We start from the raw sequence: 288,358 nt of genomic DNA, 5'->3' as shown, positions 1-288,358 counted from the left end.
ACGTCAGGAGTGAATCGACGGGCATGCTGTAAACTGGATCTGCCCACCGATCTGGCTTTTACCCCATGCAGGTTGCTGCAGTGGATGGCAGAGTACGTTTCCACAGGTGGGAACCTTGGAGCTTGTATATCTCCACCTCTCTGCCTCTAACCACACCACCTTGTGACAAAGAAGCTGCGGAGGAGAAAAGGGGTTGGGAGAAGGATGGGGTTTGCAGGAAGAGTAAGTGCTACAAGGGAGGAGTAGAAGTGGATATTGGGGGAAGTGGAGCAGGTGCAAGGTGATGGCGCTCAGAATTTGGAGGTTCAGCATGGTTCTCAGCAGCAGGATGATACAATTGGTGGCAAATGAGGGTTGAGTTGGAGGTTTAGGGATGACTGTTAGGGGAGACCAGAAAGAGTTATGGAGATGGGAGAGGAATAGGGGCAATAGAATGGCGATTAGAATCTGGAGTAGGAGGATCAGGAGAGGGAGGATGAGTAGGAGGATCATGGTCATCAGCTGCAGTATCATTAAGATTGTACGATTGGTGGCAGATTGAGAGGACGATGAGTGGTGGTGGATGTTAAGGCATGACTTACTCCTAGCATCCTGCTTATTACTCTGGGGTGTCCATTCCATGCTGCACAGGGGATCTAGTAGGCCACATGCTAGTTGTCTATACTTTTCAAAGAATATACTTCTTAAAGAAGTTAGTCTTGCTATATCCCAAGACTGCATCTGTTTAGGATCCCCCGTCAGAACTGAAGTCTTATTAAGTATACTCTGTATTGTTAAAGGTTACTGCTGCATTAGGGGAGTAGAGGAGACTGTTGCTAGTTTTTTCTTTCTTTCTATGTATTGTCTCCGCTGTCATACATTTTTTTTTGAGCTAAATCATTGCAGAAAGAGTGATTTGAATTGTATTATTCTCTGTTGCCAGCATGTTTTTTACCCAGAGCTCATTTTAGAGTATCACCCTGAATGGGACGGAATGATGGTAGAGAATCTAATCTATTATCATAAACTTCCATGCCTGTCCCCTTACGTAAACGTTTTGAACGCCGCACGGTTACCAGGGACTAGTCACTGGTACAGATAAACAGGACTGGTTACTGGTATGGGTAAAAACGTCTTTTAATCACTAACGAAAAGTAGGGGCAATGTTGATATCAGTTGAATGCTAGGTCCGGTTATAATCGCTTTCTTTCCAGTTGCTGAATACTTTATTATTTTTTTATCTGTCCATTTTAGCATGTAAAGTATTTAGTTTTACAGCAGTATTTTGTGTAACAGTAAGTAATCTGTGAGCCTAAATTGTTCCTGTGTGCATTCGTGGGTGCTCTGCTTCGAGGCTTTGCATGAACACAACCTCAGTCTTGCCAGAGGGGAATTATGCTTCCTAATCTTCTCTTCTGGAGGTTAGTAGTTGACTTAGTCTATGATTTCTACAACTCTTTATTCACAGTAGACTCTAAAAAACAGGAGTAGTATAATTTATTTTTTTCTATAAACTACAAATCTAATTCTGCAAAAAACTGAGTAGGTTAAGCAGCTGGCAGACTCTTACATTTTTTTTTTTATTCTTTTTCCCTTAGGGAACAAAGTCTCTACTGGTTGGCAATTCAGCAACTTCCCACTGACCCCATAGAAGAGCAGTTTCCAGTCTTGAATGTTACCCGCTATTACAATGCAAATGGCGATGTAGTAGAAGAGGAAGAGAATTCATGCACTTATTATGAATGTCATTATCCTCCATGCACGATGATTGAAAAGCAGGTTAGTTGTGATCATGTTTATTTTTTTTTTTAATGTAATAGTCTTCCCTTAAAATATGAATTGTTTATATTGAATGATTTTGCCTTTAACTGGGTGCATTAAATGAAGTGGAAACATAACAGTAAAACAATTACACAAAGATTTATCAGTAGGTGTGATCTTGCTGCCATGTAAATTTGAAATGCGTTCCCATATTCTGTATATAAATAAGTTGTGGCAACAAATATGACTTTAAAAAAATGGAGAGAAAAAATGTGTGGAAGTATTTCAAATTATTGTTTTCTTTCAGTCGCAACTTTAGGTCTCCTGAGAATATGAAGTCATAAGGAAAACGTAGTAGTTGCCTGTGATCCTAGTTGTAGTAGTCTCCCCCCCCCCCCCCCCTATTAGACCCACCCCTGTTCACCTTGAGAGTTACACTGTCCATTCCAAGTTAATCGGCTGTCTGTTTCGACCTATAGATAAGGTATCCTCGTACCGTTTGGCCATGGAAAGGCGCCTTTTTAGGTCTCTCCTAAGCCAGCGCATGTGCTGCTCTGCGAGACTTTTTGTAAGTGTGTTTTTTCAAAGTGCTACCAAAGGCTTTTGCTGGCCTCAACCTTGCAGTTACGCGCTTGTGCAGCCGCCATCTGGCATTCCTATCTTTTCCTCATTAAGGGCATCGCTCAAGCGCATCGCTCACAGGCATACTCTCAATCACTTTCACTTTTGCGGTGCTCTGTACTCTGCCCCTCCCTCACCACAGAGTGCGCCAGCGGGATCGTGATTACAAATACATGTTTTGAATGTGCCTGGGCTCTTTGAAGGTCAAATCTCGCCTTTATAGTCAGAGTTGGACTTGCGCCCTCGGTTTGTCATGGTGTGAGCGTAGTCTTCTTGAACACTGGCTCACAGCCAACATCTCATGACAGGAGTGGGCGGGAATGCAAGCGTGGAGCCTGTCTCTGGTGGAGACTTGCAATTCTTAAAGGTCATTTGATAGCCTTGTGGCCGAGAGATGAGCAGCAGGCTCCAATAGAGACCGATACAGGGGAGTAATCATTTCTCCCAGCGGGCAGGCTCACTGGGATAAGCGTAGCTGGCGATTTTGTTTGGTGTGTAGGGACGGCTGGAGTTTGCACAGGAAACTCAATCTAGAGATTGAAACGTGTGTAATATGCACATATATATATATTTTAAACCTTGTTGTCTGTGCATTTGCCATTGATCGTGCATTTGCCATCGATGGAGCAATTGATGGCTTATATGAAGCAATCGATTAAATTCCTTCCTAGCTTCTATCTTTTTCAACTTAGTCTCGGAGGATTTTGGAACAGAAGACTTGATTTTCCTATAATATGCTTGCCTGCAGTTTGTGAGATGATAATAGCTTAAACATTATTTGCATAACCAGCAAAAGGAACCCTAAACTTCTGGGGTTGCATGGTTATTCCGCATTCCGGATAGATTAGGTTGCAATGGCTGGATTGTGATGGCAAGATTCCTGCCTGAATCATTATTTCCGTCCCTAATATCTCATTGCCATAATCCGTCATACTTAAAAGGAGACCCTTTATCTTTTTGTGTGAGTAGCCCTCTTTTCATGATTGGAACAGCAATGCTACAGGTACAAACAAAACTAAAGTCCTAGTCCAATGTAAACCCTAGGCTAGCTTAAATGCAAAATACTATACGTGGGGGTGGGATAGAACTCAAGTGAGCACTCCAAAGTGTAGAGAGTCCCTAATATGCAACACAATATTAGTGTGCTTTATGTACGTATCCCTAGGATACATACACCTTTCTACTGGATTTCTGCCAAGAATGAATTTTCCTCACAGTTATAGTACTTATGTTATGTCCTGTGGCAGCACTCCCACCTACATTTGTGGCAGCCATATTCTCATCGGGCATCCACATAACCTTTGCACAAACATCTACCACTCATTTGCATTACTGCACACACGTATACCACAATCATGGTCACACACAGACACACCATCCCATGTAATCTCCCGCCCCCCCCCCCCCCCCCCTCCTTGAGATTCACCACCTGCTTAGAGCAGATAGTAGATTTGTGTTGCAATGTCCCACGAATGAGGGATAACCAGTTGCAATGTCCCACGAATGAGGGATAACAAGTGAAAGCAATCTTTGGCATAGCCAATAGGTCTCGCCTTTGGGACAGTGTTTAGCCATGCAACAGTTGTTGTTGCAACAAGGATATTGTGCTTCATAACTAAATACTTATAAGGTCCCAAAAGCGAGACCTATTGGCTATGACTATGCTTGTTTGTAGCTGTTACCTATGTAGAGGAGCGAGATTTGGAAAAAGCCCTTCATATGTTGCGTCTAAAATTCTACTTGGGACAAAAGACATAAGGCAATCTGGTCATCTGTTAATAAAATGTTTCTGTAAGAACAGGTGTAACTATGACTCAATCGATAGTATCTTATGTTTTACTGTACCAGTTAAAGTAAATTTCGCCCTTGTAGACTTAAGGCACATTCAGCCAGTGGGAAAACTACTACTGACAAATATTCCTATTTCAGAGATGTAATGCTGTTACACGAATGTCCATATATTGATTACAAGGTTGTCAAGAAGGTCGGGTCTGTTTTGATGATGAGGTTTTGATTTCCTGTCTGTCTTTTCTATTGAGATGGGCTTGCTAGTGTAGTAATTGCATGTGTTAAGGAGCCCCTAGATAAGAAGGAAGGAATAATTACCTGTAATTCTAGTTCTCATCCAGGGGAATCCTCATAAAAAAAACTAAGTTTCCCCCGCCTCGCTTGATAAAGAGTACGTTGTTTTTTCTCTTGTATCCAAGGTCCTCCTAGTTCCGTAAAAATGAACTGGTGGGACAGTTAAGTGCTTTTACCATAGTCCGTTATCGTATTTGACAGTTTTGGCATATTTATCTCATTTTCACTGGTTAACATCTTGTAGATCAATATAGTTCATGAGTCCTCTCACTTGGTTGCGTTTAGTATTTTCCTGCAGCTGTCTCCATAACACTAGATCATCCTCCAGTTTGGGGTCAATTCATGTTTTCATGTTGTGGAGCTCTGCCTTTATTATCCATAACTCTGCCACAAGGCACAATCGGCACCCCCCACTTCCCCATATACTTTTTTGGCAATAGATCTGGCTTTCAAAGTTCTACAGTTGTCAAATCACCCACTGGTTGTCTTGTTAAATCAATGGGCTTTTGTAATCAGGACTAAGGGGCACGTACTGTATTTTGTGCACTATTGTGCTGTCCATTTATTTATTTGGATTCTTTCTGGGTGATTCGTTGAATAGTTGATCAAGATTCAAATGGTTGTTGGTTCATCTGTAGTTTGTTTTATCCACACATGGTCTGATTTATATACACACAGCATTGTGGTGCACAAAAGAATGTCGCAGATTAATTTCAATTATTTCTGACCATTCTAACCTATTCATAGTATAACTCCTCCCCCCACCGTTTACGTTTCTCCAACCACTGGCATGTTTCTGTGCATTAAATGCAGTGTTTCCTGTACTAACACTATATATAAGAGCAGTTGTATTAAATCTTTTTGTGTTTTTTTTGTTTTTTTTTAGTTGCGGGAATTCAATATCTGTGGTCGATGTCAAGTGGCACGGTACTGTGGCTCTCAGTGTCAGCAGAAGGACTGGCCAGCTCATAAAAAACACTGTCGGGAGAAGAAACGCACTTTACAGCAAGAACAGGAGCCAGAACGATGATATGGGTCAGGGAGTACCCTTTCCACACCAGCGTGACTCTTTTTCACTGAAGTGTCACGCGATTGGGTTTGCACAGTATTGACTGGTTATTTAAGCCTGAGGCACTGAGAGAACATTGACAAAATAGAAAAACCCTGTGATGCTTGAGTGGAATGATGACGGTATGGACTAAACCGGCTCGAACTGTGACTGCATTAAGGGGCAGGTTTTCCGTTCCAGTATTACATGTTCAAGCAAAGGACTACTGTGAAGGCTCCAGGCAGGAAGCTTCTGATTATTTATATGTTAATATGTTTGTAAACTTATGTACAGGTTTTTTATGTTAGGAAACTCAAATAGAAGACTCATTAACGTGTACTGTCCAGAAGGAACACGGTTTGCTTATGAGTAAAAAAGAAAATTCATGTGCTGAATGCATTTTATTTTTTTAATTTTCGGTCATTAGATATGACTTGCTGCTATTGCGAGATAAGTGACTTAATTTGGTTGCTTCTTAACTGTTATGTAAGGATCTGTCTTCAAAGGAAAAGCTTCTTGTAGTTTTAGTGCTACATCAAAGGTATCTTCACCCGACTAACGTTTGCTGGAAGAATTCCTGCAGGTGTAATGGGAATTCTGGAATAATTATCTAAACCTATTTATAAATACAGTTGTTTTAAACAAGAAAAGTGCATTTGCAGTCTTTTTAAATAGCTTAAAAGCAGAGATTGTCCAGTGAACTAAGTGCTAGCACTTTAGGATCAACAGCCCCCTAGCACTCAATATGCCCTGCACCAGTTCCTCTGCCCTCTGTGAAGTTTCTCAAGAGACTACTAAACTGTGCTGGCGCAGAGCAGGCTCGACTGGTTGGTTTATAATGCCCATGGCGGAGAACTACAATTGCAGGAAATGGTTTCCTTCTCCATCCTGGATTGTGCCCTAATTGGAATAGGAGGAGACACTAACCTCAAGAGACCTAGTACTTTAAGGGTGCTTTGTGGCACCAACTGAAATTTGACTCCGTCTTGGAATCTGTACAATAATCTTTAGAGTAACTGTGGAGTGATTGCACATGGCAGCACAGATTTCAATAATGTTACACAAAAGCTGCTCCCTTCCTTCAAGCAGAGTGAGCTGTATGTCCCTGGAAGTTGCCAGGTAGTTTAAGGTAAGACTTATACCGTTTTCCCTGTTGCGTACCAGAACCCCATCACCAGGTGTGGTGTATTAATTTTCCTGCCCGTGTTGTCTAAATACATCCACACTTGCACAACGTGTAAAACCTGCAAACAATTCACAGTTGGGACTAGAGCACTAAGAAATACAATAATTCCTTGAATGGTGTATCGAAATTTAAAATCATGGAAAGAAAGATCAAGTGTGAAGCCTTATTCATGTGGATAAACATGGCGCCTTTAATAGGTAAGAAAACACAACTGGTCCATTAATCTACTAGCCAACGTTGGAGCTTTTCAAAAGGCTAACTTCCAAGTGATGTTCAAAGTCTGCCTTGTGCATAGGCATAAAAGGAGAATGTCTCTGCAAATGCCTTGGTAGCTTAATTTATTTTCAACTAAGACAGACCTGGACTCCAGACACGGAAGTTCCTTCCCAAAAAATAAACCTTGTATAAGCATTTTATGCATGTTAAAGTTGGTAAGGCTCCCTATATACACTTACTCGTCTCAACTTGCATTGTCATGGCCAATGTTTTGGATTTTATTTAGTGAAAGTGTTTTTTGTTTGTGTGTTGTGGTAGTGATGCCTTATGTGGGGGTCCATAAACAATTTGCATCCAACATCATGTTAATGAGGGCGTTGTGGGGAGTGGAGTCCCTTCTGTTTATAAAGTGTGATTTTTTTTTTTGATTTTTTTTTTAAATAAATTGGTATGGGGATGCACCTGAGAAACAAACTGATGGGTGGTGGCAGAAACATGTCCTTGATGGCAATGTAGGAAGCTATTAGTGGTCAGTTTGAGAAGCAGTGCCTAGTCAGCGATTGGCAAAGATGGCAGTACATTGCACGAGGCAAATGAGGCACAGGAACTTTTAGACAGTGTGACAAACTAGGTATGTAATATGGTTACAATGGTGGGCAGTGCCACTGGCATATAGTTTGAAGGGGTGATGTTGGTTGCCGTTGTATGTGGCTGTAACTGGATTGGATTATACTTCATACTGGGAAGCACCATAATGTGTAAAAATAAAATCTACCCCCATATGCATCTGATGGCCCACAAAAAGTGCTTGGCTTTACCCTTCAATACTAAGATTTGATAAAGCCAAGAGTGTGAAAGACCCGTGGTAGGCCAAATTTATTTTTGCCCACAAAGTTTTTTTTTCTCCCCCAATTAAAAAATGTTTTGTTGGCATTTATCAACATTGAACATATGTGACTAAAACTTCAACCAGTTAATCAACTAACCACTATAAAAAGGACTGCTGCAAAAATCAACTACATAATTTTATGAAAAGAAACCCATCTGTGTCAGTATGTTACAACCATTAATATTTTAGTTATGGGTAAAAAATCAGGCTGTAAGTAAATGGATGTGAAAGAAACGAGATCAAGTAAATATAGATCCACTTCAAGTCACAATATAAAAGCTTGAAAGAGCAGTCCAGTGACGTGCCTATATTGTATCATACTTCCCCCCCCCCCCCCCCCCCCCCACTCAATTGTTTCAAATAAATTCTCTCAAAGCTTTTTGTGGTTAAAATATTACCATAAAGCATTTAAATGAAATATAACCCAAAAACCATTTAAGTAACTAGACGGTCTAATCTTAAAAACGATTGAAATGGCATCTACACACGGTATTAAGTGAAAACTAACAAATCTTGGTAAATACATCAAAAGCTGGCCCATCTGCAAATTTGACTCTGATAGCATTGCATATAAAGTAGCCAGCAGCACACAAGATCAGGGAACTCAAGTATAAAACGTCAGACCTAAAGCTGGTGAAGCTGCTGTTTATCGCCCAAGGTACAAGATACTTCTATTTTGCAGATATATATATATATATATATATATATATATATATATATATATATATATATATATATATATATATATATTTCAGAAAAAAGTAAAATGCATTAATGTTTGCGATCAACTTTGATCAGAAGAATAAAAACTCGGATCCCCAGAAGTCCCGCCTTTTGGAAATAATGTATACCAACCAGTGCCCCTATCAAGAATTAAGATCTCCAGCTAGGCTACTGTGTGTGTGTGTAAGGAAAATATTCTTGACACACCGTAGCTCTTCCACTCCCCCCGCCCCCAAATACCACCCCCAAAATAAAATTGTTTCACAAACAGTTTTGGTTTACTTAGTTCAAAGTACGTGTCCCTGATACTTGAATATTTGATTTTGTTTTTTTAAGTGGGTATCTGAGCTCAGACTATTATAAATTTGTGGCTCAGTGAGGTGGACAGGTTAGCCCATTCTGAGGTCAACTGATGTACAAGTGACAACTTGAAAAGGTCCTCTAAATAACCCAAGCAATTTGTGACATAAGCCAGAGGCACTTTGTGGGATACCCAAAAGGTGTCTGCAAAACTAGTTTTCCTCCACTTGAAGATTCGTAGCATTGGTGTACCCCCAATCGTCAGCACCAGAGAATGCTGATGAAACACCCTTTCTTTTATAGATGTGTAGCATACGTTTCAGTGGTTTATTGCAAAGCCTGTCTTCAAAGACAGTTGCCTGTTATTGGATGCATTTAAGTCTTTTAGGGTGTAACCAATGACCACACACAGGAGTTATGATTATGGCAAGATAGTCAAAACCCTGAACTTTCTCTGATGATGATTGTTTTGTAAAGCGCAGTAATACCCTAAGGTGTCTAGGCGCTTCCAGAAGTTTTCCAGTGTTGAGACAGTCCTGATGGATACATGGATGTGTTACAGATCCTGGGTGCATGTATGAAAAAGGCCTGTTGTCTTAGTTTTTATTGTTTAAACACTTCTTAGTCTGGTGGTGTCCTGGCTGTGGTCGTGCCGAGAACCACCAGCAATAGAGAGCTTGTCTGGAAGATGACCATTATAGACTAATGGGGTTACCTAATCACAGTCCGCGGACCTGGGTATCGTATGGTATAGAAAACAATTGGTCCTGGACTCCTATCGTGCATTAAATCAAACAAGACGTATATAATTTGTTGCATGCATAAGGTCAACCCAGAGTAATTGGTACATGTAAGAATTTCAAATTATGCACCTTAAAGATGTAAGGCATCCACTGTATTCAAAGAGAAATATCCATTTTATCACAGAAATAATTACGAAGGTAAAAAATATTACCAAATGCATAGTAAACAAGAGGTTGCTCCAAAAAAGGGGAATGGGAAGGGGGTGAAGGGGAAGTGCTTGTGTGTGCAGTATCGAAGATGAGTGGTCACAGTGAGGATAGTTAAAAGGAGATCATTACAATACTTTTACAGTTTCAACTGGTTGCAAGTGACATGAACACCAATTGATTGTGGCCTGTCCATAATACATTACTTTGTCATTATTCAAGACCTTTTTATAAGTAATTTTGCAGCGAAATATCAACTGTTCGTTGCATTGGATAATAGTGACAAATGGTACAGGCTCCTTAGGGGATAAATGCGATGTTTCGACCAGACTAGTAGCGTATAGGGTGCTTTTCAACCCCTGCTTGCTGGTCTTCCTCAGGACAGGGCAACCTATAAAGGTAAGTGTTATTAGAACTAGAGTGGTATAAATTACTACAGTCTCAAAAATCATTAAAGGGGTGCCCAAGCGACTAACTTACTGCAGGTGCCTGTAGTTCAATGGCCCTGATTCCAGCTCCCGAAGACGGTTAGTCTGTAAAATGAAGGTGCATATTAGATTTCCATAAGGTGATGGGATAATGGATTACAATAAATAAATCATCTGAGACACCCGCATCTCAGTTATTGCCGGAATGCTGAATGGAGTTGGAAATCAATCCAGAGAAAAGAGGGGACCAATCGCCCTATGTATTCTAAAAACTAAAGGACAATCCATGAATTTTGAGGTGCTTTCTCCCAGAAGGACAGCAAGACCTGAATGCGCGCATTGTGTAGAGAAATTACCATATTTGGTCTGATCACATCAGCCTGGGGGTGTCAGTTCTTTGTCCGCCAGAGTACGGTGCGAGAATGGCCAGCACGTAGATAGACTGTGTTTTAAAAGCCATGCATGCAGCGTGTCACGAGCGTCTACATGGCCATAGGCCTACATGTCGTTGAAGGCTCTGGAACAGTGAAGACCGACTGGGAGACTCATAGCCATGTCTCGGGGCCGGCTGCCGTCATGGCTCCAATATGCAGTAATGGGACTAATAAAGACGTTTAAACAATATGACTACGCACTCAGTGGAGATGATAAACGATATACAAAACATTTTTGTGATTTCAAACCCATTTTACAGTGTGTGATACAGTCAATACAACGATTTTAAGTGCAGTACAATATACAAAGTACAAGAAACAAAACAAAAATTGCGAAGACATTAGATGAGCTAGACATGGATTAAAATATATTATTATTTACATATCTTGTGTTGGAGATAGTGTAGCTGAAGAAAAATAAAACAAATACAGACCTAAATCATATGCAAAAAAGATGGATTAAAAATATGTACAGTATATAGTATGGAATGTCATGTTACAGGTACGGCATAGAAGGCAGATTCTCAGCCATTGTTTAATGACGCTACCTGTCTAGCAATCTCCTCGTTTTCATTCAGTCCCCTCAGGACTGTGTCAAAGATGTGTATCCATTTACATTCTCTTACACTAATAGTATTAGCGAAGTTACCAGCCCTTGGTTTGATCTTCATCATTGCAATCACCCACCACTCAAGACTCTCAGCCAAGTCCCCAAAAGGGGTGAAATGTTCAACAAGGATTTTTCCCTGGCCCTTACATCAAATTCTACTGCAATGTTGCAGTATACGAGCTTTTGGCTTTCTGTATAGTTTGCCCAATATAAAGAAAATCACAAGGGCAGGTTATGGCATATCACACCTGTAGTATTAAAATTAGTGTGGTCCTGTAGTATGTGTGTAGTTGTTATGCGAAAAATATTTGATTTCCTTAGTCATGGAGCAGGCCTTGCACTGCCCACATTTGAAATGGCCTTTTATGTGCGGTGTGTTACAAAGTGACAGTTTGTCCTGATTTTCATAGGAAGGAGAGATATAACCATGTGGTCTCTCACATTTTTGCCTTTCCTGAAGGCATGCATTGGAGGTTCAAATATCCCTGTCTCTTTATCCACTAGATGCCAGTGGCGATTGACGATCTTTCTGATCTCACTGCTCTTGGTACAGAATGTAGTGACGCATACCATGCATTCATGTTCAGGAGCTGCCTTTTGTTTGCCCTCTAAAAGAAACTCTATGACAAAACCATGCCAGTTTCCTTGCTTTTTTTTTAATAAACTCACTGGGTATCTCCTTTCAGTCAGGGGAGTCATTAGATTGTCAGATTCCTCAAACAAGTCATGTTTTTTGGTACAGTTTCTACGTAACCTCAGGAACGGGCCAAAGGGTAAATTGTCTTGGAGGTAATGGGGAGGATGGCTGGAGTATCGCAAGAGTATTTCTTTCACTCCCCTTCCTATACAAAGTGGTTTGTAGTCTACCCTCCTCTGCTTTGATTGAAATGTCCAGGAACTTAATCACTTTGTTGTATTCATGGGAAAATTGAATGTTGTTCGACCTAGCATTGAGCCAAAGGTGGAATTCCCTCAGGGGTTGCTCATTACCCTGCCATATCATCATCACATCATCTATATAACGTTTCCAAACTTCTATATAGTCTCTATATGGGTTCTGATCACTCAAAATGTGAGTGTGTTCATAGTTATCCATATAGATGATGGCCAGGTCCGGTGCAAAACTCACACCCATTGCCACCCCTTTCGTCTAGAGTTGGTAATCTCCCTGAAAAACGAAAACATTCGATCAATTATGAAGACCCATCATCTGCAGGTGTGGGTCAATTTTGGAACCCTTGTTCAAATTCGTGGATGTTTTTCTTAAACCCATTGCAGAAAATTCCACATCCTACCTGAGAGACACGATGCAAACCATTAAGTTGGTGGATAATTGACCTTTTAACCCCATTGAACACATTTTAGTCACAATGGACATAACGTCCCTGTACACAAGCATCCCCCAGAGGATAGCTCTTGACATTATTAGGGCAGCCCTAGAAATCCGACCCAGACCGCTCCAGGTTCCCACCGACTTCATAATTGATCTACTAGAGGTCCCCATTGTGAAGATTTTTTTCTTTTTCCAGAGTGATTACTATCTCCAGACGAAAGGGGTGGCAATGGGGGCGAGTTTTGCGCTGGACATGGCCATCATCTATATGGATAATTATGAACACACTCACATTTTGAGTGATCGAACCCATATAGAGACTATATAGAAGTTTGGAAACGCTATATACATGCTGTGATGATGATATGACAGGGTAATGAGCACCCCCTGAGGGAATTCCACCTTTGGCTCAACGCTAGGTCGAACATTCAATTTTCCCTTGAATACAACAAAGTGATTAACTTCCTTGACATTTCTATCAAAGCAGAAGAGGCTAGACTACATACCACTTTGTATATTATAGTTCCTATATTCCCAATAGGCTCAGCGCATTGGAATAATATATCCTATAGTTTTGACGTAGGACTTAGGTCGACTAGGTCTTCATCGAATATATTAGACTTATTGTGAGTGCCAGCTAGCTCAAAGGGCACTAGAAACTTTCTCGAATAAACAAGAAGGAATTAGTTTCTGACAACCGCATAAACATGACAACTTTGTTTCCCAAAGAATAAAACTGATCTTCAGAGTGGTGGAAACAATAGATATTTTACTCAGTCAATTGTGCATGCTTAGTTTCATCAGAGGTGAAGAGAAATAGAAAGACGGGCGTTTTCAATAAAAGGCTTTATTGACCAGTCTTCTTTCTCATGCAAGTAAAGTGAACTGCTATAATCGTAATACTGGTTGCAAAGTATAATGCATACAGTAAGAAGAGTATTATAAAATAATACCGTAAAAGCATTGTATGGTTCCTAGACCATAGATAAATACATACATAAATAACAAAGGCTAAAAGTACTCCACTGGTACCTCTAAAATACGCCTACCCCGATGTACCGTACCTAAGTCTAGTACGAGAGAAGAAGTAAGTGTAGCGTAAGTTTAGTTTGTCTTTGCCATGAATCTAACCAAGATTTCTCTTGGGGGTCTAATCTGCTCCGTACCTTGGTTTTTTAATGAAGGAGGTCTGGTATCCCAACACCCTGCGAGGGTAGCTTGGAAACACTGGAGCTGGATTCTCAGCGAGAGAAAGGCAGCCTCTCTGTCAGTGTGTCGGCTGGAGGGTCGGCTTTCTTCGGCACTTGCTGTAGCGAGCTGCGTCGGGCAAGTTGATAGTCGAGCTGCTCCGAAACACTGTGTGTTTGCTAGGGCAAGTGTAGGCATATTTATACCTTGAAGGTGCCTAGTTTGGCGTAAAGTCGGACATAATAACGTCACCAAAGAACCCCAAGGGAATGGTAGTTCTTTGAAAACGCCATGATTTCTAGGACAAATCAATAATCAAGAAAGGGGATGTCCCTGACTGCTGAAGCAGAGTTTTCCAAGAAATCGTTGTGGCTTTTTGGAACTAGTAGAAGTAGCCATGCCTGTATTGGGACTGGATGGGTTATGGTCTAAATATGGTTGATTTCAATGCCTATAGAAGGGCATGGTGAATTATACCTATATAAGGGCATGAATCGAGAAAATTGCGCTAGGATCCTAAAACGCTATACAACATAGGAAGGCGATTTGAAAGAAACACTCTTTGTGGTACTCCAGCCTCAATCATGGTAACCTTAGAGACAATTCACCCTTTGTCCTGTTCCTGAGGTTACGTAGAAACTGAACCAAAAACATGACTTTTTTGAGCAATCTGCCAATCTAATGACTCGCCTGACTGAAAGGGGATACCCGATGAGTTTATTTTTTTTTAAAGCAAGGAAACTGGCATGGTTTTGTCATAGAGTTTCGTTCAGAGCCCAAACAAAAGGCAGCTCCTGAACATGAACGCATGGTATGCGTCACTACATTCTGTACCAAGAGCAATGAGATCAGAAAGATCGTCAATCGCCACTGGCAGCTGATGAGATGGGGTTCTGCTACACCTTTGGAGGAACTACTGGTCCCAGGCATCACTGCACCCTGGAGGGAGGAGCCAGAGCGGCCATAAGCCCCCCCAAGTTACCAGCGGCGCAGGTCCCGCTCTTGCCGCATCCCTGCCTGCTGCACTCTTTAAAACCTGTTTGTTCTCTGGTTGTCAGCCTTCTTTTCTATCTATCGTGTCTGCCCTGAAGTGTTTTTTCTTCATATTGTTACATTAGGGGGGCCTAGTTCTTTATTAGATCATTGGAATGTTGGGAGCTCCATTGCAGACAATGGAGTGCTCCCTGCTTCCACGGGCCGGTAAAGGCCCGCAGGGCAACATTTCAATGTTCTACAAAGGCTTCTCGAAGCTCAAGGGGATTTATATCCCTCGAGCTTCGAGAACCCTTTGTTTAATTTGTTAGAACAGTCTTTCCTCTAGTGTCAGAATGTTCTAATAGCCTTATAGCCCTTTGTAGAAGGGCTATACCGGCTATTAAAGTCCCGCTGTCTCGTTAAAGTCCCTCGCCTTCGGCTCGGGCCTTTAACGATTCAGCTGGCCTTTAATAGCCGGTATAGCCCGCTACGGCAGGATATAAGGCTATAGTATTATTTATATTTCTGCTGTATAAGTACTCCTAACTATTTCCCTAAGATATAATTCACTTAGGGAAAAGTAACGGTTACATTTCTGAGGTAGAGAGGAATGGGAAAAAGGAAAGCCATGGAGGGGCTCCAGTCTGGAAGGGCAAGAAGGCAAAAAAGTCCACCAAAGCACGAAGGCAGCAATTGTGTTATGGGCTGTATCAATGTCCTGATAAGTGACTGCGAAGATATTTTAGCAGCTCCTCCAGGCCCGACCTTTGTTCCACTGACAGGCAACCTTCCCCCAGTCTCACCACTCCTAGCAGTCTATCATCTATCCCGGACATGTTTAAAAGATTACCAGCGAAGGGGCCCCTGCTGTGTAAAGAGGGAGAAAATTTTGAGAGCCCACTCGCCACCCCCAAGCTCCAATGCCTACCATCCAAGTCAGCATGAGCCCGCACCTGTGTGCACTTACAGATTTGCCCCCCTTATCGATTGGTTCCCCGAAACAAACTGTTGGCGGTTCTAAAGGACTTAGGGATGTCACTTGACCTACTATCCGTTAATGTGAGATTACACGAGGCAAATTACGTCCATGTACGCTGGGGCTCACAGGGTACCATCACTGACGGGTTCCCCGTATCCAAAGGGGTCCGACAAGGGTGTGTTATGGCCCCAACATTATTCTCGTTATTTTTACATGGTGTCGTCAACTACTTTTCCTCCCACCCAACAGATGCTCCTTCACTTGTAGGCATGAAAGTACCGATACTTATGTTTGCGGATGACACGCTTGTCATCTCGAAAACCCAAAGTGGGCTGCAGAAAGCGTTGACAGGCTTTAAAGATTCCAGCAAGGATCGTGGCCTTGTGATAAATGCAAACAAAACAAAATTCATGGTCCTTCACAAACACAGAACAATAAAGGGCAGGGTACACCAAAACAAGGAACATCTCGAACAGACTGATATTTTTAATTACCTAGGGATTACCCTTGGAAGAAAACAAAACTGGAAACCTCAGATTGAAATTATGGCCCTAAAACATCGCCAACTAGCAGGAGCATTGCTGAGAGAACATAAGTCCTTGCAAACCAAGCCCATTGGCCCAGCGTTGAAGATCTATAATACCAAAGTTATGGCCTTGACATTATATGGTGCTGAACTTTGGGGCTTCGACAACCTGACACCATTAGTCCTAGCCCAGAATACATTTGTGAGAGTCCTCATAGGTCTTCTGCAAAACACTCCACTAAAGCCTCTTTATTATCACCTAGGATGCAACTGTCTGTATGAGACAGCAAGGTTTCGACCAATAGCATTTTGGTGCTGACTATGGTCCATTCCAGAGTTATTGCACTATGCAAAAGCATTAAAGGATGTTAGAGAAGCCGACACCTCCTGCAAAATAACCTGGCTACAAAAGGTGAAGAGTACATTGGTTAATGGGCTTGAGCCATTTATGGGAAGATCCAGCAGGCCATCGGTTCCCTTCCAAAAGAGAAATAAAGGAGCTTTATTGGTCTATGGTCATCACAAATAGTACACGCACCATCGAGAATACTACATTGACTGGTATCTTTAGAGTTCAAGCCCAGTCTGATGTATAAATTTTCCTGGGATGTCATAACTAAGCCTAGAGATGGGAGACTATTCTTCCAATTCCGGGTTGGCACGCTCCTTGTTAAATCTTTTACTTATAAATGGCACAACACCAAAGACAGCAAGTGCCATCTCTGTATGGAGCAGGAGGAGACAGTCCCACACATCCTTTTTGCATGTCCCGCCTACAAGGCTCCTAGGGACAAATGGCTTAAACCCTTATGCAATACTCTGGGCCCAAGGTCTACTGCCACAGCGCTAAGAATATTGAATCGAACACCAACGAGCTCTGTGTGATATCCATTGCCAAATTTCTAAGTTGGACGTGGCAAATCCGCGCCAAACTGCTAAAGATGTTGGTGGTTACCCAAAGTAGTAGCCCACAGTAAGAAGAAGTTGGTACAGTTCTGACAGGCCTTAGAAACCAACTGGTAAAAGTTGGAACAATGCCCTGTTGAAATTATGAATAGGATAACTATGGCAATGGCTAATAATAGTGTCTTAGTCCTTTATACAAACTTATGTATTCGATAGTTATAGTTACATAGATTTACACATGTACCCTTCCCCTTGTCCCACTGGTTGGAGTATAATTTTCAGTTATTATCACGATCTTTATAGTAATTCGAGTTATTTGCAAATCTTAATAAAAATAAGCGAAGATTAAATATATAATGGTTTTATGAGTTGCCACTTTATTGACAATTTTTAAACCATTTATGAGCTCGTATTGATACCCCTTTTTATGCTGTTTGTATAATGGCAAGTGTTGAGGCTTAAATGAATGTCTTACTTTTATCAAAATGTTTTTTCTTCTTTTTTTTCTTTTAATATAATACTGCGAATGTCTTTTATGATCTGTGCGATCGAAATAAAGAATATGAACTGATAGGGATCGTTGAACCTCCCATGCATGCCTTCAGGAATGTCAAAAATGTGAGACCACGTGGTTAAATCTCTCCTTCCTATGAAAACCAGAACTAACCTACTGTCACTTTGGAACACACCGCCCATAAAAGGCCATTTCAAATGTGGGCAGTGAAAGGCCTGCTCCATTACTAAGGAGATCAAATATTTTTTCACATAACGACTACACACATACACTACAGGACCACATTATTGTAATACTACAGGTGTGATACATGCCGTAACCTGCCCGTGTGATTTTCTTTATATTGTCTAAACTATACAGAAATTCAAAGCTTGTCTATTGCAACATTGCAGTAGAATTTGATGTAAGGGCCAGGGCGCACCCCTTGTTGAACATTTCGCCACTTTTGGGGACTCTGCTGAGAGTCTTAAGTGATGGGTGATTGAAAAGCTGAAGATCAACCCTTAGGGGTGGTAACTTCGCTAATACTATAAGTGTAAGAGATTGTAAATGAATACACATCTTTAACACAGTCCTAAGGGGACTGAACGAATACAAGGAGATTGCTAGACCATTAGCGTCATTAAACAATGGCTGAGAGTCTGCCTTATATGCCGTACCTGTAATATGAAATTCCATACCAACCTTGTATATCATTTATGTCTGTGTTTGTTTTTTTTTTCTTCGGCTACACTATCTCCAACAAGAGATATGTAAATAATAATATATTTGAATCAAAATTTAGCTCATCTAATCTCTTCCGCAATTTTTGTGTTGTGTCTTGTACTTTGTATGTTATACTGCAGTTAAAACTGTTGTATTGACTGTATCACACACTGTAATATGGGTTTGTAATCATAAACATGTTTTGTATATCTGTTCATCACCTCCGCTGAGTGTGTCGTCATGTTGTGTAAACGTCTTCCCATTAGTCCAATTATTGCATATTGGAGCCATGACAGCGTCCGGCCCTGAGACATGGCTGAGTCTTCCAGTCTGTCTTTACTTTTCTAGGGCCTTCAATGACACGTAGGCCTGTGGAGATGTCGACGCTCACGGCGCTCGTGCTACGACGTGCATGTGCTGCGTGCATGGCTTTTAAAACACAGTCCCTCTACGCGCTGGCCATTCTCGCGCCGTGCGCCATTCTCTGATGGACGAAGAACTGACACCCCGAGCTGATTTAATCAGGCTAAGTAAGGTAATTTCTGGCACAATGCATGCATTCAGGTCTTGCTGTCTTTCTGGGAGCAAGCGTCTCTAGTTTCATTGATTGTCCTTTAATTTTTTTGAATATATAGAGCGATTGGTCCCCTCTTTTCTGTGGAATTGATTTCCAACTCCATCCAGCATCCTGGCAACAATACATCGCAACTGTGATGCGGGTAAGTGTATTGGAGGATTTATTTATTGTTTTATTTATTTATTTTTTATTACATTTTCAATTTCAAAAGAACATATACAGACAACTATTCTGTAGCAATTGATGACGCAATAACAGTACGTACGATGAGAGTGGCAAGAGATATCGACAATAAATCATAGGGCGTTTACAGATAGACACACTCTTGATAGTAGTCAATCAGGCCAGTAGTGTGGTAGCATAGTATTACAGTACATTAATTACATGAGCAATCAGACATCAGTTATAGTCAACAAGTATGCAGTCAGCCAGCCCCAAATATCATCAGGTATGGAGGTTCTAGGCAGTTCCTCTGCATAACAGGTGAATTGATCTAGACAATATACCAGGTCTTGTATCCAGTTTGTAATCGTTGGTGCTGGTCTGCCACCCCAGCATATAGAGACTCTACATTTGGCTATCAAGAGAGCCACTGCCACCAACTTCCTGTAGGAAGCTTTAATATCATTAACTTTGCCCAGTAAACATACCTGTGGTGTACACAATATAGGGACCCCACCATCAGTTGTATAGTATTTGTAACTGCTTCCCAGAATAAATACACCTTTGGGCAGGCCCAGGATAAATGGTAGAAGTCGGCATCAGACGAATGACAGCGTTTACAATTGGCCGTAGTTTGTAAACCATACTTGCAGAGTTGAGCTGGGGTACAATACATTTGGTGTAAATATTTAAAATGCACCAGTCTCAAGCTCCCGTTGGCCGTGAGCTGCCCTATCATCTGACAGTAACTAACCAAATCCTCTTCCGAAAGCGGATCGGGTATGAGTGCATTCAACCTGTCCCATGCCAGTGTCCTCACAGTGACCACCTCTTTTTGTGAAGCTTTATATAAACGTGTGAAGAGCTTGGTTCGCGAAGTGGTCGAATATAGGAGTTGCAGCGCTGCTAGTGTTAATGGTTCAGTTGGGAATTGAGGATAGAACAAACGGAGAGCGAAACGTAACCGTGTATATGTAAACGTGCGCATGGCAATATTAGTCCCTTCAGTAAGTATATGGATGCTTCTACAAATTTGCCCCCGGGAAAAACATCACCCATGGTGGGCAGCCCCATTTCTTTAAGTGTTTTCAATGCACCCGGCTCCCTAGTGACTGAAATGTCAGTGTGGTGTAGTAGTGGCATACTGGGCGCATAAAGTGGTAGTTTTTGCACACGTTTCCCAAGTTCCTGCCATGCCTTAGCGGTCGTTTGCACTGTGTCTATCTCACCTTTTTCAAAAAACTTGTTTGTTTACTATCATGGCTTGCAGCGGTATTGGATGTACCTCCCCCGCTACTACCGCTACATGGGGGATGAAGGCTGTTTCTTTTTTTTTTTTTTTTAATTTTTGAAAACCTTTATTGTGCATCAAATCAGAACAAATACGGGTCTACAACCTACCGGCCGGCCACGGAAACAGTCGAGCACCAATGCAGCGTTACCGCGACATAGTATTACTCCTCATTTTAAGCAAGCATTAAATTACACTTCGATTACCATAGTACCATGTCCCAGAATCAGTGAAGGTTAATTTTAAAAGGTTTTTTTTTAAGCAACCATTGAAACAAATCGTACTGTCCCAAGTCTTATAAAAGAGAAGCAAAGAAGGATCCATGCGGGAGGAGCATAACCATAGTTGCAAGCATATACACAGGATATCAACACCAACCAGTGAGTTCCCCCCGGGCAGTAAGGCAGCTATCCTCAGAGTCAAGTAGAAGACCCCCCTCGCGCGCCACCCGGTCCCCGCCGCCACCTAACCCCTAGTAAACTAGACATGGACCCAGACCAAAAGCGAAAATAAAAAATAGGAATAAAAGAAGGCACCATAGAAATAATGACTAAGTTCTAACTACTAACCCCCCACCCTACACGCATGCGGAGGCTACGGCCTGCCCCCCCCCCCCCCAGCAGTGTGTCTGTCGCCCAATAAACCCGAAATATAGCGAGAAAGAAAGAAAGAGAAGGAAAAGAAGAAGACGTACCATGTGATATAGAGAGGGAGAGAAGGATGCCCTAATCTTCGACTCTCAAAGACAAAAAAGAAGAAAGGAGGAGGATCAATTCCAGGCAACCCGGTCCCCGCCAGTCATTAATACATCTTCCACCCCAAGTTCAGGATAAACGGCAAGCATTAAGGCAATACAGGAGCGAAGCATTAATCAACAGCGGTCAAGTAATCTGGACGCAAGATACACTCCCAAACCCCGGTCCACCAGCCCAGCAGCCAACAACAGGAAAAGCAGCCTAGCCCTGACCCGAACGCGGATACACCCCCAGACGCGTTTCCCAAGAGAGGCCCGCCCACCACAGAACAAAGGAGCAAAATGGCGAGAGGAAAGATGACAACAATAGGAGAGCACAAAATGGCCACGATGAGACAACAGGGAGTCCGTCGAGTGCAGCAGAACGTTCCATAGTAACACCAGGAGTACACGATGTTGTAATCAGAATAGGCAAGAGGCACAGCGCAGGAGGAGAAGGCAGCCGCGACGTCACAGACAGTTCTCGAGGCACACATGATAGAGAGTCCGGCCACAATGTTGCACACTTCACTTGGAGGGGAAACAAAGTGTCCCGAGGGGAGTCATCAGGCTGGTGATCTTGGGCGTCAGCGAAATAGACAGCGAGCTCAGATGTGCAGCAGACAGGAGAAAGCGCTAGCGCCCCACACGTTGCAGGCGGTGGCAGGCGGCAGCTTTGCAAAACCAAGGCATTAGTGCCCCAGCCCAACGTAGACGCCATGTGGTCCAGCTTGTCCCCCAATTCCCGGTAGCAGTGGCGCACTTCTGAGCGGAGGTCACGTAGGGCTGACAGGACAGTGCCAAGGGAAATCTCAGGCTGTAGCCCCTGGGTCTTGTGTCCCCGGGGGATCTCTCGAGTCTCGGGCTCCCCTGTAGACAGGGCAGCACTGGTCTCTGGCGTGGACGGGCGCATCTCCTCACAAGACATGGCGGCGCACTGAGCCATCGTGACCAAGTTCCACGACGGTCACCGGTTGTAGGAGGGCACCAGCGCACTCCCCTGTAGCCGCTGGCGGAGTATCATGCTCCGTGCCCCAAAGACACTCCGTGCAGGTTAGGCGCCCCTCGGCAATCCCGGGTAGCGAGGCATGGGGTCAATAAACTATGTGCGACCCAAAATGGCCGGACAGTCCTCTCCCCGTACCTGCCGCCTCAGACAAAGGCTCCGCTACGGTGGGGATCCACAGCTCCGTAAGCACTGTCCTCTCTCCGTCCGCATCGTGTCATCACAGGTGACTGGGCTCAGTCAGCGCCTCGCAGGGGCCACGCCGGTTTCACAGCAGCCAGCGCCGGCGGAGCACTCCGGCCGGCAGCAGGTCCCAGAGGCACGGAAGGAGGAGCCCACGTAAGCGGGGTCCAGGGCCGGGAGCTAGGAGGCGAATATCTTCGGCTGCCGGGCAGGTCGAGGGTCCGGGAAAGCACCGCCGAGATCAGCGCCGTTTCGCACACAATCTGCCGTCGAGTGCGCCAGGATTGGAATCAGGATGTCAGCACGGCAAAAACGGACTGGCGGAGCCGGGAGCCTACAGGTCTGCTCCGGTCGCCATCTTGGCTCCTCCCCTGAAGGCTGTTTCTTATTGCCAATAATAAGCATAGCAGGCCTGCGAACAAAGATAGTATAAATGGAAGTCAGGGGCTGAGAAGCCCTCTTGCTCGTACCGCAATGTTAATGTTTCCAATTTAAGTACTGGCTTCTTCCCTCCCCAGGCAAGTGTGATCAGCAGAGACCGAAGCGTGTCAAAGAAGTGTTGCGTTAAGTGTACAGGGATGTTCTGAAATAAATATAAAAATCTTGGAAGCACCACCATTTTCATTAGTGCTATCCTATCTGTGAATGACAATGGTAATTTTATCCAGCGGGATATTTGATGGCTGTACCGTAATTTCATTGGACCCCCACTTGCGGTTCTCGATGGATCCATACTGCCAGGTATTTCATGGAGTCTGTACACCATGTTAGTGGGTAATCTAAGGTAATCTCGGGTGTGTTAGCCGTGAGGGGCAGGATAACAGATTTCGACCAGTTTATCCCAAGTCCTGAGAACCATTCAAACCTGATATATTCTCTAATGAGCTGTGCTAAATAAATAGTGGGGTCCCGCACATACAACACCATGTCATCAGCATACATAGAGATTGCCAGGGGTCGCTGATAAAATCATAATGCATCCTGTGCATGGCGCTGCCGCAGAATGCATGCTAGTGGTTCAAGTACTAAAGCAAATAATAAGGGTGACAACGGGCACCCCTGGCGTCTACCCTGCTGTATCTGGAAGACATCTGACATTTGACCATTTAATCTCACTCGTGCTACCGGCTCCGTATAAAGCAGTTTGATCCAGTTGGTGAAAATAAAAGGCACACCCATACGATGTAGAATGGCAAACATATAAGTCCATGAAATAGAGTCAAAGGCCTTGGTGGCATCAAGTAGGACCGCCACTGCCGAGAGGTTAGGTTCAAGGAGACGCAGTACTGCAAATAACGTGCGCAGGTTGTGGGATGTGGAGCGGGTGGGAACAAACCCTGATTGGTCAGGGAGAACCATAACTGGAAGGAGCAGTTGCAGTCTATTTGCTAGCACTTTCACCAATATTTTCACGTCAGTATTTATTAAGGACAGAGGTCTGTATCAAAAGCATTGTTCAGGGGCTTTATCAGGTTTGAACAGAGCTATTAAAAGGGCTTCCCGCAGACTGGGAGGTAATTTCTGGGCCTCATATGCCTCCATGTACAACTCAAGAAGATGTGGGGCCAAGATGTCAACATACTCTTTATAAAATTCGGCCGGGAGGCCGTCAGTTCCTGCAGCTTTCCCATTCGGCAATGCCCCAATAGCTTCACGTATTTCATCTAAGGTTAATGAGTGCATTAAAACTTCTGGTTGAGGGCGCGAAAGACATACTAATGCAATGTCGTCAAGATATTTTGCTATTCCCGTCTCATCTGCTGACTGCCGGTGCCCATAAATATTGGTGTAGTATTGAGCAAATATCTGTAATATGCTAGGTGTATCGCTGTGTAAGTTGTCCTCATCAATTATGCTTTTAACCACATAGTTCTTCCCCCATGGGTGCATTATTCTGCCAGCCACTGACCTTCCAGGCCTGCCTCCCTCTCTGTAGTACCTAGCTACGCTTCTACGTGACATGTGGCATATTTCCTGGTCCGCTATATCATTGTATTCAGTAATCTTTATTTTAATGGTGGCTAGTGTAGCAGGATCAGCAGTGGTGCTGAATTCATGCTCGAGATCACCCAGCTCCTATTCCAATCGAGTCATAGTGCCTTGCAAGGATTTTAAGACCCCAAATTGTAAACTCATGCATGCACCCCGAATACTCACCTTGAAGGCTTCCCAAAGTGTCCCCACAGATTTCACTGAGCCAGCATTATGCAGAAAATAATCCAATATCGCTTCATGAATCCCTTCGCGAAACACCAGATCCAGCAGGGAAGAGGGCTGCAGGTGCCACTGGAATGCAGAAGAGCTATGTGTCGGTAGTATTATGTTAAAAAATACTGGGACATGATCAGATAGGGTTCTAGGTAGGTGTTTTACTTGTACAGCCCATGTATTAACATCTGCTGTGACTAGCCAATAATCAATGCGGGACCAGGATTGGCGTGCATATGAATGGAATGTACCCTCTCGTGTATCAGGGTGTCGTAGCCACCAAATATCTAGGAGCCCTAGATTCAACATACCCTGATTTATAGAGTTTGTTGCTTTTTTCGATGTGAGCCCAGCCAAGGAACATCTATCTAGTACTGGATCCAAAACAGTGTTAAAATCCCCTCCGCATATAATGGCCGACGGGGGCAACTGGCATATTTTACCCCACAGCTTTTCGTAGATGCTAGGGTCGTCAATATTGGGGTCATAGATATTGACGATGAGTATGGTTTTACCATACAATGTACCTTGCACCAGTATATATCGACCCATCTTGTCTTCCTGTACATGAATCGGTTGAAAGGGGATGCCTTTCTTTATCAGTATCATAGCCCCTCTTGCATAACATGAGTATGAGGCGGCAAGACGCACTCCCGCCCATCTGGTGGCCACTGTAGAGGCTGTCCGCTCAGTAAGGTGGGTCTCCTGCAACTGTGCTATGTGGATGTTGTGTCTATTCAGATAAGCAAGCACCTGCCTCACTTTCTTGGGACTGTTTAAACCTCTAACATTCCAAGTCACCCATGAGATCGTGGTGTCCTTAGGCCCTGCCATGCTGTGTGTTAGTAAGCATGTCAATGCGCCACCGCATAATATATGTCAGTGATCGTGTCATAGTCTGCTGGTGTCATGTCATCATCACCACATTAATGAAACTTAATTCCCCAACATGTCCCCCCACCCACTTCAGCACTTGAACTATGCCGAAGAACCCATCCAACCAAACAAACTTTCCAGCATGCAACCGCATGCCATAGTTAGAACCAGTCCAAGCTCCAGGAAATGCTTGGGTACAAAAGAAAAAACTTTGTGGGGTATTCCCTATCTGAGGGTTAATAGTAGCCATAGGTCCCCAGTTGCAACCGGGGGAGTCGAGGAGGCAATTAATAGACATACCACCCGCTGGTATAATCAGGTTAGCACAAGACCGTGAACCATAAGTTTACACATTCTCCAACATTCTTTAGGTAATATTGTACAAGTGCAGATAACAGTCAAAATTGATCATTACACATTGCTATGTATAGGGTGGATTTTCAAATCACAATCTGTGTAGCGCAATACATAGAGCCTGGTCAGTGCCAGTGACCCAGGAGTAATGAACAGTGTTCAAACCAGCAGTCTGCATAAATGGACAGCATGCATACGCTGTTCAGTGCAGGTCACATTTATTCAGCTCTCAACGCCAGCATCGACATCCGTTCTGTCTCTCATGGCAATTCTTTCCGCTCAATCTGTCGTCCATATTGCAGCGCTTCTTTGGTCGTTGAGAAGATGCGGGTTTTCCCTGCGTGCTGTATTCTCAGTCGTGCAGGGTATAACATTGCATACTGTAGGTGTAATGCTTGAAGTTTTTTCTTTACCGAGTGAAATTCCCGCCGTGCCTGCTGCACCGCCACAGTGAAATCAGGGAACAGCTCAACTTTCATTCCTTGATAGGTTGTGGACCTTTTCTCCCTAGCTAGGCGGAGCGCCGTGTCTCTGTCCCTGTAGTTGAGAAGTCGAGGTATAATGGGGCGTGGAGGTGCCCCTTGTATAGGTCTAGCTGCAAGGGAAAGATGACCTCTCTCCACGATTAGCACATTAGAGAAATGTTCCGCTCCCAACATGTTTTTGAGCAGGTTTTCAACGTACGTTTCCATGGTTCCTGTGTTGGTCAATTCAGGGATGCCCGTAATTCGTAGATTGTTTCTGCGTGAGCCGGCGTCAAGATCCTTGTTCTTCACCTGGATCACTTCAGGTATTTTTCCCATGTTGGAGTATGATGTGCTAACAACTTCCATTTTGTCTTCTGTTGTAGAAATGTTTGTCGAGTTTTGCCGCCATGTTATCCATACTCAAGTTGAGATGGTCAATTTTCGCATTGATAGTATGCAGGCTTTGTTGCATACTGAGCATCAGGCGTTCCAGCTTGGTGTTAGTGCCCGCTTCTGGTTCCGGCTCGGTATCTGAAGCAGCTGGGGTTTGTGTTTTTGTGAGGCGTTGCGCATCAAAGTTCAACTTGGATTGTTGCTTATCTGTTCTACCCATGCGTGGGCTGGATAGCAGTGGAACAATGTGTACAGCAATGCCAAATCGCGTTTATACAGAAGCAGCGCAGTGAGTAGTTTCTGCTTCAGTGAGCGGGTGATCACTTTACATGCAGCGCTAATGATGTTATCAATACCATGGTGCCCAGATAACCACCAGTTATCAGGTACAGACAATACAGCAGGGTTGTGACAGTTTAGGTGCCTGCGCCACGCACTGCAGTAGTTTCGCTGAGTTAGTTCAAAGCAGTGTTTCCAGCTTCCTTTGCAGTGCAGTGCATCCCGGCTGCAGCCCCCACTATTACGCATAAAATGGATCAAAGGCAGGATGAGAAGGTAGTGCAGCAGATTCAGCGCTGTCTCACTGTCCACTCGTGATCTCCAGGCAGAACGCAGCCAAGCTACCAGGCCCTTGTCCAGAACAATCTAGCGGATGCCATTTTATAATCCCACCCGGTGCTAGCAGAACACAGCCCAGAGAACCAAGCAACCTGGCAGCACCACACAGCTACAGCTGATCAACTGTCTGTGGGCTGAATCGTAGCAGCAGAGGCAACGGTGAGTGAACAAATATTCTCACGGGGACCAGGCAAAGCGTCTATATGTGGAGCCCAGTCACGTCACGTCAGGGCAGAGATGGAATGAGGGGTTCTTCACAAGATACACAGGAGCGATATACAATCTGGCACTCGCTGTAAATGCAGGCGCCGGTTTGGGCAGCGGCTGTGCCTCGCGGATTATGGGCCCCAGGGGGGTAGTATGACGCTGGGGTAGATCGCAACCTGCAGCCCTGCCACCGCGTTCTGGTAGGAATGGGTGCACAGTCACAACCGGGATCCTCCGCAGCCGTTAAACGGTAGGTGGCGGATGCTGATGTCACAGCCAGGACACCGCCGCAGGCGCCCCAGGGCCAACACCAGTTGCAAGGTGGGAGGCAGGGGACTCCAGAGGACCGAGTCAGCTCTGTTCAGGCACCGGCAGCGCCATTTTGCTGGGAAAATGAGGCGCTGCTGCTGCTGGCGGATGGAGGCACGGAATGGCAAAACAAACAGCACTGCTGCAAGCCGCTTTTGTCAAGGTTTCAGAATAGGCGCATGTTGACCAGGGATGGCGTCATTACCACAGGATACTTGGCGGATTGTGTCCTCGACCAGCAGAGCAGCACTAGAAGGCGGCCATCTTGCTCCGGGCTCTCTAGCGCCCCCCCAGGATTTATTTATTGTAATCCATTATCCCATCACCTTATGGAAATCTAATATGCACCTTCATTTTACGGACTACCCGTCTTTGGGAGCTGGGACCAGTGCCATTGAACCTGGCACCTGCAGTAGGTTAGTCGCTTAGGCACCCCTTTAATTATTTTTGAGACTGTAGTAATTTATACCACTCTTGTTCTAATGATATACGTACCTTTATAGGTTGCCCCTGTTCTCCCCTGTCCAGAGGAAGACCCGCAAACTGAGGTTTTAAAGCACCCTATACGCTACTAGTCGGGTCGAAAATCATAACATTTATCCCCTAAGGGGCCCGTACCGTTTGTCACTATCACCCCGTCCAACGAACAGTGTCTTGAATAATTACAAAGTAATGTTTGATGGACAGGTCACAATCAACTGGTGTTGATGTCACTTGTTACCAGTTGAAACTGTTTAGGTATTGTAATTATCTCCTTTTTTTAACTATCCTCACTCTGTGCTCTCTCTACTTCAATCTATTGCACGCAGGAGCACTTCTCCTTCACCCCTTCCCCTTTTTTGGAGCAACCTCTTGTTTACTATGCAATTGGTAATGTTGTTTACCTTCGTAATTATTTCTGTGAATTAAATGGATATTTCTCTTTAAATACAGTGGGTGCCTTCTATCTTTAAGGTGCATAATTTGAAATTCTTACATGTATTAATTACTCTGTGGTGACCTTATGCATTCAACAAAATATACCTAAATTATATATATGCCTTTTTTAGGTCTCGCGACCTATCAATGCGCGCAAGCGCATTGAGCGGAGCGAGAATTCAAGTGCTCGAAATCCTCGTCAAACCAAGGGCTTCTTGCGCTGCGGTTTTCATTAAGTTCACCTGAATCACGTGACCAAACAAGCACGCGCATCAGCCTCCCTCCCTCCTAATTGCATTTTTTTTAACGGCCGCACAGTACATCAAAGGGCTTCTCCCAGCGTGTGCTGTGCGGCTTCTCCTCCCCTATGCCTGTTTATCTGCACTTCTCCTCCCCTTTCTTCGCTTCATGCTGTCATATCCCTCCCCGTCCGCCTCATCATCTCTACCCCTCTCCTAGCGTCTTTCTACATTCTTCTCTGCCGGCCGTACTTTCAGTTTCCAGGCCGATTGTCCCTCGCACCATTATTTTCATGACTGCGTCTTTCTACATTCTTCTCTGCTGGACGTACTTTCAGTTTCCAGGCCGATTGTCCCTCGTTTTTATTCATTTTATGTTGTACTGTTTGCTTTTTCTTTCACTATATGGGCGCATTCAATTTTTAAATAAAGGACATAAAAAGTGAATGAAAGTAACATGCTGTTGCATGTGACCTTCAAATACCAAGGAGCCTCATTTGTAATCCATTGCCAGCAAAAATATTATTTACTGTGTCTGCCGTGCTTGCTGGAAAAATTCAATAACGTGGGGCCCTTTTGGCACGAATTCGCAGGAACTGAGCCAGATTGCGGCAGCACTGGAAGCCTACAGTTTACAACCTCCGCCCTGTTGCCTTCTTCGACCAGCTCACACTGACTAAAAGTGTGACTTTCATTCTTCCTGCTGCTGCCTGAGCCTGAAAGCGGCTATTAATATCAAAACCGTCTGTTGCTGGAAAAGAGTGCCCTATCCCTCCCACTTTCTTCACATCTTACGCCGTGCTCCCGTGCCGTGCACCACCACAACTTTTCCAGTTCACTTCCCAAAACTGTTGTACCGAAAGGCAGAATCCACTTACAGTACGTTCTCAGTGACGGACGCATTAAAATAGAAAAATACGTTACCTTTCTGAAATTTCTATCGAGGGGAGGAGAATAACGGGTAAACCAAAACCTACCCATTTCACATAAAACAGATCACACAAAAATGACGTCTTGCCTGGCCATAACATGGCCGCCGGCGATGACCCTGCCGGGAGGAGCTTGGCCACCTGGGTTTCAAGCACAAGAAAGTCTAGCCTACCACTAGTTGACGCCCGCCCCTTTTACCGTAGCCTGTCAATCAAAATAGGTTAACCCAATCGAATTCCTTTTCTTCCCGTTCCTCCCAAGCGATTGGTGCAATCACTTTCCATTGGATGTGGCAGTGCTCCCGCTACTCGGGACGAGCTGTGCTTGTGGTTCGCTTGTCCGGCAGCGCGTGGGGCGCTTCCGCTTCTATCGAGGTATGCCACCTCGAGGATTTGTGGTCAGGAGGGGGACATGATCGTGGCACCGCTCCCCGGGGGTGCTCGGTGCTGCCAACCATGTGGTGCCTGCACTGCATCTCAGAGAGAAGCCAGTCGCTGCTTGAGCTGGAGCTGGACAGCTGGTAAGGAGATGCCTTCACTGCTACTCAATCCGTGTATGTGCAATGGGGCTTGCCTGGTGCTCACAGCTTATATGTAGGCAAGAATCTTGCCTGCGGGACAGGGCATGTCTATGCATTGCAGTATAAGGCAATTCTACAGCACATCTGAACATCGTATACAGTTTCATTCAGGGGATCATCATTTTAGTGGACTGTCTGCTGAACACAGAGCATGCCAGTGCATTCATTAAATGCCACGACAGCGTGGTACCCACCATATATGCATGTGCATGATTACACGAAGGAGTTCTTGCTTCACAAGGAAAATATGCACTGGCGTTGCCAATAGGTCTCGCAGTAGGAAAGTTGGAGCTATTACAATTGCAAATAACAATGCCTTTTATTTTTGTTTTCATTTTAAAAACATAAAGGGCTTGGTCATTTACAAAACCAATAGCTCCAACTTTCCTACTGCGAGACCTATTGGCAACGCCAATGCTTGTTTATTTAATGCACGATAAAAGAGTCCAGTACCAATTGTTTTCTATACCACTTGTCTGGAAGATAAGCAGGGGTTCTGGTTGAGATGGCTTTGAAAATGGAATGGGCTGACCAGTATAGCCAATAGAGTTCCATCAAGGTAGCAGTGATGTGGTCATGTCTCTTCCGGCCCTGGGTGGGACATGCTGCAGCATGTGGGATGGAATTAAGGGGCGCCACTATTTCCACCATCCAGATGCAAGAGTAGCAGGGCTTGAACAACAGTTCCGAAGTTGTTTTCTGAAAGAAACTACCTTTCTTTAGAAGAGAGCTGGCACCATGCAGCCTGTTTTGTTATTTTAAATAATGCATTTTTTGAGGGAGAGGTGATTTGGTATTGTATGAGAGCTGAGGTTTGAAGCCGGCAAGATGTATGCCATTGAGCAAGGTTTGTACTGTATTTTGCTTATTATTCTTGTCAAATATTAGGAATTCTTTGTTGGTTGGGTTGAGCTTTAGGTAAGTGCTGGACATCTGGGTTTGGATGATGTGCAGGCAGTATTTGAGGCATTGGATGTCTGAAGCAAAGAAGACTTTCACTTAGAGTTGGGTATCATTAGCATATTGGTGAATCTTGATGCTGTTGTCTGCGAGTAGAGTACCAAGAAGCTCCATGTAAATTGAGATAACAGGAGACTGTATGTAGCCCTAAGGGCCTCCACATGTGATATGGCTCTTGTGTGACTTGGAGGGGCCCATGTGAACAAACTGGTGTTGGTGTGAAAGGTAAGGAGAAGAACCAGTGCAGGACATTAGCAGTGAATGCCATTCACGACTTAAGGGTGGGGTGGCCCACTATGTCAAAGGCAGCTGAGAGGTCCAGCAATATCTAGAGGCAGGTGTCATCATCTGTGGTCAGCGGGTATTGTCTACAATGTGAATGGTTGTGATTTCCATGCTGCAGCATGATCTGAAGCCATATACTGCTTTTTTCATTTATCTTGCCGATGATTGGTGGTTGATGGGCTAGTAGCTGGCAGGGTCATTGGGGTATTGTGTAGATTTCTTTGGGAGGGTCTGGCCAGTCTTGAGAGCTTCTGAGAAGATGCTTTAAGAGAGGTAATGACAGTGGTTTACAGGGATAAGGAAGCATCCCCTGAGAGAGCTTTGATGAAGGACGATGGTAAGCCATCTTCATATGCAGCTTTAAGGGACTATAGTTTGTCAGCCAGATCTGGGAGAAATAGAGGGCATGTGAAAGATGACCATTGTGGGATTCTATGGGAAGAAGAGAAGGAATGTGACAGATGAAGTAGGCTTGGGATCATTGATGTGCTATTGGATCTTCTATATTTTCTCCCTGAAGAGGAGGGTGGCATCTGATTTTTCTGTGGAGAGAGGAATAGTTGGTTCTGGTGGGGGAGAGTAATCATGCAGTACTTGAAGGTCTCTGCTTGTGCCTTAAATGATGGTGATGGTGTAGTGGTTTTCTTTGGTTGATGTAATGAGCTGTCTGTGTTGCACAGAGTGCTTCATTATCTGGAGTCCTTTGGAGTTCTATTTTAATTCAATTTTCTTCCTTGTATGCAAAAGGATCATTTACTGTCGACAATATCCTTAGAATGCCAAGGTGCTGAAGGCTTTGGATGCACTTGTGTGTTGTAAATATGATATGAACATTTACATAGCTCGCCCAAAAACTGTTGAAGTTTTATAATGTTTTTTTTTTAAAGGTTATTGGCATGGGATGTTGTTTTGATGGAGTGAGAGATGAGATCCACCATTAAGAACTTTTTAACGGATCTGAAGGGTTTGCGCCTCTGTTTTGTGATGACCTTGGATGTTGGTAGTAGCAGGGCGATGGGGATGGCAAAGTGGTCATTCCAGTCCAAGGGTATGGGTGGTTTGCATTGGATTGTTGGTGATGTTGCGAATCCAAGATCGGGATGTAGCCTTTGAAGTGCGTTGGTTGGGTGGCATGTTGTGCAATGTTGAGCTTAGTGATGAGGCTGAAGGAGCGTGCCCCCCTCCCTTTTTATTTTGCATTGTCTGGGAGGTTTAAGTCATCCCAAAGGGTGGTGTGGGCATGTTGAATAGATGAGGCGGTGAGGAGATCTGAGAATTCATCAGTAAACTCCTTGTTCTGCCCAGGAACTCTGTAGATGAGATGCAAGGTGGTAGTATGAAATGCAGAGAGTATCAAATGGCATATCAAGAACTCCATGGAGGTGTGTTACTTGCTTCTCTAGTGTCCAGTACCAAGATGACTGATTGATGAGAGAAAGGCATTCTACCTTCTTGTATGTTTGGCCCATACAGTGGATGCTGTAGCCTGTGGTAATGAGGACACCTAGGAAGTTGGGTGAACCATGTTTCTGAGATGAAGACAACATCAAGCTTATAATAGGCGCTGATGTCTGGTGTACTACAGAGCAAAAATGAATAATGTGTATGGGATTGGGGTCTACGCTGTGCAAAAGTTAAGTGAGTGTCTCAGTTATTTATGTCTGAGTGAGATCTGTTAGGATGGTGTGGTGAGTGAAGCACATGATTATAATCTTACCTTGTAGGTGCTACTGGAACAAGGGTCTGTGAAAGGCTCAAACTTGCAATGCCCTTGACTGGCGTTTGCTGGGATGCCCTTTAGAGATGATTGAAGTAGACAGGAAATTGTCCCCTCCTGTGCAGATGGATGGTGGGAAATCCAGTGATGTTTCATCTTGTGCAGTTGGTTGAAGGGAAATGAAGTCCTCTTGCTTTGTATTGGCAGAACATACCAGATATGACAATGGGGCAGATCTTATCATATTCATTCTGCACAATGTCCATTATGACTGATATAACCCCCACTGGGTGTACTGGGACAACCTATGGGGGCAGGGCACTCTGCACAAAGCAATAAAACACATCCGAATCTTAAGACCAAGAACAACCTACCTGGCAATGAAGACATTTTGCTCTCATGTTAGAGGGCCAGTAGAGCAGGTTATAGCAGATAATAAATACTTCTTCAGTGCTTTATCTGAAAAAGGAGTGGGGTAAAAGATCATATTTCCAATCAGGTGTCGTGGTCTATCATCCTAAAGGGGAAAACAATGTCCTGGCAGACACTGCGAGAAAGGGCTGTTGCTTACTCAAGACGTCACTTGACACTCATTCTAAGTGCACCATCATAGATAAGACAAAAAGGGTTCTCTCAGTTATTATGCATGTCCATAGTCCTGCTTCAAAATGTGACTGCTAAAATGTATGAAAAGGACAGCCATATATGGGTATTCTAAGAGAAGCCTATAAAGCTCTTACATGGATGGGTTATTCAGCCAAAAAAATGATTAGTAATTGGGTGTCTTCCAAGCAACAATATCCAACAGCTGTTAAGGTTATTATATTGTTATGTATAGCTCTCACAGAGAGTTGCTATCATTTATTTAAGTTTCCAAATATCGTATCACAACTGCTATGACACAGCAACAGTTGATAAAACCTATTACCAACTGTTGCGGTGGCATAAAGGCATTGTAGGCCATGCTGACAGCGCAGATCTGCGGGTCTGCCTTGAATGAAAGCAGAAAGCACAGCTGCAGCAGATGGAAGGAGTGGGAGGTTGGGCAAGGATGGCAGGTGAGCTTTTATTTCTTTACCTTTTGGACAGGGATACATAACAGAGGCCATGTTATATATGGCTCACCCATTACTCCTCTGCGTAGCAGTCATACACAGGAGTAGATGATGGGGGGGGCGCATACATGACATTAAATTATAGATGGCTAAAAAGTGAATTACAGGGATGTTTTTCGCATCGGGATTCTGACCGCCTGAGCTTTGCTCTCGTCTATTTGATGTCACTCACAACCCCTCTGTGAAAAACATCCCTTTAATTGACTGTTATCCATTTATAATTCTATATGTAGTTACTGCATTTGCTAGACAATCATTTAAGTTAAACTGCTTTCACAGCTGTTATTCAACACAGAAGAAATAAATTGCTATTCAGTATTCCTGTAATCAATACTTTTCAAAAGGTGGTAAAATGGGTTTATCCATCACATCATACACCACTTCCTCTATGGATTTTGAGTACAGAAAGAACGAACATATTGCTGTATTTCGAAGCCAGTTTGTAACACCTCAGTATTAAGACTGCATGCCTAATGGTCATTACTGATTAAAAAAGAGTTGCATGCATTTACAGTGAAGCAAAGTTTTTTACAAATACGTTCTGTAAATCATTCAAAATTTATTCTTAAAGTGCCACAGACTTTTCACAGTAAGCACACCGTGCAGCTAAATATTTTGTGTCATAATCTAACATTCCTGGCTGGATGAACTTTAGAAACTTTGGATAGCATGGACAATTATGTACTATAAGACAAGGCAATATGTATTAGAATTTGTTTTTACTTACACTTTTTTGGCATCTGCTTAGTAAAGATTCATTTTTTTTTTGCAAGTTAGGTGCCTTATTTTTCTGAGGTATTTGCTCTTATCAGCTACTTCCCTAGTCACCTAGCCAACTCTCTCCAATAATGCCCTTCTGATGAGAGAAAGAAATTTTGGAATGTCTCATTTGCTCTCTGAATTCAGTTTCCTGAAAGAAGCGTACGGTTTGCTTGCAACAGCCATCCAGAACATTGAAGGGCAGGGTGAATGTCTGCCTCACAGTGCACCAGGAAAGTAGGACAAGGGCATCGTGGGTTCAAGAACAAGGAAGTTGGCATCTCCCTCTTCTTTTAGGATCGAACAGATCTGACCCTTCCTTCCTCCCAAATATTTACATACCTTACTGGAGTTCCTAGTTGGCATGAAGGCAGTCCAACACCTATGTCATTGGGGGCTACCCACTAAACATAGAGGCAGTCTTCATCATCAAGGTCTTAATCGTATGGGCCAATGGGGGTTTGTCTTCAGTGTCCTCTGCCCATTAGCGAGCCAACGATTTACATTAAGCGGCTATGACAGCTGTTATCAAACAGAGAAAAAAAATAGCTTTTCAGTATTTCCGTGGAATCCTCATCAGAGCAGATTCCACCTATCCCTACTATGAAGATGATGTGGGAATCAGCGGAACCTCCAGCTGATGTACATCTTCTTACTGTGCTGGTCCCTCTGCAATCTCCTCTTTCTGGGTAAAATGACCACCACTATTTACTGGTTAGGTAGTAAAAGACATCCATAAATGGTATGCAGTGGGCCCTTCTCATCAAAAGCCCTGGTACCATTGCACCTGCTTTACAAATTTTAACTACACCCCAGCACATGAGATGAAATGTCAGAACAGAGCACTGAGGCACACAGAAGTGATGTTCTAGATCTTCCTCTTAGGAAGAAGCAAGAGAATGCAAATCCCAAAGGAGACTTAAGAGTCCTGCCCTAGGTGTAGTCCACAGGAACAGTAGGCTAGAAAAGACCATTCCTTCAACCTCGCATAACAACACTTATAAGGACACTGACATGAGGGCACATTTTCAAGGAATATCAGATGCTTCACCTTCTAATCTTTGCAGTGCATTATATGGTTATCCTCCATAAAGTGACCAATAAAGTGGCAAAAAAGTAATTTTACCTGAACTGCTGTCTTCCAGCCTTTATTTCTATGTGAAAGGGCCTTACGAAAGGTGAAGAAAATGTAAGATGTGTACCTTAGATAATTAAATGAGCCATGGACAATCATATTTTATCCTCTACTTGATATGTTGGTGCTTAAGTTCTGTGCATCTCTATATACTATGCGCAATCTGCCTTCAGTTTTATTATATTTCTCATAGCAGATTGCTGAATTGAACAATGCACTGAATAGATGGGACTTCTTCTATTCCAAAATAAGAAGACTATGTCTTAGAGAGTAAACCATAGGTGCAGTAGAAAGGGGAAAATCCTAATGCACTGTCTAATGGGTTGTTTGCAAACTCTGCCAACGGCATCTAGGAAACCCAGTCATTTTTATGTTTTAAAATGAAACAACAGTGAGATTGTTCAATGGCCCAAATTAGTTTTTTAGCCTGTCTGTTTGCGAGTTTTAACTTTATAATGTGAAACTAACAGTGACTAACTTATTCAATAAAAAGCCAAAAATTCACACTAAACTGAGATCTCCTGTCTGAAATGCTGTTTTTTCGCAATCAATATAATCTTATATTTCTTTCAAAGCGTGAACTGCTAATTCGGGTACATTGGGTCATTTAGAGAGTGGAGTGAAATGTGCCATCTTGGAAAACATAATCAATCTCCACCCTCAAAGGTGTAGAGTCTTGAGATTTAGGAAATTTGACCACATAATCAATTGATATTTGACACCACTGTGATTTTGGGGTATGCAAAGGTTACAATACTCCCACCCACTTTCTGTGATCATTCTTGGCTTTTATGGAAATTACACATTTCTGAAGACGTTGTGTAATAGAGCCATCCAGATGGTTTCACCAACAACTTCTTTTAACTAACTCATGTGTCTTTCTTATTCTTGATATGTCCACCTATGTGACTGCATTGACACCACTGAAATATCTCTTTTTGTAATTCTTTGGAAGGAAGGAACAATCTGTTACTGTGAAACAATAGACCAGTATGCTCTTTTTACTTTCAGGTTTTTCTTGTACATAACCCCTGACATTGAGTTTGATGCAGCAGGAAGCTTACCAGATTGTTCTTCACCCTTAACCTCTTCGATGCTCATGACGAGCTAAGCTCGTCATGAGGTACACCTCTCGTACACTCATGACGAGCTGAGCTCGTCATGAACAATGGGAAATAATGATGGTGAGCGCACAGGGTAAATCTGCACCGCACCAATGGTGTTAAAACAATCTTGAATCACTAGGCCCATTTAATTTTCAACTCAAACCCACAATAGTCTCGATTGATACTCATATTGCCCAAAACCATGGTCCTCCAATGGATCTTTTTGTTGAGCTGACAGGGACTAGAATACTTGGAAAACGTGAACAATTGTTCTATGAGGACCTGGAAAAAAATACTTGTTGTCTCAAACCTACTTCAAAGACCTTTCTCAGCCACAGATGCAAACATCTTGAGACAAGAAATAGTACTAAAAGAATGAGACAGAGTCGATAAAGATAATTCAAGAAAAACATTTATCTAATGCCTCGTATTGCATAGAAAGGTCAAGAAAATGCATTTCAAATACGATTTAATGACAAAGTATTATTACAAGTTGCCTCACAGCACGGTACAGATCATTATTAGACAGCTGGATTTTGTCTGTGAAGAGAAACAGGATGAATTGAGGTTCAGTTATTAATCAGACAAACCAAAGCAAAGCTGATAGCTTCAAGTTTGTCCTCAGTAAGATTTGTTCAAGTCTGAACTGCAGCACCCCGTGCCACAGTAGGAGTCAGCTAACCTCTCAGCAGAAAGGTTTTGTTTTTCTGCACAACTACACCGACCGGCAAAGTACAGGATTCAGGGCTGCAGTTAGGTATAGTTCAGTTCATTAAAGTCTATTTTACCCAGTCAAGGTAGAAAGGGGCATAGAAAGGACAATAGCGATCAAAAGTATGTCCGACAGCATGCCAGGCAGGAAAAGAAATGATAGCCAGCCCCCACTCCTCCTCCGATGGGGCAATTATACTTCAAAATGTTCCAGGTTTACACCCCTTTACGTATCAATTCCATCAGTCCATGAGGTTCTCATTGTTCACCCACAGTGGGCTGCTGTGGGGTGATCAGTGAATCACACGAATACAGAGAATTAAGTAATCCTTTTTGCAATTTTCATTAGATTCCTTAAGTTCAATTGTATTCCCATTTCTTCACTTCCACAGAAGTGGGTGGAACTTTAATTCGCTCACAGTCCGTCTGTTCCCAGGCGCTTTCCCCTGGGTTTGCAACAATATTGTTAAAATTATATTGAATATGCTTCTTAGCGAGAAGTGAGTCCATTGTTAGCTAACACAGGAGTGAAACTTCACAGAAAGTTCTCATAGGGCTTACGAGACTGCCTCACATGATTTTACATTAGCGCAGGAAAAGAAAAGCATTTTACACCTACATGAAAAATTAGCTGAATCACTACCGTTTAATATTATTATAAATTACACATTCATAAATGCATTTCGACTTTCTCCATTATTTTAGTTATAGTTTTCTTCAGGAACTTAATATCAATGAAGGCACTACTAAAAAACATTCTACCCATTATTTGCACGTTACCTTTTTCAATGCATTATTATTAACTGTCACTCTGAAACACATGAAATATTGTTTAAACAGTACAGTAGCTCAGATTTGCACTATGTCAATTCTTTTCTAAGTTAAGCAATTTGCATTTCAAGACCCTAATTATGCATGTATTTATTTCAAATCAATCCACATTTGAATTTTGTCATAAAACTTTCTATGTTAACATGAATTTCATTTTCTCACAACACAGAAATGCGTTTGTGTAGTTTTCATTGTTTGTGTCTTTGTTTACATTTCCAATCATCATTTTACAACAGTGCATGCTTTTATGATGCAGCATGTAATCTCACGTTTTTCGACTTAGCAGGTTAACATGTCTTCATCAAGAAATGTAGTCGTGGAGGAGGAGCCAAGATGGCGGACGGACCGGACGTGTGAGCTCCCGACTCCGCCAACCGTCTGCTGTTTTCACGAAATCCTGACATTTATTCTCGCCTACAACGTGTGCAAATGGAGCCACGAACGTGTTGATGCTGCCCGCGTTCTTCTGAGATCCCCGCCGGCTGTTTTGGTTGAGGATTTGCAACGTTTGCCGACTTCCGACTCTGCCCCCGGACTCTTCCCCGATCGCCGCCGCCGGACGCCGCTGGTCATGTTCGGTGGGACAAGCTGGGGCAGGGCCGGCGTTTAATGGAACGTGGCTGACTGCAAAGGTAGGCGGACTGGCGATACTACCTTCAGCGACGGAGTGGGTACTTGCGAGGCTGGGGCCGTGCAAGCGACATTTCCTTCGTTGTGCGGCCAGCAGTCTGAGTGGCCTCCATCTTAGAGCGCCTCTTCCGCCGTGTACCACCCGCATCGACAGAAAGCGAGGGGGCTTTCACACCGTGCAGGCCCCGGATTATGAGCCGTGTTTCCTTTGGTGGCTCTAACTGCTGTTTTTCCTGGCTATGGAGGTGGTGATGGCGCCTGCCTACCGAACCGAAGAGGCGGATGCTCCCATATCCCCAGTACTTGCTGCCCTGCCTATTCTCGAGCTGGAGGGTGCTCTGGTGGCGTCGCTGCGCACTGCTACCCGGCCGATGCTGGGGAAAGACCTGAATTATGGCGACATCCTGATAGCCCTTGCAGACCTAAGGGCGACATGGCGACGAAACGCCCGAGAGCTGGAGCGAAAGATTGAAGGAGCGGTTCCTTACAAGGAACGACTGCGGCTGGCTGGCTCCCTACTACCTCTCATTCCTCCCGCGGTGGATACAATGTTGCGACATGAGAATACTGTGGAACGTTCTGTCCCTGGCTACAGTGTCGAGTGTTCCCTTATTGACGAAGCTGCAGTTACAAAGTCTCCTTCCACTCCGAAAACTGAGACTTTGCCTCTGCCAGTGCTGCCATGGTCTTTTCTACATTGCTGGAGTGTGTGCCGTCCTGCGGTAAAAAGAGCGTTCGTCATCTTGAGCATGGTGATGGTCGGTGATTGGGAACACTAATTTCTTCTTCCCCTGCTTCTTCTATGCCGAGAGCGGCCATCTTGCTCCTTTGTTCTGCCTGCAGTGCACTCGCAGCGACGGCCAGGCTTGGGAGGGTTTCAACGTTCAGGCCAGGGCTGATGTTGTCTCTCTCGCTGATTTTGCCTGATCGACTGGCTGTGACCCGGACTAGAACACTTGCCGATATTTTGGTTGTGTTGCATATGTGTAATTCCCTATTTCAGAATGCAATTGCTATTACTTGCCATGGTCTTTTTCATTTCGGGTTGCACTTGATGTATCTGATTCTTGTCCCTTCCTAACGGGGTGGATGTATTTGCGGGCTGGGGGTCCGGGGATATTTGTTACTTTTGGTGGTCTCGAACTTTGTTTCTGTTCGGCTGGGGGGGACTCGGGTTGGAACACTATCTTGATATACGCAGGGGCACTATTTGGAATATCCCTCCTCATTAGTGACAATGACTTTTGTATTCGCTCTGACATAGTTGATGTGTTGTAGGTTTTGTGCGGGTAGTGGAGTCCGGGACTCAGAAATTATGGCCCTCCTCCGGGGTTAGGTATTTCGTGGGAGTTTTAGATTAGATTTCTCTTTTCTTGCTCCCTATATCCTAGGTGTCGATATATCTTTTTCTTTCCTTCTTTCTCTCTTTCCCTATTCTATATTTCGGGTTTATGGGGCGACAGACGCGCTGCTGGGGGGGGGTAGGCCGTAGCCTTCGCATGCGTGTAGGGTGGGGGTTGGGGGATGGGTTTTCGTTTCGTTTCTGTTTCTATGGTGCCTTGTTTTTTCTTTTTAATTTATTTCTTCTTTCTTTCTATTTTGGGTCCGTGTCGGTGTTGCTGGCGGGCGGGTGGCGGTAGATCACTGTTAGGGTCTTGGGTCTAATATCCTTGTTGCATACTTTCTGGCCGCCATGCCGCCTGGGGAGGTTTGTCATTTGAGTTGCTGGGCAGTGTGTGCCTCTGTCGCTACCGCTATATCACGTCTACATGGACCCTGTTCCTTTCTTTTAGTTTCTATTTCTATTTTCTATTAAAACGAAATAGTTGGACTTTACTAGCTGCTATGAAAACTTTAAAATTAACCGCCATTGCTCCTGAGGCGTGACAGCACGTGATCTACAGTGTAACTGCTGTCTGCTTGCAAATTGATATTGCTGTGCTGTTGCGTCACCGTATTGCATGCACCTGTGCTCAACAGTATTTGTGGCCGGCCTGAGGGTTGTGGGCCACTATTTGTACTTTTCTGGATGCACTAATAAAGGTTTTCAAAAAAAAAAAAAAAAAAAAAAGAAATGTAGTCGTGATGGTCTTTTACTGGTGAAAATTGATGAAGGTAAACGTCAGATAACATCCATGCTCCATCACGTTTCTTTTGTTCTTTCTGGGTCTTCTCTAGCACTTGTCTTGCTTCAACTTTGGAATCAGTTCTTATTGCCAAAACAGTTGGAGGCAATTTGTTATCACATTCTTTTTGGTATGATACAGAATCCTCTTCACCATCGTGATTTCCTCGCTTTGAAGTGAGCTGATATGAGAATCGAGAGAAAAACAAGGTCCAGCTGGCTTTTGGGCATTGTCACACTTCATTGATTTTAAAAACTTCAGGTTTTTGTGATCAGTCCATATTGTAATAGGATGTTCTGAATATTCCAAATAGTGTTTGTAATGCACAAATGCTTCTTTTATCACAATGAGCTCTCAACCATAGATGGTGAATTTTTTTCTTAGTGGCTGTCAGTGTGAAGGAGAAGAAAACTGGATGTACATTAGTTTGACTCTAGATGTCTCTGTGACATTTTAGCTTCTACAGCAAATGCAGAATCGAGATCTTCAATCAAAGGATGACTACAATACGGATGTCTATCAGGGACTGGAGTAAAAGTAGTCTTTTAGAATTGAAATGCTTGTTCTTGTTCTGTACCCCAATGAAAAGGTACTCCAGTCTTAGATAATGCAGTAAAAGGCAAGATAATTTTGGAAAATACTTTTATAAAATGCCTGTAAAAATTTGCAAAGCTTACAATTGTTTTCATTTTTCACATTTGAGGGTTGGGATTATTCTTACACGTCTTTAATCGTATTGTGATTTGTTTGTAGATTTTCATGGGAAATAATAAATCCTTAAAATGACAGACAAGAAGTTTCCAATGCACATTTCTTCACTGTGACATACAGCTGATGATTCCCAAGCAAAGCAAAAACTCTCTCATATGACATCGATGTTGTATCAAGTTGTTGAAAAAAAATAGATGTAATCTAGATAATCTACAATAGAAGTTTCTCTTTTTTTCATATACATACATCATTGATAAAATGTTGGAAAGTAGCAGGGCATTTGCACAAACCTAAAGGCATGGTGGGGTATTCATAATGACCATAGTGAGTGTGAAAAGCTGTTTTCCGTTTTTCTGCTGCTTTCACTCTGACCAACTTATATGCACTTTGTAAATCCAGATTCAAAAATGTCTTTGCAGTCTTAGTGTGCTTGAGTAAGACAAACATAAGTGGACACTTGTTACTGATTGTAATGTCATTAGGCTCTTTGTAGTGTGTACAGGTGTTAAATGGCATCTGGCTTATGGATGAAAAATATAAGAACCCCCGCCAGTGACAAAGGTTGGTGTACGTGCCCTTTCTTCAGATTGTTGTCACGGTCAGCCTTTAAATTACCATACTCTTTTGCGGTTAAATTATATATCCTATAGTGTAAGCTTTTAGCTTTAGGAACCAGAGCAATGGCACAATCTTATATTCTATGAGGTTATTCTTCAGCTCTTTTTTTTAAAACTTCAGACATCTTGAAATTCTCAATAAACCATAGACTTAAAGTTTCTTCCTGAACCTCTTTTAGGGCAAAACAAGTTAGTGATTGTTTGTGTTGTAATCCAGTTTGTTTCCTGATGTGTTGCAAACAATATCTTAAAACAAAGGAGTTCTTTCTTCTTCCCAGTTTATGTCCAGATTGTGAGTATAAATCCATATTGTTCCTAACATGGGAGTGGTGATAACATCAAAAGGGGAAACATCCTTTACAACAAAACATTTACAACGCAGTGCTTTTACGCATTGCACTGGGGGGCGATCTAGGATAGGGAATAGTTTTAATTTACTATCCAACACCTTCCCTACTATCCACGGGGACTGGAGTTGGAATAGTAAATTAAACTATTCACTATCCAGCACCCCAAAGCGCTATGCGTTGTAACAGCATGCGTTGTAAAAACTGCGTTGTAACAGCATGCCTGGTAAAAGCATGCGTTGTAATATCATACATCCCATCAAAAGTTATTGATTCCACGTGTCCTTTTAATAGAATGATTAGAAGGGCTTTATTTCCCAGCACACATGGCATGATATCAATTGTTTAGCATCAATGTCTTGCATGATTTCAGCTACCATCTTGGATTGTTCATCTTGTGAGGTTGACAACCTTTTTGATCAATAGAGCAACCAAACAAAAAACTGTAGATAAAAGCCATAGTGGTGTTGGGCCGCTTGAAGTCGTAATCCACACATCTAACTTAAAATGAGTGCGTTTTGATGCAAATATGTGAAATGACAATCTTGATGCACTCTTGACATGAGTGTGCCTTAATGCAAAGTCCAACTCTTGTACTATGGGTATGCTTACTCAGTGTTTGCGTGTCATAGATGAGCTCTCTAGTTTTCCTGCAGTTGTAGGTAGTTAGACACAGTGTCCTTTCTTTCCATAGTACTGGTCTGAGTCAACTAATTTGCATGGGTTCTTATTTCTCTTTTCTTGTGGGGCTATGTCAAGAAAATCTTAATTCGAGTTTTGAAGCTCCCTGTATTTTTTGTCTTACATTTCCTATGTTGAGCATCAATTTGCAATGTTAAATCACTTAAGCCATCAGTAATTGTTGGCTGATTTACAATAAATGTCAAAGCATCTTTAAGCTATCCTCCTAATCCAATGTAGAAATCAGTAGCAGATGAGGCATCCATTCAAGTAGCTTCAGATCGCAATTTCTGAAAGTAACTGATATAGGTTATAATCTCTTTGGAAACTTGCCTTAATGATAAAAGTTCCATGTGTACCATCTGCAAAGTCTGCTGCTTATCAAAAGCATTCTCACACTTGCATGAAATCTTGGTAAGTTGTTAACAAGGAACTGTTGACTTAATTAAGAGAGTAACCAAAGCATACTAGGCCAGATTGATAACATGAAAGTTACTTTTGTACTAGCTCCATGAAATACTTATGGTTGATTAAGAAAGTGTAGTTCGCCAATTCCCAGACACTGATTAGGAATTCTTTCTGCCATGCTTGCTGCAATGCACTGGGTTTCGATTCCTCTAGGAAGGAGAATATGAAGTTACATTTTACTAACATAAATGTGTCAGCCATGATCCACCTCTATGGAAAGCGGCTAGTTCATACACCGTGCTGGGTAGGTAGTACAGCCAGGGTTGATTACATGAAAAAGTTAGTTGAACGTCTTCTCAGTGGAAATAAAGAGGACTTTAGAAACATGAATAATCACTTCTGAACAGTGAAAAGATCAGCAACACAATCAGTGGATCTGGCATCTCAAGGATACTGTCATATTATTATTATTATTATTTTTCTACAGTCAAAAAAAAAAAAGCTTTATTCGATCATTTAAAAAACAATCATAAAAGCGCACAGAGAAATATATCAGTATTACATAACAGCTATAAAATTTAAATTTCTTGGCTACAACTTACATCTCTAACCCAACACGCGCATCCAAAAATCAATGCCCTACCCATCAAACGTTCCTGACATTTTAACTTTCATGTGGATGGTGACATCCAGCGGTACAAAAGGGGGTGGTAATGGACGAAGCATCTGAACCAATCAAACACTCACACCCAGTCAAAAGATCTGGGTTTAATCCATCACCGTTCTTTATCCCACTCTGCCACCCCAGTTCAGACATGGCTATATGCAAATCAGTCTGACCCTGTGCCTCATGGGAACAGTCCAGCCCGAACTGCCAAGCCTTGCCTTCCCTGGACCGGAAACAAGCTTCCGAGGACCGGTTTCTGGCATTCCAGCCGTCTTCAGCCCGGCTTTCTTGAATCCAGTGGCAATGTGAGCAAGGGACTCACGTCTGAGCATACCCTGCCACACTTATGGCGGCCAAAAGCGGTACAAAAGGAGGTGGTAATGGACCCAGTCAAAATGGTTTAATCCATCACCGTTCTTTAGCCCACTCTGCCACCCCAGTTCAGACATGGACAAGCTTAAACCCAGATCTTTTGACTGGGTGTGAGTGTTTGATTGATTCAGATGCTCCACCCCCTTTTGTACCTAATTTGAAGACTTTCGGTATTCACGGAAGGCATTTAGGAGTCCTAAAGTTAGTAGTCCTAACTTTACTACTACTAAATTGAGAAAAATTATAATTTTAGGACTTTCGGTATTCACAGAAGGCATTTAGGAGTCCTAAAGTTAGGGGTCCTACCTTCTGTGAATACTGAAATGAGTAAGTTCATTCTGTGAATACCAAAAGTAGTAAGTGCATTCTGTGAATGCCAAAAGTAGTAAGTTCATTCTGTGAATACCAAAAGTAGTACGTGCAATCTGTGAATACCAAAACAGTAGTAAGGTTAGGATTGAGTCTTAAGTTCATTCTGTGAACCGGACCCACTAGGTCTAAAAAGCTAGAATAGTCAAGTGCTAAAACTGGTAGATTAAGCGGGGGCGATAAGCCAGACTAATAAGAACATGTTACATCATCTAAAATTATCAAGACATCATCACACCTGGTACTTGTTGGACTTGGCATTTTCTGCTGGGTCAACCCCAGACTTTTTGCCTTCCTCCTCCTATTTTTGCTGTATTCGTTTTGTTGGCCTTATGACTCTGTACACTTTACATCTGCTAACCAGTGATTAAGTAACATGATAAAATTGTCTTATGCCCATGTCTTATATTCAATTTACTTATAGGTCCCTAATGAAGTCACACTGCCTGTGCCCAGGGCCTGAAGCCCTAGTTGTGCCACTTTGAAACAGGTCACAGCTAAAAAGTCGAAAACACTTCACAACTCAAATCCAACTTCAATTTTTCAAAATTAAGAATAATTTATGGTGTGTTATTTTTATTCAATATCGCACACGAATCACCCCAGTGGTACCCTAAAGATAGACACAGGAGCCAGACCAGAGAGTAAGATTTAAATAGGCGAGTCTTTAATAATTTCTTGAATTTGGTGTAATCAGTGCACACGCAAATGTGAAAAGGCAAATGTTGTATTTTCAGTGATATGACCACCGAAGGCCCTGATTTTATATTTAAAACAGAGCTTTGGACTATACCATTTCCAGCTGAAAGGCAATATTTCTCTCCATGTGTTCCCATACCTGGCAAGTCTCACACTTTGATGCTTACTTTCCCTCCATGTTAAAGAATAGCAGATGTTTCGGGATCCTGGCTAATGTGTTGCATAGCTAAATACATAAAAAGTCCCAAATGCGAGACCGATTGCATTGCAAATGCTTGTTTGTCATCCAATTGTTTGCCCCTTGATTCTTCAACTAGGAAGGCGATTTCTTTTCGGAGACGGTCTGTTGGATCTTCCTTGATCCTAACATAGTTCTTCTCATCTGTCAAGAGGTTCAAACATACTTCTCTGTAGGAGCTAGTATTTTGTAGTACTATTGCGCCTCCGGTGTCCGCTGGTTTTATCGTGATTCCTTTCTCTGCTGACAAATCTCTCAATGCCTCATTCTCATCTTTACTGAGGTTGTGGAAAACCTTAATTGATCTTGGGTCAATTTCACAGATTTCCTTCATAACAGCCTTTTCAAAGGCCAGTAACTCCACTGGGAGGCTAGCGTTTGGTGGTGTGAAATTTGACTTTTTGTGAAGGCCTGTCTCACTTGTGTTATCTGTGATGAGTGATTTGTCTTTGAAAAAGACTTGGAGTTTGATTTTTCTTATGAATTCATTTAGTTCGCGAGCCAGTAGGAATTTGTCTATAGGTGGAGTCGGTACAAAACCTAAGCCCTTCTCTAGGACTTTTTGTTGGGTATCAGTGATGGTGGTGTCACTAAGCTGGTGGTTTGCTGGTCGTCGGTTGTTCTACTGGACCCCTGCTCCTGGTGTGGCTCCTCGAAATTTCCAGAGGTTGTGCCCATTGCACTTGTTGTCCTCTTCTGGATTTTGCCCTCTGTGGTCCTCTTCCTCGCCCTAAAAAAGAATGATTCTGTTTTTCATGTGTTTGGGACTGGTCCCAATAGGTATTTAGTTGTTGTTGGTATTGTTGTTGGAATATTGGGGGACCGTAGAAGAAAGGCGGCGGTCCACCATATGGTGGTGGTCCCTGGTATGCTGGCCAGTTACATTTCTGGCCTCCTCTATTCCTGAAGCGTCCTCCTCTGGGGCGTCTAGATCTATTCCGGGTATTGGTCTGACTACCATCAGAGTGATCTGAGTTTGTATCTGACCCTTCAGAGTTGGTGTCATATCCTGGGTTCCTACCAGACGTGACATAGTCTTCTCTTGTGTATGGATACACTTTCTCATGGAGAAGTTCTTTTGGTCCTTTTTAAATTTGGTGTATTTCGTATCTTAGAGGCTAATTTCAAAGTCAGTCATTGATTTGTTTAGTTCCTCTAAACGTTTTTTTAAAGCCGTCACATTCTGAAAACTCTGGAGGCGTACTTCCAGTTTGAGTGCCTCGCCTTTCATTTTTTCACATAATCGTGCTGCTGTCCATCAACTGTTATTTTTGCATTTGTCACCCCGAGTGGGATGGGTATGCTCAGTCGTGAGTCCCATGCTCTCCACACCACTGGAGTCAAGCTATCCTGGCTGAAGACGGCTGATAGCCAGAAACCGGTCCTAGGATGCTTGATTCCAGTCCAGGAAAGACATGGCTTGGCAGTTCGGGCTGGACTGTTCCCATGAGGCACAGGGTCAAGGCTGATTTGCATATGGCCTGTGTCTGAACTGGGGTGTTGTGGAGTGCAAAAAAAGGATGGATTTAGGCCCAGATCTCTGTACTGGGGTGAATGTATGACATTGTTCTGCATTCTGTCCATCAACTGTTATTTTTGTATTTGTCACCCCGAGTGGGATGGGTATGCTCAGAAGTGAGTCCCATGCTCTCCACACCACTGGAGGCAAGCTATCCTGGCTGAAGACGGCTGATAGCCAGAAACCGGTCCTAGGATGCTTGATTCCGGTCCAGGAAAGACATGGCTTGGCAGTTCGGTCTGGACTGTTCCCATGAGGCACAGGGTCAAGGATGATTTGCATATGGCCTTGTCTGAACTGGGGTGGTGTGGAGTGCAAAAAACAATGGATTTAGGCCCAGATCTCTGTACTGGGGTGAATGTATGACAATGTTCTGCATTCTGTCCATCAACTGTTATTTTTGCATTTGTCACCCCGAGTACGATGGGTATGCTCAGACGTGAGTCCCATGCTCTCCACACCACTGGAGTCAAGCTATCCTGGCTGAAGACGGCTGATAGCCAGAAACCGGTCCTAGGATGCTTGATTCCGGCCCAAGAAAGACATGGCTTGGCAGTTCGGGCTGGACTGTTCCCATGAGGCACAGGGTCAAGGCTGATTTGCATATGGCCATGTCTGAACTGGGGTGGTGTGGAGTGCAGAAAAACGATGGATTTAGGCCCAGATCTCTGTACTGGGGTGAATGTATGACATTGTTCTGCATTCTGTCCATCAACTGTTATTTTTGCATTTGTCACCCCGAGTGGGATGGGTACGCTCAGACGTGAGTCCCATGCTCTCCACACCACTGGAGTCAAGCTATCCTGGCTGAAGACGGCTGATAGCCAGAAACCGGTCCTAGGATGCTTGATTCCGGTCCAGGAAAGACATGGCTTGGCAGTTCGGGCTGGACTGTTCCCATGAGGCACAGGGTCAAGGCTGATTTGCATATGGCCATGTCTGAACTGGGGTGGTGAGGAGTGCAAAAAAACTGTGGATTTAGGCCCAGATCTCTGTACCGGGGTGAAGGCCGGGTTTTAGAACCCAGCGGCGTCAGGGAAAACGCCCGATGCCTTCGAGTTCCCCTGCCTTGGCAAACAGAGACACGGGATACTTCTTGATGACGTCAAAGACCAAAGTTTATTGGCTGCAACCAGGAACAGAGATCTACGAAGCACAACACCGGTGGTTCGCTAGAGACTGCACAAATTCAATGAGCGGAGCATGGTCTTTTATGCCAAAAATCAAGCCTCAGGCAACATTCCAAATTAACATTGGGTTCATACAAACTGACCAATAGAAATGTGACATTTTGAAAGTAACGTATGACGACAATCCCACTTTCAGTTGTCCAGCCCACCAGAAATGACCAAGCACATTCCAATATTCTTGTTCTCTCAGGCCGGACAAACCCATCATAAAACCTTCAACCCAAATCAGTGATTATGTCCTATTACTTAGTACCTCTCTCTGGACAGGTCTTCTTGCACACGAAGTAGCACAGAGGCCACAAATAGCAGGAGCTCACTGTACACAGAGACAGAACAGGAAAAGGATAGCTAAGACCATCCCAATGACCATCAAAATCTTCCAACCCCAAGTGGATATCAATCCCCATAACCATCCCATCAATGACCAATCTCCTTTGTCCAAATGGACAGAATCGGAGATCTTATGTAACTTGGAAATGGCTTGGAAGTCTGACGGAACGTTGTCTGGAATGAAAACGCAGTAGCTCAATTGAATCAGTTTACATACTCCACCTCGATCTGCTAGTATGAATTCAAGGGCAACTCTATTTTGGAGTGTCATAAGCCTATCCGATTGGAGCTCAGCAGTCAAGTTACTAAGGGCACCAGCAGTTTCGACTATGGTGGACTCAACCACTCTCACCAACTGGCGAATATTCCTGCTATTAGCCATCGGTCCCCAGAACAGCAGAAAACCCTTAAAGAAATCTCCCAACTCTTGCCCTGCAGTGTCTTCTAGACTAAAGACACCTCTAGCAACTCTCGTCTTATGGTAATCTGCCGCAGCTGTAAAAGTGGGAGGCAACAGGAAAGAAACAAAACATGTGCCCGAAAAATCAGGGGGCAACCATGTATATGCTTTGTCATAACAAACAAAGTAGGTACCCTTAGTGGCTAAAAATGCTGGGGAAGACTGGGACGTAAATACATAGGTGTCAGTACAAACGCTCTTCCCTAGCTGAGCTCTCGGATTCTTGCCATTACCCTGCAGACAATAGCGACCCTGATGGGGCACTATCCAGATCGGTGGAGAACTTTTCGCTCGCTGGTTAACACTCAGACTAACTCCATATCCAGTAATATCCCAACCACTATATGGTTGTCTCTCATCCATCGGAATAGTTTCAATGGCATTAGTCCCTTTAACCATGTCGACATTGGCTCTAGCAACAGCACTATTCTTTGGATTGTCCTTTGGTGAACGTAGGGGATAGACACTATGGGCATAGATAAACATCGTTCTGAATGCCCAAATCGAACCATTCAAACTAAAAGGTAAAACCAAGTACGGAATACCCTTATCAGTCGTATGGGGCATTAGACCACAGATCCAACAGTTTGTCGTGTTCATCACTAACTGGTGTTGGTGCAAAAGTTGAATAAAGGAATTATTGGCAAATTCCAGTCGTCTAGCTACCTCATGTTCAGGCAAAGGATGAAAAGAATGAGAGGAAATAGTAGGTGGAGGTGTAGGTTGCACAGAGGGAACATACGTCACTTTAAAAGAGAATGTCACATAACCAATTATGAATATCATTAAACTCAATAGCAAAAATAAACACAGTATTAAAAAACGTTTCTTTGACATCAGTTTGCATATCTTCTTTTTAAAAGCCATTGTCCTTGCAGGTCTCTCCAACTCGAAGAAATCCATCCTAACTAAATATGCTGCTCGCGATGGTAGGGTGTTCTATGCTAAGGAATGCCTCTGTCAACCCAGGGCAACTCCCTTAGGCCAACCAGAACCTTCGACCTAGTGTCTCAGGCTTGCACTCCAAAGACTTTCGGCAACCGCGACCCTACAGCTGAACCTAGATGGCGGTTCGAAAAAGAAAAATGAGTAGATCCTCGGTGGAGAGTTAACCTGCAAACAGAAAAATCATAAAAACTTTATTTGTGCTTTATTTGTCCATGACTCTCGGTTGCAAATTATAGCGGCTTCTTCCAGGCAATTCTTGATCTTCAAACAACAAATCAGGCTCAATAGTGTTCAACCGATTCGAAGGAGGCACAGCTTCTTGTAAAAGATCGTCACTTTCTCTCTCAGAGTTCGTACCAATCAGACGAGCATCGCTGAATGGCAAAAATCGTGGAACAGTTTCGGTTTCAGAGTCTGGAAGTCCCTCCTGGACCCACTGATCGTACAGTAAGGGCAAAGGTGCTCGCTTGCAGTGTACGCCAGGGATCCAGTTTTTCTTGCCTTGCACTCGAACTGCAGAACGTGTAGACAGGAGTACTTGATAGGGTCCCGTCCAGCGGGGCTGATCGTTCTTGCTCCGCTGGAAATTTTTGATGAAGATCCAACTTTCAGGTTCAATAGCGTGGCCTGGATCCTCAGAAGCTTGTGGTAGGCTGTCATGCACCTGTTGGTGTAAAACACGCAATTTAGTCGTCAGTTCGCGCAAGTAGTCAAGCAACACAGGGTACTCAATTTCGCTAAACCTGGTTGGCCTTGGTACGCCCCAAATATTCGCTGGGCGGCCAAAGACCCCTTCATATGGACTCAAACCCATTCTCGAATGCACAGTCATTCTTGTGGACAAAAGCGCTAAAGGCAAAGCATCTGGCCATTGTAAACCAGTGCTCGCTTGGATTTTAGCTAACTTTAGCTTCAAAGTGCCATTATAGCACTCGACTAAACCAGCTGATTGGGGGTGATTTGCAGCATGAAATTTCTGCCGGATCCCTAGTCCCTCACACACTCTCTTCATGACTTGACCCACAAATTCACTCCCATTGTCACTCCAGATAATTCTCGGCATTCCAAACCTCGGGAAAAATTCTTTTATCAGGACTTTCGCTGTGGACAAGGCAGTATTGTCCTTAAGGGGATAAGCTTCTACCCATCTAGAAAAGGAACAAACAACCACTAAAACATATTTCAAGTTGTTGCATCTCTCCATGTGGATAAAATCTAGCTGCAAAGCCTCGAACGGATACGTAGGAGGAGCAAAATGACCAGCTGGTGTTGGAGGTCCCTTACCAGGATTGTACATCAAACACACCATACAGTTCTTAACCAAGTTCTCTGCACATTTTGCAATTCCCGCATTCTGCCAAACCGGAGCCAACAATTTACAAATCCCTTTCACGCTAATATGTGCCATTCCATGAGCCATTGTAACAACCGGAAGCACATACGCGTCAGGCAACAACCATCTCTGATGCTCGGACAAATCAATCCAACAACCATTCAAATCCAATCTACCCTTACTTTCTCTCCATTCGTCCAACTCTTTCTCTGTAGCCTCAGCTAGAATGGACTTCACACTCTCAATTGTATCTTCACACACACTCTTCTCTGGAACCCATCTCGCCGGACCCGCAACATACATTCAACTCATCACATTCCTCGCAGTTTTTTTCGCAACTTCATCCGCAAACGCATTTCCGCGACCAACATCATCCGTAACTTTCTTATGCGCACTGCATTTCACAATCGCTACTTGCAATGGCAAAGTAAGTGATTCAAGAAGTTCATTTACCAACTGCCCATGCTGTATCTTCGTACCATGCGAAGTCAAAAACCCACGTTTACGCCACAAACGCCCAAAGCTATGAGCCACGCCAAAGGCTGTCAGTATACACATTCACTCGTTTTCCTTTCGCCAACACACATGCTCTCGTTAATGCAATCAACTCCGCTGCTTGTGCTGAATTATGTGGGATACGTGCAGCTTCAACAATCGTATGCAAAGTCATAACAGCATATGCCGCAGTCGTATCACCATTCGGCAACTTAAAGCACGAACAATCAACCCACAAAGTACCATCACACTCTGGAAGAGGAGTATCTCGTAAATCTACTCTCCCTTTAGTTTCTTCTACAGTTCTCAGAAAACAGTCATGTTGTTCTTCACTATCTACCTCAACTGAAATTGGCAACAACGTGGCTGGATTCAACGTGTTGCATCGTTTAATGTGCACATGACTCGCTAACAACGTCAACTCGTAACCCGACAACCGAGCACTAGTTAAATGCTGTGTCTTGGTACGGTTCAATAAGTTTTCCACTGCATGTGGAATCATTACTACTAGCGTATTATCCATAACCAAACCAGCAGACTGTCGAATTAAAACAGCCGCTGCCGCTCTCAAGCAACTCGGCAAAGCTCTAGCTACCGGATCTAAAGTCGATGAAAAGTAAGCACATGGACGCTGCTTATCGCCAAACTGCTGAGTCAAGACTGACAATGCACATCCCTCTCTCTTGTGAACATACAATGTGAAAGGCTTACTGCAGTCAGGAGTACCCAACACAGGAGCCGAACACAACGCATTGCGTAATTCAGAAAAGCTCTTTTGACATTCGTCAGTCCAAGGAATAGGATTTGGAGTATCCTTAACAGTAAGAGCTATCAAAGGCTTCGCTAACAAAGAAAAATTAGGAATCCACTGTCTACAGTACGACGTAATACCCAAAAACGCACATACTTCTCTCTGTGTTGTAGGCACACTCATTTTTGCAATAGCTTGAATTCTCTCTGGGGTCAGTTTCCTTCCCTCCTTCGATAAGAGGTGACCTAAGTAGGTTACTTCTTGTCGACAATATTGCAACTTGGAGAGAGAAACTTTGTGATGAAAATCAGACAAGTGGCGTAACAACGACAAAGTGGCTTCTCTACAAATCTCTTCAGTATCAGCGGCCACTAGCAAATCATCAACATACTGAATAAGGGCTGCACCATCAGGTAAACCCAACATATCAAGTTGTGTCTTTAAAGCTTGACTATAGATCGATGGACTCTCGCAATAGCCTTGAGGAGCGCGCTTAAAGCGGAAACTTCGTCCTCCTAAAGAGAATCCAAAGATGTCCCTACTCTCCATGGCAATCGGGATACTGAAGAAAGCATTCTTCAAGTCGATCACCGAAAACCATGTGGCAGTAGCCGGAATCAGGGTCAACAAGGCAGTGATATCAGGCACAACAGGAAATTGTGGAACAACAATTTTGTTCGCTTCGCGAAGATCAATGACAAACCTATATACAGGAGGCTGTGAAGAATCAGTTCTCTTCAGAACAGGCAAAACAGGACTATTACACACATTACCTCTCGTTTCCTCAATGACACCCTTGTCGATCAGATCATAAATGATCGCTAAAAGTGCACGCTCACCATCACTCGAGATACTATACTGTGGAATGCGCTGTAAATTAGCATTCGCCTTCAGTGTCACAACATATGGGGGAATTTCCAGTAGGCCCACATCATTCGGACAGTAGCCCACAATGAATCTGGCAAAGAAGACAACTCAGATGGAAGACTATCTTTTGATATGTACATTGGAGAGACCACTCTCTCACCCAAGGTAAGATGTACTCCTAACGGAGAGCAATACAGCGTCGCATACAATCTCTTCAATAAATCCAATCCCAACAAATTCTCACTACAACCTGTAGTCAAAAGAAGGGGTGCTTCGAACTTACGCGGTCCAACAGAAAGAGACAATGGAGCAGAAATCGGAATTGTAACGGGGGCGCCAGAAAAACCTACAGAAACATTGTCAAAGCCAGACAAAGGTGCGCCAGGGAGTTTAGAGAGCATAATAGAACTCTTTGTAGCACCAGTATCTAGCAGAAAAGGTTCTGATACACCTGATGCAATCACTTCAACATAGGGTCCACTCTGATCTACTGGAACTGAAACAACTCCCTTTCTTTGTCCATAGCTGTCCTAACAATCATTACCTTTCTCTTCATCACCTTCAACATAGTAATCATCCATATAGTACTGTGTTGTCCTACTAGACGAACCTTGCTGCTGATCAAAACTATTCATCGAGTTTTGTGGAGGCAAAGAACGCACATTCTGTCCGCGACCTCTACCTCTAGGCGCTTGTTGAACACCTCGACCTCGTACACCAGAAGCATCATTCGTGCGCTGTAACAAAACCGGACAACTATTCTTGTAATGGCCCTCTTCTTTGCAATACGCACACTGATTAGGCCCATACGGAAAACGCTGTTGAGAAGACTCGGTCCTCTGCGAGTTTCTCGAATATTGCTGAGGTTGCTGATAATCGCGCTGATTACTATTACGGGGTGGATAAGCTTGTTGTAGAAGAACTTTAGTCTTCAATTCCTTAGTCTTCTTATCCGCTTTCTCTAACTCATCCTTGCGCCTATTTTCATAGTACTGGGCCGTGGCTAAAATCTGTGCTGATGTGGAAACAGCCCAAGCACTCTCGGAATCCTTCAACTTAGTGCACAACTCGGGAAGCAAATTATGCACGAGTTTGTCAACGAACAATCTCTGTCCACATTCACTAGCCATATCCTGACCACTATGATCTACAAAAGTCTCTTCAAACCGCTTGAAAAAGTCAGACACAGTCTCATCTTTCTTACATGCAGACAACTTGTCCCAATTAACACGCACTTCGGGCATCAAAGTCTTCATATAGTTAATAATCCTACCAGGGAGTTGAGCAATTAGATCTTCAGGCTTAGCACCACCAACTTGTCTATCATTTGCAGCAACAATATTAACCCATGTATCACCTAATTCATTATCATGATCTGTATGTCGAATCACATTCCAGATAGGCTGTGGAACAACATTGCCAAACAACATGTCTATGTCTGCTAAATTCATGATGCACGAACCCACAGTTTGAGTGAGCTCCTTATAATATCCAAGACAAGTTTGTGGTGGTAGTGTTTCTCAGAAATGAGAAAACGTCCGCACATATGAGTAATACAATACTCTAAACACGTATACGTGTATTGTCACTTATAAACAGTTTCTGATGTGAGGTGCACTGTTATCCTGTCAAACACCCACCACCAGGAGTGTTAAATTAGCAAAAAAATAAATTCTTTTACTAATGTCGAATACCAAAAAGAAAACAGGCATTGATCAAGCACCCTCACAAGATATATAATGATCCAAGTACTAATCATAAGTTTGTAAAATACAGTTCATTGATAGGAGAAAAGTTTCCAAAATACGGATCCAGAGTCAGGCGTTAGACTTCAAATCTTTTATTTTGTATTCATTAAAATTATTTCCAGCTTGTCCTGCCGACACGTGTTTCGTCTCTTTGGAGACTTTTTCAAGGCCAAGAAGACGGAAATGATGCAATAGTATCGAACATCACGAGTCTTGTTATCAAAAGGTGGACGAATCCAAGTTCTACGGTCGCACCCGAAAGATCACTCCTAGAAAAAATATACGTTGTAGCGTCACCCTGGCACCTCCACCGCTGCGTGACTTATCAGGGTCATCATGCCAAGTTAAAAATATTTGAATCCACCTTCACGAAGCATGACGTGTTATTAACTAAGTTTATTCTTCCGAACTCTCAACCGTTGTTCTGGATGCCAGTTCATGCCCCATAAGAATACACCGGTGAACCAGATCATAAAAATTGTGTGCTCATTATATATTTTTTCTAGGAGTGATCCAAAGAGACGAAACACGTGTCGGCAGGACAAGCTGGAAATAATTTTAATGAATACAAAATAAAAGATTTGAAGTCTAACGCCTGACTCTGGATCCGTATTTTGGAAACTTTTCTCCTATCAATGAACTGTATTTTACAAACTTATGATTAGTACTTGGATCATTATATATCTTGTGAGGGTGCTTGATCAATGCCTGTTTTCTTTTTGGTATCCTTATAATATCCCGCCGGATTTTTGCGCGGATCAGGTAAAGTCTGTTTAATCGCCAAAACTTCAACACGCTTCCAAGGAACATGTACCCATACTCGCTGAAAGTGCGCAGGCGCAGCTACAATACCCAACGCAGCATTAGCCTGAACTGCTTCCATCCACACCGGAGGAACCTCACGCATCGGATACTGACACGCTTTTCTCCTAACTGACGAATCAGGCTCAAACAATCGCTCAGAAGGAGTGTTATTACGGAACGACAACAACGTCGTAATTGCTCTCTCAATGTCATGGAGAATCACAATAGTCCCTTTCGCAAACTCAGAACGCACTCGATACAACTCTTCAGGAGATTTACCTACTTCGTCAATCCATTGTTCATGGAGGAACACACACATCATTTCAAAAACGTACCGTTGCTTTGGTGCTTGCCATTGGCGGAAAACATACATAATACCCTCAAGATCATACTGGGAGGTATACGTAACCCATCTACGTGCCATATGATCCAAAACTGTATGCTCGTCTACACCAGGCAACTGACTACGTGATTGTCTATGCTCATTAACTGGAGACATACCCAATTGTCCCAACAAAGGAGAAAAGAAACCAGAAACTGCAGCAGTCATTGGCTGTCTAGTAGAAGGAGAAGATGGAATAATAAGGGAAGACGGAACAATAGTAGAAGAATCCAAAATCGGAACAGAAGGAGTATTATAGACAGGCGTAGGAGTAGCAGACAAAGGGGGAGGCAAAGTTGGAGGCCCCTGAGGAGGCTGCGCCAAAGGAACAGTAGCCAACGGAAGAGGAGCTGGCTGTGGAGGAATTACAGGTGGCACAACAACTGGAGGTTGCACAACTAGTGGCGGTGGTGCCGTAGCAGTCTGTGCATAAGGGGGTGGCGAACTCAATAGATGTGACATTAAAGGATCTTTCGCAAGCTCTTTCTTCTCTTCCTGCTCTTTAGGCGGCAAAACTGGGTAGCATCTATCTACCGCTAACTTCTTCACCCTAAGCATCTGTTCGCTCTCTTGCTCTTCCTCATTATCCCTAAACGCAGCAGCAGCTTGTACCATTGACATACCTCGTTCTCGTTTATTCTTCTTCGCTAATTTAATTTCTTTCTGTTTGGCTTCTTTGCGCCATATGCGGAAAGAGTCAAACATTGCCGGCCGGGCTTTCTTCTTGAACAACTTCACTTCGAGATTGTCTAAAATCTCAGTTTCAAAACTACCATAACGGGGCCACTGTAGGACACCGTCTTTTCTCATATACTTTACCCAGATCTCATTATAGCTAATAGGGCCCACACCATGCTTTACGTATAATTCATATGTAGGAGTTCCAATTGGAGGAACCGGACACAAATCCTCTAACCGGGAATCCTTAGAACAACCACAACCAAATATCTTTAAAAGTCTGCTAAGACCAGGCATCTTGCTCACTAGTCTAGCTTCAAACTACAAGGGAAATCTCAAAACGATAATCTCGCGAATACACGAGTCCCTTCGCTTTGGGGCCTCCAGGTACCAAATCAAAGCGATCCACTAAAGGGATACCAAAAACAAACTAAGAACTAGGAGACGCTCCACTCATACTTAACTGAAATGTCGATGGCGTCACCAGAAGACCCGTCAATCGTCTCGCTCTACAAACGTCTAAGGCTCCAAGACAGGGCGACAGTCAGGGCAGCAGTCCTTCGTAGCCGTTGGAAGGCAGAGAACCTCGCAGCAAAGACTTTCGGATCACGCCGACATACAGGGGTCGATGAAGTAGTTGGCCTTCCTCCAGAATTTTCACACGAAGCTCCTCACAATCTTCGGGCTTGGACCGGTACCGCTGAAGTTGCGCCATGTTGGGCGCCAACTGAAGGACCGGGTTTTAGAACCCAGCGGCGTCAGGGAAAACGCCCAATGCCTTCGAGTTTCCCTGCCTTGGCAAACAGAGACACGGGATACTTCTTGATGACGTCAAAGAACAAAGTTTATTGGCTGCAACCAGGAACAGAGATCTACGAAGCATAACACGGGTGGTTTGCTAGAGACTGCACAAATTCAATGAGCGGAGCATGGTCTTTTATGCCAAAAATCAAGCCTCAGGCAACATTCCAAATTAGCATTGGGTTCATACAAACTGACCAATAGAAATGTGACATTTTGAAAGTAACGTATGACGACAATCCCACTTTCAGTTGTCCAGCCCACCAGAAATGACCAAGCACATTCCAATATTCTTGTTCACTCAGGCTGGACAAACCCATCATAAAACCCTCAACCCAAATCAGTGATTATGTCGTAAAGGAAGGAACAGAAACAGATTGGAAGCAAGATAGAAAGGTGGGTGCAGTGTACTGTAAATTCTGGCATGTCCTGCTCTTTGATCTTTATCTGACCAGCTGCTTAACAAGGAACTGGCTCAGCGAGGTCAGCCTCGGGCAAGGGAGTCAGTTTGGCCAGGTCATTCAGAAGTCAGCTAGGGTGTACGTGTCCCAAAGACTCGTTCGGCCGCAGTCATCGGCCTATGTGAGGGCAACCACACAAAATGGCTGCCGTACACAAAATGGAACCCAAAGGTTCGAACGAAATCCTCGAATACGCAGTGTTCTCATTGATCGATTAATGCGAAAACACTTGTACACACTACACTCGTCATTTGCGGTCTGCTGACACCAAAATCTTCTATTTCCAACGACCTTTATTGAACGGGTTCGGAACCACCGAACCTCACCCACAAACTACGGAACTACAGGGTGAATGTATGACATTGTTCGGCATTCTGTACATCAACTGTTATTTTTGCAGCTGTCTTAATAATTAGCACAAGCCAATCCCTGGTGCAGTGCCAGGAAATGCTGTGTGTGCCATCTGACGACTGCTACCAAGAAGGTACAATTCAATAACAAAATGACATGGGAAATCCACAACTTCACCAACTGTAACACTTCTAGGGTTGTATACATGATCACTTGCATCTGCAATCTAAAGTACATAGTAATGACAACCAGAAAAGCTAGCACGAGGATCGTGGAACACTGCAGCAACATCAGGTGTAAAAGAAACACCACCAAGATGACATTCCATTTCACTGAAAAACACCACACTCTCAATTATATGAAATGCGTGATCCTTGAACACCTAGATAACAGCAACAACCTTGAACAACGTCTCCTAGAAAAGGAGCAACGTTGGGTGTTCAAACTCCGCACAGATAGCCAAGGCTTGAATAATTCTATTCCATGGGATCAGCTGTCCAAATATAACCCCACAATGATACGAACCACACTACTACCATCAAGACCCACCGAAAAGTTTTTCCGCAAAAAACCGTTAACTACATATTTAAAAAATCCCCACCGGTCTTCCACATACAATCATTGGCTACCCATACCATTTGGGTTGATCCCCTGAAACCACACCATTTTCGCTTGTGGGTTCTACTACCTCTTGCTCTAGTCAACCGCACTGGCTAGGTCCCCTTCTGGCCTTTCAACAAGTGTCAAACCCTAGGTAACCTGACAAGATAACCACCTATGAGTCCCACTAAGTATATCTCTACACTATTTGGGATGGACAATCCACTAACATTTCTTTCATGGCCAATTAATTTTTAATTATTTTACATGGCCATAGAATCCTTAGATTTCCATCGTGAATTACATCGTCCAATTAAAATCTCAATTGCTCTTATGAATTTAACCAACAACCACCCCACGTATTAGCCCAAAACTCTTTTAATCCTTCCAACATCATTTCACGTTGTCTCATTGTGTCTGACTGAATGCAGTGTATAAGCGAGGAATCCAACATGGATACATGATTGGCACGTCTCACGGTGGCCATTTTGTGAAGTCCCCGCTCTAGTCTTTCAAACTTGACTAGGCGGGAGCACTTCCTTTATCTATCGGCTCCCGGCACAGAGACGGCACCATCCGGTCTCGTGGGAAGCCGAGTAGGTTACCGGCAAGGAGAGAATTCTCAAAAGTAAGTCTGTTCCTTTTCAGCCACCAGAACCAGGGCTTTCACTGTGTTTGACATACACAGCATTGCCCAGGCAGACCAACTCGAGAGTCTGCTACCTACAGAAAAGTAATCGCTTTTTCTCTTCCGGTTTCAGATATTATGCAGATCTCGCTAGTCCACCAATCTGACTAGGAGGCTCAGTACAGCCTTGTTGAAACGTATTTTTTATTTACAGGTTTGTTATTCGTCTTGTTTGAATGTATCACTTTCACGAACATTTGTCAATTGCTTTCTAATTATAAACGAGTCACTTAAATAATGCCGCGCACCAATATCAAGCATCCTTTTTCAATTCTAGGACCACAGGTGCATGAGGATTCACAAGTGCATATTCTAATATGTATGTTGGTGCAATATATGTTTTTTCCCTATCTAGGCACTACTATTTGGAAACGTATTGAACCGGATATGTATTCTATGTATTTTGGTACAGTAGACGATCTCTCTCCTGTTTAGGCATAACACGTGAGAACGTATTGATCCTGCAGATCTCAGACTTTGCATTCTACATCGTTCTTTTCTCTATTTACAGATAACGACTGAACATTATTTTATGTCGTATGTATATGGTGTCTATTTAATGCTCATTGACAGGCATTTTGTTTATTATTTTTTCACTGCACTTTGGAGTGGTACACACAGGGCTGGTCCCTGTGGTGTCCTGAGGAAGAGCTAAGGGGTAAGCTCGAAACATGTTGGCACTCTACTAGGACTCCTGACTCACTGCTAACCAGGCGAACCTAGAGACCCACCCCACTTTTGATATATCAACTAGGAGCAAGAATAAAGTAATTCTGCCCACTAGTTAGGTATTTTTAATTCACACCACTTCACACACACTACCCCACCACACATAGTTCCTCACTACAAGTGCTCCTATGTATTTTCGCAAGTCGCAGCACGCCTCAACCCGCAGCGGGTTGGGATGGCCCCTATGATGAAGCATGTCACCGTGAGGAAACTCCAGTGAGTGAGAGGACTCAAGAAAGGACATTTTTTTCTTTCAAGGTTACATCTATCACTGATGGTAATCTACTCTACCAGCTAGGTTCTTTATCCGACACCTCAGATTTTTTGTTTTCATACACTAGAATAGGAGGGTGGACCTAACATATCCCTCTGCCTCCCCGCCTTTTTTTGTATTTCTCAAATATATTCGCCATCTGACAGAAAATGAAGAGGGCCTCAGCCCACCCTCAAACATCTTTGCCCTGTCATAAACCAACCAACAGAAGCCTTTAACTGGCCTTCATTTTTCTTCATCCAGTACTCTCTGCCAGTCCTCTAAGTACCTCAGACCTTCTCGGATGGATTTCAGACCTCTGCTGCCAATTCTCAAACAAATTCAACAAGCCTGTTAAAACATCTAGCCTGATTCTAAGAACCCTTCAGCCCTTTTCCATTGGTTCCTCATCCAGGTGCTCAAAGACTCTTTAACTCTCTCTACTGGACTTGAAGAGCCCCTCACGTGGGTCTGAGATGCATTTTGATGAACCTCAGGCCAGTCGCGGCTGCTGCCTAGAAGCAGTAGTGGGGCAGGTTGGGGGAAGGTGCGGGGTATGGAGGGATCACTATACAAAAAATAATCACTTACCTCCCGGCTGGCCGTCGCTGCCTCTAAGGTGTCCTCTTCCTGGCTTCTTGTGAGAAAAAGGAAACACCATGTCTCCTGCGCCCCCTGCAGCCAATCACAACGCTGCTAAGCAGCGTTGCGATTGGTCAGAGAGCTATGGCACAGCACTTAGCCAGGGGCTTTAGGGATGGGCATGCATGGAGAAGGGGGAAAGTGCGCATGACTGGTTTGGGTGGCTAGAGAGGGCCGACCAAACAGTCATTGCGCACTTGGAGGGTTGTACCACTTCTCCCCTGCTCTTCAGCAGGAAGGCAAAATAAAATGATAATAACATTAGTTGTTATCATTTTATTTTTTCCTTTCTCTTGCTGCTCCGAGGCAGTGGCAGCTCCTCCGCTAAGGCAGAGGAGCGTTACCCCACTACCTGAGGCCTAAATCAGCTGTCACATCCCGTCAGTAAAACCTTAGGCTGCTCTAACAGATGCTGTCCTTGCAGACCCTTTACTCATCTTTGGCCGACAGATCCCCTCTCACGGCTCTCAACCCACTCTGTGGGCCCTTAGTCGTTTTGTGCTGAGTCTAACATTACTTTAACCAGCCTTTCCAGTTAGCCCCAAGAGGTCTCGAGCTGGCTCTCTGTCAATCATAAACTAGTTCTCAGTCCCCTTAACAGGCTTTCAGACTCCCTTTGCCAGTGCTTCAAGTTTGTCAGACCCTTCTACTAGCCCTTGACTTGCCCCAAAACCCTTAGCACGTTTGTGGCTAGGTTTGCGCTATACAGATACCATACACATAAATAACTATATAAATGTGCAACTTTGTATAAATTAATGTTATATTATTTTTTTAAGTCAATGAATTTTGTTGCCAAGTCATTGCTCAAATTAATGTTATATTATTTTTTTAAGTCAATGGATTTTGTTGGCATCTCATTGCTAATGTTAAGTCAATGCTTCATAAACGTTTCAAATTAAATAACAATTACATTTGCAAAGATTGATTTTATTTTAAAAAAAAGTCAAAGGATTTGCCAGTATCCCACTGCTAATGTAAAGAGAATATCAGACTTTATGCTTGGGTTGACAGGTAAGTAACACCATTCTTTGCCTTTAAAAAATTACAAAACTTCAGCATGAATCAGGCTTTGTATTTCACCTCATTTGCCTCCCAGCTAGGCTTGATCACCTCGTCCACACCATGTGTTTTCTTTTGCATCTTCCATTGATGATGTGATTCAAAATGCACATACCAAAATACAATATACAAACTATGATTCTGTACATTACTCATGGCTGACAAGGAGTAACTTGAGAGCTCTAAATTAGTGGAAATGTACTGAAAGGAAGTAAAGTACATAAAACATCAGCCATTCGTATATCCAAAGAATGTGGATTCTATGTCAGGACTGGACAAAAGGATTATGCATCTCTTTATCCCATTTTATTACTCAGCAACTTGTCACCAAACCAAAAGAGTAACAGAAACACTGACTTTATTTCCCTGTAAATTTAAGGGAAGATTACAAAACATAACAGTCCAGTAATCACTATCCACCATAGTCCACGCACTCCAGGGGTACTTCTTTCTCCTTCTCTTTGATTTGCTGCTCAATAGCTGAGATAAGTGACCTATTTTCCTTTTCTCATTGACTTACTGTAATAACATTATTGGGTTGCCAATATTTGCTTTTCAGTGTGCTCACTGTGCGGATGCATAGGTTTCAGGCCAGCTTGTGCAGTAGATGACCCATCTAGCAGATCGTTCAAGCACTTTGCACACAGAGCTCCGGGCCCAAGGGACCACCAGTGGAGGCTGGCATTAGGGGGCGCTACGTGCTGCCGATGGGAGCGCAAGCAGTACTTTCTTTCAATTTGCAGACATTTAACCGCAGGACCAACACGGACAACTCTTGACGCCGGTGTGTGCTCACTGTTTTTGCCGTTTTTAGTTCTCGCCTAGGCAGCACGCAAGAGCTGCTTAGGGGTGCCCTCTTGGACTCACTCACGACTTTTTGGGAAACTTGTGCATGTACTGCACTGTTTCCAATGAGCACGCATGCATGTATGGTGTTTACATTGCGGGAGCAAGCAGCTGCGCCATCTGTTTCCAATTATCGTGCCCGCACTTGTTTACATTTGCCTGTCTCGAAGTCACGTTATTTGGAAACAGATGGCGGTGGGATCTGCAATGCCCGCCTGCTCTCTCTTAACTCGAAGTTTTGTGTCGTCTACTTGGACAAGCCAGGAATTTCCTGCACTGCCATCCGCTTTTCCGCTCACCTCAAAAAATGCCTCAAATTGAGCACAAAAAACATACTTTTAAATAAATATAGCTACAATACTTAATACAAGGCCTGGCTCTTTTTCTTCATTCTCCCACATTTTGGCAGGTAAGGTAAACATGGAAGTGTGAGCCAAAGTTATTTGTCCGAAATCACACAGCATTTTACAGGGAAAAGGTAGGATTGTAAATCAGGTTGCATGGTTCCAGAGTAGCCTCTAGATCACATTACCAACCAGAAACAACAGACAGCCCCTACTAGTGAAGGAACTTTGACCGGTCCAATGAAAAAACTGATTTCTTATAATAGCAACAAAAACAAAAAACAAATAAAACCAGGCCCAGCGCTCGCAAGTTGGCCTCCAGCCTGGACCGTTCTCGGGAGAGGTTTAATGTTTCTTTGCACAGGTGTTCAGCTGGTGTGTGGATTGTGGGTGACATACCTCGACGCAGGGCTGCAGGGGGCAGTGTGGGTGTAGGTTGACATGGGTGTGGCTCCTTACTACTGGATGTTCACCAGATGGTGAACTTGTAGGGTCTGTTTGCTGCACGGACCAGGCTAGCGGGCCTTTGCTTCTAGACACTTCTCTGGCTCGAACAAAGAGATGTCCTGTTCTAGCTGTGAAACCAGTGCTGGCCCAGGCCGGTCATTCAAAGAGGGCTGTTGTCCTCATCCCGTCCCGCTGGGAGCGCCTCAAGACGAGCCTCGCAGCCAGGCCCGGCTCCAGGAATTTATATTTGGGTGGGCCAATGGTGCATTTGGGTGGGCCACTGAGTTAATCGCGGCCGGCATGACTAGGGGGGTGGGGATGGAGAGGGGGCAGGGGGTCACACGGGGGGGGGGTAATTTAATAATATATATTTTTTTAAGTCTAGCTTACCGGGTCCCATGTCTTCTCGGCTCCTGCCCAGGATGCAAGCAGCCAGGCTCCCTGCCCAATGCTGCATAATTCCAGTTGCCCTGGTTATATCCATACACCCCAGCAGGAAGCAGTAAATGAGTGTGCTATCTGAAAAAATAACCTACAGGCGTAAACATTTTCAGTTTCGCTGGTTTTGATTGAAAGGGCTTTATGTTTTTTCCAAGGAAGGAGTACATGATCAAACATTTGGTCTCTCAAAAAGAACCATAACAGTTTCTGTGGTGGGCCTCCTTTGACTGAGGTAACTTAAAAGTTGCACAGTGGTGGCACTAGGGCCCAGGAAACTCGCTGCCAAGGGCATCTGCTGACAAAGTCTATACATTAAATGCCACATCTCAAAGAGACAGGTAAGGCAGGGTTAGTTTCTGGTTCAATTCTGAGTTTGAGATGGGAGGTTGGTAGAGCAGTGAGGATGCCTTTACTGGCCAGCATGAATTGGAGTTGGGCCAGCCATCCACTGCGAGGAGGGATGGAGGGAGCAGAACCCTGTTTTTTGCCCCCATCACCTCCTGTTCCAAGGGGAGTGAAAACTCTGGCCTGCAGGGGCAGCATCTCCCGTGGTGAGGCCTCACTGTCATACCCTAAGACAGAGGTGTTCAAACTTTTTTTGCACGGAGCCCCCAAAGCAAAATGTTTTGAAGTCGGGGACCCCTGCAAAACTTTATTCCAAGGATTGGGAAACAGGAGAGGCAGGGCTGAGCGCAACGGCAGAGCTTTTGAGATCAAATCATGGATACTTTTTTGTAGCTCATAATCCACAGTAAATGTGAAACATATGATAGGGAAAATCATCAAACAATAACAGAAATTGACAAAAAAACTTCTCTCCATAATTTGGTTCTTGTGAGCCCCTCGCACTCCTGGGCCCCAATGGAATTGCACTTTCTGCACTAATGATAGCTGAGGCCCTAAGTAGCCCTCCACCTCCTCTGCATCTTTCGCAACTTACCGACCATGGCTATCACTCCAATCTTGAAACATGTTATCCATACCTTTTTTGATTTTATGTAGGGAGGACCCGGCTCAAGGGCAATGGGACACTTTAAATAAGCACCATTTACATTACACAAACACAAGTTCATATTAATTTATTATATATATATTTTTTATTGTAGGCACTGGACTATTAAATGATTTGAGTTGAGCTGACAGGAGGACCTGAACTAGGTTCCAAAGTAGGACACAACTCCTCCCTTTTAGAAATAATGAGCTCCAACGTGCTGCCCCCACCTTTTTGCAGTAAAGGTGCTCTCATCCCTCTGTGAAACGCCCTTTGCAAAGCTTGACTGGTCACCTTTCTTTTGCTTTTTGCTATATTTGGGTATTATACCAGCATTAATGAGGTGAAACCAATGCCCAGATAGTTTTTACCACATGTAAAAATGACAAAGTAACAAATCAAATGTATGAAAAAATGTTCTGTATAACGCCACATTATTTTCCTTTTCATGTCACATCATTTAGTCAACCCTGCCACATGATTTGGTCCTTCCCTGCTGCATAATTCCAGTGACCCTGGCTTTAATAGGCCTCTCATGACACTGGACCCTATGCAACTGGTTAAGCAACACACATAAAAGCAGCCGAGGAGCTAATATATGCTTTATCTGATGCCAGAGTGCTTTCTACCAGAGGCATGGAACGTGGAGCTCTATAAATACACTAGTTACTATTTCCCACTGTGAAAACCAGGTTTCAAATCGGCGACTCTGGTCACACAGAAATCTGCAGTGATTGCTTTAGATAATGGAGGTTTATAACGTAAGAGAGAGTATATTTTCCCAAAATCCGTTTCATTTGCTTTGTTTTTTCATTTACTGTGTGTGCGCGTTTTTTATATATGCAATTATATGAAAATGAAAAAATTACATAGTTATTAGCATGTTGTGTTTACCCTTGAGCCCCGTCTCCCTACTCAATGATAGTGCCCCAGGAAACACTCAGGATTACAGGTGCAAACTTTTTATGCTGTTTAACTTCTGCATATAAAAGAAGACAGCCTGTGAACTCACCAGATAAACGTACGCTTCCAGGCTATCTTCATTTACAATTCCTTCCTTGCAGACGCAGTTGTGCCCCCATGGGAATGCAGTCACGGGCTCCCAGGGAGGAGCGCACCACCGTTTGAAGACCTGTGCCCTAAGGCCAGGGCGGAAGCTTCCACCACATGCTGTACCTGCTGGCTTTGGCCCATTGTCATTCTGTATGTGACAACGGGCCGCGATAATCTGTGCTGGGCTGCGCAGAGGCTGCCGCAGCCTCATAAATTCCGGTCAGGAGAGCCAGCCCGAACACCGATGGGGGCACAAAACGGCTCACATCAAGCCTCGGGCCAAGGCCCAAGGTTCATGTTTGGGTGGGCCAGGCTCAAGTTTGGGTGGGCCTGGCCCACCCTCTAGAACCGGGCCTGCTCGCAGCACTACACTAAGGAGAAGTGTCTGCTTAAGTAACTAGTTAGTTGCAGTTCATCATATTTTTACTGCCGCGTTTAAAATTCTGGTCATGGTGAGAAACGTTCACGGAAAAGAGAAGGGAAGCGCAGCGGCTCTCTCATTGCTTAGGACTGGCTGAACGCCGCGGAGATCACCAGATGATGGCGCTCTGGGATGTGTGCTACCGTGAGCAGCTTAGAACGGGTCTAGAGCAGAGCTCATCAAACGTATCATCTTCTTTAGTGGCCCCAGTTTAACAATGTCAATTTATTTATCTGTCTTGGTGTTTTGTAAGCCTTTGCGCGTCCAAGTTTTTTTTGTTTTTTTTAATAAATTTCTTTATTGAACAGGTATACAATCCACTCTTACATATACAAGGATCAATAAAATGTGAGTTGTTGGAAGCCCAAAACATTGTACATATAATAGACAATCGTTCAGAGGAATCATCAACAGTTGACGTGATGCATTTCGATTTGCGCGTCCAAGTTGTGGCCACTTCAATGCATTCAGATTTCCTTAGAAAAAGGTTTGGCAGCGCTTTGGCCGAGGGCAGCTGATTTCCAGGCGGGTGACACTGACGTCATCTGTCGACATCCCTTGCTCGTCCCTTCCATCAAATAACACCGTCTGGACAGCTGTGTTTTGAAAAGTGTCTCGGGACGAGCTAGAGCGTTCCAGATGTTGGGGCCCTCTTCAGTTATGCAGAGGTTTTATCCTTAGGGCTTGTGCTCGATGCGCAGTGTTTTAAATGTGATCCGGGACTCCGCCGGAATCCAGCCAGGAGTTTCCAATGGTGGCCTTACGTGGTCGTGCTTGTAGGAGTTCAGACATGTGCTAGGATTCACCAGCCTCCTTTAAAAGGCGCATCCCATCTGTTTTCAGGATGTGCTTGTAATGTAATGTAATGTAATGTAATGTAAAAATTACTCATAAAGCGCGGCATTCACCGGACGGTTCCTTGGCGCTGTTCACTTTATTCGGTGAGAGGCAGAAGGCGAGGAGAGAAGAACTTATGAGTAAATGCTATGGAAGAGGTGGGTTTTTAGGAGAGACCTGAAGTGAAGATGAGAGGAAGAGAGTCTCAGTTCCAGCGGCAGGGAGTTCCAGAATGAAGGTGCCAAAAAGGAGAATCTGAGACCTCCGTGTTTTTTGCGCCTGAAACGGGGTGTCTGAAGGAGCGCAAGATGAGAGGAACGGAGGTTCCTGGAGGGCGTATAAGAGTGCAAAAGAGAGGAAATAAAGGAGGGACCGGTGCCGGCCAAAGATTTATGAGTCAGGCAGCCCAGTTTGAACTTGCAGCGCTCCGAAACGGGAAGCCAGTGGAGGGCCTTGAGGAGAGGGCGTACGTGGTGATGTTTTGGTTGGTGGTAGATAAGGCGAGCTGCCCGATTCTGAATCAGCTGCAATCTGTTGATTTGGTATTGTGGGATGCCAGCGTACAGGGCATTGGCGTAGTCGATCCGAGAGATGACTAAAGCCAGCAGTGCCAAGGTGAGGGCTTCAGTGGTCAAAAAGTGGGCTATTTCCCGGATCTTCCGGAGCTGGAAAAAGCAGGAGGACACAGTAGCGCTGACCTGGTGCTTCATTGAGAGGTCTTGGGAGATGTAAACCCCAAGGCTTTTCACTTTGTCAGCAGGGTGGGGGGGAGGGCCGAGGGAAAGGGGCCAGAAGGTGGAACTCCAGGGATTGGATGGGCCTCCGACAAGAACGAGCTCCGTCTTGTCGGGATTGAGTTTAAGATGGTGAGTGCTCATCCAATTACTGATATGACAAAGGGTGGACTGGAAATCTTGAGCCGCTTCGTCCGAGGAGTCGAGATTGAAGACGAGCTGAATGTCATCTGCATAGTTAAATGCAGTGACATTCCTACTGCGGAGGGAGCGGATCAGGGGGGTGAGGTAAAGGTTAAAAAGAAGGGGTGACAGGGATGAACCCTGCGGAACACCGCAGGAGACCCTTGTCCTGTTTGCCGTAAACTGGGAAAGACGGACCGATTGATGGCGGTCCACCAGGAAGGAACAAACCCAGTTAAGGGCCGTCCCGCTGATGCCTGCCTCTTTGACACTGTCGACTAAGATGGTATGGTCGACCGTGTCGAAGGACGCTGACAGATCTAAGAGCACCAGGGCTTGACTGATGTTGGAGTCAGCGCCTCTACGAAGTTCCTCCATAACAGAGAGGATAACTGCTTCTGTCGAATGGGCAGGTCTGAACCCGGCTTGCTGGGAATCTAGAAAATTGGAGTCCTCGATGAAGGAGCTGAGGACGCTGGTCACATGCGTCTCAAGTACCTTGCTCAGGTAAGGCAGAAGGGAAATTGCCCAAGACCGTGGGGTCGGCGTTGGGTTTTTTTAATATGGGGACCACTTCAGCGTTCTTGAACTGACTGGGGACCACGCCGAGCAGGAGAGAGTTGTTCAGGAGGGCCAATGGAGGGCCAGGACAGGTCGAAAAAGCGGTCCGGAGAATTGCCGGAGGGCAGCAGTCTGTGGGGGAACCAGATGAGACTTTGTTGAGCAGGGAGAGGAAGTCTTCTTCGGGTATAGGAGGAAGCTGGGTAAGGGAGCGAGAGTTGAGAAAGGGAGCGGCCTCTGGGAGGGACATCGCTGGGGCCCCAGAGGAGATACTGTTTTTGATTTTACTGATTTTGTCTATGAAAAAATGATTAAGGGAATCGCAGAGTGCCTGAGAGGGGAGGGGTTGTTTGATGGTTACCCTATCCGGGTGGGAGAGTTCCTCCACAATGGCAAAGATGTCCTTAGATTTTTGCGCGGAGTTTAGAATTTTTGTGGAGAAGTAAGCAGTTTTGGCAGCTGAGATTGCTTGTTTATATTCTCCGGATAATTTTAGGAAGTGGGATTTTTCTAAGGGGTCGTAGTTTCGGCGCCACCGACGCTCGGCTTGGCGAAGTCCCAGTTTTAGGGTTTTGAGGCTATCGGAAAACCAGCGGTGTGCGTCGTGAGGGCGCTTAGTTCTGATTGACTTGAGGGGGGCGACTTTGTCGCTGGCAGACTCCAGCCAATCGACGAGTGCGGCTTCCTGGGAATCTGGAGAACCTGGGCCGGGCGGAGACGAAGATGTTAAAGAGGAGAGAAAAAGGTTGAGGTTTGCTTTGTTCCAGTTGCGGGCCAGGAGGCTAGGGCCTCGGCTACGGGGGGACAGTGGGGGGACCAGAAGAAGGAAAGAGATTAAGAAATGGTCCGACCAACAGCAAGGAAGGATCGTGAGTGATTTGATTTCAAGGTTGTAGGTCCAGACCTGATCTAGGGTGTGGCCTTTGGAATGAGTAGCTGTGTGGATGTGTTGACGGCCATTGAGGCCGCTCAGTAGATCGGTGAAAGCCAAGGAGTGGGGGCTTTCATGTGGGTCCGACGGCCAGTAATTGAAGTCTCCTAAGACCAGGAGTTTGGAGTTGTTGAGTGTGAGCTGAGATAGTAGATCGCCAAAGAGAGAGGGGAAATTGGGCATGGGTTGAGGGGGGCGGTATACCAGGACACAAGTAAGAGGGAACACCGAGGATTCGAGTCTAATGGCCAGGCAGTCAGCCTGGGGGATGGTGAGTAGAGAGAGGGAGGTGAATCTGATGGAGAGTTTGATAATAGCGGCTACGCCACCTCCGGATTTACCAGCTGGTCGGTTGGCTTGGAGAATGTAATACCCCGGAGGAATAGCTGCCAAGATGTCAGGGGAGGAGTCCTCATTCAGCCAGGTCTCAGTTAGAAATAGGATGTCGGGACGATCTGAGTCCAGGAGGTGGTATATGTCATGTTGGTGACTGACTAGAGACCGGGTGTTGAGGTATACAACTACTAGCTCCATGTTAACAGGTGCCTGAGCAGGTCGGATTATAGAGGGTGGGAAGGAGGCAGTGTGCTCGGGGGTGGTGGAGGATGGAAGGGCCCTGAGCTCTGGAAAAACACTACGGGCGTTGAAGATCCCCAGTTGGAGTAGTTTTGAATGGCTGGAGGATTCCAGCGGCCAGAGAGAGTGTAATGCAATCAGGTCCCTAGGGGCATGGGATGTGATTTGGGCAGAGTGACGGGCCCCGGGCCCCCGCCGGCCGCGGACGGGCGCAGACGGGCTTGCCTTAGGCGCACCGAAGGCGCGCAATCGTCGCGCCCGCTGCGCTCGTCCGCTGCGCTGCCGGTGGTGACACATGTTATATACCAGTGAGAGAGAGGGTTGAAAGGGGGCGTGGCCGGCGCGAGTGGGCGTGGCCTAGAGCTCGCGGCGCAATGGCGGCAACAACAATTCAAACACCTCGCTCGCTGCAGCGATAGCTCCGCTGTGCGGGGGGTGTCAGTGCCAAGTGGTGAGGATAGCCCAGGGGTAAGTATAGTGAGGAGGTTTAAAATACACACAATGAGCACATTTTTAAAAAAGCGACGAGCGCTGCTCCCGGCTGTGCCTCAGGAGAGCAAAGTGAATCTGGGGACGGCGCTTGTAATCAGCGCTTAAAGTGGTGGTGAGTGTGGCGTGCGGCTGCAGTCATTTCGTCCTCTTTACCTGATGACCAGTGTGTAGGAGCACAACATTCTACAGAACGCAGAGAGTTGCATCCTGAAACCCTTCACCGGGCCTAGATTTGAGGAGCGAATATGAGATTTCCTTCAAAAAGGGGTTGGCAGGATCTTGTGAGGGTGTGTATGAGCCTCAGTAATGGGTCAGGTGAATTGTGATCCCAGCATCTGATATTAGTAGCATGGCTTCCATTGGCAGTCTTCTTTTCAATGTGGATTTGGCCTTTGTGACCCCATATAATGGATAAAGTACCGCTTGCCAAAGAGAACTAAAAACCGAATCAAATACATGGCAGGGTGCGTATACTTTAAATCATCCACAGAATGGTTCAAAATTAAGGAAAATGACTAAAAAATACATTTACTGTAAGAATCATGCTTGCAACTGTATAAGCGTCCTATTAGTAAAAATTCCAACAAGCATTGGCATAGCCAATAGGTCTCGCCTTTGGGACCTTATAAATGTTTACCCATACAACAGTTGATGTTGTTGCACCAAGGATATTGTGCTGCATAACTAAATAATTATAAGGTCCCAAAGGCGAGACCTATTGGCTATGCTAATGCTGGTTTACTTTGTACGAGAGGGGGTGACTCACACCGCCCACAGGCATTTCGATGATAGGTTGTAGACAACACCAGACCAGTGAATTAACAAATTCACACAATGTGTGTTGAGCGCTTTTCCCTATAAATCTTATTTTGAACAAATTCCGCCCAATCATTTCAGTGCAGTATGACCGCTATATGTGACCATCAATGGTCCCGATGCAGAGAGTCGGAAGAAGCAGAATTTACCTCTCTAGGCCTTGGCCTTCCCAAGGCCATTCACATTTTGGTGTCTAGATTGGAAAGGGAGGCCCTTAGAACCCTGAACAATCAACTCATGCTCCTGGCATCGCCCGAGCCTCATCTTGAAAAAGAAGAAGTATATCCAGGCCATGAGACTCCAGTCCCGTGGGATCTAGAGTGAAGACACTCAGGAAGCATGATGCAGGGCACTTGATAGCATACAATAAACTACGGAAGACTTTCATTAACACGCTGCAACCTCTACCCTCCTCCAGAGAGCCGGATAACCCCAGTGAAGATCACAACATTGTTTTCTCTGATTTTTTTCCCTTGATGGTGAATCCCCTGGGTCTGGAAGGTGGGACATGTGATGGGAATACTTCTGAGGAAGAGGTCAGAAGGGAGCTGAACCTGTTGCCCAGCTCCCTCACCTCAAAACAAGGCAGGCAAGGGCACTCAGATATGTTTTAATAAGACCAAATGTATCAACACAGGTTCTCAGAATGAGTACCTGCTCCCAAGGTGGCAGCCTATGTAGCCAAAAAAATCAAGCAGTCATTCGATAAAGAGGTTTGTGAAGAATGTGCCTCTCTGGAGGGTAAAGTCACTCTTACTTTTGAAGATTAAATGTTTACATTAGTGGCAAAATGTTTCAGGGACCCCAGGAAGGTGATTAAATGTTTCTGGTGGGCCTGACAGGACAAACTCCCTGATGTGGTTGGTCCCCTCGCCAAGATCCTGGACATGGCAGAGGAGGTGACGATATCGAGGAGTGCCATATCCCCTGACAATGCCTCCCGGTGGGCCCGAAGAGCCGTGTGTCTGCTGGGGAACATGAACAGCACACTCTCTCTGGAAAGACATCCCTACCATATATTTGGTGACTACGAGTACAGATCTCATGAGTGGCTGAGCCTACCGGTTGCTGCTGCATCACTGATGCTCCTCTGCTGTTGTTGTCAGTGTGCCCAGGCAGTGTCCCATTATGGTGCGGACCTACCAGCAGATCTTGAGGGCTGCTCTTCCAGTCTGGGAGTGTTATCTGCAAAGGTGGATGACTTTTACGTAGGCGCAGTGTGGTTTCTATTTGGAGGAGGGATCTCACCATCAGGCAAGTCGATTGCCAGGATCAGGCATTTCAATGCTGTCCGTCATATCTGTGACAAACTCAACGTTTTTGTTTCGTTTTGCATGTCATCACGTGGATAGGAGTGTGGCCATCTTGAATCGAGTCATTAACTTGAAACCGGCCTAACTTGCATGAATATTTACTCGATCGCTCGAAGATTATATCTGTAAGGAGCATCAAGTTTTATTGTATTGAATACCGGCTAATATCTGTGTTGCCTCATTTATAGGCAGAGGTAAAGAGCAATTTTCAGGAATTTGCTTCCTTTAAAAACTTTTCAATCACTTGCACTTCACTATATTTGACTTATATTTTGGTTATTGGTGTTTTAAAGAGAAAAATCCACTGTCTGGAGGTGGCAGTATTCTACAGCCTCTGTACTTTTTGGCAGACCCTGGTAAACCTGATTCGGAGTGTAAACGCTGGTTTCATGATTTCGAAAATTATCTTGTGGCAAATTATCCTGTGGCCATTGATGTGGTTAATTATTCTACGAACAGGACGTTGGCATTACTTTTTAATTGTCTGGGAAATGAGGGTAAGAAAATACTTGATCACTTACCTATTGTGCAACCTCCCAGAGATGACTCTACACCACTCTACTCTATGCCAATCTACCGTACACCATTCTAATCTACTCTGCCCCACTGCACTCTGCACCACTTTACTCTATGCCACTGCACTTACCCTGCAGCACTCAACGCTACCCTGAAAGAATCTACTCTATTCCACTGCATTCTACTCCACTCTGCACCATTCCCCCCTATGACATGGCACTCTATGCCACTGCAGTCTACTCTGCACCACTAGAGTCTATGCCAATCTACACACCACGTCACTCTACAAGAGCCTACTCTGCAACACTGCACTCTCTGTCACTGACATCTACTGCACTCTACTCTGTACTCTATGCAACTCTACTCTGCAGCACTGCACTCTACGATACTTCACACCTATATACTTTACTCTGCACTCTATGCTACTCTTCTCTGCACAACTCTACGTCACTGCACTCTATGCCACTCTACACCACTGCACTCTGCAGCACTCCACTCTACCTCACTATACTCTACTCTGCACCACTCTACTCTATGCCCCTGCACTCAAAGCCAATCTACTATACGCCACTCTAATCTCCTCTGCACCATTTTCTCTATGGCATTTCACTCTACACCACTGCACTCTACCATGCACCACCCCACGGCACTGTATGCCACTGCACTCTACTCTGCACCACTCTATTCTGCGCAACTGCACTCTGCGCCAGTGCACTCTACGCCACTGTACACTACTCTGCACTACTTAAGTCTATGTCAAAGCACTCTACGTCATTATACTCTACATCACTGCACTTGATGCTACTCTGCATCAGTCTATGCCATTCTACACCACACCACCCTATGCCACTACACTCTGCAGCACTCCACTCTATGCCACTGCACTCTATGCCACTACACTCTACCTCACTACACTCTACCTCATTATAATCTACTCTGCACCTCTCTACTTTATGCCAAACCAGTGTACGCCACTGTAGTCTACTCTGCACCACGCCATTATACTCTACGCCACTCAACTCTGCATCACTATACTCTATGACACTGCAGTCTGCAGCACTCTACTCTACGGCACTGCACTCTACGGCATTATATTCTACTCTGCATCACTCTACCTCACTATACTCTGCACCACTCTAAGCCCTTGGACTCTACGCATTGTTTACCTCTGAGGCGGAAGCCGGAGGCTTTGTTTGCACTCGTTTTAAAATTGTATTCTTTGTGTTTGGAACCTTTTAAAAAAAACTCACACCTTACCCAGAGCTCTCCTCTGGTTCTAGCATCTTCCCAGGCTTCCCACTACCAGCGGATCAAGCGCTGCTCCGTGGGCAAGTTTTCAGGGCCGCCATCGCAGCGAACGCGAGGCCACGCCCACCGTTAGGCCACGCCCACCTCGGCAACCTATGAATAGCGCTGATTGAAAGCGCATTCAGTAGAATTGTTTACCTCTGAGGTGGAAGCCGGAGGCTTTGTTTGCACTCGTTTTAAAATTGTATTCTTTGTGTTTGGAACCTTTTAAAAAAAACTCACACCTTACCCAGAGCTCTCCTCTGGTTCTAGCATCTTCCCAGGCTTCCCACTACCAGCGGATCAAGCGCTGCTCCGTGGGCAAGTTTTCAGGGCCGCCATCGCAGCGAACGCGAGGCCACGCCCACCGTTAGGCCACGCCCACCTCGGCAACCTATGAATAGCGCCGATTGAAAGCGCATTCAGTAGAATTGTTTACCTCTGAGGCGGAAGCCGGAGGCTTTGTTTGCACTCGTTTTAAAATTGTATTCTTTGTGTTTGAAACCTTTTAAAAAAAAAACTCACACCTTACCCAGAGCTCTCCTCTGGTTCTAGCATCTTCCCAGGCTTCCCACTATCAGCGGATCAAGCGCTGCTCCGTGGGCAAGTTTTCAGGGCCGCCATCGCAGCGAACGCGAGGCCACGCCCATCGTCTCTCTCCTTAAATGTGCCTTCCACGCAAGCGCAGCGGACGAGCGCAGCGGGCGCGCCTAAGGCAAGCCCGTCTGCGCCCGTCCGCGCACGACCGGGCTTAGGGCCAGAACCTATGCCGGATCCAGCTCCTACAAGGGTAAGCTATTCCCGTCGAGACCTTCTTAGTCTCAGACCCGCTAATGACAGCACTTGCAACTATGTACACGATCTAGACGGACCCTTTACTAGCTGCACTATCTGCAACCCAGTCCAGTTACAACTCCCCAAACCTCCAGTACCCCCCCGGGCCTTAAACTAGCCACATTAAACTGCAGGTCTCTACCCATGCATGCCATGCTCATTAATCACCTCATAGTAGACCACGACCTGGATATACTGTTCCTTACAGAAACGTGGATCACCGACCACTCGGATTCGGATGTAGTCATGGCCCTACCCCCGGGCTTCTTTATCCAGTCCCAACCACGCCCCACCAGCAGAGGAGGCGGACTAGCCATCATCTACCAGGATCACTTATCTTGCAGATCTAGCGATGCCCAAATCCTGGACTCCGAAAGCTGCCTTTTTACCATCCAGCTAGCCCCGACAAGCACTTTGTCTGGCCTACTGGTATATCGTCCCCCTGGCCATTTTGGCCCTTTTGCGGTCACTCTCCTTGAATCCATATCATCCTTGGCCCATCTCACCTCCAATTTCTCTATTCTGGGAGACCTAAACATCCACTTCGACGACCCTCTAGACACAGGGGCATCCGACTTGATCAATGACCTGGCGGCCTATGGCCTCCTTCTTACCAACTCCGGAGCCACACACAATAAGGGACATCTGCTAGACCCAGTGTTCACTAACTTCCTTTCCCTTCAGACCAAAGAGTCCTTCCCCCTCCCGTGGACGGACCGCTTCTTGGTCACTATCCACTTACCAGGGGCATTCAGGAAACCCCAAAAACCAGCTACCTATACCAGGGACAGGGCATGGGCCAGACTCTCGGCGGAGGACTGGACCAGAGCCCTAAACTCAACAACCCCTAGTCTTCCGGAAGACCCGGCTACTGCCGACAAACAGTTCAGGGAGTGGATTTCCACCTCCCTCGACTCCATCCTCCCCATAAAAACTCGTGAGGAGAAAAACAGGAATATTGGCTCTGCCCCTTGGTACAGCCCTGAACTCAGATCTCTCCGCAAAGAGTGCAAAAAAGCAGAGAGACTGTGGAGAAAGGACTGGCTTCATGCCAGTAAGGACGCCTACCACAGGTCGGTGAGAATTTATAAATCCACCTTGAAGCTTGCTAAAGCCGCCTACTATGACGCCAGAATAAAAAACTCTACCAACTCGGCGAGAGAATCTTACCTCATCGCCAAAGAGCTGCTTAAAATACCAGGGCCATCTTCTCCGCACCCACATCCACCAGACAGAAGTAACGAACTGGCAACCTACTTCGATTCCAAAATTGCCCGGATACTCGCCTCCCTCCCACCTCCTAGTCCATCCAACCACACGGACAAAGAGGCGGTCACTAATCCTATGGGTAACAGCTTACATCCCCAGCTATCCACATTTAGAGCAATATCTCTGGACGAAGTAGTTTCAACATTGGCCAAGATGAAAAGCGGCTCTCCTCTTGACCCGGCCCCTGTGAGATTCTTAAAAACAGTGTCCCCTAGCATAGCTCCCACTATCATGGAACTACTCAACATCTCTCTTTCGCAAGGCTCTGTTCCTCCGAACTGGAAGAGCGCTGTTGTCAAGGCTCTTCTCAAAAAACCTCAACTGGACCCCGCGGACATGGCCAACTACAGACCGAACTCGCTTCTCCCATGCATTAGCAAGATGGCTGAGAAATTGGTTAATGTGCAACTATCCCAGTACCTCGAAGCGAACAATCTCCTGCGTCGGTCCCAAACTGGATTCCGCCCCGGCCATGGCACGGACACCGCACTCCTCACTGTCATCGAGGAGGCAAGGTGCATTCTGGATTCAGGAGGGTCAGTGGCGGTGATCCTCCTGGACCTCAGCGCAGCATTTGATACGGTGGACCACCGTGTCCTTCTCCATCGGCTGGCCAGGGCAGGAATCGCGGGCACTGCGCTCGCTTGGATAGACTCTTTTCTATCAGGCCGCTCATTCCAGGTTTGGGACGGCAACTCACAATCTGCCTCTCTTCCACTCTCAAGCGGAGTCCCCCAGGGGTCTTCGCTTAGTCCCACCCTGTTTAATGTTTACATGGCCCCCCTTGAGGATGTTGTTGCCCCTTACGGGATAAAAATAGAAAGCTATGCGGACGACACGCAACTGGTCGTCTCACTATCTCACCTTGACAACCACCCAGATAACCTATTGAACTGCCTCCAGGACATTCACAACTGGATGAGCGAGTCCTCTCTGAAGCTCAACGGAGCGAAAACTGAAATCATGCTCATGGGCAAGAAATGGACAACCATCCCCCCTTCGGTCTGGCCAGATGTTTTCGGTGAGGTGCCAACCCCGAAAAAAGAAATCAAGACACTGGGAGTCTGGCTGGAACCTGAGCTGACCATGAAGACCCAGGCAGCCAAAACAGCAGGAATCTGTTTTGGACTCATGCGATCCATCCGCAAGATCCTTCCACTTCTTCCTCCCTTATCAAGGAAACTACTGGTGCAAGGTCTCATTCTTGCCCGGCTAGACTACAGCAACGCCGTCTACCTCGGGCCCCTGAATCCACCTTGGCTAAACTCCAACGCACCCAAAATGCGGCGGCGCGGCTCATTATGAGCCTCTCCCCCCCAGAGCCTCGGCCAGACCTGCCCTCAAGGCCCTACACTGGCTTCCTGTGCGTCAGAGGGTAGAATTCAAGGCTCTGTGCACTGCCCATAAACTCATCAACGGTGTTGGCCCCGCTGTCCTGAAAGATATGGTCACCCCCTACAAAGCCCCCAGACTCCTGCGCTCGGACAACGAACGCTTGGCCACTGTCCCTAGATTCAGGAAGGTACGCACCGGTGGTCGACGCTTTGCGGTAAAAGCGTCCTCAGGATGGAACTCACTCCCCCGCAGCCTGTGTCTGGAATCCTGTTACCTCCTCTTCCGTAAAAGACTGAAAACTTTCCTTTTCCCCAAATAGTACCCCTTCCTCTCCCCTCCGGTCTCCAACAATTTCACAGCGCGGGGATGCCTCCGGGTCACCAGGCGCTCTATAAATCGCTAAATAATAATAATAATGATAATAATACGCCTACCCACTGTACCCCACTTGAATCTACTCTACTCCACTTTACTGTACCCCATTACACTCTATGCCACTGCACTCTACCCTGCACCACTCCGCTCTACTCTAAAACAATGTACTCTGTGCCACTGCGCTCTACACCACTACACTCCACTCTATGCCACTGCAGTCTATGCCACTACACTCTACCTCACTACACTCTACCTCATTATAATCTACTCTGCACCTCTCTACTTTATGCCAAACCACTGTACCCCACTGTAATATACTCTGCACCACGCCATTATACTCTACGCCACTCAACTATGCATCACTATACTCTATGACACTGCAGTCTGCAGCACTCCACTCTACAGCTGTCAGGAACCTCAATGCTCTTCGGGATCCGGGTGATGCTCAAAGGGTCCACCTCCAGACCTCCCCAAGCTTGGTACCATCAGACACCCAAAGCTTAGCGGCGGTCTGGCGAGGGAAAATGTAAATGGCCGGGATGGTGCGGCCTGGGAGTAACCAATCTGGAAAAGAAAGGAAGAACCCGTTATAAGTACACTAGGACACCTCTTTATCCTTAGTATTCTTTTACTTCCGTTTACCCGTACCTTGCTAAGATTATCAGCGGGGAAGAACAACCCTGTCACCTGACGCTCTCCTCCTGCGTGCAGCCCCCTGGAAGTCTCCTACAAGAACAGAAGCACAACATTACTCCCCGTACTACTCCTGGTAAGTGTCTCTCAGTCCTTAGATTCCTTCCTTGTACCTACCAGTGACACACACTACGAAGGTTCTATGGAAACCGTCCGGTAGCGCCTTAATCAAGTTCTCTTAGCAAACAATCGATAGAGCACCACACCCCCTCTTCTGTTAAGTCACAGAAGCCAAGACCAGTATCCGTAGTTACTGCAACAGAGCCCGGAAATAAAGATGAAAAAAAAGGTAAAGAAAACAAGGAGGCTCCTAGGCGGGGTGAGCCTACTCGTCTTACCGCCAACACCCCTGGAGTCAACAGCGTACTGGGCTCCTCGGTATGTAGAGAGCAACACCCCCCGGAGTCAACAGCGTACTGGGCTCCTCGGAATGTAGAGAGCAGGCTCCTTGTTAGACATCAAAGCACTCCTCGACGGGAAATTCCCCCACAACGATTCCTCACAGAGTACAAGATGAAAGCCGACATCTGTGTCTTCGCGACTAATTCAGCGAAGCCCCACAGCGCCTCCTAAGCGTATCAGCCGACGCGCTTCTCAGATCTCGTAGCTCGTTCCGGCGGTGGCTGTGTCTTCGCGTAAAGCAATCACTGCGAAGCACTACAGCACACCAGTAGCAAATCAGCCGACTCGCTCCTCCGCAACGGCAGAATCAAATCCCGACCCCGAAAAGGGTCACAGCAACAGATGTCCGTGTCTTCGCGAAGAGCTCTGCGAAGCACCACGGATCCTACAAGACTAACGGGCAGCGCACCGTTCTCGAATCCAGAAAAAACACAAAATCCAATACAACCCGACCTCCGGGTTCAGAGAGACTATATAGATCCCGCCTTCATACCGCCAAGCCTTCTGGGACATGTAGTACCCACATTAGGCAGGCGCGGTTAACCGGGTCTCAGATCCTGACAACAGCACTATATTCTACTCTGCACCACTCTACCTCACTATACTCTGTACCACTCTACTCTAAGCCCTTGGACTCTACGCCAACCCACTGTACCCCACTTGAATCTACTATATTCCACGTTACTGTACCCCATTACACTCTATAACACTGCACTCTACCCTGCACCACTCCGCTCTACTCTAAAACGATGTACTCCATGCCACTGCGCTCTACACCACTACACTTTATGACACTTTACACTGCAACACTGCACTCTCCGCCACTGAAATGTACGCCTCTCTACGCTGCACTACTACAATCTATGCCAGTGCACTCTATGCTACTCTATTCTGCACAACTCTACGTCACTACATTTTATGCCACTCTACACCACTGGACTATATGCCAATGCACTTTGCAGCAATCCACTTAATGCCACTGCACTTATTTCAGAATACTCTACTCTGCACTACTCTACTCTATGCTCCTACACTTTACTCCAGTCCAAAGTACACCACTCTAATCTACTCTGCACCACGTTGCTCTGCGCCATTACATTCTACATCACTGCATTCTAACCTACACCACTCCACTCTACTCTGAAACAATCTACTCTATGCCACTGCACACTGTGCCACTCCACACCACTGCACTCTAGGCAACTGCGCTCTACTCTGCACTACTGTAGTCTACGGAACTCTATGCCAATGCACTCTATGCCACTCTACACCACTGCACTCTAGGACACTCTACTCTGCACCAATGCACTGTATGTCATTTTCCTCTGAACTACTGCACTGTAGCCACTGCACTCTGCAGCACTCCAATCAATGCCACTCCACGCCACTATACTCTGCACCAATGAACTCTATGCTACTCTACTCAACTGTACATCATGGCATTCTATGCCACTCTTCACCACTGCACTCTATGCCACTCTACTGTATGCCACTGCACTCTACCTCTCTAAACTGTACTCTGCACTACTCTACGCCTATCCACTGTATGCCACTCTAATCTACTCTGCACCACTGTGCTCTACTCTACCCCATTACACTGTACGCTACTGAACTCTACCCTGCACCCCTCCACTCTACTCTGAAACAATCTACTCTATGCCACTGCACTGTACTCCACTCTACTCTATGCCATGACACTCTACTCTGCACAACTGTAGTCTATGCTAATGCACTCTACACCACTGAAATCTAGGCTACTCTACTGCACTCTACGCCACTCTACTCTGCATCACCGCACTCTATGTCACTGCAGTACTCCAATCTATGCCATTGCATTCTACACCACTATACTCTACTCTGGACCACTGCACTCTATGCTACTCTACTCAGTGCTAGTCTACGTCACTACACTCTATGCCACTCTACACCACTATACTCTGCTGCACTTCACTCTACTTTACTGTACTCTACGTCCCTGCACTCTACACCAATCCACTGTACACCACTCTAATCTACTCTGCACCACTTTACTCTATGCAATTACACTCCACGCCACTGCACTCTACCCTGCACCCTACCCTGCACCACTCCACTCTGAAACAATCTACTCAATGCCACTCTACTCTACACCAATCTACTCTATACCATGGCAATCTATACCACTGTGCTCTACGCAACTGCACTCTACTCTGCACTACTCTAGTCTACCCCACTCTACTCTATGCCAATGCACTCTACACCACTGCACTCTATGACACTCTACTCTACAAAACTGTACTCACCGCCATTTCACTTTACTCTGCACTACTGCACTCTACACCACTGCACTTTGCAGCACTCCACTCCGCGCCACTGCACTCTACGCCACGCTACCTCATTATATTTTACTCTGCATCACTCTACTCTACGCCCCTTCACTTTACAACAATGCACTGTACGCCACTATAATCTACTCTGCACCACTGCACTCTATGCCACTGCACTGTACACCACTTTACGATATTATACTCTATCCCACTCTACTCTACATCACTGCAATCTACACCACAGCACTCTGCAGCACTCCGCTCTATGCCACTGCACTCTACGCCACTGTACTCTACTCAGGACCACTGCGCACTATGCTGCTCTACTCAGCACCACTTTACGTCACTGCACTCTATGCCACTGTACTCTACGCCACTCCACTGTGCACCACTACACTCTAAACCACTGTACTGTATGCCACTCAAGTCAGCACCAATCTACTCTGCACATCTGCACTCTACTATGCACCACCCTAACCTTTGCCACTGCATTCTACGATGCTGCACTGTAAGCCATTGAATTTTATGCCACTGCACTCTATAAGCCAATATGCTCTACAACACTCTACACCAATGCACTCTAAACCAGTTCACTCTACTCTACTGTATGCCACTGCACTCTATGCCGATGCACACTACGCCACTGTACTCTATGTCACAGCACTCAACACCACTGCACTCTACTCTGCTCCACTGCACTCAACGTCACTCCACTCTATTCCACTCTACTCTGCACCACTGCACTCTATTATACAACACTAACCTATGCCACTGCATTCTCCGACATTGCATTGTACATTGGTGAATTCTATGCCCTTGCAATCTGTGCCATTACACTCTGCAACACTACGCCAAAGAACTCCATACCAGTCCACTCTACTGTACGCCAATCTACAAGTCTCACTCTATGCCACTCCAATACATGACCCTCTATGCCACTCGCCTCTACTCCACTCTTCGCCTTAACACTCTACGACACTGCACACCACTCTCCTCTATGCCACTAACATTTATCCATGCGAACGGCAACCACACTGCTGTACAACATGGAAAGCAAACACAAAGAGATGATGGACGGAGTACTGAAACTTTTAAGACACTAACCCAAAGTCACAGATCTGGGTTTACCCCTTCATCATTCTTTAGCTCACTTCGCCACCTCAGTTCAGACCCAGCCATATGCAAATCAGTCTTGACCCCGTCTCTCATGGGAACAGTCCAGCCAGAACTGCCAAGCCAGATCTTCCCTAGATTGTAAACAAGCATCCTAGGACCATTTTTGGGGGATAACACCCCTCATCAGCCAGGCTAGCTTGACTTCAGTGGCAAAGTAAGCAAGAGACCCACCTCTGGGCACACCCTGCTAACTTAGGGCGAACAAAGCAAACACAAGAAGATGATGGACGTAGCACTGAAACTTTTCAGACACTCACCCCCAGTCACAGATCTGGGTTTAATCTATCATCATTCTTTAGCTCACTTCGGCACCTCAGTTCAGACCCAGCCATATGCAAATCTGTCTTGTCCCTGTGCCGCATGGGAACAGTCCAGCCCGAACTGCCAAGCCAGGTCTTCCCTGAATCGGGAACAAGCATCCTGGGACTGGTTTCGGGGTACCACGCCCTCATCAGCCAGGCTAGCTTGAATCCAGTGGTAAAGTGAGCAAGGGACCCACGTCTGGGCATACCCTGCAAACTTAGGGCGAACAAAGCAAACATGGAGATGATGGATGGATCACTGAAACTTTTCAGGCGCTCACCACCAGTCACAGATCTGGGTTTAATCCATCATCATTCTTTGGTTCACTTAGCCACTTCTAGGCTAAAACACATTGGCAAAGCCAATGGCTCTTGCATAGGCGAGACCTATTGGCTTTGCCTTTGCCTGTTCCCTTTGAAATACATTGCATAAGTAAGATGTTCTATTCCATCCACTCAATAATAAAGTGCAAGAATACATATGCATACCTATAGGAGTACAATAAATGTGGAACATGTCTAGCACATAAAAATGTATGATTAAAATGTACGGTACAATACACTCCACAATAAAGTGCTAGAACCCTAAAGTGTGCAAATGCGCGAAACAATACATAGTACAATACACTCCAAAATAGAGCGCTAGGGGCCTACAAAGTGCAAATACGCAAAGCAATCTAATAAAAGCAAATAAAATACAACTGAACCTATCACTGCAGAGATGGAATCTACAGTTCAGTCCGCTCTGTAGTAAAGTGTAATAATACAAATATACACAACAACCAACCAACATACGTCACAGCATATATAGTGCAAATAAAGTGTATGACAGCATAATAAAGTTTGCGATTCATTGCAAATCATTTATAAAGTGCAAGGTGTCAGTACACAAACACATGCAACGATTACAACACATTTACAAACCTTTTACAAAATGTAAGATTTTTGCACAGGCCATTTCAGTTGGGAGAGCAAATAAACATAGACAAGCCTCAGCTGCCCAAATTATATTGGGTTTCAGAGACATCAGTCTCAAAAAGTGGCGACGTGCAGAATGAAGGTATGGACATACGAAAACCACGATTTAGGTCTTGAATATGCCACAAAACCTCTCATTCTTTGGAATACCTTCCCATATTCCTGTATTCATCCGTAAAGAAAGAAAGTTTATCTTTAAAAGCAAGATAATTCTCCTAACACCATGTGGAAGATTCAATAGGAGGTAAGGTTAGTTTTTTTTTTTACAGATAATACCTTCTATTACGAAAGTATTGCTCACCTGCTGAGAGAAGAGTAAATTATCCCTTTTCCTACTCAGTATATACAATGATTTTTTTTTCATGTTTTGGAAATGATGAATCCTCATTATGAACAATCTCAAATATTTCCATTGCTTTTGAGTAGGAAGAATAAAGTGCATTTCTCTCTCTCTCGAAGTGTGAAAAAGGTTGTTCTTTTATTTGGCACAGATAGACCCCATTTCTCTTCCTAACAAACTGATTCCTCCACCTCAGAACTGCTGCCATAGCAAGCACAACTGTAGAGGGTAACCCAAAATCTAGCTGAAGATCAAAAGGAGAAGCCAAGGAATTCAAATTACAGATTTGACGCCAAATACGCCCCATAACAATGTTGAAGAAGGACTAATGATGCACGTCCATCACTTCATAGGCATAACTCACTGCTGTACAAAATGGCTACAACACACTTACAAAGCCAATAGCCTCGAATAGGATAAACCTACTGGCTTTGCCAGTGATTATTCTATGTAGGTAAGAACTGTCATTTTGGCACTTCTCTGCCTTTCTAGTCCCACATCTATATTTATAGGGTAGGATTGAGAAGGTGGGCAGTCAGGCATAGACTTACTGCCTTCCCTGGTCCCCGTCAGACCACTGTAATATGTTGCCAGTATAATGGGCAGTCCCCTGCCATGCTGTCAAACTGAGGCTTGGGCCAGGTGTTGTTCTGGCCCCTAGGGAATTCACACATTTGCACCCTGCCTCGTGTGGCAAGTGCCACACAGAAGCAGTGTCATTCCCCTGCTGGACCATCACTTTCAGGCCATAGTGGGCATACGGAGGGTGGAAGTATGTATGCAGGGGCCTCACAGGGGGGGCATTTTCACGTAAGCGCACCTGGAGTAGCAGCAGCAGTGTGCTTTTCATGTCCCCCTCCCCTGCCACCAGGGTTGGAATGGGTTCTATAATAGGCCCGGGCACGCTACAAAAAGGTGGCCCACATTTGCGGATTGCCATTCCGCAAAACACTGCTTCGGTGAAGCATTATGAAAAGAAGGGGGCGGGTCCCAGACAGAGGCATTTTTTTTAAACTTCACTTAGATTTAAACAAAATCACAGATTAGTTCACCCTGGTTAACCACATCTGAATACAAGCAAGCCCACTTCTGCTCAGCCCCCCTACGCCCCTGCTCAATCTGCATACATTAATGGGCGGCCTGGAGAGAGAAAGGGAATGACACCTACACCCTGTTGGTAAAAGGGAGGTAACAGAGGCCCATCTGTCTCCAGAAAAGCCACTCAAACATCCACTGGTCTGCTTATGGCATCTGAACAGCACAGACACCGCCCAAATCAGACCCCATGCTGCCCAAAAAAGCAGCCCACAGCTGGAACTCGGATACCGCCCCCTCAGCCATTGTGTGACTGCCCGCCTTACCAATCTGACCCTGCCACCCTGCAGCTATAGTGGGCTGGTGAAGGGGTGAATAAGAGAAGTGAACTTGATTTACTAACTCAGCACCTTCTTCAACCAAAAAATCAAGAGCATTTACGACAACTTTGACGAAGACAACCAACACACTGAACCCTCACCAGCCACCCCCCACACCCTAAAACCAACGACTGACAGCTGGACAGCTCTCACCACTGAAGACACACTGAAGACGATGAAGTCAATCCACTCTGGGGCACCCACGGATCCCTGCCCCCATCACATATTCAACAGAGCCGCCGACACCATCGCACCCATACTTCCCCACACCATCAACTGCTCCCTGACGAATGCCTCTTTCCCCGACGACTGGAAACACGCTGAGATCAACCCACTCCGGAAGAAGCCCCCGGCGGACCCCACGACCTCAAAAACTACAGATCCATCTCCCTGCTCCCGTTCCCAGCGAAAGTCTTCGAGAAAGCCATCAACAACCAACTCGCCACCGACATCGAGCACATCATCCTCGACTCCTCCCAATCCGGCTTCAGAAAAAAACACAGCACAAACATCGCCCTCCTCGCCGCAGCAGACGACATCCACTCCCTCCTGGACAGAGGAGAAACAGTAGCCCTCATCCTCCTCGACCTCTCAGTGGCCTTCGACACAGTCTCTCACCGCACCCTAACACGCAGAGTCAACGACGCAGGGATCCGGGACAAGGCCCTTGATGGGATCCACTTTTTCCTCTTCGGCAGAACGCAGCAGATCAGACTTCCTCCTTTCCTCTTGGACCCTACACCAACCACCTGCGGAGTCCCCCACGGATTCTCTCTCAGCCTCACGCTCTTCAACGTCTACATGGCTCCACTCGCCCCCATCGTCAGAACCCCCGGACTCAACATCATTTCATACGCAGACGACACCCAACTCATCCTCTCTCTATCCAACGAACCCAACACAGCCAAACACAACATTCAAGAAGGCATGGAAGATGTCGCCAAATGGATGAAAAACAGCTGCTTACAACTCAACACTGACAAGACAGAAGTGCTTATCATGGGCCTACACCTTACGCCTGGAACGACATCTGGTGGCCCCCCACCCTCAGAAGCCCACCCACCCACATGGACCACGCAAGCAACCTTGGAATCATCCTCACTCCAAGCTCAAAATGGCCTGCCAGATCAACTCTGTTGCGTCCTCCTGCTTCCACACTCTGCCTCCTACATAAGACCTTCAAATGGATCCCCCTCGAGCACAGAAAGACCGTCACTCACGCCCTTATCACCAGCAGACTGGACAACAGCAACGCACTCTATGCCAGAATAAACAAAAACCTCACCTGCAAGCTACAAAACATCCAGAACGCCGCCGCAAGACTGGTCCTCAACCTGCCAAGACACTGCCATATCTCCCAGCACCGGTGCACACTCCACTGGCTCCCCATCGAGGCCAGAATCACCATCAAGATTCTCACCACACTCACACAAAGCCCTCCATAACACCGGACAAGCATACCTGAACAGCCGACTCAAACTCCACGCACCCAAAGAACCCTACAATGAACCCAGCTCCTACGCCATGGTACCCCACACCAGAAAGACCAGATCAGGAGGCCGCTCCTTATCCTTCCATGCAGCCAGAGCCTGCAACGCCCTTCCGCTCCACCTCAGACAGACCAATCTCTCCCCACCTTCACGAGAAACCTCAAAACTTGGCTCTGCGATAGATAGATGGACTGGACCCTGCACCTCCCCTCCTCCCCAGCGCCTGGAGACCCTTACGGGTGAGTAGTAGCGCTTAACAAACACAAGATCGATTGATTTGGGAATGTGGGACACTTTTCGGGGGAGTGCCTGGGCGTAATTGTGATCTGACCCTGCATGTTTACATACATGCCAACATTTCAGAAGAGCAAAGTGGGAGAATTAAAAAAAAAATCGGGAGAATGGGGCATTGAATCGGGTTAACGGCATGCATGGGCTTTGAAAGTGGCTGCGGCAGGATCGGGCATTTGAAACGTAAATGCACGTGTTTTTTTTAACTTTCAGATGCACGGAGCGCAATGGCAGGGTGATGCAAGGTTGTGCACTAGCCTGGCAGGTTGCTGGCAACCCATGCACTCCTCCTCCCCCTCCTGTGTGGCAGCCCGGGCTGTAACAGCTTCCCGGCGCACACACAGCCGCCCCAGTACTTCACACGTCCTTAAAAGACCATTGCTTTGTTAATGATGCTTTGTTGGTTTTTCACCCCTTCTGGAGCCCCTGCATGGCCACTCTGAATATTGCTGGAAGAATTAGCACCTTACACAATACCAAACCCTGTCAGCTAAAACCCCCAAGGAATCGGGTTTTTGCTTGCAGGAATCGGGAGGCGGGAGACGAACCTTGAAATCGGTAGTCTCACGCCTGAATCGGGAGGGTTGGCATGTCTAGGTTTGGATAAACACTGTTTTGCCACTCTCTTCATCTTCTGCGGCTTATTTTAAACTTCCCAACCTCCGTGCAGCCACTTATCTCATGCACAATTACCCCCGTGAACAAAGGCCCTTAACCGCTCTACGGATATCAGATACAGAAACTTCACAAAACTATCGATTGATTCATTAACTCCAGCTTTTGGATGGCTCCTGCCTAAGCAATGCTACGCATGTGACGCACGGAAGAACGAGTTGACGTCTGTCCACGTGACTTCATCTTTGCTAAGGAATATTCCTCTAACTGAGACCAGGCTACCAGGTCAGGAGATGCGACGGAAACTGAGGCTCGATAAACGCATGCGCACCAGATTGAGACTCTCACTGTCCCTCCCAGATTAAATGGAAAAACAACAACGATGCTTACTGCCACACTCTACAGGAGAGACCGTCACTTACTGGTGCCCCTATAGCCGGTGAGTAGCAGGTAAGACTGGACTCGACTTTTCCAGCACAGATATACCATACTCAACAAATTAGGTAAGACATGCTTGGTTTTAGTACCATGAGTTCCGCAGAGCCCGGAAAGCATAGAGGCTCAGCCAGAGGATGTTTTATTTTCAGGAGAGTAGATGCAGTTATCTTAGTCTTTCGGGTCGATGGTACTTGTAATTCACCGGTACCAATGTAGCAACCATGTGCACTGGGAGAGTGAGTACATGCACATGCAGTTAAGTCTTTACACTTCAGCAGGGCTTTAAGTGGGCCGGGTCCCCCCGGTGCTCAGCACCTGCAGTTCTAAAAAGCAGGTGCTGAGACTGGTCCCTATCGTGCTCTCCCTTCTCGCCCTCACCCTCAGGATGAAGAAAAAAAAAATCTTAACTCTGCAGAAGTACCACCCTTCACTGCATTTGATGCAACTTCTAAGCGACTTGTTATACTTCTTTACAGTCTCAATTTCAGAATTGAAGCATTTTCAATATAAGGAAGCCATAGATGTTGCTTATTTATCTTATGCAACTAACAACCATTGGCATCGCCAATAGTCCTGGCTTGTTGGTGTAATGTTACTTGTATTATATATTTGGATGCAATGACAGGAGCAGCAAATTACCAGTCAGGTGGCACACTACGCTAAGCACAGATTTTTAGTTTACATGTTTTAAGCCATGCCCTAATTACACCGGCCATGCATCTTTGAGAGACCAACCCACCCCCCCAGTTTTTTCATCCCACTAAAAGCCCTGCACTTCAGACAAAAAAAAGCTTGAGAGTACAATTGAAGTCAAAGGTAGTGTAGGGAAGGGCTGATTCACAAGACACTTTGCTGGTGTTTTCGTGTCTGCTGCTGGTAGCTTAAGATGGGAGAAATCGTTGTATATTTTCCCTCCAGCATTTATGAGTCTGGTGTTAGCCCTTTTTGATTTTAGAAAAATGTATATACACACTTGTAGTCCCTTAATGTATCTTTAAGCTTGTCCACTTCATCTTGTGGTATGTCAGTTACTACCTGTTTTTTCTGTACACTTTAGACGTTGCAGAGAGTGGCAGCATTCTGTTCTTTCACAAGAAGCGCATTGGTACTCAAAGTAGTTCTTTTAAGTACCAGGGACTACAATGGCTGGGTTTGATTTTTTTTTTTCCAAACCTCAAAACTTGTTCGCAGCAACACTCCCAGAACCTTTGTCAGGAGTTGGGTGTGCAGTCCTCCTCCCTGAGCCTAAGTAGGCCCTGGAGACCCATCCCACAAGTCCAGATCCAAGCAGTGTCCCAGGGACCCCCTTCCCCAGAGACACTGCTGTTTCCTGCCTGGGAGAGTGCAGGCATATCCTGCCCCTTCTCTCCGGGCAGAAAGCACAACCTTGGTCTGAACCTGGCGGGAGCAGTGAAACATGCAAAGTTAGTGAGCCGGCTCCTGCCAGCATCACTATGGGATTGATAACAAGTATAGGTGCAATTTATCGCCTCTGGTAAATAACCGTTACATGGGGTATTACGAGTTTCTAGAGAATAAATTTTTTTTCTAGCTGACGCGACAAGAATTTTCAATTCTATTAAGGACACAGAGTCTAGGATTATGCTTCTCTTTACTTTACTAGCAAAACAGCAGCCAGTGGAAACTTTTTTTCCCTTTTCTTTTTAGTTGCTCTATAGCAGGGGTCTCCAACAGGTCGATCGCGAGCTACCGGTAGCTCGCCGACCCTCTGAGGGTAGCTCGCGCTGCTCTTTAATTATTACGATGTCATTTGCAATTTTATTTTGTATCCCGTTGTTTTCTTTAAGAACTTTCAGCCCTTTTTCACAACTAATCTGCCCTTGTCCGCCCTCACACAAGCCAGCTGCTCTGATTGGCTCTAGTAAGTTTAGCTGGGGCGGGGCGGGGGGGGGGGGCTGAAGTACGTTACATTTTTTTCCTCCTAATAGTCACGAGCCACCTGTGTTTTCCATGCTGGCACCGCGCTTCGGATCATCTTCCACGCTCTTGGGTCTCCCGGAGCAGCTCTGAGGTAAGGAGGGCTCCTGACCCTGAATGAGCCGAGTCGCCGGCTAAAAAGCACTCAGTGCTTGCAAGGCCTTTTGATTTTAGCGTTGTATGCCACTGCACTTTAGATCTGCCTACAGTAATAAAGTGCAGTGGCAGGCAAAGTTAAAATTAAAAAGTCCTTTCAGGCACTGGGGCCGGGCCGATATTACTGTGGCAGTGGATGTAATAAAATGTAAGGTTCTTGTTGCCTGAAGAACGTTATTTTTTTCCTCGAAGTCACGCGCCACCTGTGTTTTCAATGCTGGCACTGATCATCTTCCATTTTTGGGCCTCTCGGAGCAGCTGTGAGGAAAGAGGGGCCCCCTGACCCTGAATGAGCCGAGTTGCTGGCTAAAAAGCATTAAGTGCTTGGAAGGCCTTTTGATTTTAGCGTTGTCTGCCACTGCACTTTATAATTAGATGTGCCTCCTTCAATAATAAAGCACAGTGGCACCGATGTTAAAATTCAAAGTCCTTGCATGCACTTTTAATTTGAATGTCAGCTGCCGCTGTGCTTCACTACTGTTAATTTGCAAAAACAACAGGTGATGGACCGAATGTGGATCAATGTCACACTTTCAACCCAGTCAAAAGATCTGGGTCATAATCTATCGTTTTTTTGCACTCCACACCACCCCGGGTTAGACAATGGCGATATGCAAATCAGCTCTGACCCTGTGCCCCATGGGAACAGTCCAGTCCGAACTACAAAAGCCATGTCCTTCCCAGAACGGAATCGAGCATCCGAGGACCGGACCGGTTTCGAGGTAACACCTCTCATCAGCCCGGCTAGCTTGACTCCAGTGGTGTGGAGTGCCTGGGTCCCACGTCTGGGCATCCCCAGTACACTTAGAGCGGTATTTGCAAAAACAACAGGTGATGGACCGAATGTGGATCAATGTCACACATTCAACCCAGTCAAAAGATCTGGGTCATAATCCATCGTTTTTTTGCACTCCACACCACCCCGGGTTAGACAATGGCGATATGCAAATCAGCTCTGACCCTGTGCCCCATGGGAACAGTCCAGTCCGAACTACAAAAGGCCCTCCACACCACTGGAGTCAAGCTAGCCGGGCTGATGAGAGGTGTTACCTCGAAACCGGTCCGGTCCTCGGATGCTTGATTCCGTTCTGGGAAGGACATGGCTTTTGTAGTTCGGACTGGACTGTTCCCATGGGGCACAGGGTCAGAGCTGATTTGCATATCGCCATTGTCTAACCCAGGGTGGTGTGGAGTGCAAAAAAACGATGTATTATGGCCCAGATCTTTTGACTGGGTTGAATGTGTGACATTGATCCACATTCGGTCCATCACCTGTTTTGTTTGCAATTGCCGCCATAAGTGTGCTGGGGATGCTCAGACGTGGGTCCCAGGCACTCCACACCACTGGAGTCAAGCTAGCCGGGCTGATGAGAGGTGTTACCTCGAAACCGGTCCGGTCCTCGGATGCTTGATTCCGTTCTGGGAAGGACATGGCTTTTGTAGTTCGGACTGGACTGTTCCCATGGGGCACAGGGTCAGAGCTGATTTGCATATCGCCATTGTCTAACCCAGGGTGGTGTGGAGTGCAAAAAAACGATGGATTATGGCCCAGATCTTTTGACTGGGTTGAATGTGTGACATTGATCCACATTCGGTCCATCACCTGTTTTGTTTGCAATTGCCGCCATAAGTGTGCTGGGGATGCTCAGACGTGGGTCCCAGGCACTCCACACCACTGGAGTCAAGCTAGCCGGGCTGATGAGAGGTGTTACCTCGAAACCGGTCCGGTCCTCGGATGCTTGATTCCGTTCTGGGAAGGACATGGCTTTTGTAGTTCGGACTAGACTGTTCCCATGGGGCACAGGGTCAGAGCTGATTTGCATATCGCCATTGTCTAACCCAGGGTGGTGTGGAGTGCAAACAAACGATGGATTATGGCCCAGATCTTTTGACTGGGTTGAATGTGTGACATTGATCCACATTCGGTCCATCACCTGTTTTGTTTGCAATTGCTGCCATAAGTGTGCTGGGGATGCTCAGACGTGGGTCCCAGGCACTCCACACCACTGGAGTCAAGCTAGCCGGGCTGATGAGAGGTGTTACCTCGAAACCGGTCCGGTCCTCGGATGCTTGATTCCGTTCTGGGAAGGACATGGCTTTTGTAGTTCGGACTGGACTGTTCCCATGGGGCACAGGGTCAGAGCTGATTTGCATATCGCCATTGTCTAACCCAGGGTGGTGTGGAGTGCAAAAAAACGATGGATTATGGCCCAGATCTTTTGACTGGGTTGAATGTGTGACATTGATCCACATTTGGTTCATCACCTGTTTTGTTTGCAATTGCCGCCATAAGTGTGCTGGGGATGCTCAGACGTGGGTCCCAGGCACTCCACACCACTGGAGTCAAGCTAGCCGGGCTGATGAGAGGTGTTACCTCGAAACCGGTCCGGTCCTCGGATGCTTGATTCCGTTCTGGGAAGGACATGGCTTTTGTAGTTCGGACTGGACTGTTCCCATGGGGCACAGGGTCAGAGCTGATTTGCATATCGCCATTGTCTAACCCAGGGTGGTGTGGAGTGCAAAAAAACGATGGATTAAGGCCCAGATCTTTTGACTGGGTTGAATGTGTGTGACATTGATCCACATTCGGTCCATCACCTGTTTTGTTTGCAATTGTCACTACTGTTAAAGCAACTGTTGGAGCACAGTGGCAGCCGATGTTAAAATCAAAGGTCCTTGCCTGCACTGAACTCTTTTCACAGTCATGCAAAGGCAAATATATAGCGCAGGGAAGTAATCACTGAAAGGATTTCATTGATTACTACACTGTGCTATATATTTGTCTTTGCATGACTGTGAAAGCAGTTCAGAGCATGCAAGGACCTTTGATTTTAACATCGGCTGCCACCGTGCTTTAACTTTTGCCTTAACAGTAATGAAGCACAGCGGCAGCTGACATTCAAATTAAAAGTCGTTGCATGTACTGTGCTGCAGCTAGGGCGGCGCTACCTATGCCACCGGGTGCTAAGGCTGACTCCGTGTGGGGGTGCCACTATAAATATAGAAAACACCTGCTACTGCGTTCCTGGCCTCCAACACCTTTCTGCCAACAATAAAAATGTCAAACAGGGTGATGAATGTACTTCTTTGAAACAGAGAGAGAGATCTGTGTGTAATTTGTAAACTTACAATACAAAGGAAGTTTTTACTCACAGTAAGGTAGCACAGAGGGTCAATATGCCTGCTGCAAAGAAGGTGCAGATTGTTGCTAGCTAGCTCTTTGGGTTAAAATCCTAATGTAGAACAGTGAGCAAGTAACTTATCAAAGAGCTGCATGAAAACTGCAAGGTATAGGCTGGCTGGCCTGGGCTGGACCATTATGATTTCCCCCAGTTGTTGCAAAATAGGTTAATTTGGGTAGAAATTAATTCCTATTAGAATCCCCCAACCGTGTTGTCAGGAGTTAGGGGGGTTTTAAAAAATTCTATGTTTCTGTCTCCCCTGACCAAGCACTTTTAAACTATCCTGCATACCAGTATGGATGACTTGTGACTCCTATACCTTCTTGTCCTCTGTCTTATGTAACATTTCACTGATTGATTGTCTTTGTGTAAATCTGTGTCATTTAAAGTGTTCTGACACCTTACGGTCCTGATTTTGAAGTTATTATTAATTGAAAGGTCGTACACTGGTTTGCCAACAGCACACATGCAGAGTCTTTTCTTTCAGCGTTATTGTGTACAAACAACAGTATGGGCTCTGAAGAAATAGGTTTGAACGTCAATGAAACTGGGCGTGGGAGGTCTCTCGGAAAAATGCGCGAGTTGCTTGGGGTTTAGTAGCTCACGACGATTTTCACTGACCAGAAGTAGCTCTCACTACACAAAAGGTTGGAGACCCCTGCTCTATAGCATTGCTCCCAGTGATCGTCTGTGATGGATTTGCCCAAATCCTCTTCGCACGCGGTGTGCACCTTTGAGTCAGAAACAGGAATGGAGTCGCTACACAGTTTGTATAATTTAGAGACCATATGCGCCCCCGTGGGGTGTTGTATAAGGAGCGTCAGTGGGGGTGTTGGTTCCAGAGCCAGAGGGAAGGTATCAAACGAGGCCCGGAGCAATGATTGTATTCGAGTCGAGATGAAGGTGTCAATGAAAGATCGCTCGGAAAATCGAGTCTTCTGAGATAGAGAAGACGTGGCCCTCAGGTAAGAGGTCACCAATAGTATGAATGTTAAATTTATCGAAGGTACGTTTGACCGCTGTCTCCCCCCGTAGTCGGGAACCAAGAGAGATTTGGTAATGGCACGGACAGGGAATATAGCTGGCTGAGATCCAATAATCTGCGTAATCTGTCCCAGGCACAACAGGTGGTCAAGACATCTGTTTGTCATTAGGGTCACGCGGGTAACCGGTAGGGAGAACAGTGGAAAGGAGTCGAGGGAGCAACAAGTCGGCCTCCGGTTTCAAATATAGAATACGTGCGTCTGGACGGAACCAGGAGTGGCCATAGCAACATTGTGCTATTAAGAAATATAAATAGAAATCCGGGACCGCAAAGCCCCTCTGTCATAAGGAAGGGTCAGAACCCGCCAATTGACCCGAGGGGTCTTATCTCCCCATACCAGCCGCAGTAATAAAGATCGCAACTGTGAAAAAAAGGTTTTGGTTAGCAGGACCGGAATATTGTTAAAAAGGTATAGGAACCGCGACAAAACGATCATTTTAATTATGGCAATTCTTCCCGCCATTGATAATGGAAGACGTAAATATCTGTCTATATGGGTCTCCAGGGAGCTGATTGCGCTGCCATAGTTCAATCTAATCATGGTAGCGGTATCAAGGTGGATGTGAACACCCAAGTACTTGACAGAGTCTTGGCACCATTCAAGGGGGGTGGGAGCAATTCCAAGCGGATTTGCTGGAGGTAAGTGGAAAGATAACTGATTTGTGCCAGTTAATGTTAAGACCAGAGAATTTGCCAAAGCAGATTATTTCTGAAATAAGAGGTTCAAGATTAAGTTGCGGCATCCTGACATATAAAATCGTATCGTCGGCATATAGTGAAATTAGGAGAGGGCCAGTACGGAATTGTAAACCTCGATGGAGATGCTTTTCTTGAAAAGGATGGACAAGGGGGTCCATTGCCAAAATAAAAAGCAATGGAGACAGAGGACAGCCCTGGCCCGTGCCTCGAGACAAGGAAAAAGAACCAGTGATGCCATTTAGGCGTAGTCTAGCGGTAGGCTCAGTATATAATAGAGCCACTGTAGAAACGAAACATTACGGAATACCCATGCGTCTCATGATGGATAAGATGGGCCACTCAAGGGTATCAAACACCTTCTCCGCGTCGATAAGGACAGCAGCGGCTGGGGTGGAAGGGTCAATTCTATGTAAAACCGTGAACAGGGTCCTCAAATTAAAGGGACTTGAACGATGCGGCACAAAGCCCGACTGTGCCGGGGAGACGATAGCCTCCATCAATAATGACGGGCGAATTGCAGTGACCTTAGCCAGAATCTTATAATCGAGGTTCAATAAAGACAAAGGTCTATAAGAGCTGCTTAATTTAGGGTCTCTGCCTGGCTTAGGGAGCAAAGTAATGACGCTTCTCGAAATGTAGGAGGCAGGAGACCTACCTCCAATGCCTCAGCATAAACCTCCACTAACCGTGGGTCCAAGAAATCCTTGTAGGCTTTATAAAACTCGGTGGAAAAGCCGTCTAGACCGGGTGCCGACGAACCCCTCAACGCATCAATAGCCTCTACTATGCTGTCTTGAGTAATGGGGCTAGCCAAGAAATCTTGCATGTGTTTTTCTAGACAGATCATAGCAATCTCAGCGAGATAATCACCTTGAGCATGCAAATCTCCCGACAATTTCGACGTGTATAGAGTTTTATAATGGGAAAAGGTGTGACAAATTTCCGGCGTGTTGTGCAGCAAGTCTCCCCTGCGGGTCGACTATTTCGGTGATAGAAGATGAATTACAAGGGGGGCGGAGTGTTTGAGCCAATAACCTACCGGGTCTTTCACCTTCGCTGTACCAACGCGCGGTGGACTGCCTATTAAGGAACAGCAACTCTCGGTCCGCCACATCCCTGAATTCTACCATCAGGGACAGACGCCGAGCTTCATTCGCGCTGGAGGGAGAGACCATCAATTCCCCATCCAGATCGGCTATGTCCTTCTCGACACGGGACAACGTAGAACGTATAGCCTTCAACACCCCTGCGTGCTTGGCAATGCAGACGCCATGGATGTAGGCCTTGAATCCCTCCCACAGAACCGCCCAAGTATCCACCGATCCTTTAAGTTCAAAGTAGTCTTCAATTGATTGCCGTACTTCCTCATTGAAGACTGGATCTAATAACGCCTTCCCGGGAAACCGCCATTGCCTCTCATAGCCACCCAGTCTGGGGATGTTGAGTCTGAGGACTATTGGAGAGTGGTCCGAAAGTGTACGTGGGAGAGTGAGTAGCTCGTTCCCCCACCCAGCAACTCCTGGAGAAAGGAGCCAGTAATCTAATATGGTCCAGGTGTTGTGGAATCCTGAATAGTGGGTAAAATTCGGGAGGTGGGAGTGTAATTTATTCTCAATGTCAATTAATGAAAAGTGAGTACATAAATCCAGTAGAACCGTTCGGGACCGGGGTTTGGTATCAGGAGCGGAGGAGCTGCTGTCTCTGGCAGGATTCAAGAGCAATTTAAAGTCGCCCTCAATAATCAACAGTCCTGGGTCGAATGTGAGGAGGTGAACCTATAGGTCATTAAAAAAAAAGGGGAGTCCACATTTGGGCCGTAGCCAGTGAAAACTTTAAACATAGCATAACCAGGAAGGACAACCCCCTCATCAGTATGCACCAATCATATACCACACACTGTTATAAATGTCTCTGCAATAACAATAACTTACTCTTTCTTTTTGCGAAAAAAACCTTTCAACACAGTCCATAACTTGACTGACGAACGCTGAACTCTGCAGATTCCATCATCGACTCCAATCCAACTTCAACACAGGAACTATTCCTGTCGATCCCAACAAAGTTGGTAAACAACCCCCAAGTTGGTTTACTCTGTACCTGCGAACTTCCAATGAACTCCATCCCTATCGTTCTAGTTTGAATAGTAGTTGTAATACGCCATTCATAATTCCTATATCCTCCATAACAAACATGTTATTCAATAGCCACAATTATCATATTTTCAATATCAACAAACGGGTGGGAATCAGAACCAACTCCTCATCATGAACAGAACAGGAAACTTTTTTACCAACCTTGCAACGACTGATCTATCACATAGTGTCATCCTCAACTTACCTGGGCAGGATAATCCTCACCTCCGTGTCCTTAATGGAATTCTTGTTGCTTCAGCTAGAATTTTTTTTATTCTATGTCAGTCCATGGAGGCTCAGATTATGCTAGTTTAAAGTTGTTCCATAACCGTTGAGGCCACATCTACAATAGGTTTATGATAAAATGTCTTAAGCGAAGAGGAAGAGGACGAATCTGCCGCAGTCATAATATCTTGTAAGCGGGAGCCAGTATAAAAAGTCTTGGAAGCCATCGCTCCTCTGACAGAATGCGCCCCAAACATTGAAGTATCAATATAAGCTAGCCTTAATAACCAAGTAAGCCACCTGGCTAAAGTTGCTACAGTGACTGGGCGGAAAGGTCTCTGTAGTGAAATTAACAGTTGCCCTGCAACATCATTCCTGAATTGTCTAGTACAATCCTCATAACATTTTAAATATTGTACCACACATAACGTACTATGATGAGGAAATGTGTCTTTGTCCTCTTCGAGATAGTGAACGAAACTCCTGTGGAAGTAAATACCAGCTATATTCAAAGCACGTACGTCCGAGACATGTCTGCAGGATACCAGACAGAATAACATAGTAATCTTAGCTGACAGTAGCTTACGCGATAACCCTTCATTAGCCGGTCAAGTCTTAAGGAAAGGTAGCACTATGTTAACGTCCCACAAAACAGAATATTTGGCCTTCGGAGGGTTAACCAAACGTATGCCCCTCACCACTTTACACACGAGGGGGTGTTCCCTCACCGATCTACCATACACATGTGCATGACCTGCAGGAAAGCTGGAAAAAATGTTTTAAATCGTCCAATATGCTAGGACGGACGATGCAAATTCTGAAACCGGATGGACACCGGATCCCAGGCAATGTTCCCTCTAATTATTCTTCCTCATGCTGCAACTGGTTTTACTTCTTACTTGCTACTTTGCACATTTCCTCCAGCGCTCTCTGACGCCCTTCTTTGCCTCGTGCTCCCCGGTCCACCACGGGTTTTCCTGATTGCTGTGGAGGGAGCGCCAAGCGGGTGCACTTCCGAGCTAGAGGGCGGAGGCCAGCATAAAGCACAAAACTGGCAGCTGCGCGCAGCGGACGCGTGCAGCGGGCGCGCCGGCGGCGGGCAAGCCCGCCTGCGCCCGTCCGCGCCTGGACCGCAGAGCCAGGACCCCTGCTCCCCTAAAAGCATGCAAACTTTGCTACACCCTCACTGACCTTTTCCGCCTCAACAGGTTTGATGACAAGTGCTGTAAAGTACAACCTCGATTCAAAAAAGGGGGTGGTGATGAACAGAGTGTCTGAATTAAGCAGACCACTCTTACCCAGTCCAAAGATCAGGGCTTGATCCATCACCGTTATTTAGCTCACTGCACCATCCCAGCTCAGAACCTGGCCCAGTGCATCATGGGAACAGGGCAGACCAAACTACCAAGCCAATTCTTCACCAGAAAGGAGACAAGCTTCCGGGGACCGGTTTCTGGCATTTCAGCCGTCGTCGGCCCGGCTTGCTTGAATCCTGATGGTGCAGTGAGCAAGGGACTCAGAGGACTTCAGCCTTTCAACCAACCCAAATCCCCGAATGCAGCAATCCCTTCTTATTCAATAAGAATTCCGCATTACAGGGCGGTCTCATAAATGTCAGATCACTAGCTAAACATCTCATTCCTGACCATGAACTCGACTTACTGTGCCTAACCGAAACCTGGGCAGACCCAGCCTCCGACCCAGACTTTGTGACGGCTACTCCAGCAGGTTACCAGGCTCGGAGGGTGCACATACCTTTGAAACGAGGTGGGGGGATAGCCACTTTCTTAAGGGAACACTTCCCGGTCAGATTATATTCGGCCTCTACACCGTACTAAGAGTCCCTACTATTTGTAATTGAGCTAAGTACCAAACAGACATTTAAGGGAATGCTTTTATATCGGCCACCTGGCTACAGGAGCAATTTCACATCTAACCTAGACTGCCTGCTCGAGCCTACCTTACAAAATGATGATTTCACCATTTTAGGTGATTTTAATTTCTATCTTGAAGATAAGCTCAACAGAGAGACAGCGGCTTTACTAGGATCTTTGGAAGCAGTGGGCCTCACACAAAAAGTTCAGACCCCTACTCATGAAGCAGGTCACGCGCTAGACGGCATCTTCACATCAGTCAGCAACCTTGTCCCTACTAAAACCCTGCCTTTAACATGGTCGGACCACTCACTCGTCAAATTCACCCTACCCATTACCCCCCTGAGCCCCACCGAAATAGTTAAGACCCCAGCTACGATAAAAAGAAACTGGGACGTAATGGATAGACAGTCTCTCCATTCCCAGCTGGAAGCCTCCCGCCCGCAACTCATCGGGCCTCCCAAGACCACAGCCCCGATATATTCTAAATGGTTAAACGACGCCTTCAACACCTTCGTACCTTCTAAATAAAACGATATCTAGTAACAGACATCACCTCTCAGCACCCTGGTTTTCCGAAGATCTTCGGAAAGAAAAACAGCTCTGCCGACAATTAGAAAGACTCTGGCGGGCCAATTACTGCCTGAATGAAAAAGAAATATATAAATTAGCCCTAGCACAATATAAATGCCATCTGATAATCAAAAAAACAGATTTTTATACAAATCAAATCGAAACAGCTAAAATTCATCCAAATCGAAACAGTTAACAATTCATGCAAAGAACTCTTTGCGGTGGTGAATAAACTCACCACTGGAAAAAACCCAGGGATCAAGAGCGACCAAACGTTATGCGACATCGCAGCTGCTTTTAAAATGAAAGTAATGAACATTTTCAAAAACTTCCAGGACTCCACCCTTCCCTCCCCAAGAGAACCTGCCACAAGAGAACCCAACGCCAACACACTTCTCTCTTTTTCACCGATCTCCTCGGACACCGTAGCCAATTGTATCCAAGACTCTAGATCTGGGTCTCCTACTGACCCCTGCCACCAAAAATTCTTAAAGAATTTGCCGACCTGGTCAGTCCAAGTCTTACTGAAATTTTCAATTCTATGTTCATTTCCGGGTCCTTTCCCTCCTGTGAAAAGATACTTCCATCCTACCTTTGTTAAAAAACCCCTCTCTGGGTGCTTCAGACCCCAATAATTATCGGCCTATAGCCCGGCTACTACTACCGGCTAACAGAATCGATAAAATCATGAATTCGCAGCTGACCCAATTTATTAATGAGAACAACTTGCCTGATTCCTCTCAGATTGGCTCTCCTCGAGAACACAGTACCGAAACCGCACTAATCAAGGCCACCGAAGAGATCAGGGCAGTGATGGATTGAAGCAGCACAGCGGTACTGATACTCCTCGATCTGTCAGCCGCCTTTGATACGGTGGACCACTCTCTCTTTAGCATGAGGGCCTCCTTTCTGAAAGATAGGAGGCTTACGGTTTCGGTCGCCACATTTCATTCAGACCCCTACACTCTTCCTTGTGGTGTGCCATAGGGCTCTTCACTGAGCCCTTCACTCTTCAATGTGTATGTTTCGGAGCTGGCCCCGTTAATTCAGAGTTTTGGTTTCAGCCTTAAATTCTGATCTTTGGCAATTTACTACCAAGTTGGGGCAACCTATGGTGGCCATCAGAGTTAAGCGAGCCTCCAAAACCGGTGACAAAAGCTAAGAACCTGGGGGTGTGGTTGGATCACAAACTCTCCCTCATCCAACACACGAACGCTACGGTTTCAGCCAGTCACTTCTTAATAAAAAAAGTAAGGAAGATCCTTCCCTACCTCCCGGCAGACACAAAAAAAACGGTAGTGACATCCTTAATCCAGTCAAAACTAGACTACTGTAATGAACTTCTGGGTAATGTACAGAAACAATGATTGAAAAAACTGCAAAGTATACAAAATTCAGCGGCACAGCTACTATCTAACATCCCTAGGTACAACTCGATCACTGCTGAAATTCGTAAACAGCACTGACTCCCGGTGGAGCATCGGGTTAAATTCAAGGCTCTCGCCCTAGCCTACCAAGCCCTGAACCAAAAAGGCCCGGTCTTTCTGCAGAATCTGTTCAACTGGTACGAGCATACCAGACATCTTTGCTCTTCCGGCTCTAAACTTCTGCGGGTGCCTAAAATCCACACCTTAAAATGGAACGGCCGCAGCTTTCTCTTCTACACCACCAAGCTCTGGAATTCTCTCCCACTTGAGCTTAGGAGCGCCCCTACCCTCACTTCTTTTAGGAAAGGCCTGAAAACCTGGCTGTTTCAGAACTAGATGCAAGTGCAGCCCCCCCCCACTATCCACAGCACCTAAACACCTCGGGGTATACGTGCGCTTTATAAATCAATATAACATAACAGAATGTTTGTGTGCACACATTTCTATCTTGCGTGCGCAAGCGAGTGATGAGATGTGCAACTAGGAAAATCAACCAGCTACCACTGGAAGGTTGATAAGCAATGCCAATAGGTCTGGCTTATGTATAAAGTGCTTTCTGAGTCATTGAGGAGTTTAGGTACAGAATAAGTTATCATACATGCATTTTGCTACTCACCCTTGCACTCAAGCATCTATTCATCACTGAGTACCGCTTATATTCACTCATTTACACAACCACAATAAAGTGCATGCACAAACTCAGCAACATAAGAATAAAAACAGAAAAAAGAAAACGTAATACCACCTAAAAATGACAGACATATACATGCAGTAACAAAATTAAACAAGGCAGCAAGTGGTCGTATTGCAATGGTACTGTATATAGTGTAATGTTTTATAGTTACATCTCATTGCCATCTGAGGAGTTTTAAATCACACATTAACTTAGGAGCTACCAGATGGTACCTTGCAGGCTTGGTACCTGCTGCCACTGCACCTGCTGCACAATTTCTATCCCTGTCGCCCTTTAAAACAAGAGAGGTTTAAGCAATGAAAGTACACAGTCCTGTCAGCTAGTGAGTTTTAAAATTATCATCATCCAAAACTGATGGCTCTTATTTAGTTATGAAGTTTCAGCCTCTGGGATGTTACTGGTGGCTGACATCTGAACAGTGAATGTGTGCCCCAACTTCCAGAGTATGTTAATTTTGAGAACCGCCACAATTCCCAATGTATCCTTCAGATTGGGCTTCAGTGGATGCACTGTGATTGCACTCCTGCTGTTTCTGGACTGCCCTTCACTGAAGGCGTTTAAACTTCCTCGATTAGCATTTTTAAAGACAAAACATGTCTTTAAAAACGTATTTAGCTGCGCTGCTTAATCATTACGGCGGTCAAAGGTTCGACTTAAGCACTCTACAAGTGCAGAGAAATCCTTTGCGGTGCGCAGTGCTTGTAGGTCTCTGTGCGTAGAGATATGCAAGTGTGCGCGCCCGCTCAGGTGTGCAGATTAGAGGGAACTATGATCCCAATGGGATCTTCTTGCCGTTCAGAACACCAACTAACCCATCTACGCCAGGCTGATTCATATAGTTTGTGCGTAGCTGGTGTGCACCCATGCTTGTGATGAGAACAAAGCCTCCTGTGAAACTCCAGGCATTTGCCATCGTCCCCTGAAAGTCTCCACGCCTTACGGCAGTTGGCCTTGCATCACCAACAGGTGAGGTAATCCCAGAGGGTTCTCCAGAATCTCTGGAAATGACCGAAGTCGCTGTGGATGTGCACACAACCATGTTCGAGCCACCGGGAACCAAGCCTGCGCTTTCCAACATGGTGAGACCAGTTTCACCTCCTCCTTCTGTCGACGAACCTGTGCCAATATCCTCAAAATCATGGAGAACGGTGGAAAGGCATATAGAATGCCCATCGTCCATGACTGAAGAAATGTGTCCGAGCTGATCACCTGAGGATCTGGTCGCCAGCTGTAAAACTGAGGTAGTTGTGTGTTTCATCTGGACGCAAAAAAATCCACTGAATATGGACCCCATTTGTGATTCAGTTGTTTGAAAACCGTGGGATGCAGTCTCCAATCGCTGGCATCCCGCAGAAATCTGGAGTTCCAATCAGCTACCACATTGGAAGAACCCGGAATGTATTCCGCCGTCACCTTTATATGATGGGCTAGACAATAATGCCAAAAGTCTTTGGCTATCTCTACCAGGAGACAAGACCTCGTACCCCCAGACAATTGACGTATTGTACTGCTAACACATTGTCCATTCGCAGTAGAATACAGCAACTCGCCAGTTGCGTTGAGAATGTCCGAATCGCAAATGATCCTGCAAGAAGCTCCAGACAATTGCTATGGAGTTTCAGTTCCTCCTGGGACCACCAACACCCAGTCTCCACCGAGCAACATCGGGCTCCCCAGCCCCATCTGCCGGCATCGGATTCTATGACTATATCCGGACTGGCTGCGAAAATGGCCCTGCCATTCCATGCATCCATGTGCTCAGGCCACCAGTTCATCTCAGTCCGGGCCTCTCTGGAGATCGAAATCTGCTCTGCATAACTCAGACCTTTGACTAAATGCAGAATCTTCAAACGTTGAAGTGCCCTGTATTGTAAGGGTCCTGTGAATATTGCATGAATTTATGCGGCAAGAAGCCCCACCAACCTGGCCAGCGTCCTTATAGATATAGTCGGAGAGACAAGCGCTCTCCTCAACTCCTTCTTGATAGCTTCTCTCTTTCTCAGTGGCAATAGTAGCTGAGCTGTAATCAAGTCTACCTGACAACCCAGGAATTCCAACGATTGTGTTGGGGTCAGAATAGATTTCTGTGCATTGATGACGAAACCCAATTCTTGTAAGAGTTGGACCGTCCAGTTCAGATGAAGAAGAACAGTGTCCATATTCTTTGCCATAATCAGAATATTGTCTAAATTATAAGTCTCACCCCGCTCTCTCATATACTGAACCATGGGTTTTAGTAACTTGGTGAAACACCAAGGGGCGTACGAGAGACCAAAGGGCATGGCTGAAAATTCGAACCACTGGCCTCTCCACTGGAACTGCAGAATCCTCAGATGAGGCGGAAAAATGGGCACTGCCAGGTATGCGTCTTTCAAATCCAGACGCACCAGTATTTTGTAAAGCTCGAACAATTACCCGAAAGTGTCAAGGCGCTGGGGGCTGTCGGGAAGATTAAGCGAGCTATTGCCCAGAGTCGCATGGTGCTGGGCAAATCCGGCGCCGGGATCGAACCGTGAGCCCCCGGGTACCGGAGTCAGTCACCCTGGCTGCTGCGCCATACCTCATCCAATCCCTCTCCAAAAGGATGTCTCTTAACAAGTGAATACCCTCCATTTTGATATGGCGATACATTACCCAGGAATTGAATTCCCTCAGATTGAGCACTAGTCTGAAACCTTTGTCCTTTTTGGGCACTAGAAAGATTGTACTTACGAAACTCAATGGATGAGGAGGAGTTTGCACGATTGCCCATTTTTCCAACAGTGACTGAACCTCCTCGTCTATAAAAGACCTCTCGGCTCGGGAAAAATGTAGGGGAGGAGGGATATGAACTTGATGGGGCGAGAATTCTATCTGAAACCCTGTTGCCATTTGAAGGATCCAAGTATCTAGTGTGAGAGTCTCCCACCTGTGGTGGAACAAAGCAATCAGACCTCCCACCTTGATGTCCCCAGCTTGCATTAGGCTTACCTGAATAAGAGGCGTCTCCGGAAGAATTATTCTGTCTTCTGTAACCTCTGTGTTGTCTCCCTTTGTCGCCGCGATTGCGGGTAGGGTAGAATTTTGAGCACTGTGCACCACCTCTGCCACATTGCTCGAAGCCTCGAGAGGTCTGATTGAATCCTCGGCCGATCACTCGACCCCTGAAGCGCCTGGCCCTGTTAAAAAGGCCAGTATGGAATACTTTCTTGATGTTTGCCTGAGCCTTATCCAGGGCGGAAAATGTGTTGACATATTTCCCCATTTCCTTCACAAATTTGTCACCAAAAAGAATGCCGTTGGCCAGCGTGCCTGGTTCCGTATTCGACATTTCCGCAAGTTAGAGGTCAATGCGCATAAGGAAAGACCTTCTCCGTTCCGCCGAAAGCGCACAGTTTGCGTTCCCTAAGAAACACCTAGCCCGTTGCGCCCACTCCAGAAACTCGGTGGGGTCCAATGCAGTGTTGGAGTCTTTGGCGGTGACCGCGGCATCCAAGATCTTTGTTGGGGGTCCGGTAAGGTCAAGGAGTTTATCCTGACAGACCCTCCAAGCCCGGTAGAGTCTCTTTTTGGGTCCTTGGCGAACTTTTTCACAAAAGTGGCCATGTTTGGGTCTATTTCCGGCGTGTCTGCCACTTTTCCCAATAAAGAGTGTCTGGGACATTCGAATCATAAGGTAGCCCTGACTTCCTTCTCAAAACCTCTCCAGAGATTCTCCTGCACATAGTGTGCCACTTCGACACTCTGTGGACCTCATGTTGACAATGTTTCTGGGGTCGAACAAAAGGTTTTTATTGACCAGTTTATCTCCCACGTGGTGGGACTTCTGTTTCCGTTTCGTCGCCGGTCATGAAGCTTGAGAATCCTTATCCGATTCAGACGTGTCTGGTGCGGTAGGAGAAGATTCCTCTGCATCCCCCACTTAGGAAACCAACGCTTTAGTAGACTAGGGGGACCCCGTGTAGCCATGATCATTCATAACGTTACGAGCCATTCGAACAAGGACTTCAACTGAGAAAAGACCTGAGGGTTCCCCTTGCGGAGCACCAAACTTATCTTTCACATAGTTCTTCAATGGCTTGGTAAATGGCTGTGAGGCCTTAATTAACGCCCTGTTTACTGAGCCCTGGACGTGGGTATCCAGGGCCTCGTCAAATTGCTCCTCTAGATGGTGCTCTTCAGGTTCATCATACTCTGCATATTCGTTGAATTCAACCCACTGATCTTCTTCCTCGGCGTAGTATGCCATCTTTCTACAGGAGGTCTGAAGGAGCTTATGGGGCTGGGGATAGGCACTGTGGTGTTCTTATGTAAGCAGGCACTGTTTAAACTGACCCTAAATCACAACACTCAACTGTCCCTAAAGCAGTTCACTAAAGCAACTAACTGCTATGTGCCACAAATTTCCTGAATTATTATTATTATTATTATTGAAAGTGGAGGGAGACACCCCTATTCTCCCCTAGGGCAGAGCCCTAATCCGGCAACACGGTCCGGTCAGTGTTCAAAGGGACCGGGGATCTCACAGTCCCCTCCAGCTTTTCCTTGAAGAGCCAATCGGTAAAATCACTCGCATCAGCTTTTCGTGCATGCGCAGAGCATGGGCATAAAAAGAGGACTTCTCCCCAGGCGCACGAAGCGCGTCCCGCTCCACAGCAATCAGAAATCAGCCCACAAGGCGCCGGATTGCCACAAAACCAAAGCGTGCACCAGATATTTAACCAATTTAAACAAAGTAGCTACAATCTACCAATGTGAAACAAGCATTGGAAATGCAATAGGTCTCGCAGCATTAGAGTTAGTGCTTTTAGAATTGTTTATGGGTTTTTTTTGTAAATCTTTAGCATTTTTGTTTCCTGTAGGCAATGCTAAAGAATTATAAAAAAAAAAAGCCATAAACATTTCTAAAAGCTCTAACTCAAATGCTCCGAGACCTATTGCACTGTGTGAGGGTGAGGGGTTGAGGGTGAGTGAGGGTGAGGGTGGTTGAGGGTGAGTGAGGGTGAGGGGTTGAGGGTGAGTGAGGGTGAAGACACACAAAGTAGTTCCTTCAGTGCCAGGGACTGCTATGGCAATGTGTGCTTTTTGTAACAAAAAAAATATGTATTGCTTTTACGCACTGTTTTCATGTATTCTTGAGGGTCCTGCAGCTCCCCAACAATAACGCTGTATAAAACCTGTGACAAAACAAAACAAGCATTGGCAAAGGCAGAAAGCTGGTGGCCAACGCCAGACCTGTTTTCTTTTCCAATGCTTGTTCGTGTTTCTTTCTGCAGTTTTCACTCCCTCCTCTCACGCTGGGCTCTTAGCACAAAATAGGAGAAGTTTGAGGGAGAAAGTGTTAGGTATTGGCTGGGAGGGTGGGATGGAATGTGAACCAATCAATCAATAAAAAAGGGCGACTTGGGAAGTGAACAGGAAGAGGAGGCACGAATGTGGACAAGAGATGGACAGTGACATGCAGAAGGGAGCTTCATTTGTGCCGGTGTTTGCCGGTGCTTTAGGACGGAAGAGAGAGAGATATAAAGTGAAGCACGTGGATGGCTCAAACATTGAGTGGTGGGATTAGACTGATAATGGGCAGGGGGGACACGGATAGAAGAGAAGGAGACATTTCAAGGCTTAGAAGGGCGAGAAACACAAATGTTGGTAACTGGGATGGACAGAAGGGAGAGCTGCGGTGAGTGAAAGCAGGGTCTGGCGCTCGCTCGTGGAACCGAAGAGTTCCCGGCCCCTGACACACCTCTTGGCGCGCCCTGGTTTGTAGCATTAAATCCAGGCATATTGTATTCTAGCCCCGCTTTCCTCGATCTTAACGGAGGCGTCGAAATCACAGCGCACGCAGCTCACTGAAGTGCCTCGGCTGGCTGTGGGCACTATGCGCGTGAGAGATGAAGCACCAGTCCAACTCGGCCGTGCCGCGGGCCCCTATCTTAACTAAATCAACGGGGTCGGAGTTCGGATGACACAAACAGGAAGTAGCAGAGGAAGCCGTATTCTGTAACCTTTTATTTTAAACGACTGGGCCTATTTTTGGAAATCCGAGGAACAATCCCCAGAAGTACGGCAGCAGCGCGTCTTTAACAATACAAAGCGCTTTTCCGGAGGGGGCACCTGGGGCGCTGAGGGGACTCGAGCTGAGTGGACCCTGGGGGGCAGGGGGCTGAGTGGAGGGCTTACAGGAGGAATGGAGGAAGGGGCCATGACAGGAAAGGACGGGCATGCGTCACAGTAAACAAAGGTTGTGATGCTTCTGTTGCTGTATTGTTTTGCAACTGCACGATGCGCGGAGCGAAATCTCCGGAAAACTCACTTTGGTGGGTGAATTGTACATGTTGGTGCTGAAAAATTCCTTTCTTAATCTTAGATATAAGATATTTTTTCCGCGGGGAAGTTTTGTGACTCAAACCAATGCAATAACAAGAGAAACACCGAGCACGGCGTCAGTGTTGGCATTGCTGGGGGGTAGGGGGTAAGTGGTGATTTAAAAAAAAATGCGACACGGCGGGCAGGGGAGGGGGCGGAGCGGGGAGAGGGAACAGACGGAGGGAAGGCCAGATAAGGGGAGGGGGGAGGAGAAATGCGACACGGCGGGCAGGGGAGGGGGCGGAGCGGGGAGAGGGAACAGACAGGGAAGGCAGATAAGGGGAGGGGGGAGGAGAAATGCGACACGGCGGGCAGGGGAGGGGGCGAGGGGGGAGGAGAAATGCGACGTGCGGATGAGGGAACTGATGTGCACGCGCTTTTAAGCTCAATGCGCATGCGCATTGAGCTTAAAAGTCACGGGCACTGCAAGGAATCGCCACGATTCCTTGCAAGTTGGATAAAGAGTGGATAAGCCCCCATAGTCTCGCTTGCTCGATGCGCATGCGCATCGACAGGCGAGACCTAAAAATCAGAAGAGTAAGTAGCGCGCTTGGTGACAAACTCGCTAGCGATACTAGCGCATAAACATTTTAAATACAATTCAATCAATGAAGATACAAATACCCCCAAGTTCCCCAAGATAGAGAAATGAAAGGTACTTTATCTTGCTGGTCCAGCAGCAAAGAAAGAGGAAGTTATCGTTATTGCAGAGACATTTATGACAGTCTGTGTTATATGAGTGGTGCATACTGAGGAGGGGGTTGTCCTTCTGGGTTATGCTATGTTTAAAGTTTTCATTGGCTGCTGTTTTGCCAGTAAAGTAAAGAGAAGCATAATCTGAGCCTCCATGGACTGACCTAGAATAACATGCAGGTTTTGGTGTTTAATGCACCAAACTTCGCATGGTACAGTCAATACCTTATGCTTTTCCCTCTTAAATTTTGGGAGGTTTAACCTGCCGAAATGTAACAAATGTTGAGGTATTGGCAGGTTTAACCTGCCAAAATGTGACAAATATTGGGGTATTGAACGCATCCTATAATTATTATCAGATGTGTTAAATACCTTCAAACTCGTAATTCCAACCCATGCTTAAACAGGCGCTTACGTATGTATCTGAATTTAATGAGCAGCTTTTAATCAGAGCGTATGGGTGCTGACTGAGGAGCCAACTGGGCTTTGGGGGCCTTAGGACTTCTCCCATGCCCCAGTGTATAGGGACATGTGTGTGCCACGGCTGGGAATCAGAGCACCCACTTTGGCCTTCTGCCGTCCCCCCCCCCCCATTGTACACAGACATGTGGGTGCCCCAGGTGAGAATCAGAGCACCCACTTTGGCCTTCTGCCGTCCCCCCCCCCCCCATTGTACACAGACATGTGGGGGGTGCCCCAGGTGAGAATCAGAGCACCCACTTTGGCCTTCTGCCGTCGTCCCCCCCCCTCCCCATTGTATACAGACATGTGGGTGCCCCAGGTGAGAATCTGAGCACCCACTTTGGCCTCCCCCCCCCCCCCCCCCCCCTCACCATTGTATACAGACATGTGGGTGCCCCAGGTGGGCATCGGAGCACCCACTTTGGCGGGAAAAATGCCGGGTTCCGCCGGCACGTGGGATGGGGAGCCGGCTGGGCCTCAGGAGGAGTCCTAAGTGCAGCAGAAATATCTCTATTTCAGTGTCTGGGCAGTACAGTATAGAGCATGCATCTTTTTCAACCCTTGGCTAAGTTTACTCTGGCGTTGTCAAGTTGCCTTTGGAAAAGCCAAGCCACTGGTCTTCCTAAATTCCAAATGATTATTAATGTTTTTATCCTTGGTTGTTAAAAAAAATATACTGATTATAACTGAGTGAAGCCATTTCCTGTTTAATGTTTCCATCACTTACTTGTCATTTTTGGGTACTTTACTTTATGTAGTACTGGTCCCAATTCGAGAGAAGCTTCCAGATCAGTACCCTCTTCTCCAAATTTCCTATCCCACCTGTCATTTTGAATAGCTAAATCATCAGACAAGCCGGAAATGAGTGTTTGATATATTCTCCCAATCCGAGATCTATTCTCTATGATTCCCACCAAAGGTTTTTTCCCAAACTGAACTTTTCCCTGTGCTACAATTTTGACCAAGTAGTTCCTAATTTGTAACAAGCACTGGTGCTGCCAATAGGTCTCGCAGTAGGAAAGTTTGAGCTATTGGTCTTTGTAAATGACATTTTTTTTTATTTATGTGTTGGTTTTGAAAATGGCTAAATTAATCGCTTTGTCATTTACAATGCCAATAGTTATAACTTTCGCAAATGAGACACCTATAGTATTTGTAATGCAACATGAAAAAGGCCTGACCTATATTTTATATTCAGAGTAGTACAGGGGCGGATTTCAATGAATTACAACATGGGAACGCTGTTCCAGTAGATTCTACTAACTTCGCCGTCTCATTAACTTGTGTGCAAATGTACAATATGTAGATATCTGAAACGCCTAGGAGTAAATGGAATTTACAGAATTATTCCAAGATGGCTCCTGGGAACCTGCCTATGACTGCCACAGCTTCCCATGCAAACTTCTGAGATGAGGAAATTACTCCAGGTGAAGGAGGCATCCTATGGAACTCTGTTTCCGAATTTTTTAAATAAATTTGACAAAATCATCAACACGTTAAGTTATTCAAACTGTACGCAAAAGTGTACGATTTGTAGATTCAGCTTTTTTTGTGAATCAGGCAGATACTGTACAGAAATAATATATTTCGTATGAGAACATCCTATTAGCCCCACTCTGAATGTGAGAACTGTCCATCGAAAGTGTGTATTTATGCATAAATTGCTGCCATCAAGTGTCACCGAGCTGCAATATTACAGAGTGTTGTGTATGCAGTGAACGGATTTACTTCTAGTCTGTCCTGCTTTAGCGCACGTGAAAGGTGGTGTAAAGAAGAGATGGTAACCTTGGACGCACAAGCTGCAGCCACTGTATTACAAAGTAATTGCAAGTATTAAATGGTAATTACAAAGTAATTATACGGTACTCAAAGCGAGATGGTATCATGGCCGTTTTCTGGAAGGCGTTGCTAATGCAGCGTTTATACAGTCGGATTGTACTGATGCGTTCATTGGACTTGGGTGGTAAAGTGGCGGGGTCTTCTCTTTTTATCACCGACTTGCTAGTAGTACTGGTGCTTGAATCTGAACATTAATATGCGCCCTCTTCTCTGAAAATAACTATTTTTTGTTATCAACATGTAGGTTGTGGCACAAAACTTTCTTCCAACAGTAACTTTGGCTTACCTGTGAAAATCACTGAGTAAGTAAGTAGTTAGGAGTAAGTGACGCCTACTCACAGAAACATCTTTGGGGTTGAGGCCCTTTATTTTGAAGAAATACCTTTCCAACAGCATCTTCGTATGCATTTCGCTCCGTTTCAAACACTGAGTATTTGAATGGTCTTTTGGTCTGCAGCGTCCCTCGGCATGTATGCGTTGGAAGAGGGGTGAGCTTCTCCTTCACGCTTACTGCTTCATTTGGCTGATATGAGCGCGAGAAGAAGTGGCGTGTCTCCGTCACGGTTGAGGTGGAGCGCGCGAGGGCAGTGACGCGTGAACCGCGCGCCACCAGGAAGTGGACGCATTGTTTGTTGGCACCATGGATCAAATACCTCGTACATTGACTATTGTTAAATGTTAAACCGGGTGCTCCGCTGATCTGTAGCTGTATGCGGGCACCGCTGTGTGTACCCGACACGTCACCGTCTTTCAGCGTTCCCAAGCATTCAAACCCTGCTCCTCCGCCTGCAAACCTATCACTAATCCTGTTTTCGTCAAATAAGTGGAAATACCTGCTCTGGAAACGTGACAGTGCAGCAAAGTGCCGAGCTCTCATGACTTACAAATTATCTTTCTAAAAAAGCAGTGTCTAAAAAAATTCACAGGACTTTGTAAAGATGCGAGTTTTTATTTCAAAATTAAAAGAACTGATAGTTTGCATGCCGAGCCACTAAAGAGAAGAGCTATAAAAATAAAACATTTCTGCATTTCGTAAAAGTCTCTTTTTTCACAGAATGAATTAACCTGGCTGACTGGAAAGTTTGCCAATCAGGCGAGTTGTAATGTAAAGTGAAACTAAAGGTCTAAAAGATACCGTGGGGAGATAATCAAGCAGCTGAGGCCAGCCATGAATAATTAGGGGAGGAGAAGCCGCACAGCACACGCTGGGAGAAGCCCTTTGATGTGCTGTGCAGCTGTTAAAAAATGCAATTAGGAGGGAGGGAGGGAGGCTGATGCGCGTACTTGTTTGGTCACGTGATTCACGTGAACTTAAAGAAAACCGCAGCAAGAAGCCCTTGGTTTGACGAGGATTTTGAGGACATGAATTCTCGCTCCGCTCAATGCGCTTGCGCGCATTGATAGGTCGCGAGACCTAAAAACTTTAAAAAATGTCTAGTAGGAAGCCCATATTTGCCTTGTAAGTTAGAAAACGAGGTGATTTGACCATCACAAAAGAAACCCCCCAAAACATTAATTCCAAGATCACCCCAACTAATAGTGATCTGATCTTGAAAAATTGAAGGTAAAGGCCCATGTGCAATAAGAGGGGTGTAAGCATTTATATTCGTTATACCAAGCCAATGCCGCATTTTCTTCCAAACAGTAAAAGCAGATTGGATAACTTTAAATTTTGATTTCTTGTAATAACTTGGTTCAATGGTTTTAGTTTAACATTTACGTGCATCTTCTCCAAGTAAAACCTCAAAAATAGTAGGTCTAGCGAATTCGGGTACCACCGCCTTAACCCCAACCAATAGTATCCCCATTTGCTGTAACAGTGCAAGCCACCCCTTAATCTTGGGAGTATTAGCCATTCAACTGGCCTTCTGGCTTTGTGATAACCCACATGAATCTTGTGCAAACCCTTTCTGCTCTAGAAATACATCGAGCCGGAAATTCTAGGAGATAGTCCGAAATAAATATTAACATTTGGGGAATATGGACATTTTAATGACATTGCAGCGACCGTGTAGCGTAAGGTGTAAATGATCTAATTTTTCCAAAGTCTGGTTAATGTCTTTAATGATTAGTAATATATTCAGTTCCGGTATCTGCTCTACGGTTGGCGTGATCTTCACCCCCAGATAAGTTGCTGCTGAGTCTATTGGAATCCCTATCGGCTTTGAGAAGTCTGAGTGTATGACCTGGGTTTTGTCGCTATTCAGCCTATAGCCCGATACTGAGCCGAACTGCTTTGCTAAATCGTACACTTCTGGAAGAGCGGAACTTATATCCGTCATAAAAATGGCAACACCGTCGGCATAAGCTAATGTTTTATAGGCCACGCCGTTGACCATAGCTGCCTTAATCGGTAAGTTAGTATCCAATTTACTAAGGAGAGGATCAATATATATTGAAAATAACAGCGGGGAACAAGGGCACCCTTGAAGAGTTCCTCTGTTGATAAAAAGGGAGCTTGATTCTTGTCCAGATATTAGGACAAGGGCCTCTGGGGAAACATACAAAGCTTGTATGGCTGTGATAAACTCCTGTGGGAATCCGTTGGTTTTTAACATCAGACAAAGGAACCCCCAGGAGACCCTGTTGAACGCCTTTTCAGCGTCCAACAGGATCATCCCCAGGGGTGATTTAGAGGCCTGGGCCCAATCGAATAAAGCTATTGCCCGCCTGATATGGTCTGATGTATCGCAACCAGGTATGAAACCGTGCTGACGGGTAGATACCAAGGGAGCAATAACCTTCCCAAGCCTGAGCGCAATGATTTTGGCATAGATTTTACTATCAGCTGAAATTAGAGAGATAGGACAGTAGGAAGAAGGGCTGAGTTCTGGTTTGTCTTTTTATTTTAAACTAAAATGGTAGGCTTGTGCCAAGAATCAGGGGTTCTTCCCTTCTGAGCAAGTAAGAACAGAGATTCAAGCTCTCCATATTGGGTTGCCTAAATGTTCGATAAAATTTGAGGGGCGAAGAATCGGGTCCAGCAGCCTTACCCGCTGCCAATGAGGTTATAGCAAGTTCCATCTCCTCCCAAGTTATCGGAGCAAAGAGTATAGTCCTCTGTTCCAGTGTAACCTTGGAGGTTATATAATCATGTAGAAATTCCTCACCCGATGACTCTGTCATTCTCGTCGGGGGAGTAAAGTCCCTTATGAAACTCTTGAAAAACCTCCAGCACCTTTACTGGTTGATCCTTAATCTGTCCCCTTTGATCTGTAATTCGGCATATTCTATTAGAAACACCCTTATGTTGGGTGTGTTACCGCTACAACGCATCTTTTACAACGTAATGCTGTTACAACGCAGCTATTACATCGCAAATACCATTACAATGCATGCCATTACAACGCATGGCATTACATAGCAGATGCTATTACAACGCATACCATTACATCGTAAGTATTGGTAAGTATTTAATTTTTTTTTAAATTTTATTTAATATTTTATAATTGATTTAATTAATATTAATTATTTAAAAATATTTATTTCGTTTTTAAATATTATAAATTAAATATATTAATTTAAGTATTTTTTAAAATAAGTATGAGTATAGGAGTATATGTTTTGGGGTACTGATGTATATGTTTTGGGGTGTTTGGGTATTTTTAGGTTTTAGGGCAGTGTTTGGGTTTTGGGGTACAGGGGTGTTTTTAGGTTTTAGGGCAGTGTTTGGGTTTTGGGGTACAGGGGTGTTTTTAGGTTTTAGGGCAGTGTTTGGGTTTTGGGGTACAGGGGTGTTTTTAGGTTTTAGGGCAGGGTTTGGGTTTTGGGGTACAGGGGTGTTTTTAGGTTTTAGGGCAGGGTTTGGGTTTTGGGGTACAGGGGTGTTTTTAGGTTTTAGGGCAGGGTTTGGGTTTTGGGGTACAGGGGTGTTTTTAGGTTTTAGGGCAGGGTTTGGGTTTTGGGGTACAGGGGTGTTTTTAGGTTTTAGGGCAGGGTTTGGGTTTTGGGGTACAGGGGTGTTTTTAGGTTTTAGGGCAGGGTTTGGGTTTTGGGGTACAGGGGTGTTTTTAGGTTTTAGGGCAGGGTTTGGGTTTTGGGGTACAGGGGTGTTTTTAGGTTTTAGGGCAGGGTTTGGGTTTTGGGGTACAGGGGTGTTTTTAGGTTTTAGGGCAGGGTTTGGGTTTTGGGGTACAGGGGTGTTTTTAGGTTTTAGGGCAGGGTTTGGGTTTTGGGGTACAGGGGTGTTTTTAGGTTTTAGGGCAGGGTTTGGGTTTTGGGGTACAGGGGTGTTTTTAGGTTTTAGGGCAGGGTTTGGGTTTTGGGGTACAGGGGTGTTTTTAGGTTTTAGGGCAGGGTTTGGGTTTTGGGGTACAGGGGTGTTTTTAGGTTTTAGGGCTGGGTTTGTTTTTTGGGGTACAGGGGTATTACGACTTTATATAAATTAAATTAATTAAATTAATTTTATTTAATTTAATTAAAATAATAACTATATTTACAATTATTAATTTAATTGTATTAATAAACGATTATAATTAAATTATATTATTTAAAAATGTTTAATTAATTAAATTCTTTTAATTTTATTAAATATAATTATATTATGTATTATTTATAACTTAATTAAATTATAATTATATTTATTGTAATTAATTACATTATATTATTTTCTATTTATACATTTTTTATATATCATTAATTATATTATTTTAAATATACTAAATTAATATCAATTTTAATATTAATTAAATTACTATAATTAAATTAATTACTGTTTTAAAAATGTTATATTATTTTTATTATTTTAAATTAATTTAATTAACTTTATTACATTTTTTTTAAAAAAGATATACTTACCTATACTTACGATGTAATGCCATGCGTTGTAAAAGTATCTGCTATGTAATGCCATGCGTTGTAATGGCATGCATTGTAATGGTATTTGCGATGTAAAAATCGCGTTGTAACGGAACGCGTTGTAATACATCGCGTTGTACTGACACCAATCCTTATATTGCAGTCTTGTAGCCAGCAATCTGCCAGTATTTCCACAGAATTCATAGATACCAGTTCGATATTGAATACACTTAACTGCGAGTTCCTCCCCAAAATATTGATGTATTCTATTTCTTACAATTGGTATCTGTCATTGGCATTCCTCTCATTTTTCCTTATCTGCAATTACTCGAATGAACTCTTCCTCTATTTCTCGAAGCTGATTAACCCTGCCATTAATCCTCTCTTTAACTGCCTTCTGTCGGTGAAGGGAGATGCTGAGGGTCTCCCCATCACGGCTGACTTAAAGGCATCCCAGACAATTAGCTCGGGGCTGTATCCTTGTTCCTACAAAAAAACTCAGTCATCCAATTTGTCATATAACTACAATACTCTTGGTTTCACAGTAGTTTCCTATAAAATGTCCATGTTGCCACAGCTTGTGTTGAGCTACTAGACGGAATTTGCATTATTAGTGGAATGTGATCCGATATTAATCTAGGATAAAGTTCACAGCTAATCCCTTCTATAATTGAGTCAAATACCATAAAATAATATAGTCGTACAAATTTACTGTGAGGGGCAGAAAAAAAGGTGTAACCGGGCTCAGGCTGCCGCTGTCTTTGCCAGATATCTACCAAGCTGTGTTCATGACAGAGGCCCATATAGCCTTGAATGGGTATGCAACGCTTACAACGCGCGCGTTACCACGTCCTACCATTACCACGCGGGTGTAACAACGAAAGTTGCTACAACGAATTGCGCTGGGGGGCGCTCGAGGATAGTAAATCATTTAATTTACTATCCCAACACCTTCCCTACTATCCACGGGGACTGGTGTTGGAATAGTAAATTAAATGTTTTAAATTTGTGCCCCCCCAACGCAAGTCGTTGTAATGGTAGGTCGTTGTAACGCGCGCGTGGTAACATCATATATTCCTTGAATGTCTTGCCCTTCCTCCCAAGATATGGGGTATTACTATACAAATCAAAATTTGCTTTCAAATGAATAATAAAATCCCCACATAAGACTATGGGGAGGGCCATAAAGCAAGTTCGATACTCAGAAAATTTAGGATGGTAGGTTCATCTAGGTTGGAGCCATACAGAGAACGCATAGTATATAATGATCCCTTAATAAGTGTTTCAGCAATTGTCCAGCGACCTAGATTATCCTCCTTCACACGCTTAGTGGTGAGCATGCCTTGCTTTGCTATTATAGCTACTCCCCTAATAGTTGTAACTTGTTGAGTACATGCAATGAGATCAAGACCCAAATCTCTTAGCCAAGCACGGTTATTCCAAGAAACATGTGTCTCCTGTAGAAATAATACATCTATATCCATATATCTAATGAGTTTTGCTAAAATAACCCTCTTCTTTCTATCGTTTAGCCCACAGCAATTTAAAGAACAGATATGAATAAAGTTGTTCCTACCCATCATCCTTGAAGGTTGTCAAAACCAGCCCAATAAAACCTTGACACTTTGCTCCGATTTTTCTGATCAGGATATCAACAATGAAAAAATTGAACACATGTTGGTTATTGCCTATTTTGTATTGTTTGCCATAACTATGTTTGTGAAAAGCTGATTGTGCACCCCACCACCCAACCCCCTTATGCCCCCACCCACCCTGAACCAACCTCTTCCCTACTGCCCCTGCCCCTCCACACCCCCACCATATGAGGCATGGGGACCAGCGGTCCCTGGTGATGCTGAGCTGGGAACCAGGTTATCAGCAAAATAATGACACTAACACCTACCTTAGTGATTTTGGGGGTAGACCAGACTCAGAACATGGCTGGGTGGAACAAAGCTGAAAAAGGTCTCTTGTTTATTGCAATGGCTATCTTGAGAGCGGGAATAACATCTCAATGGATCAGTCCTGACTCCCCCACCTTTATAAATTGGAGGACCCGGCTGTTGGCTATTTACAACATGGAATTAGCTGTGTACAGATTAAAAGGGCATAGGAGATGTGAAATGGGAAAGACAATCTGGGGCCCAGTTCTCAATTGGATAGGATAAATCTTGCTTTTCTCTATCGCAATGTGGGACGGCCCTTTCTTTTCTTTTTTTACCTGCTTTTTTCTTCCTTTTCTGTATTTTATATTTTGTATATAATTTTTCTGTCAATGTTAATTTATGTTCTGCCGTAACGTTTGTATTTATGAAGTAATAAAAAAAAATGTTTTTCTTTTACTCCATTGGCCCTTCATAACTTGCCTCGATCACTCTTGGGACTCCTGTCAGATATACCTTTGTTGTATGAATTTTCTCATATTTATTAATGTTTTCAATACCACATTCCTTGCTAACATTTAGTCGAGTTCCTTCCATCAGTAGCCCATTTGCCCTAATTGTTTGTCCCTGTGAATAATATGCTACGTTTCTCTCTTCATATTCTCTAATAACTGTGGCTGCATTATATTCGCCTGTATCCACTGCCCCTTTCATTTGGCTTTACTCCCTGCAGCACTGCCTGTAGTTTCCTCCTTCTCTTTGTCCAAACTTTATGTATTACCAGTGGCACTATCTGTGTTCTCCGGGATCCTTTTACTATGGTGTGTTGATCCTTGATAGCCCTATCTCCTAATCTTCTGTATCCTAGCTTAGCTCTTCCATGCCTCTGTGTGGACATTTCTGTGTATTTCCTGGTCTATATTCCTCCTCTCTGTGTGGTACACTTGCAACAATATATCTGAGATGAGTGATTCTAGTGATATAAGAGTTCAGTTTTAAATTGCAATCTGTATGGCACTCATAACTCCACTACCTTTACCTTGTACAAGCCAAAGTTGCCTCCGGTGATTACAGTTTTTGCCATCTTATAGTTTGTCCTGCCTTTAAGTGGTTTAGAAGGCTTTTTTCAGTGTGAAAATATGAGCCGAGCTAGTGACTTTTCATTGTTTTGCGTTATTTTGCTTGACATTTGCCATCCTGCCCCTGTCCAGCCTCCGCTCTAATATCACAAATTTGTTGCTTCAAGCTACAATTTTATACGATTTTCTGATTCTGGGTTTTTATTACACTAGCCATCACCTTTTTGTTCTCTGTGCATAATAGCATGTGCTACAGTGGTACATGCTATGAATTGCTCCTCTTGCTTTAGATTTGGAATTTATTAGTCTGACAATTCTTGCCTTTGCCATTATATTATGTTGCCTGCTGAGCCATATAGTGCCTCTATTCTTCACACATCTACTTCAGACCTGACAGTCTTGGATATAGTGCTCTGATGAGCAGGATGTCCCCAAGAATCTGATCCCTCTCCCTCCCTCCCTCTCTCTCTCTCTCTCTCTCTCTCTCTCTCTCTCTCTCTCTCTCTCTCTCCCTTCGCTAATTTAGGACAACTCCTAATCCTTTTTTAGCCCATAGTATTTCCGTCAAACTGGTGCGAGCACCTTCCACTTTGCTCTTGTTTAGTGCAAGTTGCAACATTTAGCTGAACAGAATGCTTTCATGTAAAGCATTGAATCAGTGGAAGTATCCGTGCATCTCACATTCAGAATCCCGTTAGTGTAGAAACTAAAGCTCTGGCAATGTTATTTTTTCTGGAAACGTTTTACTTCCTAGCTAATCTCAACACTGAACAGTGCAGAAATAGAAAGATCCCTTCAAATGATGCGGTTTGGAGCGTAATTATTATGGCAATTTGAACACACAAAAATAATACAGTATTGTACAGATTCTGAATACACAATTCAAGAACAAACGTATTTTCAGGCCTTATGCAAACGTCAGTTAATGGAAGGCACACTACAGGAATATAAGGCAAGGTATAATATGTAGTGGCATAACTAAAACACAAATTAAAAACGCAGCCCAAAAAGTACATGGCAAAAGTCAAGAGTCTACCTACATTGAACCCTTCTTCACGCAGCACCCATTCAGCACTTGGGATTCATGTATTTTGACAACAATAACTGATCATGTACAACTATATGCAAAACACAGTGTATATCGTGGGAAAAAGCCTATGAGCTAAAGACGTAACATCTGTCTACTTCTCCTCTTTAAACCGATATGGAGCTTCAATGTAAGGCTCTATACCCAGGCTGATGATGATGTACCACTTACCTAACCAATGACATGAACATGGATACCCCACACACATTACAAATAAACCAGGGTACTACATATATGCATTTAGTACTTCCTCATAATTTCAGTAAAGTTCGAAGGGCTCTTTCCTCAGGCTCCCACACTTCATCAACTTTTCATTGGCTACCTGACTAGTTTTTAGGTCTCGCGCCTAGGAATCGCACGCGCTCGTACGTGTGCTTTTCCTTTTGGCCCACGCTATTGGCCTTTGCGTGCGTCTTTTTATCAAAGACAGCACGCAGTTGGCCAAAGGTGGGCGCATTGCTCCGCCCATGGCCTATTGGTGTCTATTACGCGCACCGCTGCCATTTGGTTTCAATTATCTTGCCCAGACACGGGCGCGATAATTGAAACCACATGCCTCGCTGTGGCGCGCGCACCACTAGCTGGCTTGTTCTTTTTTGGATCCATTTTTTTTTTTTTTTAGTGTATCTTATATAGTGCACGGCTACCCCAACGGGGTGTCCCGGCGCTTGCATTGGGAACCCGTCCTGGCTTTTCCCTGTGAGATAACCCATACTGGGTATCCCCAAGGTGAAGGCCAGGCATCCCGCCGCGGGGGGCCGTAGTGGAGATTAAGCAAGCTATTGCCCAGAGTTGCAGAGTGTGAACCCGTGGTTCGAGTAGGCACCGAAGTGAGAATTATCGAGTCCGTGGACACTTGGGCTCAGACCCTGCCGCGTCGGGAATTGAACCCTGGTCCCGGGTCTGTCCTCAGCTTCCGGGTATGCCGCCTCTAACCATTGAGCCACACTTCTCCACTTCACAGGGAAGTAACTAAATGAAAGAACCGCTGACGTCTTGTGTGATTCTTGTCTGCCATTGCAATCCGTCCCTTTATGAAGGAGGTTCAGAGCCAGCAAAAACTGTAAGTGCAGCGCCTGGCAGGCCGCTATAGCTGCATTTACAGGCGTTCCCTATGAGTTGTAGAATTGATTCTGTCTCATGAATATTGATGAGCAGAGGTTGTGAGAATTCCTCCGACTGGCATCTTTGTGTTGTTGTGGATTATTTGATTGTTGCATCCAGTGATATATCAAGGTGCTGGTGATTTGCGACACAGAAGCTGCACTAACACAGCACAGCACATCCCTGCCACCTGGCCTGTTAGTGCTTCAGCGCCTCTTTGTGAAACATGTCTGCTCTTTGGTGTCGCCTCAGATGGGGGTCACCATGTGGGTTATATCTGCCCTCATGCCAAGAATCCATCCACGAGAGAGTCCTGGGGCCCACACTAAAGGATGGCAGCATTGCCACACCCCGGGATGTGCTCCAGCGCATCAGTGCTGCTGGTCCGCCTGTCACCATGGCACTACATTTCATCCCCTTACCCGGTGCTTAGCATTTGCCGGGTATAGTTCTTATGACTAAGGTGCATGGCTCTTTTCCTTCAATGTGTCCCTCATTCTTCCAATGTACTTGCCTGTCTCGCACTTCCCTAACTCCAGCTCATCCCTATCTATGCAATCAAAACGAATATTTGTTTTGCACACGTAGACACACTTTATTCTAGGGGCTTTCTGTATTTCTTGGTACTCGATATTTTTCTTGGTGCTCTCTATGTTTGCCTCTTCAAGTGTTCTAGAAAGTGGGTCTTCGTTGTAAGCTTTGGCTCCTCTGCTTCCTGGGGTCTCTGACACCATCAGGTGTCTGACATTCACTAGTTTCTTCTGCGTCCTCTCCGTGGCACTAGTGCGTTTAGACTCACTAGTGAAACATCTCCATCCATGCTGTCAGGGGTGCAGGTGCTCGGCCTGTGGTAAGTTGCTCAGATGGCTCCATGTCAGCGGGGCTGGTACCTGGTGCGTCTCACATACTCACTGTGTGCACTGGCGGTGCCTTCCCATGGTTTATCCCCGGAGTTTTACTTCCCTTATTAAGAAATTGTAACCCAAAAATACCTTTCATAATGTCCAGTACATTCTCGATGTTTATTCAGAATGGACCTTTTCAGCAAACGAGGTACAGGGATGGCCTCTGACCTCTGCCCTTAGAGCTGAGGGCTCCTCCGTGCCATTGTCTCACCTCTTCCCTCCACAACTCCAGGCAAGACTCTCCTTTCTCCACAAGAGAGGCCTCTGCTGCCGCAAGACACTGCTCGCAGGCAGCCCTGAGTAGCGCTTCGAAGGTGTGCTTTGGAGGCGTTCCACTGCTGTGCCGTGATGCTGTCTCTTTATCCATCAGGAGCCGGAGTTAGGAGATGACAGCCTCCTGGTGCCCCTGGACTCCTCTCAGAATGTGCACCCCTCATTCGTTTTCCACTCTCCTCCCTTCCAGGGCTTTGCTTTCTCTCCAGAGCTGCAACTGTCTTTTTTTTCACCCCGTCTCCCTTCACATCCAAAACAAACATCCCTGCTCTGCTGGCCCATGTCATTCATCCCTTCCTCTCGCCTCCTCGCTTTCCTTGCATCCTCTCAGGCCCAGGCTAAGTAGCTGCAGCCATTTTAACATCTCCCCCACCTGTTTCCTCCTCACCCTCTCCTGGGCCCAATTACTTAACCTTAATTTTTTAAGTATACCTTAAAAAACCCACCCTCGATCCATCAGTCCCAGCCAGTTTTAGGCCAATCTCTCTCTTGCCCTATCCGGTCAAAATCCTGGAGAAGGCAGTCAATAGGACACTGTCGTGCTTTCTGGAAGAAAATCTATTGCTTGACAAAGACCAATTTGGGTTCCGACCAGCCATGTGACTGAGACAGCGCTTGTCACCATGATGGATAACCTGCGAATGCGTGCCGACAACGGGAATGCCACGGTTTTAGTGCTTCTCGATATGTCGGCAGCATTCGACACGGTAAACCACTCCATCCTAGTGGAGAGACTTAAGAGGCTGGGGGTGAAGGGGCGAGCACTGCAATGAATCCAGTCTTATTTGACGGAGAGACAGCAGGTTGTGTCCTTAGCACCATTTTCCTCTAGCAAATCTCCGGTAATATACGGAGTGCCTCAGGGCTCTGCGATCAGCCCTATTTTATTTAATATATATCTTCAGCCCTTGCTTCTTATTATTAAATCTTTTGGAGTCAGCCTAGTTAACTATGCTGATGATACTCCGTTGGCGTTCTCCTTAGAAGGTGAACACGCGATCTCCATGGATACCTTCCAGCAGTGCATGCAATGCACGGCTGGTTGGCTCAGGAGAAACTCCCTTCAATTTAATAGCGGAAAGACCGAGGTGCTGTACTGCTCCTCCGCAAGGATACCTAAACCTCTACCTTGTGAATTCAAACTCACTTCTGAGGAGGGACCAATAGCGCCGGTCAAGAAGGTACGTAACCTGGGGGTTTGGATCAATGATAACCTCCAGATGGAGTCTCATGCAAATAAGACTGCTAATGTATGCTTCTCCTTAATACGGCTGCTACGGAAAGTACTACCGCTATTACCAAAGGTGGTAAGAAGCACAGTATTAAGCAGGCTGGATTATTGTAACTCTCTGTACTCGGGCACCCCACATTACATCATCCAGGGCTTGCAGAGAGTACAGTCTGCTGAGGCGAAATTGGCACTCAATAGGTCGCGAAGTTCATCTTCCACCTTGGCTCTTAGAGAGCTACACTGGCTGTCTATTAAGGAAAGGATACACTTTAAGTCCTTATGTCTGATTTTAGAGCAGTGCACAAACTGGGACCAATCCCCATGCAGGAAAAATTCAGGTGGTACTAACCCAAGAGGCATCTTCGCTCTTTGAGTGCCGGCCTTTTGTCGGTCTCCAGGTTTAAACGGGCCAGGGCTGGAGGGAGGGCATTCAATGTGCTGGGTGTCCGCCTCTGGAATGAACTTCCCCTGAACCTAAGACAAGCAGACACCCTGACTGAATTCCGTAAGAGCCTAAAAACTTGCTCTTTCCAAAATATTAGCTCTCCGCCTTTTATATACTCGGCCTGATCTTTTTTTCATCAAGGTTCCCCTCTCAGTCAGAAGCACCAGGATACCCGTAGGGTGACAGCGCTATAAAAGTACTAAATTAATTAATTCATTCATAGAGATTCACGTGCAATTGCTTAACCTCTTAATCATGGTGTCCATTGGACCCGCCCCTCCCATTTAAAGGTCTCCGCTGAGTTCACACTCCCTGCCTTATTTATGCAACTCTACAAACATTCCCCTTCTTTATCTGATGAGCATCACTGGCCTCAGAGCCCACTTTTCCCTTATTTATTGCTCACCACTGGACTCACAGGCCACGTCTCCATTTTTAGGTCAAGCCTGGGCAGCGCATGCTCAGCGAGGCATGCTGTATTGAGGTAGGGACTAATAGATCCGTCCACTCTCTGCCCACATTTTCATTGGCTCATGTCATTGACCACTGTAAACTGTGGCTGTTCATTGGTCAAAAGGCTTAGTAATCCCTCTTTAATACCACTGTGTCTCATTTTGTAACCTCCCATGGCGACACCTCCTGTTACATGTGTTGTTGTTCGTATGATTTAATTACAGCCTCTGAGCACTATTTTTTCAAAAAACTTTCTCCTGCCTGCCTTTGCAAGCAGGACATGCTCTCTCCTAACTCTTTAAAAAAAAAAATTATAGCACACATTTGCAATGCAATAGGTTTCGCGTTTGCGAGATTTTAAGCTATTGGCATTGGAAATGACAATGCCTTTTATTTTTGCGTTGTAAAAACAACACATAAATCAAAGGCTTTGTCATTTATAATGTCAATAGCTCAAACTCTCACAGATGCGAGACCTATTGCATTGCAAATGCTTGTATAAATCTTTCCACAGTCCATCTTAGAACAGTAGGCAGCAATCCCCAGTACAGTAATGCTGCTTTAAAGGTCTACACTGACTCGCCTAGCCACATCCAAACCGAATCTCTAATGAGCTTGTATATTTTGAATGGGCTCGATCCATATACTCAGTTACATTACCTTAGCTGTTTTGTCTACTATTATCCCCAACACTAGAAACAACATCTGAGCTTCCTCGCAACAGTCCTGGATCTATCACAGTACCAGATTCTGTAAGAAAACAGTACCTTGTGACCACCCTCTTAAGCATAGGTCATCAACCACACTGTCAATTTTTCAACATTATTCCACGTATAGTAAGCATGGTAAAGAATTTTCAGTTGAACTGGTCAAAATCCTGATCTTATTAGAATCTTTCTGGAGTATATTTGAGCTTTTTAGGTCTCGCTTGTCGATGCGCATGCGCATCGAGCTTGCGAGACTATGGGGGCTTAAACAGTCTTTAACCAACTTGCAAGGAATCGTGGCGATTCCTTGCAGTGCCCGTGAAATTCAAGCTCAATGCGCATGCGCATTGAGCTTAAAAGCACGTGCACATGCCCCCAGCCGCGTAATTTCCCTCAGGCGCACTCCTCCCACACCCCCGCTCCGCCCCCTCCCCTGCCCGCCATGTCGCATTTCTCCTCCCGCCTCCCCTTCCCTGCCTTCCCTCCGTCTTGTCTCTTTTGGCCCCCTCCTCCTCCTACTCTCCCCCCCCCTCCTCCTCCTACTCTCCTCCCCACTCTCTCTATCACAGCCTCCCCCAGCTCCGCCCCCTCACTTCTTGGTTGCACGGCCGCTAGGCCGTGCCTCCCCTACTCCCCTCCCCCCTCCTCCTCCTACTCTCCTCCCCCTCCTCCTCCTACTCGCATAGGAGCGTTTACAAAAGCAGGAAAAAACGAGCTCCTTACGAGACACCCACACGGGTTTACAAACTGAAATTAATGTATTTACCCTGCCTTCTACATTGTACAGCGCCTCGCACATTTATGGGGTTGAAGCACTGCTCTGCCAATATTTGCCGTGACTCGGGCTATTGTGTTATACAAGGCTAATAATAAAGCAGCATTAATGCGCTTATTTTGAGGTCTTGTCATGAGCTGCAGCGCGTGGATTCTGCTTTTCATTAGCGGGTATTTGTTTAAAGATCTGTCGAGGCGACTCTGAACACACAAAGTAACCACAAACTAAGCAGCCGGTACGCAATCTGCGGGTTTTTGCTTTTCCTTATGAGTACCAAACCAACCAACAACAGGCAGACAGGGGTGCAAGACAACAAACACAGTGTGATCTCTGTACCGACAACGAACTACTCCGTGTGAAAGCTCCACTCTGGATCACAACTACAATGACACGGTTTACGCGCAGTCACTGGTTTATTATGACAGAGAAGATCATGAGTGAATGTTGTACCTTGAACACCGCGTTTTCCGTGCGTCTCGTTACTAACTAGTCTCTACCCATCAGGTAAAGGAGAAACTCTAGTACGTGTGCATTCAGCCAAAGTGGCACTGTCACAGGGACATCATCAGCGTCTTGGATCAAGCAAGTGCATGCTTTGGTTTTTCATCGCGTGCATCAGCACACAGCTCCTGTGAGCATTTAGCCAGGCACTTGAATGGGTCAAGCAAAGTGCACGCACTGCTCAATGCAACCTAAATTAATGCATGTGAGGGAACATCCGGTCTTAGGTTAAGCCCTATTAGGATGCTTCGAATTCTAGCAAATAAAAATGGTAACAAATATAAAAGACAGTAAGTCCAAGACTCCCCTAGATGCAACTAAAAGCCTCGTAAAGAGTTTACCACTAGCTACTGGGGAGTTTATTTAAAACCCAGTCGCTGCCCGAGTCTCCTCCACCACCCCCACCCCCTCGCAGCTGTTCTGCCTTTTGCTTTACTCTCGGACTTTAAATGCAGGAGATTCTTGTCTGGCACCATACGCATCTCTTGGGGTCTCTTATTTGCGAAGGTAGTCACAGTCATGCAAGGCAGACGTGCATTAGGCTTTTTAAACAGTAACGATTATAACTTCTGATGAATTCGAATGACTACACATTTCAGGTGGGGAGTTTTTAAAGCTTCCACCCCCAAACACTGCAAACAGTGCCACCTCGTGGTAACTGTGCAGCACTCCAATATAAGGTATGTCAGGAGCTAAGACTCGCACTTCCCTTCCCAACCACTCTGGGTGAGGTCGCATGCTGCTATATCCACGTTTCTGGTTATAAAAGCCTTTTTAGGTCTCGCCCCCTACCTTCTCCAACCCCTCCCCACTCTCTCTCCCAGCACAGCACCATCAAAAAACCCCAGCCGACAGTGCAATAGGTCTCGCAGCATTTGAGTTAGAGCTTTTAGAAATGTTTATGGCTTTTTTTATTTGTAATTCTTTAGCATTGGCTACAGGAAACAAAAATGCTAAAGATTTACAAAAAAAACCCATAAACAATTCTAAAAGCACTAACTCTAATGATGCGAGACCTATTGCATTTCCAATGCTTGTTTATATTTTTTGTCACCTAATGTTTCTAAATCCTCTTACCATCTAAACCTCAAACCACCAAGCAAAATTGGGGAGTTTGCGGAGTAATGATTTGTATGTCATAGAAACTGTTATCTTGTGCTGTTCATCATAACTATTTTCAAAAGTAGATGCGGCCAGGATGTAACTTACTCTGGACATATTTCATTAGAGTATGTCTGATTTTTTTAGATGTCAGAAAGTGTTGTGCAAATTCATTTTGTAGTTGGTCAGCGACTTCATTCTTACGAATCGCATATGCCTCTCAGTTTCGCGTTTGCTATGAACTCCCTGCCTCTAAGCCATTTCAGGTGTTTAGGGTCTTATAGGATATTTCTGGCCCACCTAGTGTTTCCAAGGTCAAAACTTTACCCCATCTTACTGTCACCCTGTAGGTCCTCCAGGCTTGAATCATTGATTTATGTGGGTTCGGGCAATCTAGCTGGTGTCTTTTCTCCATGTATGTCATGAGTATTCCCCTTCTCATCTGGAGTGTGGCAGTCAATGCTAAGAGACGGTTCATGCAGCATTGTAAGTGCCCCTTCATTCACAACAATAAGCTGGAACCCTCTGAGATCTCTGCACATTCGACAGAGCTATACCTTCATTAACCAGGATTGGCATAGCCAATAGGTCTCGTCTTTGGGACCTTTTATAAGTGTTTAGCCATGCAACAGTTAATGTTGTTGCACCAAGGATATAGGTTTTAAAATCAGTAAAAATTTGACGCTACTGTTCAACTAGCCCTCAATTCGTACTTCTAGCAGACATTTGGTTATGTTACAACCAGCCAGTGTTCTGCTTGTTCAATATAGAGGAAAAGCAGACAATGTACTGAAGTGTGAGGTGCTTTCACATCTATTATGAACCACGAGTCACACTCTGAAAGTGGTGACTAATCAACAACTGTACAAAGTAACAGGTACAGGAAACCTTGCATGGAAGAGGAAATCATTAACCAATAGACAGCTCTCGATTTTATCAATGGTGGAGTAAGACCTTATAAAATGGTGGAGTAATCTGTCTAATACATTCTCATTGTGATATGACTCCTCTGTACCAAGCAGTCATAGGAACCAAGGCAGTCAGCGTTCAGTTTAAACGGTCTGAGTAACAATTCCTATGGACAGGTCAAATATCTTCCAGGAAAAGAGTTTTTGGTTCTGGCGGTAGGAAGCAATGGGTTGTTTTGCGAGAAGCAGATGAGTGTTGACTTGAAGAGCATGAATCTTAAGTCCAAATATTAAGTACATTCCGGTGGGTCAACAAACAGGATTTACTATTCAATGCCCACCATGGGTTAAGAGTGGCTTAGATTACAGCTCGGCAACTTTAAAATCCAGTATAAAATATGAAATGTCCTTTGCCTGCTAAAATGCAAGGATGGATAGTAAAATACAGAATCAGTCACTGAGACAACAAGTGTTACAGAAAGGCACTCGCTGTCACTGGAACAGAAGCTGTGGCACCTCTTTACTTGCTTAATAATGTGTGTCATAATACTAAGGAAACTGTTCAAATCATTAAAGTAGACTTGCCTCATTAACACATTAAACACAGCCATAAAGTAGCATGCACTCTTGCTAAATTCGTGTGCAATCTTTATTATATGTATATATTTAGGCATATGAACTCGAGCTATGGTGAGGGTTTCAATAATCAAACTACATGTACATATGACAGTGCAAATTCACCAGAAACTAAGCTAAACAATAAAAAGAACAAGAATACATGGCTAGAATGTGGAAAAAACATTAACTTTTAAATTCTGTTTTGTGGGTGGCGGGCTGATGAAAAGGCAGTGTATTTAAAATTAATGCAGCATTATAGTGTGTGATTTGCGATAATGGCCATCTATGTGAATATTTACCCTGCACTACTCAAAGCATTGACCCATTTCACAAGAGCATGAAAACAACTACAAGAGGCATCAGAGGGAGAACAGCTTCTAAAACAAGCTAAATTGTCGAGCGTATGGAAATCGAGGCCCTTCGGCAAGGGAGAGCCGCAACCTACTTCGGTAACTCTGCAAGCGATGATGCTGGATAAACCGTGCGCAGCAACACCTGTCGCCAGCCTATTAAATTTCAGGGAAAAAGTGCTGTGTTCATCTTGCTCCTGCTCCCGGGAGACCAGCATCAGACAGCTCGAAGTTAATATGACATGGAATCACTAATGCAAGGGCTCAAAGAAGGATTATGTTCAAAGCACTGGGCCATCAGAAAATTAAACAAGCGGTCTTCACTTTTCAAGCACTCATGCTTGTGGCGGCATCCGGAGCGAGCAGCGGCGCGCAGGGTCCATATGTTTGTAATTAACGTGGCCGCGTGACTGCTTGCTCCCTCAAGGTGGATGCCGCCACAAGCATGAGTGCAGTGCTTGAAAAGTGAAGATCGATTGCTAAAGGCCCTCTCCTCGAACAACGCATGCGCGCTGCCTTAGTGAGACCTAAAAAGCTGCCTAGCCGGCACAGTATTGAATCTAATCCAGAAACGTTTGTGTGATGCACGTAACTGTGTGTTCCAATAAACATAGAAAAGTTTCAGGGTTGTGATTATTTTGTTATATAATGCAGCACATCCTGAAAGGGACAGTGGAGTGGTGTGGCTCACTGGTTAGATGTGGCAGATCCGTAAGCAGAGAACGGCCTGGGACCAGGGTTCAATTCCCGACGCGGCAGGGTCGTGGACCCGGGTCAAACCGGACTTGATAATTCTCGCCTCGGTGCCTACTCTAACCAGGGAACACACTCGGCAACTCTGGGCATTAAGCTTGCCTCATCTCTACAACGGCCCCCCACATACGCCGGGGATGCCTGGTTTCACCTTGGAGATACCCAGAAAGGGACCATCTCACAGGGAAAACCAGGACGGGTTCCCCAGCGGTCTTCAGCGCCAGGATACTCCATGGAGTCGCAGTGCGCTTTACAAGTACACCTACATTTATATTTACATTACAGTGGGGGGAGCTTTCTTCACTGTGCCATGTCACTTTTGAACTGTAACCACATATGCTGCAGCTCTTCTTTTAATATCTCTGTCCATTGTCGTCTGTATTTCTAAGAGCATGTAGCCATGTCTGCCTATCTGGAAGGGGCACAAAAATGTATCTAAGCACATCATGCAACAAGGAGAAGTGGAGCGGTTTTGTCCGTAGTGCTAAATCCAGCTGATCCAAATACTGCCACAGAACCTGAAGACAAATAATAGCTTGTCTGTAGTACATTCTTGCTCAGTAACATGCCAACTCCGTACAAACTTAGTTTAACCTGACTCTTTTGACAAGAGGACTCCCCTCTACCCACCAGGCCTGTGGTTCTGGGTGACTTCAAACAGCAGGGGAGAGAGTCAAAGTGTATCTCGGGGGACTCCATTAACAACCACTATAGCTTGGCATAGAGCAACATATAACCCATGAAAGATAAAAGGTTCTAATATCCATTTTTGCAAGGATTCTTTTCTATTCTAGCTGAACTTGGAAAGCGCATGCCTACCGGCACAGGGCCTCCCAGAGCGCTAAATCATGTCAGACCAAGTAAGCCAGAGAAAAACTTTCAACAAATTCAACCTAAAAACCACATCTTAAGACCTTTCCTAAATGTTAGCTTATCGGCAACCCTCTACATAGTGGGAGGCATCTCATTCTAAAGTTTAGAAGCCAAAAAAGAGAAGGAGGGACTGGCACTCCCAACTTCTACGAACTCTGGGAATCGCAGTCCATTTGGATGAAGATCTCAAAAATCAAAGAAGAAACGCCGGGTCTAATGGCTTAGTGGACTGATGCGTCCACTGTAGGTGCCTGTATTCGACCTCGTGGTCACAGGTTCAAATCCCGGCAGGTCCACTCAGCCTTTCATCCTTCTGAGGTCTATAAAATGAGTACCACTGAGTTGGGTACCAATAAACATCTGTTCTTCAGCGCCAAGATACCCTTGGGTGAACATGCGCAATACAGATACACATGTTATGTTAAAGATATACCTGGTTAATAAAGTTGTAGCAATTATTACAACAGTCTTGGGCCCTTGTTATTGAATTCTCTGTGCCGACTGAAGATGGTTTTTAATTGAATGCTTTTCTTATGGGAAGCCATTGCCACTTAAACAGGGAGGTTTCCAAAGACATAACTGCTAAATTCTCTGACATAGCCCACTTACGGGGACGTCTGAAATTAAATCTCCTCAACCTTTTCAGTATAAAAACGGATTTCTCAAATTGTACCGGTGTTTCAGCTATTCCAAGTAAAAATTTGAAAAGTTCTTTATTGTCTCAATATATAACAAGGAAATTAGTATATCAGTGACACACTCATTGCCCAGTTCACAATGGTTCTACATGAGCGTCCTCATGGAGATGCACAGATCAACCACTAGATACCCCTATTGCTTTGCTGCCTTAAACATGTGAATCTTATGCCTCAATATCTTGCTATATGGCCTCTTAAATGAGTCATCCGGAAGGCCATTTGGGCCCAGACCTTTTCTGTTTTGTAGTTGAGAAATTGTGTAGCGATCTCCTCGTATGTCATGTCCTGCTTCAGCATCACTCTATCATCACAGCCCAGGACAACTGCAGAAAGACTAGCTACAGTCATTGTGTTTCCCATCGATTCAATGAGCCTGTGAGTATCCTACAACTGCTTCGGCAATAACCATATCGCCTGTCACCTAATTTCCAGCCATGTCCTGAGGCTTATGAACCCACCTGTGTCCTTCTTGGTTACTAAGCCAAGTGATCTATTTGACAGCTGTGTTACCTATTTCATAAAAATCAAATGTACAAACTCCTGTTTTGAGCATTAGCATCAAGTTTCAGCATTGCGCTATAGTCCTTTTGTTTTACTTGCCAGACACCTTCGCATGGTAGATCAATCTGCTGTATATTAACTTTGACCACTGTGGTATGAGTTTACCATCAGTTTTCGTACCTTTCTCTAGTTGAGCCCCCAGTATGCATCAACTCAAAATATCACTTGACCTCTCCCCACTGTCTGTTACCCACAATGTTATAGCAAAATTCACCTCCCAATTTTTCATGCTGGTAAAGCCTCATTGCTTATAAGAAATGGCTCCCCACATCCCAGTCCTGCTGGTTCTAGTCGTGAAGTTGCCATACATCAGTCGTTCTAATCTGCCTAGATTCCAGAACAGTCAGCGGAAGATAAGTGTATTTAAATATGTGTATATTGAGTGCCGCAGGGCCAGTAAGTATTTAGCACGGAGAAGGAGCTAGGAGCAATAGAATAAAAGAAAATTCGATCTCATTTGTAGATAAACCCCCAAATGTCTTTTTAAAGCCAGAACTTCACCAAAGCCTCCCAAATTTGTCTGGCAACCCTCAGCCACAGGCAGTTCAGCTGATCTGCCATAGTACTAGCCATACTTTGAAAAAAAACGTTTTCTTGTTATAAATTAAATTGAGTTCAACCAAGAATGTATATTTTCGGCATTCTTTGATAACTGTATGCGTACAAATCCTAAAATAAGCATTCCTTTTTAGGTCTCGCACCTGCGACGCATCACGAAGCGATGTCGCAGAGAGACCTATAGTCTGCTAGTCTGCTTTCAAGGAGACATGAGATGGGCACGCGCAGCCTGCCGGAATCGGATCAGGTCGCATGCGCGTTCACCATCTCCTGTCTCCCTTGAAAGCCTCATGCACTTCTCGCATACACACACAGCCACACCTCTCCTGCTTTCGTTTCGCGCACGCACACACGCACGAGCGCACACAGAGAGACACACGCACACACACACGAGCGCACATACACACACACGAGCGCACACATACAGAGATCGCCCCCCCCCTGCGCCGCCACCCCCAGTGCAACTAAGCCCCACTCACTGCATCTGCGCCACTCCGGACTTCGGCAGCCTCCGCGGGGCTCTCTCTCGGGCATGGGAGCACCGCGTCACTGATAGAGCGCGCAGTTCACCCGGGTCACCTTTTTCCCAATTTCCACGCACTGGGCCCTGGCGTGGATACGATTGACAGTGTTTTGCGTGAACCGGGTGAATTTCCACACGCTACTATGAGTAATTCGGGGGGTGACTCTCACACCACTTACTATTCATGTACCTGACTTACCACAGGCACATTACTCCTGATGGACCAGGAGCTAGCAGTGGACAGGCAACAAGATTCCTAAAGGAGTAGAACTTTTATACACTTAGTACATTTATCCACACTTTATACTGTATAAAGACCACAGACACCTGATGGGTTTTCAAAGTTTATATAAAGAAATTTTAGAATGAATATGCCAGGATAATGAGGCAGATACAAATCAGTACATCAATAATCAGAATTAAAGCCACAATGTAACTTGGATTAGGGCAAGTACCATTAGAGTAATTGGGAACACTACAGGATATGAGCATTAGGGAACAAGCTATTCAGCACGAGCTTAAATTAAGGCAAGGGACGTGAGAAGGACCTAACATGTGCTCTAGTATTCTTAAACTAGACTTTTATTCTATTCTTACTAAGTTCACTGCAAACATACTAAAGGGAAGGAAAAATGGAACACACTAAAATAATATGACAATTTAATAATATCCTACAGGTAGGGAGAGAAGTGGAACATCACTAATAAACAACTGCATATAAATCGCTTTAAAGGTGATAGGGCAATATCACAGGCAAGAGTGCTTTATTAAGAAGAGGAAAGGTAAGAGTATAGTCAGACGGACACCCACATAAAATATTTACCTAGGACGGGAATGAAGACTAACCCTGGCCACGGGTCAGTTGGGACCAGATCGGGGACAAGGACCCTCAAGGATTCAGGAATACCAAAAGGTGAGCAGGTACAGCTCACGGACAGTCAGGACAGGATACCCCTCAGGATTTGGGTCAGGACTGGGCTCACCAAAGGGCACGACCAACACCTGCAGCCTCGGATGCAACGCCTGCGTTACCCCCTCTTCTGCACGGAATCCGCCAGTAACCCCGATTGGGTTTTTCGAATCTCCCAGCAAAGTGCTTCGCCAGCACTTAAGACTATTTCCACCCTTTGGAGTTTGTGGAAAGTGTGGACAGAGTGCTCCGCAGCGCTCTGTATCAATCACCTATAGAATTCGTAGGGTCAGTGACAGGTCTGCTACTCGGACAAGTCGGACAATTTTCTAGGCTAAACTAGACTAGTTATACTCTTTTGGGACCCCTAGACCACCCACAAATGTTGCAAGTGACAAGTTCCCAACTTATGATTGGTCAGGTAAGGTGGTTATGTCATGGTTACCACCTATAATTCTTCGTTCCCACAATGAATATTTAATTTTTCATACCCGCCCCTTGCATTCACGTTCCCAGGCATAGGAATATGGAAAACAATGAGAGTGTACAGCATATAGAAACATTGTAGCACAAGTTAGGTAGATAGCAGCATCTTCTCCCATGACCTAGGTAGGTTCCCAGGCGCATCTTGCTTCAGGAGCCAGCTGGCTGAGTTCTGCTTCTGCGCAGTTGGGTTTTTCCCTCATCACGTGTGCGGGGAGTTTACATGCTTCAAAATGGATTCAATCTCCCGACCCAGGCCCATGGATGTGTAATACATGAAAAGTAAGCGAAAACAAATTAGAAACACAGACAAAATGAATACACTGTATACCAGGTAATGCTTCACTGCACCCCTTATTTTATAATATCTATAGCATTAAGGTTAGTGCGAAAAAGACAGATATGAAAAAAAGCAGCAGGAGCAGGCAGAGAGCATGGTTAAATACAAGCGGCCATTTTCAGCGATAATGCGCATGAGCAACAATATCCCTCCAAAATGCGAGTGCGTCACATCACGTGGGTATGACCGACGCATGCGCAGACTGGATTTCTGCGAAGCGGCCATTCCGTAGTGCAAGCTTTGTTATTACGGAAAAGACACATAGGCAAGCCTCCTAGGGACACCCGCGTGTTGGGGAAAAAGGCGAAATAAATGACGGACAGGTTGAATTAATATTTTTACAAGTTAGGCGAGGTTCTTGAGTAAGAGCAAGTCGCTTTACGTGCGAATCCTTGCTCCATCAATCCCCTCTTTGATGATATTTACTATCATCACTATAAAGGAAACAGATGCCAACTTCATTCTTCCAATTCGTTCATTTCTATTTCGACAAATTTATTGTTGAGTTTTCTTTTAGCTTCTCTATGAGAGTGGTGATTTTTGGCCTTTTTATAAATCTGGTTTCTTAACTCTTCTAATTCTAGCTCATCAACATTTCTCTTCACTCCTCTCTTATTCACAGTGTACTTCTTTTTGCATTTTTGACATTTACAGCAGATGAATATGATCAGTACAACCACACCTATTCCAGCTATTGGCATCAGTATTTTCCACAGAAGACTTTTACCTAGGTTAGAGAACCAACTACCTACAGAGGAGAGACCATCAGTCAGTCTCTTCCAGGCACTGTCAACCTCTAATGGTTTGAGTTCTTTTTCCAAATTAGTTATATTCCTTACATATTTCTTAAGTTCGATACTTTTGTCAGGTATGTAGGTGCAACAATGTTGCGCCTTCAGCATCCTGCAGACTCCGCCCTCTTTTGCCAATAAGGTGTCAATAGCAAGGCGATTCTGTAAAACCATTGATCTGATCGCAACCATTTCAGTATTGACCAGCAGGAATCCGGCAGCAGTGTCAGTTGATAACCGATCCACTACTGTAGACAATTTGCAGATTCTGTGAGTATTTAGAACTACCCCCATTCCAGGTATCAGTGCACTAAATATATCACCTACAATTTCTCCTGCACTTTCACGTTTTCTACGCGCTAAGCCATTAGTATCTTCATTGCTTCCAGCAGCGTTGTTCACATGGTATATTTTTGGGAACACAATGCCAAAGTAGCAGCTTCCATACCAGTGATCCGGCAATTTGAAATAAGCCTTGTTCCCACATATATAATAAATTCCGGGAAACACAGGTTCTGACCCATTTTTGAAACCCCAACCTCCAATTACCTTGTAATTATGTTCACACTCGCTGGAACCGATGAATACATTGTTATAATAACTAGTCTTTTCTCTATGAAGACAGAGTTTCCCTTTCCGTTCAAAATCCAGCAACAAAGCAGGAGCAGCTTCGCCTTCTGAGGTGCTTTCCATCTTTTCTGCCCACCTAGGGGTTCTATCCTTTTCGTCAGTGGCCTTTTTCTGAAACTTTTCCCTCCTTCTCTCTGCCATTTTTATAAACATCTTTTCCTGCTCTTGCAAGGAACAGGTCAGATTAGCTTGTCTAGCTTCATTTAAGTCTATGTCACCTATAGTCAGGAAATATTCTCCCATGTAACGGGCCACCTCACTTCTAATATGTACAAGGTTTAGGTTTCCACGAACAGGAAGTTCTGAAAAGATTACGTCAGTATTTGAGTAATAGTACTGTAAAGTGCTTCTATAGAATAAGCTTGCTAATGTACTACAGGAAATTCCGTAGGTCAGGGGTAAATGGTGATATGTCACGCCCTCAGCTACAGAAGTTGGTAGCTTCATGCAAACATAACAATCTTCTATTTCCATAGCTTCTACATAGTGCACTAAAAGGTTAGCAAAGACATTTAAGTGTGTCCTGTTTTTCATGTTGTGAAAATGTGGTCCACCCGCATCTGATGCTTCTAATTTAGGTCGTGAGTGTCTCAGGCTAACTGTGTTGTCACGTTTTTCTAAACTTCGTGGTGTTTCTTCAGTCTGTACAACTTCTGAGTCTAACGTCACTGGTTCAGTAGGGTACAAGTTAGGATCTTTACTTACCATAAAAGGTATAAAGACTGTTAGTCCTATCCATATCACTATCAACATTGCTACGCTACATAAGCATATTTTACAGCAGGTTTTGCAACAACTAAATTTGGATCTTCCATTGACACTTGAATCAGACATTATAGCTTACAGATGGGTTTTCAACCCCTCTTTGTCTCTTTACACCAGAGGCTCACTTGGGTTTGTTTCAAGGAGGGTCTTCGTCAGAACTCTGATCAGCAATGGACTCTTCATCACTTTTGCCACTGTGGTTGGGCTCGTCAATTTCTTCCAACACCAAGTAAGTCCATTCAGGGCTCCGATACAACCTGTTCTGTTTCTTTACTCTGGTGCTTTTTCTGTTAGACTTGCCTCGGGCTTCTTTTCTTTCACTTTCAGCCCTTTTTCGGTCTTTTAGTTTTTCTTCAACTGTTTTTATTCGGAGTCTCAGTCTTTTGATGTATCGGGGTTCACCCTTACTCTTGTGGCTTTCAGTGGTCGAGGAAACTTGACCAACCTCGTGAACTCTCTTGATTTCACTTCGTTGTGGCCCTTTTGTCTTGACAGTGTCTATTTCCCTTCCTGTCTGACTAGTTCCAGGTCTTTCATCTATTTCTTCTGCCTGGTTTCTAAGCTGGCCTTGTTCAGGTTGGGGTTGTATTTGTTCTTTACTTTCAGGCGATCTGGATTCTGCTTCCTGAACACGTTCGTCTATATCTATCTGTTCCTGTTCATGCACTTCGATCCCTTGATTTTCTTCTGCATGAACTTCAACTTTAACCACTATCTGACCCTTTCCAGTTTCTGGAGTTTCAGGAGGAGTGTCGATGACTTGATCTGTCCCTATTTGGCCTATTTCCTGATCAGGTTTGATGTGAGTCTCGATGACCTGACCTTCGTCCTCTAATTCTGTCTCACCTTCACTATCCCACTCACTATCTAGGTAAGAATATTTTCTGGTTCGTATTGGATCAAGAACCTGGTCGTCGGCAGGGAACCAATCAACGTCTTGACTTGTGCTCGGTAGTTCGATGTCAGCGAGATCTGGACCCTCCTCGGGAGTCTCCTCAGCTGGACTACCTTCAGCTTCAGTCGCGTTTTCTCCGGTAACCCGCTTTGTGTGGCTGGCATGGATCCACTTCGGTACACCAGCACACTTTACAGCAGTTGTGGTGACAAGGATCACTTGTCTTGGCTTTCCCCACTTTGGTCCTAGGCAGCTCTTCCGGGTGTGTTTCTTTAACACCACCCAATCACCTGGTCTCAGTTTATGTGCTGGAGTCTTGGGCCATTCGTCAGCAGTCTCTCCAATCTGGTGAGAGATAGAACGCACTTGGTCACCCAGCTGCTTGCAGTATTCTAGTACCAAATCATCAGAAATACTTAGCAGTTTGTGTCCAGGTACCCATGCCTGTCGCATCACTCTTCCCATTAGCACTTCATGGGGGCTCAGGCCTGTTTTTCGGTTCGGAATACTTCTCAAACTCATCAGCACAAGGGGCAGAGCTTCTATCCAGTTCATTTTGGTGGAATCACACATCTTCGCCAGTCTGGACTTGATAGTACCATTCATTTGTTCCACTATTCCAGAAGCCTCTGGATGATATGCACAGTGCAGCCTTTGCTCCATCTTAAATGCTCTACAGAGTTCTTTTAGGACATCGTTTGAAAAATGCCCACCTTGGTCTGTTTCAATAGTCTCTGGAATTCCAAATCTAGGTATCAATTCCCTGAGTAATAGTTTGGCTACAGTTATGGCATCATTTTTCTTTGCTGGGTAGGCCTCCACCCATCTAGAAAATAGGCAAACTATGACCAGGACGTATCTGTATCCTTTGCACATGGGCAACTGGATAAAGTCCGCCTGCATCCTGACAAAGGGACCTTCTGCCTTTCCAATTGTACTTTGTTCTACTACAGTCCTCTTTCCTGCGTTGAATTGCTGGCACACTAGACACCTCTGACTAAGTTTTTCCGCTGTGTTCCTGAATTTTGAATTATAGAATACCTTTTCAAACACACGACACATTGCATCCCTCCCCATATGTGTGGGTTCATGTATGATTCTGACCATTGGGTCTACCAGGCTGTCTGGCAGTACAGGCACACCAGTTTGGTTAACCACCACACCATCATTCCTGATTCTGCATTCGTTCGTCCTCCATCTGTCCTTTTCTTCCCTGTCTGTTGCCTGTTGTAAGTCTCTCAATTCCTCCCATGTAGATACACTTTCAAACAACATCAGTTGGCAGCTGTTTCCACCTCCCCATAATCCAATTTGGAGGGACATTTTATGTCTGGCACAAAACTGGGCAATTTGGTCAGCGTATCGATTTCCGGCTGTCACATCATCATTTCCAGATCTGTGAGCCGCACACTTGACCACAGCCAATTCTTTGGGCAATTGAATTGCTTCCAGTAGGTTCTGTACCACCTTTCCATTTCTGATTGGGGTACCTGAGGAAGTCATGAATTCTCTTTGTAACCATAGTTGGCCGAAGTCATGAACAACCCCATAACAGTACTGACTGTCAGTATAAACAGTTACTCTTTTGTTTTTCCCCCGCTTACAAGCTCTTGTCAATGCGATTAGTTCTGCTACTTGTGCAGATTTTACTTCGCATAGGTAAGATGCTTCCAGGGTTGTCGCCAATGTGACTACGGCATAGGCAGCACTTAAACCTCCATCTTCATGTCTCAAACATGAGCCATCCACAAACATCATAATATCCTCATCGAGTAAGCCTATTTCTTTGATATCAGGACGTGGCTTAGTGCTAAATTCTGTTAAATCTATGCAGTTATGCTCCATTTCACCCTCTGCTTCGACATCCAGAGGAATAGGCGACAGGGTTGCAGGGTTCAAGACATTGCACCGGGAAATAATTACATTTTCAGCACCTATTAGAATTCTCTCATATTTAGTCAGCCGACTAGGGGTGAGATATTGGGTCTTGGTTCGGGTCAGTAAGATTACAACAGAATGTAGAACATATACAGTGACAGGATGTCCCATGACAATATTCTCACTCTGTTCCAGACTAGCGCAAGTAGCAGCTACTGCCCTCAGGCATCCGGGTAATCCAGCAGCCACTGGATCTAAAGTGGCCGAAAAATAGGCCACAGGACGCCTGATCAGCCCATGCTCCTGTGTCAGGACTGAGAGCGCACATTGTCTCTTGTGTCACAGAACAGTTCGAAGTTCTTGGAATAATCAGGCATTCCTAATGCAGGAGCTGAGCACAGACAATTTCGCAATTTTACCCAAGCGGACATGCTTTCTTCGTCCCAACTGACTGGGTCTTCCACTCCTTTCTTGGTCATTTTTATCAGGGGTTTAGCTAGAGCTGCGAATCCTACAATCCATTGTCTGCAGTATCCTACAACTCCTAGGAACATTCTTACTTCTTTCTGGGTTCTGGGTAGGTCCATAGTTTGAATTATCTTGATCCTTTCTGTAGTGACTTTTCGGATCCCTTTCTCTATCTGGTGCCCCAGATATTTTACTGAGTTCCTACAGAACTGTAATTTGTCTGGTGATACCTTATGTCCTCCCTTTCCTAGGTGATTCAGCAAGGCAATGGTATCAGTGACAGTCAGTTTGACTTTTAGACGCCACCAAAAGGTCGTCTATGTACTGTACCAGAACAGACTTTCTTGGCAGTACTAAAGATTCAAGGCATCTTTTTAGGATCTGGTTGAAAATCGATGGACTTTCGGTGTACCCTTGGGGGACACGATTCCAGACATCGACATGGCTGTCAAATTCAAAACTAAAAAGGAACTTGCTTTCAGGATGCAATGGGATGGAGAAGAATGCATGGCACAGGTCAATGACAGTGAACCATTCCGCATTCCAAGGAATCCGATACAGTATCACTGCGGGGTTGGGCACAATGGGACAGCAAGGTACAACAATTTGGTTTACCTTGCGCAGATCCTGCACTACCCGGTACTTTCCGCTAGGCTTTTTAATTCCAATTATGGGCGAATTACAGGGACTGCTCATTACTTCCTGTATGATGTTTGCTTCGAGTAATCTGTTTACTTCAATTGCAACTCCAGCCTTTACTTCTGCACTCATTTTGTATTGTCTGGTTCTTGGATAAACAGCATTTGTTTTTATTGCTATTTTAACTGGGTCTACATTTGCCATCAAGCCCACATCTCTTCCAGTGAAATCCCATACTTCAGGTACCACTTTTAACTGCAGTTCTTCAGGAAGGTCTTCAATGGACAGGGGTCTAATCTCGGTGTCCGGTCTTACCAACATCAGTTTGTACAATCCATCTTCATCTGGGGTCTGAATCTCGACACCATTTGGTGTGCAAAAGATGGTACAGTTCATTTTGCACAACAAATCTCGTCCTAACAGGTTCACGGGACTGGAGTCACAGACCACAAATCTGTGCATTTCCTTGAAATTTTTATATGGAAATCTCCATGGGTTCAGTTACCGGAGTACTGATTATCTGATTGGAGACACCCACTACTTGGATTGCTTCTCCCGAGAGGGGTAGGTTAGGAACATCCACTGTTCTCACAGTAGAACGGGTAGCACCAGTGTCCAACAAAAAGGTGACGTCTTTTCCCTCAACCTTTCCTTCAATGTATGGTCCAGTCTGGTCTACCGGTAAGGAGGCGCCAAGTACGCACTCCTTGTCCTCCCCCCTCAGGCCCCATCAATCTTGATCATCACAGAGGAAAGAATCATTTAACAAAAACTGCGGAATTGTTGCATTTCTCTCATTCTCTCCTTACCATACCTCGGCCCTTTCATTCTGCTGACCCTGATTCTTATAATTCGGTCTAGGAGCGCGAGGCACTGGAGGTAGCTTTACCTGTTGCTGGTTCTTTCTTGTCCCCTCTTTCTGCAGCTGTGGATTTAAACCATTTACGGGGGCATTACTAGCCTGCAAATGTGGACACTCGTCTCTCCAATGCCCTATCTGACTGCACCCGTGGCAGGGGAACTTTTTCATAGCCTCCTCCCGACTCATTTTTACCCGGGGTTTCCCTCCTCCCCCAGCATTGGAATTTTGGGCATTATTATTATTGTTCAATTTACTTAACTGTTTTTCTTGCTGTTCAGCCAATTTCACTTGTGCCCACATGACCTTCTCCTTGAGGGCTTTCTTCTTGTTTTCTATTTCATCCTCGCAGTACTTGGCATACTTGAGGACATCATCTATGGGCTTTCCCTGCCAACTGATTTTATTATCTCGAATCCACTGAGATATTTCAGGTCTTAATCCTAACACGAATCTATAACTGAAATGGGTCATGTCCTTCATGTCCACATTATCAATTCCACTGTAGGTTTTGAACACCTGCAGTAACCTTTCATAAAAGGAGTGGACGGTTTCATCGTGCTCTTGGGTAGTTCTATCTATCCGGGTCCAATCAGTTTCTTTTGCGGGCACCTATTTCTTCAGGTATTGTATGACTTGATCATACTTCCTCATTACTTCAGGTGAGGGAGCTCCAGTTTTGGCGTCTGTCTCATATTCATCATTGGGCCAATCAATTTCAATTTTGCACTCAGTCCATAAATCTACAGGCACCACAATGTCGAAAAACCCATCCAGGTCTTTCAGAAGGCATTTCTGAACTTTTATGAAGCGTTCGACCTGTCTGTACCAATCAACTGGTTTTCCCGTAATTTTGGAAAGTCATTAGTAAATGACACAATGTCTTGTCGGGACCAAGGGACATGGACATATTTTCCCCCAGGTACTTCTCTCATGGGACACAATTTCTCTGTGGGACCTATTTCTTTCAGCACGTATTCTGACGCCATGGGTTTAGCCCTACTATCTTCCTTTTTCTTCGCCCACCGGGTTTTCCATTTTTCTACATCCCCCCCATTTCTGTAGGAGCTTCAGCAATTCCTTTATCTGGGTTTGTTTTCCTAACACATTCATGTTCTCTAAGTCTTTGTCGGAAAAATCTGCTCGGTAGGGTTTCTGAAGGACTTTGGAACGACTAACATCAATTCCCATGTCTGCGGCAGTGTCCATCAATCTCTCATGGAGCAATCTAGTGTTCCGGGTAAGGTTTTTGCTGATGAACAGTAACTCGTCTTCACTAAAGGAGTTTAACCGGTCCAATCCTACATTACCAGCCATTAGTTCCTCTATTTCTATCCTTAGTCTATAGATCTCTAAGGGTTTCGGTTGGGGTGTGTCCTTTTCTAACTCTTTGGTCCATCTATCCAATTCTTCTGGAGAAACTACAGTGGCACTCCTGACCCCTGAAGTGGTTTCAATCAGGACCTCCTTTGTCCTAGCCTGAGTTCTTGCCCTTGGTACACTGGTTCCAGGTTCCCTGATAGGCAGATCCATTAGGGAGATTACAGATTCACATTCACTTTCTTGATCATCGACTATGAGCGGCTCTTTTCTCGGGGGAGGAATGGTAGGGGTTTGTACAATTGGAGTTATAATAGGAGTTCTGGGACTAGCCAGTCTATCCCCATAAAGAGGTATAGCTGGACCGATAGTTACTGGGATAGTCAGTGAATCCGGACTGGGATTTATCTGGGCTATGGTCTGAATTAACTCAATCCGCTGTCGATTCAGGGCTTCCTTTTCTCGCTCACGCAAAACCCTTTCTGAAGAATTGTCATGCATTACTTGTGGTACCAATGTGGGATAGATATTTGGGGCAGTCGGAAGGACCAAACTTGGTCGGTCTTCCCCTAAAGGGCGATAATTTGGAATCTCGGTACTAGGTCTGCAAAACCCATCTCCATCACTGGCTTTGCTTTCAGTGCCAGGCATGTCTGTCTCACTGGCCCTTCGATACCTGGGATATTTAGAGAACGGGTTCTGTGGACTCATAGGCTCTGACTCTGCAACATAGGGAGGGGGGTTTTTCATCAACAAATCCTCTAGGTGTTCATCTTCTGAGTCCCCCACGGTCATTAGGTGGCGGGTTTTCTCAGTACATTTCCCTTTCTCTTGTTCGAGTACCCCCATCATTGGAAACAACCCCTCAACCATCATATTCTGTCTCCACTGTTTCATTTTCTGCTCTTTGGTTTCTTTTTGGACCCTTGGATACCATTTGCTTACTCCCTTGTCCATGCGGGGTCTATCTCTTTCCAGAGCCTCAATTTCCCATTCTTCCAGCGCTTCGTACTGGGTTAATCTAGGTCTGGGATGCAATTCATTCATTCGGGTTCTTAAGTTAAACAGGACTCTGCCATTAAAAGTACCATCAATAGGAAATGCTAGGACTCCGTCATCTGCAGTGTACTTTACCCAGTTTTCTAACCATACACAGGTATGATACCCTTTTTCAAACATCATGAAGGAGGCAGGAGTATTTGGCGGGGGAATGATCACACCCTCCCTCGTTCTAATGGGCTTGTCTGTCTTAAAAAAATTCTTTATTTTATCGGCAAAAGACATTTTTCTTTTTACTCCGTACATTATGCGCGGTCTACCTCGTAGAATTTGTTCCTTATAGAAGCCTAAGTTCTGTGGATTAGGTAGGAACTCAGGATACCACATACACCTTTCCAAACCCCTCTCAAGCTCCTGTTGATTAATTTTGTTTACCTTCGTGCTTCCAATGCTAATGCGACTTCCATCTTGCAGTAACCAATCAACACTGTGACTACAAAAATCCTTGTCCAATGGGTGCGCGGCCTTTCGTGAGACGAGGTCTCACGCTCCGGCACTCACCCCTCCCTTACAATTTCAGCTCCACTACACGCCCGCTGTCTCGACCAATACCAGCGCGGCACGGAGTGACGTCAGGGCAGTCTTCCGACTGACTCCCTCCTTCACAAGGTAACGGAAACTTTGAATTTTCCCTAAAGTGCGAGTGCAAATTTTAGTTCACAATATACAACGTTCGCCGCTGTGTCTGAGTGTTCTAAATAGAAAGAAAACTTTTCTCTCGCTACAAGTAAACCACTTTTGTCTACTTTTCATTCACTCCGGATAGACTTCTCTGTCTAACCTCCCACACGAGCAATATAGAACCTGCTACTCCTCTGACCCATCCACTTCTTTCCGGGATATATACTAAGTCAGGCTTTCACCAGCGGACTACTTTGCTTACCAGTCAAGTTTCGGAGACCCCATTACTCCTTCCGCATGTGACCCTTACTAGGTGATATCACAATGGAAGTTTTAAAAGAACTCGTAGCTATCATTTATTCAGATACAAAAAGATCCTAATTAGTGCTTCCGGTCCTTCCTAACCATGCACTAATAACTCACGACAAGCGACCTCATCAGCTAACCGGATTCTGCTCACCGTTAGCTATAGACTTCCCCGGGGATTCAGACTACACTGAACGCTCACAGACAATTTTGTTAATATTACATATAATATTTATAGCAGCAATACAAAATCATTTACATATATATATATATAAATCCTTTAAACATTTGCGCAATATCTGAAGCAATGTAATCAATAAAATCTTAGCAGCAGATTTTATTTTCACGGTTTATTTATTTAACTATCTTGTCTACCTATCTTAACTAGTCCTAACCATAACTCTGCTACCAGAAAATTACTGATAGAGCGCGCAGTTCACCCGGGTTACCTTTTTCCCAATTTCCACGCACTGGGCCCTGGCGTGGATACGATTGACAGTGTTTTGCGTGAACCGGGTGAATTTCCACACGCTACTATGAGTAATTCGGGGGGTGACTCTCACACCACTTACTATTCATGTACCTGACTTACCACAGGCACATTACTCCTGATGGACCAGGAGCTAGCAGTGGACAGGCAACAAGATTCCTAAAGGAGTAGAACTTTTATACACTTAGTACATTTATCCACACTTTATACTGTATAATGACCACAGACACCTGATGGGTTTTCAAAGTTTATATAAAGAAATTTTAGAATGAATATGCCAGGATAATGAGGCAGATACAAATCAGTACATCAATAATCAGAATTAAAGCCACAATGTAACTATGGATTAGGGCAAGTACCATTAGAGTAATTGGGAACACTACAGGATATGAGCATTAGGGAACAAGCTATTCAGCACGAGCTTAAATTAAGGCAAGGGACGTGAGAAGGACCTAACATGTGCTCTAGTATTCTTAAACTAGACTTTTATGCTATTCTTACTAAGTTCACTGCAAACATACTAAAGGGAAGGAAAAATGGAACACACTAAAATAATATGACAATTTAATAATATCCTACAGGTAGGGAGAGAAGTGGAACATCACTAATAAACAACTGCATATAAATCGCTTTAAAGGTGATAGGGCACAATCACAGGCAAGAGTGCTTTATTAAGAAGAGGAAAGGTAAGAGTATAGTCAGACGGACACCCACATAAAATATTTACCTAGGACGGGAATGAAGACTAACCCTGGCCACGGGTCAGTTGGGACCAGATCGGGGACAAGGACCCTCAAGGATTCAGGAATACTAAAAGGTGAGCAGGTACAGCTCACGGACAGTCAGGACAGGATACCCCTCAGGATTTGGGTCAGGACTGGGCTCACCAAAGGGCACGACCAACACCTGCAGCCTCGGATGCAACGCCTGCGTTACCCCCTCTTCTGCACGGAATCCGCCAGTAACCCCGATTGGGTTTTTCGAATCTCCCAGCAAAGTGCTTCGCCAGCACTTAAGACTATTTCCACCCTTTGGAGTTTGTGGAAAGTGTGGACAGAGTGCTCCGCCGCGCTCTGTATCAATCACCTATAGAATTCGTAGGGTCAGTGACAGGTCTGCTACTCGGACAAGTCGGACAATTTTCTAGGCTAAACTAGACTAGTTATACTCTTTTGGGACCCCTAGACCACCCACAAATGTTGCAAGTGACAAGTTCCAAACTTATGATTGGTCAGGTAAGGTGGTTATGTCATGGTTACCACCTATAATTCTTCGTTCCCACAATGAATATTTAATTTTTCATACCCGCCCCTTGCATTCACGTTCCCAGGCATAGGAATATGGAAAACAATGAGAGTGTACAGCATATAGAAACATTGTAGCACAAGTTGGGTAGATAGCAGCATCTTCTCCCATGACCTAGGTAGGTTCCCAGGCGCATCTTGCTTCAGGAGCCAGCTGGCTGAGTTCTGCTTCTGCGCAGTTGGGTTTTTCCCTCATCACGTGTGCGGGGAGTTTACATGCTTCAAAATGGATTCAATCTCCCGACCCAGGCCCATGGATGTGTAATACATGAAAAGTAAGCGAAAACAAATTAGAAACACAGACAAAATGAATACACTGTATACCAGGTAATGCTTCACTGCACCCCTTATTTTATAATATCTATAGCATTAAGGTTAGTGCGAAAAAGACAGATATGAAAAAAAGCAGCAGGAGCAGGCAGAGAGCATGGTTAAATACAAGCGGCCATTTTCAGCGATAATGCGCATGAGCAACAATATCCCTCCAAAATGCGAGTGTGTCACATCACGTGGGTATGACCGACGCATGCGCAGACTGGATTTCTGCGAAGCGGCCATTCCGTAGTGCAAGCTTTGTTATTACGGAAAAGACACATAGGCAAGCCTCCTAGGGACACCCGCGTGTTGGGGAAAAAGGCGAAATAAATGACGGACAGGTTGAATTAATATTATTACAAGTTAGGCGAGGTTCTTGAGTAAGAGCAAGTCGCTTTACGTGCGAATCCTTGCTCCATCATCACCACTGTTCCTCTGGGCCAGTCACTCTGTGGGCGCGGGCTTCAGAAGACGGAAGTCCCGCCCCACGACAGGTTTCGGTTTCGCAGTGCACGCTCACGTCTTGTTCTTTTTTTCGGCGCGATGCTTTAAGTGACGTGAATGTAAACTTGGTGGTGCAGCTCGCAAGGAAAACAAGTAGACTTGATGCGCTATGAGTCACTTATTTACACTTCAGTAAATAAGCCCTATATGAAGAACAGCAAGTGTAAAACAGCATACGTATATCGATGCTGATAGTTTGTACTGTACACTGGACTTTATTTTTTTTTTTTTACTTTGGAATCTTCTACATAGTGTGTTCATTCTGGTGATTGCGCAAGCGCCTGGAATCAGTGGGGAACAACCAGAGGCGTGTTGGCGGTGTTAGGACGTTGGACGTTAAACCTGCAGCGCCGGTTCATGTTTGTGTGTGATGGCTCAGGCCCAGGTATCACTGTCAGTAGATGAGTAACAGCCTAGTGGAAAAAAGGTGACACTTTCCTGTACAGTAGGGGCGGATGGCCGGACCTGGAGTGTCTAGGGAGTAGAGACGCTTCCTGAAGAAAAAAAATACACCTTCAAATCTTTTTTGGTAGACAGCTTTTGGTATTTTATATTAGCATGCTTGTAGAAACATTTGGTATGGGCTTGGGTTCTGTAGGAAAGAAAGAACTGGTAAATAACCACCTGATCGGTAGAATGCATATTTAATCATTAAGTGCACTTTTATTGATATTTGCGCATTCGGAGATCGATTTTTCAAATGAGCTGGTATTGTGGCGTTTTACTGACAACAATCTTTTGTGAACAATAAGTTGGACCCATTCAAATGCTTCAGTTTCACGAGCCGCTGAAGAAAGATGGGACTAACTTGAAGTTCCCATTATTCTGAATCTTGGTTAGGACTTATTGAAGGTAGTTTAGTGAAATTTAGAAGCTTACTAGCATGTCGATAAATCAGACAGATGGCTGGCTGTTTCCTTGGAAATGCCAGTCTAGCTGGAGAAGAGTCAGCCACGTGTTTGGCATGTAACATGTTTCTGAGGATTACATGCCTTGTAGCTGCACACCTTGGCCCTTATTCCTATTATCCCATAGGCCACTGTGCTTTTGATGATCCAGTGCCAACTCACATATTTTGCCTGTGGCTTGGGTCTGCTATGAGAACCTCGCTCGAATATGCAGATTTGAGGTGTACAGACAGATCTGTGGTTAGTTTTCCAGAGACTGGAGTCATTTGGTTAATTGTTAAGGGATTCGCCAAATGTTTCACTTCAAAAATATTTGTGATCAGCAATTGATAATGCTAATGAGTCGTTTTATTTGAGTTGCACATTCCAAAAAGTGAATGCTTCTATAGTGTTGTTGAAGGCTTGTAAACCAGGTTCTTTCCACAAACCAGGCAGTAGTGTACTGATTTGCCTAGGATTTGGCATGGGCATGCACCTTAACCGTGACCCGATTAAGAGCAGAACAAATTGCAGACATTGCTGCCTGTAAGATCCTGGTTGTTGATAAAGATGCAGCTGACACAGGATTGAATTGAGAAGAAGCTCAGGTTTTATTGGAGATAAAGGAGACACATCCAAATCTCATCCAAGCTCAAAGTAAAACAGCCCACAGCTTGTAAAGATACATTCTAGTAGCTATGGTAACCAAATGGAATACATGACATCATACAGTGTGAATCAGAGAGGATGCTAATCAAAATAAAGCTTTCTGTTGGAGGATTTCAAAATCTCTTTCTCTCGCCAATTAAGTTCATTACTTGAATCACCATTTTTTGGACAACTAGCAATTTCATCACTCAAATCTCTTACCCATGTTGGTTCTAACAAAGTGCAAGGGGACCTACCCCTAAAAAGAACAAAGGGCGATTTGCCAGTTGAAGAGTGAGGAGTGAATCTATAATTTTCAACCCTTTTAAGAACTTGTTCTTTCCAATTGAGGCCCACCCCTTTAGCCCAGGAGATGGTTTCTTTGAGTACTTTGTTAAATCTCTCCACGACACCATTTGTTTCTGGGTGGTAAAGAGCACATTTTTTATGGACTATACCACATCTGAGTAAGAAAGACTCCATTTCCCTGGAAACTAATTGAACCCCATTATCAGTGAGTAACGAATGTGGGAATCCTTCCCTGGCAAAGAGAGATTCTAAGAATCTTATAACACTGCTAGTCTCAATGTTTGAAGTGAGGTGTATTTCAGGCCATCTGGAAAATAAATCCATTAATACAAAAATGAAAGTTTGCTGCCCATCAGTGTAAATGGGACCAAGGATATCAAATGAGACCTCTTTCCACGGCCCACACGGGAGATCTCTAATAATCATGGGTTGTACTCTTACAACTTTGGATTTATCACTCAAGTTACAAACCACACAATCCCTGATAATACGTTCAATGTGCAAGTCCATGCCTGGCCACCAGTAGGATGAGCGAACTCTTTCCTTAGTTTTTGTCATGCCAGAGTGTGACTCATGAGCCAGATCAATGATGTTTTTGCGTAATTCAGAGGGAGGAACCAATCTAGTCCCACGAACCAACAAATCATTACAAACAGCCAATTCGTCTTTCACCCCCCAGAATTTTGCACACTCAGCACATCCCTGTCTCTTGGAATGCCAACCCTTCTCTAAGAGAGACATCACCTCAGAGAGAACGGGATCAGATGATAATTTAGAACGCCACTCAGATTCATCAATGACTTCAACAGATACTGGGCAAACTTGATATTTATCTTCCTCACAGTCATCATCTAAAGGTACGTCCTTTGAAATGTCAACCAACCTTGACAAGGTATCAGCCACACAATTCTGAACACCTGGTATGTATTTTATAGTAAAATCAAATTCTTGAAGTGCAATAACCCATCTGGTTATTCTACTGGACACTAAATCAATGCCTTTTTTTGAGAAAATCTCGCACAGAGGCTTGTGATCAGTCTTGATTATGAACTTACTTCCCCACAAACATTTCTTGAATTTTTTGACAGACCAATATACAGCCAGAGCCTCTCGTTCAATAACGGAATAACGAGTTTCAGGGTCCTTAAGACCACGTGAGGCAAACATAATGGTATCTAAGACTCCGTCATTCTCTTGTTGAAGAACAGAACCAAGTCCTTTGAGACTGGCATCGGTAGTAAGAATAGAAATCTTTTGAGGGTCAAAGCTTCGAAGGTTAGGAGCTTTCTCAAGACCCTTCTTTAACATCTGAAATTCAGACTCACAAGTGTCATCCCAAATGAATTCAGACCCCTTTTTTAACAAACTTCTCAGGCCTACACACTGACTGGCAAAATCTTTAACAAACTTATTGTAATATTCTACCATACCAAAGAACTTCATCAATTCTTCTCTGGAGGAAGGGGGGGGGCATCTTAACAATTGTATCCACTAAGTTGGCCTTAGGGGCAATACCATCTTTTGAAATTGTGTGACCTAAATAATGAATTGATGAGACACCAAAATGACACTTCTCAATCTTGATGGTGAGGTTGGCTCTTTCAAGTCTACTGAGTACATCAAACAGGACAGATTCATGCTCAACATCATTCCTGCCAAATACAAGAATGTCATCCTGGTAAACACATACTTTATCACAACCTTTGAGAACTTTCTCCATAATGCGCTGGAATACAGACGCCGCTGAAACAAGGCCAAAGGGCATTCTGACAAATCTAAAAGTCCCAAAGGGAGTGATAAAAGATGTAAGATTCCTTGAAGACTCTTCTAACTCAATCTGATAGTAAGCAGAGGCTAAATCTAAGGTGCTAAATACTTTTGCATTGTTCACTTTAGTCAAAAGATCAGAGATGTTAGGAAGAGGGTATCTGTCACTGATAACACACTTATTCAATTGCCTCAAATCAATGCATAGACGCAAAGAACCATTGGGTTTGCGTGCGGCCACCACGGGCGCAATCCAATCAGTCCCTGTAACTTCCTCAATGATCCCACCCAACTTTAATTTATCCAATTCACTAATCATCTCATCTCTGAGGGAAATGGGAACAGGTCTAGGCTTGCAAGCATAGGGTTGAGACCCAGGCCTTAATGGAATTTCAAGCTTGAAGTTTTTGAGGCACCCTAATTCATCTCTAAACACTTTAGGAAATTGCATCTTGATGCGTGACAATAACTCAACATTAGAATCAACTTGGACTGAGTTGACAAGCTCTTTAAGTATTATTGGATTGGGACCACTGGGATCCAACATTATGTGAAGATCACCCTGGTGGAACCAACTGATTATACTATCACCCTTCTGAGAAACATAGATTTTGCCAACAGTATAACGACTTTTATACTCAATACGTCCTGTAAAGCATCCCATAAGAGGAATAAGTTTACCTCCATAAGCTAACGGACGAATGTCAGCTCTAGCTAATTGAGTCTTTTTGGATAACTTACCCAAATAAAAACTTCTAGAAATAATAGTTATTTTGGCACCAGAGTCAAAAAGAACATCCGTTGACTCACCCTCAATTTCAATGGTGTCAATAGGACAGTTTCTTTGATCAGCTGTGGATGTGACTTGAACAATAACTTGTCCACAGACAAAATCTTCTTCTAGACATTCATCTTCAACAAATTTTACAGAAGTGGAAGGGGTTTTACTTTTGCATAACATTGAAAAATGACCCTTCTTTTTGCATTTTGAACAAACAGCATTAAAAGCAGGACATTTCGTGTCATTCGCATAATGACCAATTTTGTCGCACCTGAAACATTTGGGTACAAAAGGTTTCTTTTTAGAATTTGAAGGGATGGTAGACCCAGAAGGTTTTTGTGAGTCAGGTACAGTTTTCTTAATAACGTGAACAGAGGGTTGTTTGTCTTTATTCAAGGTGTCAACACACTTTAGAGAATGTTCAACTCTTTTGGCTAGTTGTAGAACCTCATCTAAAGATGGTTCATCTTTTAACCAAAGTTCATCTCGAACCTTTTCAATATTACAACCAACCATGAACTGATCTCTAATTCTTTCCTCAATTGAAGTGTCAAATTTACAAGAGGAAGCTAATTTTCTTAACTGTGTGACATACCCCTCAATAGTTTCCCCTTCATTTTGTAACCTTTTAGCAAATTGATATCTTTCCAAGATTGTACTAACCTTGGGTAAGTAGTGATTATCTAACTTCTTCATGCAAATTTCAAATTCGTTCAGATTTCTTTCCTCCTCAGCAGTAAGTTCAGCTAAATGGTCAAATACATCTTGGCCCTCTGACCCAAGACAATGAAGTAGGAGAGAAGTCTTGCGTTCAGCGCTCAGACTAACCCCACAAACTTTAGCATAACGTTCGAATACCTTTTTCCATTTTTGCCACTTAATAGGAGGGTCCCCAGGAGATGACAGAAAAAATGGGGCTGCAGTGACATTTTGCATGGTTATTAATTAGAAGAGGAATTAACCCAACTAAAGTGTTGGATGAGTAAAAGAGCCTAGAAAAACATTCACTTTTGTCTTACATGTAGATTAATAATGAAATAACAGGAAACAATCATATAGTTAACAATAAGTGACCAACTTGTGAGGTGTTGTCCAGGAAGATGTTCTACAACGTGCTTCTGAGAAGGAGGTATTCCGAAGAATGAGGAGTTGACAAAATAAAAAAAAAAATATAAGAATTAGTAAAGAAATAATAACTTCAAACATCCACCAGGTGCTGCTGTTGCACAATAAATTCAAGATTAACTGCACACAAGCAGTGAAATGTGAAATACCAAGGGTAATTCTGACCCAAATAACTTTAAGCAACAGGGCTCACACGACGATGTCTGAGGAAAAGTAGAAAGGCAGACTGAAGCTAAGATGGCTGTGCGGCGCTTCTACGTCACACGCAACGGGCTCACAGAAGGATCAAAAGACATTGAAAGAATGTTAAACAGCTTGAGGATTGTACTTCCGTCAGGGATTCCAAATGGTGACAAGCGGAACTTCAAGTGATGACAAGCAGGAAAGCACGTGAACTGAGAGAATGGTGAGTGATTGTTAACTCGCGCAAATGCTCACGAGCTATGTTTATTTTTAAAAACTGTAGCTGCAGACACTGTGCTTCCAGGCTTTCGTGTTGTTTACTTAAGATTTCTGACAGAAAACGTTACACAGAGCCACGAACTTGATCTGCAAGAGATGCTTATCTTGACAATAAAGAAGCACATCAGTTTCACGTCTTTTCAAAATGAAATTAGATGCAGACAGCCACTTTGCTTCGATAAAATCAGTGAGCTGCAGCCGATGAAAATATACTTGTTTCTACACTTGGCTAATGAACCCCTTTGAAACTTCCGCTTCAATTGAATGAAAATACAGTTCATTTGGCGTCAACACGAGTCAAAAATGAAGCACCTTTGCCACAATGTTTGATAGGAGTTAAAAAGGCCAAGTTAGTTTAGAAGCTTAACGAAAGTCACATTAAGAGGACAGTTCCAACACAGTAGGAAGAGTTTCAAACAGCTGCTGCGAAGGTCAGAGTGTCTTCTTCGTGAATTAAAGTCAAAATAAAAGATTGAGTAACTTATAAAAGCAGCGGTAGGTGCAATCAAAGTAGTGTAAAAAGTACAGTTTAAAGAATCACCCGCTGATGTGTTGTTATATGTCAAAAAGACACAAAGTTCAATTAAAAGGTTGATAAATTTATATTGAAAACAGCCGCTGGTGCAATCAAAGCACAATTAATATTAACAGCCGCTGGTGCAATCATAGGCACATAATAAAGAGGAAATGGTACCTTGAAATTGAAGAAAAGTATTTTGTTGAGATAGTTGAGTCTCCCTTTTCTTCAGCTGCCGACTACGCCAATGTAAGATCCTGGTTGTTGATAAAGATGCAGCTGACACAGGATTGAATTGAGAAGAAGCTCAGGTTTTATTGGAGATAAAGGAGACACATCCAAATCTCATCCAAGCTCAAAGTAAAACAGCCCACAGCTTGTAAAGATACATTCTAGTAGCTATGGTAACCAAATGGAATACATGACATCATACAGTGTGAATCAGAGAGGATGCTACACTGCCGTTGTAACATTTCACCATTTAAAGTGAGTAAACAATTTAAATATTATTTGTGCAAATCAGTCCACTATGATGCAGAGTGCCATCAGATTCACAGGTACTGAGTAAGGTAATCCTCCCTGTCTCCCTACCTCAGCATCCCCTCCATGGGCCGCATGCACTTTAAATACCAAGACTCAGTGGTGGTGTGCATTGCACTGGTGGTTGTTCTGCACTGCCGTATGTCAGCTATACTCAGGGCCCCTGGAATTATATTTTTGTGGAGGCGCAGAATTTTCATGTATTTAGGAATTTGCTGCATTAGCCACATAATCTATCATCTACTGTATAATTGCAGATTTAAAAAAATATATATATTTCTAGCTTAAACAATCCAAAAGTCACTAAAAACGCAGCAACACATGTTTGCTGCACAGTGAAAGGCCCTTTGCATAGGTCCACTGGTTTTATTTATTTATTTATAAAGTTTTATATCTGTTGCTTATTACTATACTTGGGAGATAAACCAACACTAATGATGCACAACTATGCCTAGACACTGTTAAGTGTAAAAATTAGAAAATAATTAATACTATCACAGAATATACCACATGCTGCATAATTTGCCTTTTATTACCACTTAATTTTGTCAACCCTGCTGCATAAATAAGCCTCCTGCTGCGGCATAATTCCAGTGGCACTGGCTATACTTCAGTTAGCCTCAGTCAGTGAGTCACAATTAGGACATGCTGGCAGTGAACTACTTTAAGCAGAATGATACCAATATATAACCAAAATAGACAGCTTGTATGTTTTGACACATCTAATTTCTATCTTTTGCAGTTTCCCACAAGAATGGTATTCTATTTCTCTACAACATATCAATATTGCTGATTGAAAAGCAACTCTATCAATATTAAATAATACTTTATAGTGTGGTACCTTCTGTTGCTTGCCTGTAACTTTACATATGTTTCTATTTTAATTGTCACTCGACATGCTTGCAGTGATAAACAAGCATTTGCAATGCAATAAGTCTTGCATTTACGCGAGTTTGTGCTATTGCCATTGTAAATGATAATGCATTTTATTTGTGTTGATTTTAAAAACATAAATAAAAGGCATTGTTATTTACAATGCGAATAGCTTAAACTCTCGCAAATGCGAGACCTATTGCATTGCAAATGCTTGTTTCTTATTTAGTGTATTTGTGTATGTGAGACTAGTAAATAGGAGATAAATTAACTATTCCTCACCTAGAATCCATGTTTTTAATCTACTTAGCAGTAGTAATTGTTTTGTTTCTCATATCCTTCCTTCATTTTCTATTGTTTTCCTTGTCTCATCACTTATATAGATGAGTTATTCTGATCGAATGTTTCACACCATTTCCACACATTTTGGGGCCGATCAGGATCGCGGACGGACTTGCGTCCGTCCGCGACCCCAGAGCAGGAGGGAACCTCCGCATGGCATGCGGAGTTCCCTCCTGTGCAATTAGGATGTGACCGCCACCCTGGCGGTCACATCCTCTATTTTTAACATTGCGGCGGGTGCAGCTTCAAGCTGCACCCGCAGCAATGTTAAAAATGCACGCATTGCTTTTGCATGCAGAAAGAGGCAGGCACCGTGCGGTGCCTGCCGCTTTCTGCATGCAAATGCAGGGGGGTACCATAGGTACCCCCCATGTGCACCCCCCACCCCCCCTTCACCTAGGGGGCCCGCAACGGGCCCCCGCAGTGAAGTTCCGTATGCTTTTCCACGGCGGGAAACGCGCCGCGGAAAAGCATAATTCACTGCCCATCCTAATATGGTGGACGGTGTCTGAGAGACACCGTCACCATATTAGAGCTTTTCCGCCGCGGTTGTAAGCCAACCGCGGCGGAAAAGCTGCGGACGGAAACCAGGACCCACCAGCCATCCTAATGTGGCGGTGGGTCCTTGGTCAGTCCGCTGCGGTTTTTCCGCATCCTCGGGGCCGGCGGTGGCTTCCGCCGGCCCCGAGGATGCGGAAAAACCGCTATCCTGATCGGCCCCTTTGTGTGGTTCACATGGACAGCTCGTACTTGTAAATTTCGTTCTTCACCTACATACACAAGTCAATATATGTAAGCTACTTGTTGTAGATTAGTATTACTTTCCCTCCCTAGAGCCTAGCAGTGTTTCATCTAGCAACCGACAATCCAATATCGTATAGTAATTGTTTGTATTTTGGTGCTGATTGGTCATGCCTTATTCACAGTAGCATAATTTTAGTGTTCCATTCATTCTGGAAAACTGCCGCCTTAAAATGAAAGAAAGTACTGGCCTTCCCATATCCCCTAAGGCAGATGTCTGACAGCATGTACCCTATAGTTTTCAGCCGCACCCTGATGTAGTATGTTCAGTGACACAGTCTAAGCAGAACCCCACCCTAATTGTTCCTGATATTGGTGCCACCATGGCCTCTTCCCACTCCTCGTCATCTGGTTGGCATAGATATTTTTCTCACTTCCCTTTTACCTGTGTTAAATCGTCTGACGAGTTATTCAACAGTGCTTTATAGATTTTGTAGATCTGTGAATTTCTTAAGGGACTCAGTCAGGACACTATTTTTTAATTGGGATGTCTCCTGTACCTCTTTCAATTGCACCTTGTAATTCCCCAGCGCATTTTACAGTTGTACATATTCGAATTGTTGTGTGTCATGTACAGTAATCTCTACCTTCAAATTTTCAAATGATTTCGTAGCATCAATTCCTTTTGAAATCCCTAATGTAGTTCCATTTCCAAAAGCCCGTTGGTGCACTGTCCTCCTTTACATCGTGGCTGTCCCATACTGGAATTTCCCTAGTAAAGACCCTCGTCTACACCATGGTTGTGTGGCTGATCTTCATGGTAGTCTAACCAGCTCTCCTGGTTCTCGCCATGTGTGTAATGGGTCGCTACCATAGAACTTGTGTGGTAACATTCCCCCCGCCCCTCCCTTTTCCCATTGATTTAGGTCTAGTCTGGATGCTGGCTGCTGTTTGGGAATAAATACCCAGTCATTTAATGTTACCATCTTGACCCAGTAGTATTTCTGAATATTTCGTAGTCTTACACCTCCGTCATGTATACCCTGGTATCGTTTTGACAGGGATACCCACAGTGATCGCTTGTCCATAATAATGTACTCCGCAATCCATCTGTGTGGAGAAAGGATCCATAAAGTACCCAGAAAGACAAGCCCTAAACCATCCGATGCCCCCTGTACGTTTTACAGTTCAGTTTACTATGATTTATTCACCAATAAGTCCTAAAAGCACATAAAATATAACAATGCAACAATAAATATCGATATATATGTTGCAATCGAGATCTGTTTCCCCCTATGTCCTTCCCATCATTCTGTTAGCCTATGGATCCATTTCTCATTCTCTTCTGTCTAGCCTGGCCAGTAGCTTACTAAAATATAAATATATGAAATCTGTGTGTATGTGTGCGTGTATGTGTGTGTGTAATATATATATATATATATATATATATATATATATATATATATATATATATATATATATTCACAGAAAAAACCATAGGTTTTAGGCCATATATAGTTAGGGATTTGCATTTACAAAACCTTATTTTACTCGCATAAAACCATTGAAATTCGCATATATAGTTAGATGCGCTAACTATATATCGCGCACCCGCAATCCACTGCTGATGATGTCACATATTACATCATTCATGACATGGTCAGTGACATCACTGATGACATCACTGATGACATCATCCAGTGGCTGTATGTATCGAGGCCCTCCATACCTCAGCGCCTGGATACCCCCCGGGGTGATCAGCTGCACTATATAAATACTGTTTGATTGATTGTATTCAATGTGTTTCACTCTCATGCATCTCAGATTGCTCACATGTATATTTTCCCTCCTGCCTCCCTCCATCCGTAATTAAAGTTTCCTTCAAGAATGATGGTAGCTCCTAGCAGCTGAAGCAACATGGTCCCTAACTACCAGAAGCGTAACTGACTCAGTGGAAGATATGATAAAATTATCGTTATAGCATTCCCACTAGACACACCAGAATTTGCTATATGGCATCCAGGAGGGGACATCCATATTTTGTTTTCCACAAATGGGGCCAATTTTGCAAGTACCATAGCAACACCTCTAGAGTCTGACATAAAAGAGACATTTATCAGCAAACTGCATTTACGTCTCTCATCAAGGTGGCACATTTTGCCTGTCAAATACGTTCCAGAAACCAGGTCTTATCTTTGACTATACAACATTTATAATATTCTTCTTCTTTTGTTGTATCCTCAGACCATTCATATTCCTGGATAAAAGTGCTAGTGTCCTCCTGTATTGTAGTTCGTTTTCCCTTTTTAACAGCATCAACATCCTCCCTCTGTTGCCTGCACCCTTTATTTTAGTAACTTGCATTATAGCGAGTGTTACTCAAATTAAGAACCTGCACCATTGTTTCTGTAGAAAAATCCCTGGGTTTAGTTACTTCATAGTTTGTTGGCATGCTGCCAGCTTGGAAGGTCTTAAGTTGTTTGAAAACACACTAGTACTTTTTTTCCAAACTTTACCTAGGGTTTCAAAGGCAGAGGTTGAAATGTAATGCTCAAAGGCTCCTCTTCATCTACGTTTTTTTAAACTGATGATTTGCTGGATGGATAATATGTTGAAGCCAAGAAAAATCAAAACAATTTTCTTTCTTTTCTTTTGATTTGAAACACACTTGGCTGTTGGGTGATCTCCAGTCATGTTTGCAAATATTTCAGGATGTGCTTGTATAGCAACTATGGTTCTAAGCAGCTCCTAGCGACACAAGTGAAAGACGAAGTCTCTTTCAAACAGAAAATACCAATGGGCCTATAATTTGCTACCCGCTTGGTCGATGGTGATTTGTTTGTTGTTGCAAAAAGTGGCCTGCATTGTGGAAGATGATAACATGTATTGAAATTGTTTTCTTTATTCTGCTTACACGTTTTAATTTTGATTAGCTTTTTTTTTTAATCTTGTGTGTTTCTGTGTGCAGGTGGTGAGATGAGCCATATCTGACATGGCCCCCCGTTACAAGACTCAGATCCTGCAAGTTATAGACACAGAATACAGCGCTGATGCTGTGGAGTGGTGCCCAGTGGCTGCCTGGCAAAATATTCTGGCATGCGGCACTTACCAGCTAAAAAAGCCTGAAGGCAAAGTAAGCAATAAAATATCAATAGGATAGATTGGATAATTTTGAAACATTGCGTACCAACTTTTATCTCTAAATTGAGCCTTAGCTGGTCTCATGAGAAGTGCCATGAACACTGGAAAGCTCTCATTCACATCTGACAAACTAAATGGCTTTGGTCACTTTATGAATCAATGCAGTGCCCCTAGTATGAAGAAAAGCAGGTAGAGGGCTCGTGGCTGTGCTTCTTTACATGTTGTGAACCTTCTGTCACAGCCAACCTTTCACTGGTGTGTTGTCCTGCGCTGCCCTCCTTATAAAGGGTTTGTAAAGCTTTTGTATACATTCTTGTCATAGAGCAGAGCTGCATTGATTTAACCAGAATGTAAAGAGTGAAGTAACAATTAACAAATGCTGTTGTTATCCCCACTAGAGGTTATACCTCCTGCTTTCTTTTTTTTTCTCGATTGTCATTATTGAAATGCAATAAAGAAATTTAAACCATAAAATGAGCTGCCTCAACTGATGTCATATCTTGGCGAATGAGTAATATTTGAGAGTCCAACTGGATCAACAATTTTCACTTTGACTTTACAGAAATTAGAGGGATTAGTTTGGGCTACCTAGAGAATGGCAACACAGCATCTGTCTACTTTAGAATAGGGTTCAGCCTTATTGGTAATTATGCAGAGCCAGCTGGTTTTAATCCAAGTATGTGCATACATGAAAAGCCTACTTCTTTTGGAACTATAAAAAGCCAGCTCTTGGAATCTTTGAAACCTTTATAAAGTTTGCGTGATCTTTCTGTCTTTGCCATGCAAAGGCCTAAATGCACCCTAATCTGTAATCTGCCTGGCCAGTGTGCATTTGGATCAACTTTCACCCTTTTTGAGTAGACTTTTCCAAGTTTGACCAAAAATAATGATAGGCAGGGTAGATGCAAGTTCAAACGATAAATGACGTGGGTTGTTCCAAGATCATATTTTTGATGCAGGATTGTAGATCACTTCTACTAGCAGATCATACAAATTATTCAGAAGGGACTGCAGGTCATTTTGAAATTGTTGTTCTTAACCTTCAGAAGTGTAGCACTTACAGGCTATGTTGCTCAGACATAGAACGCGGGTGTAAAGTAGTTGATTTCTGAATTTCATTTTGGAAATTGGGAATTTAAAATAGTGCTTTTTTTGGTACTCTGGAGAGACCCTATTCTCCTACATGAATTCACACTTTTGCTGGATTTCTAGATCAAGAAACCTCGCTTTCGACTGTGACCTCTAATATGAAGTTTTCAGTAAACATTGAATGTAAATCTAGGACTCTGGAATCACGCCTATTTTTCCTTGAAAAGTAGTATTTTACAGACCTCCTGCTGGTGTTGGAGGTAAGCAAAGGTTGTTCTTCACACAAGACCACTAATAAGCATTTATAATTATAGACTTGAGGTTTTGTAATTTGATTAGATCACTTCTGTAGTAACCCTGCAAGTGGGAGAGGCAACAGCCTTCCTCAGTGTTATGGACACTGGTAACATGAATAGAATGCAGAAAGTAATTGAATTTTTGGTGACCATTGAGTATATGTAGAAAAAATATATAGTGTGTAGGAGAGACCATCTCCTGCAAACTCATAGGAGCTTCAGTATATATAACTGCCTTGGTATTGCAAGAGGTCCCAAGCTTGACATCCTACCATATACAGTAGTCACAATCCTTTTTGGTTCAATGTCAGATTATGGAATTCATTGCATAAACCTTATGTCATCTGGCCTATGTGCTTTGGGACACAGGAACCTCTCGTCCTTTCGGAGGCATAGAGGTTTGATAAAAGGCCTTTGCAGTGGAATCAAGCCCTGGAAGCACATTGAGCTGTAATATGGTCTTTCCAATGCAGGGAAGGTTGAGAAACCTAGATCCCTCCAGTCGCATACTCCAACCTCAGTCCCAGCATTCTGGTGGTAAGCACGGTGCCAAAATCCTCAGAAGAGTGGATCTTGGTGAATGTGTCTCAGTAATAAAACTCAATTCCCCCAAAAATATACACATTTAAGCTCCGAAGGGGAGCATTCTTCAGAAGGATAACTCGCTCCGGTACAACAAGGAGTGCATGTTTTGCTGCTAAAATAAATTTCCCAGGAAGTAGAACAATGAACGCAAAGTGAGGGAGTTTGTGGAAAGAAGTTGCCATTCTAAATGTGCATTATAAAAGTTAAGATATTTGTTTTTACTGGAAATGCCTCTGACCTTACACCCAAGGAGATCACACGGTGACTTCACCATTTCTACTTTAACATTCTTTGGAGAGCAGCACATACGTGATGCCTGCTTATTGCGGTGGGCACTCAATAAGCAGCCATCATGGAGGAAAAGAGATTATACTTGTCCTAGATTACTGAACCTATGAAATCCTCTAGGGATCTTTTTAAGGTCATTAACTCTTATTTCCCCCCATGTCACTGACCCCTCAGTATTTTCCCAGGAGCTCTGTGACAAAATATCTGACTTCTTTCAAACTAAAATCACAGACATTTACTCCTTGCTGGAAGCATCCAATTCCAACACCAGGTCGCTTGCTCGACCTATTCCTCTTCCAAGTGAGGCCTTGCCCATGAAGGAGACTCCCAGGCTTCTTACCTTCCCTTGCATGTCATTGGAGGTGACTGATCGGCTCCTAGAACGAGTCAAATCGGGCTCCCCATTGGATCCTTGCCCCCAAAAGTGTTAAAAACTGGCCGTGAGATCATTATCCCTCATCTCACTGCTGTTCTGAATGCTGCCATCTCATAGGGACTGTATCCCACCCTGTGGAAGATAGCTGTAGTGAAGCCTCTTTTGAAGAATCCTTCACTGGACCCTGGAGAACTGAAGAATTAACGGCTGATCTCCTTACTTCCTGTTCCAGCCAAGATTCTGGAAACCTATTTAAACTCTCATCTCCGCACCTACCTTTAAAGATCACCATCTACTCGATGGTTCACAGCATGGATTAAGAAGCCACCACAGTACGGAGACAGCACTGACGGCTGTTTTTAACAACATCCGTACTCCAGTGGCTGCAGAGCACACCACTCTGCTTGTTCTACTTGACCTCACCGCAGCCTTTGATACCCTGTCTCCTCACAGGCTGGTTGAACGCCTCCGAGAGATAGGTATCGGGGGCTCGGCCTTTAGGCTTCTTGCTTCCTTTCTTAGTGAGCGGGCACAGACTGTGAAGCTTGGCCAATTCTACTCAGCCCCCAAACCCTTGTTGTGCTGTGTTCCTCAGGGCTCCTCCCTGAGCTCAACACTCTTTAATATCTATGTTGCTCCACTTCCTAATGTTGTGAGATCCCATGGGCTAGAGGTCCTGTCCTGTGCGGACGACACCCAAATAATGGTGTCTATCTTGCATAGTGTAAGGGATTCCGCCCTTAACTTTAGGAGTTGTATGCAGGCAGTCTCCTCCTGGATGGTGGAAAATATTCTGAAATTGAGTGGAGAGAAGACTGAGGTCCTGGTTTTTCGTAGTAAACAGAAGATCTGGTCCAGTAATTGGTGGTCGGACGTGCTTGGCGTCTGTCCCTGTCCGGTATCCCATGGGAAGAACCTAGGGGTTATTGTGGACAATTCATTGTCCCTTAACTTGCAGGTCAGCAGGACAGTCTCCACTTGTTACGGGATCATTAGGATCCTCAGAAAAATCTCCCATTTCCTCTCCTTTGATGCACGTAAGCAGGCCGTCATTGCCTTGGTAACGTCCATAATGGAATATTGTAATGCCCTTTATTTGGGCATTAACAGAGGGCTAGTGCGACAATGGCAGATGGTGCAGAATGCTGCGGACAGGTTGATGCTGAACCTACCAAAATATCATTTAGTCAGAGCCTCTATCAAGCTGCTGCACTGGCTACCTTTGAACTGTAGGATCCTCTTCAAGAGTTTGTGCCTGACTCATGATGCCTACTATGGCTCTGGTCCAGAGGGGATTAAGGCTATCGTCCATCGCTATGTCCCTAGCAGGCTGCTCCAGTCCTCAGATAAAAATCTGCTAACAGTACAGAGGTTTAAGAAGGTCAAATGGGGAGGTAGAGCTTTCTCTACGGCTACTGCTAAACTGTGGAACTCCCTCCCAGGAGAGCTTTCAAGTCCGGTGTCCCATTCGCTTTTCCGTAAAGCCTTAAAGACCTGGCTTTTCTCACAGACTTCGTTATGAGCATGTCTCTTTGTCTGCACCCTCCGGTTCCGCATACAGCGTCGTGACGCCCTTGGGCTAAGTTTGCGCTCTACTAATCCAATATTCATTCATTCATATGGTGTTTCTGTTCCTATCAAGATCGGCGCCCCAAATTTTCCTTTAATACTGTACTTTGGGAGTAGTTCAGATAAAGTGTTTAGAGTACGACGTTTGCCTGAATGACTGGCTATTCCTGTCCCTTTGTAGAGCTGAGACTATGGCACTACTTCGAAATCTCTTGCCAGCTTGCCTTCTTACAAGTTTATACCGTTTGCTGGGAACAAGATGCAGCCACATCTGTGGAACTTGCACTCTGCCCCCAGCATCTAGCCCACCTCCACTCCATACTCCTGAACACTGAAGCTATGGGCCTCCAAATATGCTGTGAATATGCCAAAGCTTTCTTGACAATATCTTCTTTACTTTGGATGCATCTTCTCCTTAATGCTGCCACACAAAATCAGCAATATGTCCAATGTACATCTCCAGTAACCAGCTGATCAACAACATCCTCTCTAAGGATCGGGGGTTGTGGTCCGAGCAATGTTGGCCGGATCACCTCAAACCTGCCCCCTGCCCAAGGAGACTGTGAAAAACCTAGGTGTGTGATTTGACAGTGGCCCGACATTTGACGCCCAATCGAAGGTAATGGCAGTGGCGTGCTTTGGGCTTCTGCGAGGCCTGAAGCCGTTGCTGCGTTTCTTTCCTCCAAAAGTGCGTCAAACCATTGTCCAGGCTGCATTTCTATCCAGATTGGATTATGGCAATTGCCTCTACTTGAGTGCGAAACAAGGCTAGTGTTAATTGTTTACAGAGAGTACAGAATCTAGCTGCTCGCATTCTGGTGGCTCTCCCGAAATCTTGCTCAGTTTCTCATGTGCTCGCAAACTTAATTGGTTACCTGTCGAGAAGCGCATTTAATTCAAGTCGCTTTGCGTGGCGCATAGGATCCTGATGCTTCAGGCACCCTCTGGGTTGGCCAATCTGTTAGAGTTCTACATGCCGCGGCGTCCTCGGAGATCTGCAGACTAAGCGCTGATCTGTACTCCTCGTGTCTTGAAAACCAGAGCGGGTGGTCGTTCTTTTCGCAGTTTGGCTGCGCAACTCTGGAATTCGCTCCGTTTCCATCAGAGCCATCCAGAACACCTTGCTTTCCGGAAAGCCATAAAGACCTGGCTTTTCCCTGCTTAACCTTTCTTCTCTGGTTCCCGTCTTGGAGTCTGTAGTTGCGCTGGACGTCCCGTCGCTGGGGCAGCTATGTGCATTACAAATCCGAAAAATAAATTAAATAAATAAACAAAGGTAACACTAACCAACACTTTTACATGCCTTCACCTTTATATCTCCCTGTGCAAGGCGACTCTCCTCAGGGCAATGCTAGTGGCAGCAATGCACTACATATTTGACAAGGACAAAAACTCTGTACAGAGTGACCAATTCAAAGTAACATGTTCCACATTTGTAAGTGCTTGTAACCACCACAAGTCAAACTGAATCCTTTCTAGGCCATTCAGATGTAACCAACTGCTTACAGATTGTCCCTGTTAATTGGTACCAAGCAGCTTTCACAGTTGTGAGGCCAGAAAGTAATGCCACTGGTTGTACAATAAGTTGAGCTGGAGCTTCAGAGTATTTACAGCGTCTCATATGAGAAAGACTTGGGTGTAGTGTTCCTAGTCCTTTATATCCACCAGGCCATGTCCAGTCAAATTCTCGTCCCATCATGTGCAGATGGTTTGACAGATGCATGACCTGGATATTGCTCAGTGAGAGATGTGTGGCTTTAGCATGTTTGTTAGCTATTTATTGATTATGAAAACTTAGATCTGACATGTAACAGACCAACAGTCCCTAATGTGTTTAATGTCATTTCAGCACAGTGGAGAGAATGATGGGATTGATGAACCTCACACAAGGTTGGGGCGTCTCTACATCTATCACTTCACACCAGACCAGATGTTCATGCCATTGAAGGAGCTACAGAGGATAGAAACAGCAGCAATTTTAGACATCAAATGGTAAGGCATTGACTAATGATTGTTTTGCGTTGTACACCCAAGCCGGCCAGTGGTGTCAGTTATTTTAACTAAAATGTACATTGGTGGTGGGATGCACTCCGGATTATTCCTTTTTAGACCATGCTTTTTGTGCCATGCTTAACTGCTTCAGAGTATACAAGCGTGCTCGCTGGAAACGCGCTCCGCCCTCTTGCGCTAGCAATATCAAACGAACACACGGGGGACCTGTTATGATCCCACTCCAGCTGCACAGCCTCATCTGCTGCCAAATTAATCCAATAAACCAATATTATATTCCTCTCTTCATTTTTTCATGTTTTAAACGCAATTCTCTTTATCTTTATCCATTTTTTTATCGATTTATTCTATCCATTTCCGTTTATCGTTCATAAATGTTCATAGACGGGAGATGTTTCCGTAAAACACGACTTTATTAAAACTTCACCCCATGCATTTCGGTATAAAACCTTAGTCAGGGGTATCTAGAAAAATTAATACATCCTTCAGTTTAAACATACATCACTAGTTGCAATGCACAAACATAAAAACTTATAATACAGTTGTAAAGATTTTTTTTTTAAAGATTCTTTCTTGAGGATGTTATGTTTCCATAAACTGCTTGTCTACATTTATTACCATAATACATTTAGTCAGTTCTAATCTTTGTCAAACCACCCACTTACTAAGAAGCGCCACATGTCTCTGCAATAAAGTTCTCGCTGCTACCAAGTTACCATTTGTGCAATAAATAATGCCAGCCACAATCTGTCAAAAACTAACTTCTGCTTTTTACTCCCACAATGTTTATCCAGCTCGCTTACCGTGTCGTGGTATTTCTAAAAATCAATTTGCTTAGTTCCCATTTGATGGTGAGCTCGTATTTCATCAAAATGTCCAAGCTCTCTTTTCGTGCAAAAGTAGTTGCAGCTGATTTAGACCTGTTCCCTCCTTTATGGCCCCTCTCACTCCACCCTACTCTTAATCACATGTCCACGAGTGAACCATAAAACCAGTACTGGAGTGCAAAATGTAATCAGCAACACACTGGTCCTCTGATTTTATCACAGTTCTCCAATCGTACTACATTTCCCAGAATGCAATGTATACAAGTCCTTAAGAGTTTAATGCTTCACCGTTTTATAACCTCAGGATAGTAATTAGACATTTACTGACTATCAACAATGAATATGAACCACATTCTTCTGAACAAACCAGTGTTTACCATCCTCATTTTTCGATTTTAACTGAACTCAAATTCCATAATGTCATTACAGTGCAATGCATCACAATCATTCTATAACTCGTATAGTTTCCCTGTTCCTGATGGTTGTTCGAAATCAAATCCCCTGAGTTGGAAATCTTTTATCACATAATGAAATATTCATATTTAATTCGAGTTCTGCCACATTTCAAACCAATGGGTGCATCTCAACGTTGAGGACGGAAAATTCATAAAATGTACATTGGTGGTGGGATGCACGCCGGATTATTACTTTTTAGACCATGCTTTTTGTGCCATGCTTAACTGCTTCAGACGTATGCAGGCGTGCTTGCTGGAAACACGCTCCGCCCTCTTGCGCTAGCAATATCAAACGAACACATGGGGCCATTATGATCCCACTCCAGCTGCACAGCCTTATCTGCTGCCAAATGAATCCAATAAACTAATATTATATTCCACTCTTCATTTGTTCATGTTTTAAACGCAATTCTCTTTATCTTTATCCATTTTTTATCGATTTATTCTATCCATTTCCGTTTATCGTCCATAAATGTTCATTTTTTTAACTAGTCAAGCCCAGTCCAAAAGTCCTTTAAAACTAGCCAAAATTAGTCCAACCAATGTTATGGTTTGAATGGGGTTAAAAGGAAATGTTATAAAGTGTTGTACATTTTAAAATGCAAATGCATTGAATAAAACATGTAGCAATAAAGTGTCAAACCTTCGCTCTGTCCCCCTGTTAAAGGACTAGTTTTTGAGGTCCTAATCGTTTTGTGTATTTTTACTTATCCTGAATTAAAGGCTTTCAACCCTTCTCAAATGGACATGTGATGGCACAAGGAAGGAAAGAAAAGAAGACTGGCATTCCAAGTAAAGGAGCATGAATATCAATAACTGCATGGATTGATGTCACGTCATACAGTAATCTGACATGTCCAATCGTTTACTTAGCTCAGTGCTTGCTCTGCAAGTCTGTGGAAGGAGCAGGTGACCGTGTGGAACACCACCTCACACCCTCACCTTCGTGCAGCACTGCCTCGTTAGTCTCTATAGTGTTTCTTCTCCTTCACCAAGCCCTCTTGGTTGTGCCCTCTTGGTTGTGCATACGTTCCGTTCTCTCCTTTATGCTCTATCCTCTCTTGCCCTTCTAAGCCTTCCTCTCCCTGTCCTGCTTCTGCAGCATCTATCTCCTCTCCATGAGCACCTCTTGTCTTTCCCAGCCCCATCCAAGACCAGTGGTGATATTAAACGCTATGTCCCTGATTAGAAACCTCTAGGTCGATTTTTTTCCCCCTTGCCTGGCAGTATAGATACCAAGGTAAAAGTACACATTTTGTGAAATTAACACTGCTTGCTCCTTTGCCAACAATCAAATCATATAAAAATAGTTTATGGAATTTGATCCCTACTCAAAGGTGCACATCCAAATACGTTATGTTTGCCTGTTAAAACAATAGGTTTATTTTCAACATAGGCGTGCAATAGGATTACATAATGGAAGAGAAACACTGTCAATTGTTTGTGTCTTGAATTTCTGAACTACACATTTAAGTCTAGGTAGTCTCTGGGGTTGCAGACCCCTCCCCAAAACAACACAACTCTGATTTGAAAATGGGCACACTGCTCTGACAAGCTATACTATAAATCTGCCTTTCAAATGCAAGTAGGCAAAGTCCGGGAAGTTTAGTTCAGGGCAGCCTTTTGAAGCATTTTGTTGTTGGAATAGACATGCAGGACCATTAGTTATGATTTTGGGCGGAATAGTGGGAGATTTTAAGAAGAATCTTGCAGAACAATTGGCTTGATATTGGAATTGCAAAAATGTAGGTTGAATTGTAAATTAGCTGTATTGAGGGCAGAACTATAGTGGTGTAATGGGCTACATACAAAGGGAAGTCTGGAAATGGCCATTGCAGTGAATGCAAACACATTTAAAATATTCAGTCATTGATAAGAAATATCTGGTAGTTATGGGGCTTCTGATGAAATTCTAGAGTTTTCTATGAGGTTTCAATTTGAAAATCCATCCAGATCATATGCCTTTGTAGAAATCCTTTGAGAGCCATAGATTTGATAGCATATTTAGATTGTTTATTCAAAAGTAGGCGCACCTATTTCTGTGTAGAATTTTTGTTGGGTATTCAGAATAGGCCATAAACTGTTTGAATTGTAGATAGAGCCTAAATATTTGATAAATTGCAAAAACCATGAAATTCACATTCGAAATGTTTGCAATTTCAGCTGCAAAATAAATCAGTTTTAATTCAGCAGAAGAACATTTGCTGTAATGCATCGGAGGAGGACTGGTGCAACATATTAGTGTGTGAATCATACACTGTGATATATTAGTAAAGGTCTTTCTGAGCAGGAAGGATGTCAAATTTTGTTGTAAGAACAAGTGAGATGCACCATACTTTATTTGGTACTTCACAGCAGCAATCTATAATCCGCATGAAATCACCATTGATAGAAATGCAATTGCAAATCATTGAAGAGCAGAAACTGAAACTGTTGACAGGAGATTTGGGGTATTGGTAGTGCAAGTTAACTTCTTAAAGTAATTGAAGTGTAGTGTTTTAGCTACTTGAACGAGAATACAGGGAAGGAGTTTGTGGATATCAAACAAGTGATATCAGACAGGGGTGGCTGTGAAAGTGGCAATACTAAAAAATTCACGATGGTGTCTGGCCGAAGGTGTAGGGGTAAAAGTGCACAGGGGAACACATGGGAATTGGCAGATTGGAGGTTTCTGATTCTGTAGCAAAGTAAATCATTTCTGCCTCGGAATAGCATAGCTTAAGTGAGCGGATAGTCATCCAGACGCAAATGCCTGTGAGGCAGTTGAAGAGTTTGTATTAGATAAGAAAATGTGTGTCGCATGGACATATACAAGATTTGAAAAGCCAAATGACAGGATAATATCTCCTTGGATTCTGTTGTAAAGAGAGCCGACTAAAGTACACAGACCGAACTTTGAGAAACATCAACTGGCAGAAGAATGCAGATTTAGATTGATGAACACCAAGAGACATAAAAGGTTGGGCCAGAAAGCTTGGAGGAGGAAACCAGTTGATTGCTTGGTTAATTATCCCTAATGTGGTTAGTGTAGAAACAGTAGTATGATTGATAGTATAAAAAGTGGCCAAGAGGTCAAGGAACTTTAGTATGCATAGCAGTTTCTTAAGTTGTGGAGATTTGGTGACGTTGGACACTTGAAAAAGTGCGGTTTCAGTGGAAGGTAGGATTATAAAGCCAGATTGAAATGAGTTAATTAAGATATAGGAAGTAAGAAATGCAGTGAGGTGATTAAAAGCAAGGCAATACTCAATTTTAGAAAAGAGTTGATACAGGACAATGGTTCGCTAGATTGGCTGGATCAGCTGTGGGTTTATTCAATTGGGGCAGAGCAATAGCTGATGTTACGAATTGATGCAAGAGTGTAAGTCAGCTAATAGTTGAAGAGTATTATAATACAGGATAGGGTGCGTGATAAGGGCTAGAAATTTGGTTTATGGCCTGTAAAGGTTGTTTTTTTGTTGCGGAAGAGTAATGGGCAATATTTCTTAGGGTATTTCAGGCGGGGCAGTTATTTTGGAGATATGAGTGGCTGGTGTTAAGTATGACTGCAGAGGAGGGTTGTTCTGTTACTTGAGTGTAGGGTAACTCCTGTGTACATCATTTAGGGACACTCATGACCATATGGGCAAATTTACATATGTTTTGCTTGATGTTGAACTGTTGCCAGAGCTCATATAATGCGTTATAACCCTGTAGATTGTATTGTCGCTAATCTTTAGTTTTCTAGTTTTGTTTATTGAACTATAAATAAAGCTTAAAAATATGTATAAATAAAGCTTAAAAATATGTATTTTCTATATAAGGAAATTTTATAGAGCTGCAAAGAATAAATTGAAGCTGAAAGATAGTAGGTGACACATATTTGAAAATTTCAGTGATTGTGACAAAATGACTTGTCTCCAAAGTCCTAGGCCATCAGAAATACTTAATGACCTTCTAGGCAAACTTTAAGAGGTCCGAGTCATAGTGGGCGTACTCTTATATATCTTGTTGGTGGGGTGTGCAGTTCCTATACGAGCTTGTGTGAGTATTGTTGGTTCCGACATTAGTCTGCTTAAGGACTAGGAGTGAAATTATTCTTTATGGCCTGGGACAGTTTGTTACTGCATATGGTCTAAGTGTGAGTTCTCTGCTTAAGCCAGTGTGGGGACACTAATGAAAAGATGGCTTACATGCACTTCAGACGTCTGTCCCCCTGACCTAGGTTTACAGCAATTGCTATCCCTGTTAATGTCAATGCTGCCCATACTATTTTATTGGTGGTGCACAACTAAAAATATTCAAATAAGAAATGCACATATAAATCACCAATACAGAAGTCTGCCATGACTTATGATTTCCTATAACTTATAGTCTGTAAAAGAGTGAAGGGCAGGTAGCTGAAGTTAAAAAGCGAACCATATATGCAAATGGTGAATACATTACACCTTTCTTGATCCAGAAACATGCCTTAAATTTCCTTTTACACAGTATTTTTTTATCACTTATTCACTGATTGGAAGCATAGCTATTTATAGTGATTGTAAACTGGGCTTGCTTGAACAGTTATCGATCACTTCCCTTGAAGACAATCTTATTGTAGGCTACTTAAAGGATACTTTTTAAACATCCTACTTAATAATGGTATAATATTCCAAGTTGCGGGTGCCTCTGTTTTTGCGGCCAACTTTTTGAAGGAACATTGCCTCATTCCAGTGACAACGTTAAGACCAGAGGATGATTAAAAAGGATAACACAGTGTAGTCCTAATCATATAAAAACTAACTATAATGTTTTTTTTTCTTTTAGGTGCCATGTTCCAATATTTGAATGTCCAACACTGGGTTGTGCAAATGCCAAGGGAGAAGTTGAACTATGCCGCCTCAGTGGAAGTGAGGTAAACCTTAACATTACCTATATATCAAGGTAACCAGTGTTACTTTATTAAAAATGCATTTGGCAACATTCAAATTATGCACTTACCAGCAGCGGTTTGTGAGAATGGAAATCGTGTTTATTCTGTTAAGAAAAATAGCCTGACACCTGTATATAAAACCTACGTTCACAAAAGAGCAAGTGAATTTCTGTACATGTGTTGTGTATTCTTTTGTAAAGTGAAGTTCCATATAACATTTGCTTTTGGGACATTGGGTAATTGTTTCCCAGTGAACCTTGTGTTTCTTTACCATACTTTACCAGCTTAAAGGTAACACCTGATAACCAACTTCTTTCTCACTTCTTGCTAGTCTCTGACATGTTCAATGTGGAAGAGTCACATGTTACTTTGTCACAGAAGATGCTAGAGAGCTTGATCCAAGTAGTTGTTCTCTCAAAGATTCCCTTCCTGCCCCATGCTAAATTCTGTGACTGTGTGTACATTTTTTGATGGTCTTTTTGATATTTCTAGTTTTCAACATATTGCCCTCAGAGGCTTGATTTGTGGATCACCTCCTGCATAAAGTCTACCAATCTTCTTGGTGCATTTATTTGCATCAATTACTTTAAAATCCACCTAGTTCTGATAAAGATTTACAAAGCTTGTATCACTTGTTTAGTGGCATGGATGTCTAACAATGCATCAAAAGTATGTAATGTAGCTTAAGGCCTTGCCAAAACAACAGTGCAACGCCTTCTTCATACAGTGAAAGACATTATTTTCATCACTCTAAAGTTCAAATATAGCATTTGAAATGTCTGGGGCAAATTAATATTTAATGCAACTCTCCAACTGGCTGTTCAGCACTAGTTTCCCTATGCTCCAGCTTTTTGTGCTTGTGCTGCAGTTGTAGATCTGATTGCATGTGTCTTTGCAATTACCAGCTAAAACACTTTAAGAGCTTTGATGGTTGAGTCACTTAAGGATTGACCTGGGCCAAAGCTGATTGTTTTTGAGTGAAGTTTAAAGATCAAGGTGGCTGCTTATTTGAGCTGCTACACCCGGAGGTTGTCTTCATCAAGTTATTGGGATACATTTTACAAGTCAACTGACCAACATGAGCAGAAAAGACACACACAGGCTGTGACTCACATATTTGCCACGACTTACCTTGAGATAATGTGTATTAAGCAATGTTTATTCCTGTCACAAATTGCAAGATTATATTTATTAGTAAGTTAGGGGACCCATGTTCCCAAAAGGTGGGCTTACACAAGAAATCCACACTACGTATATTTAAAATACTTTATTAAACATTAAATCTCACTTTAAGTGCAGATTGCATGAATTAACGTTTTTGCAGGAATAAAGGTAATGATGAAATGTAAAAATTAGATACATGGAAGTCCGAGTGCAAATGTAACCTACCAGATAGTGATTAAGTCAGATCATTGATGGACCCAATTTGTAGCTCCTCCCTTCCTAGCCTCGAACCAATGTCTAGATTAGCTCAAATGCTTTATAAAGTTTCCTAGATGGTTTCTTAACACACACACCTTTCACTCCTCCCTTTTGTTGTTTCTCATTCTGCAGTGAGTGAGGTCAGTTTCTGTCTTTATTTTTTTTAACTATACTTGGAGAATGCAATAAATGGCACCAGACCATGCCAGTATGTGACCTTCAAGCATATTGTTTGCAGCTTTTATTCTCCCTCTTAATCGTACAACTTGTAAACTTTTTCACAGCATTATTATGAGAAAAATAGCTCTTGTGATTTGTGAGGTAACTTGCGAAAAAGAAACATGTGAATTTCCCCTGCACATTTGTTAAATGCACTGCGCTTTAAAAATCACTCTATTGAAACATAACATTGGCTGTTGATGCACTACCGACCTATATCAAAGTATCACACTACATAATGAATACTAGCAGTAAAATTAAGAGCAAAATAATGTATTTATTATAATAATAAATAAATGCAAGAAGTGCTCAAAAGCAGGAAAAATGTGAATCGCATGACAATCTGTTCTCCGGGATCTCATGTTTTTGAACTACTTTGGCTGTATCTAGTGTAATGTCCTTACCTGTAGACTTCTGGACACCATGCTGAAATAATCAAAAAAAGTCCACAAGCTTTCAGACAGAGGACTCCCATTTCTCTGCGACTTTGAGTAAGTCATCCATAATTGAGATTAGAACTCATTGAATGCTACTTGCAGATCAGAATCTGATACCAAACCACTGAGGATGTTGTGAGTTTTTAGGGGATACGGACCTGTGCTGCTGCTGTTTTCATGAGTTTTGCTGAGAATTTGAGATTGATACCGGTCAGTAGTTGTCATATCTTTTGCAATAATATCGGCTATTATAAGACCAGGATGATACCAGAGAAGATTGAGGAGGGTATGTGAGGGGAATTAATGTTAGGCACACATTTTAATATTTTCCTGATGGTTGTTAATAGAGCTTTTGCTGGGAATTGAAGAGAAAAATTGAATCTTCTCAAAATATAATTACTATGTTGCGTCTGGCCATGTAATTTCTATTGCTTTGTAGATACTCTGTTTAGTGAACAGTGAAATCTGCTTTGATGCCAGAGTCCTCCATATATTGAATTTTTATCTTAGAACGTCTGAACGACCCAAAGAGAACCTGTACAAACATGAAAAATGAAGAAGTGGACAAAGGGAGAAAATTATCCTTAAATGCTGATTAGTATAACACTTCCTGGAGGCCATTACAATATTGTTAATAATCTAGTTTATATTTTAATTGGTTTCATCTAGTGTGGTGTTTATCAGGGGTCGTTCTGCTGTAGATGTTGCTTCACTAGGTCTGGTGCTTATCTGCTTAGGAACAGAATAGGTAGTTCATGATGGAGTGTCAAGTGAGGCAATACGTGGTAATAAGTTTTAAATTTGGTACGGGATTGTTTTTTGTTTTGTTTTCTTTTAAACATCTTTTTATTGAATAATACATTCAGTGAAGTGATCTTCACGTACAGGGAGTACACTTGTCACAATCGAACAGATATTACATTTGTCACAGAATTAGCATTGCAGAAAACATTACAGGAGTATCATGCCTGGCTCATAGGGTTACGGGATGCCAACTATACCAGGTTTTACAGAGTACTTAGATCGTCAATGGGTACCGTATAGGGGAGTTCACACAGATTACCGCGATAGTCATTCCAGTTTGACCACACAGCTATCCACTTCCGGGGGCAGCCACGGGCTACATATACTGTCTTTTCTTGAAGCATACACCAGTCCATGTCCTTCTTCCAGGAACCGAGCGTTGGAGGTGTTGCTGCTCCCCACAGTCGTGCTATATTCCTTTTAGCTACTGCCAGACCAAGCGTCACCCACAGTCTGCCCTTTGCCGATCGGTCTGTGGGTTCCCATATGTTCAAAAGACACCTTTTTACCTCTAGACGGAGTTCTACCCCCCAGGCCTCCCGTATACAATTGTGGACCCTTTTCCAATAATTTTGAATCACCGGGCATTCCCATTGTATGTGGAAGAAAGTACCTGTCTCTCCACAGCCCCTCCTACAGATCCCATCTTCACTACGACACATCAGCATTAGCCTAGTTCCAGAGATATATACCTGGTAGAGTATTTTCAGCTGAATCAATCTGAGCTTGGCTGAAATTGCTATTTCTTTTGGGGAGGCGAGTGCTTCTCTCCATTCCTCATGATCGATTACAAGTCCATCTGCCTCCCATTTCCCCCTAAGGGCCAGTAAGGGGTCTGGAGTGTGATTTATGAGCTTTTTGTAAGTGAGGGAAATCGCCCGTTCTGGAAGGTGGCCGTCCAGCAGCCTGTCCTCGAGGGGGGAGGACTCCGGATGTTGTGTCCCCGGTGGAATGCTTGCCTGGAGAGAGTGTCTAACCTGCAAATATCTAAAGTGTTCCGACTGCGCAATCTCATAAGTATGCTGGAGCGTAGCAAATGTCACCACTCCGCCAGGACCCCACCGATCTTTAATGTGAGAAATTCCTATCCGGTACCATTTGTGGAAACCTTTGGTGCGGCTCAGTGTGACCAGCGTCTCAGATGCCCATAACTGGGTAGACAGTGTAAGTTTGCCCGCCCATCCCAGCTTTCTGTTAACGATGTGCCAAAGCTGACAGAGTGTTTGGTCGGGCCCATGAGAGGGTAACTATTGGGCCTCGAGTAGAGCGCTGCCTCGAAGTTTCCCCCCGGAGGGAGCCACCTGTCCATCCCGTAACTAGGGTCATTTCCGTCACAATAAGTGCCCTGATTTATGGCAGAGAGATGTGCCACCCAATTTCCGTGTATCCGGGAGAGCTATACCCCGTCATACCATCCTAACGTGAGTTTCTGCAGAGATATTTGGGGCGTACCGGTCCACAGTAGATCTCTTTGGGTGGCCTCGATGGCCGCAAAGTATCTCTGGGGAACTAAGTCTGGGTAGTTCTGGAGGGCGTAAAGAAACCGTGACAGTGCCATCATTTTGAAGAGCGCCGCCCGTCCCAGTAGGGACAGCGGGAGTGTCTTCCAAGTGGCGGCGTCTCTTTTCAACCGCTGTAGCGGCGGCAATAGGTTTCTCTTGTATCTCCGAGCCCTGTCCTTGGATATAAAAATTCCCAGATATCTGAACCCTTCTGTGGCCACCGTAATTGGGTAGTTGTGCAGAATCGGCGGGGGGCCCCGTGGAGGACTTAGTGGAGTGACTTACCCCAATATATACTATAACCTGAGTTCCTCCCAAAGCTCGTAAAGATGTCTATGGCCACTATGAGAGACTTACGAGGGTTCGCGAGGTATAGCAGGATGTCGTCCGCATATAACGAGATCCTGTCCTCCCATCCGTCAGCTCATCTCAGCCCCATCAGGGAGAGATCTTGTCTCACCCAGGCTGCCAATGGCTGCAGGGAGAGGGCAAATAGCAATGGTGAAAGGGGGCATCCCTGCCGCATTCCCTTCCCCAGAGCAAAAACCTCCGACACTTTATTGTTCAGCACCACATGGGCGAGGGGCTCGGCTTAGAGGAGGCACACCCAGCCAATGAAGTTCGGGCCAAACCGACATTTTTTAAGGACTGCCATCATATACGGCCACTCGATCGTGTCGACTGCCAGCGAAGCGTCCAACGATAACACCACCGCATCCTCCTGCATCATATGACAGCGTCCTAACACTCCGTGGAGACGGCGCAAATTCAGTGCCGTATTGCGGTGAGGCATAAAGCCCGATTGGACCAGCGTGTTGAGTCCCGGCTTGAGCCTGTTTGCGAGTACTTTCGCCAGGATATTTGGCTCTGCCTTGAGGAGTGATATTGGTCTGTATGAGGCGCTTAAGTCTTTCAGTTTCCCCTCCTTTGAAATAGCCACGATTGTAGCTATACGTTGGTCCCTAGGTAATATACCTTGCTCTCCGCTTGTCTCGAACGTACTTTTTAGGTGCTGGCTCAGGCTATCAGGCTTTAACTTGTAAAGCTCAATTGGAAGACCATTGGGGCGAAGGGCCTTTCTGGGCCGGAGGTCATGTATGGCCCTGGTCAATTCTTCCATAGTAAGTGACGCCTCTAGACCCTCCCGCTCCTACTCTGTGAGGGTAGGCATCCTGGGGCAAGTAAATCTGCCTCAGAGCAGTCCGACCCCCTACTGTACACTTTCTGAAAGTGCTGTGCGAACTTCCGGATGATCTCCCTGGGTTCTGTAAGAACTGTCTCTGATTCAGTTGTAAGCTCAGCCACAACACTCTGCGCAAGCTTCTTTTTATCGAGCCAGGCAATTAACTTGCCCGCTTTGTCTCCTTGGTCGTATAACCGGCCTTCCCTTTCTCTCGCGAGGGACTGAGCAGCGTCAGTAGCCAAAGCTTTGTACTCCGCTGCTTTAAGTTGCATCCAGTGCACGGGGCCTGGACTCCCGCTCCTCTGCGCCGTTTCCTCCAGAGCGAGAAGATCGCTTTCCACAGTGACCATTTGCGCCTCACGCTCCTTACGGCGTCCAGCTATTACGGAGAGGGCTTCCCCCCTCAGCACCATCTTAAACGCTTCCCAGAGAACTGCCGGCGAGTCTACCATTCCAACGTTCTCCTGGAAGTATTGGTCGATTGAGAGGACCAGTTTCTTTTTAGTATCTTCATTTCGAAGGTGCCAAGCATCGATCGGTCCCCAACTGTCAGGTGGGCCCATATGGGGGAGTGAGATTCCTTGTGCCAAGTGTGCGACCTCCCAAACTGTGGTATCTTGTTGCATTGGCGCTAAAATGTAATCTATCCATGAGAAGGTGTGGTGCGGTCCTGAGAAGAAATTATATTGGTGTAAGTCCGGATGTCGAAGACGCCACAGGTCAAGTAACCCAAACGCCTCGAGGAGATTGGGGAGCCAACCTTGGCCTTCGGGGTGGGTGTCTGTCTAAGTCCCCCGATACCACTGTGTTAAAGGCTCCGCCCATCAGAAGCTGTCCCTCCGGAAGGGAAAAGAGGAGCTTACCCAGGTCGTTATAAGACTGGGTCTGAAGACCCGGAGGAATATATGTCGTCATTACTATCCCGAGATTGCAGCGAATCGTCCCAGTGGATCTGCATCTGTATAATCTATGACAAGTGGAAAACTACGACGTTGTAGGATTCCCACCCCACGGGACCCTAAAGTAAAACCAGCATGCACCACCTGTGTGTATCCCCATCTGTTCAATGCGTGACACCTGTTCCCCACTAGGTGGGTTTCCTGCAGAAATACCACATCCGGGAAGCGCCGCCTAATGACTTGAAGCACTATACGCCGTTTAAGCTTGTTCCCTAAACCATTGACGTTCCAACTAAGTACTTTGAGGCTTTTATCCCTGGTATGGGATTGTTGAACAAGGAAGTAGTGTGCTCCTGTTGGAGTGTACATTTGTTCACTTCCCTGTAATGGTCTTACAGCTCTCTTCTTTCCACAGAACTTTGCAACTGCTAGTACTCAATCAGGTTTCTTAATAGCTTTCCTCCTATTCCTTACTCAATCCACTATAATCTAGCTTTTGAACACTGCATTCTACAGAAATGTGCCCCATGCAGATCTCAAAATGTCCCACCTGTACCTGCTGTAACACTGCTATTCCTCCCCAACTTTTAGTAGCTGTTGACACTGACTGACCTACTAGGCATCACAATTGAAGCCTTGTAAACCTTCTCCTACTTTCACTCCAACTGCCCCTTTGCTGGTTTTTGGGGATCCACTGCTGACTCTTCTCTTGGACAGCATCCCAGAAGCCTGTCTTTTGATCTTATCTTTACATCACTACATATTCACTTTATTTGCCTTCAATTTTTTCAATTATACGCCAATGATGCAAAAATGGTCTTTCCCTCTCTGGCTCTCACTCCCATACTGTACAGAGTATCAGATTATTTTTCAGCCATCGGACGCAACGGCCCTTTGCTCACCCCTTTGCTCACTCATATTTTCCTTCTCAAAAAGAGAAAAAGTCTACTTCCCACACCATTTTCACAAATGCTTTTAGTTCCCCCGCCCTTCCCACACCCTTTCCCACCTGATATAGACTACTGCTTTAGCCTCCTAACAGTTGACCATTCTGGACAGAATTATCAGTTTTGCTACCAAAATAATACTCAACCTGTCCTGCTACCCTGGCACCATGTAGGGTCCATATTTGCCAAATGTCATGCCCACTTTGCATTATTCAGTCATGTGTGCAAAAGCATACAAGACATGGCTCCTGATTACCTATCTCTTTTAGCGCCCATAGCCGTAAATCCTCCAGGAGCAGGCTGGCGTAGAATTTAGCTTCCTTGTCTAGCAAATTGAATCTGTAATTGCTCGGATCTGATCTCATCTGGGGCCCCCTTTGTAAATGGGATGTATTATGGCCCCACTCCATTATTCAGGTATTGTTGAGCTCCTCAGGCAGTGGTCGAAGAGTGATGAGAGACTACCTGCCCAAAACATGATGTCCATTTGAAGAGGGCCTGGGGGAGGTGAGAGGGAGGCCATTGGACCTGGGTGCCCAATCTGCTCTTTCCTTGGAAATGACGTGGTCTAGCCGGTTTATCAAAAGAGGCATATCCATCGAAGAACAGAGCAAACAATCCTGATCTTGAGACTGGGCAGGGTGACTATTGCCCTTGAGCTTTGGGGGCCCCCGTCAGAAGTACTGTCTGGACTCTCATTTGCCCAAAAATGTTTGGAGAGGAAGGCTACCCATTCTGGTTTGGTAATGTTCCCCCAACCGGACCTTCTGTCTCTGTTTATTTGCCTGTTCACCAAGACCCAAAAGTTCCTGTAATTGAGTTTCTTATTCTCGCATAGGAGAGTCACCCAGAAGTGGTGTAAATGTCTGTTTCTCTGCAGAAAATTGCCAGTCTGAAGGTTTTTTCACTAGCTTGAATGTGGCGATTAGCTACTGTGATTGGGGTTATTTTGAACGCCATCAAGGTCTTAATCGGGGCTTCCTTTAGTCGCTGAATCGTTGAGAGAATAGCTAGCTTGGTGGGGACCATGCAGTCGGACTGATAATGGAAATTCTGCCAGGAGCCGGGTGGTATGAATTGTCCATTCAATGATCGGCGAAACTGCTCCTAGGCCCACCTCTGTGGGTTTTGGGGATTCAGCCTTGATGTTTCCACTACCGGTGCTGCTCCATTTGAGACACTTAAGGTTCTCGGTCTTTATACCTTTACACTAAATACTGGATGCAGCATGATAAGTCCAGTTCAGTTTTTTATGGTAACCTGAAAACAGTGATAGCTCACAGTACGCAGAACAATGCAGTAGCTTTCTACCAAGGATAGCATTTCCGTGTTACAATTGGTATAATCGAGAGAGGATGTTTTTTCATCGGTTCTTGACCAGTTACGTGGTGTATCAGTACTTTGAAGTCCAGACTGTTGAGTTGCAAAACCAGGAGTTCTCCTAGTGGGCTAAAAAGCAGCCCCTTAGCCTAGATTGTTCTGTGATGTTCTTTGGGCTTCCTAGAGGGATCATTATGATGATTTTGAAAGAGATTTGTATTGAAATCCCTAGTTGTCATACAGTCTGCTTGAGGATGATCCTTGATTAAGGCACACAGAATAAGTATAAGGTGATTGAATTTTGACCTCTTCTCCCTTGCATTTGGGTTGATATAGACATTGATCAACAGGAGGGGCGCTGTGATCTCCTGTTGCTTATGTTGATTCCTTGCCGCCAAATCTCTTGGAGTAATAATGGATCAGTGTTAACTTGCAGTTTTACTGAGGTGTATTTGGACAAACCATCATTGATCTGCTGTGCTCTGTAAAGGTCGGCTTCCTATACTCTATGAAACCTGTTATTGGACACCTCTGCTCAGGCTATGTTTCCTGCAGGGCTATGATGTCGTACCTGTTTAAGAAAACTGTTAGGTCAGGGGACTGTAATTTCTGTGAGACAGATTATGTTCAAGGAGCAAACCGATAACTGAAGCAGCTTGGGCGCAGAAGCGCCGGGCGATTGATTCAGTCAGGGCGTCGACAGGACAGGGCTGACGGCAGCCACTTCAATCGTTTCTTGAGGGATCGGATTGAGGGATGGTTAGACCTCTCTGTAGATGCTTGGGATTTTGCCAGAATGTCTGGGTAGTCGGTCGCTTTAAGGGGACTAATCTTGATGCCCCATGCATTAAATGCCTCCAATCTGGTTAAAATGTACTGTGCACGAGTGGGTGAGGCAAAGGTTGCATGGGTGACTTCTGAGGGCAGGATGACTGGGATCCATCTGGAGCAGAATTACCAGAAAGTATCTGAATATCTGAGGTAAAAGCCACTGCCTGGAGCGGAAGAGACGAGACCCCTGCCTGCCTGCTGAACTGTTAAGCATGTTGGTTGAGAGTATGTGTTTGGGTGACAGTTAGGGCATTCATGGGCCTAGGTGCTAACGGCATTGATGGACTCAGGGTGACTGGTCGTTGGCGAAGCTTCTTCAAGTTTTCAAGTTCCAGATTGGAGCTGATGCACACAATATGAGCGTCTGTGGTTTGGATGTTGCAGGCTGCAGGGGCTTGTTGGGGGGGGGCAGGGGGGGGGGGGGGGGGGTGCACATGCAGCTTGTTGGCGTTGTCCAGATCCACCAGTGAGTTCCTTAATTTCAGACAGGACGGTGTTTAGGAAAAACGGAAGTGAAAACAGACTATCTATAACGGGAGAGCAGCAGCTAATGGACTGCGAGAAGTTTGTGGTGGATTGTGCTCTAGAAATCAATTTATTTAGATTGTTGTCAATCCCTGCTGTAAGGACAGCTAGCGAGTTCAGTAAGGTTGACTTGAATGTCTAATTTGTCAGAGTGATAGTTTAGGGCAGAAACAGTAGATTGGAGTGTCTGCAGAAGCTGTGGCCTTATTGTACTGGACGGGGCCGTGGTCGATTTTGGGGTGGCTCTTCCTTGCAGGCCAGGACTGCAGGTGGGCTCTGCAAGAAAGAGAGACAGTTCCAGAAGAGATTGATTATTTAATTCCATACCACTGGGACTTTGATCCTTATTTCCTGGACCTTCTGAATGGGATGATTTCATTGGGGAGAGTAGTATTATGGACCAGATGTAGGAGCCCTAATACCGGTCGGAAACGGCCGATTTCGGCCGTTTCCGACCGGTATTAGGGTTTTCAGATGTAGGGGGCTGAAAAATACAGAATCGGTATATTTGTTTCGGCCGTTTCCGATCAGTATTAGGGTTTTCAGATGTAGGGGGCTGAAAAATACAGAATCGGTATATTTGTTTCGGCCGTTTCCGACCGGTATTAGGGTTTTCAGATGTAGGGGGCTGAAAAATACAGAATCGGTATATTTACCGATTCGGTAAAATTACCGAATCGGTAAATTACCGAATCATAAATACACCGATTCTGTAATTACAAATGTAGGTGGCACAGTTTACAGTGCCACAGGCCCTTAAGAGTCGGTATTTTACCACACAATCCTATTGTGTGGTAAAATACCGAATTTAGGTGTGCATGCACATCTGTGCATGCACACCTGTGCAATGTGACACACAGACATGCCCTTAGAGCATGAATGTGTGCCACATTTCACACAAGCCTGTACTTGGGGTGCTAGAGGGTGTCAAAGTGACACCCCCTGCACCCTTGCAGGATTCGGTATTTACCTATTGAATCTGTATTTCCCATTGATTCCTTTGGGCTTCAAAGCCCATAGGAATCAATGGGAAATACCGATTCTGTATTTACAGAATCGGTAAATACCGAATTTTACAGATTCGGTAATTCAGATTTTAAAGTTACCTAAATCTGCCCCCTTCCCATTTACAGACTCTTAAATACCGAATCTGTAAAATTCGGTATTTAAGAGTCTGTAAATGGGAATTACCTACATCTAGCCCTATGTTCCTAGTTTGGTACCGGATCCATTGGGGGATTCTGATTTAGGGGTCTTTTATGTCCCAGTGGGGTGATAATGTGGTTATTTCTTGCGATGGACCTTTAAGGAAAGGGACAGCTTCTGGGAGTTCGAAGGGGGAGTCACTTGATGAAACAATGGGTGTGAGGTTGTGTGGGGATTTGGCCATCCGAGTGAGGAGGCTGGTTGCCGGGCAGCTGGTTTGGATCAGTTAGACCTGCTGGAGCCAACTTCTTGGACTCTGCTGTCTCAACCTCGACACGTCCGCCACGAGGCCGCTTGTGGCTTCGTTACAGTCTGGAGTGGGCTGTGTGGTCAGAGCTGGGTACACTATGGCCTGAATCTTGAATTGTGGGTGCCCTTTCCTCATTAGCGCTAGATGACGCTTTTAGTAGGGGCACCCCTGCTTCCTGTGGGGCACCTATTCTGTCTGCTGTGGACTACTTTTTTGGAAAACCTCAGAAGAGTTGATAATCGCAGGCACTGTTTGATTTTAGACTCTTAAAGTACTTAAAAACAGGGTACCATGTGGAAAACCATGGTGGAGGGGGATGCTAAGCGTTGCTGGCAGGGCTGCGAGACTGGGGGGGTCCTCTCTTTTGGGGGGGCTCCCACACAGCCTGACTTGTTCTTCCTGCGCAGTAAGGTGCTCCTTCCTCATCCTACCCAACCTCATAGCCATCCCACGGGGAACCTCCTTCAGGGACTTCTCCAGAGGCCAATGAAACCTCTACAGTGCCACCTCCCCTCCCCTCCCCTGACTGATGAACTTTGGCTGGAAATGAGGGAGGGTCATGAGCACGCTGTCTTGGGGGCAGTGTTGAAATGTCTTGTCAAATGTGGATAGAAGAAAATAAGGGAGAAGGGCTCATATCGGTACTTAGACAACTGGGCACAAACAAGGGAGCTCTGTACTTCCTCCCAGCAGCTACTTGATTGTGATTGGCGTTCGAGCGGGCTTCTGAAAATAGCAGTCCTAGATCTGGTTGCGAGCTGCTGTGGCCTTGAAGCAGACTTGTGTTGTAGTCTGGCTGTCACAGCATGCTTGAATATGTGCCCAAGCAGTAGCAGGTCAGTACCATGTGCAAGCTGTGTCCACCAAACGCTGGTCGCATCTGCACTGCAGTGCCTGTGACTTGCCACGTCAAGTGCCTACCTCGGCTTACCTCGGGTTGAGGCAGGCTCCTGTTGGCACCTGCCACACTGCAAGGGGGAGGAATGAAGGACATCGTCACTCACCCCCGTACCAAGTACTGTCCCTAGTCCTAGGCTGGGTCGCTGGCCGGTTCATGATGCAACAGCGGGGGTTTGGCGAGCAGATTAGTGAGCAGGATGATAAAGCAGGCTGGCACTGGCAGTAGGAGCAGTGTCAGCAAGTGGCCAGTTTTATACTTGTTTTTTAAAAGTGGGCTTCCCGGGTTGCAAAAAACAAGACCAGTGGCTTGGAGCTCCTTAGCACATCCCAACATGACAACGCACAGGGGCGGGGCTCCGCTCTACTGAGCCGCCCACTGCCACCTCGTTGCTCCACTCCGCTACTCTGCAGCCCCGCTGGCCCCGTCAGCTACAGGACAGTCGACTCCTGAAAGCTGGTCAGGACCCTGAACTGGGGGGGTCGCAGAGAAGGGGCCAGGAGCCACATTTCTCCTCCAACATGTGACATCAAAACATAACCTCCTCACATGACTTGCATGAAACTCCAAGCTGCCGATCAAAGCACGGATTTCCAAATTCTAGACTTATAAAGACTGTACTTTCATTGTTTTATTCTGTTATCACAGGAGCAGTGGATTAAGGGAGAAGGCCAGCTGCTCTTTCTTCTATTCTAGAGAAGTAGGCAAAATCCTGAGGAATCCAAGGTAATACTGTCTTAGTAGAAACTCTTTCTTTCCTTAAGCTACATAAAGTTTATAGCATTGTACAATTGACAAAAATTTCAAACATGAGGCTGAAAGGGACTTTTACCACACATTCCATTAAACAGACATGCCAGACACTACAGAGTCTGCCGTAAACTGGTGAGTGTGTGTAACTATTTTTCACCCTGTCGCAGATGAGAAAAAGTCCCAGACTTGACTGGTTCTACAGCAATGAAATCTTGTACGTATTATTTCTTTAGCGCCACAGAAACAAGGATCTTGCCAGCCTCCCCAGAGCTTTAAGGGTTTCAAAGTGATACAGCTCTTCAATGGGAAACAATCTGCAACAAATAAAATGATGCAGATTTCATCATTAATGCAAATCATTACAATATCTGCTCCTGCAACTCCAGATGCCAAAAAAGTCAGTCTGACAGGAGGGAGAGTGTTAGTTTACAGTATAATCTCCATATTGAGGACTCATAGGTTCGGAACGTAATAAAAATGAATGTTATGATTTTAATTTTCCTTTACTTCTTCCTTCATATCCTCAGTTTTTCAAATTTCTTCACAAAAGCCGCTGATGGAAATTAAAATCTTTTTAAGATATTGACCTAAAAAAAACTGTCAATATCTGATTTTATTCCAAGTAGTTTATTGTACCCAAGAAGATTAAGCAGTCCAGTTCCAGATCATTGACTTAAACCTTACATAGTGGTATGCCTCACAGTTAAATTGATTCAAATCTTGACCATTCATACAAGAAACAGGGTGGGTGGCACCTGGTAAACCTCCAAGATGCTTGCATATACCAGTCAAAGTCTATACTGGATGTTTTCCATTGGAGGTAAGTATTATGCTGTAGGCTAAACTCTGCTCCCATAATGGAACATAAAGGTTTTGTAGCCGTGGCAATCCATCACTGCTTTCAAGGGTTCCAGCACTTCCCTTACTCAGTGATTGAAAGCTTATTGTTCACAGACCTGCCTGGCAAATCTTTTATCTGGTTTACAACACTACACAATCTCTGAATTTCAGGTAATGTAGCAAACTTCCAGTAGGTATTATCATAGACATATCAATTTATAGAAGTAGCTAGACTCCTCTGGGGCCCAACATGTCCACCTCTGGGAAGAGTTCAATTACCTAGTTAGGGACTTTTCCATTTGTCTCTACATATGTACTGTGGTCCAAAGACTCCTATGCCTGATGATCCTGTGATTCCAAGATGTTCATTTTGTGAAGTAGTGAAGGAGTTCTCTTTAGCAGTTTTCTAAACTGAGATCAAACCAAGAGTTGGAGTCAAAGAGGGTTGGTTGTGATCCCCAGTCGTGCTAATGTTAATAATTTAGTGGAATCTGAATGCAACCTTCTTTAAAGGATGTCCTTTTCCACATCCTCAACAGAAGTGTCTGAGGTAGAGGATTTGTGCTGCTCGAGGTACAGTTCTACAGATCCGTCACAGAAATATGGCTGCGAGAACTTTTCAGCAGCAGGTAGCTGTAGTGACAATGCTACAGGGAGAGCACGCATCCAAAATCTCAATAGCTAGGTGGATAGCTATGGATCAAATATGAATAATGTGCTCCATTGCATGCCCTATGAGATAAAAAGGTGCTTATATTTCACGGGGTATCCATCCTCATTCCAGATGAGCAAAGACAGCATTCTTAGGGTAATAAGAAACCTTTTTAGCCCCCCAAAAAAATCTGTAGAATTCATATGGATACCCACATATTGCTTCTGTAAGATTTATCCTGTTGTGAGCTTCATCCAGGAATGAGGAAGTTTTATTTAAAAAGTCCTTTTCAACATGTTAGCTTCTGTTTGAGCTTTTTCTTAAGCAGTGACCTTGAGATGTTCACTGTACGGTAACCTGTTCCTGAAAGTTGAGAATAGGAAGCAATTGGATGTAAGATTTAGTAATAAAAAAGTGAGGCCTTTGTTGTGACGTAATGCCCTACAAGTATGTACTGGCTGCCGTTGCCTGCATGCTACACACCAACACAATTTCAGATCCACTGTTTCACCCTACGTTTCTTTTTAATTTGAATATGTAAAAAGATATATACTGATATAAAATATATAAACCAGTGGTGATTACCAATGGGTAGTTATAGTTATATAGTTATGATTGTGTTTCCATATAAAAAGCAATTTTGGTTTGCTTATAACTTTAGGTCCGTTTGACAAATCTTCACAAAACATTCCAAATAAAATGTTGTTCCACCTCAACCCCGAAACTTTCCAGGAAGGTACTATCAGTCAAGCGGTGGCCAAGTACAATGGGCGTTCCCATAACATATGTTGCCCATTCCCCATTTATTTTGAAGAGCTGTATACCAAATTTGTCAGGAAGCTAGATCTTGGTCCAGAAAGCATACTTTTTGTGATTTGGTGTACATTTTTGAGCAATAAAGTCTTTAAAACCTTGTATAATTCACACCGTGGAGGAACCATAGGGGCCAACAGATCTCGGGACGAGATTTGTATTGCTGCCACCACATCAACAAGGATGTAGCTGCAGCTACCTTAAGGACTCGGGAAAAGTCCTGCATCCTGGAAAAAACATACAAAATAGATATATGGGGACAGGGTAGGGATACCCTGCTCCCTAGGCCTGGTTGGGGGTTCCAGTCCCAAGGCTCCTCTAATTCAAGGGGGGGCAAAACATGTATGTATTAAGTTTTTTACATTTAATGCAAATTTGCGCTGGATATTTCTTTTTTACTTGTGTTTCTCAACACCCCCGTCCCCCCCGGGGTTAGCCAGGGCCCAGGGTAGCATCACAATAGTTTAAAGAGGGGAGCCTGTAGATCCTAGCCCATGTCTTTTAGCCTGGGGCTGAATCTTTTAGTTATTTATTTTGATAGTTTTATATAGTCGAACATAACCCTTGCAGGTATCGGAGCGCTTTACAGATCCAGATAGTGGAGCAATAATAACAATATCTTATTCGGGAAAATTTACAGGATAAAGTAGTGACCAGAGACAAAAACATTTTGACCTCTCGAACTACACAGTAAGTCAGACAAATAGGACCACTATACCAAGATATACAGAACAGCATTAGTGAGAGAGAGTAGGTAATTACAGGCCAAGTCAAGGCTCAAGAGTATGTGGAGAAAAATATTGTTCCCATCAGAAGCCACACTGTACCGCCCTTGTTGTCATCATTTGGGTTCTCCTTACCCAGGAGACGTAACGGCCAGTAAGTTGTTACCGTGACCGAAATGTGGTATGAGGGCAGAACAGAAAGGAATGTAAGTGGCTAATGAAAAAAGCAGTGTATGGTGGTTAAAGTGAAAAGTGAGGAGTAATAGTAAAATTAGGTGAATTGGGTGGAGAAAGAGTTTTATTGATATCCCCCAATCCCTAAGATTAAAAGGCAGGTGTGGGTGCAGGTTTTAAATAATAACCGCACTTTAAAATGGTCGACATGTTTCTGCATTCACAAGAAAAGAGTTTCTAATGCATTCTTCAGGACCTAGTTGGGAATACACTACTGCTTTATTAATAAATAATGAAAAAATATCACCTGGGTGTCCCAGGCGTGCTCAACCGTATACTGTTAATGCATAGTGGCATTGGATCCAACATGAAAGACAAACAGACAGACAAACGAGGAAACAAATGGACATCAAATATTATTCACATTGTTCCTGTTTTCAATCATACTGAAAATACAATATGTTCACTCATACTAGGACGCAGTCTCTAGTATACACTCACCCATATATGTTGGTTGAGAGGCTTCACCCCACCTGGCTGCAGCGCAGGTAAAAGGAGCACCGCTCTAGAGGTAGTCATAAAACATTTAAAGAGCGGTTTCATAATGCGAAAGGAAATGAAATAGAGTTTACTTGGAGACAAGAGGTGGTCTAAACCTCTTATGCATCAATTGATGATTGACTTGTAGACTCCCCGCCGTGATCTATCAAACCCAGATAAGACGGGTACCAAATGTTTGCGCATACAAAGTCTCCCAAGTTATACAGAGATCTATGTCCCAAGTTATACAGAGATCTATGTACAGGGTAGAGCGTAGAAATGCGTGGCTTAACAGTGAAACGAGTTTGCGCAATAATAAACTACCATGATTGTGTGCTGGTAGCTAAGTCTCGTCTCAGATGCCGGCAAGTGATATGCCACACCCTATGTTGTAAAAAACTACACACCCATTCCGCTTCCTTCCAAAATGAGAGGATTTTGCTTCATTCTTTCTCCAAAAGACAGAGCTTGATAAACAATCTGCAGACAAGTGTGGAACAATATCTTTGCCCACCTCAAACCATCCTCTCTACCTCCAGGTCTACTGTTCCTTTGTGTATCATGGGCACTTCCCAAAAACAAAGCCTCATGGAACTCTTTCGAAACCTTTGCAGAAAGTACTTTTCATAATACTTTAACAACGCTCAAACCACTTCAATGACCCTCTACCTCCCAACTTCTTCAAGAAGATCATAAAATAAATGTAAATGTGGGTGTACTTGTAAAGCGCACTGCGACTCCATGGAGTATCCTGGCGCTGAAGACCGCTGGGGAACCCGTCCTGGTTTTCCCTGTGAGATGGTCCCTTTCTGGGTATCTCCAAGGTGAAACCAGGCATCCCCGGCGTCTATGGGGGGCCGTTGTAGAGTTGAGGCAAGCTTTATGCCCAGAGTTGCCGAGTGTGTTCCCTGGTTAGAGTAGGCACCGAGGCGAGAATTATCGAGTCCGTTTTTTGACCCTGGTCCACGACCCTGCCACGTCCGGAATTGAACCCTGGTCCCGGGCCGTTCTCTGCTTACGGGTCTGCCGCCTCTAACCAGTGAGCCACACCACTCCACTTTCTGTATTGAGGCTACTGGTTTACCATGGTTTGGAATCTTTTGCGGACACTCTTTAGTTGTAGTGGAGTGACCACGTCAAGGACAGTCCCCATGGAGCGAGTGTATTGATTTGTAAGATCAAGGGCATCTGCCATCTCTCCAGGAGGAGGCAGGATGTTGTGGTAAGAGAGGTCAGTTCTTTATGATTGATAAATTCAAAAGAGAGGAGAGTCTTGGCTAAGAATCCCGCACCAGTCAAAGATACCTTATCTAGGCAAAATCTATTACGTAATCCAATGGTGCAAAGGGGCCTGGAACATGACCTCTATATGTCCCAAAAAGAAAGTGACACGAGTACCATTAGAGCAAATTAAGTAAAGGGTGGCCCGGCATTCAAGCATGTACATTTATGTAAAAGGAATTTATCAGTGATCCAAAAAATGCAAAAAGACAACAAATGAGCAGAATATCAAAATATTCCCAAACAAAGATAAGAAAAACACTTGTGAGTGTTGATTGTAGATGTGAATGTTCTTTATTCTTATTTTCAATAGTTAAAGTTCAAGATCGCTGACGCGTTTCGTCCTCATACGGACTTCTTCAGAACTCCGCTATGTTCATGATCTTTGCTTGACCTGAGAATTCCTTTAAGCCAACTCAAATAAAATGGCAAGACAATGTAAGACAAGAGCGTAAATATATATTTCGACGTCACTTTTCTTGATCAAAAAGGGATCTTATTTATATTTATATTTCTGTAAAAAGTGATATGGAATATGTGTCTCCCATCTGTCCAAGGTGATGTCTGGTTGAACCAGACTAAGAGTCTGGGTTTCCTTGATTGGCCTGTGTTATTTGTCACCGCCTCCCTGATGACGAATGTGATGCGGTGATGATCGTACTAGTCACAGGGGAAGATAGATTCAAGATGAATTACATTGGGCTTTGCAATAAGATCGTACGTTGAAACTCTGTTGTGTGTGGGTCTGTCGCAAAATTGGGTCAGGTTAAGGTCAGCAAGGAAGGTTTTAAAACTGTTAATTGCGGGATCGTTTAGATCGTTCCAGTAGAGTTTGAAGTCTCTGAGGAAGATTTGTGTACAATGTATGCCAGCATTTGTTACAATGGTTTCCATAATTTGTTCCATGAAACCTAGATTGTCTCCTTGGGGAAGGTTGGGGGGGGGGGGGGGGGGGTCGTGTGTAGTTTGCATAAGTGTCTGCTATTGCAAGAAATATCGAGGCAAAGGTATTCACAGGTGGCTAGAACGGAGTTTGTGCATGTTTAACTGATAGGCTGATATTGTAAATGCAGACGATGCCTCCACCTGGTCTTCTGAGTCTAGCTAATCTAGTAATGCCATAGTTAGGAGGGTCTAGTATGTCAAGGAAAGGAGCAGAGGAGTCATGTAGCCAAGTTTCAGTCCGGATTAGCAGGTCAAGATCATGTGTGAGAATAAGGTCAACAATATCTCCCTCATGGAGAGTGTGGGCTGTCGGTAGGAGTAAGAATGACGTTGGAGGGAGAACCCACTATATGGGTGAGCCGGCTTGATAATGGTGTGCTATTAAATGTTGGGGGATCAGCATTCTGGAGAGACATAGGTTGAGTCAGGTGGGAGGTAAGCTGTGGTCTGGGCGAGGGAGTTGGTAACTTGGTTATGTAAATCTGAAGTAATAGCACTGGCTGTGGGGTCGGGCTCAATCTAGTGTGGGTGGCAGTGGTGTCTATCCCCAGGTGAAGTAGGTGAATTAGTGAGGTCCACAGTGTTTGGTGGAACGAAGGAGGAATCAGACCTCCAATAGTTTAAGGTGGTGATCTGATGACTGGATGAGGAGAATACCATTGTTGTAGATGGTGATGGAGACAGCTGCTCTGCATGACACAGAAGGGGATACCAACCGTTTGAGACCATGGGACATTTTTCTTTTTGTGGAGATCACTATTAGAGAGAGGAGAGCTTTTCTTCATTGTGCCCATCTTTTTGTGTACAAAATAGGGTCACTAATTATAGCTCTTGTATTTGTACAAAAATCTGGGTCAGAGACGAGAGTTTCAAGGATGAGATTTGAAGAGTCTGTGTTTTAGGGATTTGGCTGTTTTTTTGCTAAGTTCAGGGGGTAGGTAATTTTATAAGAGTAACGTCCAGCTGGCTCCAGAGTGGTTTGGTGGTGGTTTGTGGATCCATGAACCAGGCTAGCTGAGCATGGATGGTAGAGGAGTGTGGAGGAATTGTGCAGCGGGCACAGGGGATGTACAAATAAGGGCTAGAAGGTGTAGCTGTTGAGGAGCTCAAGTGACAGGCAAAGGTAGAGCAGAATGATGGGGATGACCAACTCATAGGTTTGTCGCAGGAATAAGTGGAGTTATGTTGGGTGCGGATGTAGCCAGCAGGGGGGCAGGCAGCAAGGGCTGTTGGGCACGTTCGGGTGTGCTTTGCCTTAAAATGTGGATGAGGAAGTCGTTTGATAAATCCTTACTGATGCACATGCATCAGGAAGGTAGCGTTATTTGATGGATTTGATGAGAGGTAGCAAGCTAAAATAATTGTTAAATAGAATCCTAATGGCGGATTGGGAGGACAGTTACTTGAAGAAATAAGGATGATCGACCCTGATGAAGCTTGGTTATATGTCGTGTGTGTCTAAATTAATCATTCATAGCTCAGTGGTGGCTGCAGGACTTTTCCAAATATCTGTTAACACAGGAGCTTTCCAAAGTTTATAGGGGGGCGACATCAAATCATTAAGCCACTATGTGGAGCTGCAGGCTGTGAATAGGTCAAAGTCTGCCTTTTGTTTCCCTGCAAGAGATCAGGGCTGGTCTAGGGGTTGAAATTAAATTTCGTTTTTTATTGAAAGGGGGGGTGTGGGTGTGTGGGGGGGGGGGGTTTGTTTGTGTCTGGATCAGTATTTGCGGTTTTTGCACGTGTGTGTGAAGGGTGCCCTTGACTTGCTGTACCACACTGAGAAGCTTGTGTTTGGTACTGTGTATCCAATTTTCTTATGTTCTGTGTATTTGTAAAGCACAGTCACCACGAGGCTCCGCAAATCCATTAAGCAATTTAAGAAAAAAACGAAAGAGGGGGTTTGCTGCCCACTTAAAATCGATCTGTACATTCGCATTCATAGCATTATAGTAAAGCATATGTGTGTGTATATAGGTGTGTATACAAACTCATCCGAAAGAGCTGTTGTTTGTATGCGTTGGGTATTGCATAAATGAGAGGATATTAGCTATCGAATGGCATTAAAAAGAACCATTAGCTGTCAGCAAGAGCCATTTGGATTGACAGTGTAACAAAGGTAAAACCTCTTTTTTCAATCATTACTTAGCAGGCTTCCTCTTAATTCACTGTTTTTGGACTTATGGAACATGAATATTATTAGAACTTTATATTTGAACTCACTTGCAGAATAGAGAGCATATCAGAAATACGACTTTACGTAATCACTGTTTGTCTTGGGTTTTGAATATATGTAAATAGAACTCACTGCTTGTGGGCTTATAGGGATATGCAACATTATATGACGTGCACAAAGATTTTACATGACAAATTCATGGATCGTTTTCATTAAGATGTTTTTACACATATTGTTTTCCTTTGATAAATGGCCCTTGTTTGTTTTGTTCTTGAGTGTTGGGACCAAAGGAAAAGATCAAGAAAATTAAAATCCATACACAAATCACTGGTATTTTTCACCAGTGTAACAATGGAGTGGCAGAATCATCAACCTACTAATCTAGGTGATGGGAGAAGGGATTTGTATGACATTCGTATTGTTTGCATTGCAGGCTAATTACAGCTTTTCTGATAAATTACTCTTTTCCTCAGTAGGAGAGCTGTCGGCTGGATGCGATGTGCAGCGTGGAACTGGGCCCCGATTGTCTGGCTTTATCTCTTGATTGGTCATCCGGCTTAGGGCAAAGGTAAGTTGAGGAGACGGTGATTACATGTAACCGTCACTTTTTCTGGCTTTTAACTCAGAATTGCAGGTTTAGTATAGTTGTGCATTGACAGGGATAGATGGATACTTTATTGTGCATGGTTATTTAAAACCTTTACAATATAAGAGAAAGAAGAATCAGTTAATAAAACTGGAGTGAAATTTGTGCGTGTTAAGACAATGGTTTTATCCATAAAAAACATGGTAAGGTAGCAGCAACAAGATTAAAATAAGCGGAACATCATGTTTGACGGCCTGTTTATCATAAAAAGTTAAGCAATAAATTCGTCCTCGATGCCGGCCAAGGAGAAATAGAATAAAGTGCCAGTGTGCAAGAGAGAATGGTTAAATTGTGATAGCAGTTCGGGGTGTCCCTATTGTATATTCAGTGATAGTCGATGTTAGGCAGAGTCAAGGTTTCGTGCTAGACCTTGGTCTTCAGGGGTACCGTTGGGTTCATCCTTTAGTCCTTTTACGGTACTACTAGATTTTGTTTGTTTCCTTCAGAGTTTTGAAGCGGGCCTCAGCTGTTTCAAGGAATTTTACCATTCGGCAGCTCAGTTGAATATTATCGCCTTTGAAGCAGGCGAGCACTGCTTGCCTGCAGGTCCGTATCTTACAGATATTAAAAAGTGGTCTCAAGAAGAAGCGTCGTTCTTGGATGAGGTTGCTACAAATAGTGATCAAATGACTGTGTTTTCTTTGTATAGATGTGCATTGGGAAAAAGCACAATTTCACTAGCTTTATGTAAACAGGTTATCTTGAAGAATTCAGGTAATCTGATGGAGACATCTAGCCGCAGATTCCTTAACTTAGAATATCCCCCCAGGCGTCAGACTGGGTCCAGAAAAGCTTTTTCCCCAGCAATACCTCTGCACGTCGGGAGGCGGCGTCTCCCTGCTCCATCCTAAAGTCGTCCACGGAAGTGACATTAATGGGGTCATATAAGCCCCTACCGGCGTGCTGCCATCAGTTTTTCTTCTTTTCCACATCACAACGCGGATCCGGAAAAGTAATACCTCCGGCCTGTTATTGTTTTTTAAAGGCCTTTTTGATGCCTTTCGCGTCCAGGAACAGTGTGTCGATGCACTTTGTGTGCTTCAAACCGTCACAACAGATGTCGGCGATGGACCCTCACGAACTCTGTATATGGTGCTTGGGAGAGCACCATGACTCGGTTCGACGATGGCCGCCAATCACTGCGGGAACGGCGCATGAAGCTGCAGTCTGCTTGGATGTCCCGGAAGGACCCCTCGCAACGCACTTCTCCTTCTCCAGCAGAGTCGTCCACACGGAGAGGGAGGTTCCGGACCGTCGCAGTCATTCGCCTACCTCAGGTAAGCATTGTACTTCCTTCCTGGTGCGCCTCCGGGCCCCATAGGGGGGGTAGGGACTCGGGTTGGGACACCGCCGGTGAGTTTACCCTCGGCTCCAACCGAGTGCCCTGACTTGGAATCCAGAGTCGCCGCAACGTCGGCACAAGGCCTGGAGGGGCATCCCACAACGTCTAGCCCTTCCATTTCGCTATCGCACAGCCTTCCAAGGCAACTTGCGGCGTCGCTGGAGGTGGCTGTGGCGCGGTACAGGACACCGCTTCGGCGTACTCTCTCCCGCAGGTTTCCACCTCGGGGAATGTTGAGCCTATGCCGGTCCGAATACTTGCGATCCAGGCCTTTTCGGAGGTCGCCGACGCCGGCTCGTCTCGGACGGGATCTTTTCGGAGGTCACTGACGCTGTTTCAACTCGAGGAGTCGAGGCCTCTTCGGAGGTCGCCAGCTCGAGTCGAGGCCTTTTTGGAGGTCGCCAGCTCGACTCGAGGCCTCTTCGAGCTCACCTGCTCCGCTCGAGGGGTCGACAACTTTTCGGAGGTCACCGGCTCGACTAGGCCCGTTGAGGCATTTTCGGAGGTCGCAGACGCTTGCTCCACTCCGCCAGTCGGGGCATCTACAGAGGTCTCCGGTGCCGGCTAAATGTCACCTCTACGCCGGTACTGTCTCCAGCTTTGGTGGTGGACGATGTGGTCCCGATGGGTTCTCCACCCCCTGAGTCATTTCACTGCTCTCCAGAGCAGGCCCCAGTGGAGCATTGGCCTACTCATCTTGCTGCTGAGCCTCTATTAATTGGCCGGTTTAGCTTGTGTCCATCACCTACTGATGACTTGCTTTCACCGCCTTGCGGTGCCACGGAGGCGAGTGGGACGTTTGTCAGGGCTGTTTGCAGGGCTGCAGACATTTTAAGGATGGAGCCGCTTTCAGTCGCTAGTCCTTTGGAGCCTTTGCTGGATATTCTCCACCAGGGCACGGGGAACATGGTACCATTGTTACCTTTTGCGGAGTCATTGTTTGACATCCTTCTCTGAACGTGGGCATGGCCCTCCTCGGGTGACCTGTGGATCGTGCTGTGGCACATCGTCCGGCTCCCTCTGACCCCGCCTGTTTGAACCTCCATCCAGGAGTTATGGGACGTGTGCTTCAGGCAGCTCTCCCTGTGACTTATGTTCCGTTGCATCCTCCCACTCTCGGAGTCTCGGTGGTTGGAGTCATATGGCTGCGATGTGTTTGTATCCGCCAGCTCGGGACTCCGGTCCCTCAACACGTTTTGTGTATTTCCTTGGGCTACATTTGCCTTTTGGGGCGCTGTTGACCGGCTACTCCCCTCCTTGCTGTTCTGGCCCGCCGAATCAGTGATGGCCATGATATGGAGCACTTTTCAATTCGGTCTGCCACGGACACCGCAGACACGGTGGGTCGTACTATGGCCAGTACGGTTGCCATACGCCGCCAGGCGTGGTTGTGTGATGGCTTTGTCCCAGAGCATGTTCAGGAACGGCTTAAAGATATACCATTTAATGGGGTCACTCTTTTGACGCCCATGCTGATTCAGCAGTCAGGCGCCTCCTGTATATATCTCTTTTCTGTTACCCGTTATGGGCCGCAGATGTTTTAAGTTCTGTGGCTGCTCAGCTGTGTTTACTTATTTGGGTGCAGCTGGTTAAGCTGTGTTTACCTTTCTTTTGAGCCTCTGCCTACCAGCTCTTTTGTAAGGTTGTGCCCTACCCTATATGGGGTACTTGTTGGCAATCATATTGCGACTCTTGTTTGCCCAGGAATTTTGGCACAAGCTGACTCTTCCTACTGTTGTTGGTCACCTCAGGTGAGTTCCATAGGAATGGTTTCTCTCCAAGGGTTACCATTGGTTGTCTACGTTTGGTCCGTAATACATCCCCGCCTCTGTGCACGTCTTACCCGTCTATCGGTGGACATGCTCCCCTAAGGCTGGGGGGGAGGCAGGTCTTCCCTGGCACGGTCTCCGGTTCCATGCTTCTTGCAGGACATGGGTTCTGGTTTGTCCTATGCATATTCCTAGTTCACAAGGAGTGGCTCTGGTCTATAGCTTTCTGCCTCTGGATCTGTGCTCCACCCTTGATATTTTTCTGGGTGTGAGTTTGTGCTCCCATTATGGCACAGGTGCTTCTTTAGGTGGCATTACTGTGTGTGTATTCTTCTCGACGTTCTCCATTTTGATAGACTGTTTTGGTCTTTGGCGGCATAGGCATTTGGCGCCAGGCTTTTGTCTGTGCCTTCTTTCTATCCTTTATGTGCAGTCTTGTGGTCTATGTTTCCGCTGTCTCACAGGAGACGAGGATTCTTCCCCCCTCCCCCTTCTTAACTGTTATGCAGCACACCGGTGCCGTGGTGACGCTTGCATTACTCCCCTATTTAGGATTTAGTCACTCCACGTACGTGTGTCGACATTCCTGTCTCGTGTGTATATCGTGGATTCTACACGCCACTGTTGTGCTCGCATACCAAGTCTTTTTTGCCTTAGTGTCAGACATACTTGCTTACTCTTTCCTTCAGGATAGTGTCCTGTGTGTTCATAGCCTTGCAGGTTATCCACTCACAATGGTTCCTTTTAATTTGTTTGGCTGCATGCCTACCTCCTGAGCTTATGCTCAAATGGTGGCTCCCCTGTCTCTGTTGGCACAAGGCTCTGGGCTCAGCCCTGCCACTCTTGTCACATGTCCTAGGCAGTACACATTAAGGTGTTTTTTTTTTCCCACCCAAGGGCCTCCTGCTGCAGCTCCTGTTCTGGGATGGATAGTCTTCTGACTGTCCCCTCTTTCTTATGACTTCCACTGTGGTGTGTGTTCAGGCAGTATGCTTTACCGTTGTCATGTTGTTTTGACCCTTGGTACTTCGTTCCTCTTGGGTAATAGGGAGCGATGCCTGGATCCTTCTTTGAAGGTCTCTCTGCATTGTTTCTTAAGTTGCCACAGAACTTCTAGTTCTGTTTTCATTTAGTCTGTGTCTTGGCGATAGAGGTCTCACACCGTCCCTCGTCGGATTTGGTGTCTTTACCATCCATTGTTGATGATCCTTAAGGTGGGTGATGGGTCTAATGCCCGTTGTCCTGGCATTGCAATTTCCACCGTTTTTTTCGTCAGCCTCTTGACAAATATGTTCTCCTGGAACTTGGTGGTTGTTTCGCAGACACTCCTCCTATGGGGATGGAAGAGTTACTTACCTTCGGTAACAATATATCTGGTAGAGATGCAGTCTAGCCGCAGGTTCCTTAACACCCGCCCATCCTCCCCACCATGCCCAGTCTCTGCCAAAGAGGCATCATTGGCAAGACTGCAGGTGGTTCAGAACACGGCGGCACGATTGGTCCTTAATGTCCCCTCTAGGACTCCCTCCCTCTCCTGATAAAATTGCACTGGCACCCCATCCGTCAAAGAGTTAAGTTCAAAATCTGCTGTACTATTCATAAGGCACTGCTTAACTCAGGCCCTGCATATCTCTCTGAAAAATTCATGTTGTATGCCCCTTTAAGACCGCTCCGCTCAAGCATGACATCTCTGCTTGTGGTGCCACGAATAAGAAGAGCAAGATTAGGAGGAAAGGCCTTATCCCATCTTGGCCCGCGTTACTGGAACGAACTGCCGCTGCCCTTGAGGCAGTGTTTGGACCAACTTCAATTCCGAAAGCAGCTGAAGACTACCTTCTTCCTCTCTGACTAACTCTTGGAGTTGTTCTGCCACCCATATCTCGCTGAAGCGCACAGATACCTTTTCATATGGTGTCTTTCCACCTAGCCTCCCTCTTTCTGGTGGCTTTGGTCTTCCGGAGGTATGCTTTCCCACATCAGTCTCGGGTAGAGTGTGTTCTACGTGGGGCCCTTCGGGCTCCCCTCCATCCTAGTGTCTGGTTGGTGGCGTGCTCTCGCACCTTCCTTTGGCAGCTTTCGAGCCCTTTGGCTCTTCACTCTGTCCACATTTTTAGGTGTTTCAGGTCTATACTTTTTAATACCTTTTCATGTTTTCCTCCTGTGCTACTCACGCATGAAGTTATTCTGTTTTTAATTCCCTCCCACCGTCCACACCTATGCCTCCTCCTTTCTCTGGCAGTCGGTTGGGTTGGGTTCTCTTGGTGCTACATTTTTTCAATCTCTAGAGTGTGTGTCTGGTGAACTTTCTAGTGGTCGTCACTTCTAGTCTCTTGTCTTCCAACATGTTGCTTCAATATTGTGGTTCTTTTAATTTCCCTTCTGTGGTGACAAGCTGTGCCTCGCTTGTCATATCTTTTGTGCCGCTGACGTTGCCCCCTCGAGGGGGGGCACAGCTTGGCAATTTGTTGGGCACTTGCTCGCAGCATGTACTCTGTGGGCTCCCTGCAGCCCCTTTCGTGATTTTATTCTTTAACACATACTGATCCTGTGCTATTGCAGTTTTTTGCACGGCTCCTCATTATGGCACAGAAATGTTTCCTGTAGAAAACTGACGTCAGCACGCCGGGAGGTGCTTATGGCTCGATTGACGTCCCCTCCGTGGATGACATCAGGACGGAGCCGGATGACGCCGCCTCCCGGCGTGCAGAGGTATTGCTGGGGAAAAAAGATTTTCCGGATCCAGTCTGGCTCCTGGGGGGATATTCTAAGTTAAGGAATCTGCGGCTAGACTGTGTCTCTACCAGATATATCGTTACCGCAGGTAAGTAACTCTTCTATGTTGCTGAAGACAGCTATTTTTGGAAAGCCATCATCCTTTGGTGAGACTTCACAGTACGAGCATTCTCTTTGGTAAATTGAGTGACTGTAGATCATCCTTGACCAATACCCTTTTATGAAATAGTTTTGTTCTCTGCTTGAAGTACATGCATGCACAGCTTCACCTCTTGTATTTGAGTACTGCATCTTTACCAGCAACGGAGAGAATCAGCATGTGGCCTCCACCTCCCCAGGCTTATTTTGATCCCAGGGACCCCATCCACCGGGGCTCAGCCGTTTGTAAGAAAGGGGGCCACACAACCCCATCTTCCGGGCCTAATTTTAGCCCTGGGGACGCCAGTGCACAGCCTTTTAAAAACAAGTGACCCTCCTCCCGGGCCGATTCCAACACCATCACCCAGCCATGCCGTAATCAAAAAGGGTGAGATGGGCAGGCAGCCCCACTCTATGGGCAGACTTCGGCACCAGGGACCCCATCCCCCAGGGTCCGGCCATATATAGAATGCGTAGTGGGGCCGCATGTCCTTCACCCCTCTGGCAGGTTTCATCCGAGCTCACAGCATCAACACCCTTACTGACGCAGACTACATGCAACTGATATTGTCCTATTAGGACAAAACGCCTAACACCAGAAACAACTTCACCGCATGCATGACCGAAGTGGCCAACTGGGTGAAATCACAACTGCCTTAAGCTGAATTGGGGATTTTCAGGAAAGCTGTTTTGCTATGGAAATCGACCTGGTGGCCTGCCGACCTCGGACCAACCCTCACACCCAGCTCACAAACAGGAAACCTCAAAATCATTATAGACAAAAAACTGGACATGTCTGCCCAAGTCAACACAGTTGCATTGGCCAGTTTCAACACCCTGAGGATGCTGAAGATCTTCATGTGGCTACCTGACAACACCAGGAAAATTGTCACCCAAATTCTTATCACCAGCAAACTTGACTACAGGAACACTATGTACGCAAGAATAACCAACTAGTTACAAGTAGCATTCAAACCATTCAGAACACAGCAGCCAGACTAGTCCTCAATCTTCCACTCTAGGCCCACATCACAAAATACCATCGGGAACTCCATGGGCTTCTTGCACTCAGTGTGCACAATTCAAGCTTCTCGCCCACATCCATAAAGCACTCCACAACACAGGACCAGCCTACTTGATCAGCCGCAGTCCATTCCTCCAACTTTCCAGACACCTCTGCTCTGCCAGACTCTCACTGGCTCACACCCTATGCATACGCAAAAGCAGATCCGGAGGTCGCATTTTCTCATACATGGCTCCTAAAGCCAGGAACAACCTCCCACAACACATTAGTCTCCCCTTCCCCCTCTTGAATTCCACAAGAACCTGAATTGGGTTTTCTGATGGATACATTTACCTGTGGATTCCTCACCTTTTGAATATACCATGTTTAGACCAACATGGTGTGTGTAACTTCTACCTTTGGTTGAAAAATAACTATTCTTCTTGCGACCTATGCCAGGCATTCTGCTGTAACAAACCGCTCCATGTCTCGAAGATGGAGGCATTGGGCACATCACACAATTCAGCTTCACACCTCCCCTGAGACCACCACCATCTTCGTGGCAGAAGGATCGGTTCAGTGCCGGGGAGGAAGAAGCATGCCCATCTGGCCTCCAGCCACGCAGGGGGTGCAAGGCCGGAGGTGGTGTCCTCTGAAGCCTCCAAGGTCAAGTAGGAAGGGGCCAAGTGTCCAGTCTGGAAGCAGTCAGGAATGAAGACCGGGTCTACTCCTAAATCTGTAGTCCTGCCACAAATGCAACAAGGTCAGCCTTTGCAACTTCCCAAGGATCCCCAGGCAAAGCACTACTCCAGATGAGGTCTGGCATTGAGTCACTGATCTACCGGATGCAGCTCTGCCAGCGGGAACCTCTCAACCCCAAAATGCTTTTTTTTTTACACTGAGCAAGCCTCAACCTATGGTTGTTGAACCACACCACACACCCCCAGCTTCAAAGCCAAAGTTGACAAAAAAAGACCCATCTAGACTGGTCTTGAGATAATCACTGACCGAACCCAATACACGGAGACCCAACACCACCGAGTGTTCGATCCAGCTCCATCTGCCCGAGTCCTCAACAGGAGACATGAGATAACACACATCTATGCTTTTGTGGGGAAGATCCTACTAGATTCTACTGATAAACTAGATACTTTCCCCACCAAGCTCAACATCACTGCTTATTATGCTGTAATCCAAAGGGCCACCCACCATTCCAAAGTAAAAATGGTTGCGGGGTAAAACTAGGAGGATTTCCTAGTAAACATTCTCAAAGACCTAAATACCTAAATATCAGTTCAGCCCCTTCCTCGATTAAGAGTGTGATTAAATCTGCTACCAAAAATGTTCAGGAACAAGCGAGGGTAAAGTCCGTGCACCACAGGTGGAGAAGGAATCTACACCATTCTAGATTACCCAGATTTTATGAGAGATCAAGTTCCAACCGACTCACTTGTTGTACATATTGCACTCTAATATGCTTCGGTGCATGCAATGGATGCTGCACCTCCACCCACCAAAGAAGTGAACGGATTGAACCTTATGGAAAGACCTGACCAAGCACCTCTGAGGCTCACAGCAAAAGGGGAGAAGAGCTAGTGGGGGAAGACAAGATCATAATTAATGCTAATATTAGATGAACGTTGGATGCCACAGATTTCACCTCCAGAAGCATAAATAGTAGCATTCTTCTACGGCACCACACTTGGCTCTGAATCTCCTGGTTTCCGGCCAGACGTGCAGCAGCATCATCTCCTTATGCCTTTTGATGGGGAGCATCTCTTCAACCCTCAGGCTCATGAGATGCTGGAATAGATCATAAAGGACATGGACATAGCCAGATCAGTAAATGCCCTCCAGTTTTCCATTACAAGGTCTACTATTAGGAAAATATGAATCCAGAGTTCCCGCATCCTCCCAAAGGCAGGCCTACAAGCACCAGCAGCAGTCCCTTTTAGGACACACAGCCCTTCTGAGGCCTTCACACAAGGTGGTTACAGATGGAACAGCCGAGGCATGAGGTTTGGTGGCTTCAGCCGTATCTCCTCCGCCTCAGATCAGGGACTCTCAATCCATTCCTCCTAGAAATACAGCACCTATTTGGGGCCAACTAAGGTTGGTCTCCCCCAGTGGAAAATAATTCTCTGACACGAGTGCTGTCAGTAGTACAGATGGGGTACTTCTGAGAGTTCTACATCACACCATAAAACATCCTGCCTTAACACCGTGTCCTCTGCCCAGTCCATCTTCGACTGTTGAAAGAGGCAGTGCAAGCGCTCCCAGCTGAAGATGCTATCAAGCTGGTGCCCCCACACTGGCATGATGGAGTGTCCTCCCTCTCCTCCTTAATACCCAATAAAGATGGGTCCCTCCAATTGATCCTAGACCTAAAGCTGCTGAACCAATTCATCGATCTGTTTGTCACCACTCAAAACGCGAAATGCTAAAGCGTCTTATCCAGGGCACGCAGAGTCCACGGGCAGTGCACTCCTCTTGTTCTCATTGCATACGTGGTGAAGAAAATAAAGCAAGTGTCCATGTCCCCTTGTCCAGGCGTCATCAACCAGGGCCAGGCTCTTCTAGCGATTCATGCTCATGGAGATGTCTGCCGGCCCATAAGAGAAACTGCTGAGGAGGCTTGGCCGTCTCACTCGGCAACAGGGTTAGCTCAGACACCCAGACCCCAAGCAGTTGAACCAAGCAATATGGCATCTGAGGTCCTAAATTTCAGATACCTCAAAATCCCATAGGAGTGTATGCTCATTCTGCAAGAGGCTTGCAAGTTCACTACATGCTCCTTTGCAGCAAAGTGGAGAAGGTTACTCCATTACTGCATCACTAAACATATAGACCCCTGAACATATTTGCAAGACATCATCTTCTACCTGTTATATCTCCAAAAGGCAAGTAGGCATACATTTCCATCCGTCTATCTCTCACTGCAGTTGTGGCATACATGCACAACAGGGAACATAGGTCCCTTTTCAAAATTCCTATTGTTAATGCCTTCCTGGAGTGTCTCAAGAGCGTCATACCTCTCAAATGCTTTCTGCTTCCATGTGGAACTCAAATGTAGTTTCCAGGCAGTGCATGGTTCCAACCTCCTCCTCTCCTGTGACCTATTGTTCTCGTCATAGAAGGAGGCATGCTTGATACCAATCCAGTGAGGTTCAGCTTTTAACAATAGAAGAACCTTGGATTCATGTCCATGGGGACAGAGTGGTCCTTTCAATCCCAAATTTCTGCCAATGTAGTTTCACGTTTTCACACTAATCTAACTATTGCACTGCCCATGTTCTTCCTGCACTCAGAATTCATAGCGAAAAGAACTTTACACACCCTATATGTCAAAAGGGCACTTATACACCACAACGATAGAGCCAAGTCCTTTCATAAGCCAAAACGTTTCACAGCCTTTGCTTGACCTCACATTGGACACCCCATTTTCAAGTAAGGCATTGCCAAATGGATTGTTGGGTGCACAAAAACCTGTCCTGCTAAGGCCTGGCACACTGCACTCTCTCTCTCTGCCTCCTAGAGCACATCCAATGAACAAGGATGGGTCACTATGGCATTCTTGGGTAGCATCCCTTTAGCAGACATCTGCAAAGCAGCCACCTGGGCAAGATGAAACTTTTTCACTAAACACTACTGTGTGCAAAGTTAAGCCTATCAAAGGTCTTTAGTTGGACCACTGTGTTGAAAATATTGTTCCATACATCTGCATCATCTGTTCGCTACCCATCATTTTGGGGAGAAACTGCTTTACAGTCTATGCACTGCATGTGGTATTTACATGCACACATGTGAATGGAAAATGTTGCTTACCCTTTAATCATTTGTTTGCAGTGGTTGGCACTGTAGAGTCACATGCGTCCTCTCCAGAAGCCTGAGATGATCACAGTTGGTTTTTGATCTTTCTGTTCAAATTAGAATACATAATTCACTTGTTTTTCATACTTGCACTACACTGGTCACCCACTGATCTGAAAATAATCTGAGGTGGAGTCTATGTCCTGGTGAATTGTGGACTAAAGGCCTTGCAGGCTTCCCATACAGAAAATGAGGAAGCTGATCTAATATTTTTCTCAAAGAATTCTTAAAAGATGGGAACAAGCCACGCATGTTAATCTTTGTCAGCAAAGATTTATCAAGCGGCCATCTCGATCTTTCTTGTCGCTGTATATGAATATTCAGTTCAATGAACAGAATGATCAGATAAGGGATTAAACCATATACCAGAATTCGTCCTCGTCGATTGAAACTAGTTGTTTTTTAAAGTCAATCCTGGAGGCCGTATTATCTCTTCGAGAAATAGGTAAACACTTGAGAGGGAGGATTCTCCAATCGCTATGGATTAACTAAAGCTAGTTCCTCAGTCATTTTAGCTAAAAACCTTGATGCCCTGGGTTTGTTCTGAGCCGTATTCAAACGGGATGTGTCCAAGTCAACATCCTGGAGGATATTGAAGCCTCCCTCTATCAGACCCAAACCTGAGGAAACCCGGAGTGCTTCATACAACACATTCAATACTGTTATATCATCTTGTATCGGGCCACAAAAGCTAGCTAAACAGAACCGCTGCGTTCCTGCTACCATCTTGAGGATAATCCATCTAGCGTTAGGATCTCTTAAAAACTCAAGAACTCCACCTTTAAAAGTCAAAGCTAATAAGAATGTCACACCTTTGATAGCTGATCCCGATGAGGCATAAAAAGCTTGTGATATCCCTTTTGGCAATCTAGGGGGCTTGCACTGGGTCTTGATATGCGTCTCTTGTAAGAGAATAATTTGGACTTTGGCTGCTAGTAACCATTCTATGGTAGATCTAAATGTAATCTGGTTGCTGGCGCCATTGATATTATATAATGCTATCTTAATGGTTTTCAATCCCATCGAGTATTTAAATTGCATGGGCCTTGATTATTGTGCGACGTCGTATACATAGTGGCTCGATCGGCTGAAGGACAATTCCTATAGTATATATTCTACCTGCTGTTTCATCCCTACCCACCTCGTGCCCTCCTTCCCACTCTCCTCCCATACCCACTCTACCAACACCTGAAGCCCTACCCATCCTTGGCCTCCCCATGGAGCTGAGCTCCCTCTCTAATCCCCTTGTGCCCCCCCCCCACATCCTAGCTGAGTGCTTTGTCATGGCACTCTGAGCCCTCTACCGAGCCCTCCACCAAGAAGAACATGCCCTGGATGGTCGCTATCTAGCCAATCCCTTTTGGGAGTATCACAGAGAAAGCTAGCATCTTGCCATATATAATATGATATATTGTAATAGCTATTGAAGGCAAGGAAAGTCAACTTTGCTTGGAGTTACTATTTTGGGGTAGGAGCCGTTCCATCTTTAAGCCCTACCCCCTCATGATCTTAAGTACAAAGTTAATTTATAATGGCACTTACAATACTTAATGGCTGTTGTTTCTTGGCCCTGTGGCTGGCGGATTTTATTTGATCAAATATAAGAACTTTCTATCTAAATCGACAGAATGGAAAATCGGAAAGCGCCCCTGATAAAGTATCTCGAGTTTTTACTGTTGCGCAATACCCGCTGGGGCCCAATGTAGTTTAAAATCGTCAATAAGAGCAATAAACTCTTTGCGAGGAGCCGCTACATTGGACGTGTGCGAAAACATTCCAAACATGAAGTTGTCAGACGTAGTGAATGATTTCTGCCTTATAGCTCATGATAGACATGAAAGGCCCAAAAGTTTGCTAGAATCGTTATAGGATATTTGGCATTCGCCGAGCGACTGTCCCGGTGTGCAAGTGTAATGGTTAAGTCCTCCCCTTCGTATTCTTTCTCTGTAAGGACATGTTTGAATATCAAATCGGAGACTAGTGAGGTGACTGTTTGGTATGCCTCCTGAGCCTCCCGGATTCCAACAAATCTTAAGTTTGTCCGTCTGGACTTGATCTCCGCATCATCCAGCTTAAGGTGTACTTCTTCTAATTCCGATTGGGCTTCATGTTGATTTCCATTTGATTGTTGAATCCTTGAGGGCAGCAACCCTCTGCTCCACCGGAGTCATCTAGGAGGTAATTTGCATTAAGGAATCAGAGATGTGGCTCAACTGTTCGTTGTTTTTTTCGCTGGCATCTTCTGAGCTAGTTTCATCTCGCTTAATTCGATCAAAATAAGATTAATTGTTTTTTCATGAGAGGGCAGCTGAGAACTCCATTTGATGTATTTCAATTAGTCGACTTTAGCAGCTTCATTCACCTCTTCAATTGCTGTTTTCTCTTGGTTACTGCTAGAGGTACTGGACCTATATGCCATATTGATGACAGGCTTATGTTACATATATCCTTTGGCGCTTGCGAGTGATTCCTCCTGTCTGGGCTTTGATTCTCTAGATAAGTTTAGAGGCATAAGCGTAGATTGCAACAGTTCCTCAGTGATCATAACTATGAAGGGGGAGTTGCACCTCTCTAAGCCCTGAGCCAATGATCACTGTTTCTTAATGGCTTTAGCCTCTTTGCTGCACAGGTTTTCGTTGACGTATCCAGTGCATCTATTGAAATACGTTATATTGTATTATATAGATTATGGTTCAAATGTTTTTCCCCTATGGTATATTATTGTGCTATAGTGCTGGCAATTTTTCAAGTGGAGGCTGCAAGCCACATCTGTGCTACACAGACCCGGTTCTGCAGCCTCCCCTTGTTACTATTCCGCCCAGGAAGACTGAGATGTCTCCTTAGAGGGCACTAGATAGCACTTTTTGATTGTTCTTGTGGGGTGTCTTGTAAGGGGTCTTTCCTGATTTTGTTGTTGTTTTAAATAAGACTGGATGCTAATGTCTGTTGCCTATTTTGCGTCCTTGCCACTGACTCCAGCCAACCTCCTCTCACCCCCCTGAGTCAAAGAAGAACACCTCAACCTTAATAAAAGCCCGGAGATCTGGCTAGCACAGCACAACAAGAAAAGGCCACTAACCGGCTAGCTCCTTCCTAGGTCTAGCATCCGTACTCCGTAATCTAATGGGATGATATGATCGCCGAGCATCTGCTGAGGTCTTTGTATTTTTTCTCACGCGCACCACCTCAGAATCTATAAACTTTCCCCTTCAGCTGCTGGCTGCCTACTGCAGGCTGCTGCCACAGTCACTCGCAGACTCCGCTGTTTCTCATTTCCATAGCGAGTCAGCAGCTCTTCGGTGCAGCTGAAAATAGTTTTTACTGCTTGTGATGTGAGCAGAGAACGGAGCACACTATCGGCGGAGCACGAAACACAGCGGAACACAGCTACCAGCTCCTCGTTACTATAGGCTGGCTGCTGTTGAGAGATCTCTGGTTCAGCCACTTCTTGCTGCAGCCGGAAAATGTGCCTATGCTGCCCCTGGTGATAACGGGAGGGGAGAAAGCACACAGAGTACAGTGCCCTGGAATTTCTGCTGTCTGCTGGCTGTTAGTTGCTGGCTGCCAATGCAGTCTCTCTTGCTCTGAGGCTGTGGCTCAAAATCAGCCGTGGAGCGTGGCTGTCGGCTCCTCCATTTTTATGGTTTCAAAGCTGCTCGCCGGTCAGCCGCTCTTGAGTGCAGCAGTAAGTGTTTTTTAGTCCCCTTGAAGCAAACTGGGCATGTGGTTTGAGGGGAGCTGGATACGGCCACCTGTCGCGCGACCACCCCGTGCGTCCTTTACTCAGAAGTGGACTGCCATGGAGCATGATGGGAGCACCTGCATGGCTTCATCCCCCGCAAACCTCAACAGATATTACTCTATATTCTACCCTTAACAAGGTCAGGACTGAGTTACACTTCAGTCAGAGTTCATCTGGCAGTCATTTCATGTTTCAAAAGAGCATGGAACCAACCATCCAGCCCTAACATCCGCTTGAAGAGTCAGAAAGATTTAAGCATTTACAATCAAAGAACCATTCATCCAGTTCAGAGAGGAAAGTCATGTGTAGGACAAATCTGCATTTTATACCTAATGTGCCATCTGATTTTCATTTAAATGAAACCGTGATTTTGAAAACCGATTCACCAAACCTGAATACAGCAGCAGAAAGAGCACTTCATACTATAGATGTTAAAAGATGGTTGAAGTTTTACATTCTCTAAAACAGAGAGAGGGGTCCAACTCACCAAAGGGACAGGACCCCACAATGACACTAGGTCTAAAATAAACTCCCTTTGGGATACTTCAATTGCATACCATAATACTACCACACCACAAACAACAATCAACTACCACCGAATTAATATCACAGTAGCCAAAAAATCCAATATGAAAATATTTATTTGGTTAGTAAAAAAACCTTCTTCATCATTTTTTTTTCTAGAATTGCATAAAATACAAGATCCACAGGAATATCAAGCAGTAAAATCACATATATAGTTAAAAATACAAATCAATTAGTGCAATTTCAAACACAATCGTAAATCATAGTTGAACATTGAATCTTGTTGTCTTTTTCATATGTCCAACACCAATCCATATGATTCTCAAAAGCTTTTATTTATAAGTAGACCAAAAAGGTTTTTTAACCAACCAAATAAATATTTTCATATTGGAGTTTGGCTACTGTGATACTGATTCGGTGATAGTTGATTGTTGTTTTTTTGTGGTAGTATTGTGGTATGCAATTGAAGTATCCCCAAGGGACTTTATTTTAGACCTAGTGAAGTTTTACATTGACACAGCCAAGCAATTTAGGAAGCCTAAGCAACTGCCTGTGGCATATGGTCATCCATGAAAAGGACAATTGTCAAAACAAAGTATAGGTTGCTGGTGTCTTCAGCTATAGTGTTCTGCCATAGAGTAGTAGGTTATCCTCTCTAAAGGAAAGCGATGGCTCATTCCATTTGAGGTCTACATCTACAGCTCACTTTGCCAGCGTGCCCATTGTGAACATATGCAGGGCAGCAAAATGAAAAAACAGACTCACTTATGTAGTTCTAAGGTCTAGATTTGACCAAAGAAAGGGATGCAGCAGTAGAACAAGCGGTTCTACATTATCTTTTTCAGTAAGGTAAGCTTGTTTAGCCTCCAACTGCTAAATGATACTCCGTTTCTTATGACGTTTTGGTATTTTGATTAAAGCATGTGAATTCATGAAAGATCCAGTATTGGAGAAGAAAAAAGTTACTTAACTGTAAACAAAAGTTCTCCAGTATTGGTATCATCCATGGATTCATATGCAACCTACCTTCCTCTCCAACTCTTGTATGCAAGAAATTACTTTAGTACTTGTGCTTCGAAATCTTAACTATGGTGGCGTGGGTGAGGAGTGGTGAAGACTGTGTATTACTCTAGTTGAGTTTTGGAACGTTTATAGTGACTTGAATAGGCTACTGTACAATGGGGATGATTGAAGCATGTGAATAAATAAAATATATAAATACTGGAGAACGTCAGTAACAGGTAAGTAATAGTTTACTTCTAGTCCCTTTTGTCAGTTGTTTGGCAACAGCAAAAGGGTATTTTATTGGGACCAGCAGTGCATATCTTTTGCCAAGTCATAGGGTGACCGTAGTGAGGCAGTAACTCATGAATGCACACTCTGCAGCTTCAAACTGTATTAGTATTTATTGTCTGAACTCCATGTCTTTATCCCATACACTAAATAACATAATGCATTTAAATATTAAAAGCCATTAAAATGTGGTGAATGGTGTTCAATTTTCTTTTTTTTAAACTCACACCTTTCGAGTCTGAAGATGTTATTTCTGTCCTTTGTAGCGGTCATCCCCTGAAGCTGATCTGCAGTGATTCCAAGGGTCAGCTGAGCTTGCTGTCAGTTGTTGAGGGAGCCCCAACCATGGACATCCTCTCTCAATGGAAAGGGCACGAGTATGAAGCATGGATTGCAGCTTTTGACTACTGGAACACAGAAATCGTATATTCTGGTCTGAAATCTATAAAGTTTTGTAACGTAATATCTGGGGAGGTAGAAGAGCAGGCTGTTTGTGTGATTGCCGATCTTAAAATGTTTGCAGATTATGCTGGCCATTTGATGTCAATGCTTTTTCCATGCTGAGGCTTTCCATGGTCAGCTCAAAGCAAATGGACAAGTGTAGTGATAACTTATTGCCATTGGATTGAATACCTGTTCACACATTGAACCAGTTGTGTGCACTATAACTATTCCAGCACCAAAAATACTTGTAAATATTGCAGTTTTTTATGGGTGATGCTGGTGGCCAAAGTCCCCTTCAATTGAAGCAGCACTAGATACACGGTGTGACAAAGCATTAAAATTAACCTAACCCAACATATTTCCTCCCCACTACTAAACAGCTGTCATTGAAAACTCTAATAATTTCTGAGGTATCTGCCAGGTTAGCGAGTGTGGCCCAGTTCCACAATGAATGCTATGGTACCATGTAAGGATGACTTTACTTTTTTTCAGCTCTACCTTAAATTAACTAATGTAACTAGTCTCCTAAAATGTTTCCAGCCTTTAACTTAAATGTCTTTAGAATGCAGCAGCTCAAATACATTTTAGATCTCTGTAAACACAATTGCATCTTTCCATGCCATTTTAATCTTCTTTAGATTTCAGCCCTGCAAAGAGCATTTAAAAAAAATCCCAGCACTAGTTTTGAGCTGTGTTCCCAGGAGATGCTCCAAATTAATTTTTAAAAAAAATCCCTCACAGTTTTCATGACATTAGATCTTTAGTATACTGAATTTCTGTTGAAGGTGCTAAAAAGTTTATTGGACTATTTGCAGCTCACTTGCTTGTTTTATTTTTCAAATATTTGTCTTTTCTCCGAGCCCACACTTCCTAATGGTTGGTTGCATTATATTGTAATTGTGTTAAATTGCACTTACTTCACCTGACAAGTTGTTGAAGTCCTTTATGGCCAGTTGCACATTGCTCCATATAACCTAAGGTTAGTAAATCCAGCTGTTATGTTTTGTTGTTGGTTTTTGGGGTTAGTCTTGTGCTCTCAAGGAACTCACTCCATTTTGTTTGTGGTAAATTACACTATTAGGAGTCTGTGTGATCATTAGTGCTGGCTATGTGCTTTAATGTAAGTGGTTGATGGGATGAACAGAGGTTAGAGGAGTTAGGTATTGTTAGGTTGGAGGGATAGAGTTTCAAAGAAGGAGAGGTTGTGATCTATGAAATGAGGTGTGACCCGTTTGCAGAAGTAGAGTAATGGATTAATGCAGACGGGCATGTATTTTACAGGCTATAATCAGAGAGAGGAGTCATGCAGAGGATGCAAGTTAAGTTGAGGTTCATTTGAATTTGAGAAAGGACAGTGAACAATCAAACCTTTTAAGTCAAAGTCCATTTTTCTTGCTTTATATGGGCTGTAACGACTATAGACAGGATTTTTGGTTGGTCATCTAGATCTTAAAGAAAAGTGAACACAAAATGTGCATGTGCTGCAGACTTCTGCTATCCTGCAAGTTTGATCCCTTAAGGAGATCATCAAATATATTGCCTCCTGGCCCAAGTAGAACCAGTTCAGAAGTATCCATGATTTATTGCAAGCCTGAGCTTCATGACCGCGCTTCTGGGGACAATACTACACAGGGCATCTGTATCGTCGACTGAATGGAGGATTGCCAGATATGAAGGGTGAACTGTTGGTCTGTTCTCAACCTGTAACATGTAGAGATATTTCCAGGGTTATCAGTAGAAACCCTTTACAGTTACAACTAACCGCTCCACTGAGAGGTCTGAGGACGCCACAATTGATTTGTCATGGAATTGTAAAGGGTTTCTACCGATAACCCTGGAAATATCCCTACATGCTACAGTTGAGAACAGACCAACAGTTTCACAGACTTGCTGTTGAGTCCACCCTTCATGTCCGGCAATCCTCTGTTCAGTCAACGCTGTCCTGAAGAGTCCCCGTATCTAGAGAGGGTCGAAACGGTGTCGACATTTACAAAGGGGAGAGCCTGAATGAATCATTTTTCCATTGCATACAGCTCGCCCTTTGGATATTTACCAATATCCTGTTTTCTCGTTCTTTTCACATATTTTCACTTAGCACTCACCAAGGTTATGGTCACTTCACTGGGGTTCAAAACGCACTTATAAAGTGCCACTAATGTAAACGTTCCAATTCGCCCATGTGTATGGAAATACATATGTGGTAAAATTGTGATTGCAGAATAAAATTCTACTTACTTCGGCTGAAGTAAGCATTAACTGTTGTGTTGGGCTTTATAAGAATCCACTTAAAGTATTGTGTACTACTAGGTGTCTTCATCATAACCCCATTAGGAAGGTCGCAATTGAAAATGTATGATTAAGATTAATTCTAAGCAAGTACATTTTAGCTTGCATATAGTATTGCTTTGATAAATGAGTTGCCTGTGAACATTGTTTTCCTACATAAGTGCAAACCCAACTCACAAGGACGTATGGGTCGCTCTTGTTTTTTTGAAATATTGTTTTCTCATATGCCTATAGGTACATTTGTTCACTGAAATTTTGTGTTGGTGGTTAGAATTTAACAATTTATTTTCTATTCAACAGCACTATATAAGGCATCAGTTTCAATGTAGAATATTTGCTCAAATTAGGCCCAGGGCTTTATCACCAGGGCAATGTGCACTACTACCCCGAGGTTACAGGCTCATGCAGCAGCCTCTGATGCGAATGACCTATTTTCTGACTCTGTTGAAGAATTACTGGTGACCCTACGGTTGAATGCTCCCTAGCCCTGCCTGTTACTGTAAGTCAGATGCTTTGGCTAGAACACACGTTGGAAAGCAATAAGAGGGTTGACTTTGAAATTGAAAAACTTGTATATTGGTAAATCCTGTGTTGATTAAAGATAGATTTCACCTCCGTTTGTGTAGGTGGTGATGACTGCATGCTCCGAGGGTGGGATTCCAGAGCCGGGACAGACTCTCCTGTGTTTACCAGCAAAAGGTAAGGAGTCGAGCCAAGCAGCACAACAGTTTATGGTCAGAGGCTTCCTTTGATTCTAAGGACTGCCTCTTCCAGAAGTCAAGGCATTCATAACTTACACATGCCAGGTCACATATACCTCTCATCCACATCACCTTTGTAAAATATTATTATAAACCTATAATTGTGAAATGTTTTAGTCTAGTATTAGCCTCACTGAATTTAATTTTGCAGCTGCAGACCACACACGATTTGAGATGCACATTCTGCAGTAACAAAGGGACAGATGTCTAATGATAGAATGAGAGGGAGTACTCTGGTCTATATACACAGTTATACTGTTTAAAAGTTCATAACCTATATTTACACCATACAAGTATCACATGTATATGACTGAACTTTTTTTTAAATCTTTAATTCACTTTTCAGTACAATACAAAACAAAATAGTGCAGCATTTTGTTATCCAGTACCATCCCATTATTGATATGAAAGGTGTGAAAACCGCAGCTTCCCTGGCAAGGGCAAAGAAACCAGAGGGACAGATCAACATCAGGCATCCTTATACATTCATGTATTACATCCGGGAATATTCTGTACGGTTGAGCTGTTTTTGTGATTCTTAAGTTGACCCACTAGCGGTAGAGGGAGCAGGCGAGTGTGAGCTTATTGGCTTGTCTAGCTCAGTCCCACTATTGATTGCAGTAGAGGCTGCGTCGTCCCCATTCGGTGTGGTAGTCGGACTCGTCTCCCAATAAATGTTTTTTTATCACCCAACTTGTAAACTTGTCCAATATGGCACCCCAATTCTCAAGGTCTAGTTCTGCGAGATCAGTACGAACCGTCTGGAGCCGGCACTTCTCAGTTGCCTCCCTATTCCAGAAAGTCAGCCCACCATTTGAACATTGTCTGAGAGGTCGGGTTAGTCCAGTGATTTGCTATGCGTCGTCGTGCCAGTTCTAGGAACTTTTAGCTTTCAGTTTTAATTCTACAGTTTCACAGAGCATGAGGGATGTTGTGTTCTCAGAGAAACAAAGGTGCACAATCTCTGCTTTAACGAGAAAGCTAGAGGTTTCTTCCTTATTCTTTTGATTTATTAGGTCACTGTCTTGTTGTTGCTTATATTTGTGAGATCAAACATTCTTCATCATGGTATTTTTTCTGATAATCATAATTAGAAGAAAATATCCATACTTAGGCGGGATCCCAGAGCAAATTTTGTTAAGTAAATTACACATACATTTTGTAAATTTTGTAAACAATTTAACTACAAAATCAAACTGAAAAGGCAACTTTTTTTGGGGATCAACCAATGCTACCAACTCTGTCAGCTGGGGGCATTTTAAATATCTAGGTATTCACTGCTTGAATTTAGCCTCCCTCCTGGAACGTTTTCGGCAGACGTACAACAATGGGAACGTTTTCCACTCTCAAGACTGCCTGCATCACCCACAAAGCACTCCACTCACATTCCCCTGACAATTTAGAACACAAACTCACAAAACCCAGGAAGAACCAGACCTCTTAGAGGCTCCACCTAATTTCTTTTTCCTCCCAAAATTAGAAGGAAAACAACCCAGGCCCGCTGTTTTTCAGGTAAGGCCCCCAGCATTTGGAACTCCCTCCCGAGGGACCTACTATGCAACCCCTCCTTCCCTGGTTTCAAAAGAGACATGAAAAGCCATCTCCTCAACAAATACTGGAACTTATGAGCAAACTAAACTTGGTTCAAATAGGCTCTCTTGCTCAGTTCAGACTCCATTGATAGGTTGGCTGTTTTCTTTCTTTGTGTTTGCCTCTATTGTCTTGGATGTCTTTCTCTCCATGTACTTTACATTTATAGAATTGACCACAATTTCAGTAATCCACCCTCATGGCCAAACGTTTTTCAGTGTATAGATTTTTGTTTACTCCTCCCGCTTTGCCTTTTTTTTCCTGTGTATATATTTTATGTACACTTGAACCGATGATTGTTGCACGTCATATGCTCAGTGACTGATTATTGCCTTGCTTTCGCTTCTGTAAAGCGCTCTGAAACCTCCGGGTCTAGCTAGCACTATATAAAACCTTTAAATTATAATAATAATTACGGCGGCGAAGTTCAAAATGATGACATTACACCGAATGCTTTACATTCTTCAAAATTCGCCTCATCGGGTACCAGATAAATTATTCCAGACCATTGAATCCCTTCTCCGCTCGTTGTGGAACGCAGCCCTGCCACAGATTGCCCTCTGCAAGCTGATGCGTGGAGTATACGACGGAGGCATCGGCCTCCCACACATAAAGAAGTACTACTGGGCAGCGCACCTAGCGATAGTAATTAATTGGGTGTTTGCTCCATGGAACGACCCGACTTATAGGCTAGAGTACTCTCCATGGGACCTGGGTGATATCAAGATATACTCGACAGTTCACCTAAGGGTAAAAACTTTTTTCCCCAAACATATACAATAGCTGAAATATGGAGAACTGCTACTTTCTTCTTGGGGCGAAGGGGGAAGCTTACTAATATGACATCAAACTCACCTACTCCCAACAAACTAACTCTACAGTCTCAGCCTCTTTCTATCTCATAAGGAAACTTAAGAAGGTAATGCCTTACATTCCCAATGATCTCAGGAAAACAGTTGTAACAACCTTGGTGCTGTCAAAATTTGATTATTGTAATGGCCTATACCTTGGGCTACAGAAATAACATCTGAAAAAACTTCAGATGGTGCAGAATGTTCCTGCCAGGCTTTTACTGAACATACCTAAGTACCAATCCATTAAAGAGGAGATCCAGAAGCTCCATTGGTTGCCTGTGGTGCAACGTATTAAGTTTAAGGTACTCTGCCTTGCCTATAAGGTAGTAAATAGGATAGGACAGAGACCTTTGAAAAACCTCTTCTCATATTACCACCCAGGCAGACAGCTAAGATCTACTAATGCTAGATTAATGTTGGTACAAGGATCCGAACTGCGAGTTGGGGAGGCCGTAGTATTGGCTACTGAGCAGCCAAATTATGGAATACACTACCTGCACATATGAGAGAGGCCAACTCTCTCCTCTCCTTCAAAAAAGAATTGAAAACTTGGTTATTTTTAAACTAATCCCCACCCCCTTCCAGCTCTCCTCAGGGTTTGCGTACCAGTTCAGCGCCAAAACACCCCTGGGTATTCGCGCGCTTTAAAAATCTAACTAAAATTATTATTATGGCATAGTGACACACACACACACACCCAGGTGCGTGACCTCCAGGGCTTCAACAGAAAACAAAACAGGTGATGGACAGAATGTGGATCAATGTCACACATTCACCCCAGTCTGAAGATCTGGGCCCAAATCCATCGTTTTTTTGCACTCCACACCACCCTGGGTTAGACAATGGCGATATGCAAATCAGCTCTGACACTGTGCCCCATGGGAACAGTCCAGTCCGAACTACAAAAGCCATGTCCTTCCCAGAACGGAATCAAGCATCCGAGGACCGGACCGGTTTCGAGGTAACACCTCTCATCAGCCCGGCTAGCTTTACTCCAGTGGTGTGGAGTGCCTGGGACCCACGTCTGAGCATCCCCAGCGCACTTATGGCGGCAATTGCAAACAAAACAGGTGATGGACAGAATGTGGATCAATGTCACACATTCACCCCAGTCCGAAGATCTGGGCCCAAATCCATCGTTTTTTTGCACTCCACACCACCCTGGGTTAGACAATGGCGATATGCAAATCAGCTCTGACCCTGTGCCCCATGGGAACAGTCCAGTCCGAACTACAAAAGCCATGTCCTTCCCAGAACGGAATCAAGCATCCAGGGCTTCAAAGCATGGAATTTAATAGGGATTTCTACATTGGGAAATGTATGGAGGAGGGCAATATGCATACTTGGGAGGAGTTACAGACCCAGTATGAACTGAAGTATTTAGATACCTTCAGCTTCGACATGCCATGGGGACACATATCTTCATGAAGAACCCCCTCTCTGATTCCTCCCCCCTGCAGGACAGAATCCTAACTGAACCATTAACTAAAAAGACAGTCTCCCTGATCTATAAAAAAACTACAGAACAACTCTCCCAATAGTCTCACCGTGCCGAATGGGAGAAAGGTATTGGGGACTGTGACAAAGGAGAATGGAGGAGGTATTGAGGACCTTCCAAGAGGTTGCTATACACACAGGATTCAGATTGATTTTTCTGCGCATACTACAACGATCTTACTACTCCTGCACAACACCCAGACACATGGGACGCACCCCAACAGACATCTGTCGAAGGGGTTGCAGGAGTGAGGGAACCTTCTTCCACATGATAAAGGCATGCCCTGTTATCCAAATGTTTGGGATATAACTATAGAGAATCATGGGGGAAGAGACTATGGACCCCCCCCCCCCCTCCCCACCCCCCCAAAAAGAAAACCAGCAAAGAAGTACATACTGCATATCTGGGGAGAGGATCCACCGCCAAAATACGCTAGGATCTGGCTTTCACTGGGCCTTATAGTAGCAAAGCAGAATACTGCACGACTGGGAAGCGGCTTCGGCTCCGCTGGTGGGAGACTGGGAGCGGGACTTAGACTGGTGTATGATAAATGAGTAGCCAATATATCGGGGATGGGGCTGCCCGCGCAAGTGGGAGAAGATTTGGGCGGTATGGCAGTCCTATAGGGGCCTAGATATAGGACTCACCCCAGGGCGAGCAGATCAAGAACAAGATGCACTCCATACCTAGACACAAGGAGGCAGAAAAATGTACCAGCTACTTTCACCAAGTTTTATTTCCCACGTGATTTATTTAAGATCTTTTCGTTCACCTGCTGAGACATGTCACTGCCTTGAGATCTCTGTATGCTGCTTCTTGTTATGTATACCTCTATGCATGTCTTTGCTTGAAATTCAATAAAAAAGATTTCTGGGAAAAAAAACTGTGCTACCAAATATGACAATGAAAATATTTGACTGAAAACCCCTGTTTGTAAATCCATTTTAAACTAAACGATTAAGCACCAAATTGTGCTTTTCTGGTTGACTGTAAACAAAGCCAAAAAGACTACTTTGAGATCTAGGAGCTACTTTGTCTCTTCATGCAGTTCATTTTCTGCCAATAGAGCATTTACTTTGTGTAACGTAGTTTTTAGGTCTCGTGTAGCGTTGCAGAGCAACGCGCGTTGCTCACTCTGCAAGACCTCTTGTGAGCAAAAAGATTTGAGATGGGGACTTGAAGCCCCGCCCTTCAATTTGACTGGGTGGCGTCACCGTTTATGTAAAATGGTGGCTGACGATTGAAACTGAGGCTTTTTGGTTGCAGCCCTTTCGCCTTTTTGTCTGGCACATCCGGACTGGATCGCCTGCTTCACGGCTGACGTGAAGCAATTCCTTAGCTTTATAGGGGCCATCTGTGGTTCTGTAATCGAGGCATGTTCATTTTTGCATAGCGCTTTCACTTTTCACTGAACAGTGGTGCCCCATTACCTTGGGCCCGCACCCAGCCCTAAACAGGTGGTGAAGAACCTTGGGGTCTGGGTGGACTCTGCCTTGAGTTTTCAAATCCAGACTAAGAAGGTATCGGCGACATGCTTTGGCATCCTGCGCGGGCTTAAACCCCTGCTGGTTATCTTCGACCCTTCCATCCGACAGATAATTGTGCAAGCATCCGTGCTGTAGAGACTGGACTATGCCAGCTTGCTATATTTGGGGGCCAACAAGATGGAGATTATGAGACTACAGAGAGTCCAAAATGTGGTCGCCAGAACTTTTCTAGTCCTGCCTAGCTGCTGCTCCACCTCCACTGCCGTTCGTCAGCTTCACTGGCTGCCAGAGGCAAAACAGGTGGAGTTTAAGTCTCTGTTTTGCGTTTAGGATCTTGAACTCCCCAGCTCCTGGCATTCTGGCTGACCTGCTCTCTGCCTATGCCCCCTCCTGTTACCTTCGTTCAGCAGGTCAACACCTTGCAGCTGTTCCCCGGGTTAGGAAGGCCCGCGCCGGGGGACGCTCTTTTCGAATCCTAGAAGCTAAGCTGTGGAATGCTCCGCCTGTCTACATCCGGAGTATATACAACTACCTGACATTCTGGAAGGCCCTGAAAACTCCTCTTTGCCCAGCCCTCTAGGTGTGGAAGTTTCTCGGGCCTCTCTTTCTGCTTTTGATGGACTCTTTGCTGTTAGTTGCCTTCTTTGCTCTTAGCGCCAGGACGCACCTTTGCTGGGGCAGCTGTTGTGCTTTATAAATTAGCCTAACCTAACTTTCACTTAAAGTGAAAGCGCAGTGCTAAAATAAACATGCTGCTGTGTGTGTAATGGCGACAGCTTGTTCGTTGGGTCTCCTGGCTAGCTGCTGTTGAGCAGGTGGGTCTGACACTAACAAATTGAGTCCTGGGTTTTCATAATTATATGATAAATAACTTTAATATGTTTGTCTTTTGCCTTAAGTCACAGTCGAACAGGAAAAAAGAGAGGTTTCGCCATGCAAGTGTGTCAGACAATTACGCCAACTTTGTGCTGGCAGTCTTAGTAAAAATAGACATGGTACTATTTTTAGTGTAATTTCCATGTACGTATAATGACTTACATCTCTTCATATTGTACTTTTGTTTCTAAACTGCTGTTGATTTGCCCTTGGGAGTACTGTGTCAGCTTCTATCACCGCGTCCGCTCATCATGTTTGCGGCGGGCTCCATTATCCTGGGAATCCGATATGGGGTGAGTCCTCAATGCATCCGCTGCCTTCCCTGGAGGCTGTCACGCACTCGCGTCCTCCATCGCTGCCCCATGCAGATGCGCTCCCATAAAGTTATTGGGGTATCGCTTTCCGCCGCTTTTGCCGCCTCGACCACTCACACTCACTGTGATGAAAACAAGAAAATGGTGACGGGCCAGCGAGCCTGAGGAGGAGGTCTGCCCCAGCCTAACGGCCTCGGAGCACGAAGCCTTGGCCAGCATCAACAGGTGGGTCCAGGATTACCATAGCTGGCAAGCAGTGGTCTTGCAGTTGCCTGTAGCACTGCGCAACCATTGTTCGCTCCTTCCTCCAAGGAGCTGTACCACTGCAGCTTGAGCCGCCTCTGACTGCGTCTCTTGTACACCCATCTCTCCCTTGTTTGTCTTGTGACTGGCCCTGTACGAAGCGTGCCCTTTTGGATCATGCCTCTTCCCTTCGTGGCCACAAACTGCCCCCTTCTGTCCGTGTCTGCTCCCTACGAACCAGTTGACTACCCCTTCTCTCCATGCTTGCTTCCTTTATGCCCTCACATTGCCCTTTCCTTGTCTGTTCCATTCGTGCTCTGACTGTCCTTTCCGTGCATGCCTGCTCCCATCGTGCCCTTATTCTGCCTCTTCTATCCATACCTGTTGCCTACCTCCCCCTGACCATCCTATACGCCCCCCACATCTCCTACTGTCCATCTGTTTTGCTAGCCCTGTCCCTAACACATTCCCTGATGGCTTTCTGATGACCTTACCATTTTCCTCCTAGCCTTCCCTCTTAGTGCCCTGTCCCCGGCCAGACCACAGCGGGTCCCTTTCTGTCCATTCCTGCTCTCTGACTGCGGGCCGGCTATGCTCCAGCACTGCCTTGTAATCTGCCTGCTCCGTTTGGGTGCTCTGCCTGTCCAGCCTGTCTGTCCCTAACTCTCTTTGGCCTCCCTTGACTGTTCCTCACCCCCATGGTTCGTACTCTGCCTGGTCTCTGGTTGTGTCAGCTGCATCACTTGCCTGTCCTCTGATTGTCCTTTCATTTGTCCTCTGCTGGCCCGTGACTGCCCCTATCTGCCCAATGATAGTCCCTGTATGCTCGTTCCTGTCCCCTTCTGCTCCTACCTATCCACTGCCTGCCATGGTCGTGATGGAGGAAGCAGGGTCAGGGCTTTAAGTGGGCCGGGTCCTGCCCTTGCTCATCACCGGCAGTTCTAACAAGCATCGAAAATGCAATAGGTCTTGATTTTGGTTAAGTTAAAGCCATTTGCTTTGCTAATAGTGCTTCTTATTGTTTTCTGTAAAGGATTATCTCTCCTCTCCCGTTTCTTCAACCACACCACCTCTCTCAGAAACCACTCCTATATGTGCTGTAAAGATCTTGAAAAAGAACTGCGACCATGTGTGCTTGGTCTGCTTTCCAGACTAACTGCCTTGCTCACTGACTAAAGGATTTCTAGATTGTTTAAGAAATTTAATTTATGAGGCTGTTGGACAGGGAATACGTTTGACTCAGAGCTAGGTATGGCGTTCTTGGCAAGAATAGACACATCCGCCTTGTTTTTTAATTTTTTGTATTTGTTGCTACGAATGGTGAGGGGAAGCCTTTCTTCCTGTGCCCCGTACAGGATTTTCGCACTGGACATAAAAAGCTCTGAGTTATCGCCAGTGGAGTGTCCTGATGTCTCCTCGTTCTCCTCATTCAACATTCAGCGGCTCTATAATCCAGCATTCAGAAATTCACTGTATTTTAGGAATCCTCTTCTTTGGCCTGTATGTAAAGGGTCCACTCTTGTACAGCTTTGAGACAAAGGGTATGGAAGAGGATCAGAACCTTGTCATCTTCTCTTACCCTGTTGAATTGCCAGAGCCCTTATAGGAGGAGCTTGTGGTCTAGTATCCTGTAGTTGACATTAATTATCCCCCATAGTAAACTAACAATATAAATCCATCAATGTTATATATATTCCTCAAATTGTACATGCTTTGCATTGTTTGGAAGTCCTTCTTGTTCTTTCGGTCACTCAACAACCTAATTAAAAAGTACAATTTACAACCACACTGGTTCTGGTTATAACACCCATTCGGTTTACTATCTCATGTTCTGAATATTAACTTGTCCTGTTGTGACACTTTTACTTGGAAAGTTGTATGCTGCTACTTCCTAAACTAATACATTCCTTCTTGAAAGGGTGAGCCATCCAATCAACAGACACCACTCCAGTAACAAGGGGGATAGTTATGTTAAAAAGATTTATAGAGCGCTGGTATACCCTGAGGTGTCTTGGGGCCAACTACACTAGAACACAATTAAAAAGGACCCTAATTTATTTTAAAGCCATGTTTTAAGCTCCTTTCTAAAGGATACCAGGGTGGGCAAAGCCCTGATATGGGGGTAAGGAGGTTTCAGAGCTTGGTTGTTCCCGTGATGAAGCTTCTTCCTTCCTAGTTCATCTTTTGAAAGCTAGGGACGACCAATGTTTTGGCTCCTAAGGAACTCAGACGTCTGCTAGGTTTTAACCTCTCAAAGATGTGCCTCATGAACTCCGGGACAGTATGGTGCTAAGCCTTGTGGGTGGTGCAGGGGGCTTTGAACTTGATACAACTTCTTACTGGAAGCCAGCGTAACTTATGGATTTCCTGAGAAAGAGATTGGAATTTGGGAATTCCTAGGACAAGCCTGGCAGTTGCTTTTTGCATCGTCAGAAGCCTGTTAAGATAGTTTTTGTGCATGTTCATATATAAGCCATTACAGTAGTCAATTTTTGATAAGACTAAGGTGGTGATTATGTTTTTTTGTGTTGGCTGGAATAAAGAGGATACTTTTTTTGATCCTCCTAAGTGCATAGGAGGAGGAGGAGACAGTTGCATTAACCTGGCTTTCAAAGTTCAGCTTGTTATCAATTTGAACTGACACCACTATCTGCGTTTCGTCAGCATATGAAATTGGGGAGAAGTCGCATGTTTTAATCAAGGTAGCCAGTTCATAAATGTATGCATTAAATAGTTTTGAGCTGAGCGCTGATCCCTGTGGGACCCTGCATTGGAGGGAGAAAGGGAAGGATTCATACTGGTCTAGAGCAAAAGTTTGTAGTTTGCCTGACAAAAAGGAAGTCTGTAATGCCAGGGCCTTATCCTTGACTCCTAGTGCGCCCATTCGATTGATCAGCAGCTTGTGATCGACCATATCAAAGGCTGCTGACAAATCGAGGAGAATAAGAGCTGCGGAACATCCTCTGTCCAGCACAGCCCTTATCTCTTCCATGTCTTTGATCAGGGCATTTTATGTCAGTGCCCAGGTCTGAATCCAAATTGCGTAGGGTCTATCAAATGGTTATCTGGAATGAACTGGGGAGGCTGTGTATTCATTACTTTCTCCACTATCTTTGCAAGGTGTGGAAGGCGGGATATGGTGTATTAGTTGCTGGCCTCGGCAGGGTTCAGTGTGAGTTTTTGATCAGAGGGAGGATAGAAGCTCTTTTCCATTGATAGTGGAGTTAAAAATGGACAAGAGATTTTTTCCTATCACATCAGGTGCCTGCTTTAGAGACTGCACAAATATCATCTCTTATGTCTGTCACTGTAGCTATAGGCCAATGCAAAAACCCCTCTTCCTCCACAGACCCATCATAAAGACACCGGCAAAAAATACTACAGTGCAGATAACTTATCTGAACTGTGGCACGAATGACCCATAGTCCAGGAGATGATGTAGCCTTCTATCCAGTCGCCAACAGAGCTATTGGAAAGTTAAACATTGAGACTGTCACTTTTGTATTATATGCATTCATATTTTCTATGATGCTTCAACAAAGCTGCTAGCAAAACCAATTGTTCCCCTGTTTGGCATTGCGACGCTTACAACAGGCACTTTTTTCTTCTTCCTTTCTCTGTCTGGCCAGTCAGGAAGAGGTAGGAGTAAAGTGCTATGTTGACAAGTACGACCCCAAATTCCTCAAAGAACATGGTTCTGGACTTGCTGTTTTGAAGAAAAGTGCGGTGCTCTAGGATCCGATGAAGCAGATGATATGAGCTTGATTTTCTTTTTTTTTTTTTTTTTCTTTTTTTTTTTTATTACAATGCGCCTTAGCCCCTTGGTACCCGGTGGCTTTACTATGTACAAATGAACACCCGCTAAAACCAGGTCTGGTGTTCCCACACCTGGTAATCCCAGATGAACACCAGGCAACTTTGTAGTCTGGCTGAATGCTATTCCACAAGGATATTGCTCTTCTTTACTCCTAAAAATGACTTATTTAGCCTTTTTCTGCCTTTAGGTAAAGCGGCCTTAAGCTTTGCCAGCAAAGGTACCATGTGCCCTACACATAACAGCCTATCCCTCTTGGGAAGCAGCAGTTGTTCCATTGACCACAAGGGCTTGGACAGGAGCACCCCAACCATGGCTAGAACAGTAAAAGAAAGATGTCTGACATCTCTGAGCTCCCTTAAATAGATGTACCCAGTCGGGCATAATAATCCATGCGCTTATCCATCCTGGGAAAAGAAAACATCAAACAATTATGTTTTGAGAATTCTAAAATGTAATTGTGCCATCTGTTTATGGATAAAATACCCATCCCGACCTTGGGCATCTTAACAAATACAATGATTTCTGATGGAGCTTTAAGTCGAAAATAAAACCGTTGAAAATCTTAAGAGGTAGAGCAATATTCCATGAATAAAAGCTGAATACATCAGTAGTTCAAAATCTATTTCAAGTACAGGGAACTCCTGTAAAACAACTTTTTTTGCAACTGCAAAAAAAAAAGAAGAACATTCCCTGCCTTTGAAAGGTACCACAAAATAGGGTTATTGTTGGCAGGTCTTTTATTGTTTTCTCTTCCTTTAGCCCACTCTCTCTGATTGCACCCAATATTAGAAAATCCAGTCCATGACTGCATGAAGTTCTGAGAGGAACAGTCCTCATAACTTCAAAGTTTAAGAATCATTTTGCTTTTCAGCTGGCACTGAAATAGCACCTGATCCCTCAGTAGCCATCATATAACTTCTTGTTCACAGATCTCACTTCTGTGTTTTGAATCAGGAGATACTACGTTTGGACTGTTATGCTTTACAGATCAACTGAATATGAATTTGTTTTTATTTCTGGCACAACTCCTCTTTCCACGGATAGCTTCTTTGTGCGCAAAGAAGGTATGTGCTTTTATGGAAAAACTAGTGCTGGAAATGAAATTAATGTATCTCTAGATGTAGAGCTCCTGCATTGATATCTTTCATGGATTCATGTGACCCTCCTCAATCTCCAGAAAGGCGGATTCTTGTATCTAATAACCGGTGCCATACTTCAACTATATTTTGAGGTATCCGTGGACTTGTATAATTTTGTGATTTTATCCTGCCTGAACCTACACTCACTAATACTATTATAAATCTGTCATCTTGGTAAAAGACCAGGTCGTTGCATTGTCTAGTGGTTATCTTGGCTTTCTGTCAAGGTTCCCTTTTCTTTGGTAATATGTATGCTGGCCGAATGCTACTTAATCCCATCAGCACTGTGTCCCCGCACCAGATAGGCCACTGGCAAGCTTGTCCATGCTGTCATACCACCACCTGTCCTGACCAGATTACCTCGGCCCCTTCCTCAAACTCGGGTGAGTTTACGAAGAAGATGTATTCGCTCAACCGGCTGCTTCCCTTACTCTCATCCCACACTATTCACACTCTCAACAACTAAAATCTTTATCACACTGTTCCTTCGTACAGAGTACTTTGCTCTACATACAGGAGTAAATGACTCTTATCTTGATGCCGTTTTGTGCATGTTATGTCTGCAATAAAACATAGATTTAAAATGGCGGGCCTGTTTTTCCTCTGTGATATTTTTTGTTTATGACCGACGATAGTGCTTCCTGGCTTGTTGCCCTGGTACCTGATATCTTTAAAACTACGAGAAGGATAGGACTGACCGAGTGAGGGGCTGAGAAGCTGTCATCCCTCATCAGCCTGTACCGGTTCAAATGATTCAGACAGTTTAATAATGAAATCGAGACACTTTTTGTCTCACTGAAGGCCCATTGACTGTCGATGCTATTCTTACCTATAGACCACCTATTGTAGCTCTTGCAAAACTGTTCTCTTTTATAGAAGAGGTCCCAACGCATGCAATTGATGAACGTAACTTTGTCCTTTTTGGTGAACTCAACCTTTGGTTCAACACACCTATGTTTTCTTAGCTGAATTTTGAAAGCTATTGCCAGCTCTGTCGCTGAGTTTACCAGAAAACCTTTCAGTCCTGTTCAGCTTCCGTCATTCAACATGTTTGGATCGCATTGTCATTGGATCATTTGCAAAAAGAGCATATATTACACCAACCATTTGCATTGCATTATGATTGGCACCACAATATTAGCACATATTATGCCTGTACCCAAATCCTTACATTGGTTACCTATCCTCTCCAGACTGCCTTATAAAGCACTGTTGTCCATGAATTCTTATACGAGAAAGTACCCACTATTATAATAGGTAAGTCTGTTCTGCCCTTCGCCCTTTCATATTTACCTGTTCACTGTTACTCTTGCTTCAAGAAGCTCTGTGTTAATATGCTGTATAACTAAACATATACAAAATACTGATTCCCTCGAGGAAGCCACGCTAGCCTTCCCTAAGGCAATAGTCTTCAAAAATATGAAGGTCATTTTCCATTACATGACTCAATGAAATTACACATATACCCGTAACACAATAATGTAAATGAACCTAATCATCAAGGTGTTCCAGTGAACAGCACAGTGAATCGTAACAAAAGTGAGATCAGGTGCACAATAAGTGTTAACAAAAAAGATATAATAAACATGGAGAAAAGTAGGCACTGTGTTTTATACAAAACAGACTCCAGTTTGGAGAACAGGTCAAAGCAGAAGCCAATAAAAATACATGTACCTGCTTTAGGGTCGACGTTTCCACCCTTTTAAGTATCCTATTTTATCGGGGTCTTCAAAAGGACAAACCTACAGTGAGACAAAGACACACTCTCTGTTGAAAGGGCCGTTCCACTACTTTGTGGTCTTCTAATAATCACCTGTAAACCTTTCCCATCTACCAAGAATGGTAAATGTGCTGGGTCAGAGAAATGTATCACCACCTCCTTATATTGTCACAATGCAACTGATATTCTGGGAAACAAACATAGTAATAACAACACCACAGTTTATATCATCCCCGTTATATGTAAGGATATCTCTCAAAAATTTCAAGGAGATTCAAAATCCAAGTAAATAATCCTGACACTCCAGTTATTGGAATGTAATGTGCAGAACCTTATCTCAAAATGTTAAAGATAGCAGTGTTTTATCTAGGATGTGAAGGCTAGTTTGGCTTCCTCAGAGGAAACCACTGTTTATTGATAAAGTATATGCTCAGGTTCCTAGGAATATAGGGTTGCCCCTTATTGATTGTCCTACTATAGCTAAGCAGAACATTCTTGTTGTTCATATTAAAAGAATAAAATTAAAACTGCCTCAAGGGGCGTGGCCTTCACCAACATAGCTCTAATTGACTGACTTGAAGAGGAAGACAAATACCTTGAAAAGGAAAGACTTATACACGTGAAATCATGTGCACTATTATGTGTTAATTGATAAACCGAAAGAAAGATTGGGATTCTTAGTCTGATAGTGGTGAATATATATCAAAATCCTGTGAAACCACAACAGATCCCACTTAACACTAAATAATAATTTTTTCCGTCTTTACATTCTTCTGTGGCCTGCTGGTCTTCAAATATTGTTGCTTTGTGTTGTGTTTCCTGTTTAGACACACAATGGGAGTGTGCAGCATCCAGAGCAACCCTCACATGGAGAATATACTGGCAACTGGGAGGTAAACATTGTTTATGTATAATTAATCTTTGCTATAATTCGTCTGGCACTCCTAGTTTATCCTTTTACTGTTAATTCACAAGTTCATTTATGTGCTACTCACTCCTTTAGTGCTTTGTCTAAGGGCACTTTTTCTTCAATGAATTGACATAGAGAAAATGGAAATTCCACTTGCAGGTGGAGGTGTGCACAATGTTAACATGACCTCAGTGGTCTCATATTGATCCTTTCACCATTTGTATGACAAAACTCTTGATAACTTCCAGTTTAAGTTTTTTCATCATTATTTTTTATTTTCTTCATTTTTCAAAATCAGTATGAATTAATCCATTCATTCATGACGATTTATTGCTTAAACATTTAACTTCTACCCAATGCATTTCGGGTCGAGGTTGACCCTTCCTCGGGGGTCTTAAAAATGGTGAGATGTTAGCTCCAGCTGCAACTTTCAGAAAATGTTCTGTATTCCTCTGCTACCATCTGGTTGAGAGCATGCACACATTCTTGTTGCTCACATGGTGCTGTTTTCCAGCTCCTGGATGGGCACGTTTTCCTGTGAGTAATGTCCGGCGGAAGTTATCAAGAGTTTTGTCATACAAATGGTGAAAGGATCAATATGAGACCACTGAGGTCATGTTAACATTGTGCACACCTCCACCTGCAAGTGGAATTTCCATTTTCTCTATGTCAATTCTTTTATGTATAATTAAGCCATATTGTAATGGGTCATCTGTCATGGAGAAGGCCAGTAGAGGCAGTGTGCTTCCATTCATGCTTGTGTACGACCCTTCTGCTTCATTTTTGTTGTGGTCAAAAGCCTTGTCTGTTTTGCAGTTTGTCATATATTTTTTTTTTTTTTTTTTTTTGGTGTAAAACTTTTATTGATATTCATCATCCATGTTACAACAGTACAATTACGCAGTAATCATGACAGGAGATAAGAACAGAATATCACGTACTTCTACACAGCTATTCAGCCGACAACCCTCCGGTCCGGCAGCACAGGATGAGGATGATATGGCAGATCATCAGGATGTAAATATCGGAGTTATGAAGTTTTACTTTTAAGGTTCATTTTTGTTTTGTTCCATTTATGAAAATTCAAAACCAAACCAAACATAGTGGCTCAATAGTAGTGTATAGACATGAAGCAATATAGAACATAAGATACTAGTAGAACACGTCGACCCCCGACCCCAGGCCTACCCCCTTCACCCCCCGCATAGCGTGAGCTGAATTTCCAACTATAAGAGTACATTTCTAGTCCTACCCCGCAGTGACCCACAGGTTAATCAATCATTCCCTCCTCGTCCTCTGAATCCTCGTCTTCATTCTCCTGCAGCGGGTCACACAGGTCCCCTCTGTACCTATTCCAAGCCTCCCACACCTTGTTCCACTTCTTTGGGTTCGCTCTGAGTTTGTAGACAGTTCTTTCAGTTACCATCAATTTGTCCATGTTTTTACACCATAGCGCCAAAGTAGGCAGCTCCGCTACCCCCCATCTCTGCGCCACATCACGCTTCGCCACCATTGTTCCAATTGTAACCCATTGCTGTTGTCTGAGGTTAAGATCAGTGCCCTCCCATATATTCAGGAGACAAAGGCGCGGTTCGGGTGTGAGGGAGGTATCAAGGGCCTGTGAGATCGTGCGCATGACCTGCTGCCAGTATCTGGCAATGAGAGGGCAGCCCCATAGTGTGTGCAATAATGTGCCATCCTCCCCACATTCCCTAAGACAACGAGGGGAGTCAGCCCTGTGCATTTTGTGTAGGGTGGTCCTCGTATAGTACGTTCTGTGTAGTATTTTTAACTGTATGAGCCTGAACCTGGCCGAAACCCCAGCCTCTCTCGGGGACGCCATTGCAGCATTCCAATCCGTCTCATCCATAGCACCCAACTCATCCTCCCATTTTTCTCGCAGTTTCTGTAGGGGGTCTGGGAGATTATTTAGCAATTTACGATATGTGAGCGAGGTGGCCCTTGTTTGCATGAAGTCCGTGAGGAGCCGGTCTTCCAGGGGGGAGGATTCCGGGACTGTGGTTCCCGGTTCCAACACCGCCAGGAGAGCGTGTCTGATTTGGATATACCTGTATGTTTCTGTGGGGCCCAAGGCATATTGTTGTTGAAGTTGCTCGAATGGAACCACCCCTGTGGATGTCCAGAGATCTCCCACCGTAGAGATGCCTATATTGTCCCACTGGGTGAACCCTTTACTGGTCCTTAGGCAGCCCAGTTTTTTGGTATCCCAAAGCGGGGTAAGCCTCGTGATGATTCCCTTCCACTGTAGCTTGGTGAGTGCCCTGTACCATAAGGTAACTGTGTGTTTAGTGGGGCCAATCAGGTCCTTAAGGAGACTTGGGTTATAGAGGGGGGCCAGGAGAGTTTGTGTTCCCAATTGGGCCCTGTCCGCCATGTATGCCGGGTCGGTGTGTGATGCATGGATCCACTGGTTGAGTACCTTGATTTGGGATGCCCAATAATAAAGCTGCACATTCGGTAGCGCAATTCCACCATCGTACCAGCCGCGGTTAAGCTTGAGGTGAGCTATCCTCGGGGGACGCTCACCCCAAAGCAGAGTGGTGACAACTGCGGTGACTTTCTGCAAGTAGGAGGGCGGGATCACAGTTGGCGTATTTTCAAAGATATATAAGAGGCGCGGGAGCGCCATCATTTTAAATAGTGCAGCGCGGCCTAAGAGTGTGAGTGGTAGGGATGACCAGTGTCTCACGTCTGCCTTCAGACGAAGGAGGGGGGGCGCCAGGTTCCGGTCGGTAAAGACGGCCGTATCGCTAGTGACATGGATGCCCAAATATTTGAAGGAGACATCGGTCACCACCAACGGACAGTGTTCAGGGAGGACTGGTCGAGGGCCCTTCAAAACATAAAGGACCGATTTCGTCCAGTTGATTGTGTAGCCAGAGGCCGCACCGTGTTTGTCGCAGAGTGCCAATAAAATCGGAACACTCAGTTCGGGGGCTGACACGTATACCAACATATCATCCGCATACAATGATATTCTATCTTCCCAGGTCTCCGTCCATCTGATGCCCTTCAACAGTGGTGTCGTTCTGAGAACTATCGCAAGGGGTTCAAGGACCAATGCGAACAGCAACGGGGATAAGGGGCAGCCCTGGCGAGTCCCACGCGCTAAAGAGATCGCTCGGGAGATATGGCCATTGGCCGCCACATGGGCTATTGGGCCTGTGTAGAGTAGTCGGATCCACGATAGAAACTTCGGTCCGAAGCCCATCCGATGCAGAACTGCGAACAGGTACTGCCACTCTACCATATCGAAGGCCATCCTGGCGTCCAGTGACAAGATGGCCGCCGGTTCTGTCAGGGAGTGCGCTCGTGCCAACGCGCCGTGCACTCTGCGGAGATTTAATGCCGTACTCCTGTGCGGCATAAAGCCGGACTGGTCTGGGTGGATCAGCTGGGGTAGGTGTGGGGTCAATCTATTAGCAATAACCTTCGCCAGGATCTTCGCCTCTGCATTGATGAGCGAGATCGGGCGATAGGATGTACAACACTCTGGAGGTTTATCAGGTTTTGGGATAGCTACTATCGTTGCCAAGCGCTGGTCCAAGGGCAGCGTTCCGGTCTCACGGCAGTTCTCGAACATGGCCAACAATGGTGGGCCTAGTGTGTCTGACATCGTTTGGAACCATTCGATTGGTATCCCATTGGGGCCCAGCGCTCTGCCCGTGTGCAGTGCGCCTATCGCCATACGGAGTTCCTCGACCGTGAGATCCGCTTCTAACTCAGTTTGCGCCTCCGGCGTTAACACCTCCACTTCTACATCTTGAAGTGCCAGTTCCGCCTTTTCAGCCGTGACCACCACCTCCGGGGTGTACACCCCTTGGAAGTGGTCTGCCAGGAGGTCTACGATCTTGGGAGGGTACGTGTGATACGTCCCCATTTGGTCCCGTAACTGTAGAATGTGCCTGCCTCCGTCCCGCTTTTTGTCCAACCAAGCCAGCAATTTGTTGGCTTTGTCGCCCACATCATATACTCTGCATGCTGTCGATTCTATACGCTCTAACACCATTCGGCGGAGAAGATCGTCATGGTTTTGCTGGCAGAGAGTCAGCGCGTGTCGAGTGGTCTCTGACGGTGTGGTCATATGAGTCACATTAGCCTGTTCCAACTGCAGTTCCAGTTCTACCAGTTCTAGTTTTTGTTTGCGTTTATGATCGGTTATGGTCGCAATGGCCTGGCCCCTTAGCACCGTCTTGTACGCTTCCCAGAGAATCGTCGGTGAGGACACCGACCCGGAGTTCTCCTGGAAATAATGTTTAGTGGCAGTTTTGAGGGATTTTCGGATCGGGGGAATTTTGAGATAACCAGGGTAAATGGGATAGAGACGTGTGCGAGCCGTGGCCGAACAGGACAGTGTAGCGATCAAGGGAGAATGGTCTGAAATACCCCGTGGCGCAATCTGTACTTTGTCAAAAGTGAGTTTGCCACCCCCCAGTGTGAGAAAGTAGTCTATGCGTGACAGGCAAGCATGGGTGGAGGAATAATACGAATAATGGCGATCAGTAGGGTGAAGTTGTCTCCAAATGTCTACCAGACCCTGTGCCTCCAAGAAGTCCCTGAATTTCGTTGGGCCAGTAGGGAGGGAGCGAGCCGGGAACCTGTCCATATCAGTGTCAGCCAATGCATTGAAGTCGCCGCCCACTAACAGATCCCCTTCCGGGAGTTCCAAGAGAAATTTGCCCAAGTCCGGAAGTGCCGATGAATGTAGCGCTGGTGGGATGTACACAGACACCACGTTAATGGGCACGCCCTCCCATTGCCCACACACCGCCGCGAAGCGGCCATGTTCGTCCGCTTTCGTGGAGTGATGTATGAATCGTGACGCCCTCTTCACCCAGACACCCGTCCCCCGGGACCCCGAAGTAAAGTCCGAGTGTATTAACATGCGGTATCCTCTCCTATCCAGGGCTTTGGTGGCCACCCCCTCCAAGTGTGTCTCCTGGAGGAGGGCGATATCACAGTTCAGTCTTTTAATACATTGCAAGACCAGCCCTCTCTTCACTTTATCTCCTAACCCCCGAACATTCCAGGACACTACCCGCAGCGGTGGTACCGCCCCCACCCCAGTGTCATGCGTTACTATAGCAGGTTGTGGGGGATCCGCCATATTGTGATCAAGCGTGCAATTGGGTGTCCTAGAGGGTGTGACGGAGCCATATCAAGTAGGGAATTCCCCAACCCCGTGCAACGAAGCGTGTGTTTGCGCCGATTCAGTGTTCGAGGATCAGAGGCACTATACCCGGTGTCAGGAATACGGTCATATGTGACTACTAGCATGTTCAAAATGAGAAGTAGAGCCAAACAATACAAGCCAATCAACCAACATAACCCCCCCACACCCAACATCCCCACCCTCCCTGCTTCCCTGCTACACGGACTCCAAACTGCCCGCCACCCCAATTTAGCAGAGTGCTGAAACCCACCCCAAAGAAAACACACAGTTACTTGCTCGTTGGGGGTGAGGAGCACTCCGGAATTAGCGACCCCTCATACCCTCCACGGAGGCCCTCGGCCCAGTGTCCTTGGCGGTTCCAGCCACAGTCCCAAACTTCAATAGCACGCACATATGTTCAAGGGTCCACCTCCAGACTTAGAGTAGCCTCATCTCGTACCGGAGAGCTTCTGCCACTGTTCGTGCCCTCGGCTCCTGCAGCGTTGTGATCAGAGTGAGGCGAGCCGTTCTTAGTCCGTCCAGGGCGGCGAGAGTGAGAAGCAGGACGCCAGCCGTCCAGCCAGTCTCGCGCAGTGCTTGGGTCGTCAAAAAACCATGTCCTGTTCTCCGCCACCACCCGAAGCCTGGCTGGGAAGATCATAGAATAAGGGAGTTCACGTTTCCTAAGTTCCTTTTTGACATCCAAAAATGTTTTTCGCCGCCTGGCCACCTCCGCCGTGTAGTCCGGGAAAAATGCCACCGTTGAGTTGAGGATTTTCACCGGTGGCGAGACACGCGCCGCCTGTAGGATGATGTCCCGGTAGTTGAACAGTCTCGCTAGGATTGGCCGCGGCGCGGCCCCTGGTTTTGGTTGACCTCCCGGGACCCTGTGGGCTCGTTCCACAGAAAAGAAGGTCGACAGGCCTTTGGGTTGAAGATGAGTCTTGATGAGTTCCTCCACGTATAGATCCGTAGCCCTCACACCTTCAGACTCCGGAACGCCAAGAATGCGTACATTGTTCCGCCTGGAGCGGCCCTCCTGGTCGTCGAGCTTGTCCTTAAGGAGCTTGTTTTCCGCCATGACCGCTTCCATGGCCGTCTGCAGTTCCGAAACGTCCTCCACCAGCGATTTCGTGACAAGCTCTAGAGAGCCTACCTTTTCGGCCATCTTGTGAAAGTCAGCGCGGATAAGTGTGATTTCGGTCGAGATAGAGCCCACCGTTGTTTGGACCTGTGTGAGAGCCTTCATAACATCATCCAGCGTCGCCTTCTTCGTTCCCCCGGACTCGCCTGGTTTTACGGGGGGAGTTCTTCCCTCCGCCGGAGGGGAAGCGGTCCTATCGTTTGTGAAGCGGTCGTTACGAGTCTGGGTTGTGCCGCCTTTCACACCTTTCCCGGCCATCGTTCGATCGCGGAGGGAATACAGTTCGCCGGTCCGGTGGGGTATCGAGTGAATGCGCAATCACTACGCTGATCTCAGTTCAAGATGGAGGAGGCTTCCGTTGCTAAAAAGTGAGACGCCGTGATGGTCCCCGCAGGGCAGACTGTCGGGCAAAGTTCGGATGACAGTCTTAAGAAAGTGCGGCCACCCTGCTAGTGAGTCTTCGCTGGATATAGCGAGCCGAGTGACGCGGAGCAGGACCGTCACTGGGTGTCGCACCGACCACTTCCTGTCTGTAGCAACCGAGCAGGCTGCACTTCCGGTCGGTCTCAGCGATCACTTGAGGGCCCGGAGGTGGGCCTGTGCTCCGGCCGATTCAACATTCGACGATAACTCCGTCATCCAATGCGCGATTTTCGTCTGGGAACCTGCCGCCAGTCCCGCCTGGTCCCGGGCGTTCGGTGCTGCCGTCGGAGGTAACAAATAGTCACGGATTATCGTGCGGATAGATGGAGAGGTCGCTTCCTCGCCGGAGCTAGTCCTCTATGCTGCCGCCATGTTCGGCCGCCAGCCACGCCCCCCCCCAGTTTGTCATATTTAAAAAAAGTCTCACCCATGAAGGGAATGGAGCAGCTGTATCTCACCAGTGCTTCTCCATACCCCGGTATTTGTAGCTTGGATAGGACCTTCATGGCTCCTGGAGCCATGTAGTATTCTGCAAGGGTGTTGTGTGGTTAAAGTTTGAGTGTTACCTGATTTAGTGATTTTCTGGCAGATCTTGTTGCTGCTCTGTGCTATAGGCTACCTACACGTACATTGATATTCCCTATCCGCTAGCTACTGGAATTGTCAGTTTTAATACAAAAGGCTTCACCATGCTCTGCCTAAAGCATTTAGCTACATTGAATATGATACACAAATCGAGGAGTGGTATCTGTTATTAACCAACAGTTTGTTGAAAAAAACAACTTATATCTTCTCATGTATAGGTGGTTTTCACACCAGTTTTTTTTTTTTTTTAATTTTCATTTTTATCACCTGACTAGGAAGAGGTGGAAGTCCTATTGATTAATGTCTGTCAGCATGACATTTGAAAGATAGTGACGGGTAATGATGACCACTCACTCGCATGGTAGTTCAAGAAGGAGGCAGTGTCCTAATGATCCTTTGCACACTAACCCATCAGTAAGAGAAGTGGTCGCGTGCATTAAAATATCATGTGTGTGAATGATATGGGGATGTGGATTACGGAACTGCTTTAAATCATGAAAGAGAACTGATTCGAACATGGCATCCGATTTACAGCTAAGCAATCTGTGACATGGGAAAATGGGTCACTTTATTGCTGTTTGATTACATGATTAGTTATAACTTCGTGTTTATACATCTGCAGGATAATTATGTAATTGATACATAGTAATACTGCAGTGCTATGGTTTTTACCAACACAAACTATCCGTTCTCCTGCTCTGCTTAAATGTGTTCACCGCATTATCCGTGTGCTATAAATTGGTCCTTAAATTATTGAAGTACAATGTTGTTATGGGATTTATGGTTTATTAGGGCTGTGTTATCAGAAGTTTGTGTTCCTGTGTGCAATAATTTACCTGGCTTATGTTTTAGCTATGATGAGCACGTTCTCCTGTGGGATACAAGGCAAATGAAATGTCCCTTGGGTGACACCCATGTCGAGGGTGGAGTCTGGAGGCTCAAGTGGCACCCCACACATGCTCACTTACTGCTGGCAGCTTGTATGCATAATGGTTTCCATATCTTGGATTGCAAGTCAAGCATTGGTGAGTACAACCTGATTTATTATTTGTGTTTTTGGTTTGGAGGCCACACAGCTGCTTTAGCTCTTGAAAGCCAAGCAATACTTTAGCTCTAGAGAACAACGCAATACTTTTTAGCTCTAGAGAATTGTAATGCAGTGTTTGGGTGACCGCTTCTATCACCTACCCTGTGAGATAATCCGAGGTTCTTTATTACCATGCAGCTAGTTCTAGAACGTTTTCATCTCTATAGTGTGAAGTCGCTGTAACACCCCTTCCACGCCCAGGAATTCAGGTTTTCTGGATTGTTTGCTCTAGATAAACTTTTTTTAATTAAACGTTTACAACACTATATTCTCATAATAAGCAGTGTAGTGTTGACATCCTATTCAACGTTGTTTGGGTACTTAGAGAAAAGACTTTAGACTGTTTGAATTGTTCTTATTTACTTATCAGGGGGATTTCAGTGCAAGAATTGGCTCTTGATCAACAGTTTTTGATTTCTCAGAAGGGTTTCCTCAGATATTATCCTACTCACCCTTGGGTACCAGAGGTGTTAAATTACACAGGTACTCGAATAACTGTAATTTGTGGCATTTAGCTGAACATTTTTAACACATTGGCAATCCAACACCAACCTAAACTGGATTGGTTCGTGGGACTACAATTGTTTAAACCTTTGTCACCCGTACACTCTCATGCTGTCTTCAGTCTGTGGGTGCAATGGCCAGTGGATTTAGTGACCATAATCCAAATGTCATAAGACTGAATTTACCAATTAATTCTAAGAGAAGTATCAAGGCTAGCCCTAGTTGCTTGGCACTGAGCCAGCCAGGGGCTCAGACTACGCTCCAAGATGGTAGATATGACAACCTTTTAACAACATTATCGGGCCACCATTCTTTTAGTAAATAAATGCTTAGCATATGACATTAAATACGACCACTCAATCATCAACCCTTTTATCGACATTTGCCTTATTTTAAGAAAGCCTTGTTTGCCCCTGTGAGAAACTATAAACCTTATCAGCCCAGCTGGTTCAATAAGGACTGCAGGATGGCCAATAGATGCCCGATGTCAGCTTTAAATAGGTTCCCCAGGGGCCAAGAGAGTATCTGGCGTTGCAGAGCTACTTTTAAAAATTGGCATAAGGGACAGGAGGCTAAGGCTAAAAGGGGTAGCCTAAGAGAAGTTAATTAGTTTGTGTTCTCATAGAGACATAAGCATATTTTGGAACATTGTTAACTCGCAGTCACTAAACAGAGGGGTGGATGTCTGCCCTGTCATTCACTTTTAGGCCACCGAGCAGGTTCATCGTTTCAAGTCAATCTACCATCTGGAGGGTCACTTAGTACTGGATAGCAACATACCAACACATATTTATTCCATTTCCATTGAGTTTGAGCTACAAAAGGTGACTACTGCGATCTTAGAGAGCCCTTTGGGCAGGCCCGGACTGGCCTTAGCGGGTAATTCCCTGGTGCGCCGCACGGGTGGGGGCCGGTTTTGGGCCCCTGGGGGCCGTTTTTGTTACAGGGCCGTTTTTGCAGAATCGTCCCTGTAGCAAAATCGACCTAAAACCACCCCGGCAAAGAGCTCAGCGGCACCTCCAACCCCCCGCGTGGGGGGGGTGGTTTTGGTTCCCAGTCCGGCCCTGCCTTTGGGCAACCCCCGTGCCCAGATGAAGTCCCTATGGGCCACTGACAAATAATTGGGAGTTGTAGGCCCTTGTTATCACCCATTTCAGAGTTTGGTAGACCACAAGGATATTCTGAAGGAACCGATCAAAGCTCTGCTATATTTTGTCCGGCATCAGAATGGACATGGCCTTAATCGATTTTCTGCAGAAAAACTTCACCGCTTCAATGAAATATGGCCCGGGCGTGAATGTTCCGACTCATTTGCACCAGAGAGGGGGCTTAGTCAGGGTTGTTTTTTTTTGTCCTAGTACTATTTCTATTGTATATTAACAAGCTCAATGCTTTTTCATTGCATTTTGCAAGGACATGCCGATCGTGAAATCTAGACCTGTCCCTGATTTGATGTATGCCAACAAAGCTGTGTTAATGACTAGAACACCCAACAGCATTAAAGTGTTGATCGACTCTCTTGTGGTGTTCCTGGATAATTTAGATCTGGAAACTAACTTCAGTAAAACTTACTTTAGAACCAAAAGTAAAGTCAGAGCTGTTTCCATCAAAGGCAAGAATGTGGGTAAGGCTGTGCATTTCCCGTATTTGGGTATTAACTTTGACTTCTCCAACTCATAGGCACAGTGCCTTTCCACCAGATGCATGCAGTTTAATCAGGCTGTACATGGTTTATTTAGTTTTGCTTGGAAGATCGGAAACAATCTGAGCCTCCCTCTTTTAGAAAATATAATAGCAAACGTATTTCAGTTCTGATTTACAGGGCGGCCATTTGGAGCTATCAACCCACCCATAATCTGGAGCCCGCCCCACATTTCTTCCTGCATGAAAAGCTAGGTATGGGTTTAGTGGAGGGCAGTGTTAAATTAGCACCCTTTATATTAGGGTTGTCTGTAAGGAGTAATCCCCAGGCTCCTGAACCACTCCATCATTGAAAACTGCCTAGAATGTAACTATGGTCTTTTGGTACCTTGGCTACAGTATATTAAAAAAGTAGCCATTTTCTCAGAAGGCCAGACAAATGTATAACCCATGCTACATTATCTAGATAGGTGATGGAGTTAGAAGACATCTATACAAGAATATGCAATTATTCAAACTACACCAGGCCCAGGGCCTCATTTGAATCTTGTTATTAATCCATCGGAAAGATCTCTGCTCATCAGATTTCTCTCTGGTTCTGTTTGAAGCTGTTTATGCTTTCCTGTGGGCCAATATGACCCTGCAGTGATTCTAGTTTGGCTGTGGTCCATCTTCCCCTCAAACACTCCTGCATTTTGTCTTTTTTGCACATTTTACAAGGATTTAAGTAGACACTTTTGATATCTGTGCTTAAAGGCAAGGGCTTTGTTAAATGTTAACCAGCTTTGTTCTTCTTAATGTCTTTTGGCTCTCCAGTTGTATGTAAAGCTAAGAGCTGTTTCTTAAAATAATTTGTAAGACATTCTTTTTTAACTTGGCTCTGTCGTTTTTTTATTTGTTTTTGGACTGTGGTACATTGACAAATGATTGTGTATTTTTTACTTTTATATGCCTTTTAACTATTTGAGGTCTGTTGTTATTGCTGTGCTTTAATGATTATGTTTTACTAATTGGATAAAGATTGTCTGTCAGAGATAGTCTGTTTTTTCTTCTTAGCATGATACTGGTTTGAGAACAGTGTTGTACCAATTAAATTGTTAAATATAACTTGGCTTCAGTTGAGCACCAGATGTATGTCTGAATCTTGGGCCATTCCAACAGAACATTTGATCATTTTTCCCTTCTCCGTTTATTCTTTCTTGCAGCTAAATTGGCAGATGAATGTCCTATTTTGTCATCTTATGTCCTACACAACTCCTTGGCATATGGAGCAGATTGGTCTAAAATCTCTCTGGCAGATTCCCCTGCCTCTAACCCAGAGGCTGCATCACTTGACTGCTGTAGCTCAGAGAGTCATGCCATAGCAGCTAGTGATCGGAAACTAGAGGTGCAAGTTCAGAACCTGAGGATTTCCTACGAATCCCCCACCGGCAGCTTTGACTTGATTGTCGAGGATGAGGATGGTGTCTATGTCCCAGAGGCTGACTTTGGAGCAAATAAGATTGCCAGCCTGGAGGATGTCTCCCAGTGTGACCCGGCTGAATGCATGACAAGTCAAAAAGAGCATAACATACTTGCAACCTGCTCATTCTATGACCACGTTTTACATGTCTGGAAATGGGAATCCAGTACAACTGATTCGTCGAGTACAAATATTTCTTGAAATTATTAGTAAATGCTATAGTTTGTTTTTTAACAGAAGAACCTTTCATAGACGTCGAGGTTTGGTAAAAACAGGGTTACTGTCTGTGTGTTTGTTAAATGTGCACTGTAGAGAAGCTAGGTTAAATCCTAGAGTATAGGTCTTTATCCAGGCTATTAATGGATTTTTCTCTTGTACCATTGTGGTCTGATCATCATCATCATCATGCTATTTGGGCTTCCTTTGGAAGTGTTAGTGAAGGTTACAATAAACTGCCAACCTTTTTGCAAACACAAGACCTTCATATTGGGTTACTTTGCTACTTTTGCCATTTACAGGAACATGTGGGTTTGAATAAACCTCTAATGCCAAGTGAAAGTCCAGCTTCATGTGCACTATTGTGCAGCCAATGGAGCAAAAGCTGCTGGCCACTCTGCATGTCTATTTTAAATTATGGTGAAAAACAAAAAGACTTACCTAGAGCATTACCCACATATACTGCTACTCATACGCCTGTCAGATAAATATCTCACATTCAATTTTTCATCATAACATAGGAGCATTGAAAATTCAGGAAGGGACTCCAACTAAAAATAAACCCCTTGGATTCAGATATAGCGCTTACAATTGTATAGTTTTATTAAAATGACAATTGTCAATATTTGAAATGAGCAAGAAACAATTCTCAATACAATAAATTTAGCACCAATTCAGACCCTTATAGTACAATAGTTAAAAATACATAATAGGTATACAATAATATTGATACAATTAAATTCAGTGCAGAAGTGTACAGTTTATATCATGAAACAAACAAGCAAACATAAAAATTGATTAATAAGAGAAAATCCTGCAGACACATATGTGGATTCTGTTGTCTAAATAGATCCAACAATGTTATACTAGAGAGGAAACGTGATATGAGCCCTGCTCTTATCCTTGAGTTTCCTCCCTGTTGGATTCCTTAGAAATAATTAGCATCAAAGCGTTTTCGTGTTTTTTTTAAAAAAAAGAAATAAACGACCACCTTCTTCAGGACTCAACAATTACGGGAATTTACTCCTCCATCATTTACTCTTTGTGACCATAAAAAAAGCCTCCATTTACACTCTCGTATGGACTCATTAAAAATCATGTGGATAATCGTTAATCCAATGCTGTGACTTTTGTAAAGGGCGCCCACTAATGTAATTGCACCTCCACACTTGTTACACCATCTTTGAACTTCTCCTCGCTACGAGATGAATACACTCCCAGCCGCTCTCAATTGACTTTGTTTAAACCTTCGACCAAAAGTTTGTGGCTTAAAGAAAATCCTCTTATATTAGATCTTCCTGTAAAAAGTCTGTCCGCTTCTCCGAGGTCTCATCGAAATGTGCACTCTACAATCTATCCGTTTGCCTGCGTGGATCTGGGCTGTAAGCTTACACCCCAGATCCATGCAGATCTGGAGGGTAAATCTCTGTTCTGTTTGAAACATAGTGGTGTATAATACTAACTGTGTTACGTGGCAAACTAATTGTTTCAAGAGCTATTAACATGCATAATGAATCAGGAAGTCGACCACAAAGACATATTATAAAAAAAGTAGATGGTCAAAGTCAATCGTCATTAATTTATGCCAAAATACCAAGACTTGTTGGTGCATCAGCTCTGAATTCCATGCCAAATTGTATTACTTTTGCACCCTTACATAACTTCCTAATTAAAAAGAAAACTACTCAATTTAAGTTAATATGTAGTAGGTGTAAAATGCCGATTTAAAAGCCACATAGTGTTTTCACTATCAATATTAATTGTTTTTGAGCCTGATGCAAAATATAACCCAGTAATCTTGCTGGATTACCACAGTTTTTTTTTCTTTTTTAAATGCCACAATTTTACCTTAAACCAACAAAGGACACCAAGCTTTTTTCTGATCATATGGTATATGCTATTGATGATGGATGGAAGGTTGAGTGATAGCAGAGATGTTCCAGAAAAAGTCTTAAGTCTCAGGTGACACTCTACACCAAAAACTATGTGCCAACCAATTTAAAAGCTTAACATGAACTTTAGGTGTGCTGTTTTGTTGTTTTACAAATGTAGCAAAGAATAGGATGCAAAGCAGTGCTGGTTTTACATTTCCAAATTGCTTAGGGAAAATGTGAGCAATAACTATATTTCTGTAGTGGAAAATGTTGGATATGTAGATTAACAAACATATTTAGCTTGAAAGGCTTACTGGTTTACAAGAAATCCCAAAAATTTATATTTTACTAGCAATAAATCTATTTGAACATGAAACGGTCTTTGCCACTTTGTATTGTTGTGTAATTGCATTGCATTTATATAGTGCTTACTCTAACCCTGACAAGGTGTTGAAGAACCTAATGGTGGGCAACACCCCATTCGGGAACCCAATATTATTGGTTAATGCAATTGTTATTGGTATTAACATTGTGCTCTCAAGGAAAACATTCTATGCATTTACTCTGTCTATGCAGTAGATTACATTAAATACAGTTTGCTTTTAACAGTGAGGTTTCTTAGTCATACAAGGATATATATTTCACTAGTACACTGAATCAGAGACCTGTGATTTATTTGTAATCTCTTTATTTTAAAATAAAGACAATGTAATGTTTTGGTGCTGATTGACAAAATGGTCTACATAAATGCTTTGTTCGAGGCATGTGTGGCTGATGCTATACATGCTACGTATACTCCTGCCATCTTGTGTTTGGCCCGGATGTGTGCAAGTTGTTTCCTGAATAAGTGTTCTCGAGTCACAAGGTATTATGATTCTTCCTACTACTGGTGGTGCTCATGGGCATCCGCTCCATTGGAAGCTTGTTTTCTTTCAGCTGTCTGGTTCAGATGTGTGTTACTGAGGTCCGGATGAACGCTGCTGCAGTGATCTCTTCAGGACTTCTCGGTTCCTCTCCCTTCCATCGGTATTGTTCTGCATCGAATCACCCTTTCTCACATTGACTCAATGAGCATCTGCTCGTCCAGGTTGAGGATTGGGTCAACTTTGATGCCCTGTTAGGGGTCTTGACCTTCTGGATCTCCATCAGGTCTGCAACCTCTGCCTCTCTCCCAAGCGCAACAAGGCCTCCTGTGAAGTCTTCCGCTCTAAGAAAACTCGTCGGTACAGTCAGGCTCATCGTCTTGAAATGTTGAAGTGGAGTGGTGATGACACCTTGGACATCTATTGGTGCAGAGGACCTCGAGGGCTAGACCCAGGTGGAACAGTTGGCCCCCGTGGAAAGGACCTTCTCGCAAGAACCCAAATTGGGTTCCAACTTGGAAATGGTGGACCTGCCTTCCACTGAGTTGGCCGTGAGTATGATATCACCTCCCCAGCACCACTCTCATCTCACAAGCACCCCCTCCACCACGTCAGCAACAAAGAAGATCCTGAAGCTGGCACACTTGCTGCCGACCACTCCCTTCGCACCGACACCTCCTTCAGAGCACCCTTCGGAGCAGAACCCATTGACATCAAAGCCCCGCTAGGCATCGCTGACTCTCATGCCAGAACCGAACCACTATGCATCGAGACCTGCTTCTTCTGCCAGCTCAACTGAAGAACTCTATGCCAGTCAGCATCATATCCTCATTCATCCTCACACTGGACGCATCCTTGCGAAGCCACTCTGACCAAGGATGGCTTCCAGCTCAGCTTTGAGGAAGGACTTGTCTTGTCACAATTACCTAAGAGCGAAGGCAACCAGCCCTTTGCCATTGCCTTGCCACCTACCCCCTTTTTTCCTACTACACCTTCCCACCGCTTGCTGACCCCCACCATTCCTTCACTCCTCTGGGTTCACCACATTCAGGTTTTGAGGGGCATAGACCAGGGGACCCTTATGAACTGCATCCACAGGATGATCCTTGGGATCTTTATGATGTGGATATTCCGTGGGACATGGCCCCTGACCTTTATCCCGCCCGTCCCTCTCCCGCCCTATGCTGCCACCTCCTGTTAGGTCCTAGGCAGGACAGCCTCTTTCCATAAATTTGAAAGGCATCTTACAGCCCGGGCCCCCACTTCTTTCGCTCCCTCAATTCCCAACTGTCGAGACTGATATGGGGTGGCAAACAGGCTAGGATCAGTTTATAGACGCTAATGTTACCCTATCATCAAGGTGGGTTTGACGTTCCTGACTTTCAGCAATATTATGATTGTGCCCAGGCCCACTTTGTGGCATACTGGTTACATCCCCCTCCCTTCATGGCCCACCTGGCGGTGGAAGATGGTTATAAGTGTCCTGTACAACCATCGGGCTATCTTTATACCGAATCGAAGATGTCGGACCGCGACCCCACTACAGTGGACTGCACTGTCCAGGCTTGGCGCCGCATTGCGGCCCACATGGAGGTCACCTTTTTATACTCGCCATGTATGCCTTTAGCACACGACCCCAGATTGAGGGTCACCTGTGAGGAGATAGGGCGCAAGCTCCTCAAGAGACTAGCGATTCACACCTGGGGAGATCTCTTCCTCCAAGGGCAGTTCCGTTCCTCGGCACAGTTCTTTGGGGAGACCCCCCCCACAGTCATGGACACGTTGCTTTATGTCCGTTTAAGACAAAACGTCAGGGCAGTCATTCCGAACTTTCCTGACGAGCCGGACGTCCTGCCCCCCTTGCACTCGCTTTTACAAACTGAAACCCCTAAACACGTGGTGTCCATGCTTTATAAACATGCCCAGCCTGCCCCATCCCCTCCCCCGCTCAAGGTTCGTAGTGAATGGGACGGTGACCTTGACGCACCGCTCTCTGACGATCAATGGGAGGAAAGTTGCTCACATACCACCGCAGTGACTGGTAATACTCGCTTACGGTTAATTCACTTTAAATTCTTGCACCGCACTTACTTCACTCCTTCCAAATTATTCCGGCTTGGCCTCCGAGATAATGACTGCTGCCTCCGTTGCGGGGCGGGAGGGGCTGACTTCTTCCATCTGGCGTGGACCTGCCCTGCAGTGGCGGAGGACTGGCATGCCATTTTTAAAGCGTTATCTGATATGGTTGGGATTGGTATGGACCCCTGTCCTAAGACTGCCTTGTTGGGGCATGCGGTCCCGGCATTGAAAACACATTAAAAAAAAATTGCGTTGGGCCTTCTGCTGGCCAAACGCCATGTTGCATGTAGATGGGGTAGAGGCCGTGCTCCAAAATTCAAGGTCTGGCTCAATACGATGTCTACCTGGCAAGATCAGCTCCACAACTACTCTGAACTTTTACCTCACAAGTCACACCCCAAGGACATATGGGGGCCCCTCACTGCCTATCTACTCCGACACCAGAGCGAAGACCCTCCAGATACCTGAAGCACTGTTCCTTGCCCTGACCGTCCTACTCCCACACCGACCTCTTCCCTTCCTCCATTCTTCCCTCCCTCCCCGGGTTGCTTTCCTGTGGACGTGCTTGCCTGTACTCTGCGCCCTTAGACCCCTTGCCCTACGATACTTCCCTGCCTCCCAATCATGGGTAGTCCTTATGTACTCCTTGCCCACTCCCGCTGCCTGGCCTCTACTAGCACTGCGTCCTGCTGCTCGCGGCACCAGCATCTTACGGGTAGCATTACTCACATGACCTCGGCACTCTACCGACCTCACAGACTTAGTTACATGCTGTCTCCCCCCCCTCCCCTTTTCCCCTCCTATCCTGTGTTAATCATAAGCATTTCATAGGTGTGGACCACACTTATACTGGCGCAGGCCGCCCCTACCATTTAGCTGCACTCTATGGTACCTCGCCTCCAACTCCTCTGATCCACATACAAGTTATGGTGGTACATTATGGGTGGGATCGTTCCCAGTTCTGTTTGGGGAAAAAAATGATAAAAGAAGCCTCATTTGCTTTCTTCTTGTATATGGTTTGCCTTCTCTCACTGTTATGATATGTACTTTACCTGACTGAGCCTCATTTATATCGCGGCCGGCCCTATGGGGTTGTCAAAGTCAAGTCAAAAAGTTTTATTTGTGTTGGTACTCGACAGAGGACCACAAAATTTTACATTTTACACACATTAAAAGAAAATCTATTTTTTAAAATAAAGGTAGAAAAGATTTTAAAAATTTGTAAAGATTATAACAAACGAATTCGTTCGGAGGTTGCTTACACAAAAACATAAGTTCTCTGACCATTGTAATTCTACAAGAACGGTAAATAGGGTCCAGGTATCTTGCACGAGCTGTAGTTACTTTATGATTTGGACATACAAATAATACGTGCTCTAGATTCTGAACACCCCCTTCACACAGTGTACATGTTGGAGATCCTCCCGGGCGCCATTTTGAGGTATATGCTAATACAGGTAGGATGCCCAATCGAAGCATGGTGATGGCCCTCCTTGCGCCATGCGTCAAGGTGAACCCGATATAAGACTGGCTTTGTTTGTATTCCAGTAAGTCAACGAAGGGTTTGTAAATAACTAGTTTGTTACAATGTTGGAAGTCCAGCTCATAGCTCAATTTTGGGGTAAAACATTTTAAGAACAATTTTACTTGCGCTGATGACCAAATGAGCAATATGTCTGGGCTTATATTTGCCATACGAAATGCAATAATCATGTTCTCTAGAAAGGTTTGTTTTTTGGCGTCCGACCCAAAAGTCTCTTTATTCAGCAACGATCTTAAGGTATTCTCTTTTGCATGTAGTAGATTGTAGGCCCACCTAATTAAGTTGGCAATTGCTGTAGCATAAGAGCTTGTGATTGATAGTTCTAATCTCAGTGCTTGAACAGGTACGGCGTCTGAGACTTTCATAATCCTTCTTAGAATTTTTCCTTCTTTGCGATCCATAAAGGCCCATTGCTTTATGGGGATGTACTCCGTCGCATAGGATAATACAGGTGGTATTTTTACTCTGTAAATTTTTATCATTGAGGAAAAATGCCTGTTCCCTGTGGCGCTGTAGAGTCTCTGGAGTGCTGCGGCATGTATTTCGGATTTCCTTTGTAGATTTTTTATCTGTGTTATGTTTAAGTTTTTCAAAAGGATCCTACCGAGGTAGGGGTATTCGTTAACCTCTTCAATCTTTTCTCCTCCTATCCTCCAGCTGTATTTGGCGCTTTGTTTCCTCCCCGAGAAGGCTACCACCTTTGTTTTCTTTGTTTGGTACTAAATAGTTTTCTTTGGAATATTTGTGCAAAATATCCAATGAGCTTTGTAATCCGAAAGGAGTAAGGTCTAACACCACTATGTCGTCAGCATAGAGCAATGCATGTATGCTTTGTCTGGCGATTTTAGGAGGTAGACTGGAGCCTAGTTGCAAATGATATGGCAAGTCACTTAAATAAAGGGAGAATAGAATCGGGGCTAGAAGGCACCCTTGTTTTAGTCCATTCTCAGTTTTGATTCTTTTTGTTAGTCCTTTTTCTCCCCCCATTTGGACTTGACAACAAGTATTGGTGTGTAAGTTTACTATGGTTTGTAACAGTTGTTCATGTATTCCAAGCCTCCTTAATTTTCTCCATAATGTTGGTCGATCTACCCGATCGAACGCCGTGGAATAGTCTATGAATGCTGCGTAGACGACCTGGGTTTTTCGGGTTACATATTTATCTAGAGTGACCTGAATAACTGCGATATTATCTGTTACAGAGTGTTCAGGTCTAAAGCCTGCTTGGAACATAGGTATCAGACCTGACGAGAAAGCCCATTCTTTCAGGCGGTCTAGTACTTCTGCTGCAAATACTTTTCCTACAGCGTCCATGAGTGCTATTTGGCGGTAGTTCCCTGCTTGAATTCTGCTTCTCTTTTTGTGAATGGGGATGATAATGCTCCCCTGCCACGATTTAGGTACTTGACCAGTGTCAAAAATGTAGTTAAAGAGGGGGTATAACAACTGGCTCCATTCCTTTGGGTCGGTTTGCAACACCTTGATCGGAATCTGGTCCTGGCCAGAGGCACCAGTGCTTCTTGCTTTACGTATATTCAGTTCAACGGATATAGCTGTAGTTTTGGTTATTGAACGATTATCTTTTTCTATGGTGTTAACCTCGCTTTTTTCATATGGTTTGATTAAATTTGCTTTGTAAAGATCTGTCAGATACGTTTCCCAGTCGTTCGGGGGGACCGGTATAGTTTGCAATTTCTTTTTTGTTCCAGTTATTTTTGCGACTAGAAACCAATATTTGCGCTGGTTATGTTTTTTCGCTGCTATCTGAATGTCAGTCCAGTTGCGACCTTGTAAGGCTTTGTTGTTACTTTGTTTCTCATGTCTCAATTGATTTTTTAGTTTATTTATTTCCTTCTTCGTTGATGGCGAGGAATTCCTATATTGGGCACGTATAAGTTTATTTAACTTTTTCTTTAATTCAGAGTTCTTGAAAGTGCGCTTGTTTTTGTCTTTCTTCTTACTATTACCTACTGTACCATCTATTACCATATTTAAAATGAAGTTTTTAATATCCTTGATAATAGTTTCAAAATTTTCTATAGGATTTTCCGAGTATGTTTTTGCTAAAAATTGTGAATGATCAATCAATGTTGAGATTTTATCCAGAGTCGAAGAGTTCCAGAAGATGCGTCTCTGTTCGCTTTTAACCATAATAGTGCTTTTATGATATATGATGTGACAGGCTGGTGAGGATTTGGGTATCCAATCTGTGGTTAAATGCATTCATGCATGATCACTCTCTTGAGTAAACTGGGTGAGCAAATGCGTAATTGTATCCAGCAGATCCATACTACTAATGATGTAGTCTATAATGGATAGGGACCCTTTGCCCCGTCTAGTGTAATTTGCCGGGATATCCCCTTCCATATTTCCGTTCAGTAGTACCCCATTTAGAATCGTCAACGCTGATATTAGCAGTTTACCTCTTTTGTCAGATAGTATACCCTCAGGAAAGTGTGGAATTGTAGTTTCCAGGGATTCTTCTAAGTATAGTTTTGCCCATTTGTTGATTTCGGTGTTGGAGATTTTGCTATTGAAATCTCCCACAATTAAGTAGGACAAATAAAGATGGTCTTCTGTTATCTTCCTGATATTTTCCATGATATCTAGGAATATGAGATCCAGTTTTTTGCCTGGTGGGGCATATACGTTGAAGAGGAGGATTGCCTTTAGGGGAGCTGTGCTATGTGTTTTTACGATGATTTTGATGCACTGTAAATTTTCTAATTTAGTCTCTACTATTTCCTGCTCCCACGAATATTCTTCCCTCAGTAATATAGCCAAACCACCTTTAGCGTGACCTCGTATGGTAAGTATTGCAGGGATTTCATATACATAATAGCCTTTATGAGTGAAGGGTTCAGTCGCCCACGTCTCTTGTAGGATCAGGATATCAGGCAGATTACTCGTGGCTACAGACAGTTTATTCTTTGTTCTACCGGCGATGTTCCAAGATGTAATTTTTAAACCAATGCTAAACAGATTGTTGTAGAGTGGTCGTAACTTTATGGCTGTTCAAAGTCTCCGAAATCCAAGCCCAAGACTTTATACTGTTACTATTGTCGGATTCTTTTGGAACTTGGTACCAGACAGCCCTTTGTCCTTTATCCACCTGTATTTTTATATTTTCTTGTCCTGTTAAGTGTGGTCCTGAGTACGTGGTTCCTGGGTCTCTTGTCACATCAAAATTTCGCTGGGATTTTTTGACATGTGAATTTGAGATTGCTCGTATTTGATCGTTGTACCAAATTGGTATTTTATTAACCATTGGTTCCACTCTTTCAACCACATCATATCCATGTTTATGTAGTGTCTCCTTTTTGTTGAGTATTATCCCTGGAAGAACTGATGACCAGAATGTTACCGTCACTAGTTTGATATTGTCTTTTTTAGGAAAGATCACTAGATCAAGTTCGTTGCTGGTCATTGATTGTAAAGGCCTTATGTGATGTAAAAGATCTATAATCCTTCCTCTATTAAGTGGAGTTGAGTCGGTAGGGAAAAGTTCCTCAAATTGGAGGATTTTAGAGTATGTTTCTTCTCTCTTTTGTCTGGGCCTAATGTTATCTTCCCTTGAATTTTTAATACTTTGATCTGATTGTATGGAGAGTCTGATTGGAACGTACTCTTCTGCTCTTGGGTCCAAGTATGGCGTCTTTTCTTCTAGATTTTTGTTATTAATTTCTAGCTTTTCAATATTTTGAGGCTTTGTTATGTCCTCGAGTTGTTCCTCTTCGGGTTTATATATAGTGACTGATTTTTGAAATTTTAGTTTACGGGTTTTCTTTTTTTGAATCCTTCTTACTGATTTTTTTCTCCTTCCTCCTTTTTTATTTTCAGTTTTCTTATTATCTATCATTTCTCCATTTCCATGGCTTGATATATCTTTTGTGTGTGTTTCCTGAGTATCTTGTACAGAATCATATTTGGGTTTATTTATTGCACTTATTTTAGTGAATATTGGAAATTGTTTTATTTTTTGTTGATGTTTTTCTTTAAATAGTTTTTTTAGTGAGTATTTTACCGAATCGTTTAAGTTATCCGACTTCTGATTTTGTTGTATTTGGGTATCTGTTGTTTGAGTACCAAACTCACGTTTTATTTTCTCATGATCTTTGTTATGATCTTTTAAAATGTCCTTTTGCACGTGTTTGATATTAATTAACGTATCACTTTTTTCGGAAGAATCTTTTTTCCTTCTTTCTTCAACTAGATGTTTTAATATCCCAATTTGAACATCCAAGGTTTGATCGGAGTTTTCTAAAATGTTTCCCAAGAAAGAGAGAACTGATTCCAGAATTTCTTGAAGCGAGAAGAGAGCCTTAGACATTGGTGTAGCTGTAGTAATGATATTATTATTATTTTTGAGATAAAAAGGGTCCAACGAAGAGTCGAGTGAGACAGTTTGAGGAGGTGTTTTTTGCTGGATACTATTGTTTGGCCCAAATTCTGATTTTTCTGTCATTAAGTTTGATTTGTTAATGCATGATTCCTCGTGTAGTGGTGAACTCCCACTATTTTTTATAGGAGTTGAGGTTTTTAGATGAGTCAATTCGTGATCTAAGTTTTGAAGATCTTTTGGGGTGCCAAATAATTTGTTACTTGAATCGGGCTCCAAGTGACACAGTTTTTGTTGTTGAGTAAGTATCGTTGAGGTACTTTCTACTACTCTAGTGGTTACTGATGAATTGAGAGTTCTTTCTTTTCCGGTTGTGTGTGTTTCTTGTCCCTCTTTAACTGTAAGAGTGGAGAAATAGGTACTGATTGCCGGCGTGTGAATTATACGACCATGTTTTATAGCTTTATCAGAGGATTTCCGTACAGCATTCTCCGTACCCATTCTTTTCATAAATATTGTACGGGATCGCAGTTTTTTAAAACCCATTTCTTAACCAGTTGTCGGCTTTATTTGATTTCTATATCGCTAGATTCGCCAAGGATAGGATAACAATGATATTACTATTGGGAAATTCCTGGCGTTCTCCAACCGCCCTTATCTTTGCTCGCAATGTGTGTGATAAGTCAGATATTTTGACCAATTGACTACAGGAAAATACCTTACTCTCGTACTTCCACAGGGATTTCCAAGTTGGTGCGTAGGTGGAAGGGGGGGGGGGTGGCCCGTCACGTCCCCGGACGGCCACAGACGGCCCGCCCTTTGCCCGGGCTTAGCTCCGCGCTTAGTCCCGCGTGCGTCCCGCGATCGCGTTACCGGTGCTCTCGAAATAGGAGAGGAGCAGGAGGGGGCGGGAAGAGGACCAGCTGCGGCCAATCAGCGCCGCTGTGCACGCTGGTCCTCGCAGTCCCGCCTCTCTCAGTGATCAGGGGAAAGCAGGTCAGGTCTCACTATCCAGGGCCTCGGGCGGCCAGGCGGGTCCCAGGGATCAGGTCCACAGCAGGGTGCAGCAGCCACGAGCGGCGCCCGCGAAGCGGGGGCCGCGAGGCGTGGCGAAGTGGCCGGCAGAGACAGCGAGCCAGCAAATTTCAAGTGCAGCGTCCGCAGTTCAACATCCAGGTAGGGCCCAGCAAAGGTTATACACTGAGCTCCCTCTACAGCACGCTATTATCTGCTGGAGGGGGCGGGAAGAGGACCAGCTGCGGCCAATCAGCGCCGCTGTGCACGCTGGTCCTCGCAGTCCCGCCTCTGTCAGTGATCAGGGGAAAGCAGGTCAGGTCTCACTATCAAGGGCCTCGGGCGGCCAGGCGGGTCCCAGGGATCAGGTCCACAGCAGGGTGCGGCAGCCACGAGCGGCGCCCGCGAAGCGGGGGCCGCGAGGCGTGGCGAAGTGGCCGGCAGAGACAGCGAGCCAGCAAATTTCAAGTGCAGCGTCCGCAGTTCAACATCCAGGTAGGGCCCAGCAAAGGTTATCCCCTATGGGGTTGTAGGCGACATGCTGTGCCTAACTATACTGCCATGCCATTTCAAGTATGTGTCTGCCTTTACCTTCCCCCCTTTTTTCATGGCTGCCGGCCTGACGTCTCAGGTTGTAGGCGAAAAGCTGTGTGCTGTTTCTACTGCTTTGGCACTCAATAAAGGCTTCAAAAATAAATAAATAAATAAATTTGAAAGGCATAGGAATGCCATTGTGGAGAATTTTCTGTTGGAAACCATTTCTTCCTCCCAGTGTTACATGCAATATTTGCCAATGTTGAAGGGGTTGATCAAACTGCCTTCTAATATTTTCAAGGAGCCAGTTAATTTTCAGGTGGCTACCCCTAGGGTGGACAAAAAATGTAAGGCCTCCCCGTCAGACCCAGTCTACATTAAGTGCCAACTCCCCCCAACTCTTTGGTAGACCACCATGCCTGCAAACGGGCCAATGCAGAGGGCACAGGCGACTCATGCCATCGAAATAAGGAAAGTAAAAATACTGATACTCCTGCCAAATCTGTTGCTGCACAATCCGCCAATCACAGGAGCATTGCTGTTTCAGTCTGATTGCTTTCCAGGTATGACAAGGCTCATTGAGTTGAAATGGAGGTGTTCCTCCGGAACCTCCCACATAAGTACCGTAAAAGGAGCCAAGAATTAGTCTCTGAAGACAAACTCATCTCGACTATCACCATACGTTGTGCCCTAAATGCTGCAGGCACTGTGGCTCGCTGCAATAATTCCAGCGTCCTCATCCGTAGGCACGTCTAGCTCTGGGTCTCTGACTTCAAGCCAGACTTTCAACAGCCACTCCTGGAACTGCGATTCAATGGAGAGCACCTCTCGGGCCGTAGGTTGATCAGATACTGTGGAATATCAAAAGAGCACAGAGACTGACAAGGCCATCGGCGCCCTACAAATGCTCTCTGTCCTTTTGACGGTCTGCCTACCAAGGCAGCTCCAAAGCTTCTTCCCAATGCTCTTTCACTTCTTTCCAACGTCAGCAGTCTCCACAACCCTCCGAAAGGGGTTACATTTGTGGTTCCTATAGAGGCAACAACTCCAAGGGAAGAGGTAAGAGTGGTTCCCCCAATGGAGCTCCCCCTGCTAAGCAGCCACTTCCACTCCTCATCATATCACCTCATATGATGCTGCCATGGTCGACTCCAAGGGTTCTCCTCCACATAGCAGCAGATCACCTCAGACCACTGGGTACTAGACCTCATATGCCATTGTTACTATTTAGAGCTCACTTCCACTCCTCCCAACATCCCACCTCGCAGACACATAGATACATCCTCTCCTCACAATACCAAAGATTGCTTTGGGAAGAGGCGGAGGCTCTCCACCTCAAAGGCGCCATTGAGCCAGTGCCGTCGCACCTACAAGGCACAAGGGTAATCTCCCTCCACTTTCTCATTTCCAAGAAGAAAGGACCACTCTGGTTTGTCACAGACTTCAGGCCCCTCAATGAGCACATCCTGTCAAAACATTTCCAAATGGTCACTCTACAGGAGGTTATACCTCTACTACAGCAAGGCAACTTCATGACTGCCCTCGATCTCAAAGATGTCTACTTCCACATCCCAATTCATCCAGCATAATGATGCTACCTACGGTTTGTGTAAGTGCAACCATTATCAGTTCAAGATATTGCTGTTCGAGCATGTATGTAGCGGATGGGGCTGGGGGGAAAAGTGGGTGAACTGGGTTAAAATACTATATAGCTGCCCAACTGCTAGGGTTCGAATGGGGGGGAACACTCTCCCCAATATATGAGTTCTTCCGCGGCACAAGACATTGTTGCCCCTGGTCACCAGTGCTGTTTGCGATGGCAATGGAGCCACTGGTGGCTCTCTTCTGCCAGGGCGGGGCGGCGCTGGGATTAATCCTAGATGAGAGACAGCATATTGTCTCCTTAGATGCGGACGACGTGTTGATATATCTGGGGGAGGCAGTGGCCGGATCGAGTACAGCCTTGCGTATATTAGACAGATTCTCCTCCCTGGCGGGACTGACAGTAAATATGGCAAAGACTTGCCTTTTCCCAGTGGCGGGTCTGCTTCCGAGACCCCATACGCTCCCAACAGATCTTAATTGGGCTCTAATCACGTTTAAATATCTGGTCATACATGTCTACCACTCCCTGACTGACTCACTCGAAGGCAATCTTGACAGAGCACTTCGCTTGCTCAGATCTTGTGTAGCATTTTGGAGTTTGCTAAAGTTCTCAATAATGGCACGCATATTACTGGCCAAGATGGTTATGTTGCACAGTTTCCTCTATTATTTCGGGAACCTCCCTCTGGCGTTACCCAGGGGCGGTTTGTTCCCCTGGACTCACTGGTACGGGATGGGGGGGGGAGGCCGTAGTAGAGTCTCACTGATGACATTGCAACGCCCAGTATGTAATAGGGGGCTAGGGGCGCCCTATTTTGAATTACACTACATGGCTTCGCAGCTGCAGTGGCTGGCCCAGTGGCTAGAAGGAACCAATGCGGAGTGAATATTCATGGGAGATCTGAGAGATCGCCCCACCATGGTGTTGATTAAGGTATTGGACCACAGAGTCATAACCCCTTATCAACGGAACTACAAATGACCGTACTACAATGCTGGAATAAAAGCCTGGATAGTCTCCCTGTGGCCCCCAAATACTCCCCACAGCTCCCCTTGGTAGGCCTACCACATGGAATACTACACCGCATCTTCACCTCGGAGCAATTGACAGACTGGAAGGGAGTGAGCCTCAAGACAGTGGGAGACCTTCACCGTGAAGGGACGTTGACCCCCTTTGTGGAACTGGTAGACTAATAGGGGCTGCCGGTGGGCCAGTTCCTGCAGTACCAGGCCCTAGTTTGCACTATTAGAGAGCTGTGGGTAGGAGGAGGAGGAGCGGAACCCGAGAGGGGCCACCAACCAAGTGAAATGGTTCTACACGACATTAGTAGAGGCATCACTGGCAACACTGTCTAAAGTTTGGGAACAAGCGTTAAACAAAAAATGTACCGATTAGGAACGTAACCAATATTTACAACAAGGGGTGGTGAGGGACAGAGTCTCTGAATTAGGCAGAAAGCTCTCACCCAGTCAAGAGATCAGGGCTAGATCCAACACCGTTTTTTAGCTCACTGCACCATCCCAGTTTCAGAACCTGGCTGTATGCAAATTAGTCTGTTCCTGTCCCAGTGCATGGTGGGAACAGGGCAAACCAAACTACAAAAGCCAATTCTTACACTGGGAAGGAAACAAGCTCCCGGGGACCGGTTTCTGGCATTACAGCCGTCTTCGGCCCGGTTTGCTTGAATCCTGATGGTGCAATGAGCAAGGGTCTCACATCTGAGAATACCCTTCCACGCTTAGGGTGGACAAAAATATTTACAACAAGGGGTTGTGAGGGACAGAGTCTCTGAATTAAGCAGAAAGCTCTCACCCAGTCAAGAGATCAGGGCTAGATCCAACACCGTTTTTTAGCTCACTGCACCATCCCAGTTTCAGAACCTGGCTGTATGCAAATTAGTCTGTTCCTGTCCCAGTGCATGGTGGGAACAGGGCAAACCAAACTACAAAAGCCAATTCTTACACTGGGAAGGAAACAAGCTCCCGGGGACCGGTTTCTGGCATTACAGCCGTCTTCGGCCCGGTTTGCTTGAATCCTGATGGTGCAATGAGCAAGGGTCTCACATCTGAGAATACCCTTCCACGCTTAGGGTGGACAAAAATATTTACAACAAGGGGTGGTGAGGGACAGAGTCTCTGAATTAAGCAGAAAGCTCTCACCCAGTCAAGAGATCAGGGCTAGATCCAACACCGTTTTTTAGCTCACTGCACCATCCCAGTTTCAGAACCTGGCTGTATGCAAATTAGTCTGTTCCTGTCCCAGTGCATGGTGGGAACAGGGCAAACCAAACTACAAAAGCCAATTCTTACACTGGGAGGGAAACAAGCTCCCGGGGACCGGTTTCTGGCATTACAGCCGTCTTCGGCCCGGTTTGCTTGAATCCTGATGGTGCAATGAGCAAGGGTCTCACATCTGAGAATACCCTTCCACGCTTAGGGTGGACAAAAATATTTACAACAAGGGGTGGTGAGGGACAGAGTCTCTGAATTAAGCAGAAAGCTCTCACCCAGTCAAGAGATCAGGGCTAGATCCAACACCGTTTTTTAGCTCACTGCACCATCCCAGTTTCAGAACCTGGCTGTATGCAAATTAGTCTGTTCCTGTCCCAGTGCATGGTGGGAACAGGGCAAACCAAACTACAAAAGCCAATTCTTACACTGGGAAGGAAACAAGCTCCCGGGGACCGGTTTCTGGCATTACAGCCGTCTTCGGCCCGGTTTGCTTGAATCCTGATGGTGCAATGAGCAAGGGTCTCACATCTGAGAATACCCTTCCACGCTTAGGGTGGACAAAAATATTTACAACAAGGGGTGGTGAGGGACAGAGTCTCTGAATTAAGCAGAAAGCTCTCACCCAGTCAAGAGGTCAGGGCTAGATCCAACACCGTTTTTTAGCTCACTGCACCATCCCAGTTTCAGAACCTGGCTGTATGCAAATTAGTCTGTTCCTGGCCCAGTGCATGGTGGGAACAGGGCAAACCAAACTACAAAAGCCAATTCTTACACTGGGAAGGAAACAAGCTCCCGGGGACCGGTTTCTGGCATTACAGCCGTCTTCGGCCCGGTTTGCTTGAATCCTGATGGTGCAATGAGCAAGGGTCTCACATCTGAGAATACCCTTCCACGCTTAGGGTGGACAAAAATATTTACAACAAGGGGTGGTGAGGGACAGAGTCTCTGAATTAAGCAGAAAGCTCTCACCCAGTCAAGAGATCAGGGCTAGATCCAACACCGTTTTTTAGCTCACTGCACCATCCCAGTTTCAGAACCTGGCTGTATGCAAATTAGTCTGTTCCTGTCCCAGTGCATGATGGGAACAGGGCAAACCAAACTACAAAAGCCAATTCTTACACTGGGAAGGAAACAAGCTCCCGGGGACCGGTTTCTGGCATTACAGCCGTCTTCGGCCCGGTTTGCTTGAATCCTGATGGTGCAATGAGCAAGGGTCTGGGGCTTCCCCAAGACCATATGGCGTTATACAAGACTGAAATACATCCAGTTTAACTATGTTCACATGACTTATCTGACCCCACCTAGAATTAGAATGATTCACGGGGGTAACTCGGCCGTGCCCATGATGAGCTTGGCGTGATGTAGACTTCATTCATATGGCCTGCAGTCGCCCAACATCGTCCCCCGTTCTGGGCAGAAGTAGTTTTGCAAATAGGAGCGACACTAGGGAGAGACATTGGCAATACTGGGGAGGCGTATCTCGTAGGCCTCTTTCCACGCCCACCGAAAAGGAAGGTAGGAAACAAATTTGTGGACCTAGCCATGGCCCTTGCGAAGAGGCGAATAGCAATGACATGGAAGGCAGATATGGGACCACGGATAGAGAGCCGGAAAAGGGACCTCAGGAGCTGAACGGAGGCAGAGACTAGGCCACTTAGTACAGAAGAGGCGAGGGGTGTACGTAAGACGCCAATAGCAGACCAATGGAAGGAATTGGTGAGAAACTGGGAGACTCTAGACCTTGAAAACGATGAAACAGACCATGAAGAGACAACACCACCTCCGAATAAACCACCTGCTCAGGCACAGAGAGAAGAGGGGTAACAGAACGAGGCAAGGGAAACTTAAACGGGTTGGTACACACTAGTGGACGAACTATACCCATCACCCAGGGGGACGAAGCTGTGACTAGAGCTTCTGACAACACTCTAAGTGCAGACCCCATGCATACACCCAGACCCCCCTGCTACACTGATTAGCAATAAGGAGATTGCATGCAGAAACGGGATAGGAATGAGTTGTTAGGCACAAAGCTTTTAGTTAAGGATATAGCAGGCATCGATGAAACTTAGTGTTGTATATACGGGAATGCAATGAATCCGAAACGGGAGAAACAGGATGTTGGTCAAAAATAGATGTAATAACTCCCAGGGAAACTGAGCTAATATGTTACAGAAAAACGAATGTGTAAAATGTTGGACGCTGTTACAATATGAAGTACAAAGTTGAATTCCAGAAACTAAGAGGATGTCCTTGTGCCGCAGGTGCGTGGACATCATGGCTAATCATTTTGTAAACACTTTCGGGGGCAGTGGTGTCCTCGAATGGCAACACCTTTTTTTCCACAGTTGTTTTACACACACTACAGGATATATGCATATTAATTACATCCGTTCTTGTTTACAACTTAAGTTTCCATTATCAGTCTGATATTAGTTTCTGGAATTCAACTTTGTACTTCATATTGTAACAGCGTCCAACATTCTACTCGGCTGCAGTGGCTGCCTACCTTCAAAATAGAGATTGCGTTTCCCTTTTTTAGGATCCCCTTTATCAAAGCTTTTATGGAAGGTCTGAAAAGAGTAATTCCTCCACAGGTCCCGCAGCCCATGTTTGGAATCGAAACATTGTTCCCACTAGACTCATGAGTCCTCCCTTTGAGCCTCTCCAGTCTTGCCCTTTCAGTTGCTCTCCTTTAACGTGGCCTTTCTGGTTGCAATCACCTCTCTCAAACATGTCCATGAACTCCATGCTTTAACCTTGGAAGAACCTTTCTTTCAAGTTCATAGAGATAGGGTTGTCCTCCATGCTAGCCCTAAGTTACTTCCTAAGGTGGTTTCTCCTTTCCACCTTAACCAATCCATAGTGCTACCAGCTTCCTTTCCCCAACCTGATTTGTTTGCAGAACAGGCTATCCATACTCTAGATGTTAAGTGAGCCCTCATGTATTCTGTGGATAGAATGAAAACCTTTCGGAAGACTCAACAGCTCTTTCTGGTCTTTTCAAAACGCACAAGGGGCTGGCTCTTTGCAAATCGGGCATAGCCAGGTGGATAGCTAAATCCTTTGAAACATGATATGCAAAAGCCAAGAGACCTTTGCATATCCCCCTAGAACCCATTCTACCCATTAAAAAAAGGGCTTCTATGACATTCCACGGGAACATTCCTAGAGCTGATATCTGCAAAGCAGATATCTGGTCCATACCACACACTTTCACTGAACACTATTGTGTGGATGTTCTGGCTGGCCAACAGCTAATGTTGCCAGGCTGTGCTTCATAAATTTTTTCCATCCTCTGCAACATCTTCACGCTAGCCACCGCCTAGGGAAGGACTGCTTTACAGTCTATACACCTGCTTTGAACGGAAAATGTTACCTCTGTTCATGGCATGTAGTGCTGCAGATTCAAATGTGCCCACCCTCCTCCCTGAAAGCCTTTTGTTGTTGCAGATGTCTTTTATCCTTGTATTACTATGCTCCATTTTCATCCTCACCAGTTGTGCGGAAAACAATCTAACAATGAACATGAAGCCAATGCGCTATATCAGCAGTAGGAGTCGCCGCTATATCTTGTGACTTTAGAACACTTCATAGAAAAAAAAGGGGAAGCATCCAGGCTCAATATTAGATGGCAGGAGTATGCACACCATGTGAATCTACAACAATAAATGCCACAAACAGATGCGTACAGGGTAACATTTTCCTATTGCGAGCTCGCACACACACACACAAACACACACAGTGAAAGGGATGACGCATTGTATGAGGCAGCCTTGTGTTTGTGATGCAGGCTTGATCAATATTTTATGTTTAGGCGCCAGGACTATATCCCACTCCAGAGGGTTACACCGCTAGTGAGCCGTAACTCGGGCCTTTTACAACCACTGTAGCTCGAGGAAAATGGGCTATAAGACTGTTAAAACATTCTACCCTCTGAAGGTATAGCGTTCTAAATTAAAAAGGGAGAAACAGAAAGACAAACAATGTAATGTTGGAGCTGAGGGCCTTTATTGACCCTGAGCCACATTGTTGTCTTCAGTGAAGCTCCCAGTGTTCTAATACTGGACAACGAATGTTCACTTTGTTAACCCTGGGGGAAAGTGAAAGAGAGAAAAAAAGGCTGCAAATGGAGGTCTGCTAATGTGCCCAATAGCTACTCTCTATTCTCTCGAGTAGATCTATTCTCAATGTGTGGTATGTTGTTACATGATGATGCAACTGTTGCTCACTTCACATTCCGTTTAACTTGTTCTTACAGCAATTTTCTTTAATGTTGAATTTTCTTTCCTGAATTCTGGGCATTCTAGGCTGCTACCAAGGGTAATCACGTCTATTGAAGGCCCAAAAGTTGAGTCTTATAATCCGGGTGAGGGCATTTACCAACTGGTAGCACCCAGGCACAAGGCCTACAAAGTGATTAGTGTCCTGCATGCACTGGGGTAGAATGTCCTTGATTTAAAAGGAAGAAACTGAAAGACAAACATCGGAATGTTGGAGTGGAAGGTCCTGTACCAGACATTATTTTCAATGGAGTTTTCAACATTGCATTGTTTTTATAGCCGTTTCTTTGGTTATCATGAGTTTCCTGCTATTTTAACAAATTAAATACTTCAGGGCCCATGGTAAAAATCAACTATAAAAAATGTTCATCTAACATTAGAAAAAAGAGCTTACTAAGAAGGAAACAAGTACTTCTGTAAGATGAACCTTTGTTGCTTAGAAATATTATGTTATACCAGCCACACAGTTTAAGAAGAATAAGGATAATAACTTTGGTTAACTCCCATCAAGAAACTGTTTTTCATTGTGAACTGAAAGGACGTCGTACAGAAAAGTGCTGCAGGCTTTATCATTGTCCATTCCCACAACCACAATTGATGGGAGCAAAGGTTTTTTATGTGAAGGAACAGAAATCTCTCTGTGCCAGAGGAAAGCAGTGAATATAAAGCAGTCTTCGATAATCCAATGTATTAGTTTATTCTTGACTGGATTAAAAACATAAAGTAATGGAACATAGCTATTAGTACCCTTCCATCCACATTGATCTGCATGTTTCAGTCTTGTTCACAGAACCTTGTGGGTCTACAGCTTTCTTCAGAACCTATGTAAATGTATATGGCTACAGTAATTTGGGTAGTTCTCTTTAAGGTGATACTCGTCAATAGTCATGAGCACTGAATAGTCCCACCAATGTGTGGGGACCCGGGAGTACATATCAAATACAATATATATGTATGTTTAAACCCTTAAAAATATGTAGTATTCTACGACATACATATGTATGTATAGAAACCACGTATATACATGTGCCATTTAAAGTTAAGCTAAAGGGGGCGTGGCCAAGATGGCGGGCTGAGCGGTCGCACTCGCTGTGAGCTCCGCCGGACCGGAGCCCTTAACCTACTAATTTAGCACTGGTCTCCCCCCCGGTACCCTGCATTTAGCGAGGTATAGGCGCTGGATGTCGGAGTGGAGGCTGTGAGGGTGTAAATCGCCGGAATTGGAGGTTGAACGGTCCCGGAGTCCTTGCCGGGAACGAAGAGAGCCTTTGACCCGGAGCGGAAGTGGAGCCGAGGCTCGGTTTGGGAGACCGTCCGCCTTGGTGACTGCAGAGGAGCCGCCGTTGCTTCTTGTCTGACCCCGACCTTCACCACAGCACCCTACCCTGCGGCGAACCCCGAGGAGTTGAGCGGCTTGGTGCCCGGAGGCGGGGCATCGAAGGAGGGAGCCGCGGGGCTGGGCATTGCGCGAGGCCGTGGCTTTGGCCTATACCCCCGGACGGCAAAGGCACCAGGAGTCGCGAGGCGCTGCGCTCGCCTGATGACCCATCGGAAGGACCCTCTGGGTACGGGACTGCGCTCCCGGATCCGCAAGTACTGAGAAGGGGGTCGAGAGACTTGATACTGCGGCCCAGGAAGATCCCGCACGTGGCGCCGAGACTGCGGCCTACCTCTCTAGGAGCCCCGGAGGCGCACCTGTGGAGGTTTTTAGCGGAAATTGGATACCTGTATCCCCCCCGAAGGCGACCCCTCGACTGACGCCGATTCATCGCCTTTGAGAAGCTGGGAAAAAGAGGGCGTTTGGTGTGAACTGTCCGGTACAGACTTGGAGGTAAAGCGGTGGTACACCGGGAATTAGCGCGGCCCCCCATGCTGAGGTGCCTGAGAGGACTTTGCCAGACCGATTCGAGGAGGGCCGTCTAAGGAGGAGTCGGGGATTTTGCCGGTGGTGTCAGCGGTGGTGGACGAGGGCACAGAACCAGGCGGGTCGGGCCTGGAGACTCGGGTGGGACGCCAGTCCCCAGGTTGAACGGATCGTAGGACGAGACCTGCTAGCGGTGTGGACAGAGACCCCCGTGGCTGTTTGTGGTGGGGTACGTAGCAGTAGCGGCCTGGCCGGAGAATCGACTAGCGGCTTTGTCGAGGCCCCACCGAACGTTCCGGAAGGCGCCCTAGTAGACTCAATTGCGAACAACAAAGGGTCCAAGAAGGGGGATCGCACCCTGCCGGACATGTTGGGCAGGAATGCCGCGAGACCGGATAGGGGGCAGCCATCTCCGAGTCTTCCGGGTGGCTCCCAAGGAGCGAGTGGAGGGGAGCCCCCGGTCACGAGATCCTTCCTCGAGTCCCTCTTTGGCACATTGCGGGACGACTTCCAAACCCTCAAGCAGGAAGTGGCGGGTGAGGTCCGGGAGTTACGACGAGAGGTGGATGGCCTGGGAGAGAGAGTGGCAACGGTGGAGGGCGCTGGCCATGCCAGGGACGAGGAGATTACGCAGTTGCAGCAAGAGGTTATAAGGCTCCGGGACCAGAATCTTGATCTTCAGTCACATACCGAGGACCTTGAAAACCGTTCCCGGAGGACCAACATCCGGGTCCGGGGAGTTCTGTCCCGAGAAGAGGGGGAGGATGTGGTTGCATACCTGCGGGACCTATTCAGAGAGGTGCTGGGTGAATCGGCTGATTTCCCTATTCGTATCGATAGGGCGCACAGAGTGGGCCTACAGCGCCGGGCCTCGGCGCCCCCCCGGACATCTTGGCCTTCCTGCCGGACTATCCCCTGAAAGAATGAATACTCCGCGAGGCACGGAAGAGATCATCCATGGACTTTAGGGGTCACTGTGTTGCACTCTACCAGGATCTTGCAGCTTCCACCCTGCAGAAACGCAAGGCCTTTAAAATTGAGACGGATTTTCTTTGGGAGCATGGCACTCAATACTCCTGGGGGCACCCTTTCCGCCTTATTTTCCGGTGGAACGGGACTCTACACCAGCTGCGTTCCCTTCAGGATACATGCGGGGGGCTGGGTATCACTGCTACGGACGACGGAACATTCACACCTCGCCAGCGCCGTATCACCAGGGATGGCTGGCAGACGATCCCTGGCCGGCGGTCTTCGGCCTCCTCAACGAGACCGGGTTCGCCTACTGCAGCTGCGGACCTGGATGATGCACCACGAGCTATAGTCACCGACGCAGCGACGAGTGAAGTTGCGCTGACAGCTTGAATGAACTCCGGGGGGAGATTGACATCGCCATGACTGTAACGCAGGTTTGAGGGTTCGGGGGGGCGGGGGACGGGGTAGTGCGTAGTGGCTGGACGTCCACTTTTTTGACTTTCCACAGGCTTGTCCGCTATGGACCGGACTTAGACAATGGTTTCTGGTGGGTTGTTGGGGGATCGGGGGGGGTGGGGTCGGGGTTGTTGGGACAGTCCCAGTTGCGGGTGGGGACTGGGGTCAGTTTGGAAGTTGGAAGGGGGGGAAGCAGTTCCTGGGGGGATTGGAGGTGGGGGGGACAGGCAAGGGGGGGGGATCCTTGTGTTGGCGGGGGTGGGGGAGGGTCGGCCAGTGCACAATGGGGTTCCTTGTTATTCAGACAATGCATATGCTTCTTGGTTTGCTCAGACTTGACTGCCGCAATTAGTTTTGACTTTCTATTTGGTTTGCTGCAGAAAGAGGGGGGGGGGGCGGGGGGGGCTGTCCAGTGCTTTTTGTGGCCTATGGCTATCCGGTCATTGACTGGGCCTCTGGTTTTGATCGATCACTTCTGCCCCACACATGATAGTGCTCTGTTCCCTATTGTGTCACCTCTATCACACAGCAGCATTTGTGCCCTTGTTGCCCTGGTACTATGGGGCCCCATTGCTTCCTGCTACACCCCTTTGCATGCCTCCTGACACTTGCAAGGTAGTGACTCTGAATGTCCGGGGGCTGAATAATCCAGTCAAGAGACGGGCTGTGCTCTCACTTCTGGAGAATACCCAGGCAGACATTTGTCTTCTCCAGGAGACGCACCTCCTGTCGCAAGACACGCACAGACTCCGTTCGCATAAGTTCCCTTCACAGTTCTTCTCCTCTTGTACTACTATAATGGCTGGACTAGTAGCCAGACACTTTAGGGGAGAGGTCCTCCACAAGTTCACCGAACAAAAGGGCAGGCTCCTTGCATATCGGTTCAAGATAGGGGGCCTCCTGTTTACGATCGGGTCCCTATATAGCCCTAATGAAAGGCAGGACCGTTTCTTGAAGACCGCGATCGAGGATATCACTTCCTCCCAGGACCGTCATATTATACTCGGTGGTGATTTCAACATGGTCTTCAACTCTGCAATGGATAGATCGGCGCAACGCTCCCCGCAGGTAGGGAAACTCTCCGCGGACCGTAAGGCTCAGCTGGAGGAGGTTGACCTCCTTGATTTGTGGCGATACATGCACCCCACGGACAGGGACTGCTCGTACTATTCCCATGCGCACAAGACGTACGTGAGATTGGACCATCTTTAGGTTACCTCCCCGGTGCAGGCGCTAACTTCGGGGTCAGAGATAGGTGTGATCTCCCTTTCGGACCACGCCCCAGTTGAGGCTACGTTGTGTTTGCCGCCGGCCGTTTCTCGGCCCAGAACATGGCGTCTACGTGACACGTAGACGTGAGGTGGTGGTCCGTATTGAGGAGGCGATCCAGGACTATCAATCCCATAATGACAACGCCGACACTAGCCGGGCCACGCAATGGGCGGCGCTAAAGGCGGTGATTCGTGGGGAATTCTTGGCAATTTCCGCGGCTGACAACAAAGAACGGCAGGCCAAGAGAGATGAACTCACGGGTCGGGTTAGAGAACTGGAGCAGATACATCGTAGGACTCGGGCTCCCCGGATTTGGAGGCAGCTTAAGGAAGCGAGGAAGCTTCTGGCAGCCTTGGATCTCGATCGGGCGGAGTATGCGGCACTCCGGCTGCGTCACACCTTTTATACTGGAGGAGACCGCTGTGGTAAATTGCTGGCCCACAAGCTCCGGGTGACACATCAGAACCAGCTAGTTAAGGAAATTTCTGATCAGGCAGGGAACGTGGAGACGGAGGACGCTCGGATCGCGGCCGTTTTCCGCGATTTTTACAAGGGCCTCTACACTGGAGAGCCCCCGGACGAGATAGCTATGACTGCCTATCTGGATTCGGTCACGTTGCCGTCCCTGGATCCTTTGCAGGCGGAGTATTTGGATAGAGACATCCGGATAGAGGAGGTGATCTCTGCTATTGCCAGACTTAAACATGGCAAGGCGCCTGGTCCGGATGGCTTCACGGCCCTCTATTATAAAACTTTCTGCACATCTCTAGCCCCCGTGCTCACGCATCTCTTCAATTGCTTTGCTGATCCCGGAGCTATTACACCTGATCTACTTCGGGCCTCTGTTACGGTTATCCCTAAACCTGGGAAGGATCCGAAACACTGTGGGTCCTACCGACCGATTTATCTTTTAAATATTGATTTGAAGCTGTACTCTGGGATTTTAGCCGCACGCCTAGCTCTTCACTTGCCCGGTCTCATCGACCCTGACCAAGCAGGTTTTGTCCCTGGGAGACAGACGGTGGACAATACGAAACAGATTGCCCACCTTTTGGAGAAGGCCTCCCGGATCCCGGGAGAACGAATGATGCTGGCGGTAGACGCCGAGAAGGCTTTTGACCGAGTTCACTGGCCCTTTCTGGAGCGCGTTTTAATGAAAGCGGGGATAGGGGATAAGTTCCGATCCATGATTCTTAACTGTTACAAGCAACCATCTGCTGTAGTCCGGGTTAACGGGTTTACGTCTGCGACCTTTGACATCGAACGCGGTACCCGGCAGGTGAAGGACTGGGTTCTTTGGACCCAGCGGTGCCAGGGCACAACACCTGAAACCTTCGTGGGTAACCTGCTCCGGCGTACAAATCACAGAGACACGGGACACTTCCTTCGGCGTCAAAGAGTCAAGGTTTATTTACTGCAGGGAACACAGAAGTCACAAGAAGTACATCGAGTGTAGTTCGGGGAGACTGCTTCAAATTGTATTTGTGGATCGCTCCTTTTATACAGTTTCTACCCATAGGATAACATGGTACACAATAGTTTACAACCTGGTTCCCACAAGTCGCTCTCAGAGGGGTCGCTTAGATCACTTTGAAACACACAAGATCCGGAACATAAGTGCGGAAACATGTGGCGGTTCCCAACTGTAAAAACCCATCTTCCCACCATTAGCAAATTCCAATCAGCAGTAAAGTAGATCGAAACAGGAACGAAGACAGGTGCAGAGGAAGACGGAGACAGTGGGGAGATCGGAAAGGGTGTAAAAGGGGAGTGTCGAGAAGCACGAGATACAGGCATCAAAGGGACGTGCCTAATGAGATGCACGGCTGAGACAATAAGCCCGTGCGGCAAGATGAGCCTCGAGCGGCGCCATCTGCCTTACAGTAGCATCCCCCTCGTCATAAAGACACTTTCAAAGAACATGTGTCTTCCGCAAATATCTTGGGAGTCCCAGGGTCGCGAAGCGGACAGCGTCCGTTCGCTGGCTACTTGAGGGCAAGAGACAAAATGGATGCCGTATCTAAGATGGAACCCGTGGATACAGATGACAAACCCACATAACAAACGAACGGTTTAAGTTAGCACAGCGAAACTGCGCACACTTGCTAAACTCGTCATTTGCGGTTCATAGATACTAGACTCGACCATATTCGTGTGAGTCGAAAACACCACTTACAATTGTCACGGAACCTCAGACGCTCCTTTTGCCCTCATGTAGGCAAGCACTAGTCGGAATCATACTCGATATTCATCAGACCATCAAGATGTCGTTGTAGCATAGCTCTGTCCAACCGAGTCCCCTTGGTAACAGATGGTTGTCTCATACACGTTGTAGCACAGAGGCCACATAAGGCAGGACCACACTGCACACAAAGGCAACACGTGAACAGGAACACTACCACAACCCCGATGATCGTCAGAATCTTCCAACCCCAAGTCGACACCAGGCCCCAAAACCAACCAAGTAGCGTCCAATCCCCTACATCCACGTGTATGGATTCGGAGATCTTGTGCAACTTCGAGATGGCTTGATAGACAGTAGGAGCATTATCTGGAATGAAAATGCAACAGCTCGAATGGATCACTTTACATACCCCACCGCGATCTGCTAAGACAACATCTAAAACCATACGGTTTTGTAATGTCATAAGTCTCTCCGCCTGAAGTTCTGTGGTGATATTACCAAGGGCACTGGCAGTAATGTTAGCTGTCGATTCTACCACTCGAGTCAAATGTCTCAGGTTCCTACTATTAACCATAGGTCCCCAAAACGGGAGGAAACCCTTGAAAAAGTCTCCTGCCTCTTGACCGGCAGTATCCTCTTCACTAATTACGCCTCGTACAACTCTAGTCTTATGATAATCGGCATCTACAGTAAACGTCGGAGGCAACAGATTTGCAACAAAACATGAGCCCATGAAGTCTGCGGGCAACCATGTGTATGCACGATCATGACAGATGAAGTACGTACCCTTGGCAGCCAGAAGCACAGGGATCGGGGACATTGACAGAACGTAACTTTCAGTGCAAGCACTTACTCCAAGTGAGGCTTGCGAGCCACGACCCACAAGACAAAGATTACCAGTGTGGGGTACGACCCATATGGGAGACGAGCTTTTAAGCTGCTTTTCATTAGTGAACGTACTATATTCCCCTCTATTCGGTGCCCTATAGGCTTGTACCTCTGCCTTAGGGATGAGATAAGCATCATGGATCTCATCTTCCAAATCCTGTATTATCATCGATACCACCCACTGCCATGAGGTAGGACCCGGTTTGGGGGAACGTTCTGGAGAGGGGTGGAAACCTAGTGCGCTTCGAAGCATTGTTTGGTATGCTCGAGCTGACCCTTGGGAACTATACGGTAACACCAGATATGGAATTCCCTTACCCGTAGTATGTGGCATCAACCCACACACCCAACAATTAGTAGTGTTAACCACTAACTGATGCTGATGGAGGAGCTGGATAAAGGAATTGTTGCGGAATTCTACACGTCTAGCCTGTTCGTGTTCCGGTAAAATATGAAAGGAATGAGGAGAAGCAGTAGAAGTAATGTTAGGGTAAGGAGTAGGAGTAGGGGTAGGAAGTAAGAAGTAAGACATAGTGTAATACACCCCACCCGCCAAAAATGCAGAAGCAGTTAAAAACAGTACAAACAATTGGGATACAAAACATTTCGTACGACTAAGTTTCTGCAGTTTGACTCTATACGCCTGAGCTCCTTCCAAATCATTCAGCTTCAAAAATGCCATTTCCCTACGACCGTCCGCAACGTTTCTTGACGCACTTCGTTCTGTGCAGCAATAGTCAATTCCCAGGAGTTCCTAGGAACCGACGGCCTTTAACCTAGCGTCAAGACCTACTGTCCAGAAGGAAGTACGCGCGCGGCCCTACGGCCCTCAATACACAATATGTATTTTATTTAGCACAAATAATTCAGCTGTGGAAGGAAAAAGATACAAGGAAGAAGCTTGATATATATATATATACAAAACAATTTGCAATGATACGAATGTTCAAAGTTGATCATGGGAAACGAAGATATGGCAGTTATCAATTTCAGCAAAGCAAGAAAAAAATTTATTTGTCCTTAGTATGAGAACGCAAAGAATATCGATGTTTCCCGGGACGTGTCTGCTCGTCAAACAAAGGATCTGTTGAGGAGACAGCGTCCTGTTGATCAGTTTGTTGATTTGGTCTTGAGTCTTTTGCTGACAATGTTCCAACAATGGCTTTCTGCTGCGCTGAGTGTTCACCAACAAGTTGTGCGTCACTAAAAGGTACAAACGCCGGCAATGTCTCTGCTTCTGTTGACGCAATGCCTTTCCTCACCCACGGGTCTGCCGGCAAAGGAATAGGGACTCGCTTACAATGGGTAGCATGTACCCAGTTCTTCCGTCCCTCAAGACGAACGGCAGTCCTTGTGGCCAGGAGCACCTGGTGAGGTCCAACAAAGCGGGGGTCCAGATTCTTCTTGCGCGAAAAATTTCGGGTGACAACCCAATCACCAGGCTGGAGCTGGTGGCCTGGACCCTCCGTCTGCGTCGGCAAGGCGTCGTAAACCTGTTGATGAATTAACCTCAGTTTAGCAGTCAAGTCATGTAAGTAGTCAATCAACATCGGGTACTCAAGATCAACAAATATACCTGGCCTAGGAACCCCCCACACATTCGCAGGACGGCCGAACACTATTTCATAGGGACTAAGCCCTATTCGGGAGTGTACAGTCGCCCTAGTTGACAGTAATGCTAGAGGCAAAGCGTCAGGCCACGAAAGTCCAGTCGTAGCCTGGATCTTCGCTAATTTTAATTTAAGGGTACCATTGTAACCTTCAACCAATCCAGCTGACTGGGGATGATTGGCGCTGTGGAATTTTTGACTAATTCCAAGGCCCTTACACACACTCTTCATCACACTTCCAACAAACTCACTTCCGTTATCTGACCACACGACTCTAGGCATTCCATACCGAGGAAAGTATTCCTTCAGTAGGATTTTCGCAGTAGACAAAGCAGTATTATCTTTGAGGGGATAGGCCTCGATCCATCGGGAGAATGCGCAAACCACAACCAAAACGTATTTCAGGTTATTGCATCGCTCCATATGGATGAAGTCCAATTGGATCACCTCAAAGGGATACGAAGGAGGAGCAAAACTGCCAGGGGGAGTTGGGGTTCCTTTGCCAGGATTGTACATTATACACACCATACAATTCTTCACCAAACGTTCAGCACACTTAGTAATTCCATCATTCTTCCACACATCAGCCAACAACTTGCAAATACCTTTCGCGCTAATATGTGCTAACCCATGTGCCATTTGCACAACGGCCAGTACATACGCATCAGGCAACATCCATCTTTTCTGATCTGACAAATCAATCCAGCAACCATTCACATCCAACCTTCCCGTACTTTCTTTCCACTTCGTCTTTTCAGTGTCGGTGGCCTCATTCTGAATTGCTTTCACACTCTCTATAGTATTCTCACACATACTTGATTCTGTAGGCCACCTAACCGAATTCGTCACATACATTCGAGTGCTAAGGTTCCGGGCAGTCTCCTTAGCAATTTCATCTGCAAACGCATTACCACGACCAACATCATCCGTCACTTTACGATGCGCACTACATTTAACAATTGCAACTTGAGCAGGCAAAGTCAATGCATCCAAAAGATCGGTCACAAGCTGGCCATGCTGTATTTTCGTGCCATGTGACGTCAAGAAACCACGTTCTCGCCACAATCGTCCGAAACTATGCGCTACACCGAAAGCATACTGACTATCGGTGTACACATTCACACGTTTACCTTTTGCTACTACACATGCTCTAGTAAGAGCGATCAGCTCTGCAGCTTGGGCAGAATTCTGATCCAATCTCGCAGTCTCAACAACAGTATTCAACGTCACCACAGCATAAGCAGTAGTCACATCACCATTCGGCAATTTAAAACATGACCCATCCACATACAGGATGCCATCCGGGTCTTCCAATGGGGTGTTTTTAAGGTCCACACGACCTTTTGTTTCCTCCTCCGTCCGCAAGTAACAGTCATGTTCTGTTACTGCATCTGACTCTGCACTAATTGGTAACAAAGTTGCCGGATTTAGGACATTACAACGTTTTATCTGAATGTGGCTTGCCAATAGCGTCAATTCGTACCCAGATAACCTCGCACTCGTCAAGTGCTGAGTTTTCGTTCGATTCAAAAGAGTATCGACTGCATGCGGAACCATCACCGTAAGCATATTATCCATGACCAATCCTGCTGATTGTCGGATGGAGACCGCAGCTGCCGCAGTTGCTCTCAAACAACTCGGCAATGCTCTAGCTACTGGGTCTAAGGTCGAGGAAAAATATGCACATGGACGTTGCTTACCACCAAAAGGTTGCGTTAAGACACTCAACGCACAACCTTCCCTCTCGTGAACATATAACGTGAACGGTTTACTGTAATCAGGGGTACCTAACACAGGGGCCGAACACAATGAATCACGTAATTCAGAAAAACTTTTCTGACATTCTTCCGTCCATGGTAAAGGAGTCGAAACATCCTTGCACGTAAGAGCCACCAATGGTTTCGCTAGCAATGAAAAATTAGGAATCCACTGCCTGCAGTACGATGTGATACCTAGAAAGGCACGCACATCTCTTTGGGTTTGTGGCACAGCCATGCGCGCAATCGCTGCAATTCTCTCTGGGGTCAATCTCCTTCCCTCCTTTGACAATAAGTGACCTAGATAGGTTACTTCTTGACAACAATATTGGAGTTTAGAAGGTGACACCTTGTTATTTAACTCACAGAGATGTTGCAGCAACGACACTGTAGCAATTTTGCAAATGTCCTGAGTATCAGCAGCCACCAATAAGTCGTCGACGTATTGGATTAAAGCCGCACCAACCGGCAACCTAAACGCATCTAGTTGACCCTTCAAAGCTTGACTGTAAATCGATGGACTTTCACAGTAGCCCTGAGGAGCGCGTTTGAACCGGAAGCTACGTCCACCAAGAGAGAAACCGAAAAGGTCCCTGCTCTCTTCGGCAATCGGGATGCTGAAAAACGCATTTTTCAAATCAATCACCGAAAACCATGAAGCCGTAGCTGGAATCAGAGTCAGTAGCGCCGTAATGTCAGGCACAACAGGGAATTGAGGAACCACAATTTTATTCACCTCCCGTAAATCGATAACAAAACGATAAACAGGCGGTTTGGTAGGATCAGTACGTTTAAGAATGGGCAGTACAGGACTATTGCACACGTTTCCCCGAGTTTCTTCAATGACATCTTTCTCGATCAAATCATAAATGATCGCTAACAAAGCTCGTTCACCATCCAGGGAGATACGATATTGGGGAATACGTGGCAATCGCACATTCGATTTCAACTGAACAACATAAGGGGAGATATCAAGTAGGCCCACGTCATTTGGACCCGTCGCCCACAAAGATGCAGGAAGAGAACTCAATTCCGGTGGAAGCTTATCGAGGGACAAATACATGGGAGAGACTACTTTCTCTCCGAACGTAAGCTTTACACCCGCAGGAGAACAATACAAAGTTGCATACAAACGTTTAAGCAAATCCAGACCCAAAAGATTTTCACCACAACCAGTGGTTAAAATCAACGGAGCTTCGAGCTCACGAGGCCCAATTTGAAGGGGCAAAGGGCGCGAAACTGGATCGCTAACGGGGGCGCCAGAAAATCCAACGGATACATTTGTTAAGCCAGACAAAGGTGCGCCAGGGAGTTTCGAATGCATAATAGAACTTTTCGCTGCACCAGTGTCCAACAGAAAAGGCTCAACGACGCCCGATGTAGCAACTGCGACGTAAGGCCCTCTCTGATCAACCGGAACTGATACCACTCCCTCTCCTTGTCTTTGGCTGTCCTAGTAATTACTATCGTCAGTTCCCTGATCGACGTAATAATCGTCTACATTGTACTGCGCAGATCGTCCTTGCGATGATCCACATTGGTCGAAACAATTATTAGAATTTGACGAGTTATCAGAACGGTCGTTCTGAGCACCACGACCTCTACCACGTGATGCGTGCTGTGCACCACCACGACCTCCTCTAGACGAATTACCACCACTACGGTCATTTAAAGCAGGACAATTGAATTTAATGTGTCCCTCCTGTCTACAATAAGCACATTGATTGTACCCCAACGAAGATCTCTGAAAAGATGAATCATTATGCGGCTGCGATCGATTCGATTGCGACTGCGATCTATTCTGCTGAGGCGCATTCTGATTAGAACGCGGCGGATATGCTTGTTGTAACAACACTTTAGTTTTCAGCTCTTTCGTCTTTTTATCGGCACGGTCATTTTCCTCTTTTTCTCTATTTTCGTAATATTGTGCCGTAGCCAATATCTGAGCTGAGGTAGAAACGGCCCACGCACTTTCTGAATTCTTCAATTTATTGCACAAGTCGGGCAATAAGTTCGATACAAATTTATCCACAAACAGCCTTTGTCCACCCTCAGTACCCATATCCTGCCCACTATGATCGACGAATGTTTCCTCGAACCTCGTAAAGAAGTCTGAAACACTCTCATCTTTCTTCTGCTTACAGGCTGACAACTTGTCCCAATTTACCCTCATAGCTGGCATAAGCGTTTTCATTAACGTAATGATTCGCTGGGGAAGAAGTTCAATCAACTGATCGGGTTTAGTAGCAGCCACTTGTCCAGCGTCTGCCGCTGTAATGGCAGCCCAATCACCACCTAATTCATTCGCGTGATCTTGGTGACGAATCTTGGCCCATACCGGTTGCGGTACGACATTGCCAAACAACATGTCGATATCGGCCAGATTCATTATCGTAGCGTCTACGAGCTGCGATAATTCTTTGTAATACCCCGCAGGATTTTTGCGAGGATCAGGCAAAATTTGTTTCACCTGAAGCACTTCCGATCGTTTCCAAGGGAGGTGTATCCACACTCTCTGGAAATGTGCTGGTATTGGAGCATTAGCATTAGTATTATCAGCGGGTACCCAAACTGGCGGAACTTCTCGCATAGGATATTGGCCAGACCCATCTCGTTGTTCAATGTCCTCAACGAACAATGCATGAGGAATAGGAGCAGGACGAAGAGATAGCAACCGTTCAATAGCACGTCGGACATTAGTATCGACTATCAGTCCAGTTGCGAACTGAAGCCGAAGATTAGACAGGGCGGTCAGCACCTCGTCAGGCGCATTGGCCGCTATCTGATCATGTAAGAACTTGCACATTTCATCAAACACATATCTCTGAGTAGGTATGTTGAATTGATCAAACGTTTCGAGGACAACACGAGGTGGATTTCTAACAGGGTTTATCATCCAACCCATCGCCATATTGTATAGCGCAACACGTTCTCTATTACCAGGAAGCTGGCTACGTCTCTGTGGACCATCAGAACCTGCAGACCCAAAAACAGGTCCGAGCGACTGAAAGAAGTTTGTCGCAAGGGGAGAATCACGATTACGAGTAGAGGGAGAAGAGTAAGACACAGGACTAACAAGAGAAGGAGTAGAAACATTAGCAACAACAGGGGTTAACAACACAGGAGCAGTAGCGTGAGCAGTAGCGGGAACAGGAGTATGTGGAAGCGGAGGAGCAGTAGGAATAGAAAGAGGCAAAGGAGCAGGAACAGTCGGAAGAGCAAGTGCAGGTGGAGGAACTGGTGGAACAGGTACGGCAGGGACCACAGGAGCTGCGGTACCCTGTACGTACGGAGGTGGCGACTTCATAAGATAGGACATTAAAGAATCCTCAACTGCCTCTTCCTTCTTATCCGACTCCGTAGACAAAACAGGATAGCATTTGTCTATAGACATACGCTGTAATCTCTCAAACACTTCCTTATCCTTATCCTCCTTATCACGCTGAAACTGCTCAGCTTTCTTCACTATAGTAGCAACAGTATCTCGCTGACTACGTTTATTTTGTCTGATCTCTTTCTGTCGGGCTTCTTTGCGCCAGAACCGAAAGGCATCAAACATGGCCGGCCTTGATTTACGTTCGAACAACTTTATTTCCAAATTATCTAAGATCGACGCTTCGAAGCTACCGTGAGGTGGCCAACGAAGATCGCCGTCTTTCTTTGTATATTTGATCCAGTAATCGTTAAAAGCAATCGGGCCTAGCCCATGTTTGCTATATAAGTCATATGTAGGAGTTCCAACCGGAGGTATCGGACACGAGTCCTCCAGCAGGGAATCCGCACCACAAGGTCTAAAGCAACTGAACAAAGTACTGCGACCAGGCATCTTGCACACTAGCCGAGTTTCACAAACTTCAAGGGTTACGGGATTTACCAAGTCCCAGCAAGAACAAAACCCTCGGTCTTTGGCGGCTGCAGTCGTCAAACAAATACAACAACAACAAAGTACGCTAGCAAAGTGTCACCGACAAAAACACTCACACAGCGTGTACAACAAAGACACCCGCTAAAGTGTCTACAACAAAAACACTCGCTAAAGTGTTTACAACAAAGACACTCGCTAAAGTGTCTACAACCAAGAACTCTGGGAGCGACCCACAAATACTTAACTCAAAGATCAATGGCGTCCTCAGGAAGGCCCGTCAATCGTCTCGCTATACCAAGGTCTACGCCAGGCGCCAAAACAGGTCTACAGTCAGGGCAGCAGTCCGTCGCAGCCGTTAGGAGGCGGGAATCTTCGCGGGAAAAGTCTTCGGGCCACTTATTTCGACAACAGGATCGATGAAGCGGGGTGCACCTTCCCTCGGAGATTTCACACGAAGTTCCTCACGATCGTCAGGCTTGGACCGGTACCACTGATGCAGCCCCACGTTGGGCGCCAACTGAAGGACTGGGTTCTTTGGACCCAGCGGTGCCAGGGCACAACACCTGAAACCTTCGTGGGTAACCTGCTCCGGCGTACAAATCACAGAGACACGGGACACTTCCTTCGGCGTCAAAGAGTCAAGGTTTATTTACTGCAGGGAACACAGAAGTCACAAGAAGTACATCGAGTGTAGTTCGGGGAGACTGCTTCAAATTGTATTTGTGGATCGCTCCTTTTATACAGTTTCTACCCATAGGATAACATGGTACACAATAGTTTACAACCTGGTTCCCACAAGTCGCTCTCAGAGGGGTCGCTTAGATCACTTTGAAACACACAAGATCCGGAACATAAGTGCGGAAACATGTGGCGGTTCCCAACTGTAAAAACCCATCTTCCCACCATTAGCAAATTCCAATCAGCAGTAAAGTAGATCGAAACAGGAACGAAGACAGGTGCAGAGGAAGACGGAGACAGTGGGGAGATCGGAAAGGGTGTAAAAGGGGAGTGTCGAGAAGCACGAGATACAGGCATCAAAGGGACGTGCCTAATGAGATGCACGGCTGAGACAATAAGCCCGTGCGGCAAGATGAGCCTCGAGCGGCGCCATCTGCCTTACAGTAGCATCCCCCTCGTCATAAAGACACTTTCAAAGAACATGTGTCTTCCGCAAATATCTTGGGAGTCCCAGGGTCGCGAAGCGGACAGCGTCCGTTCGCTGGCTACTTGAGGGCAAGAGACAAAATGGATGCCGTATCTAAGATGGAACCCGTGGATACAGATGACAAACCCACATAACAAACGAACGGTTTAAGTTAGCACAGCGAAACTGCGCACACTTGCTAAACTCGTCATTTGCGGTTCATAGATACTAGACTCGACCATATTCGTGTGAGTCGAAAACACCACTTACAATTGTCACGGAACCTCACAGGGCTGCCCGCTCTCGCCCTTACTCTTTGCTCTTTATATGGAGCCGTTCGCTCAACGGGTGCGTGATAATCCTGCGGTGACCGGAATCCGGATGGGGGGGTTTCACGCACGCTATCAGCCTCTACGCAGATGATGTCATCCTGTCCATTGACGGACCCCGGACGGCCCTTCGGGCGTGTATAGAGGAATTGGACTCCTTCGGCACGGTAGCGGGGTTTAAAATGAATATGGGGAAGTCGGTGGCTTTAGACATCTCCCTCAAGCCGGCTACCAGAGCCTATTTGCAACACAGGTTTCCTATGCTTTGGTCTTCGGGTGCAGTACCTTACCTGGGGATTCAGATCGCTCCCACTTTGTCGGCCATGGTGTCGGCCAATTATCAAGCCCTAGGAGCAAAAATTAGGGAGGAATTAGGGCGTTGGAATCGCGGGACACTCTCTTGGCTAGGCAGGATAGCTGCTGTCAAAATGACGATTTTGCCACAAGTACTTTATCTTTTCCGGGCCTTGCCGCTCCAACCGCCGGTCGGGTGGATACCCCAACTACAAGCAAACGTGTCCCGCTTTGTTTGGCAGGGTAAGAAGCCTAGAATGCGCAGAGCCCTCTCGCTGCTGGCCCCCGAAGCAGGCGGTTTGGGGATACCAGATTTCCGCAAATACTTCCAGGCTGCGCAGCTCCGTTACCTAGTGGAATGGAGTAGATGGGAGTCCGATAAACATTGGCTCTTCCAGGACCAGGCGGTGGCGGGGAGACCTTTGCAGGAGATTCCTTTCTTGCGTTGTCCCCATAGGCCTAAAAACCTCTATGACTCCTTTATTACGAGGGTCCCCCTACGGGTATGGGACGCTACTAGCCTTCCACACGGTCTCACCACGTTCCCGTCCCCGCTCACACCGCTAGTGGACAACCCAGATTTCACACCAGGACTGGAGAGAGGGGCGTTCACGCATTGGAGGCAGGCGGGGTGTCGAGCCCTGTGCCATTTGTATAGCCCTGAAGGGGTTGACCCCTTCTCCCAACTCAGACAGGAGTTTTCGCTACCGGAGAGCGACCGACACCGCTATATGCAGGCTCGCCACTGGGCCCTCCAGCCGCAAGTGAGGGAGTCAGCCGATAGGCTTTTTCTTCCATACGAAAAGTGGCTCTTATCGCGCACATCGGATGCCAAATTGATCACAGATCTCTACAAGCTTCTGCAACCACCTGCAACACACAGTTATCACCCAGGGAGGGAGCGCTGGGAAAGGGAATTGGGGAGGACACTGAGTCCTAGGGAATGGGAGCACATATCTTATAGGGCAAGGCACTCGGCATACCACATGGGGCTCACTGATAGTCTGACCAATGTCTCCACATACTGGTATCACACACTTGAACGAGTCCACGAATTTGATCATAGCAAGGAGCACACATGTTGGAGGGGGTGCGGGCACCGGGGGACACTCACGCACATTCTATGGGAATACCCGTTGCTGGAGCCTTACTGGAAGGAAGTGTTGGATAATATTGATACACACTTCAACATTGAATTACCACGCTTCCCTGCTTACACCTTGTTGGGGCTTCCAAACGGATTGATGTACCCCCTTAGATCCCGTAGGGGCGGACAGATAGCGATAGCTCTAGGCTCTGCAGTCCAAAACATTTTAATACACTGGCACACTGCTACGATACCCTCCACCACAGGTTGGCTCCATCGGCTGTGGCATGTGTTGGGGATGGAGAGAATGTCCCTCACGGTGGCGGGAGATGTGGAACAATTCAGGAAGCTCTGGCAGCCATTTCATTCCCTATTGCTCACGGAATTTAGAGAACTCACCTGCCCTAGGTACCTCCGCCTTCTGCGGCTTCCAAGCCTGATGGAGCCTGTCCAATGATTCGTTGCTGAACTTTTTCTCCAAGTGAGGCATAGCTTGATGTATTTTCCTTCTGGTTGGGGACTGTGCACTGGACGGGGGGTGGGGATGGAGGGGGAAGGGGGCTTGGGGGAAGGGAGTTGGGTAGTTGGAGTTCGGGGTGGGGTTATGCGCGGAAAGTCATTTCATGCTGTGACAGAACATGATGTATATTTCTGTGGGGGCGTAACCCGTCAAGATAATCTTGGCTGAGGGTGCACTTGAGCTTTGTGGGTTATTTCCGCCCTGTTGTATTGCTCTTTGAAGATATGTCTTGTCCCAACATGTTATGTCGAATAAAATACTTTAAACCTAAAGTTAAGCTAAAAAATTAATTGCAAAATTGCATGGGATTTTTCATTTAAAATAACCATACACATATACCATAGAACATGAACACCTTAAATTTCAGACCATAGCCTTTATTTGAAAGGAAAAAGGCAAGGGATTAAAATGCATTGTTAGCCAATAGACTGCATTAAAAATGTAACACAGCAAACTATTGCCATGCTTTTTAGACCACCAAGACCTCCCCAATCCCATCATGCTCCACAGGTGACAGGACTTTTTTCCGGCTCCTCCTGTAAGCATCCTGGAGTACCCAGATCTTCAATGTTGAAATTCCTGTCAAAACTTTCTATCCAGAACCCACATTTTTTTATAACTCGACTGTGTTTAGTACCTGCTGTACTTTTAACTACTTTTCTGACTAAATTCAGTCAGAAAATGCCATCTTTATTCAACAAATGCCCTTTGTGTGGCTCGATGTTGAGATCCTCGCCATCGCACCACTAGTCGATGTCCACACCGGTACAGCAGACCGGTAAAGGGCCGATGGCGTCGATCAACGTTGAGACCCTTTTTGATGTCGAGAAATGTACAACCTAATCCGGCAGAGGCATAGATCAGCGACGAGACCCAGACGGTCGACATAGAGGAGCAGATCTTTTTCTCCAGGGATCAGAATTTCTCTGGTTTCTCCGAAGGGATCTCCAGCCCTGTAGAAGGACACACCTGTCAACCTTTCACCACGTTGACTCCTCAGCGTGAAAGAATGAATAGTGCCTGATCAGAGTCCAAGTTCAGATTACTAGCTGACCTATTCTCCATCTAGGGTCTCAGCTGGTATTCTTCCTCCTCCAAAGATTACTACAAGGTCTCCACGAACATTGCCATGGAGACCACAATGAACTTCTACACTGAGATCGTGATATAGAACACCTCTCAGGTGTACAACATCTAGATCTTGACGCTCTCAATCATCGAGATCTTGCAGATGCAGGCATAGATCTCCCTCATGGTCCACTGACACCTCTCATCTGTACGAGAGTATTCTCCAACTCTGTCAGCTTCACCTCCGAAAAGGATCTCAAAGGTGAACAACATCATCACCTTTAATGAGGTCCTAATCAAAGGGGCTATGAAACTAAATATTGAGATGCCGGCTCCAATCACATTGGCTTCTGTGATATTTGAAACATTGCATCACAGGGCATCATCCATCTGATGTTTCCACTAGTTCCTGGTCTTTTAGAACCAGCTCTGCAAACTTTCCTCACACCAGCATTAATAGGTGCTGCACCTTCACATAGTGTGAAGAAATATAAGGCACCTGACAAGGACCCTTTCTTTCTCAGATCCAATTCACCGCCTGATTTGGTTATAATACCAGTAGCTAGGAAGACTCCTCCAGTGACTTCTTCATCTGCAGTGCCCCCGATTAGGACAGTAAACACATGGACTCGCTCGGAAAGAAAATTTGCGCAACACAGCCACATCCTACATGAAGTTCGCCTGTGCCTTAGCACTGTTAGGGAGGTAAGACAGAGAGCTATGGGACTTCCTTTCCAGGTTCACTGAAAAACTGCCAAAGTAGGATAGGCAAGATTTTCAAGAGATCCTCCAGGAGGGTGGCTTGGTAGAAAACCACGTCATCAGCGCAGCCACTGATGCTTCTGATCTAGCAGCCCACAGCTACTCACATGGAATTTGTGCACAAAGCTCCTCCTGGCTAAGACCGAGCTTAAACCTGAGACCCCGCACAGAATTCTAAACCTGCCATTCAGCAGAAATTCATTGTTTGGCACTCATGCAGACGATAAAATGGTAAAAATTAAGTCTGAGCTAGATACCCTCAACGATGTAGGGCTTCAGAAGCGCAGGGACTTCCGGCGTAAATTCCACCCATACAATTGTCGCCCTTACCAGCAGAGGGTTCAAACCCTCACTGGACAACGCAGCAACACCAGGCCAAGTTACACTACCATCTGTGCCGCCGGCTGGAGGAAGAGGGGGCTCCTGGTCCATCAGCCTCCACTGCCAAAACAGGACGGTGACGTCCTCCACCTTCAACTTCAAACACTGTGGTTGTATGCATGTCGGTTGAGCACTGCGAGTTAGAATCATTTTGCTTTCATGATGAAATTGCAGACATCATCTTGGTGATTAAGAAGCCTGCCACCAAATTCATGTATGCAGGGCGCTGGAATAAATTTAATCAGTGGTGAGTCAGGTCTCGGCTCCTTTAAATCATGCCTTTGAGACCTCTTCAGTTATTGGTTTTCTGTGCACAGGAGAATCTAAGGTTTATTTGGCTGCCCTGTCTGCCTTCATGTGCCTTCCTGAAGAACCGTTCCTGTTTAGATCGACACTAGTTTTCCGGAGAACGTCCTTCAATTGTAACTTCACATTTATTTTTCTTCAGTAGGATTTGAATCTTGTGTTCATTTTTGTTTGAAAGCAAGTTTATTTGCATTTCTTAAAAGTCATACATCAATGTACGACTGCATCACTGTTAGCAAGCGGCAAGGGACTACATTACAGGAAGAGTTCAGCATAGGAATACTCTTCACTAGTATAAGCAAAATAAGTCTGGAACACCGTGGGGAGATAGTAAGGTGACAGGCGTTTTGTAAGAACAAGTGCAACTCTAGAGTATCAGAGAATCTCCCCAAAATTGAGTACAAAGTCAGAGTGTTGGAGACCCATCACGTCACTCCACTAAATGCAAGCAAAGTAGAGTAGGTAGGAAAATGGAAACCATTAACACTCTTAAGGAGACTGGCTTAGTATATGGGACAGACTTAAGTGAAGCATCATTTTGCACTACTCCAGGCAACCTATATGGTGATTTTACTGGTCTTTGAGAACCTTTGTATGGCCGGGATGCCCGTCACCCCCTCCCAACACAATCCCCAAGGATGGGAAGTCGGACGCAGTTCTGAACTTTTGGAAGGCGGGAGGGAGTCACCCTCCCGGCCGTATTTATTAAAATATGAAACAAAATTAAAACATTAAATAAAAGTTTCATAATCATGTACAATTTTACATTTATTACATTACGATGAAGACATGTTCTTTGGCTAACCTTAACAAATCTCTAATACAAAGGTTTCCTAGCCGAGTCTAACATCCTGCAAATGCATACATTCTAAATTAAAATTGTACATCCTAGCATTAAGGGCCAACGGCAAGGTCTTAACCGGTGTCAGATCCCTACTACCAAAACTGTCGCCCTCACGGTGTGAATGGCGCATGTGCAGAGGACTGTACCCTCATTGCCAACTGTCATTTCCCTTGTCTTGTTGGGGGCCCCCCTTTTTTTCTCGACGCCATCTTAAAGGTCGTCCGAGCTCCCGTGTGAGGTATCTGTAGGAAGGACAGCGTGGACCCCCTCCCCCCCCCCCCCCATCCCCACACTCTCTATCCGCCGTCGCGGATATCAGGGCCCCGGGAAATTCGTAGGAGGGGCATATAGCCGCCTCCTCCCCTGGAAGGGGCCTATGGCCGTCTCCCCTTAGGCGACCCATCCTTAGTGGGTTCCGCCTCCCAGTGGGAGGGGCCAATGGCCGCCTCCCCCCGGGCGCTCCCATCCATATTGGGTGGCGCCCCACTCTAGGGACCTTGAAATTACTGCTCACCGATCATGACCTTACCGCCACAGGCCGGATAGTTGACCGGCTATCCGGCCCCCCCCAGAATCCTCCTAAAGGTCATGCTTCCTCAAACCCCTTAGCCATGCTATGAAGTCTCCTATGAGTAAAACATTCCCCTCCCGGGTCAGGTGTACCCCATCATGTAGATACATGTGATCACCCCGAATACACCCATGAGGAATACTATGCAACTGTGCAGAGCGAAACAATCTACCAATTTTATTGTTAACCTTCTTCACCGAATGGTTCAGTGCTGACACCGAAAGGCCCCCCCGCCATACTTTCCTGGGAATCATGTGGGACCAGGCAATCGTGCACCCCGGGATTCTTTTTGCCAACCAGCTAACGGCAGACAAAACTTGCTCAAACAATACTCGTCTACCCAGAGTCACCAAGTCATTGCCCCCTAGGTGTACGATGACTATAGATGGCGGTGACCTCTGCCGCCCTAAGAGACCCTCAACAAAAGATTCGAATTGGTCATTACAGAGCCCGCCCCTTCCGTGGAAGGCCACTCTGTACCCGTATTCCCCAGCTGCGTGAGTCGCGTCACCTGCTTTGAATACGTCCCCGGCCCGCCTCATGTATGAGTGGCCCACGACCCAAACCACTCTCTCCTCAGACGGTGATCCATGACCGCTGGTCTCCTGGTACTGGGTCGACTGCAAATTCCGCCCCGCATGACATGCTCGCGAAACTGTAATTCAAACAAAAGACAAGAAGCGTGAGTGCATGTCACTTGACTTCACAACATGTGCAATCGCACATACCTTTTGAAGCAATTCGAGGACCATCGTCCCAATTGTTTCACTTCCTCTGCACTCTGACCCCTGGCTGTAGCCTCAGTAGCAGCCCCTATCCTAAAGGAGTGGGTCCCAAAATCGCACGGGTCCATGCCCGCCGCAGCGATTGTCAGTGCTAGCACCCTCTGGAACTGAAATCTCGTCAGTGGGGTGCCATCGTTGTGCCTCAGCAAACTCCCCCCCCATGTATCCGCCCTCAGTGCCAAGTATTCCTCTATACACATTATCGGGCACGTGGGGGACCCTCGCACGCGCTGCACAACAACACTGTTTCCAATAGCTCCCTGGTCAGTCTTGTACCTAGCTATCGTGACTACCATCGAATCACCCCTAATTAGGATGTGATCCCTGCACAAGCCTCCTTCCACATCTTTCTTATTCCTTGCGACCAGTTCGCTCACCCGCATAGCCCCATGGAACGCTAATGCGAAAGCTGCCCGGAACAGAACTGCTTCGAATTGGTAGGAGCATGTCACGACTAGTTTCGCCATGAGTAGGGACAACCTTTCTAAGCCAATCGGGCGCCTCTCATCTTGCTTGCGACCCTCGAGGCGCTGCCAGCCGCGAAGGGCTTTTTTCGCCAAAAAGGAACCTCTTGGGTCTTTGATGCCATGCACCTGCGCCATAAATGAAATGGCCGCCCTGTGTCTATTGGCCGTTGCCGCTGATCGGCCTTCTCTGTGCAGTGCTACCAGGAACCCTAGGAAGGAATCCTCCTGACCCCAGTTCTGATTCCCTGTCGGACCCAAAAATGCACAATAGGAACAAAACGCTCCTTCGTATGCCTTCCTCGTCCTGGGGGCTAAGCTTGCTGCCACGAGGTCTTGTAATCCGGGGCACCGATTAGCCAGAGTGCTTCGGGGAATGGTGCAGCCGCTAGGTCCG

At 45.1% G+C, this 288,358-nt stretch overlaps 2 protein-coding genes across 5 annotated transcripts in view; both read left to right on the top strand.

Annotated features, from left to right (window-relative positions):
• The window catches only part of ZMYND19 (zinc finger MYND-type containing 19), a 22,189-nt gene extending 14,822 nt beyond the window's left edge, over positions 1-7,367 (top strand). The window contains exons 5-6 of one of the 2 annotated variants that reach the window (XM_086921197.1): positions 1,578-1,758; positions 5,330-7,367. In XM_086921197.1, the coding sequence (XP_086777323.1) occupies positions 1,578-1,758; positions 5,330-5,473 (325 nt within the window). In that variant the 3' untranslated portion in view covers positions 5,474-7,367. The remainder of the gene's footprint in view (positions 1-1,577; positions 1,759-5,329) is intronic. The other variant, XM_086921198.1, reaches the window with a different exon arrangement.
• Positions 7,368-90,851: 83,484 nt separating this feature from the next.
• On the top strand, positions 90,852-246,421 carry DPH7 (diphthamide biosynthesis 7). 3 transcript variants are annotated; one of them, XM_086921193.1, is made up of 10 exons: positions 90,852-91,040; positions 163,033-163,197; positions 169,258-169,400; positions 175,489-175,576; positions 197,413-197,504; positions 214,264-214,430; positions 217,354-217,426; positions 231,854-231,919; positions 240,114-240,286; positions 243,699-246,421. In XM_086921193.1, exons 2-10 carry the CDS (start codon positions 163,057-163,059, stop codon positions 244,154-244,156), a joined length of 1,401 nt encoding a protein of 466 aa, XP_086777319.1. In that variant the 5' UTR covers positions 90,852-91,040; positions 163,033-163,056; the 3' UTR covers positions 244,157-246,421. The 3 variants fall into 3 exon arrangements, with proteins under 3 accessions (XP_086777319.1, XP_086777321.1, XP_086777322.1); XM_086921195.1 differs by having other exon boundaries at positions 90,879-91,029; XM_086921196.1 differs by lacking the exon at positions 90,852-91,040 and having other exon boundaries at positions 163,063-163,197; positions 169,263-169,400.
• The last annotated feature ends 41,937 nt before the right edge of the window (positions 246,422-288,358 follow it).

The sequence above is a fragment of the Lissotriton vulgaris genome, chromosome 5 (assembly GCF_964263255.1).
Source record: "Lissotriton vulgaris chromosome 5, aLisVul1.2, whole genome shotgun sequence".
In the NCBI taxonomy this organism is placed as follows: Eukaryota; Metazoa; Chordata; class Amphibia; order Caudata; family Salamandridae; genus Lissotriton; species Lissotriton vulgaris.
This window is presented reverse-complemented; position numbering and strand designations above follow the sequence as displayed.

Excerpts from the sequence above, each read along its gene's own strand:
- DPH7 (XM_086921193.1), top strand. The coding sequence starts at position 163,057 with ATGGCCCCCCGTTACAAGACTCAGATCCTGCAAGTTATAGACACAGAA. Across the intron at positions 163,198-169,257 it reads TAAAAAAGCCTGAAGGCAAA|CACAGTGGAGAGAATGATGG; the intron begins GTAAGCAATAAA and ends ATGTCATTTCAG. Across the intron at positions 217,427-231,853 it reads CCTGTGTTTACCAGCAAAAG|ACACACAATGGGAGTGTGCA; the intron begins GTAAGGAGTCGA and ends TTTCCTGTTTAG.